At 50.5% G+C, this 229,819-nt stretch overlaps 13 protein-coding genes across 20 annotated transcripts; 6 read left to right on the top strand and 7 right to left on the bottom strand.

Moving 5' to 3' along the window:
- Positions 1-6: 6 nt before the first annotated feature.
- On the top strand, positions 7-4,242 carry MMAB (metabolism of cobalamin associated B; the record flags this gene model as incomplete). The annotated part of the gene is made up of 8 exons (XM_027652322.1): positions 7-103; positions 191-284; positions 402-459; positions 1,213-1,285; positions 2,037-2,134; positions 2,448-2,512; positions 3,413-3,472; positions 3,632-4,242. Coding segments are annotated over 8 exons (633 nt in total), but the record flags the coding sequence as incomplete, so codon positions are not given.
- Positions 4,243-9,306: 5,064 nt separating this feature from the next.
- UBE3B (ubiquitin protein ligase E3B) lies at positions 9,307-32,052 on the bottom strand. Of its 2 annotated transcripts, XM_027652015.1 has the most exons (29): positions 31,974-32,052; positions 31,261-31,363; positions 30,658-30,851; positions 30,114-30,234; positions 28,780-28,839; positions 28,341-28,445; positions 28,151-28,247; positions 27,413-27,498; positions 26,689-26,771; positions 25,636-25,741; positions 24,865-24,985; positions 24,062-24,239; positions 23,505-23,674; positions 22,607-22,774; positions 21,664-21,835; positions 20,952-21,070; positions 20,233-20,347; positions 19,755-19,854; positions 19,279-19,398; positions 18,769-18,945; positions 18,578-18,688; positions 17,856-17,993; positions 17,623-17,688; positions 15,343-15,401; positions 13,597-13,779; positions 13,012-13,123; positions 12,597-12,689; positions 11,743-11,948; positions 9,307-9,784 (listed from the first exon to the last, which is right to left on the bottom strand). In XM_027652015.1, exons 3-28 carry the CDS (start codon positions 30,816-30,818, stop codon positions 11,757-11,759), a joined length of 3,213 nt encoding a protein of 1,070 aa, XP_027507816.1. In that variant the 5' UTR covers positions 30,819-30,851; positions 31,261-31,363; positions 31,974-32,052; the 3' UTR covers positions 9,307-9,784; positions 11,743-11,756. The 2 variants fall into 2 exon arrangements, with proteins under 2 accessions (XP_027507816.1, XP_027507815.1); XM_027652014.1 differs by having other exon boundaries at positions 9,307-11,948.
- A 238-nt stretch (positions 32,053-32,290) lies between these two features.
- Positions 32,291-45,269, top strand: KCTD10 (potassium channel tetramerization domain containing 10). The gene is made up of 7 exons (XM_027652016.1): positions 32,291-32,411; positions 33,913-34,126; positions 39,187-39,356; positions 39,505-39,591; positions 40,210-40,262; positions 41,042-41,237; positions 41,846-45,269. Exons 1-7 carry the CDS (start codon positions 32,409-32,411, stop codon positions 42,062-42,064), a joined length of 942 nt encoding a protein of 313 aa, XP_027507817.1. The 5' UTR covers positions 32,291-32,408; the 3' UTR covers positions 42,065-45,269.
- Positions 45,270-46,015: 746 nt separating this feature from the next.
- On the bottom strand, positions 46,016-63,716 carry MYO1H (myosin IH). Its single transcript, XM_027652170.1, has 31 exons — positions 63,564-63,716; positions 62,768-62,883; positions 62,139-62,337; positions 61,623-61,703; positions 61,023-61,202; positions 60,585-60,683; positions 59,866-59,979; positions 59,466-59,537; positions 58,646-58,765; positions 58,433-58,500; positions 58,011-58,116; positions 57,429-57,509; positions 57,042-57,133; positions 55,602-55,696; positions 55,330-55,376; positions 55,037-55,117; positions 54,361-54,466; positions 53,994-54,111; positions 53,616-53,729; positions 53,190-53,266; positions 52,512-52,580; positions 51,821-51,905; positions 50,913-51,072; positions 50,473-50,556; positions 49,890-49,983; positions 49,300-49,355; positions 48,702-48,837; positions 48,242-48,309; positions 47,773-47,870; positions 46,720-46,819; positions 46,016-46,166 (listed from the first exon to the last, which is right to left on the bottom strand). Exons 1-31 carry the CDS (start codon positions 63,687-63,689, stop codon positions 46,143-46,145), a joined length of 3,066 nt encoding a protein of 1,021 aa, XP_027507971.1. The 5' UTR covers positions 63,690-63,716; the 3' UTR covers positions 46,016-46,142.
- A 20,446-nt stretch (positions 63,717-84,162) lies between these two features.
- LOC113951388 lies at positions 84,163-91,591 on the bottom strand. The gene is made up of 4 exons (XM_027652321.1): positions 91,190-91,591; positions 89,784-89,919; positions 84,530-84,601; positions 84,163-84,445 (listed from the first exon to the last, which is right to left on the bottom strand). The coding sequence occupies exons 1-4, from the start codon at positions 91,589-91,591 to the stop codon at positions 84,426-84,428; spliced, it is 630 nt and encodes a 209-aa protein (XP_027508122.1). The 3' UTR covers positions 84,163-84,425.
- An 8-nt stretch (positions 91,592-91,599) lies between these two features.
- FOXN4 (forkhead box N4) lies at positions 91,600-108,105 on the top strand. Of its 6 annotated transcripts, none has more exons than XM_027652009.1 (10): positions 91,600-91,970; positions 92,852-93,052; positions 102,853-103,016; positions 103,830-103,945; positions 104,042-104,167; positions 104,315-104,442; positions 105,035-105,131; positions 105,210-105,417; positions 106,110-106,493; positions 107,061-108,105. In XM_027652009.1, the coding sequence occupies exons 2-10, from the start codon at positions 92,970-92,972 to the stop codon at positions 107,309-107,311; spliced, it is 1,557 nt and encodes a 518-aa protein (XP_027507810.1). In that variant the 5' UTR covers positions 91,600-91,970; positions 92,852-92,969; the 3' UTR covers positions 107,312-108,105. The 6 variants fall into 6 exon arrangements, with proteins under 6 accessions (XP_027507810.1, XP_027507806.1, XP_027507811.1 ...); XM_027652005.1 differs by having other exon boundaries at positions 104,039-104,167; XM_027652007.1 differs by having other exon boundaries at positions 91,628-91,676; positions 104,039-104,167.
- Positions 108,106-109,185: 1,080 nt separating this feature from the next.
- ACACB (acetyl-CoA carboxylase beta) lies at positions 109,186-134,250 on the bottom strand. The gene is made up of 53 exons (XM_027652004.1): positions 133,872-134,250; positions 132,796-133,208; positions 131,331-131,463; positions 130,760-130,898; positions 130,414-130,523; positions 130,161-130,242; positions 129,588-129,686; positions 129,188-129,297; positions 128,824-128,934; positions 128,449-128,658; positions 127,939-128,109; positions 127,519-127,680; positions 127,160-127,323; positions 126,401-126,551; positions 126,213-126,316; positions 125,437-125,518; positions 124,730-124,875; positions 124,499-124,649; positions 124,214-124,348; positions 123,588-123,734; positions 123,293-123,481; positions 122,847-122,947; positions 122,676-122,764; positions 122,453-122,577; positions 121,864-121,977; positions 121,668-121,781; positions 121,195-121,284; positions 120,975-121,093; positions 120,597-120,734; positions 120,067-120,166; positions 119,869-119,976; positions 119,632-119,688; positions 119,013-119,054; positions 118,706-118,921; positions 118,465-118,620; positions 117,959-118,162; positions 117,312-117,467; positions 116,653-116,775; positions 116,093-116,362; positions 115,690-115,787; positions 115,405-115,525; positions 115,111-115,221; positions 114,456-114,599; positions 114,251-114,371; positions 113,990-114,086; positions 113,718-113,814; positions 113,340-113,475; positions 112,856-113,033; positions 112,264-112,376; positions 111,572-111,726; positions 111,184-111,354; positions 110,635-110,771; positions 109,186-110,505 (listed from the first exon to the last, which is right to left on the bottom strand). Exons 2-53 carry the CDS (start codon positions 133,197-133,199, stop codon positions 110,379-110,381), a joined length of 7,128 nt encoding a protein of 2,375 aa, XP_027507805.1. The 5' UTR covers positions 133,200-133,208; positions 133,872-134,250; the 3' UTR covers positions 109,186-110,378.
- An 83-nt stretch (positions 134,251-134,333) lies between these two features.
- On the bottom strand, positions 134,334-139,050 carry UNG (uracil DNA glycosylase). Its single transcript, XM_027652013.1, has 7 exons — positions 138,869-139,050; positions 138,086-138,286; positions 137,908-138,003; positions 137,370-137,467; positions 136,875-136,963; positions 136,129-136,307; positions 134,334-135,626 (listed from the first exon to the last, which is right to left on the bottom strand). Exons 1-7 carry the CDS (start codon positions 138,956-138,958, stop codon positions 135,486-135,488), a joined length of 894 nt encoding a protein of 297 aa, XP_027507814.1. The 5' UTR covers positions 138,959-139,050; the 3' UTR covers positions 134,334-135,485.
- Positions 139,051-139,138: 88 nt separating this feature from the next.
- On the top strand, positions 139,139-141,193 carry ALKBH2 (alkB homolog 2, alpha-ketoglutarate dependent dioxygenase). Its single transcript, XM_027652169.1, has 3 exons — positions 139,139-139,410; positions 140,079-140,277; positions 140,419-141,193. Exons 1-3 carry the CDS (start codon positions 139,203-139,205, stop codon positions 140,756-140,758), a joined length of 747 nt encoding a protein of 248 aa, XP_027507970.1. The 5' UTR covers positions 139,139-139,202; the 3' UTR covers positions 140,759-141,193.
- A 491-nt stretch (positions 141,194-141,684) lies between these two features.
- Positions 141,685-153,109, bottom strand: USP30 (ubiquitin specific peptidase 30). The gene is made up of 12 exons (XM_027652168.1): positions 152,892-153,109; positions 152,070-152,252; positions 151,375-151,478; positions 150,359-150,457; positions 149,676-149,718; positions 149,320-149,414; positions 148,446-148,505; positions 147,279-147,365; positions 146,691-146,771; positions 145,973-146,174; positions 145,231-145,345; positions 141,685-144,561 (listed from the first exon to the last, which is right to left on the bottom strand). The coding sequence occupies exons 1-12, from the start codon at positions 152,989-152,991 to the stop codon at positions 144,312-144,314; spliced, it is 1,419 nt and encodes a 472-aa protein (XP_027507969.1). The 5' UTR covers positions 152,992-153,109; the 3' UTR covers positions 141,685-144,311.
- A 561-nt stretch (positions 153,110-153,670) lies between these two features.
- On the top strand, positions 153,671-170,787 carry SVOP (SV2 related protein). 2 transcript variants are annotated; one of them, XM_027652166.1, is made up of 16 exons: positions 153,671-155,013; positions 156,503-156,663; positions 157,959-158,044; positions 158,777-158,875; positions 159,538-159,609; positions 159,975-160,099; positions 162,311-162,374; positions 163,278-163,403; positions 164,351-164,479; positions 164,956-165,029; positions 165,360-165,436; positions 166,647-166,754; positions 167,162-167,273; positions 167,935-168,016; positions 168,247-168,336; positions 168,795-170,787. In XM_027652166.1, the coding sequence occupies exons 1-16, from the start codon at positions 154,979-154,981 to the stop codon at positions 168,981-168,983; spliced, it is 1,629 nt and encodes a 542-aa protein (XP_027507967.1). In that variant the 5' UTR covers positions 153,671-154,978; the 3' UTR covers positions 168,984-170,787. The 2 variants fall into 2 exon arrangements, with proteins under 2 accessions (XP_027507967.1, XP_027507968.1); XM_027652167.1 differs by lacking the exons at positions 153,671-155,013; positions 156,503-156,663; positions 157,959-158,044 and adding an exon at positions 158,076-158,403.
- Positions 170,788-173,903: 3,116 nt separating this feature from the next.
- On the bottom strand, positions 173,904-183,205 carry DAO (D-amino acid oxidase). The gene is made up of 11 exons (XM_027652312.1): positions 183,075-183,205; positions 181,558-181,763; positions 181,338-181,452; positions 180,943-181,019; positions 180,454-180,519; positions 180,148-180,202; positions 179,592-179,696; positions 179,021-179,103; positions 176,948-177,065; positions 176,283-176,381; positions 173,904-175,899 (listed from the first exon to the last, which is right to left on the bottom strand). The coding sequence occupies exons 2-11, from the start codon at positions 181,749-181,751 to the stop codon at positions 175,765-175,767; spliced, it is 1,047 nt and encodes a 348-aa protein (XP_027508113.1). The 5' UTR covers positions 181,752-181,763; positions 183,075-183,205; the 3' UTR covers positions 173,904-175,764.
- An 852-nt stretch (positions 183,206-184,057) lies between these two features.
- SSH1 (slingshot protein phosphatase 1) lies at positions 184,058-219,058 on the top strand. The gene is made up of 15 exons (XM_027652241.1): positions 184,058-184,161; positions 189,037-189,077; positions 201,893-201,996; positions 203,430-203,494; positions 204,249-204,370; positions 206,100-206,168; positions 206,581-206,646; positions 207,861-208,055; positions 208,264-208,357; positions 209,639-209,767; positions 210,400-210,446; positions 211,670-211,816; positions 212,431-212,631; positions 213,399-213,993; positions 214,426-219,058. Exons 1-15 carry the CDS (start codon positions 184,096-184,098, stop codon positions 215,683-215,685), a joined length of 3,201 nt encoding a protein of 1,066 aa, XP_027508042.1. The 5' UTR covers positions 184,058-184,095; the 3' UTR covers positions 215,686-219,058.
- The last annotated feature ends 10,761 nt before the right edge of the window (positions 219,059-229,819 follow it).

The raw sequence follows: 229,819 nt of genomic DNA, 5'->3' as shown, positions 1-229,819 counted from the left end.
CCCCCCCCTCACGGTTTGTGCCCCCGCAGCTCCGACCGCGATCCCCCCGGTCGTGACCCCCCCGCCCGGTCCCCGCGGATCTACACCAGGACGGGGGACTCAGGTAGAGCCCGGGGGGCACCGAGGGGGCACCGGGGCAGGGCCACCCCAGACCCCTGAGCCCCCCTATCCCCCCCCGCCTTTCCCAAAGGATTCTCCAGCACCTTCACCGGGGAGCGGCGGCCGAAGGGCGACAGGATCTTCGAGGCCTTGGGAGCCACAGACGAGCTGAGCTCGGCCATCGGGTAACTCCGGCCGGGAGGGGCCGAACTCGGGGGGGGTTTCATGTGGAATATCGTGGTTTTGGTGATTTCTCCATTCCCAGCTGACTCTCTTTTTTTTTTTTTTTTTCTCTAAACAAGGCTGGCTGGTGAGTTTAGCAGTGAAAAGGGCCACACCTTTGTTGGACAGCTTCACAAAGTGAGTATTAATGGTAATCCTCACCCAGTGCAGTCGCTGCATCTGTGCTACTGAAACATAAACTCACAGGAACCCAATGCATTTAGTCTTTAAATAAATAAATACTTAAGACTCCCTAGATTACTATCTTAAGAGGTAATTTATTTAACGAAGAAGGAATGTGGTAGATCAGGTGATCAGTTATGGGCAGCAGACTCATCTCTAGGTTCATTCAGAGTTAAGTCAGATACACATTATGGACACAAGTTTTGTTGTCACAGAGCCTCGGGTTTGAAATGGGGGCACAGTCTCACGTGGGCACAGCAGTGACATAGGTGGCAGCCTGTGAGTTTGGCTAATTAACTTTGCTGAGCACAGGAATGCAGAAGGAGCTAATCAGAGATTTTAGGAAGATTTTCCAGGCTGCCTCTCCCATATCCCAGGTTGTGAAGATGCCCTGTGTGGAGGGGGACATGGCAGTGCTGTCTGCAGCTTGTCTCTGCTTTCCCAGAGGTTTAGTGTCCTGCCAGCCAAGGAGTTCTGTGAGCACTCCCAGTGTCCTGCACTCAGCCAGGCTGGTTTGATGTGCCAGTGAAAACAAGTGCATGTGCTACTCTGGCTTCTCAAGCAGCATTTGGGGAGCACTTCCCTGCTCCCTCTGCAGCAGGCTGGGGATGAGGCACAGCAAGGGTGGGATCTTTGATCTACCTCCCCTGGCATGTCAAAGGTGGGGAGTGACAGCACTTGTGGTTTCTGTCCTGGTGCCACGTGCAGGTCCAGTGCATGCTGCAGGATGTGGGCTCCAACCTCGCCACGCCGCTCTCCTCGGCCAGGGAGGCTCACCGGAGTAAGTCCTGCCTTTTCCTGGGATGGCAAAAGTTGGGCATAGCCTGGAAGGGGTTGTGTGGGTGGTTAGATGCTGTGCAGTGTCAGGGTGTTGGGTGAGGCACGGGAAGGAGCAGCTGAGGGGGCTCGTCCTGGAGAAAAGGAGGCTCAAGGGGGACCTTCTCACTCTTTACAAATCTCTGACAGGAGGGTGGAGCCAGGGCGGGTCAGGCTCTGCTCCCAGGGAACAAGGGACAGGACAAGAGGAAACGGCCTCGAGCTGTGCTAGGGGACATTCAGATTGGACATCAGGAGGAATTTCCTCATGGAAGGGGTGGTCAGGCATTGGAAGGGGCTGGCCAGGGAGGTGGTGGAGTCCCCATCCCTGGAGGTGTCCAAGGAATGACTGGACATGGCACTCAGTGCTCTGGGCTGGGGGACAAGGTGGGGATCGGTCACAGGTTGGACTTGATGATCTTGGAGGGCTTTTCCAACACAAATGATTCTGGGATTCTGTCAATCACACATGTTCCTGAGTGCTGAGCAAATCACACACGGTCCCAGCAGCTGCTGTGCTTGTGGCACTCAAGTGATGTCAGGTGGCCTGAGGCACTGGCCCAGCACCCACCCGGCCCTGCTGAAGCAGGAGGAATTTTTTGGGATGCTTTCTTAGGACTTGCTGATCCAAGGAAAGCAAAAATAGATCTCTGTGTGTCGACTGAATCGTTTCTGAATCACTTTTTTTCAGCTGATTCTCCTTTTCCCCTCTGCAGAACGTACATCTTTCAGCGAGAAGCCGGTGCTGGAGCTGGAGCAGTGGATTGACAGTTACTCGGAGCAGCTCCCTCCCCTCAGAGCCTTCATCCTGCCCGTAGGTACTGCCTGTGCCTCTCACCCGCTGCAGGAGGCTCACTCACTTCCTTAGGGGAGCCCTGCTCCACCACTTACCACAGGAAAACAGGTTGGGAGGCCACTATTTCCACTGACAAATGCCAAATAAAAGCAGAGAGGATTTGGGAGTTAAATTTCCCCATCCTGCTGCACTCAGATGTCCCTCCCCTTGCCTGGCCATGGCACAGGGATCAGTCCCACATGTGTGAGAGGTGCTCAGCTTTTCCAGGGAGCAGTGGGGGGGGCTGTGCTGTTGGTGCAGACACTGAGGGGGTGTTTCCTTGCTGTTCCAGTCCGGAGGCAGGAGCAGTGCTGCTCTCCATTTCTCCCGAGCCGTGTGCCGCCGGGCTGAGAGGTGGTGAGTGCTGTGCTGGGGCAACACTGGGAAAAGGGGATGGGGACACTACAACAGCAGCAAACCAGTGCAGTGGGAGCCATCAGCCAGGGCTGGGCTGCACTCAGGGCTTGAGCCAAGCTTTTGTTTGTTTAATCCAGTTCCAGGGGTGCAGGCGGCACAGAGCTGTGTCTTCCCTCCCCTCAGCTGGGTCATCTGAGCTGAGACAGCACAGACAGGGTTGTGTTGAGCTGCAGTTCCGTGCTCAGCTCCTGTCTGGTCTGATAAATGTGGGAAGGTGGGGCACTGGCAGGTGTTAGATCCAGGGAAGCTCTGAGTGGCTTAAGGTGTCCCTGGAAGTTTTCAAGGCCAGGTTGGGCAGGGCTTGGAACAGCCTGGTCTAGTGGGGGATGTCCTTGCCCATGGCAGGGGGTGGAACTGGATGGGCTTTAAAGTCCCTTCCAACCCAAACCATTCTGGGATTCTCCACCCCCATCCAACCTGGCCTTGGACACTTCCAGGGATGGGGCAGCCACAGGTTCTCTGGGCAACCTGTGCCAGGGCCTCACCCCCCTCACAGGGAAGAATTCCTTCCCAATATCCCATCTAACCCTGCCCTCTGGCAGTGGAAAGCCATTTCCCCTGGTCCTGGCACTGTAGCCCTTGTAAATAGTCTCTCTCTGTCCAGTCATAGCCATGGATGAGTATCCTTGGAGGAGCAGAGCTGGGAGCCTCCGGGACAGTCACAAACATTATTGTCACCATTTATGTCCCCCAGATTCCTCTGGGGAAGCCAACAACCTTCACAGATAGAGTGGGGACCCTGGAGGAGGTTGGGGAGTGAAGGGACTCCAGCAAATTACAGCCCTTTGTGCACTCAGAGCTGGAAAGCTAAACACTAATGTTTTCCTTTGCTTTTTCCAGCGTGGTTCCGTTAGTCCAAGCAGGGGAAGCAGATCCAAATGTGGCCAAATATTTAAACAGGTAAAAAAAAATATAATCCCAAACCCTTATTCTGTCCTACTGAAGCATTCCTGATGATGTTCCCACAGTTTTGGGAAAAAACTGCGGGGTTTTGCCTCCTGAGAAGCTTCTGGTATAAGATCTTTGAAGTGGTTTTCCTGCTTTTCCTTTGGTTTCCAGGCTCAGTGACTATCTCTTTGTCCTGGCACGTTATGCTGCAATGAAGGAAGGGAAGGAAGAGAAAATATATATAAAACCTGAGCCATAGCAGGGAGCTGGAATGTTTATTTCCTTTATCATGGGAAGATGAATCCAGCAGACTGATTTTGCCCATCAAGGATGGGAAAGAGAACAATCCTGGACTGGAAGTGGGATCTGCCAAGAACTTCCAGGTGAAATAACCACGACCTTGTTGATAAATCCTAAGAGGAACAGAATCACAGAATATTCTGAGTTGGAAGGGACCCAAAAACAGCTGTTCTGTTCAGTGGGCCTGGTCCACACATCCCGTGTGGCAATGGCACCAGAGTCACTGCTGCTCCCAGGCTGGAGTTGAAGCAGGAAAATTCCAAGAACACTTTGGAGATGCCTTTGTTTCCCTGGGCAGTGACAGGTGCTGTGGGAAGGCCTAGACAGGACTCTGAGGAGTGAAGAAAACAATCAGGTCCTCTGTGTCAGTCACAGTGCTGGTGTGGAGCAGCAGCTGGAGGGATTTGGGAATTGTGTCCACAGCTTTGAAATAATAAATGTGAACTTCCTTTTACCAAAGGGCCCTAAACTGTCACACTCAACACTGAGCCCTGTGTGCTTTTCTCTTCCACGTCCCTTCAGATCCATCAGCCTCGGCTGGAGCTGAGCTGTGCAGATTTACAGGAATGCACCAGGAATTCCTTGGCTCTGGCTGCCTCTTGTTGTGCATGTGAGGAATGTCTCTTGTGCTGACAATCCAGTGCATCCTCTGCCAGGAATGGGGCTCACAGGATGGAGGGATTAGAAGAGGAAAGGCCAAATCCCAGGGTGTGCTGGGGTTGACTCTGGGTGGAGCTGCCCCTTGGAACAGGGACGGGCTGGGGGAGCAGGGCCCTGGGGTTGGCACCCCCAGGGCACTGAGGTTGCAGGAAAAGGGGTTGGGATGAGGAGCAGGGCCCTGGCAGTGCCTCAGCTGGGGGCTGGGTGAGAGGGGCTGACACCCTGAGGGTTGGTCTCACACCCCGCAGTGTCCACGCCGACTTTAGGAGTGTTTCCCCACAGAGCCCCCAGCAGAACAGGCTGGAGCATGGCCTGGAGAACATTCTAGAGCTTGGAGAACCTGGCTGCAAACACCATGAGAGCAGAACACTGCTCAGCAGAGAAGACATCCTCTGTTCCAGCTTCCCAAGAGACTGAACACTCCTATTCCACGTGTAAACATGCACATTCTAGCAGCACTGTGAGCTCACACCCACCCCTATGTCCTGCACAAAACACATACAATTCCAGCTTTGCAGCCAAGTCCAAACCCCTTCCAGCTTGGAAATATAATTTGGAAGAATCTATGTAGGACCTGGTGGTCTCAGTCTTCCCCCAGGAACGCTGTGGGCTGCAAGGAGGTCATGCCCATCAAGGGCTTGTCCACTAAAGTGGAGGCAGCTTTTAAACCCATCCTGCACCTTCCCCTGTTCAATTATTTGAGCAGAAACAACTTTAAACTTGTTCCCAAAAGAGCCCCCGGCTCTGTGTCCCTTTTTGGCAGCGAGGAACACCCAGCACTAACAGATCCCCTGTCTCATCACTCACCTGGCTTTTAAGCAGATATTTCATGGCTATTGTTAATGCACATTTTTCATGGAGTAATTTTCTGAACCTCAGCCTGGAACACATCCCAGTGACAAATGCTCTAGATTTGGATGGTCCTGTCAGCTTCAGTGTCACCTCAGCCATTCCCCCAGTGCCTGCTCCAGACAGGCCATCCAGGTTTATGGGAGCTCTGGCTCCAGGAGCGTTACTGAACCTCAGGAATCGAGAGGCTTTTCAAGTCTAATTGAATAAAATCCTTTGCAATATAAATTCTTCATGAATGCTCCATAAATCAGCTCTGGGAGGGATTTATAGTAGTTCCTTTTTTTTTTTCCAGCTGGGGGAAGAAATCTCACTACTGGTTTGGGACCAAAGCTGGCATTGTTTGGATTGCAAGGAGAAATAAATTTAGCTACTACGTTTTAATATGATGGAGAGATTAAATTTATTGAGGTGCCCTCAGCAGCCCCCCTCTCCCTCTCTATCCACAGCAGTTGTTTCTGGGGGGGCTGAGGCAGAGGGAGGCTGGTGCAGAGTTTGAATTTAGGAGGGAGCAGAGACAAGGCTGAGCGTGGCCCAGAACTGGGCCAGGAGCAGACTTTCTGTCCTGAGAGTGTCTCTGAGGTCACCAGGGAGCCTCTGGCTGTTACAGTGAGGGGCCTCAGGCTGAGGGAGCTGGGGGGGCTCAGCCTGGAGAAAAGGACGCTCAGGGGGGACCTTTTTGCTCTCTGCAAATCCCTGACAGGAGGGGGGAGCTGGGGGGGGGGGTAGGTTGGGCTCTGCTCCCAGGGAACAAGGGACAGGATGAGAGGAAATGGCCTCAAGCTCCCCTCAAGGGGACATTCAGGTTGGACATCAGGAGGAATTTCCTCATGGAAAAGGTGGTCAGACATTAGAAGGGGCTGCCCAGGCAGGCAGTGGAGTCCCCATCCCTGAAGGTCTCCAAGGAATGACTGGACGTGTTGCTCAGTGCTCTGGGCTGGGGGACAAGGCAGAGATTGGGCACAAATTGGACTTGACGGTCATGGAGAACTTTTCCAGCCTCAATGATTCTGGGATTCTGTGACTGCTCAAACCCTGGTGTACCCTCCTCCCTGTGCTGGGAGCAGAGACCAGTGGTGGGGACACAGGGCTGGAGCAGGGACCTCGTGCACCAAGTCCCAGCGCGGCCAAGCTGCCCCTGCCAACGATCCCACGGCACCGGAGGCCAGTGAGGCAGCAGGAGCAGAGCCACTACAATGAAACACAGGCTCTAAAACAAATAAAGCTCCTCTGCTCTGGGCTGGCATTTGTTTTTCCAAGCTCTTTGTCCCTACCCAGCAAATCCAGCCCTACAACATAGGGATTCTAGTGCCTGCACCTCATTAATATAACGGGGGAGGCAGATGCTTTGTCCATGCAGTGCCCAGCCACATTCCTGCCTCGCAGGGCGCCTGCTCCCGGGCTGTGCCGGAGCTGCCAGCACAGACATATGTTGCTAAGGGTCGTTTATTCTTGTTTGTAAAATGTATGGCTGCTCCCGGCTTCCACACTGTCAAAACTGGAAGAACTGGCCCCAAAATCTCTTGCTGCATGATTGGATCAGACGCCTGTACATCTGTTAACGCTGTAGGAGCTGTAAAACGGAATAAGTTGTGCTATAACTCAAGCCCCTCGATTGCCGCCGCGACGCGGGAGCAGCGGAGCCGCTGCTGCTCCGCCAGCAACGACACAATATTCATTTGGCCAGTCAGATGTAAATTTACACAAGGCAGCGTTTCCTCGGCCAGTGCACAGAAGGGAGGAGGGGGATGTGTGTCCCCACCTCGACAGGATGTGCTGGACCCCTCAGCTCGGTGAGTTTTGGGGTGCACAGCCCCAGAGGTGTGAGCCAGCAGCAGTTCTGTGCTCTTCCTCTCGAGCTGGGGGAGCTGAACAGACCACGGCTCCACCAGGTCAAGTCCTCTGCACTCACGGGCCCCTGAAATCCCCATTTAGCCTGAAAATGGTCCAAGTAAAACCCTCCCCACTCAAACAGGTCGTGCTGCAAATAAGGGAAGCCCTGGTTGGGAAGGGCAGGTGCAGTTATGGCACCCCAGGGTAAGAACCACCATCCCTGCCCTGGACAGGAGCAGGTTTGGCCTGTTTGTGTGCAGGAAGGGGCTGTCTGGGCCCCTCAGCTCCACCTGTGCTGCACCCTGGCCCCAAGTGCCCACCTCAGTGCTCATCCCAGTGCCCCATCCCTGCCTCTGCTGCTCCACAGGGCAGGCATAGAGAGGTAGTGACAGAGGGAGGGCTCAACCCACCCCCAGGGGAACCTGCAGAGGGTCTGTATTGAACAACTCGACCTTAGAAACAGCCACAAAAGCACTTTTGTGAGCACCAGTTCAGTGCCACTTACCCAGGTGTGGCAGTGCCACACGGGTGTGCCCCCTCCACCACCAGGGCACTGACCTGTTGCAGGAACTGCTGCACATCTTGGGAAAGGTGAGCAAACAAAAACAAGCTGCAGGAACATCAGATCTCGTTCTGCTCAGGGATGTGGAGACCAGAACACGGCACACACTCCTCCCTCTCCATCTCAGCCTGTAAACAGCCCTGGAAAAGGGTGCAGGCCAAGAGGTTCTGCAGAACAGGGGTATCAAACATGGAATACCATGTTTGTATGGGGGGTTAGGAGAGTCTGTAGGAGCAGGAGAGGAGCAGCAGAGCAGCTGTGTGCTCTCAGACCCCCTGTGCCCACACAGCAGCTGCCGTGGCTGGGACACCCAGCTCTGCTCTGTGCCAGCACTGCTGAGGGAGTGCCAGCCTCCAATGACCACTCCCAGCTCCACCCCGGGCAGTGCCCAGTGTTTGCACGGTCCTAGTGCCCTGGATGGCCATGGTCCCACCTCACCCTCGGGATGCCCCAATCCAGGCTTGGATGCTCAGCTCCAGGCTGGGATGCCATGAGAGCAGGCGCTGTGCAGGCCTGCCTGGCTGCTGCCAGCTTTCTGCCTTGGCAGCATCTGCTGTGGGGGCTCTTTTTGCTCTTTCTGACAGTGCCAGATGCCTCTGTGTCAAAACAATGGCACTTGCACACTGACTGGAAGCCTCTCTCTCGCTCCATCCCTGCTCCCGCTCCCTGCGGAGCCCCAATGCCCACGGGGCCAGCCCGGGGCACCACGGGCACAGGGAGTGGGGCAGGAGGGCTCCAGAGCAGGGACAGATGGGCAGCAAAGGGCCACAAGGTCACGCATGTCGTGGGGGGAAGCTGGAGCAGCAGCAGGCACAGCTCCTCACTCCTGCCAGAGCCAGGCCAGGGGAGAAATATGGAAAACTGTTATCAACATCAAACCCCACATTGGCTCCAGTGGCTGAACCTCAGGGCTGCTCCCCTCTCCTGTGCTGGGGGATCCTGCCTGGGTTTCCAGCCTGTTTCCTTCTCCACCAGTGGTCCCAGTCACCATTCCCAGACATGCACCAAGCACTGCTCACCCCAGCACTTGCCCTGGGCCGGGCTCTCCTCTGCCTGCATCCAAGAAGCACCAATATCCTCAGGAAGGTACCAAGGACCAAAGTCACAGCACCCTGCAGGACCAGGTAAAGCTTCTCCAAGACACAAGAGCAAATCCTGCTTCAAACAACACTGCCAGGTCTCTTCGGGGTCAGCAGCCCTCGGATCATCCCATCAGCATCATCCCACAGATCCCATCTCTCAGGGGCACCTGAGCACAGGCACCAGGAACCAGCCTGGCAAAAGGGATTCCCAAGGAAGCATCTAGCTCTGTTCTCCGCCTGGAAGAGAATCCCAGAATTCCAGACAGGTTTGGGTTGAAAGAGACCTTAAAGCTCATCCAGTTCCACCCCCTGCCATGGGCAGGGACACCTTCCACTATCCCAGGTTGCTCCAAGCCCCATCCAACCTGGTCTTGGACACTTCCAGGGATGGGGCAGTCACAGCTTCTCTGGGTAACTTGTGCCAGGGCCTCCCCACCTCAGAGTAAAGGCAGATTCCCACTAAAGGCAGGTGCTCAGCACACTCTGCTCTCCCTTCTGCCAGGAGCAGCCCACCCAGGCATTCCCTGCCCTAGGAAAGGACAAGGAGACATCCAACCACCTGAGCTCAAACCACCTTTATTTTCTCTGCAGTTCTGACACACAGGGATGTAACCAAGGTCTCCACGGCAGCAAGGCTTGGATAGAAAAGCTCCTCATTAATCTCCCGTGGCACAACCATCCCTGCCCTGCACAACACCTGCAGGACACACAGAGCAGGCAGGACTGACACACCTTCCACACTTTCTGCTCAGGTAAACATGTGTTCCAGCCTCCCCAGGACACAGAAATCAGCCCCTCCACAGAAATTCTAGTCCACAGCTACCAGGGAGTCACCACACAATCACATTTTATACACCAGCTACAATGGGGAGCAGTGTCTCACAGTGCAACATTTCCAGGTTTGGAGGGACCAAGCTAAGTCTGTAGGAAGATCTTTTCTAGGAATTGTACTCCTGAGGAACAAAGGGAAAAGGGGAGCAAGGATTTTATTTCAGTGTTCAACAACTCATTGTGCTCTAGTTCAACACACTGCGTTTCCTAGAAGAAAAAAAGGAGATTTTGGGTGACATTTAAACTATGAGTGGTCCAGGCCAGTGCCTAGACCTCCCAACTACACAGTCACCAACTGGTTAATGCCAAAATGCTCTATGAAAAAAAAATAATAAATTAAAGAGAGAAATTTCCTATCATCTTTAATTTCTCTAATTTCTGACTCACAGCCCAGTGCCCTGAACCCTGTGGATGCAGGCATTCCTGTCTGCACCAACACTTCCCATCACTCCTGTTTAATATCACGGATTTGACAGAGAAAAAGGATCCTGACATTGCTTTCCAGATGCATTTCCAGGCATCAGTTCTAAAAAAAGGGTTATTTCTCTGAAAAGCATCTGCAGCAGGACAGGAAGATGAGGCAAAGGCCGCCTCTCTGCTCGTGGTTGGTCGGTGCCGAGTGTTTCTGATCCATTTGAAATGTGGAACATTGTGGGAAAGGGGGTCTCTCAGAGCCCAGGAGCCTTCTCCATGCTGAGCACACCTGGGGACAGGAATCCCGTGGGATGGACCAGCAGGGCAGCAGGTGAGGCAGGGTACAGCCAGAGCAGGGTGAGGTTTGCCAGTGCCAGGAGGGGAAAGGAAACCCAGGGCAGACACTATCAACCTGTGCAGGAGCTTGTTTTATTAGTGGGGTGAAGGAGAGGTGACTGTTTTAAATCCTGTCCCAAACAGGGCAATGCCATGGTTTTCCTCTGTGCCAGAATCTCAGCATGGACAGGACAGCCCAAGAACAGCCCAGTCTCTCCTCTCCCTGGCCAGGCTGGGGTAGGACTTGCAACAGCACAAGGGACCAAGGCGGGAAACTGCAGAGACACTGATAAAGTGCCTCTGGACTTCATCAGAAATGGCAGGAAGGGTCCCCACCTTCCCAACACCCCTGTCACACCCTGCAAAGTTGCCTATTACAGGCAAACGTCATAAGGCCAGAAAGAGACAAAACGACCAAAATAAATAGTTTGGCAACAAAGCAAATGTGGCTGTTACACAGAGACCCAGTCCTGGGTGGAAACAGCACATCTCCCCAAGAAAAAGGGCCTGCAAACAAAGTGAAACTTCCATCCAAGAGGAATTTTGCCAGTGGAGGTTTCCAGAGAGGAACCTGTCCCACCTGAGCACTGTGCTGGGGAGCAAGGGCTGCCTGAGCCGTGTCCTCTGGAGCTCCCGCCCTCTGGAAACTACATAAAATTAAACCTTTTCTGCTCCTGAGAAATTGAGACACATTCCCTTCCCATCCAAAGCCCCAGCTCTGGCAAGAACTTGGCAGAGGCACAGCTGGCTCAGCACACTGACCCCAGGCCTGCTGCTCCAGCTCTTAACCTCCAGCACTCCCAGACCTTCCCGAGAGCCACAGGGTCCATCTGCTCGTGTTTAACCTGCTGCTTCCCAGGTCTGGCACGTGGTTACTTCTCTGAGACACACCAAGGGCCTTGGAGGGCACCTGGAACCCCCCTGCAGTACCTGAGTGAGCAGTGCCCATCTGGGGCACATCCAATGCTGCTGCCTCCCACTCGTCTCCCTGTGGGCTCTGTCATCTCTCTGCCTTTCCCACAGACTCACTTCCACCCAGAGCAGCTCCTGGGAAAGGGAAAAGCAGCACTCCCGCAGCAGCAGCTGCCTGGCCTGCCCAGCCTGCTGGGGGTCTCACGGTCACTAATCTGACTGGCACTTGGAATGTTCCTTTTGTGCTCCCCCGGGGTTTTGCTTTGAAAGACGATTTATGTGGGTGTCAAGTGAAGTGTTTTGGGTCAGGCCCATCACCTCCTCCAGTCTGGAGCCATGCCCAAGAAGAGCCAGCCCTGAGCCCAGCAGCTCTTCCCGGGATCCCTGTAAACCTCCACTCCCAGCTGCATGTCTCCAGCCCTCAAGTGAGCCGTGGCTCCCGGGAGCTGATCCAGGCTCCGTGCACGAAGCCTCCCCTCCGGCAGCAGCTCCGAGCCCCATACCGAGTGCAGGCCGCCTAGGACAGCTCAAAGCCAGTGTTCATGCTGATGGCATAGCGCAGCTTCTCCCTCAGGATGCTTTTCTTGCTGTAGTTGGGCAGCTTGAGGAGGTTGAAGCAGGTGGAGGAGGTCGGGAGCCGCCCGCCCGGCTCCTTCTTGCGGATGGTGAAAAAGCCGCGCAAGACGCTGCCCAGAGTGTCCCCCGTGTCCTGCAACAGGCACACAGCTGTCACCTCCCCCTGTGCCACGGGGCCTGCACACGGGCAGGGCTGCCAGTACAAAACCTGCCACTGGCAACAGGGAGAGCCAAACCCCAAGGCTCTGTCTGCCCACAGGGAGTTCTGCTTGTAACTGCAGTGCTGTGACATGGGCAGAGTGCGCAGGGAGACAGGGGAGGGGGGGAACAGGGGAACACAGGGAGATCCTGAGGGGAAAACACAACCCTCGACACAGGCAGAGAGAGCCCAGAGAGGCTGTGTGTGGGGAGAGGCAGGTGCAGCCATGAGCATTCTATTGGGGTGGGGTTGTTTTCACTGTGTCCTATAGAGCACAAATAGAATCATGAAATGTTTTAGGTTGGAAGGACCATAAAGCTCATCCAGTGCCACCCCCTGCCATGGGCAGGGACACCTTGCACTAGACTAGGTTGCTCCAAGCCCTGTCCAACCTGGCCTTGAACACTTATGCAGCTTCTCTGGTTGCCAAATTGTCTGGGCAACCTCAGGGCCTCAGAACCCTCTCAGGGAAGAATTCCTTCCTAATGCTAACATCTAATCTTCCCACTTTGTTTCCTGGTCAGACAGAGCTGGGGAAGCTGGGGAGGGAATGGCTAAGCCAGGAGTAAGCAGGGTGCCCACCTGATCATCAGAGACTTCCACACAGCGGATGGAAAAAGGAGGCTTGAGGTAGGCAAAGCCCAGAAGTGGAGGCCTGGAGCAGCTGGTCACAAACTGAAAAAGGGATGGTGAGTGAAGATGGGAGCAGAGAGGGCAAGAATAGCCACACAGAAATAACACAGCACTGCTGGGACTGGCACTGTGCACCCCAATAGCACGGAGCTCTGGTGCACAGCCCTGCCTGAGGAGTGACAGCTGTGCAGAGCATTCATGATGACACCAGAGCATTTACAGGAACTCTGCCTGCTGGGCATGTTCAGGTGTCCAGGATTCTGATACTCCTTTTATTAGTGGCAGAAAGCACACAGGGAACTGGAGAACAGCACTGGCCCGCCCACCCAAAGCCCAGGCTGGGCTGCCATGATTTCCCACTCACCTTGAGGAACATGGCTCTCTCCTCGGGGCTGAAGTCATTGGCCAGGATGTCCCACAGCCAGATGATGACCCGGTGACTCCCATGGAAGCCCCCGTAGTACACGGTGTGTTTTCTGGGGAGACAAAGGTTTTGCCAGGCCTGTGTCATAGCAGCAGGAGAGGCACAGCTGACAAGTGCTGCAAGGATCAGCCATGTAGGATGGTTTGGGTTGGAAGGGACCTTAAAGCTCATCCTGTTCCAAACCCTCTGCCATGAGTCAGTTCAGTGCTCCAGCTGACACTGACAGCACTGAGTCCCCACCAGCACTTACTGGGCACTTAGTCAGAAGAAAGGGAAGGGCAGGAAGAAATTCTGCTCCCAAGAAACAGTGGAAGAAAGGATCCTTCCCACTTATTAATTATCCAAATTAGCTTTAAGGAACATGTTCCTCAGCTCTGTCTCTGCTTGCTCCTCAAATTCCAATGAGGAGGAGCACAAAGTTGTGGACAAGCCAGTCTCCTCCAGCCTGCCATAAGCTCTGTGATGAAGGGGCTCAGTTTACTGGCTTGCTGAGGGGAGGCCCAGCAGAACGAGTTGCTTACTTACTTCAGGTCCTCGAGGTCAATCTCAGCGTTGTCCCCGGAGATCAGGCGCTGCAGCTCCGGCGCGGAAAACATCCGGATCCACTCGGGCTTGATGATGGACCTGAAGCCGCTGATGAGAGCAGCTGTCTGGTTCTTGATCTGGGTGTGCATCCGAAAGTGAGCCATGAGGTGGATGTAGCTGATCCTGGGGGGGACAGGGCAGGGCAGGTGGCAGGGAGGGACGGAGCAGCCAGGGATACCCCCGTGCCAGTCCTGACCTGTCTCTCCAGCCCCAAAGGGACTGTCACTGCCTGGAAAGGGATTATATTTTCCTATCCTGGGCTCTGAACTTTATTTAAGCACATAAAGATGTTGTTCTGCCCAGACTTTGCTCCCTTCCCCACCCCTGTGATTCTGCTCATTTCTTGGAGCTCCTGCACAACCCAGGGCTAATTGGCTCAATAATCCCTTGATCAGCCTTGGCCAGACACAGCTCACAGAGGGGAGCGCACACCCAACTCCTCTTTAAAGGATCAGATCCTCAGGCAGAAACTCTTCTAGTGCTCCTGCCCCCATGGCTGGAGAATGAGCACACCAAAACCACACAGCACATTCCCATCTCCCTCCAGGAGTGTGGAAGAGGAGCCCTGTTTGTTACAGGGAGGCACTATCAGGCTTTCTCTTCTCATCCACAGGTAAAACACCTGAATTTGCTGATTCTTCTTCCTCAGTTCCCTGGCAGACCCCACCACTATCCCACTGACTGGGTTTTTGGCCAGGTCACCTCACTCCATAATTCCCAGACAGAGCTGTTCCCAGATTGCTTCATCTCCCAACACTTCTGCTCCTTCCCAGCTCCCAGTTTGTGTGCAAAAGCTTCAGAGTTTCCACTGTAAATGATTAGAGCAACATCCAGGACTTTCAACTTCCTCCCTGAGCTGATTTCTGACAAGGCAGAGGAAGATTCTTTCAAATGCAAACTCCCTGGTCAGAGCTGGAGAAGGGAAAAGACTGGGAACATCAGACTGCAGAGCACGACTAGCACAGCCAAATCCTCAGGTAGGACGCAGCTTTCATTTGCCATTAAAGAGAACAACCCCCAGATTACCAGTTCAAACACACATCTGCTTAATAGATATTTCATCCTGCTTTTATGATCACTGAAGGGGATAGGGAAGAGATAAAAAAAAAAATGAAGGGAACAAAAAGGTGGGGTTGGCTTTCAGGCTCCCGAGTTGACATTTGAGATAACTATCTAAAAGCCGGTTATCTGTGAAAATAGCCCCAGGGCTCGGTGTCTCCTCTCATTTCCTGTGTCTAAAGAACGACTGTCGACTGCATTTGAATTCACCACTGTCTGCTCAGACCACGGTGCTTTATACAACTGCCACATGTTATCATTCTGAGGAGATCTGTCTGCTCCAAGGTGTCTTTGAGCATCTGTGCCCTCTGTGTTCACCACCGTGTGCCTGAATTGCTTTGAATCCATCTGTCTGTATCCATCACCATCATTAAATCCTGCAGAATCTCCCTGACTGTGTGCCTTTGACCTCAGAAGTGCTGTTTCAAGAAGTAAATTGTCAATTTTTATTTTGCAAATCAAATTTAATACAATTTCTGCCGATGAACTGTAACCAGCAAATTCCATTAAGATATTTATGTGCTCCTTCTACTCCAATCTATCTCAATTCATTCCAGATGCAAGCCCAAGGAACTAGAATAAAGTATTTTGCAGTAGTGACCTTAAAAATGTAATTGCTGTACTTACTTATTTTCATTGGTAACGGGAATAGTCTTCCCTCCAGGAACAAGTTCATGGCAAACAAGCTGAAGGAAGAAATGATTGGATTGCTAATTACTGCCTGGAACCACAATGGAAGGAAATACCATACCAAGCTGTTACCTCCCCATAAAACATTTATTTTTACAATAAAACAGTAGGATTTAAAATTTAAGTAATAATCCTGCTTCTGCCTTGAACCAGTTTCACTTAACTATTAACAGAGCAATGGAACAGCAGGAACTCCAACTCTCCCACCAGCAGAGCCAGCCCTTCTCCCAGGAAGCCTCCTCTCCAGCCTGATCCATCACTGCTGAACCGCACACAAATCAATTCCACGAGCCCTGGGGGACTGTCACAATCCCAGAATCCAGGGGCTGAACAAGCTCAGAGCCTCAGATAGCTCAGTCTAACAGCACAATCTAAAGCTGGCTGATCCACAAGTCTCGTCCAGGAGCTCCTGTCCCTCCAGCTGGGCACTCCAGGCAGGAAGGGAGAGAGCTGGGAAGGATCTCCCAGCCTGGTGCTCCCCTCCAGCTCAGGGACAGTGCAGGGCCCTCCAGGTGCTGGCTATACATGACTCATCTTTGCACAAACTGAGGCAGAAAGTCTTTATTCACACATCAGATCGGCCTCCGTGCCTCAGCTCCAGGGGAATTCCAAGGTCAGGAGACAGCACAGCTCAAGGAATGAGCTCAGCTCACCTGTGCCCAACACCCCTACCCCAGCAGGGACACAGTTTATCCCACCTGGCTCCTTCAGCATGGCCAAAGCACAGGGAAAACAGGAGAGCCTGGTTTATTTTTAACCTTAGTGTTCCACAGCTTTCCGTATCTCATGGCTGGGCTCTATACCCTGTTTCCAACTTTTATTTTTCAAAAAAGCTCTCAAAGCTGAACCCTCAGCAATCCTGAGGCAGCAGGAAGGTGTCCTGCAGTGGGCACAGCCCCTTGTGGTGCAGAGCAGGGCTGTGTCCACACTCAGCTCTTCCCACTCACTGTGCAGGTGAATTTTCATGGCTAGTGCTGCTCCTGGACAAACTTGCCAGCTGAGGAATAAAAATGTAGCATGCAAAGCTCTCAAGGACAAGCTGCCCCAGACAGACACTCCCTGACTCAGTGGTCTCTGTGCCACTGGATCTATCCTACTCTCAGCACCCAGGATCAGCACAGGCTGGGGACTCCCCATGGAATTTGCAGCCACAACACACTGACAGCAAAGGCATTTTTATCTTATCTCTCCAGATTTTCCAGCTATGCTCACACAACATCACAGAGCCCAGGGCTCAAGTGCAACCAAGTACCTTCAAGCCTTCCTAGGGGACTGACAAACAGCTTTTTCTTCTCTAGGCCAAGAGATCTCCTCACACACTTCACGTCTCTCTGACAGAAATAGCTACGCTGAAAGAAAAGGAATTTCTCCCCACATAGAGATTCTTCTTTAAAAGAAAGGAAAACCAGTTATGCAGGGAAAGCATTAAACACTTTTTCAACTAGAAAGGAAAAAACCCTGGCAGCAGAAAAATTAAGGGTCAGAGGGCAACCTTTTTGTGGAAAAAGCTGTTCTCTGCTCACAGCTAAATATTGAATCTCTGAGCTGAGCTCAGAGAAGCCCTGAAGCTGAGCCAGCCTTGCAGCACAGGCATTTATTTCTTCTGTAAAGAAGAGCAGAGCTCAGCCCTCATCACAATCAAACACAAGTTCATTTCCCAGTCAGTCCCATGGGGATTCCTGCTCAGATGGGCCACACAGAGCATCCACCTGACTACGCTCAGAAACACAGTTCCAGAGTAAAAAGCGCGAGCTGGGACACACTCCTGGCTTTTAGATGCTCAACACCAGCTCTCAGAGAGCTCAGTAGAGAATAGTATTTGTTTTCTGCTGACAAATTTGACTGCAGGTGTATTTCTCTGCTCTAAGGACACCAAATCTGCCACTTCTGGCACCCCAGGCTTTACCACAGCAGTGGGCAACAACCCTCAGGACCCCTCAGTGCTTCAAAGGCTCTTTTGGTAGCACCAGCCAGACAAACGAGGAGACACTCCCACATGGATCAGCTGGGATCTAACCAGGAGGAACAGCCAGGGCTGTGGATTTTATCAGTGCCCAGAATTCTGCTCATCATCATCTATCAGGAGCTGGACCCTGATGATCCTTGTGGGTCCCTTCCAACTGAGGATATTCTATGATTCTACTCCATGACAGCACAAAGAGGGTGTCTGGGACAAAGTAAGGATAAGGTCCAACATCTCACTGAATAAAAACCTACCTGACCCATCACATCTTCGTCATAGGACAGTGTTAAGCCCAGGTCACTGATATCACCATCATAACGCTGCAGAGCAACAGGGAAAGGAAAAGAAGGTCAGTGTTCAGCAGCAGAACCACCAGTTACATCCAGGGTGGTTTTAAAAAAGTTCAGTACCCCAAAGGCACTTGTAATGGACTATTTCTAACAGCAGTGATCAGGGAGGAGAACAACAGGAAAGTTGATGCTCAAACCTTAATTGAAGTGAGATTTTTATAGAACTCAGAGTCCAAGGAGGGAAGTTCATCCACGGAGCTGTAGAAGACACTGTGGTGGTGCCCAAGGAGCTGACTCAAAAAGAAGGAAGCAAATGGTACATCCACAACTATTCCCTGTGGTCAAGAAAAATGCACAGGTAAGGTCTTGCCCCACACATGTTATGTGTGGTAACTTTGGTTACCTGCAAGGCCTGCAGGTAGAGCTTGTGATGTGGAAAAAGTGCAAAGAGCATCTTTGCAAGGCATTGAAACCAGCTACAAAACCCACATCCTCTTAAAATCCATTAATTAGTGCAGCAAGTGCAAAAAGGCAACAGGGAAACTCGATGTTTCCTTTAAAAGAACTTACATGGAGTGGGTCATTCTATCACTCCATCCTCCTTTTTGACACGTCCCTTTAAGGCACCAACAAATGGATCCTTGGAATGTGTAACACCAAAATAACAGACTATTCCAGCTGGTGCCCCCGGCATCATGAGGAATAATCAAAGTGTGTCCCAGGTTTTATGTCCAAGATTACCCTTAACACATGCCTGAAGAAATTCCAGGCTGTTCCACGATGAGTATCTTTGTGCAAGTCCTTTTTCCAAACTCACCTCTTCAGCAGCACCTCCCCAAGCAAAAGAGATGCTCTCAAAGGTACCCCCACAGAACTGTACCAACAGTGACAATATTCTGCTATGGTGCTTCTGGCTCACCTCATATACAGCCTTCCCAAGCATCTTCCCCACAAACTCAAAGAGCTGGAGGTAGTTCTCATGGATGTAGGATGTTGGGGATGGATACAGCCTCTCATCACCACTGGTGGTCTGTGCAGAGAGGTAAGAGCACAGTGAGCCAGGCTGTTCCTGTCTGCAGGGGGTCACCACAGTCAGCACCTGGGTCATACCTTGAACAGGTTGAGTGCAGGGTCAAACACTTTTTTAATTATCTCTTCCAGAAACTCTTTGAAGACCCCATCCTGATCAATACCAGCCTCATCGACTCCCAGATCATTCACAAACTTCACTCTGATCACTCCCTTCATGGCGTTCTGGGAAAGCTGCCGGAGCTGTTCGTATCCATCCTACACAGACCAGGAGATCCAGAGCACAGTCACGGAGGGAGACACGTAAAACACCCACACAGACATGCAGCAGAGAGAGGAGACAGATACACCATAGAAACCTGCATTGCTATTGAACCTTGTGTTCAAAAAGAGCAGCATTTTCTGAGTCAAAACTCCAGGTCTGGAGCAGCTGAACTGAACAAAAGTCCAGCATTTTTCCTGTATCATCAGTTCTGAGATTGATGGGTCCCTCAACACCCACAGAGAAGGTAAAAACACACTCTGGGCCCATGTTTTTGTCAGGCCAAGGTGCTGCCCTGTTGGTTGGCTCCTGCAGGACAGGTGCCTCACCTCCAGCATCCGTGAGCGGCGGATGGTGATGTGTGTGACGTGAGGGGACGCCGAGCTGGTTTCAACCAGCCCCAGCTTCTCCTTCTCCTTTGTGACCATGTTTCGGAAAAGCAGCACCCTCTTCAAAAAGAAAACAAATGTCAGTCTTCATCCACAAGGATCCTTATCCTGCAGTGCAGCAGGGCTTTGGAACACACACCCAGAACTACTCCTGGTTGTCCCGACCCCAGCTGGGCCCAGAAATGCCACTGGCACCACTCACTCCATGCAGCTACCCACACAAATCAGTTCTGTCTCAACAACAGAAATCAAGACAGTTAGAGGAAATATACTGGGGAGAGGTGGGAAGGAAGGAAAAGACTTCTATTCAACTGGCATTTCAATCACAAAATGCTCCAGACACGTGTCCCTTCCACCCCAGCCCACCCAGTTCAGTGCCTTCTCAGCCTCCATTCTCTGCCCCCCGTACCACTCACGTTCTTGTGGGGAATGACGTGTGGGATGTACTGCAGGAGCAGCTGGGCTCGTTTCTTGTCCTTGTCCAGCTCCTGGAAGAGCACACTGGGTTTGAGGTCCCTTTACAAAGAAAGGCAGAGTTTCAGAGATCCCTGAGAAATGCCCAGGTGTGGGGAATAGCTGGGGGTAGGAGACAGGAAACCTGCAATGATTCAAAGATGACTTAAGTGCTCAGGTGCACCCTTGTAAGAAGGTGAGAAGGCTGGAGGCACTCAAGCTCTTGGGTGCTGAGTCAGGTTTCAAAGCACCACCTAAACCTCACACTACAGAAAAGCAGCACAACATGAGGGGTGTCCTTAACTGCAAACACAAGGAGCAGTTCTCACCTCGATTTCACAGGCAGAATTTAAAAAAGGGATCCCAAACCAGGCTACACAGAGGACCTGGGTCACTGGGACAGGTACAGAACTGCACATGACCCCTGCCCTGGACACTCACTTGCGCAGCCAGTGCTCGTCGGGAGCGAAGCGCCGGCGACAGTCCCGCTCGTACAGCACCATGAGCCAGCCGTGCACGGAGTGGAACAGCTCCAGGGTCTCCCCTCGGGCGTTCTCTGCACAGAAGGGACAAAGCAGCCATGTCCAGGCACCCCAGAAAACAGGAGTGGCCAGGAGCAACCCACTGATCACCAGCCACAGTAACAGGACAGGTGTGTTCCTCCTGACCTCCACTGCCCTTGCAGGGATGGATTTTGTGCCTCACAGGAGACACAGTGTCTTCTTTGATCAGAGCTACATCAAAGCCATCTCATTTCACAACAGAACTGGACTATCTCATCTAATTACCAGAGCTGAGCTGTACCCAAATTAACCAGCAGACAGATCAACACCAGATATCTGCAGAGACCTGAGCAGGCCTGGTCCCAGCACTGCATTACTGTCCAACACATGGTCCAGCCACACTAAACTTCATCCCTGCCAAAAACCAACATGCCTATCATGCCTGTTTGTTACACAAATTCTTACTGGAAATAGGAAAGTGCTCAGTATTTGGTGCCAAGCACGACAGTGGCATCTGGACATCAAGAGACTGGGACATATTCCCATATAGTAGTGGGTTCTGTGCCAAGTAATAATTAGCAGAAGCTTCAAATCCCAAAATTAATGCCATTTGTTGTTCTAACAGTAGTATCAACTCAAGCTACTAAAAGCACTTACCTACAATTCCATCCCAGATCATCTTAAACACGAAGGAATTCAGGAAAGAGGAGATGGTAACGAGCTCCTCCAGCTTGAATGAAATCTGCTCTTCATAGACCTCTATGTCATCAAGAATCCTGTCAGAGCAAACAAATGCAAATGCACAAGTGTAAATTTAATTCCCTTTTGAAATTTTCATAAAGGCACATTATCCTTTAGCAGCAGCTCTTATTTCTATGACAACTGACACCCATGAGGATCTAAAGTCATAAACAACTAAACCTTATTTATGGATTTTGATTGATAGCAGATCCTAAGAGAAGATGGTATGAAAGTCTGAGATACAAGCAAAGCCAGAGTTTCAGGCTTAGAAGGACCTGCGCTATCACTCCCAAAAAAACTTTTGCACCATTCAAGCTAAAAGAACTGCCTCCCCTGAACAGCATGGGCAATTTTTCACCCCCTTTCCCATCCTTTGTCCTGTTTCTTTCTCCTCCCAGTTTTATTACCAGTCCAGTCAGCTGGATATTCCTGAAGCAGCACATGGTTGATGGGGAAAGTCCTTTTGAAGCCCTTTATTTCTCAGGATTTCATCCCAAAATCTTGCTGCTTTACCCTGCCCAATTATCTTCATGAAAAGGCATAAAACCTTAACCACTTCTCCTAAAACTTCAGGAACACCACAGCTTCATATTACAAATGCAGGGAACAGCCTCCACGTGCTACCTACGTGATGAGGTGGCGGGAGCAGTCACAGAAGAGCATCAGCATGGCCAGCAGCCTCTTGGATTCCTCTGTGTCATTGTTCAAACACTCCAAGAAGAGTTTTAACCCACCCTGTGGTCCCAGCTCACAGATAAAAGCCCACAATTTGGGCAACAGATCATCCAGGTAGGTGAGACCTATGAAAATATAAAGCACACCCAGTAAAGCTCGTTCTGCTGCCTGTGAAGTCACGAATGTGACTTGGAGCTCAAAGACCCTTTTGCAAAGCAGAAGAGGAACATGAGCATCCCATTTGGCTCCCAAGGCTGTCTGCATTAACAGGACATCTACAATCACCAGGAAAGCAGAAAAAAAAAAAGCTTTTAATGAGGGATTGTTTGCACACCTTAAACCTTTCCCCCCTAATTCTTTTGCAACTTCAGAAAATAATGAATTCCTGTGATCCCATCACCATTCCAGCATCTTGGAGGTGGGAATATAACAAGGCCCTACCCCTGGTCACCACTACAGCCACAAAGCACCCACAACTTTGCACTCTCTCTACCCACCAGACCAAACAAGGGCTGATCTCCTCCGCCATCCGTTTCCAAGACAAGTAATTTGTTTCCAAGATGTATGAAAGCACCCAGTGTTCCCACCACAGAAAGATTAATATTGCCAGCCTTCCCAAAAACACTGACTCAGGCTGAAGTTTGACATGGTGTAAGCAAGGTTTCACTAGAGGAAAACTTGCTTCAATTTGTATTCTGGAGAGTTAATGCTTGATCAAGTAGTGCTGAATGTTATTGACCAGCTGGATGATTCAGGATGGAACAAGCCTTCCACCTCAGCCAGTCAATAAACTCTTGTCAGTAATAAAACTACCAACAAGTCAACTCAATTTAATAAGGGAAATCTCTTTTTCCTGCACATCGGAAGAGATTTGAAGAGCACAGAGGGGCCCTGACCTGTGAGGATCTGCAGGCGGATCTGGGTGAGCGTGGTCAGGGTGGTCTGGTACAGGACACAGATGCTGCAAACCTTCTGCACCTCGGCGGAGTCCACGCGCTTCCCCCCCACCGGCTTGAGGATGTTCCGGACAGAGGCGGATTTCTGGAACGCTCTCCTGAACAGGTCTGGGGACAGAGAAGCACAGAAGTGATGTTCAAAACCATTCCCACTGCCAGAGGGCAGGGTTTGATGGGAGATTGGGAAGGAATTCTTCCCTGTGAGGGTGGTGAGGCCCTGGCACAGGTTGCCCAGAGAAGCTGTGGCTGCCCCATTCCTGGGAGTGTCCAAGGCCAGGTTGGAGCAACCTGGTCTAGTGGAAGGTGTCCCTGCCCATGGCAGGGGAGTGGCCTAAATGATCTTTAAGGTCCCTTTCAACCCAAACAGCTCTGTGATTCCATGATTCCAACTGCAGTAACCACAGGATCTGGTGCTGTGGGCAGCATCTAGAAAATATCTGATTTACAGTTACTGCAAATCCTCTTCTGCAAAACCATCACCTGTCACAGGTGCACGAACCAGCTTCACCTTGCTTGTCACAGAGGAAGCTGCCCCTCACCTTACCTTAGGAAATACTAAGTTATGCAGTAAACACTTCAGAAATGATGAAAAGAAACTGCTAAAATAAGCAAATATTTTCCCAGCACCAAATAAGAGATTTTGCCCCAGGTCACTGAGCCACTCTGAGCAGGAATTACAAATAGGAGAGATCATATCCCCACCTCAGCAGCAGCAGCTGCTGCAAGTAATTACTCAAAGCTTTCAGCATAAGTGGAAAAGCCAAAGCCCAGCGAGTCTGGGAGAGAGACACATGTACAAACACACACAAAACCCCCCCTACAACCCTCCAGAACTGACTTTTCATAGGAAGGCTGTTCTGAGGGGAAACTGGCTGTGCTGGCAGCTGAGCTATTTCCTGATTTTCCAGCAGTTTCTTGCTGAGCACATCACTGAAGAGGATGCGGATCATATGGACTCCCCAGAGGTGCTGCAGTTGCTTTGTCAGCAGAGGCATGGACTCATTCAGTCTGGAAGGAAAGGCAGGGAGGCAGGTTGGAATAGAACACCAGGCAGTGACACTGATACATTTGCTCATAATCCAAATTGGAATATGCTCCCACCCTACAGATGGTCCTCATAGGAAGGGCTGATACACAGGTGCTCTATCAGTGTACCAGTATGGCCACTGGTCACCGGTTTAACTACACACCATGAATTTACTCATGGAATAGTCTGTGTATGAAAGCAACAATTTACATTGTGCAGATAGAACCTGAAATAATCTGAGAAATTATTCTGAACAGGTTCTCACTGTTCATCTCAAGACATAAAACACATTGCAACATATAAAAAAAAGGAAAATAAATAAAAGGAGAAGCTTAATCACCTCTCCCCATAAGGTCCTTCCCACTCACCCATAATCCACAGTCTGTGAAAACCAGCCCAGAACAGGGTGCCAGTGGGTGAGGTTGGATTTCTTCTGTGACACATACTTCTGGCAGTAGGAGAGCATGTGGATGAGCACCCCCACAAAGTGGGCTGTCTCCTCCTCCAGGACCTGGTCATTCAGGGAGCCCAGGAACACCAGGTTACCTGGAGGAATGACCAGAAAAGCATGACTTAACAGGAACAGATGCTGTGGGACAGTGGTTACAGGTAAAACCAATCCTTCCTCGAGCCCAGGAGAGGATTTCTGTCAATAGTGACTCTTAGAGGTCACCCTGCAGCAATCCATTTCCAGTGACATGTCCCTTTGGCCACCTTCTCATCTGAGTGCCACCAACACCTTCTACAAAGGACTACAAGCTACAATCCATGGTTATTCCAGAGCTCTAACTGTTAATCTTGCTACTTTTACCAAAATGTGAATTTAAGTATTTCAGCAGCATTTAGGGAACTGGATCCAAGTCTGCCACATTTCAATACTTTCTCTTTTCTCGGAGTCCAAGTAAAAAGCTGGAAGAGATGATGCTTCCCAGCTCAGCATGATGACATGGAGACAAGAGCAAGTCTGACCCTTCCTCCATCTGCAGAGGTCTTAAACCATGTTTGTAATGTCCCAAAATATGTCTCAGTTATTATTTGGAAAATATAAATAAATCATTATCTAAATAATGATTAAAAAATGATGAGCTGGAGGCAGCTCTGACCCACGGAGAAAGAAGATCTGACTCAAGACACTCTTCCAAACATAGTAAGAAGTGTTGCAGGTGCTTACCCAGCAAACAGAGAGTGTGGCTCCCCTCCAGGCACACACAGACATCTCGGCATTGAGCCTCGCGGCTCAAGAACAGGATGAACTTGCGGAACAGATCGTGAGATTCTATCACTGCCAGACGCTGAAAGACACAATTGACCTGCCTGAGAGGCACCACACAAAGCCCCACACCTGATCTGCCACAGCACCTGGGACTGGCCTTTCTTTCCAAAGAAAGCAGCAAGTTGAGACTGTTGCCCTACAGAGAGTTTGACATGGAGCTGGCCTGGGAAATAAAACCCCTTGCAGGTGAACAGGTCATGTAGTAGTTGTAGACAGAGCTTTGCAGTCATCTGTCTGCAAGGACACAGGATGCCCATTTGGCACAAAACCTGCCTGTCTGCACCAAGCAGATTAAATTGGATTAATGGACAGTCCACTAGTTACCTCCTCAGATCCTCTGCCATGCAATGGAGTGATTTTTGCTCTGGCTCTGTCTATGGTTACAGAAATGGAAGAGTAGGGCCATGAAAAATTCAAACTGTTGGTCATATATGCCTTTATTACTTATCTACTTAATTTAGGGCAGTTCAGCCCATCATCCCACTGGTGTTAATAATGTCTGTATTATAAAGCCAGAGTATTTGTAAGGATCAAGCACTTTCGCAACAGAGTTGAAACTGGCAAAGAGAGAAATGCAAAACCTCTGTTCCAAGAGCTGATAAAATGGAATAACAAGTGGCCTGATGTGATAATCAGCAAATTTTTGGTCCTGTGAGATCACCCACTTACCTCAGGTGTGAGAGTAGCAAGGTGAGTCATTATAGCAGGCACAGACATGATATGGATCAGGAAGGACCTCAACAGATTGTCTGAGAACTGTGCAGCAACCACAGGGCTACAGAGAGAGAGGAACACTTCAGAGTACAATCTGATCCAGAAAAGCAAGACAGCCTTCAACTGAGCTGTTCAGAACTGGTTACTGATTCTTCCCTCAGCAGGAATCAGAAAATCATGGTTTGGGTTGCAAGAGACCTTAAAGACCACTTGGTTCCACCTCCTGCCATGGGCAGGGATACCTTCCACCAGATCAGGGTGTTTCAAGCCCTGCCCAACTTGGCCTTGAAGCATCACAAGAAAAACAATATTCACTTACACCTCTCTTCTCAGAGCAAGTTCACAGAACTGCTCTGGCTCAAAGGAATATAAGACAGCTCAGAGAATAAAGCATTTTTACACAGCACACCCACAACACTCTCAGGGTTAAATGGTTCACCTCCTAATTCCCCTTCTCCCCAGTGCCAGAAAATCAGTAATTAATTGCTTTCCTTAGGAAGAAGTTGGGTGATATGGACACCCACTGCTCCTCTCCTGACCATCACACCCTCACCATCCCAGCAGTGACAGCGCAGAAAGGAAGTGACACCCAATTAACCACGGAGGTTTTAATGCTCATTAGTGGCTGCAGGTTTCCAAAGTGTTGCTTCAGGGACAAACTTGTCCCCTGCAGATGGAGTAACAGGTACACCTGCAGCAGCAGTTCATCGTGGAGAGGCACAACCAGCTCATCTGGAGAGCTCCAACCCTTCTGAGGTTCAACAAACAGACCCTGCAGTCTGAGCTGAGCTGCACCCTCAAGTGAAAGCTCAACACTAATTACTGACTCAAAGGCATTCTGAGCTGAAAAAGGATGACAGCAAAGCAAGCCATTTGCCTAAAGCAGCTTCTTTCATCAGGGTGATGCTCTCAAAGGCATGAAAACACTGGCAGAAGGAGAAGTCTTTAAAAAGCACAGTTAAGACAAGTTTGGCTATAAATCCCCGGGAGCAGCTCCAGCTCCCTTACCGCAGTGCCAGGGAGAAGATGGCAGTTAAAGAGCCCTTGGACAAGGAAGGTCTGGATCTTGCCAAGCCATTAGTTAGCAAAATCTGGAATAAAAACCAAATAAATAAAGTAAAAACCTTGTAGTACTCAGAAAAAAAAAATTATGATTACAACTGAAAGACATCAAGTTTATTTAATGCAGAGAAAAAGGACACCAAAGGAACCAAAAATCCAGTTCCTACAAGTTATTTGGCAGCACAAGAAGGGCTTCAGGTTATTAATGGCAGAACAGAGAAGCTGCACTCAAATCAGACACTCTACAGCACTTATTTCTCAAGGACCTGTACTCACAGGGTGCTCAGGCTTTCCTAATTAACAGGCAATAGTTTGGTAATCTAATTCTCATTTAAAAGATTAGTTACATAAGTTCCAACAGAGCAGTAAACAAACCCAACCCATACAATGTGGCAGCAGCAAATTTCAGGAAAAATATTTAAGATTCCTCCTTGTCCATCTCATCATAAGATGATTAAGAGGATTTTGATTCAGCAGTACAGACAGAAAGGAGAGAGCGGGGAGATTCCGTTTTACTGTTTTGAGAAAAATATGATCACAGACAAATCCCCAGCAGCTTCTTCCTGACACTCCACCACAGATTCAAATAGCTCTCTTAGGAGAAGGAGCACAGGCAGGACTGGGGTTGTCTGGATAAAGAGGAGATAGGAGTGTACCAGCTGAGACTGACCTGCAGCACAGAATAAAACCCCTTCTGGTTCAGGTGTCCCATGATGTTTGCACAGATGTGGTTCATTGCAGGCCTCAGGGTTTCACCTTTGGGTTAAAGCACTGGTGTCACCAAAACAGCATCACAGCCCCACTCTGCATTTCCCCACACACAATACAGCACTTTGGAACTACTCAAGCCCTCCTTGCACAAAGTCCTTGTCCTTATCCACAACCCCATCATTTGGGCAGCATTTCACATGGTCTTGCTTGAGATGGAAGTCTCATTTCCTCACAATATTTGTCTATGTGTATTTCCTAAAAAACCTGAGAGCTAAAAGCATATCCCCTTATCCCCTGAACACTTGGGGCGGGGAATTGGAATATTATAAAAACATTGTAACAACTGTTGGTGTCCTAAGGGAAACATCCTAATCTCAAGGGGAACAGTCTAATCCCAAGGGAATCCTTCTTTTGTGCAAGCACAGGAACAAAATGAAACTTTGTGGTAACCATGGGGAGGGGACAAGGTGCAAAAACACAATCCCAAAATGGTTTGGGACCTTAAAGACCATTCAGTCCCACATCCTGCCACGAGCAGGACAACTTCCACTAGGCCAGGTTGTTCCAAGCCCCATCCAACCTGGCCTTGGACACTTCCAGGGATGGGGCAGCCACAGCTTCTCTGGGCAACCTGTGTCAGGGCCTTCAAGAGGATTTTAACAGCAAGTCCCAAATCTTAAGGAATTAATGCACAAACCTTTTCCCCGGAGGATTTTCCAGGTCGAAGTGTCTGTGAAGGTGACGAGCATTGTGAGGTGCAGATTGACCAGTCTGGAGTCCTGCAGGATGTCAGGCTGTGATAACAAACATGAGGGTTAATAAACCTAATTACCTTTGTGCCAACTGCTAAATGCAGGGAGAGAAAACACAAAGAAAACAGTCCTTACCTTGAGCTGCTTGAGAAATTCACAGCAAAACCACAAAATATCTTTGATCTGCTTTATCCACAGGAGCGTGAGATCCTTGGAGAGAGCCAGGGACACGTACCACACCTGAGGAAGGGGGATACACTCAGTGATCAGTGTTTGTGCTTGGCAGAGCACACTGCCAGAAGTTTTGTAACTCACCCCAGACGTGGGACCAAGATACTTCTCTCCCCAAATTCCCTGGTCAAAGGACACCACCCACCCCAGAATCAACTGCTCTTGAACTCCCATGGCTGTACACAATAAAAATATCAGAGCAAAACTTTCACCATGGAATCTCTACAGAGTTCAGAAGCTTCTGAAAGCTAAAAATTCAAATATCACCCATGTAAATCCCCACACATAGAATTAAAAATAACAAACAACACCCCCCACTCCAAATCAAACCCCTCCTACTGACCTTGGGCTCGTTCTCCACATCCATGCTGTTAAGGATGCAGCGGCACAGCTTTTCAAATCTCTGGGGAAATAATAAGGTGGGATTAGTTCTAACTACAGGAAGGGCTGTTCTGGAAAAGCACAAGGAACAGCTCAGCAGAGGGAGCAAGATCTCCCTGGATCAAACAGCAAATGTTCTACACACACACACTCCAGCCAGTGCAGATGGCTCCTTCCCTGGAAACAAATGCACACTGCTGCTGGGTAGAATTCCCTCCTTGAGCACAGTGCTCATCCACAGGAGGAATTCCTGCAGCCTCCCTGCTAAATTGCCTCCCTCACCAGCACCAGGAAAAGCTGGGGTTCAGCAAGCTTGGTGCCAAGGAGTGCAGCAGTGTCCCAGACTCCTGGACATCCCAGCAGAACTCAGTCATCACATCCACAACACCTGTTGTGGATTTCAGTCCAGTTTTACATGTTCAGGCCATGTATTTCCCACATGTTTGCAAGGTATAAAGCCACTCTGAGCTAAGGAACTGGCTGCTGGGGTTATCCCAGCTGAGAGCAGTATCTGAAAATGGAGTGGGAAGGAGTAGAGTCCACTCCTTGGCTCAGCACAGGATGGACTCGTTGCTGGAAAGGGAGGGAGAAGAGGAACTAGAAGGGATTATTTCACCAATGCACCCAATTGCTGCAGTGCAGAGCTTCAGAGGAATGCCAGGCACTTAAAAATGTGTATGTAACATGCATAGGGCTTTTTCTGATGCTATATCTACAGAAAACTGCATTTGCAGCACAGACTTCAATGGAACAGAGATTGAAAAAAACCACCCACTGCTGCAGTTTAAACACAGCCTTTCGTTTCCCAGTTGTTTCCTTACAATCAGCCCTCAGAGCTTCCTGGAGCAAAATTCATTATCTCAGGGCTTCACTCTGAACCCACAAATTCAGGGCATGGTCAGAAAGACAAGCCAGATATATCAGATATCAACAGACATAGATCAGACACAAAGAGCCAGCATAGCTCATTGGGAGCTGCCACAAGGTCCCTGTCTGGGGAACTGCTGTGCCAAAATCCTCAGCACTGCTCAGTTCCTGCAGCTGGCACAGTCACCAGGAAAAACATCCACCAAACCATGCCCTGAATACAGAACCACTACTGAAAAATTCAAGGCATCTCCTGTTTCATTCCTACAGGTAGATCCCTCCAGGAAGGACCAGGAGACAGAGACCACATTGCTGAGGCCAAAATACATTGCAGGAACCTACAGGATCACTGGAAAATGAATTAAATATATTTAATATGTTAAAACACATCCTCAAAAGAAAAGCAGCAGGTCAGGGCAGTGTCCTCACCTCCTTGTCCTCTTTGGGATTAAACACAAACAGCAGCTTCCTGGCAATTCTGAACACAGACAGAGCACTTCTTTTACTTGAGCCAGATTCATTTGTACCAAAGAAATCGTCCACCTCCTTCCTATCAAAGTGAGAAAAATGAGCTGTTAAAAGCCAAGAAAACCTCTCCAGGTAAGAGCAAAGGTAGAATTCCAGGAGGAAAAGGGGAGGGAAAGGGAAAAGAGAAGGCAAAGGGAAATGGAAAGGGATAGAAAGGAGAGGGACATTTTAGAAGGGCCTGGAGTGACAGGACCTGCCAGAGGGCAAGGTTAGATAGGAGATTGGTAAGGAATGGTTCCCTGTGAGGGTGGTGAGGCCCTGGCACAGGCTGCCCAGAGAAGCTGTGGCTGCCCCATCCCTGGAAGTGTTCCAGGCCAGGTTGGACAGGGCTTGGAGCAACCCGGACGAGTGGAAGGTGTCCCTGCCACAGCAGGGGGTTGTAACGAGATGACCTTTAACTCCCTTCCAACCCAACCCACCCCACAATTCCATGAATCCCACACACCTGATGTCCCTCTGGAGGCGGCAGCGGCACAGGAACCTCCTGACCAGGGCCTGGAGCTGCACAGCCGCTCGCTCCCTCTCCTTCAGCTCCCGCCGCTCCTCCCGCGCCTGCCGCGCCTTGTCCAGGAACTGCGCCCGGGAGCTCTGGCTGGCACTGAACATGGCTGGGGCTCTGCGGAGCAGACACCTGGAAAACTGGGAGCAGAGGGGGGAAAAACACACAGGGTAGAGCAATTCTCTGCCTCTGCACTGACTGCAGCAACGCCCAGGGAGGGGAGAACCCAACAGCAGAGGAATAAATGTGAGCACACACAGGCAGGGCCCTGTCACGGGGCTGCCCCAGGACACACACACTGACACAGGACCTTCCAGCACAGTCCACAGCTGCTGCAGGCAGGGAGATTTTGAGAGGAAAAAAAATAAATAAACTGGTGTTCCGACACTGTTTTCTACTCCTGAACTCCACCTCCTCTTCCAGCCTCTATTATGTTCACAGGTAAAAACAACTCTACAGGCAGGGACAGGGGGCAAAGGGCACAAGGGACACTGATTTATTGCCACTCACCAGACAAAAAACACCCAGAGCCAGTGACAAGGAACTCACCTGAGGGGTCCCTTCTTCAGGAGAAGTGTGCAATGCTCATTTACACACACACATGATCCCACCCAGTGCCTTGGGGCAGCTCCTGCACGGATCAGCACATTCCCTGTGGGTGGTTTGGAGGTTTAGAGCTTCCCTGGGCAGTTATAAGTTCTTTGGCCAGATTTCCCTCTCAGCACACCAGCAAGGGAAGGGTAAGTAGGGAAAGCTCCAGGAGAGGAGAAGCAGTCCCAGGGCTTTGGGCAGTGGCTGCTGGGGAGCAGGGATAACTCCGTGTGGGAAGGACAAGGCGATCCAGGGCCACGGGGACTGGTGGGATCCGAGCAGGTGCCACCCCCGAGCTGTGGCGGCAGGACTGGGAGCCACCACAGCCCCCGAAGGGGGCTCCACACCTCGGGACTGGGCCATGCCGCGAGCAAAGCAGCCAGAGAGCGCCTCCAAACCCCTCTCACAGCCCCCTCAGGGCCCCTCTCATAACCCTCCCGGACTCCTCTTACAGCCTCCCTGGGCCCCTCTCACAGCCTCCTCAGGACCTCCTCGCAGCTCGCCCGAGACCCTCTCGCAGCCCCCCGGCCGCTCTCAGAGTCCCCACAGACCTCCCTCAGCCCCTCCAGTCCCTTCCCAGCCCCCCAACCCCGCTCACAGCCCCCTCACTCCGGGCCCAGGTTCCGTCCTCGCCGCTCGCCCCGCGGACCCCGCAGCCCCCGGGCCCTCACCGTCGCCCCCGGCGGACACCGTGCCGGTCGGGCCGGGCCGAGCGGCCCCGGGACCCTCCGGGACCCCCCGGTCCCCTCGGGCCGCGGCCGGAGCCCCCTCCTCGCACCCCGGGTCCGCTCCCCGGGTCCGGCCGCCAACTCGCTCCACCGCTGCCGTTCCGCCCGTTGCTCACCGGCTCCGCGCAGGGAGAGCAGCCGGCACTGGGCCTCACTGGCACCGAAAAGGTCGGGCTGGGCCGGGACAAACGGGCTCGTGCTGGGCCGGTCCAGTCCAAGCCGGTGAAACGGGAGCGTAGCGCGGCACCGCCCGGAGGGGCCCGGCGGAACATCGGGCGGGTTTGGGGGGCGCACCCGGGCGGGGCCGGAAGGACGCGAGGGGCGGAAGTTCCCCCGCCCGCCTCGCGCTCGTTCGGTCCGAGGGGCTGCGGCCCGTTCATGGTGAGGGGGGACGGGGGCAAGGGGAGCGGTGGGGTGGGAGGGGGCGAGGGGACTGAGGGAGAGATGGGGAGATCTTGGGGGGTAGAACTGAGGCGGTCCAGGGGGGCTGAGGGGCTTCAGCCAGGGCGGGCGTTTGAGGGGGTTCGGGGGCGTCCTGTCCAGGGAGTGTGTGCGGGGGGCGCTGTCCTGTGGAGGATTGGGATGAGGCAGGATTTGGGAGTCCGGCCCTCACGGGGGGTTGTGGGGGGGGGGGGGGTTGTGTGTGTCAGTCCCCACGGGTCGGGGGAGGTTCAATCCCGGGGTTGGAGGGCTCAGAGAGGAGAGCAGGTCCAGGGCCCCCAGGTGGGGTCCGATCCCCGCAGTTGGGGTGCTCGATTTGCACGTGTCCAAACCCCCCGGGCGCCCCTTGACTTAGGGCCGATTGTTTGGGGAGGGCAGGGCAGGGATTTGGGGTGCAGTCCCCCAGCTCTGTGCCGTGGGCCAGCCCTGCCCATCCTGCTCCTCACCCTGGACACACAACATGGACACACAGCTCCAGCTCCATGGAGATTTGCCGCAGGACAGTGTTGTGTTTAGTGGCAGTGCAGCAAAACTCATTGCAGGAAGTGTTATCCAAGTGCTGTAGAAGGGGTGGGAGCTGGGTGTGCAGGGATGGGGGGTGTTAATCATCCCACCCTGTCCCTGTGAGGCAGAAGTCCAAGGAGACTCAGGGTGATTAAGGATTTGTCGTTAGCGGCTCTGGGGCATTTGTGGAGCTGAGCCAACCTGTGCCTGTTCCAGTGTGACCTCCTTAGCTCAGGAACAGGGAATGTGGCTGGGGGCCACTCTGTGTGCAGACTGCAGGCACAGGGAGTGGGGGGTGCTGGATGGTGGGATTTGGTGTGTGGAGAAGTGTGGGAGGGCAGGGAACAGAGTGGGAAGCTCATGTGTGCTCTCCCCAGAGCCACGTGTGCTCCCTGAAGAGCCATTTGTGCTCTAGGGGAAAAAAAGCCTTGAAAATGCATTTTGACACATCTGTTCCAGTTGTGTGTGTTGGGAATTGCCCAATTATGTTCCATATTATTGATGGAGTAAGAGCTTGAGCCGTAGGAGTTGCATAAGAAATGAAAGCAGTTGTTGTGGGAAAGTGTTGGCTTTGCAGTGCAAGACCCAGCTTAGCATTCCCAGGAAAAACCCTGAGAAAAAAATCAGGCCGAGTTGATTTCTGTCCTTCAGTTTCTGGCAGTCAGAAAGAAAACAAAACAAAACCAAAGGTCTAAAACATTTGAGAACTTCACAAAGGGGTCGAGGGGAGCCGGGGTGTGAAACACCCGCTGGAAACACAGGGTTGGGGGTCACACAGTGGGACTGCCAGTGTGGGGGCTCCTTCCTTGTCCCTTTGTGGGGGCTCCTTCCTTGACCTGGGAACTCCTTCCTTGACCTGGGGACTCCTTCCTTGACCTGGGAACTCCTTCCTTGACCTGGGAACTCCTTCCTTGACCTGGGGACTCCTTCCTTGCAGGAAGAGATGTCGGGAGAGAGCGTGGTGAGCTCAGCGGTGCCGGCGGCTGCGACGCGCACGACGTCCTTCAAGGGCACGAGCCCCAGCTCCAAGTACGTGAAGCTGAACGTGGGGGGGGCCCTGTACTACACCACCATGCAGACCCTCACCAAGCAGGACACCATGCTCAAGGCCATGTTCAGCGGCCGCATGGAAGTGCTCACGGACAGTGAAGGTAAGGAACGGGCTGCTCCCACCCCCCCCACCGCATCCTCCTGCTGCAGGCAGAGCCAGAGGGGCTGGAGAAACATCAGAGAACAGAGAGCAATTCCCAGTGGTAGGGCTGGGTGGATGGTCAGAGGGATGGAGCAACTCTCCTATGAAGAAAGGCTGGAGAGTTGGGATTGTGCAGCTTGGAGAGAAGGAGCTCAGGGGTGACCTAATTGTGGCCTTTCAGGACCTGAATGAGCAAAAAGAAACATGGAGAGAGACTGGTTACAAGAGTCTGGAGGGACAGGATAAGGGGAATGGCTTCAAACTGACAGAGGGCTGGGATAGATGGGATATTGGGAAAGAATTCTTCCCTGTGAGGGTGGTGAGGCCCTGGCACAGGGTGCCCAGAGAAGCTGTGGCTGCCCCATCCCTGCAAGTGTTCCAGGCCAGGTTGGACAAGACTTGGAGCAACCTGGGATAGTGGAAGATGTCCCTGCCCATGGCAGGGGAGTGGACTAAATAATCTTTAAGGCCTTTTCCAACCCAAACCATTCTGTGATTCCATGATTATGGAGCTAGGAAAAGATGTGGAACAAAAGACATGGGTGACTTGAGTAGGTGCCTGGACACCAGTAGGACACTAAGAAGGGCCAGTGCTCCTGGCAGGCCCAGGTAGCACCTGGAACATCTTTTCCTTTTGAAATACTGACACTAAAGCTCAGAAACCCGTGGAAAATGGGGGGGACTGTGCTTAGGAATCCAGGAGTCAGGACTTGTGTGTTCACTTTGAAGCCCACGAGGCTGTTCCCTCTTGTCTCCTTAAATATAGAACTTGCTCTGAATGTAGTGGGGGTTTATGAGCTAAAGCCTGATTTTTTTTTAAATGAAATTATTTTCTTGTGAGACTCTTGTTTGTTTTCTTCACTAAAACTGAACCAGTTGCAAAATTTTCTGAGAATTTGTAGTTTTATGTCAGCATTCCCATGTTTGGGGCATGTCACAGAGTTTAAGTGGAAGCTCAGCTTTATTTCTATGCTGATGTTTTGCCCTTAACAATGTTTATGGACTGGGATACCTTTGCATTAACAACAGCTACTGCAAAGCTGAGCCTGGAGGTTCAAAACACCTTTCTTGGGACTAGTTAATTATTATTTGAAAATTTTGTTTGGATTTGCTGAAGGTATAGAAAATTTGGCACATGGTGAGGGGGGTTGGACTGACTTTTAAGTGCTTTGGAACAGTCTGTATTTAGAGGCTTATAGGGCTCTTGTGATAGGAGGAAGTGGATTTGGAGGAGAAAAAATGTAAAAAATACAGTCTAATTAGCTGAATATTCCTGTTTTAGCCAGAAATCTTTGTATTTAAGCTGGGGAAAACAAAGCTGTGTTGTTCCAGGTGTTATCCCAGGATAAAGCAGTAATGTGGGTCCTGTGGTTTGGGGCTCCAGATCAAAGGGGGGTCTCTGGGATACTTCTCATGGATACAGACTATGGAGGTTGCATAAAAACGCCAGTCTGTGGACCAGACTGGGGAAAAAACCTGTTAAAGGGGAATCAGTGCCCTGACTGGGAGCACTGGAGGTGTGGAAGTGTTGTGAGTCCCCTCCCTTCTCTGCTAAACTTCAGGCAACTCCAGCAGGATCCTCCTGTCCCTCCCTAAAGCTGCTCTGTGCATCACTAAGTTTGATAATTCCAGAGTTCCCAAGGTTAGAAATGGATTGGAAATTCCAAATTTTTGGAAGCCCACCCTGGCATGATCCCAGAGCTTCCTCCAGGCATCCTGGGCAGGTACACGAGGGCTGGTACATCCCATTCCCAGGGCTCAGAGGCCCTGGAAGTGCAGGTACTGTTTGCACCCCAAATCTGAGAGTAACTGTAGTTTCTTCTGCTAAAATGTCATGTTTGAGACGTAAAATCCCAAGTTTATTTTGCTGTGACTCCCACAGTGTCTGTGTGGGATTGTTCCATGAAGCCAGTTTGTGTTTTAATAGGAATTTGATACTTCCTGTATGTTGTAACCCCGACACTCCCATGGCAGCAGTTCTTGCTTTATCTCCCCTTGCCTGGAAACTGGGACAATAGCATTGGAGCTGTCAAAGGAAACACTTTTTATCTGGAATTCTTCAAAATCCTGCTAATTGGTCACACCCAAAACCTGGCACCAAGCAAAATGTTTCCTAGGAAAAGAAGCCAGAATGTTTCTTAGGAAGAGAAGCCAGACTTGGGGAGAAACTGGAGGGAGTGGAGTTTAACCAGTCTGGAATGTGGCACATGGGGTCCTGCTCTGTGTCTGGATCCTTGTGACCTCAGACCCAGCTCCCAGCCCCTTCTTCCAGCTGAACAATTCAAACCTGCTACTCCTTAGGCTGTAGGAGAAAAGTCTGGAGTTCTCTGGCTGTGGGTGGCAGATGATTATTTACAGCTTAGAAATTGCTGATGAACTGTAGCAAATCAGCATATTTGGAACATTTTATTTGCATGGTAATGAGCAGAGAGAAGGATTTGAGTTTTCCAGGTGCATCCATCTGTTTTCAATTCTCTTTTACTGCTATGGGATTTTTCCTCTCATTCCCAATGGGATTTTTCCCCTCACTCCCAGTGGGACTTTTCCCTCACTCCCCGCTGCTGTAGCCAGCTGATGGAGATGCTGTTCTTTGTCCAGCTGCTGATAAGAGACTGGAGCATCAGGCAGTGTCCAGTGTCAGGCTCCTGTTTCACCTGTCAGAGCTTGGCTGGAAAATGTCTGGTTTGGCTGGAGTGTTTGGATCCTGTTGTGGACACTTCTTGTAAGACAGAAGGTTAATTCCCTGAAGGTCTGATGCATGCATGTACCAAGGAGTGAGGGGAGGGGGGAATTCTGCCCTTCTGCCCAGGTGAGACCCCCCCCTGCAGTGCTGCTCCAGCTCTGGGGTCCCAGCACAGGAAGGACATGGAGCTGTTGGAGCGAGTCCAGAGGAAGCACCGAGGTGGTCAGGGGGATGGAGCAGCTCTGCTGTGAGGAAAGGCTGAGAGAATTGGGATTGTGCAGCCTGGAGAAGAGAAGCTTTGGGGTGACCTAATTGTGGCTCTTCAGGACCTGAAGGGGGTACAAGAAACATGGAGAGAGACTGGTTACAAGGGTCTGGAGGGACAGGACAAGGGAAATGTCTTCAAACTGACAGAGGGCAGGGTTAGATGGGGTATTGGGAAGAGATTCTTCCCTTGTGGTGGTAAGGCCCTGGCACAGGTTGCCCAGAGAAGCTGTGGCTGCCCCATCCCTGGAAGTATCCAAGGCCAGATTGGAGGGGGCTTGAAGCAACCTGGTCTAGTGGAAGGTGCCCCTGCCCTTGGCAGGGAGGTGAGACTGGATGAGCTTTAAGGTCCCTTCCCACCCAAACCATCCCATGGTCTCTGATACATACAGCCTGTGGATTCTGTATCTCTGCCTAAATGGATACAGGAGGGTTTTGTAACACTGCAACCAAAAACCAGCTCTAACAGACTTCAGCTCAACCCACTTGTTGGCTCTGCTGTGGCTGAGGGGCGCTGGGGTCACCTCCCTGTGAGTCATCTCGTTTGGGCTGTTTGGGTGAAACAGAAGGTTTTTAAAGCTGTTTTAGTGGTCACTCATGTTTTGCAACACTGCTCCAAATGTTTTCTCATTTCCTCTCCCTCCACATGGAAATGAGCAATTCTGCTTTGGTTTCACCATCTGTAAACATGAAGTTGCAGCAGATTTTTCCAGCCTACAGAGGAATCAGAGAGGATAGCAGAAGTTTGGGGATGCTAATTCTGCCCTCAGCTTGCCCTTTACCTCCCTGGGTGTTGGTGTGCTCTGGTGAACTTGGGCAGCATCTGCACTTGTGGAATATGGATGTCCTTGTTCATTGCCATGGCTTGTGCTTCCTCTTTGTCACAGAATCCCACAATAGTTTGAGTGGAAAGGACCTTAAAGATCATCCAGTTCCAGCCCCACTGCCATGGGCAGGGACACCTTCCACCAGATCTCCCACTAAAATGGGATTTCTTGCTTTCCATACTTCTGAATTGCCAAATGGGCTTTTTTCTGCTCCACTTGGATAAGTGTAATGTGTTCATTAGCCTGGATGAGTCCTTTGTTCCGTGATTTCTCTGTCTCTAGTTCTGCCTCCTACTTTCCAGTTTGTTTCTAGTCTGTAAAATCACACTTTGAGCACACACTGTGTGTTCTGCAGACAGCAGGAATGAGGGAGATGGGAAGCCTGGAGTAAAACTGCTGCAGAGTGTCTCAGTTTCCCTCAGAACAGCACGAAAGGGCTGTGTTCCCTTTCCAAACCGAACCAAATGTTCAGACTTCACTCGTAATTCCATTCATGCAGAACACCCAGGGTCTGCCTTAACCTACTTTCCTTATTTGTCCAAAATATGACTCCTTCCCCACAAGCGTTTCCTCGCTGCATTCCTGAGCCTCAGCCTGAGAGTGGCCATCTGTTCAGGCAGGGAGACTCCAGCCTCCACTGCCTTGTGTTCCTCAGGGTCCCGATTCCAGCACCCAGAGGTGACATGTGGATCCTGCAATTGCAGCTCTCCAGGGAGAGCTCTGGTTGTAGCTCTTTTTACGCACCTGGAGAAGAGAAGGCTCTGGGGAGACCTTAGAACCCCTTTGGGTGGGGGTTTCCAGAGCTGGAGAGGGACTTTGGACAAGGGCCTGGAGTGACAGGACAAGGGGGAATGGCTTTAAGCTGAAGGAGGGAAATTTAGATGAGATATTGGGAAGAAACCTTCCCCATGGGAGTGGTAAGGCCTTGGAACAGGTTGCCCAGAGAAGCTGTGGCTGCCCCATCCCTGGAAGTGTCCAAGGCCAGGTTGGATGGGGCTTGGAGCAACCTGGTCTAGTGGAAGGTGTCCCTACCTGTGACAGGGGAGTTGACTAAATAATCTCTAAGGTCTCTTCCCACCCAAACCATTCCATGATTTTCTTCCCCCCAGGGTCTGTACATAGCAGTGCTGTTGAGCTCCAGAGCAGGGACTGTCCCTCTGTCTGTCCGTCAGCACTTTGACACTGTCAGGGCCTTTTGCCACATTTGCCTCTGCTTGTCCTCACTGTGCTCTTCCCTGTCCCCAGGCTGGATCCTGATCGACCGCTGTGGGAAGCATTTTGGGACCATCCTGAACTACCTGCGGGACGGGGCCGTGCCGCTCCCGGAGAGCCGCCGGGAGATCGAGGAGCTGCTGGCTGAGGCCAAGTACTACCTGGTGCAGGGGCTGGTGGACGAGTGCCAGGCAGCTCTGCAGGTGGGGCCCAGGGCTGGGGAGGGGCCGGGGGAGGCTGCTGGGGGTGGGCAGCAAGAATTTCTCTTGGTCTCACTGGCGGATTTGGAGGCTGGGATGAAACTGGAACAGTTCGTGTCACTGAGCTGCTGTGTGGTCCCTGCTCCCACAGAACAAGGACGCGTACGAGCCGTTCTGCAAAGTGCCGGTGATCACCTCCTCCAAGGAGGAGCAGAAACTCATCGCCACCTCCAACAAGGTGAGAGGGGCCGTCTGTGCCCTGGGGAGAGCTGGGGGTGTTTAGGTGAGAAGGCTGTGAGGATACCTTAGAGCCCCTTGCAGTGCCTAAAGGGGCTCCAAGAGAGCTGGAGAGAGGCTTTGGACAAGGGATGGAGGGACAGGACAAGGGGGAATGGCTTCCCACTGCCAGAGGGCAGGATTAGATAGGATATTGGGAAGGAATTGGCTCTGAGGGTGGTGAGGCCCCGGCACAGGTTGCCCAGAGAAGCTGTGGCTGCCCCATCCCTGGAAGTGTCCAAAGCCACGTTGGGGCTTGGAGCAACCTGGGATAGTGGGAGGTGTACCTGGCCATGGCAGGGGGTGGTGATAAGGCACAGGGCAGGTGAGAATAGCTGAGGATCCAAAGGCAGAGGATATATCATCTATAAGAGTAGCTGAGGATCCAGTCCCAGAAGGGGTCAGGAGGGACTGCAGCCCCGCTGCCAACCTGTGCATTACAGGTTTGCAGCAGCAGCAGTAACACCATCACCAAAATCCAACTGGGAATTCTAGAGTGTCTCTGTGGGGCCTGGGCCTGGGCTGAGGTTCCACCTCTCACTGTGCTTCTTGTGACTGATCTGGGCTTTGTTTCTTACAGCCAGCAGTGAAGTTGTTGTACAACAGAAGCAACAATAAATATTCCTACACAAGGTAAGTGACTTCAGTTTGACTTGATGGAAGTTTTTCGTAGACTGAAATCCATGAGAAGCGTTTCCTTTTTCTTCCCCCAGACCCAATAACAGATTGGTGTTGGCATGCACTCCATTTTTTCCCAATTAATTTCAAACTTGAGTCAGAATGGAGTCTGCTGCCATCAGTGGAAGGCTCAGCCTGTGCTATTCCTGTGCCAGAGCAGTTCCTCTTATCCTTAGGTGCAGCTGGCAGAGGCTCCTGGCCAAGTGCTGTCTGCTTTCCCATGGATTGCAGTGTGATAGTTGAGTACAGGAAGCCTTCCATGGTGCAGTGTTCTCAGGGGGTGGTGAAATTGTCATCATTGCCCTTTTAAGTTTCATGGCATAACACTGTGTCCATCCAGCTGGTGGAATGGCTCAGGAATGGCTTTATTCGAGCCATAGGATTTTGCACACAGGTGAAATGGCCTTGGGCAGTTGTTTACGGGGCTGTTGCTGTTGAGTTGCTGCTGCTTCAGCAGCAGGTTTTCCTGCTTGTAGTAGTGAAATAGTAAGAATTAATGTCTTGGGTTTGCCCTATCCGTGGAAGTGTTGGAGGCCAGGTTGGACGGGTCCTAGTGGAAGGTGTCCCCACCCATGGTAAGGGAGTGGAACTGGATCTTTTAAGATCCCTTCCAACTCAGACCATCCTGTGATCCTATGACACTGTAAATGAAAGGAAGCTGGTTGTTTGGGGCTTTAAGTGCCCCCTGCTCTGTTCCACGTGCTCTGTAAATACCTGCTGCCTCCATCCCCCAGCAACTCTGACGACAACATGCTGAAGAACATCGAGCTGTTTGACAAGCTGTCCCTGCGGTTCAACGGGCGGGTGCTGTTCATCAAGGACGTCATCGGGGACGAGATCTGCTGCTGGTCCTTCTACGGGCAGGGCCGCAAGATCGCCGAGGTTTGCTGCACCTCCATCGTCTACGCCACCGAGAAGAAGCAGACCAAGGTACGGGGAAACCTGGGATGTGCCTGCTGTGGGCCCTGCTGCTGCTGCCTGACGGTGGTACCCTGACAGCTGGCACTGTTCAGCTTCTCAGTGGGGCGGCACATGGAGCTCCTCCTGGGGCTCAGAGCAGGGACTGCCTGGCCATGGCACGTAACACTGGGCAGTTGTGATATTCCATAAGGCACCTTCAGTCCAGCTCTTCATCTTTAGGCTAAACCTGTGCATTTAAACAGGTTTGAGGGTTGGAACTAGATGATATTTAGAGTCCCTGCCAGCCCAAATCATTCAGTGGTTCTACATCCCTGTGTAAAGAGGGATCCAGGCAAGCAATGGCACACGTTCCCTGTGCTTCTTACCTTTCCCAGGAAAGACCTGTCTGAGCCTGCCCTGCGTGCAGAGTGATTTTGGGAAAAGCCCAACTGGTTGCAGGGTCTCAAAGGCTGGAAACCAATAATGCAATGGAAAGGGTTGTGCCAGAAATCATTTCTGTGGCTGGAGTGCAGTTAAGAAATTGTAAAAGCAGGTATCAGGAGTTAAGACTGAGGTAATCTGGTGCCTGCAGTGACAGGCAACAGGTAAGAGTGACCTTCTCTTCTCTGGGTGGGCAGGTGGAGTTCCCAGAAGCCCGAATTTATGAGGAGACACTGAACATTCTGCTCTACGAGTCCCAGGACGGGAGGGGACCTGACAATGCACTCCTGGAGGCCACAGGGGGGGCAGCAGGTCGGTCCCACCACCTGGAGGAGGACGAGGAGCGGGAGCGCATCGAGCGCGTGAGGAGGATCCACATCAAGCGCCCCGACGACAGGGCCCACCTGCACCAGTGAGCCAGGTGAGCACCAGGCCCCAGCTCTGGGCAAGCAACAGAGGACCAGGAGGTTCAACTTCTACCCAGCACAGTCTGTAAATTATGTTTTGTAACAAACTCTAGGTTATTTGGGGTATTTAAATGCTGTAGTTGTAGGGCAAGAATAAACGAGGTTACTGGGCGTACGGTGGGTTCTGTAAGGGCCTGTTGAGCAGCTGGAGAAATGCCCTGAATTTTTAGCACTCTTGTTGTTGCTGTTTTGTGATAGAGAGGAGGAGGGCTGGCTGCCTTTGGCTTTGGTAATTATCCTGCACTTTAAACACAAACCAACAAACAAACAAAAGCTCAGCCAGCCCAGCCATCCTCCTTCCCTCCAGGCACTCCCTGACCCACACTCCTGGCACTCAGGAAAGGCTGGGATCTGGACACAGAGCTTCTGCACAGCTCCCTGTCTTCCAGGTCTGCAGGGCTGGGAGCTCGGGAGTGCCTTGGGGTGACTCCCTGAAGGACAAATGGCACTGGCTGGTGATGTTCCTGGAGTGCTGGGGCAGAGGGACCCCTCAGAGCAGGGGGGCTGCTCCCTTGGGCCTGGCTCTGGCTCCCCACAGCTCCCAGGACCTGCTCCTCCAAGGATTCAGTGGAGCTTCTGCAGCACTGAGGGGAGACCCCTCCCTGTTTTATCCCTACGGTTCAAGGTTAAAATTCCTCCAAAAAGAGGAGGATCAGGAGCAAATTGTCTGTGATTGCTTTCCCTTAGGGTGATGTTGGTACTGGTTATTGCTTAGAGCTTCTGCCTGAGCCTGGAGCTGGGGAGTTGGTTTCCAGCAGCTCCCAGGTCAGCAAGGTGTGTTCTGTGCTGTGTAGGAGTCACAGGAATAACTCAGGAGTCACAGCAGGTTCAGTGCCTCCGTGGCAGGGGAGCATTGGTGGGGGGGCAGAAGTTCCCTTCTGGAACTGATCCAGGAGCATTGCCTTGCTCTGAATGAGGGCAGCACCACAGGGAAGAGCAGCAGACAGTGGCCCAGAGGCAGATAATCCTTATTTGACTTTATCCTGAGCGTATTCCAAGTCTTTTTAGCAGAGGCAGCTGTGTGCGGAAGGGCAGAGTGTGGAGAAGGCAGTCTGGTTTTCTGAGAGTGCTTTTCTGTTGTAAATGAATATTTCATCTACCTCCTCAGCTCCCGTTGCCTGTTGTGGAGTCAAGTGACAGTGATGGTGGGAGATGGGGTATCATTCCATAGGGCTGGAAGCAGAGCCACAGCTGTGATAGTTCAGGTAACAAATCCTGGGAGGGAGAGAAACCCGAGGTAGGAAGTGTTAAACTCCCAATTCAGCAGCACTGTGGCCGACACTGGAGCACTCTGGCCTGGGCTAGAGTTTCTTTTGACCCTTTCTCTGGAATATTTAGCACTGCCCTTAACAGCCAGAGTCCTCTGGAACAGCAGCTCTGTGTTCTGCTCCAAGGATCCCTGCTCCTGGCTCAGGGCTGTTGAGGGCATGTGAACAGTTATAAACCAAAGGTGTTGCAGCACCACCAGCCCTATTACCCCAAGGCTTCTGTTCCACAGAGCAGTTACACCCCAGTTATTCAGAGCTTGTCTGGAGGGGCTGAAATTCAGTATGAAGTGTTTGTAGAATTTTACATCATCAAGTAAAGCTAAAAAATTTCAAAGTTAAGCTGAGGACATCTTTCTAGTAACCAAAGACTTCTCTAAGTTATGGGCAGCTGGTGTCTGTGGCAGGTGGGGTTGTTGTACCTTTCTCCTCTTTCTTCTTCAGCTACTGGTTTATAAGAGCTTAACAGTTACCCTGAGGTTCAGCAGCTTCGGTTCTGTCCTGACAGTTCAGGGCTTCTAGTTTGAGTTGTACTTACACCTGTTTGGGTTTGTAGCAGTCCAGAGTGCAGGGGCTGAAGGAACCAGAGCCTCTCCCCTCCTGGCTGAGATAAGCTGGGGAGCAAGGAAGGGAAGTCCTGGGTTGCTGGTTCTCCAGCACTGTGTACTTTGACACTTACTGGTGTGTTACTGGGGTGTTTTAGGTTTCTGAGCTTCTGTAACAGACCTGCTGCCTCTGAGGGGTTGAGACTCTGTCTCAGCAGTGGGTGAACAAGGACCAGCAGCCCAGGACTCCAGAACACCAACAGTCCTGCAGCAATCCCTGCTCCCTTCAGCTGAGCTGGGTCTGACCTACCTGGGAGACCCCAGACAAACTCCAGCCACATCCTGTAGGGCAGAGCAGGTTCAGCTCCAGGAGGTGACACCAGTGCTAAGCACCTGACAGGTCACATCTATGTGATTAACTTCTCTGTAAATAGAGTCTTAACTGGCTTCAGGCTTTTCTCGTTCGGGTTTTGCAAACTAAGTTCTTTAAAAAACAGGGAATGGTTGTTTTTAATCTTTGTACAGCAGTTTGTAGAGCTGTTGGTTTAGTAAAGTCACTCCAGGAGAGTTTAAGTTCCAATTTCAGTTTTGTTCCTGTGTTTCTGGGCAGACTCTGCCTTAACACACTCCTGAGTTTACCCTTTGTGCTGGAGTGGTGCACAAAGCTGTGCTGTGGTGGTGGGGTGTCCTTTACCTCCTGCCCCTGTCCTTGAGTGCACACTCTGGTAATGCCATTGCACAAATGCTCTCAGCTCCTGAGCCTCGTTACTCTAAGTGGTTTTGCCTCAGCTCTCAGGTGCAGGTGGGGCTCAGGGCAGGTGTCCTGGGCACAAGCAGCTCTTCAGATTATCCCAGGGACAGCAGACATGTCTGCTTTCCTTCTCCAGCCACCAGCAGTGACAGCATAGCCCAGGAGAGCTCAGCAAAGTCTTTCCTGGGGAGAGATTTTGTGGACCTGCAGCTCGTATCACAGGTGGGGCTGCAGGAGAGGTGGCAGTGACCACCCCAGGCTGACACCTCCCCACCTGTGTCCGTGTACCTGGAGCACCAAAGCAGCTGCTCCTGCACTCCCAGAAGCAGGTTTGGATCCTCCTGAGCCCCATGACCTCTGGAAGGCTCTGAGCTCTCATCTCACCTTAGAGCAAAGTGTAGGTAGAACCTTTCAGTCTTAATGGAATTGTTTCATGGACAACAGCAGATTCCTGTTCTGTACAATCATTCTCTCCTGTTCAGACTTAGGCACAAAACAAGCTTCCGCTGGATTTCATTGTATGGTTGATGTTTGCAACATGTACTTTTGTTTTTTTAATATAACACAATAAATTAGAAGAAATTTCATATTTACACGTGAGTCACTTTATTACTTGTTGGAAGCACGATGGCCTCGTGGGCCATGGAGGTGGGAGGAGCTTTGGGGGAGAAATACCACCTCCTTGTGGAGTTAATTTGACCCCCTGGCACTGCTCAGGGCAGAGGCCCCAGGGGGTAAAGGCAGCAAGTCAAGGACCTGAGCATGGGGCATTTTAGTTTTAACTGTGGTGAAGGGACAAGGGGTGGATTTGGTGTAAGTTGTCCCTTTTCACTTGGTGTTGTGATGATGCTATTTTGATTGGGGGAGGGGGGAGTTTTTGTTTGGTTGGGTTTTTTTAGATAAGTGAAGGTTGTGTGGTGAACGTGGATTTTTCAGTTTAACTGCAGTTTCAGCTCAACCAAAGCACCAAAACCATCTGCACCAGCCCTGACCCTCCTCTCGTCATTCTGAGCTAAAGGCTTTGCCAGTCTGCCCACAGAAAAGGTGTTTTCAGACCAGAGTTAACATCAGTGATCTGCACTTTTTGCAGTTCTCCTGAGTTGTGACTCAAAGTACAGCTAAAGAAGCCTTTTGGCTTCTGTCTTAATCTTTCCTGACCGTTAGAGCTCTCAGAGACAGACATTTTAGCTGTGGAATGGCAGCTTTTGGTTTAAACACGTCCCTGTGACCGTGTAACGAGCATCTCTGCTCACTGGAATGTTACAGCAACATCGTGGATTTTATTTAGCTATAGTTGAGTAGTTTTAAGCTATAAAAAAAGAGCCTAAAAGATGCAAGCAAACTCTCAAATCACAGCAGCCCTGTGGCATCAGAGATTCCAGGGGAGATGTGAGGGCTGGTCTCATCCTGCAGGCTCCTTTCTGCTCCCAGCCAAGGCAGGGCCCGGGAACAGGAACTGGTTCTCATCAAGACTTTACCTGGGTTGACACCTGGGACAAGAAAAAGGAGTCATTAAATTAGGGACAGCTGACCAGTGCCCTGAGGGTATTACACCTCCATGGAATTCTTCCTTGGAGCTCTCAGCTCCTCACATGACCTGCTTGGGTGACAGGAAGTGCCTCCCCTCCATCCCCCAACCGATTCCAGGCATAACTTGGTTGAGGGAGGCAATAAGAGGTGGAAAATGTCACCTGAGACCTCATTTTGCAGGTGCTCATTGAATTTGGGTTAGGTTAAATTCTCTAACTGACCAAGCCAGGGGTGAGCCTTGCTCCCCCATCCCTGGGCCAGCTCGAGGGCAAGCAGCAGTGGCAATTCCTACACAACTCATGGACCTGCAGCTCCCAGCACAGCCAGAACCAGCTCTTGTGCATCACCTCATGCAGGTAAACACTGGTGAGTAGTGACTCCTGTACTTCTGCTCTGTGAGAGGACTCAATTCCTCCTGAACTCCCACGAAGGGCACTTGGCTGTGCTCTCTGCAGGTGTAGGGTGTCACAGGAGGAAGCACAGGTGTATTCCCGTGCTCAGATGAGGCCTTACCACTGTTAGTTGTCCAGTCTTGTCCTTGAAGATCTGAGACTCCTTCCCCACAGCGAACACCATCGTCCCCTCCTTCCCGGAGCCGATGCGGAACCGGAGGCTGCAAGGACAGAACCCCCAGGAGTGCTCTCCCCACAATAGGCTTTACTCTAAGCCCCCTTTATTTCTGTTCCTTGGCAAATCTCCTTAGATGAGAGATCAGAGCCCCAGCTTAGGTGAATTTCCTAAACAATTGCATTATCCCCCCCAGGCTGATGGGTTTGATGAATGGAATGTCCCTGCCTGGCCCAGGCTTTGAATGTTCCTGGTGCAATTAAGCACTAGAAGTTAAGCAGATCTGACCTGGAGAAAACCACTGAACACACCAAATCTAATTACAGCTGAAAGGCAAAAGCCAGGGAGAAAAGCTGGAGCAGAAGTGCAGGTTTCACCTGCCAGCTCCAATTCACAGGGAGATCAGAGACACAGACCATCCACCTGCCCTCAGCTCGGGGCCGTGGCTGAAGGATCCTCAGCTCTGCAGTCACATTTTGGGCCTCCTCAATCCCTTTGGGAGAGGAGCATTTATCCTCAGGTGACCCCCAGCTTTCCAGCTGGCTTTCCTCAGACCTGGGGCTAATGGGATCCACTGGGAAATCACTAAACTCACAACCTCAAGTGCAGGACACAGCAGCAGGAACCTGAAAAAGGTGGTTTTAAAGTGCAATCACCTATAAGTAAGTTTGGGGTTTAGGTAGCTGGGGCATGGGCAGCTCTCAGAGCAGAGCAGCACACCCAGCAAGGTGCACCCACCATGGAAATAAGCCTCATTAGCCTGGGAAAAAGGTTGGGATGATTTTTAATATATTTTCTCTCAGTGCATCCTATCCTGTCTCTCCTGTGCCTACAGAAGCCATGGAATGCTGCTGCATTAGACCTGACCAGCTTCGGGCACTGTCTGCTGGGTGAGGGCAATAGTCTTGACCTGAGTAGTCCAGACCTAAAAGGTTTTGAAGCAGGCTTTTCCATAGAATACAGCCTGCCCAGTGGTGCCCATCCACCTTCCTTCCTCACCTTCCCTGCACAACCTTAACGAGGCTTTGCTTGTTGGCCAACATGCAGAGCTTCGTCACCGTCTCGAAAACGTGCTCGCACTGCAGGATCACATCGCCCTGGAGAGGAGAAAAGAGGGATAAAGTCACCTGGCACCACCCCAGAATGTGACCACAGAGCAATGGTGCACTCAGGGAGACTCCTTTGGAATGCCAGAGCAGTGACTGCCTGGCAGAAGTGACCAAATTAAACATTCTTTCCAGGGATTATTTAGGATTTAGAGCAACTCTGGCTCTAAAAAAAGGCAAGAGCATGTCCAGATACAGGAACATAGCTGGGGAATGGTCTGGAGCACAAGTCTGATGCAGAGAAATTAATAAGCCTCAGTAATTATGTAATCCCAGTATTTTATAGGATGATATTGGAAGCATCAGCAACAAGACCTTATTTCTAACCACCAGCTCACAGGAGCTACATCACAATTTTCTACCTTCTGTTTGTTGTCCTCTGGAACATGAATGACCACGATCCCATCACTCAGGTTACTGGTGGAGATCCCTTCAGAAGAAATCCAAAATTAGAGGAAAACCCACCAAACCCAGCTCCAGAGGGCAAAGAACTGTGTTCTCTTAGTTACAAAATTCTATCTCAAGGCTTACACCCAAATCCTTTGTCCATCCCCCAGGAAAAGCTGTTCCCAGGTAGATCATTGCTCCAAATATCTTTGTAAGACTAAGTTTCAGAAGTTCATCCTTCTCCCAGGGTCTCTGACAGGACATGAAGCCCCACCATGACTCATGGACTCATCACAGAGTCATGGAATGGTTTGGGTTGGAAGGGACTTTAAAGCCCATCCCATTCCAACCCCTGCCACGGGCAGGGACACCTTCCACTAGCCCAGGGTGCTCCAAGCCCCATCCTGGCCTTGGACAAAGGACTCCCAGAGTTACCTTTCAATGTGGAGTAGTCAATCTTCTGCTTGACCTTGGCCACCTCCACCACGTAGGCCGAGCTCTGGGTCAGCACCAGGAGCCGCTCCCGTGCCTTGAACCCGTTCCTGTCATATTTTATCACGGGGGTCACATACTGAAAACAACGAGTTGGAATCAGCACTTTCACTGCTGCAGGGCCTGGGCCAGGCAGTTGAGTTTTCCTGACTGGAAGCAGCTCAGTGAGGGGCAGCTCTGCCTGTGGAGCTGCAGGCCCAGCTCTCAGCAGCTCCTGCCAAGCTCTGCTCACAGGGATCTGGATTCTTTGTACTGGGAAATCCAGAGAGCAGAACCCTGCTCTGAGCAAGATGGGTCCCCTGTGCCCTCTGTGCCAGAACCATGGGAAGTACATGGACACCCTGGATCTGCTCCTGCCCTGTACAGCCCGAACAGGGCTAGGAATAGAATCTTAAATAACTTATTTAGGTACATTTTGAGGCCTGTCTCCAATTTAAAAGCAAGGAAATAGTGGCTCCACTGCTATTCATCAGGCCCTATGTGACCAACCAGCTCCAGGACTCCAGTGAAGCCTATTCCAAGGGTTCTGTCCTTCCCTTACCTTGATGTTCTCCCCTTGGATGAGCTGCAGCACTTTGGGGTTTATATCATTCACTTCTGAGGAGCAAACCAGAAAGACAAACTGAGTGTAGGTGACAGACCTATAGCCACAGACAGTTACCACTGCCCCAGCCAACACCAGAGAGCTGCACTGTCTTCATCCCAGTTGTCCTCGTCCCTCTGGCACAATCCCTTCCAAACTGAGGGTGGTCACTTCCAGCCACCCCCAAACCCATTTTTGTGACTCTCTTGCCTGACAATTAATTCACACTGGGAGTTCCTGCCCGTTCTTGAGTCTGCTCTTTGTTCAGACCCTGATCCACCCCCACCCACAGGGAATTCTGCTCGGGTTTCTGGCTCTGTGTCCCAAAGGGATCCCAGTACCCCCAGTGTGAGAGCCAGTCTGGCAGATTGATCTCTGAGTAAGTGTCACTAGACATGGCAGAGGAAGGAACTCCAACAGCAGGGTCCAAATGCAGGAGGTGATGCTGCCTCTGTCAGGTGGGAATTTCTCATGAGTCTGTTTGGTCCAACAGACCTTCCCTGAGCAGGAGCCTGTGGCCAAGGCCCTGAGGGTTGCTGTGCACTCACTCAGCCGGGTGTCCAGGAAGGGCTGGTTGATGCTCTGGACATATCCCTCCTTCTTCCCTCGGAAAACATCACTGGTCACCACCTTCTGCTGCAACTGAGGTGGGGAGGAACAGCCTTTATCCTCAGAGATCCTCCATCAGGAACATCAGCAGGTCTGATGTGAACACTGTTACTGCCCAACATCCTTCCGCTCATGCATTGCCCACCTGACTATGGAATCGTGGAATTGTGCTGCATTTCTTCCAACAGCTTTAGGCTATTCCTGTATTATACCAAATAAAGGGGCAGCACGGACATTCCTACAGATTTTTCTGATTTATGGGTCTTTTCTAATTACATGGAGTGCAGCTTTAATGCCATAAGATAAAGCCCCACATGTATGGAGGAGAACTGCTCCATACATTGCAAGAGACACTGGAAGGAATCCCTGACTCCAGGTTGGGGATTGCTCTTATCCCTGAGTGGGTGAGGGCAGCAGCAGCAGGAGGTGCAGCCTGTGTTCCAGATGCTCCTCCACAGGTAACAGAGGTCACTCAGGCACAGCGTGTTTGAACTCACACACTGGCACTCAGGTGTTGGTTACCTGGGCTTTCCTCTCAGCAGTGACCCCCCGGCAGTATTTCCTCACCAGGTTCCTCATGCAGATCTTCTGGAGCAGCTCGGATGTCTACATCAAAAAAAGTTAAAATAAAACAGTAGGGAAGTTGTGCAAACAGGTCTGTCTGTGCCATGAGCCTAAAAGCTCTTGGGATTAATTTTGTCTTCATAGGGCTTTTGAGTTCACTTTTCTGTCTGTGCATTTTTCCTTTCTATTGTTTAAAACAACACAGAGTTCCCTCCTTCCCCTTGGAAACACAAACCTGGGGTCATTCCTCCCACTCTCATCCAGACACAGCAGATCTCAGGCTCTTCCAAAGGGGACAAGCCAGCAGATCCCTGCTCTTCTCCCACACGAGGAATGCACACACATGACCACAGAACAGAAGCACCTTCACCTCTCCCAAAGCCTCCAGCAGCACCCACCTCTTCCAGGATGGAGGGAGGTTGGAGCCAGCTCTTGTCCAAGACATTTTTTGGAAGGTGGTCTCGGAGCTTCACCAGGTATTTGTACTGGGCAAGCCTCACAAACTCCCTGTTCTCTGGGCAAAGGGGCTTCTTCCGATTGATGAAGCCAGTTATGAACCTACAGAAAACACCAAACCAGAAATGACATGTGACCTTGAGAAATCCATGGAGTGAGGTGAGGTACAGGGGACACACAACAGGTTAACAGATCACTGATGTTAACAGAGGTACAGCAGTGGCAATCTTAAGCTTTATAATGTCTTAAATATTAACTTTTTTTTCCCAAGTTCTGTTGGCCAGAACATGGTGCTTTGGAGTCTTAAAGGAAGATCATCTCTACTTTGGGAGCTGGGTTTAAGGGAGTGGAGAGGGAGGACGAAAGGGGATGGAGGGGTGTGCAAAGTATTAGGAAGCAATTGTTCCCTGTGAGGGTGGTGAGGCCCTGGCACAGGTTGCCCAGAGAAGCTGTGGCTGCCCCATCCCTGGGAGTGTCCAAGGCCAGGTTGGACGGGGCTTGGAGCAACCTGGGCTAGTGGAAGGTGTCCCTGCCCATGGCAGGGGTGGGACTGGATGAGCTTTAAGGTCCTTCCAATCCAAACTGTCCTGGGATTCTATGGTTTGGAAATACAAATCAGAGCCACAGAAATTTGTGCCAGTCAGAGAATTCCTGAGGAGGTGCCAGGCATTTCAGACCAACCCCTGGCACTTGTCCTCCTACCTACAACCACAGCTTGCAAATGTCTGGGAAGGAGCTGGTTTTGACTCCCTGCACTGTCAGTACTCTGGGCTTGTTGTCCAGAGACCATCTCCACGCTGGGACCCCCCTCCCATAGCCCTTCCCAGGACCCCCCTACAGTGATAGTTACTTCCTGATTGTCTGAACTGCCCACGTCCTCTTCTTGGCCTCCTTCCGTGCCAGCGCTCCTCGCCAACACGCCTCAAGCTTGATGGCTGCAAGAACAATCAGGTATCAGAGGGCCTGTGCCAAGCTGTCCTTTAATCCACACAGCAGAAGATAGAACTGGTTCTCTTGCAGCTCTAAAGATCAGCTGATGGGAACAGCAAGAAGTTTAGGATGTTTTCTTCTCTATCATAAGTGGTTGATCCAGTTTCAGCTGCACTGGGGAGCTCAACCCCAAGGCAGGGCCAGACCTTGTCACTGCTCAGCCTCCTGTTGTCCCTGCACACAGCTCATCTCAGAAAGCTGCCCTTTGAGCCTGCAGATTTTAGATCAGCAGATCAGATCTAAGACAGAACATTCCCATGTGCGTGGCACAAAGTGCTGCTGCTGCTCAGAGCTGCTCCCACAGCTGGTGCCTGGCTGGGGCCAAGAGCAGTTTGTGGTGTGAGGAGCCAAACTTAGACAACTAAAAGGGTCTCTATAACTGCTCTGTGAATGCTTTTTGTGCAGCTGACACTTGCATCTCACCTGACACCCACAGCCCTGCAGGGAAGCCATGAGTGTTACCCACAGCACCATGGATTTGTGACCTCCCAAAGCTACAGCTCCCATGGAAAGCCCAGCCCTGAGAGAATCCTCCACTCCAGAGCCCATACCTGCTTTCCTCTTCTTCTGGTATGCTCTTTTCCCAAGGAATCCTTTGTATTTGGCCTGTAGTCTTGAAACTGGAAAAAGAGGCAGGGACATCACTTGTACCTCCAGGACCAGAGACTGCGGAGCCAAGATCCCACACTCCACCAGCACAGGAGGGGCTGCACAACCACCAGGGAACAGAGGAGCCACAACAGCAACAGGTCCAGAAGTGGCCTGTGTAGGTACTGTGCCCTTCCTTTATGCTTTTCAGGCAGGTGCAGACAGGTGCCACCAGGTGAGATCCCAATTCCAAGGGAAAAGCACTCAGTACATCTAGGCATGGACTCATAGGACTGAGGAGCTCTGAAGGAGCCACAGATCCAGGACTCAAGCAATAAAGCCAGTGATTTCTCCCCACCCTGGAGAAAGATTACTGAGTTTTCCATGGATTCTGCAGAGCTATGCAGACCAGGGGGCTCAGCTCCCACCACAGTGCACAGAATCCCAGAGTGGTTTGGGTTGGAGGGACCTTAAAGCCCATCTTGTTCCACCCCTGCCATGGGCAGGTACACCTTCCACCAGCCCAAGCTGCTCCAAGCCCAGTCCAACCTGGCATCTCCTACATCACCCTGGAGCCCAAAACGCGGTTCACCAGGCCCTGCTGCTTAGTCTGTGTCAGAGGAAGGGAACTAGAACCTTACTCAGCAGTTGTTTCCTGTACTCAAAGGCATCTTCTGTAGCAAACAGAGTCTTTGGGAAACGAATGAATATTTTGGTTCTGAAAAAGAGACCAGGAACAGGTTATCATTCATGGTGGGCCCTTGTTTCAGCTGCCCCAACCAGGTTCAGGGACCTCCAACCAGCTGTGATGCCACCCAAGCCTAAAGTTGCCCTGGGCTGCCCAAGCAAGCAGGAAATCTGGAGCTGAGGCAAAGCAGCTCATCTGCCCTAACCCAGAGATGGAAGAAACGAGGCTGGATTGAAGCTTCCATGGAAACAGGTAAAAATAAACAAGAAATGTCTGCTCTGGGGGCGTTATCTGTCTCCTTGCTTGTGTCACAGACAGGACAGAAGATCCAACAGCAAACACTGAGAGCAGAGATCACAGCCAGAGTGAGGACATTTACCTTCCTAATTTGTACTCCTCAGGCTTGTAACCTATGTGCTTGATGAGTCTCTCCACACCCTCAGCTGCTGTCCCGTGCCAGTTGGGCCAGGTAGCTGGACAGAGGCATTTATACCTGAAATGTCAGCAAGACATCAACACAAATGGCATGAAATTTGAGAAACCCCTTCCTGAAAACTCTCCCCCTCAAATTCCCACTGCTTTATTAGAGACAGACGATGCCAAAACGTGTCAAAACGGATCCAGACAAGACACGTGCAAAGGTTATTTTTGGTGAAGAGGAGTGTCTGCTGACACCTCCCATCACTGGGACTGGACATTTAACCACAGCTTGCTCAGAAGCCCCTACGGGAGGGCAGGATTCCCTGGGAAAGCTCACCTTTGCAGGAAGTGCTCGTACTTGCGCCGGTATGCAAAGCCAGCTCGTCGCACCCGCAGATGCTCCATCAGGCCCAGGTACTTCACCTGGTGTCGGATCAGGAAATCATCAAACTTCCCTGCAGCAAGGACACACACTCACTGGCAAGTTCTGCCTGTGGAAGCTCCCCCAGTGGTCCATGTGTTGGGAGAAACCAGGGAGGAATCAAATCCCCAACTATCCAAGGTGATGACTTTGCTGCAGCTTAACTAAGCTATTTACATATACATATATATAACCCCCCACACACACACATACACAGGCTGCACCTTGCTACAAACAAGTCTCTCAGTTCATTCCTTGACCTCCTCAGTGTCTCCAGCCTTACCAGGCTCCTTGTTGTCGTTGGGTTTAATGCAGCGGATGTAAGAAGGCTCCTTGGACATCAGGATTTCTATCAGACTCGTCAGGCTGGTTTTGAACTGGGTTGCAACCTAAGATAGCATTGAAAGAACTTTCTTAGCCTTGGAACTCATGACTGCAGGAATTGAAATAACTCACTCCCTGCATCCAGCTTAAAGCTGGAATTGAAAGCTGTCGTGTTTTATAAATATACATACATACATATATATATATATATATATATATATATAAAAACACTGGCGGCTGTCTTAGCAGCATCACTGCTCAGCTGCCAGGAAGTTTGCAGAGGTGGAACAGCAGCAAAAACATCCACCAAGTTCAGGAATCTCAGAATCATTAGGGTTGGAAGGGACCTCTGGAGATCATCCTGTCCTGTCCAGGCAGGGTTACCTGGAGCAGGTGACACAGGAACTTGCCCACGTGGGTTTGGAATGTCTCCAGAGAGGAGATTCCACCACCCTCCCTGGGCAGCTGTTCCAGTGCTCTGCCATCTCTATGGAGAGAAATTTTTCCCTCATGTTGAGGTGGAATTTCTTGTGTTTTAGTTTATGGCCATCAGGACTAAGGGCAGGATCAGTGGTTAAACCAAGGCTTGGGGAGTTGAGTTTACATTCAAAGTTAAGACTAAGGAGAAAACTCACAGTCTCTGGTCTCCTCCTGTTGTCCAGCTCTGACAGGAGGAAACAATCTCTAATGATGGCGTTCTTGGAGTTGCACAGAACCTGAAACAGGAGGAACTAGAAGTTGCCTTATTGAGCAGCACTTCTATTGCTCCTGTGAGCAGCACAGCCCTGAGGACACACACAGGTGCCTAAAGGTCACTGCTAAAGAGAAAAGTACGTTCTTTTTTGCTGCAGGCATTAAATACATCTTCTGCAAAGCGTTTCTGCTCCAAGTAGGTAACGAGAGAATAGCATCCCTTTTTTGTCCTTACCTCCTTCAGGTTTCTGTACAACAGATCATTATTCTTCTCCAGAAATCCTGAAAAAAATATTTTAAAAAAAGTTTAATTCTTTTGGAGGCCACAAACTTCAGCACAAAATCAGGACATTTCCATCCTCTCTGCATTCACTCATTGCATCCTCACTGCAGTCACGTGTGAGACATTCAAGTAACAGTGCCTCCATGGGGAAGGTATTTGGGAATTCCTCTTCCCACATCACCTGAAGAGCTCAGGTAACTCCCAGACTGGGCCTGCTCACTCACCAACAGCACAGTAAGTGACCTCTCCTGCGTAGTGGAGGAGCCGGAAATCCACCCAGTCGATGGATTTCCGCGTTTTCTGGTCGGCGAGTTTGCGACTGCAGGGGAAAAACAGCAAAACACCAAGAGAAAGGGCAACAAACAGCTTTGCTCAGGCTGGAGAGAGTCACAGCTGCAGGACAGCTGGAAATGTAGGGTTTGTGCCTCTTGATGGGGCTCTGACTGTAGAGTTACGGGCCAGAGTCAAACCATCATTTATCTCTGGTGGCAGCAGAGAATGGGAGCAGCTCCCATAAACTCAGAATACCTGTGACCTTCCTATTGCCCTTTGACAAAGACCACCCTTTCCAGAAATATTAAGATTTCTTCCCATAACATTCATTTAAATACATTCTTACTTGCTTAAATGGGGGGAAAAGATTAGCAACTCCCTCAACTTCAAAGCAAACCCGGTGCAAAGGATTGCTCAAGATATTTTGCCCTGGGGCAAGAACCCAAATAGAAAGGAGGAATCCAAATGTTCAAGAATAGCGGGACAATTTTAGAAAGCAAGGATTCCCCGGAGAAAAAAAAATACCAAGAAAAAAAGAGCAACTTCACAGTTGAAGTTTCAGTTTTGTAAGCAGTCAGTAACTGCAGAGCTGGGTGTCACAACAGCACATTAGTCTATCAAAGCTCCTTCCAAGAGCATCGCCAAGTACAGATCCTGTTTAAGTAGCTCCAGCACTGCTATTTAAAGCTTTAATCAGGCAGAACAGCATTAAGGCACATTGTGGTGACAAGGAAGTTGGCTCCAAATTTTCCACTTGGCTGTGGCGAAGTTCAGAGCTGTAGGAACAGTGACAGCTCAGCAGCGGGGCTCGGAATTGATGCCTTGTCAGAGCCTTCAGCAGCTCCTGCTGGGAACCAGCCCAGCGCCAACGCACTCATCTGCCACCAAAATGGGCTCCAAACCCACTGCAAACAGAGTATCAACCAAAATGTCACTCAGCTCAGGGACAGGAGCAGGAGCATTTTCTTTCCTTTTCGTACTCAAATCTCACAAGTGGCAAGATGAATGTCAATATTTATACACCCCTCAGGCATTGGGCTCCTTGTCACAACATCCTCAGCTTTCCCTGGAGTCAGTGGGGCCAAAGCCACCTGTGGCCAGAGTCATCTCACCTTCACGGGCTAAAATCACGGGCTGAACCCATGAGTCCCTAATTTTAGTGTGGAATGAAACCAGTTTACAGATCAGCATCACACCAGCAAAGAGACAGGACCTCCCTCCACCTCCCAGTGCCTCGGGTCAGACTCTGCCAGTGCAGCACATTTCAGTGTCAGACACTGGATGGGCTGCTTGATTTGCTCTGGTACAAAGCAAACGTTGTTCCCTCCCCAACACTGTCACGGATTCGAGATGGGGAGAGGCTGGGATAGGATACAGAGGTAAATGCATACGTCACGAAGTGGGGATGATCTCCTACTTTCTCTTCCAGCTTTTCCAAGAAGCTCAGGTCAGTCGCTTCCCCAGGCCGTAAACATTCCTCATCCTGGAAGAGCAGACACTGGATCAGGGCTGCCCTGAGCACCTGCTCCGTCCTCCACAAAATATAACTGTGTTACACAAAGCCTGAGACTGGTTGGTGGAGAAGCAAAGCACCCACCCCCTTCAACCCCCACAGCTCTCCAGCCCTCAGATCCTCCACCTTCAACTTCTGGGCGTTTGTTTACCAAGGTCAGTGTGTTTACACTCTGGATAATGCAGATCCATCCCATAATCAGAGGGAAAAAAATGTGATTATGGGTCATTAGAGCAGGGCACAGGCCAGCAAACTCTGTTCTTACCAGAATGGAGATTATTCCTTTGTGCTTCTGCTCAACCAAGTCACAGATGATTTTGTTGTTAAAATATGGGATTGGCTCCCACTGGAAGATGAAAACAGGAAGAACAGCTTTAGATGAAGACCTTTTCTTTGCAATTTTAAAGTTCTTTGGAACTTAGATCCCAGTAAAGATCAGTGTGGTGAATTAGGACCAGCTGAAGGGAAAAGGTGACAGCACAGTGATCCATGACCCCACTCCAGAGTTCTCCTGCTTTCAGCAGCCCAGACCAGCTCCTTGTCCTCTACATGAATGTTTTCCACCTTCTCATGTCTTGCACTGCTGGAGTTCCTCATTCTCCAGGGACATTGTCACTGCTTAACATCTGAGTTTTGGGGAAGGTCTTGCTTCTTTGTTAAATGATGTAAATTAAGTCTTGGCTAAATTAAACTAAAGGGGATTCAGAATGAGACCTGTGGCAATCTCACACTTCCCATGGGAACAATAACAAACTGAAAAAAGCAGGATGCCTTTCACATTGCTGATCAAAAGCATTCAGTATAATGGCAGTTCAAAGAGAAAAGGAGGGGAAAATATATAATGTACCTCTATCCCTTCCAGTTCATATTCCTCCTGCTCTGCTTTCAGGGTCATCTCAATCAGCAGCTGCTGGAGCTTCTCATTGCAGTAATTAATGCAGAACTGCTCAAAGCTTCAGGAGGTTTAAATGAGCATCAGGTATTTCATGGGCAGTTCAGCTTCTCCCACCAGCACCTGCTGTTCTCAAGCCAAACCACCCACTTCCACACAGATCAAACCCACACATCCCTCCCACACAGTGGTACCAACAGCCCAAATCCAGGCCTGCAGCCCAAGCTGAAGTTTTCAGTGGGGTTCAGCAAACCCCCTGCACCCAGATTTTACAGTCCCCCATGTCTTGCCTTGCAGGGGGAAGAGCACACTCCAGAAATCAGGCAGGACTTCAGCGCATGCCCCAGGTCACCCCAAGCCTCAGGAACAGCCCTTACCTGTTTGTGTCCAGCACTTCAAAGCCATAGATATCCAGCAGGCCAATAACTGTTTTCTGAGTTGAATCCTGTTAAAGACACCACAGCTCTGCAACTGCTCCTTCCCTGCATGTTCTTTCTTCCACCTGAATTTTAAACTTTCTCTTCGAGACTTTCATGTCACATCCCAATGGAGAAGCCACTTTAAAGCAGGAGCCCAGGCAAGAAACCAACCTTGTTGGCCAGAGAGCTGTTGATTTTGTTGACAAGCCAAGTGAAAGTCCGTCCATAAATCGCCTTGGCTACGGCGTCCCGAGCATAGAATGCCAGATCCACGTTCAGGGGGCTCAGGACCTGGAAATAAAGGTATGCCAGAGCTGCCAAACACCACAGATAATCACAGTAAACTTCTGCCAAGCCAGTTCACACTTGTGGCTTGGTGTGCAGCCCCACTGTTGTGCACCACAGCACAGCTGGGCTGCAGCTGCTCCTGTACATACCCATGGCAGGGGGTGGACTGGATGATCTTTAAGGTCCCTTCCAACCCAAACCATTCTGGGCTTCCATGATTCCACCTACAGCCTTATTTCCCATCAGTGTTCCTTCAACCACTACATGCCAGCAGGGTTAGGACACTACATTTTGAAGAATACTAACTTAGGCAAGTGGGGGAGCTATTCTGACTTCCTCTTACTTTTATTTTATTAAAATAAAGATACAAAATGCTCGAAGAGCACTTTCTACCAGTCTTTTCTTCCAGTTTCCCAGGAAGCACTAAGGACTGGACGAAGGGAAATTGTTTGGCTCTAACACAGGGCTGCCTGCAAGTCCCTGCTCCCAGGTTTTTAACAGTTTCTTGTTCAGCAAGAAACCCTAATATTGGGGATATATTTAATTTAATGTCTCAGCTAGAAGACAGGGATGTGGAGGAGGAGTGGGACAGCCAGAGTGACCTGTTTGTGCTGTAACATGGAGAACAGAGCTCCTTGTCCCCCCTTCCCCCTCAGAGTTGGGGGTCTCCCAATGTCTGGGGTTGCACAGAATCACTCGGTACCTCTTCGGATCTGGCCTCGATCTTGCGGTGGGTGAGAGCTTCCTGCAGGATGGACAGGTGAGCACCCAGGAGCTGCAGGAAAGGGAATATTTGCACTCAGGGCCCAGCCAGCAGGACACTTTAAACAGGCAGCACAGTGTGACCAGTGGGGCACAACCCCAGTGCCTTCCCAGTCACCCTCTTCTTTAAGCAACAGCAATTAAGGAAGTTCCAGGGAGATGAGCTACAGAGGAAATTACAGACAGTTCACAGCAAGAGCTGGGTATTTCTATAGCTAGGTATTTATATAGTTATCCTCCTATTTTGGGGAACAAATGTTTTGTCCTTAAGAAAAAAATCCATCAGGGTTAAGGTCTTCTTTGTAGCACTGGCAATACTGTCACTGTCTCAGCAAAGGTACCTTTGAAATCCACTTGATCTGGGTGCCATCCCGGATGATGGCATGGCCATTGCTGTCCTCTTCAAACTGAATGTTCCCAAGGTGCAGGACACTGGCAACAATTCCAAAGAGGTGCTAAGAACAGGAGGTAAACCATTAGAACACAGGTTTCCACAGCTTGGGAATGATGCAACTCTTTCCTACACCTGCTGGTAACCAGAATATTGCCAGGCTGAGAGAGGTGAGTCAGAGAACCTGCTACAGGGGTGTGATGCCCCCACAGGGTGATGCTCCTCACCTATCCACTCCCTCAATCCCATGGAATCGCAGAAAGGACCTTAAGGACTTTCCAGGCCCACCCCTGTCATAGGCAGGGACACCTTCCACTATCCCAGGTTGCTCCAAGCCCCATCTGACCTGGGCTTGGACACTTCCAGGGATGGGGCAGCCACAGCTTCTCTGGGCAACTTGTGCCAGGGCCTCACCACCCTCACAGGGAAGAATTTCTTCCCAATCTCCCATCCAACCCTGCCCTCTGTTAGTGGGAAGCCATTCCCCCTTGTCCTGTCACCTGTGCTTTTGTAAAAAGTCCCTCTCCATCTTTGTTGTCGGCTCCCTCCAGGTACTAACCACCAAAATAATGCCTTATTCCACCCTTAATACCTCTCCCAAGAAAGGCTGCTTCCATCAGTTCAGGAAAACAGCAGTTTCCTCCTTAAATTCCCTTTTAACACACACACCTCCATATCTTTCTCAGTGAAGTCAATGATAGAAAAGGCTTTGCGGACTATTTTCCAGTCATTCTTGTCATTAATAGAAAACACTTTGGCACATCGACCCTACAGTAAAAGAAAGATGGATTAGCACAATTCATTGGCAAAGCAAATTTGTTAATCAGCAAACAGATACTTCTGGGCAGAGTGCTTTCATTTCCAGTTTCCTCAGCAAGTTATGTCAGTGCTATTAATCCTAAAAGTGGCTCTTTTGATGAGATTTTTCAGTTTATACTGAAAACCTGATACAAAGCACTGAGTGTTACCATAAATTGGTTAAGGCTTGTGCAGAGCCTGAGCTTGCAGCCATTCTCTGTTTTTCAAGGTAAGAATATCTCCTGCCCAAGCTGCCTTTGCAACCCCTGTGATTCCTGGTGTGCCACAGAGGGAGCAGCTCCCACTGACCTGGATGAGATACGTGTACTTCTGGGGGTTGCGCTCCAGCCCGAGCCAGGACAGAAGATCCTTCTCTCCACCCTCCAACAACTGGTAGAAAATATGGAAATTCCTTTCCCCGTGGTTTTGGTGGACAACTCTGGATTTCTCAATTAGGTAGCTGAGGATATGCCCTCCCACTGGCGCTCCCTGGCAGGACAGAGCAGTCAGATCAACACCAAAAATACCAATAACATCCCTATGATGGCTGGTTTTTTACACCCAGGAATGAGGAGCAGGATCAGGAAAAAACCGATTCTGCTGTCACTTATCTGCCACCTTTTATTTGAGAGTGAGTATCCAGCAACATTACAAGGGTTTGCTGTCCTGCTAATTGTGCTTTACAACTCTCTCTCAGCTTTCCAGGGAGCACTGGCTGGATTGCCAGTGATGTAGGAAGCTTTCAGGATGGATAACTTGTGACCTTACCTGCAAAATGCAAGGCCTGTAAAAACAGGATCACAAATGTGCAGTGTAAGGATTAATAAATCCTGGGCTGCCTGGTCAGTGCCCAAGAGGTTCTCTGATCCAGCTTTTTTCCCCACAGTGCTCCACTGGGTTTGTTCTCACCTTAAAATCAAACTGGATGTCCATGTATTTCCCAAACCTACTCGAGTTGTCATTACGCAGGGTTTTTGCATTCCCAAAAGCCTGTGGATACACAGACAGGTAAAGTCACTTCTCACCTCACTGAGAACCTGACACAGGACCAAGTTCCAGTAACAAAACTGAGTCCCACTGAATTCAGCGGGATTAAAGAAATACAAACTCATGTATTTTTGTAGCTTCAAGTGAAATTCCGCTAAACCAGTTATTGCTTTACAGAACCTGTAACTGAAACCCCAAGGAGCTGTTGCACAGTTTCCTTGTACTCCCAAGTTTCATCCAGCCTCCACTAGAAACCCCAAGTTTAAGTTTCCAAACATTAAACTGTATTAAATCCCAAGGATTCTTTCAGAGGTTGTGCCACCAAGAGGCCAGTGTTGGCCATTCCTGGACCCAGGGGTGCAGACTTGGAGGAAGCTTTGAGCAGCGAGGCCACCACCAACAACCTTTGTGCATTTTCCCCCTGATTTAGTTTCTTACCTCAAGAACAGGGTTGGAAAGGAGCAGCCGGTCCCGGACGGTCTGCAGCTGCTCCGTGGTGGGACAAGTCACTGCGTAGTACTGCAGGATCTTCTTGGATGCCTCTGTCTTCCCAGCCCCACTCTCCCCAGAGATGAGGATGAAGTGGTTGTTGTACTCGCTGCACATCACCCGGTAGGCGTTGTCAGCTATGGCATATCTGGACATGGCACAGGAGGCATTTGGAGGGAAACATCCATCAGGAATGGCACAGGAGACAGAATATCAAAGGCTTTCCAGGGTATTCACTCCTGCTCTAACTTTACAAGTGTTGGACAGGATCATAGAATCCCAGGTGGTTTGGGTTGGAAGGGATCTTAGACATCATCCCTTCAGTGAAGAGTTGGACTTAATTATCCTTGTGGGTCATTCCCAACTCAGAATACTCTGTGATTCTGTGATCTCATTCCAACCCCCTGTGGTGGGCAGGGACACCTTCCACTGGAAAAGCTGAGCTCAAAATGAGTCTGACTCAAAGTTTCATAGTAAAAACCAAACCTAGTGCCTGTGGACACACCCCCGTGGTGCCACAGCATTACAGAGAAATCCCAAATCAGTGATCCAAGCTGACATCCCAAGGGATTACTTACAGATGTGGTGGCAGTTCAAAGAAGTTCACCCCTCGGTAGAGCTGCATCTGAGTCACGGTGTAGATGTCCAGCTCCTTGTAAGGGTTCACAGACACGAGGAGGGTACCAATGTATGTCTGCAGGAGAGAGAGCACTCGGGTGGGAAACCTGCTCCAGCATCAGAGTCACGGCTCTCAAAGCAAGAGTCAAGTACTAAAGAAGCAAGAACTAAAGAAGATGGCACAGAGTTTGTTAAGAGAGAACCAAACAAACCAACCAAAAAACCCTTCCACAGCCTTCATTATTACAAAGTCAACACCAAACTTCTTCCAAAATCTCTTGTTATGAGTAGAGCTGAACCATGACAGCAAGCTCAGAGCCTGACATTTTAGATGCAAGGTCCTATAAGCATGGGACCATCCCATAAGCACGGGATCCTTATGGGATCTTTCTCCTACTTATGGGATCCTTCCCCTACTGAAGTTAACATAACATACAACAAAATCCTCATCACTTCCCAGATGAATCAGGTACAATGTTCTGCCTTACCTTCAAGCATTGTGATTCCTTTCCCATTCCATTACTGTTTACTGCACATCCTTTAAAACTTTGCAAGGCAACTCAGAGCAAGCTGTGACTGTAATTTTCATCAGCTAAAGTAGACAAACCACTCCTGGATGATCACCCTGCTGGGTACTACAAATATCCAGCAAGGCTTGTTGCTAGATTCACGGACTGTACACAGCTCTTCCTCCTGGATCTGACCAGCAAGGCCCCTTGGAGACATCTCACACAAATCCACACAACCAGCACTCACATAGATGAGGTTCTCCTGGTAGCGCTTCCGCAGGTTGTTGAGGAAAGCAGCTTCGCTGGTGTGGGAGTCCAGGAGCACAAAGTCCTGCACCCCGACCCTGTCCCGGGCTATCAGAGCCCCCTCCATGTTCTCGTCGGTGTTGTCGTCCACTTCTTCCTTCTGCAACACAAAGGTGGGGGGACACAGGATTAGGAGGGAGCAGAGTTAGGAGAGACCTGAAGGGCCAGGTGAGTCCCTCCCCAGGGCCAAATCATCCTTGCACAGGTAACGCCAAGAGATCCTTATTCCAGCTTGTCCAGAGATGGCAATTCCACACCATGAGAGTTTGCATTTTGACATCTTCGAAGTCAAGACGTCTGAGACTCACTGCTGGGATCAGGGAGGAAGACCAGGGTTTCCAGGCACCCTCGCTGAACACAACAGCAAGGTGAGACAAACCCAGCCCCAGAGATGCAGTTGGGATCTGGACACTGCAATGACTCAGTCTGGACAGAGCCCTTGCAAGCACAAAGCCTGAATAAACAGTGGAAGACACCAGTCAAACCAATAGTTCTACACCATCTGCAACTCCTTTACACAGACAGAAGTGCACAAGTAGAGAAACTCTGGGAAAAGCTTAATGGGACCTAACTTTTAGGGAAAAAAGATACTACTTAGCACAAGACTCCGTTATTCCCAGTGTCTCCAGGTCGAGTTCTGGTGCTGGCAGCAGAGGTCCCCACACGCCAGCGGGAGCCACCGCGCTGATAAAAACAGTCAAACAGCGACTCAGACCCTTTCCAGCGCACCCCTGACCTTCTCAAAAGACTGACAGATGCCAAAAAGGGTGTCACTGATCAAACCTAATTCTTTTGCACCCTCCAGCTCTGATTATTTATCGTGGAAGTTGAGTTCACACTGGAAATTCTCCCTGCTGAGGATCAAGCTCGATTCCCAGGCTGTAAGAATAAACTGTGCTTTTTATTTAATTAAATCAAGCTGCTAATTTCACGCTGGCAAATAGAAAAAAAAGTTTTGGCTACATATTCTCCCTGTATTTGCCTACATTACACATATTCTACAATAATATTGCGCTAAAGTGGTGTTTTCTGGGTTTCTGGTTTTTTTGTATTTTAAAGACACCAGAATTAGACAGTTCAGAGAGAACTAACTAACTAATGCATTAAATGCTTCCCTTAGGACAGAAATGAAATCAAAGAGTTGGAGCAGCTTACCTTGCAGGGTTCCAGGCTTTGGGAATTAGGGGAGAGGATGCAGCCGAGCAGCCGGAGCAGCTCTGGAGGCTCAGGGCTGTGATCACCAGCCCAGCACCTTTGCTGTTCTGCTCCTGCCCTTGGGGACATTGGCTTTGCACATTTTGCTGCTCCACTGCTCCAGGAGATGCTGTGATTGTGTGTGAGGTTTCCAGTGAGAACTAAAAGGGCTGTGATGGCCTGTTTGTGCAGTGCCACCTCATGTTCTCCCTCCCCTTTTTTTGTTCAACTTTTATTTTTCTAAGGCAGAAGCTTTCAATTTGTAAATAGACATAGACTAAAATGTTTCTGCAAAGCTTTGGCAAACTCTGGCTCCAGAAGGAGGCTTTTGGGATGAGCCTGGACTGCACTGGTGGACACTAAGGACACCAAGTTTTATGGGATTTAGGAGCAAGGTTGAATAATTGAAGAGCAAAGGACCCATTCACACAATATTCTTTATAACTCAGGCAAGCTCAGAAGAATCAGTCCTTAAACAGCTATTTTAATGTTATTCTCATTTTACAGCCTGTTCTTTACATTTATCTGTTTATCTCACTGAGAGTGATCTGAGCTTTGAGATGTATATTCAGCAGTAACACTACCACATACTCCAGAGAGAGATCCCCTGAAAGCCTGTTATTTAAACCTTATCACAGTTTAAAAATAAATAAATCAGACCTGCACTAACTTCACACATGAGGAATTACATCTTTGCCTTTCACATCCTCTGCCTCCAGCTGCCTGTCCCCAGCCCCAGGCTGGCAGGACACAGCATTCCTCATTTTCCTGAGCCAGGCCACAATGTGACTGTGATCACTTCTTTCTTCTGCCAGAAAGATACTCCTAGCTTTTCCTTTTAATATTACTATCCCTTTTTTTTCCCTCCTCTGCACAGGACCTGTCTTAACAATTTGTTGAGCTTGTCCTTATCTCAGGCTCCATCAGTTTGGAATTAGAAATAAAGGATGATTTCACTTCTCAAATCAGTACCTGGACAGACCCCACTACCTGTGTACGGAGGGACGTGGAGGGGGGGGGAGGAAAAAGTATAGTAATATTAATAATAACAACAACAACAAAAATAATAGGATGTATCCTTCTTAGAAAGCTCTTGGGACAAGCTACACAGGAGACTTCCATTCTTTCCCAGCTGGGAATTAGGAAAGGATAAGCCTGAAACCACAGTGACCATCTCGCTGCTCAGGTTTCCCTAACCCAGTTCTCTCACGTGTATGTTAATTGGTAAGTGACAATGGTGCCCATCAAAATTCCTGAACTCTTTTCTGGACTTTTTTGTGCTCAGATTTTCTCGGTATTTTGCTGTTGTTGATATTTTTATTATCACAACGCCATTTGCTGCCATTTACACCCATTTCTGGAAGTTTACCACAATTTTCTGCTTGCCTGGTATCACCATGAGTAAGATACCCCAGGACTCAACAGGTCACAGAACCCCAGCAAGACTCTGCTCTCTTTTAAGGATTATTTTCCTTTCCTCATCACTCAGGAGTCAGGAGATTTCTTTCTTGCCTCCTGAGATAGGAGCTCTATCAAAAAAACTCTCCCTTGCTACAATGAAAGGTTTTGCTTTTCCCACAGGGATTTGTCCATCAACACAGAAACTACAGGGAACTACGTCAGATCCCAACACAAATTCTGTGCAGCTCTTGGGAAAGGTCTAAAATGAGGTCAGACAGAACAGGCCAGTTTCTTTGACAAAGTTTGTACCAGTTTGAAGCGAGATCTGGCAAGGAACGGGTAGAAGACAAAAAAAGAACCAGAAAGAAAGAAACTTAGCAAAATTATCACTTATCTTCACCAGAGGATCAAAACTTCATTTTTCAACAGACTCTAAAGGGAATTGTTGATGTTTCTTTGGTTTAATGTCATAGAACAGAAGAGATTAATGTAGAGGGGGAGAGGAGGAGCAGCTATGAGGCCACTGCTATTTTGGAAGCACTAGAAAATCCCAAACCCTGCAGGTACAATGAGGTGAGAGCAGGAACAACCTCACCCCCTGTAGCTTTGGAGCAGCCTCATACCTCCCACCCACCCAGCCAGGCCCCACCTGCACCAAAATGCCATTCAGCAACCCAGACCCAGGTTATTGGGGCCACCCACAAGGCCACCAGTTCCCACCACAACAGCAGAAAATCTTCTCAAGGATCCTCCACACCCCCAACCATCCCAACCTGCCGGAGCTGCTGGATTTCCCCCTTTCCCTGCCACCAGCACACTACAGATGCAGAAGTGGTTTTACTTCACATCTGCCTCCTGCTTTACCTGCACCCTCCTGCCACCTCCTTGTCCAGCCCGGCTCCTTCCACAAAGAGTTAACGGGGCTGGAGTTGAGGCCCGTTGACACCCAGGATCGTGTGTCGTGTTCGCTGCCCCTCCTTGGGCAGGGCTGCACATCCTCCTTCTGTCATGAATTATCCAACGTCCTGTCAGCGCCCGAGCCTAGGGAGTGCCGACAGCAGGCTCGGGGAGATCTTACATCTCATCTGAGGCTGAAGGTGGACCGATGGACTACGACCTTTCTGATGGGCAACTGGAGCAAATCCAGGCGCAAAATACGTCCCACCAACCCGACCAGGCTCCTCAGCCCCTTCCCGCAGCTCCCGCCTTGGTTCCCACTAGAGGTCACTGCAAAACCCGGTTTAATTTGCAGTTTCTGCAGATTATGTTTTGTTTGGTTTTTTTTTCCTTTTCCCCTTATGCAACCCAAAAATAACTTCTCGGGTTGGACCACCACCAACTCCCAGTGATCCTTGAGCAGCCTTAAACACCCTCTCCATTTTATTCACCGCCCTCCAGATGATGCTTCCAGGAATTAAGAGCTCTGTATTTAAGGAGATTCACACCCAGGTCCCATCTCACCGAATGATGAAGGAGATCTCATGAAGGGACTCGTAGCAGGATCAGGGTCTCCAGAGGTGGAAAAACCCACAAGATTATCTTGGTTTTACAGCAACACTTAGGGATTAGAGCTCTCACCTCATGGCTCAGAACCATTGAGGAAAACAAGCACAGAACACAGCCCAGGAGCCGAGAGAGGCAAAGGCATTGCTGCTTTATCCTTAGCTAATAAATACCGATGGTGAACATTCAAAACTTCAAAGAAAACCCCCCTCAATAATGCATATTTCCATAGAGAAGTGGGAAAACCACCTGTTTGACAGTTTGTTTAGACCCACCTCTTTCCCAACAGAATCAATTTCTGGTGTCAGAAATACAATTCTTCCCCCCAAGAGCACATCTGTGTTATGATCTCTGCAAAAAATGTCTCCTTCCCACCCCCTCCAAAACTCCAAGCCTTATCTAAGGTTGGACATGATGACCCTAAAGCCCAGTTCAAACTGTTTGTTCAGCTCTGTCTCCATCTGCCATCATAGAATCATGGAATATCCTGACTGGGAAGGGACCACAAGGACCATTGAGTCCAACCCCTGGCCCTTCCCAGGACACTCCAACAATCCCACCCTGTCCCTGAGAGCATTGTCCAAACACTCCTGGAGCTCTGGCAGCCTTGGGGCCGTGACCATTCCCTGGGGAGCCTGTTCAGTGCCCCACCATCCTCTGGGGGAAGAACCTTTTCCTGAGATCCAACCTAAACCTCCCCTGACACAGCTCCAGCCATTCCCTCAGGTCCAGGAAATTTCTGTGACACCAAACATTTATGACCTTTTTTGTGTGTGTTCTCTGTAGTTACAGCACCGAGAGAAAAGCAAATCAAACTGGTGCCACAGGAATGTGGTACAGTACGAGGACATTTCTGGGGTCATCTTTAAAACAGACATGAGATATAAAACAGACACCAGATTTCAAATGGACAGAGAGCCACAGGTTTGCTCAGGGCAGGTGAGCATGGAGCAGCTCTGCTAACAGAGATTCCCTCAGGAACATCAGAGTTCTGTTTTGGAAATACTCATTTACGTGGGAGTAGCAGCTCCCTGACCCAGCCCTGCTCCCTTCGGGTGCACCAGAAATTCACTCATTAAGAGTCCTGAAGTTGGGCTGCAGGGATCACAACGAGGAAACCCCTGGGCCCTGCCCCACCCTTGGCTCTTAGGAGGAGTTGGCCAAAAGGACAGTGACATGAAAGATGGTAAAGAAAGATGTTCTGGGAGAGGCCTTGGTAGGGTCAGCAGGGGAGAAGGACATGTCCCAGCAGTCCTGGAACTTCCCTTGACTCCAGCAACAACTTCAATGTCAAGGTTTCAGCAGGAAGAGGCTGCAGGCAGCTGCTGGCTCTGTTTCTGCTCCAGGAGGAGCCAGGACGCCATCCTGACATCCCCAAAAGAGAATTCAGACTGTCAGAGCACGGGTAGAACATGTCCCCACCCAGGAATAACAGCCAGCCCAGGGTGACTGAGAAACACATTCCCTGCCCTGTGGAAACCTTGGTGTGGCTCATGAGGACTAATCTGTTGAGGGCAGTTCTCAGATAAACGGGAACCACACATAAAAGAGATTAAACCAGAGCAGATTCCACCAAGGGACCAGGTTACGGTTGTCCCATCACAGCAAAGCCAACAGAGAGACGAGATGATTTTTAGATATTTCACTGAGATTGGCCCAGAGATCTCTGCAAACCTCTTTTGAGATTTATAATGAAACTGGAATGATGTACATTGACTATGCTTGGGAATGCTGCAGCAGCACCGTGGAACAGGGACAGTTTGGGTCTGCAAGGAGGAACTTGGGCCATCTGGAATTACTGTACACACTCCTTGAGGCAAGAGAATTCATAAATACAATTATACTGTGGAAAAATTTACACATTGTAACCTAATTTCTTTTCAAAAGAATACAGAATAAGAGGGTTTTAAGGTTAATCAACAGCCCAGGGAAACGCCAAGAGTTCTTAAGGCCTCTTGTCTGTCTCCAGGGCATAGTCTGCTATAGACTTGTTAAAGGGTGACTGTCTGTCTTTCTCAATAGAGGAGAGGTCGAGGTGAACCACTTCACTTTCATAAATCAAAAGAAAGAAAAAAAGTGAGAAAATCTCCTGAGTTCAAACATTCCTTTAAAACCCAAACTTTAAATACTAAATGGGCTTCATGGCTGCCATTTTGAAAAACATTAGTTTGCCAAAGGACCCTTTTGATTTCTATTTGAAATGCGAGCGCTCACAGATAATCCATTGAGAATCAAACCCCCACAAAAGGCTTCCTGAAACAATCACGGCGCTGGTGAAGGACAACATTTTTGTGCCCAAAATAAAACATTTTAATGCGCTACAATCCATTACACATATATTCCTCCATTTCCTTTCAGTAATTATTCATTAGAAAACATTTAACGTCACTGCAGATTTCACACTGGGCAGTCTGCACACAAAGGAGAAGAGTTGGCCCATTTATAAGGGGCTGAGGCCGCCTTTTCTCATCCGAGGAGCTCCAAGGCGGTGGGGGCTGCCGGACACAACGGGCAGGCGAAATTGTGCGGTTAACGGTCAAAGCCCCCCTGCCTACTTTGACACTCATTTAAAGATGACGGGGAACAATAGAGATTTGTTCTTAGCAACTCTTTCTTGTTGCACGGGGGCTCCGCTGGCCGCGCCGGGCGGATCCAGGCACGGAACCGGTGCCGGGTCCCACCTGCCCCGCTCGCCCCCCCCGTTAACGCCGTGGGGCAGGTAAAGGGCAGCGTTAAAAAGAGCCCCGTTCGGCGCGTCAGCTCTAATAAAACATCCCCCGTCGGGTCCACGTGAGCAGCTCAGTTTTGGGTCAGTGCCAGGAAGCTGCTGGGCCAGGTTGGTCAGACCAGCCCTTCTCACCCTTCAGTTCCCAGTGCTCCCACGTTACAGCGCTGTCAGCAGCTCCAGTGCCCTCAGACACCTGACTTAGAGCATAAACCACTTATTTATAACTTTTTAATTGAGAAAATCACGCCAACTGCTAGGAAAGCCCCTTTTGCTGTATCAGCTTGTTTCACACGCAGCAGAGATACCCAAAATTCCGTGTTCATCCCTGTATCCCAGACACTCCCGTGTGATGAGCAAGGAAAGCAGCAGCAATTGAACCTCCCAGTTTAGGATCAAATAAAATCCAGCTCAAACTCTACCAGGTCAGAACACAGACACTGAACTGCTCTCTCAGTTGTTGGCTTTTGATATAAATGCCAGACTGTTCTTCATGCTTAGATTTATTGCCACTGCTGAACCAGAGGCAACTCCTTAATGAATCCTGGATCTTTATTAATTGCAGAACAGGATGTTTTACTAGAAAGCATCAATTACTGATGAGCTCCATAGCCAACCTCCATATGCTCCATAGCAGTCACTGTTTAACAGAGCACAGGATTTCCAGCTGGAAAGATAACATTCAGAGTTAGCTGGAAATACAGGGCAGATTTATTCAACTACTAGGAAAGAGAAGGACATTCTTTGAGTATCTGACAGCCCAGAAGTTACAGGGAGAATAGCATTAAAACCCAGTAAATTCAGGTATTCAAAAGTGAACACTCCTTCATGGTATTTCAAGACAGTTAGAAGAGAGAACTAGAGGAAAATGGTACCCAAAACCACACTTCTGGACACAGCAAGAAGACCACTGATAAAAGAAGGATTGGGATCACATCTCCCCTAGAAATGTTCCAACAGAAATCCCAAAGGTAAGACCCTTTGGGCACCAGGAAGCAGAGAGGAGCTGCCTGTGTGAGTTCATGTCAGAACTGGGACAACAAATTACTCTCCAAAACAGGATCACAACTCAAATTCCCATTGCAAAACCAATTTTTATCTCTGCACAAGAGGCCCCCCAAAAAAAACCAGGGGCTGCTTTGGTAACAGCTACAAAGCAGTGACTTGCAGAGGCTGCAACACAAGGTCTGATTCACACCAAGGACAGCAAAGGTCACCCAAGTGCTTCCAGTAATTTAGAACAGGCTCTTGCTCCAGGGCTGCTCTGTCAAGGCTGAGGGAACAGCAGGTGCCAGGGTTGCAGTTTTGGAGGCAGTGGGGTGAACTGGGAGGTGCAAGAGGAACAAGCTGCAAGGACTCATTGCCTGGCTGCAGATTCCCTTGCAGGGCAGTATTTCAGCAGGTCCTAGAGAGGTATCCACAATGGGAATAAAGAGCAAAACCTCCTTCCTACTGAGCCAGAAAACATCTTTATCAGCCCTTCCTGGGTTCAGTTTTCCTGGACCTGCTGGCACACAAAGCACTTCACTAACAAGCATTGAAATTCAGAAGTCAAGCACGAAGACATGTTATCAAGAGGCCACATAATTTCTTCATTCTGGGAACTACCATCTGAAGGCACAGGAGAGCCCTTGTACCCCATCACCCACCACCTGAGAGAGGGGGAATGGACCAGACCTGCCTTCCCCCACCTGCAGCATTGACCAGAAAAGAATCTGGTGAGAGTTAACGCAGCAGGAGTGTCTATAAAGGAAATAAATCATCTTCCCTTCAGAAGATATCCCTTTACTGCCCCTCACAGTGCAACAAAACCATTTGGGAGGGTGGGAAGGATCTGGTCATGGTACCTGTGAGGAACGTCCCTCACTTGCTGCAGCCCTGAAAGCAAGTGAGAGGAAAGGGGAGCTCTGTTCTTGGCTTGTTACAGCAACAGGGACAGATAAGAAGGAAAGGAAGCAGAGCAGTGATCCCTCTTAGAGCATCCACATTGCTTTTACTCCATAACAAGTGCAGAAAGGGGGGGGGATCTCCCAAGTGCAGCAGGACCCATCCATGAGGGTCACCAAAGGGCTGTTATTCTGGTTGTGGTTTTAAGTAAGGATCAAAGTTCCTCAGGCAGTCACACACTGGTGTGCCTGCAAATCCCCTTCTCCATTGATCAGAAAAGATTCCCTCTCTTCTCCATGCAAATGAAAGTCAACTCCTTCTCTCCTCCTCTCTCACACCATTCTCCCCAAAACCCCCCAGAACCTGTTCTGCCTCTCTTCCTCTGAGGAGGTAGACAACCAACACTCCCTGCATGATGCCAGGCAGGTCCCAGCTTGCCATGAGCCAGAAATTCCCATTTTAAAGCACACATGAGCATAAAACCTTAGGAAGAACTCTGCACTTACCCCCACTTCTTCCACATTGCTACATAAAGGCAGCCCAAGGCAAGCCAAGCAGGAAAGAGGAAAAAATTAATCCCTCCCACCTTCTGAAACACAAAACTACCCACTCCATGTGGGATCTGTGGCAGGGCAGAGCAGGTGGAGGCACAGGGGACTCAGCTGCTCCATAAAAGGCTGCTGGATGGCTGAGAGAGGGAAAGATAATCCTCTGGAACAGGGAAAACCTGGTAACACAGGTAAAAAAGGTAAGTGAAGAGCCACGTTTTATAGGGGCAACAAAGCAATAATCACTTGTTAGGCTTAACCCTTTACAAAACAACCACTGTGGTGAAACTGCTGTAAAACCTCTTTGGTTTTCCTTTCACAGGAAAGAAAAAAGGGAGTTTGGAGTTATTGTACTATCTGTATTTCAAAATAAAGCATGATTTTTCCATATGAAATTATTTATGCTTAACCAGGATAAAAAGAGGATAGACAGAAATGTGTGTTCTGCTACAAATTTTAGTTCCTAATGCTTGAATTTTTCAAAACTAAACCCTCAAATAGAAACTGCTGTCAAAAGTTAGATGGTAACAGAATTACAGGCTAACAAATGTAACACCAATATATGAGCAGATGCTTTTGTATTTTACTGTGTTATATACCAGGAGGTGATAGGAAATCCTTGGATTTAGGTGCGTGTTTTAATCAAAAGGTGTTACTATTCCTCATCTTGAAACTTAAATCTACCTAAAGTGAACAGGTTTCTTTTAGAGAGTTTTATACAAGGGCATAAGTAACTTTATGAATTATTTATCTTGGTTTTTTATACTTAGAGATAAATGTTATTTGAGGAAATAGAAATAACTGCAGTGATTTAGATGTAAATGCTTTACATATAAAAAATAACCCAGAGGGGGATTGGAGGAAGGGAATGTGTCACCTTTATGAGATTTCCCTGACAGAATTCCTCACCCAGGACTGTTTACAGGGAATGAAAATGATCCTGGCAATCAAACTGAGGATTTCCCTTGTGCTGGGTGAGGAGCAAAGGGAGGATGTGGGGGAAAAGCAGAGGAGGGAGGAGAAGGCAGATCCTGCAGCCCGAGCTCTGTCCCTGTCCTGGCTCAGAGGGAACAATTATCCCAGCAATTATCCCAGTAATGAATGTGCTCATCCCATTTGCTGGAATTCTGCCTCATGTCATCAATCCAGTAAATAACCAGTTAGGGATCCTGTCTGAGGGGGAATAAACTCCCCCAACCCCGAGCAGTGTGTGAGTTGCTGTTTGCTCCTCGACAGCTCACGTTGGGATAACGTTGGCTTTGTTTCGCCTTTCACTGTGTGTCAGATCTCCATTTCCATGGCAGGTGCCACATCCCTCCCATCCCTCCCTCTTCCCAAAGAGCCCGGTGGTGCCAGAGCAATGAGCCCAGCGCTCCCCACGCAGGGAGGGAAGAAAATTCCATTGAATTTTCCTCCAGGCCTTGCAGGGTTGGATGCTCAGCAAACAGGAGGATGTTGTTCCTGTCCCTGGTGGATTTAGACTCTTGGAATGAGGAGCTTGGGATACCTGAGCACTGTCACAATTCGAGGGCTCCAGAGCTGGGGTGAGGATACACAAAGCCTGAGGAATTATGGATCCTATTGGAATCACTGTGCTGATTTTGTGGTGTTTAAAGCTTGAGAAATGCAGGCCCTGGCTGGTTTTTCCTAGGAGGATGAATAAAGAAGGAGCAGGTTTAACATCAGTAGGGCCAAAGAAGCTGCATGAGGTTGTCTGACAAGAGCAAATGAGTTTTACTTTGAGCATTAACTCTAATTTATGTCAAATATTTGTCATGTAGAATAACAGGAAGGGAAGTTTTTACAGCAAAATATCAAAAGCCCCAAGTTACTAGAAGCTGTTAATAAATCTGGATCTGTCACAAAAACATATACTGAAAAGGAAATCTAAGAATTTTTTTAAAACTGAATAAAATAGTTTTCCTGAAGAGGAATAATTTTTGAGCCTTCTTCAACTGTTATTAAAAAGAAATTCCCTCATTCCTGTACCAGTTTAAAGTCTCCATGGCAAGGTCCTTATCACAATGGATGGACTGTTCTCATGCTGAATTTTGGATCATTACGGGGGGGATCTGTTGTCTCTGACTCAGCCAGACCATGCCCAGAGCAGCAACACTGCAGAGTAAAAATCCCTTTGGTGTTGCAATAAGCAGAACTCCAAGGATTTACCAGGATCATTGCCCAGACACCCCCAGCAGCTCCAAGTGCAGCAGTGAGGGCTCCGGCCCCCTCACAGACCCTTCACCCCCCTCTCTGCTGCTGGGACACAGCCAGGCAAACCCACTCCCACCTCCTTTCACTCTGTGTTATCACCAGACAGAAGACGTGGAAGGAATTAATTATGGCTGATTAAAAATTAAATCCTCCCTTGCCTTTGGTCACTGTGTTTCTCTCTTTGCCTCAGTCCCTGTCATCTCTGCCTCTTTCAGTCACGGAATCATTTCCTCGCTTCTCTTTGGCCTCAGCATCAAGCTCTGGCATCTCTCCAGCCTGGCTCCCACCTCTGCTCCCAGCTCCCTACCTTTGCTCCAGCTCCTCTCCAGTGACTCAGTGTCACTCCTTCCTCCCTCCTGCTCCTCTCCAGCCCGATCACTCCAGGGAGCAGCTCTCTGAGAAGCTTTTCCACCACGGCTCCTCCGAGGACACAGCTGACCTTCATGGAGTGAAGGTCAACAACACAGACAACAATTTTGCATGGGAAGAGGAGAACAGGAGGTGCAGAGGGAGCTTTTTGCCTTTGAGCAGGTCTGAACACACCAATGCTCAATAAATAACGGGATTAACCAAGTTATTTTGCAGCAGGTGGAATGTTTGCCGAGTAGAGCATAGGAATTTCACCGTGTCACTCAGTTCCTCCTGAGTCAGCTCTGGACTCAGAAGGTCAAGCTTACCTGGATGTCTGTCCTCCAAAACCCATCAGCAGGTTTTGGGAGGGGATTTGAGGGAGATGGCTGGAGGCAGAGCCCCATGCCAAGACTGTGACTGCTGTCCAGGCAGGGCAGCTCCAGAACCTCTGGAGCATTTAGGAAGACTAAACCAAACTGTTTAAGAAACCAGCCTGTGTTAGTGATGCACTACTTCCATGGAGCTCTTGCAGAGTTTTCCCTGGAAGTTTTCCTGCGGTCTATGGCAGGAGAAAGTCATCAGCAGACATGGAGAAACCTGCACCTTCATTATCATTTGTTATAAACCTTTGAATTTTAGTATCTTGTTGGGAAAAAAAGTAGCTGGTTTGATCCTGGAGTTCCATCTCCTCTCTCAAGGCTCCATTTGCATGCGAGATGTCACCCCAGTCCCACCTTCCAAGAAATTTCTCTGTTGAAGTCCAAAAATGAAATCAGCCAGCAGAGAAGGAAAGGGAACATTAGGAGCACACAGGTATCGAGGAGGAAAGTCACTCTTACCTCTGAAGGCACATTGTCCAAAACAAACTCAACACACAATTCTGCACCATGAAGTTTTGGAATCGAGTCTTGATGTCTGTGCCTGAATTACATCAGTTGTGTGCTTAATAAAAATATTATTTCCAAATCATTATCCCATCATTTAGCCTTGTGGAAATGCACTTAGCCAATATTTACTAACACAGTTAATAGAAATCATAGAATCGTAGGATGTTTTAGGTTGGAAAGGCCCTCAAAGACAATCCAGTTCCAACCCCCTGCTGTGGTCAGGAAATGCCCCAAGGAATAAATCTCGAGCTGTTAATGCATCCACCACTACAGCCACTAGAATTCGAGTTACCTGAGTGTCCATCCTGAGGCCTGTTACCAATTATTCCAGGTAAACCATTCAAAAGGTGCTTTGAACTTGGTTAAGGTCCCTCGTCACACTGTGCACTGGGCAGGAGACGACGTCCTCACCTGAATTGAGCACCCTGAATAATTCACTGGGAGCCAGGCACTTTGTCCTGTGGCACTTGCATACACTTAGGGGCCACTTTTCCAAGATAAGGACTAGAAACTAGATCTTCCTTGAGATTATGTTGCACTGGGATCTTTGCTGAGGCAGTGTAAGTGTTCCATGTTAATTACAAACCACCCAAAGAAGTGAGTGCACCCATGTGCTGCATTAAACCTGCCCTGGAGTGAGCCCAGCCCTGTGTCAGCACAGCCCAGGGCTGGGTGCTCACCTGCTCCTCCACGAGCCAGTGTCAGAGGCTGCAGGAGCCCACTGGAGCTGGGAGCTGGAAGGTTAATAATGTATATTCCCCTGGTTATAGGATCCCCCTTCCCAGGCTGAGGCTAAGCCATGCTTAAAAATTAACGGTGCAGATATCCCACAAAGGAGGAGCAGGTGCTAAGACTACACATGAATCTTTCATGTGATTCCAACTCACACAGGAAATTTTACCAAGTTCCCTGCACTGCTGCAGCCTCACTGGTCTCTCCTCCTCCCTGTCCACTGGGACAGGGCACAGGGTGGGGACAGACTTACCCTAAAGGGATCAGAATAAAACAGTGTTGTGGTGGAGGAGGATTCCACTCTCACATGCACATATTGAATTCTGCCTCTTTCTTCTCCAGGGTCCTGACGTGCTGTAACCAGATCTGGGAGAGTCCATCCTACCTCCTCTGGCATCTGCTCAGCACCAGCCTCACACTCAGTATTAGCTGATGGAAAACTAGACCTCCAGCTTCAGGTGATTTCTGTAGCTGCTTAAACGAAGAGAAAGACAGAGAAAATATTTCTTTTTATTATTATTTCTGTTATTATTGAATTCATTCAGGATTGATCCCATCCATTCCCTGTTACACGTCGTCCCAACCCTTTATTTTGCTGACAGAAAATCCCAAAGTCGCTGTATTTTGGCACAGACAAGCAGTATATTTTCAGCAAGCTGGTCTGGGCTGTTGGATGTACCATGGTGGTGTTACCTTGTCTACTTGGACTGTTGGATGTGCCATGGTAATAAAATAAAATGAAATAAATAAAATAAAATACCGAACAGATCTTTCCATGCTATCAATGGAAATAGGATTCCTCAGGCAATACTGACGAATTGTTTTGCACAGAGTAGGAATCCCAGAATCATTCAGGCTGGAAAAGACCTCCGAGACCATTGAGTCCAACCTGTGACTGATCCCTACCTTGTCACCCAGCCCAGAGCACTGAGTTCCATGTTCAGTCATTCCTGGGACACCTCCAGGGATGGGGACTCCACCACCTCCCTGGCCAGCCCCTTCCAATGCCTGACCACCCTTTCCGTGAAGAAAGCATGGAAAAAACAAGCATGGAATTAAATGAGATAGGGAAACAATGTCCTTTTCTACCAAATGAAACTGGGAATTAATTCTGTGGTTGGACTCTGGGTGCAGGGATGGGGCTGTTCAAACATTCTCTGCAACTCAGGCTTGAGACTTTAACCCCAAATCCTGCTTCACTCCAGCCCCCACATTGGTAACCCCAGAGCTGGGAATGCTGCACTGAGTCCCAGCTGCACAGGGAGCTCCTTTCCACAGGCAGCTCCTGGGGATGTCACAGGAAATTATTTTGTGTGTCCTGTTCTCCCATCCCCAGCACAGCCCCCAGCCTGGCCTGGCTCCAGCAGGGACCTTTCAGCAGCTGGCACAGGATCCATGGCACAGCTCCTTTGTGTAGGGAGATCACCTTTAGCCATTACTGATTTCAGGAGTTCAGATTCCTGCCTTCCTGTGACATGATGAATGACTTTTAAGTAACATAATATCTGGTTTCCTCCTCTGTCACACACCCATTTCGTTGCAGTGACCAGATCTGCAAGGATTGTTTGCAGTCAAAGGGGAAAGAGAAATCCTTTACCTCGTGCCCAGCCCCGCCTTGTTCATATTTAATGGAATTCTTGCTTGTGTTAAAATGGTGATCAATTATTCACCCCTGGACTCAGTAATTCCAAACATCCCAAGTAACAAATAGCACTGCTCTGTGCTGTTAAAAATTCCAAAATACTTTTGTTTTCCTTTTCCAGTTGTTCTCCAGGTAAATGCAAGATGGCCAGTGGATTGTAGGGGCTTTCCTGAAAATATTAATTAAAGAGTAAAGCAGGCCAGATGTGTCAGAAGGTAGCACAGGGCAGACCCATAAGCTCAGGACCCAAGTCTCTCCCATCACGGCTGGGAAGAGCACTGGGAACAAAGTCCTCTCCTTCCAACCCACCAGCTCAGGCTTCTCCTTCAGCCCATTTTAACATTTGAAAAAAGTAATTTTTGTCTGGCTAAACTCAGCTTCAGCTCCACATCTGAACAATGTGACTGACAACCCTTCCTCTCCCTTTTGTGTCTGTGGTGAACATTCCAACATGGATTATTCTGCAGTGCCCAAATGCTAATGGCCAAGAACAGCTAAAAATCCCAAATATAGACACAGAGGGGCATGGAAAAGCTGTAATAAACCCCAAATATAAATATATAAAGTCATGGAAAGCTGCAATGAATCTCTTTCAGTCTCCCTTCTCCCACAGGTCACTAAATCTGTGTCTACAACACAAGGAGGGTGTGGGGAACAGGCCACAAGCTGTACAAAAGCCTTTTCTCTCCAAGTTCAATCAAAAGGACAACAGCAGATGACAGACCCCTTGGATCCTGTGGTATTTTAGGCTGTCACAGCCCTGTCACAGGGACCTCCTGCAGGGCCAGGGACAGAGAGGGCTCTGCCAGCCAAGCTAAAGCCAACAAAAATACCTAATGAGTGAAGAGCTGGGAAGTTGGTTCTGTCTGGAGGAGCATGTGCAGGCTGGTTGTGGGTATGGAAAATTCATTCCAGAAGTGCCACCACATAAAACTTCAGATGATTGGTTGGGCTAAAAAATTTACTATTTAGGTCACTATTTTTACTTCCATTTAAAGTATTTGGAGGAGAAATTATATCATTCCCCCTTATCCTCATTTTCTCCCTGGAACACAGGAAATTCTGCTTTACAGCCCAAACTCTGGCACTGAGCTGTGTCCTGCAAGCTGCTGCTCTGGCTCTTCCCTTCCTGCTTTCTCTCCCTGCTAACTTCCACCTCTCTCACCCATTCCACAGTTTCCCACCTATTTGAGCTGCTCCCTCTCCAGCTTCCCATCACTGAATCCATTTGGTTGCCCTAAAATATAAAGGGCATCCCTGCAAATTAATTAATTGGGGGGGAAAAAAAGGCCAGATGGAATCTATCAGGTGAAAAGGGTGGCCACACCCCACAGGAAGAATGAAGGTAGAACAGACCTTTCATCTGTGATCATGGAATGTCAGGATGGTTTGGGTTGGAGGGGACCATAAAGATCATTTCATTCCACCTCTGCCATGGGCAGGGCCACCTTCCAGTAGAAGGTGATGGTACTTGTGTCCAGAAAAAGCAACGCTGAGAGGAAAACTGGAGTTCCAGCACAGTATAACAGTCAGCTCTTCCAGGTGTTGTTCTCCAGGTGTGATTTGCTTCAGAAGAGCCTTCAGAGGCAGCCTGGAGAACTGAGGAATAACTGACCCTTGCTCTGGGAAGGAGGCCAAGCGGAGCAGCTGGAAAGGTGCAGTGCCTGTACAAACATTGGGTAATCCTTGCTGGTTTTCTCCAGGACAATCACAGCCTCCAGGCTTGATGTCATAGAATTCCCATGATCAAGTACCTGCTAATTAAACACAAAGTATATAATTATTAAAGAAAGCTACCTAAACTCTTCTGAAAGGGAGAGATCCTGCTGTTCCAAACTGAAGGATTCTTGTCTTGGATTCTTAAAGACACATTTGTGAAAAAATGTCCAATCCAATGTGTTAAATCTCATGAGAGAAGTGCTGTAGTTTCTTTATTTGACCTTCAAGCAAAGCTGAAGAGGAAGCTATAGGAAATGCAAATATAATAAAGGAAATGTCCTCTGAAATGTGTGCCTGTAACTTCACCTGTATAAAGGGAAACTTGCAAAGGAAAATTCAATATTTAATAAAAGTCTTCTGTAATTAGACTTGGTTCCACAATCTTTATTCCAAAGAGAAGTATCGTGATGGATTCCAAAGAGAAGTATTGTGATGGATTAACTCTGATAACTCTGGCAAAGTTCAAGATTCAATAAAAATTGACTTGGTCTCATAACCCACAGCTGACTAACTAAATGCTGCGAAGGAAGAGCTCAGGAAATGATTTTACAAACTCCTGTGTGGCTGAAAAATCACCACAGTGAGGATGGTGAGACCTGTCCCTTCATCAACAGGGACTGGGATGTTCCTTCCCAATGAAAATCCAATACAGGATCATTTATAATACTTAGAGCAACAGGATGGTTCAAGTCCTTCTCTATTCATGGGTGTCTTCACAGAAAAGCACCACCCAATAGTGACAAAAATGTTCCTTCATAACAGGAAAAAGCCCAGAAGCTCTGAATAAAGCATTAAAAATACCCTTGTTGAAGTGTAGAGGTGTCTTCATTTTTAATTTTTGAATAAAACTTCCCACAGAGATTTGGGAAAACTTTCAGGAGTTTCTTATATTTGCATGACATCAGTGCAAATCTGTGATGTCCAGGGCATATGAACCTCTCACAGACAGTCTGAGCTTCTTCCAGAGTTGTTCACCACCACCCTGTGCCTGCACAGCACTTTTGGTATAAAAGTGGAGTGAAAGGGTCCTCCAGGTGCACACCCAGGTCAGATCCTAATTAACATCCATGTCCTCACACCAGGCAAGTTGGAAATAACACAGAGCTCAAAGCAGTAACACTCTGCAAAAGCAAAGCCTGGAAACAAACCCTGTTGTTTCATTAAACTTAAAATACAATTTGACTGTGTCATAGTGAGGGAGATGAGCTATCTGCATTAAATTGTGTTTAATTTCACTCTAGAACTATAGGGCCCAATTAAAAATAATGAGGCCTGTCTCCAACTGTCAGGCTCAATTAGAGCTAATGGGAACTGAGAGCTCCTGGAATAGATTCATTTTTGTCTGATGGACGAACTGGGGCAGGGGTCTTGCCAGGGGTCAGTGGAATAGACCCGGCAACAAAACATGGGTCATTCAAGCTTAAGGAGTCTTAAGGAACCTAGTTATTAAATAAGGAAGTAGGAAGGAAATCAAATCCAAAAGCACATGAATAACCCCAACAGATTCTTTTTTTTTTTTTTTCCTGGTACATACCCCTATATTTTAATCCATCCATTAAACTGCCCATTATAAACAAAATATATAATCCATAAAGGTTAAACCTATTTGACAAGGTCACAAGAAAACTAGAAAAAGAAGTGCCCAACTTCATTCCAGTGCCAGTTTTCAGGAGTTTAGCAGGACCAATATTTTCCTTTGGAAATGCTCCAAAAATTGTAGCAAAGAGCCTTAACTTTTATTTTCCATACGAAAAATAAACCCAGGAAAAATAATTTGAATGTAGCAAGAAAACAAGCTGTTATGAGAGACATTATGAATGATAAATTGATCTCTTCCAGTTAAGCCTCAGCAATAAAACCAGGAAAAATTGATCATCTCTTCCTTTCAAAACTGTGATGGGACAGTCAGACAAATTCAGAAATGAAGCCATTTGTCCTTGAGGAAACATGAATGGGCGACAACTTGGAGGCACTAGACAGTAGCTGTCACTTCCCATGAGTAATTAATCCTGAGGAGAGGGAGGTGTGGAGCCTGTTGCCTGTTTACTCTGCTGGAATGACAGCCCGTGTGTGTTCACACACTGGGCCCTGGTGGGATGGGGATGTCTCCCAGGAAAGCCTTTCCCTGAGCAGCTGTTGTCACCAGCAATGACTCTGAGGCTCGTGTTGGGCAATGCTGACACGCCAGGCCCTGGCTGGCCCTTTGTCTCTCTCTGGAGACACCTTTTTAATCTAATGATATCTTTCTCAATGTCTAACGCTGCTCGTGCAACGCGCCGCCCTCAGCTCCTCATCCCCTGCTCCCCTCCCCCCCGGCACATCCCGGCCTGCAAAGCCAGGCTTTGCATTTTAAATCTGTGCTCTGGGACTTCTGAGTGCAGAAAGAGCAGGTCAGCCTCTCCCCAGCAAGTTTTGTTAGGAAATAATGGGTAAATTTATAAACGAGACACGTTATTTTTATTCATCCTTCCCTTCCTGCACACCAAGAACCTCATGAGGGGACTCTGTGGCCACATTAGAACAACAAACAGAATCACAGAACCACAGAATCGTAGAATATTCTCAGCTGGAAGGGACCCATATATATCATGGAGTCCAACTCTTAATGAATGGCCCATAAAACACGTCATTGCTAAAATACAACCTAGGGTTGCTGGCAATACAAAGGATCAATGTTATTCCCTTCCCCCAGTGTCTTCTCATGGTTGAAAGCTCTGAAAGACTCACCTCACCTCAGGTCTGGGTGAAAACCTTCTTGACTTGGCCCAATGGATGTGCTCAGGTGGGAATCACCGTAGGGAGGAAGATCTTTGGGGCCTGAGCCACAACTCTGCATTGGTGTAAAACTCACAACAGGGCACAGATTTCAATTAAAATCCTTAGATACGGTCCAGTTTCAAGAAATTCATATAAAGATGTCTCTATTTCCTCCAATCTGAAGGATATCCAGCTCAGCTCGTGCAGCACTTGGGAAAACAGAAACACTGAGATTTTGGAGAATTCTTTATTTGCAGCAGGTGTTACCTGCACCCAGTACAGAAACTGCTCTTGGGGTGCAGAGCTGAGTGTCCCTGGTGGGAAATCAGGTGTAAAGTACAATGTCCCATTCCTGGAAGTGCCCAAGGCCAAGTTGGACAGGGCTTGGAGCAACCTGGTCTAGTGGAATGTGTCCCTGCCCATGGCAGGGAGCGGACTGGATGAGCTGTAAGATCCCTCCCAACCCAAACCATTCCATGATTCTACAAGTACAAATGTGTTTAAGAAAAGCCTCCTGATTATTTCACATCTTAAAATTTTAAGTTTGGAGCATTACATAGGATCACCTGAGGGGTTTAAACTTCACTAGAGACAGTTACAATTGTGAAGCAACAAACCTGACACTTGTGAAAGTGTTATGGGTGTGACAAAAGCCAGGAAAACCTGATTTAATGTAGAAGCTCCATGTTCATATGACACTGAATTATTCCTGTTTCATCTGAGGGCACAGTGCCATAATCCAGATTTTTCTGATATTTTAAATTAAAGGCTGAGCACACAGAAGGGCATTCAGAGTCAAGCATAGAGAAGTGTTGAGAAAACAACTGGTCACCAGTAAAGATAAGAACAAATACCTCAAAATTTGATCTGCCAGGTTGGCCAGGGAGAACATTCTGATGCTTAATAGAAGAAAATAAAATCACTTCTCCATGCAGCTTGTGAAATGGCAATAAAATCCTGTATTTATAGAGCGCTGAAGGAAAAGCAAAGCCAAGTGCCACCTGCTAGATTTTAATTTCTGTTTATCAGATCCCACATGGAAGATAATGTTATCTGTGGCTAGTTCTGCCTCCCTCATGAAACCAGAGATTTTTTTGGCCCTCAGTGGCCAGTAGGAGATTTCTGGTTTCTTTTAGATGTCACAATAGAATCAGCTCTGTGCAGCTCAACGGTGTCATCTCTCCAGAAGGGCTCAGAATGGGTTTGTTGACTTCCTTCAGCAGGTGCATCCCTGAATCAACTCCTACTGCTCCACAGAATGCCCTTAATTTGGTATAAAGAGCGAGATGTTGCTATCACTTAAATCTGAAGACTGTCAGCACTGCAATAATCAGACGTTTATCTTACGCTGCCGTTTGGAGGGAATTCCAAATACAAAGAAACTCAGCAGGCAGTCCATGGACTCGCCCTGGCCCCTTCCTGAAAAAAAAGAAAGAACCTTATGGGAGGAAGAGAAAGAGACACATAATTCATCTGGGAGATACCAGAGGTTTTTCCTGTTGAGTGGCTCCGGTTTTGCCCGGGAGCAGCTCCGGGGTCCCGTCACCCGTCGGTCACTTTTTACTGTAGAAGGAACCCCCAAACAATCAGTTCCTTCCCTTGTGACAGTAACCCAGGGAACAAATCTATGATGACACTGGTACATGCATTCGTGAACTTCGTGGCCTTGTAGGTCACTGGACAAATCTCTCTAAACTGAACTGTTGACAGTTCTTTGCAGGGTTCCCCACAGGAAACCCAAGGTTAATTGACCATTCTTTCAAACCATGAAATGCTTTTGAAAATGTTAGTTTTAAGTCTCGGAGCCTAAAAGCTGATGAAACAGCGTGTCCGTACTGGGGTGTCTTCTAATTACTGAAATGAAGAGTTATGGGCAGGGGAGGTGCAGAAATGGTTTAATTAGACTTGTGTGTTGTGGAAGCATGAAACAATATTCACCACATTGTGATATTGTTCAGAGCAGAGATGCTGAGGGAGCAGGAACCTGCCAGAGAAGCTGTTCATAAAAGAACTGACGACTTCTTGATTATGTTAATTTGATGATGGCCTTATTAAGAGAAGGATCTTAGAGCCTTAGAAAAATACACACATTCTTCTCTTTGCTCATGTGGTCGGTCCCACTGACTCCAAAGGAATGAGCAGTGCTGGCTCCTGCAGGATCCTTCCACCTGGGAAGTTGTAGTTATGCAAGTCCTTAAAACCAGGAATCACCTAACACGTGAATGACTGGCAGGAAAGTGAATTTGCTTTATGAGGGATGATATATGTGTATAACTAGTTATATATTCAACCAAGATTCACAGAAGCCAGGAAGAAAATGGAAATCAATCCTATTGTCATGGATTCTGAAAGCTCTTTATCACACTGAATTTGGACTTTACACTTTCAAGTATTACCCTGACACCCTATGAGTGTTATTGTTTATTTGAGATAAAATATGTCTGTGTATACACTGAAAAAATGGCAGAAATAGAAGCAAAGAAAAAATTGTGTGGTTTTTTTAAGGCTTTTCTCCAGCAACCTTGAGGAATGTTTTATTTTAGTGTCTCTAGTCCTGGTTAATAAGCCTGATGTGATCAAGGAGATTCAAGTTCTGCAAATAATAATTAGAATACTAAGAATAAGAATTTCCCAAAATACTTCTGTAATTAGTCAACATTCATTGCTTCTGCAACAAAAAGGTTGTATATTCACTGAAAACAATTAGCTCTAAAATCTCCTTTTTTTTTCTTTCCTCACTTTTCATCTGTGAAGAGGAGAATTTTTATGTGAGCACACATGTTGATAAAAGCATTCACTGCCATTATCTGCACTATGCAATCCATGGGAATCTGCTGACAAAATGAGGAATATTAATTGAGGAAAAACTCATTACTATGGTGAAAAAATAGGTGAGACCTACACAGGATTCTCTGTACAGTTCTTCAGCTGTAAATAAACCATGGACTACAAAAGAGCAATAAAGAGACCAAAAGTGACAATTTTCTGTGCTCTGTGGCTCAAGTTGCCTCTTTCAATGACAAGCTAGATTATAAAATATATCCATCAGCCAATAGCATATTGATTTCCCCCCATATTTGAAAAAAAAATTATCATTTTCAAAGAATTTATTTATTTCACCCCCAAAATGCAAAATCAAAGCCTTAATACTGTGTTGACATAGTACAAGGATTTGTTCTCATTTCATTGTCGAAATTTAGGACATTGAATTAATAATGAAATTAATAATTAGACCATTAAAAATTCAGGGGGACAATAAGTTTTTATTACAACCTTTTACCCCTTCCTGTCTTAAGGGAATATTGTCTCCTGCACATGCTGCTCCTAATTGTCACACACAGCACAATATCTACAGACAACAGCATGGTTCAAGGAAGGAATTTTTTCTGACTTCTACAATCTTGTACTAAGCCCTGTATTTCTAAAAGTGACTATTTTGCTGGAGGCTATGTAAAAATACGCTAAAACTACATTTCTCAGAGATCACTTTCTCATTAATGACATTTTGAGGGTTGAAATCTCCTGACAGCCTGTGACAAAAACAATTCTGTTGGACATTTGAAGTGGTGGAAAACACACCAGCCAACCAGAATTCTCCTGTCACAACACTTCCTTCATATTATTGCATATAATAACTGCAGTGCACAATTATATCATCCATAAACTGTGTCTTGCCCCAAAATAGACAAATATCAAGGCAAAATATTCTCGTAGTTCACTCACAAAGATAAAACTGTGCTAAGCTTAGGTTTAAGTGGCTAAATTATAAATATATTGTCAGGTTCTGTAGGTATTGTCAGATTCTGCCTTGGTGGGTTGGTCTGGGGGCTCTGCCAGCTCTTAAAGCACACACAGTTCTGGCTCTGCAAGATTTCTGTTACAGGGGCAATTAGGAGCCACAGGTCAAGTTTCCAGGCATTTGGCAAATCACAGAAGGGTTTGGGTTGGAAGGGACCTAAAGCTCATCCAGTGCCAGCCCCTGCCATGGGCAGGGACACCTTCCACTCTCCCAGGTTGCTCCAAGCCCATTCCAATCTGGCTTTGGACATTCCAGAGACTGGGCACTGTACTCACACACCTGAATTCCCACAAGGAACACGCAGCACGATGGATTTTGTTCCTAAGTGTGAACAATTTCACCTTGAAATCAGTGAGGGGGTCAGATGGCAGTTTTAACTCCAACAACATCATCTTCATGAGGATGAAGATTCATTTCTTCCAGGCCAGACTTTCAGCAGTTCCCAGCAAGCAGGACAACTGTGTCCCCGTGGAATACAGAACAGCAGGCACTGTTTTAGGAACAGGGCAGTGAGGGAAGCTGCCAGACTGCAAAAGGAATCACCATTTGTTGGTGTTTGCTGCCTAAAGAAGCAATAAAACAAAACAACAACAAGAAAAAATAAGAAAAGTCGCAACTGCCTTAGGAAGTAAAAAAGGGATTTTAAAGGGAGTAAAAACAGGTTTCCCCTTTGTTTGTGCCACATTTTCAACAGTTTAAAATGCAGTTTCCCTGCCCAAAGCAGGCACTGGGACCTCCGGTGTGTTTTTCCTCACCTTCTCCATGGGGAAGGGCTTTTTGTCCGTTACATCCATGCATGTAATCAGTGCCTCTGCCTTTTGTCCCTCTCAGAGCCACCATCTGTGTGCTCCCGAGTGGCCAGACAGGGCTGAGCCCCCGGCCCGGTGGGATTAATCTGCAATTTCACACCAAATGATTTTTAAGTATAATTTGTTACGATACAGTATCCTGGAATAAAACAAACGGTCGGGGCTTTTCCAAGGGGATAAAAGGGGGAAGCTTGTAAAGTTTCCTGGGTTTCAAATGGCTTGGCCAGAATCCACTTGCACATTGGTTTCATTCCGATATGAATGCCCTGGGAAAAGAGCCCGTGGGGAACTGAAATAGCTGCTTTTTATTTCTGAGGGAGAGAAAACAACCCCAGATTTGGGCACTGGGAGGGGGGTGAAGTACAACACGATTCCCATCTTCATCAGGGACTGAGAATCTGCGGGATGAAGTTGCAGTTTAAAGTGTAAATAGAATATTTTGTAAGGAGGGGACTGAAGGGCTGAATTGTAAAGGCACTGGGTAAATAAAGGAGGAGCTAAAGAATCCTCTCTTTCACATCAAACAAAGCTGGCTTGAAATGTGCAAGGAAATTCTTCCTTTTTACAGAGCACTAAATGCTTTAAAATCACCACATTTCACCAAACAGGGTGTAGTGATCTGAGTTCACATCATTATTTTCTTCACATATTTTAGGTCCTCAGGCAAAGAAGGATGAAAAGTATAATCAGATAAAAAGCCAAGTGAGGAGCAGGAAGATCGAAGTGAGGACACACCAATGTCCCTTCACAGAAAAAGATGATGAGTAAACATGAAGCTGCTTTTCAGCCATTCTGGGTTCACCACAGACACCAGTCCCAGTCCAAACTGGTCAGAGGTGGGGGAAATATTTTGATTTTTCAGCCTGGCTACATAGAGGTTACCAAAGTCTTCATAGAGTTCTCGTAAATCTCTGCTTTTGAGGGTTCCTCAACTCTCCCTTGCTTGGTTTTTTTTCCACTTGTCTCCTAAAGCAAACTGGAGAGCTTGGAAAATAAACCAAACTTGTTTTATGATGACCTCAGCTGGCAACAAAATGAATTCAATTGCTACAGTTTAAATGAAAATCTATAGAAATTCACAATATTTTTGTAGAAATTCACACACAAGAAAATTATTGTCTTTACAAAGCAAATCCCTATTTTACCTGTGTGGTTTTATTGTGTTATTTATTTGCTACAAAGCAGTTACTCCAAAGAAAGGAAGAAACTAATTGCTGAACATTATGTTATTTTAAAGGCTACATGTGATTTTGCACGTCACCAAATAAATTTGACAGAAATTGGATGAATAGAAGTACCTAAAACACATTTCTCTGCTAATATTCACTGCAAAAATTACTTCAGTTGTGGCAGGTGAACTTGCCCTATTCCTTAGCTTAAATAAGACTATAAATAAAACCAGCAATTGTCCATATCTTGGGTTCCCTCATTTTAAAATTCACATAAAGGAACCCAGTTACTGTATATCAGAAGATAAAACACACTGATATTACTTTCCTGCACAGCATAATGCCTCCAGAGTAACAGTAACTGCTGAGAAAACACCTAAAACAAGGAAAAATCGGCTACAGCCAACCTCTGGAAATCCAGTCATCAGTCTGCAGTTTACTTGAATTCAAACTGAGCTGATGTGACACAGAGCAGTTGGCTCTGAGCACCCTGGGCTGGTGGAAGGTGTCCCTGCCCATGGCAGGTGGGATGAAAGGAGCTTTAAGGTCCTTCCCATCCAAACCATTCTATGAATTTCTCAGAGCAATGTCTTGTCCCGTTCCGTGTGCCTCCAAGGGCAGGGACTCACCACCCCCCTGTGCCCCGTTGCAGCGTTGGACCTCATTGTGAAAATGTTCTTTGTAACAATTTACTGGAATTTTCCTTGTTGCAACTTGCCATGTGCTCTTCCAAGTGTTTGGAGAACTAAGCCCTTAATCCCTCCCCATTCCAGTTTAAGCTCCCTCAGTGAGCAAACGAGGCAGGAGCCACCCTTTCTCCTCACCTGGTCTGATGTGGCCCTTCCAAGCAGGAGGTATGCAAATCACCTGGAGAAATGAATCCTGCATGGAATGTTCTGCTACAGGAAACCAGTCAGGCGAAAAGCTCCACACAATGGCCTGAACAGGCTCCAAGGAAGGCTGAAAGAAATGGTGTGCTTTGTCCTCACCCTTCCTGCAAATATCCAGCTCCAGGAATGCATTTTTTAAAATGGTTTTTAAGATATAAGGTAAGGATATAATGACTGTAAGATGACATTTTAATAACTCTGTAATTAAGGGAACAGTTGCAACTGTGCAAACTCTGTGCCTTAGGCTCTGGCAGTACAGAGACTTTTCCTCTTGTTTTAGTTCTCCAGATGTGCCTGGTATAGGCCTTGATGTATAGAAATATTGATTAATCTGCACTTCTATCAACAGCAATTAACAGAGAGAGGTTTGATGCTCATCAAAGTGAACAGATTCTCATTAAGAGCAGAAGAAGAAAGATCTCTGTCTTCACATTTCCTCCCCTCCATACTCTGTGGTAAACTGTGAAACACAAGGAAATACATTTATCATGAATCTTCTGGGGTTTCATCATCCAAGGATATTGGAAGTATTTCCACATATAAGCTTTGCTATGCAGAGCCCAAATGACCTGGTGTCATCACTGACCTCAAACTGCTTCTACATAAAAGCCATTTTCATAACAGGGGAGGCTGGTCCCTGTTTTGATGCCCAACGACCCTTTCTGTGAAGAAATTCCTCCTAATGTCCAACCCAAACCTCTCCTGGTCAGGGAGTTGCAGAGAGCCAGAAGGTCCCCCCTGAGCCTCCTCTTCTACAGGCTGAGCCCCCCAGCTCCCTCAGCTGCTCCTGGGGCACCAGACCCTTCCCCAGCTCCTTTCCCTTCCCTGGACACTGACAGACATCCCCAATGTCTGTCCTGTCATGAGGGGCCCAGAACTGCCCCCAGGATTTGAGTTGCTTCACCAGTGCTGAATAGAGGGGGACTATTTGTTTATTTTATGTATAAGTGTAGTTAAATAAAGGTGCCCACATTACCAGACCCTCAGTCTCCAACCTGGGTCCCTCCCTCCCACTCGCATCCCCTGGGCTCGCTGGGCTCTGTGGGTGCCTTCCAGGGGCAGGACCGTGTCCCCTCCACCTCTGCCCACCCTTGGTGGGGCAACTGCCCCTCGCCCCATGGCTGCAGGTCCATGGGGAGCCACCTTCATAGAATCATGGAATCACAGAGTGCTTTGTGGTGGAAGGGACTTAAAGTGGAACCTCCAGTTCCACCCCCCTGCCACGGGCAGAGACACCTTCCACTATCCCAGGTTGCTCCAAGCTCCGACCAACCAGCCTTGGACATTTCCAGGGATGGGGCAGCTACAGCTTCTCTGGACAACCTGTGCTGGTGCCTCACCACCCTCCCAGTGTCAGCGCTGCGGCAGCAGAACGGGCGGTGCAGCCTCCCGGGCTGTCCGGGCTCCCTTCCCGCTGCGGCGGCTCCCGGGCTCTTCCCGCGGCCATCCCGGAGCGGGACCGGCGGCGGGAAGGGAGAGGCGCGTCCGGGCGCTGCCTCCGCTCCGCTCCCCGCGGCGCCGAGCGGGGCTGCGGCCACCGGGAAAAGGGCCCAGGGTACCGGGCAGCAGGCTCCAGGCACCGGGCACCGAGCACCGGCCTCCGGGAACCGGACACAGGGTAGCGGGCACTGGGCTCCGCACATCGGGCACAGAGCACCGGGCACCGCGAAACGGGCACCGGGCAACGGCCACCGAGTTCGGCCATCGGGCAGCGCCCACCGCGCACTGGCCCCACCGCGCATCGGCTCCCCCTCCCCTCCCGCCCGGTGCCCGTTTGAGCCGGTGGGTCCCTCCCCCTCGTCCCTCCGCAAAGTTACCCGGAGTTGGGTTAGTTGGGTTTTTCCCGTTTATTTGCCCTGCTCCCCCTCGACACGCCCGCCCACCCCATCCCACCCCATCCCGGCCCCTCCCGGGCGGTGCGGGGGCGGTGCGGGAGCGGCGGGCGCGGGGCCGGCCCTGCCCGCGCTGCCCCGGCGCTGACCCCGGGCCGGGCCGCGCATGCTCGGGCTGGACAGCTCCGGAGAGGGAAATTTAAACCGGGGCCGGAGCGCGGCCCCGCCGGGCCCGAGATCAGACCCCGCCGGGCCCGAGATCAGACCCCGCCGGGCCCCCCGCCCGCAGGTTCGTGCAGCAGCGGCAGCGCCCGGCCCGGGGCGCGGGGGGTCGGCGCGGTGGGGAGGGGGAACCTCGGGCTCTCTCCATCTCCGGGCAGCGGGGCTGGGATCACCCGGGCTCCTTCCATCCCCGGGCAGCGGAATGGGGTTCTCCCGGGATCGCTCTATCCCGCGGGCAACGGGGTTGAAGAGCCCCGGGATCCTCCTCCATCCCTGGGGCAGCGGGGCTGGGATCACCCGGGCTCTTTCCATCCCCCGGCAGTGGGATGGGGTTCTCCGGGATCGCTCCACCCTCGGGTCAGTGAGGCTGGGAAACCCCGGGTTCCCCCTCCATGTCCGGGGCTGGGGTGACGGGGACCCCCGGCTCACTCCATCCCTGGGACAGCGGGGTTGGAGATCCCCTGGGATCCCCCTCCATTCCTGGAGCAGCGGGGCTGGGGTCCCGCTGTTTCCCTCGTTCCTGGGGCAACGGGGCTGAGGTTCACCCGGGCTCCCGCCTCATTCCCGGAGCAGAGGGGTTGGGAAATCCTGGCTCACCCCATCCCTGGGGCAGCGGGACTAGAGAACACCGGACTTTCTCCATCCCCAGGCAGCGGGGCTGGGATTCTCCCGGGATCGCTCCATCGCCCGGGCAGCGGGGCCGGGGTTCCCCGGTTCACCCCATCGCCGGGGCGGGCCGGAACCGCTGCAGCTCCCGCAGCTCGGGCTTCCAAAACGCGGCGGCGGCGGCGGCTGCTGCCTGGGGGATAAGAGCGGTCCCGAGGCGGGAGCGCTCCCTGCTCCCGGTGCTCCCGGGACCCACAGCCCCTGCCCGTGACTGTCCCTCCCTCGGCGGTCCCGCTCTGAGCCGGGATTATCCCCCGTGAGATGTTCTCCTGCCTTTCCCAGTACCACCAGTGCACGTGGCGGTGCCGCTCCCCGGCCGGGCCGTGCCCCGGTGTCTCCCGCCGCTGCTGAAGTGCTGGATAGCTACTGCTGCTGACCCTGCCTGCTGCTGCCCAAGGAGATGATAGAGAGTGATATCCCGGCCATAATGTCAGGAATCATTAGGAACTCAGGGCAAAACCACCACCCTTCCCAGGAGTACAGGTGAGGCACTTCTCTGTTTCCAAAGCGACCCCTGCACTGTCACATCCTGCTAACCCGTGTTGTTTCCTCCTTATTTCCCCCCAAAAATCCCTTTAGCATGTAGAAATCCACTTTTCTTCTTCTTTTAAAAAATTATCTGCATTATTTCTCCACTCAAAATAAGATTTCTAAGCTGATGACTGGTTACAATGCATTCCTTATGTAAAAGCATTCCTGTTTGAAAGATTCACAATGTGGTACAGTGGGCAGGGTGGGATTTGGATGGAGGTTGGACTTGACAATCTTGGAGGTCTTTTCCAACCTTCTGTAATTCTATGATTCTCTGATTTTGATACTAACCTATATTTAATAAACACACCTCCAAAGAGGTGCTGAAGGAGGGCTGCCCTAAAAGGAGGGCTGACCTCCCTTTTAAACTCTTTCTCCTGCACAACCTTTGCCAGAGAAGGATATTCTTGTTAAATAATTATTGAAAAGTTCCCTTTCAGATCACTTTTTGCATTGTTATGGAGCAGCCGTGGACAGCCTCAATAAGTGCAATAGGCACTAGAAGAGATTTTAATTAAAACAAGTACTTGTGTAGCCCTCCAAAGCACTGATATGTCAAAGGTCTTTTAATAGTGGTGGGAACAAACCTGGATTTGCCAAGAGCCTTTCATAATTTAATTTACCTTTGCCACTAGGCTTCCATTTATCATTTAAAAAGTATTGTTAGGAGTCATAGGAGAGTTCTGCATGAGTTACAGAGCCCTGGGTTATGTTAGGTTACATCTTGTCACATGATGCAAAGCTCCAAGAAATACAGAAATACAGGACACGATCCAGGGGGAAAAAAAATAAAAAGAAATTAATTTCTTGCTTTAAAATAAGGAGTGAGAGACTCCCTCCTCCCAGCCTTGGGGCTTTGTACCCATTTCTTGGGTGCAGGTATTTTTCTCTCAGCCCCCCTCCATTCAAAATGCAAACGCTGCAGCGCAGCCTCTTGCAGCTCAACAAGTGATTTGTTCTAGTCCCTGGAGCCTCTGTGGAAAAAGGTTTGTGGAGCTGTTTTGCTGTTTACGGAGGCACTGTTTGCTCTGGGCATTTTTCTTGGCTACGTAAATATTTGTAAAGAAATTATTCAGGATTTAATGAAGGGTGTGGATGAGAGGGGCTGCTGGGGACTTGGATTTAAGTCTGCATCTTCAGTGCCCTGCAGAACTCACCACCTTAACAAAGACCCTTTTTATGGGGAGAACTATTTCAGTCATAGCCACAGAAAAATCTGTCTTTCTGGGGGAGAAAGATAGAATTTTTCTTACTACAGTAAAGGAATTGCAATTTTCGTTTACTCACAAATCAGCTGCTTTTAAAAACTGCTTTGGATTCTCTGTGAAACATTTGGAACTCACAGATCCCAATTGTCTAAAGTTTTTAACCCACTTGTGGTTTTTTTAACACGGCTTTAAAATAAATTATTTGACCTCGTTTAATAGTGGCCAATTCTGATAAAAATGCATAAAATCTGCACTGCACCATAAATGCAGAGCAGTATTTGTCCTACTTCATGAGAAAACACTTTGGATTATGTAAAAGCAAATCTTTTAGACTGAATGATTTTAAGCAAAGAATAGACCTGTCAAATTCTATCAGCTCTGTTTACTCTCCTGCTGTCACCACAGTCCAGGGCTGGAACCCACAGTCCCGAGTTCTCCATGGGGGAGCATCAAGGCTCCACAAAATGGGGACTGGCCTCCAATTAGCGAGTGGGAGGCTGGGGCTGTGCTGAGAATACTCTTCTGTCTCACTTGGAATCTTTCAATGGGACAGTTGGACTCGGGGGAGCCCCGGCTTTTCCTGCGAGTGCCGGAGGAAACGCGGGAGAGGGAGGGAACCAAACCCTAAACACCCCCAGTCTGCAGCAGCTTCTGCTTCCAGTTGGAAACTGTGGGATTTAAATTTTTTTTTTTTTAGGATAAATGAGATTAAAAAGTCTGTGATTATAGCAGATCTTTGGATTCTGTGCATCCAAAGCGTCTGTAGCAAATTTGACGTAGCTCAGAGTAGTGATGAGACTTAAACTGCTTTTGGCTGCTGAGCAGAGTCCTGGGAGTGTTTGCACCACAGTGAAATGATTTTAGGCAAATATCTCCTCTGCTAGTGCAGCTGTGGGATATAAAACAGCACAGGGATGATTTTTCCAGGGTCACTGTATCTTCTCTGCTGCCTGTTTTTATAGCACTGTCACTGCCTGGCTGCCAGTGCAAAGTAATTCCTTATACTAGCAAATGCCTCTCTTACTTTCCTGCAGAAAATACCCCCACGTTTAGTATTTCCATCATCACAGTAGTGACAAATACTTCTAATTATTCCATTTTATTCCCATTCAGGGATTTTTTTAACCCTTAACACTTTATCCTTGTTAATAATAATTAATAATTTAACACATTTTAGTGTCAACATTTCAATTTTAAATCAAAAGTTTTACTCCAAGTTTACTGTGCAGTGGTGGCTCGTGGTTGTTTCTGCACAGAGATGTGTAAATTATAGGAGCCAATTCAAGGCTGTTCCTGGGGTCTTCCATGGGCTGCTCTCTGGGAATCCAGGTTCTCCAGCTCCTGAACACTGCGGTATTTGGGCAATATTTTTAACTGAAATCTGGAATCTATCATTCTGATTTTAAAATGTGATTTAATATAAATGACCAGAATGAGAGAAGTAAAAGATGTGCTGTGGGGGTGCCAGTGCAGAGTGAGGTTTAATATGCAGAGCTCGAGCAACAGAAGCCCCAGGCGGGCCTGGACTAAGACTGAAAAACACTCACAGACCAAAGTTCTCCCCCACAGAAAGGCTCAGTGTCATCCTAAATCAACATTTTCAAATGCAGCAAATATTTCTCTGGGCCCATCCCGTTCCCAGCGACATACAGTTGTGTGTGGTTTATCACATACTATGTAATGAATTCATGACATGAAACCCAGGCCATTAGAAGGGAGACAAGGAGTATTTTGCCTTGGATTATTTGGCATATGTGGAAACCCAAATTTAAGGAATGAAATCATCAATCTATAAAAATGTGGTGTCTATATTTTGAAAGAGATACCCAAAATATTTAATACTATTTGAAGAAATAACATTACTTAGGATGTGAAGCCCTAGACCAACCAGATAAACTAATTTCGTGTTTTGCGGCTCAATATTTTGTGGAAGGACTATGTTTCTATTTTTTATATTATTATATATTTCCAGTTGACAGAAGCCTTATGTAGCATTTTGAAGGCCTTGCAATGCACTTTTTACACATGAAACAGGAATTAAGTTTTAAATAGATATATTTTTGATCAAAAAGTATTAATCAATCATTAATAATATGACATATTAGTAGACTATATTGTCCTTCATTTTATTTGTCTCTTTGGTTCTTAAATAATTGGTCTCTATTCATTAGCTCATTAGACAGTCTGATAAATTTTTGTTGTAATTACTTTATTCTTGCATAGTTTAGTGTAAAATCAGATTAAGAGGCTTAGATGTACGAACACAGGGCCGCTATATTCCAAAAATTCCGGAAGTGCCACATTCCAGTGATGGAAAAGGTGGCAATTTTTATCTTTATGGCACACAGAGCACATTTGAGCTCTGCTAAGGGGTTCTCTCACAGCTGCTTTTGCACTTTGGCTTCTGGGGAGCAAGTTTTACCTTCAGGCTATGGAGGGATGGTGAGAGGGATGTGGATGGATGGATGGATGGATGGATGGATGGATGGATGGATAGGTGGATGGCATCAGGGAGTGTGCACAGAGGACACAGCTGCACACTAAAGGTTACAAATGTATAACTAACCCCTCCATAATTGTTCCTGAAGAAAACATCACTGTCCATTGCTGTGACACCCCGTGTGTCTGGCAGGGAGCGAGATAATGGCTCGATGTGTTGCAGGAATTTCATCCCAGTTGTGGCTTCATTTTTTCAGAAAAATGTGAGAAACCTCCAAGGAATCAGTCCAAGTGGATTGATTTAAGTGGATTAGTGCAAGTTTCCTCTGCAGCTCTGAAATGTGCTAATCTGGAGGAATAAAAATTGGGGCTTTACTTCTCAAACTGTCCCGTGGGGAGGCAGAGGAGGGAAGGGCTGGTGGGACCCAGCACAGCTCGGGTTCCTTTGCCCCCAGTGAGGGCAGAATGGTTTCATCTCATACCTCTGAAATGGAGCTTGTCCTCATGTTCAAAACAGGGGAAGAGAAAGAGAATTTGGACTTTTCCAGCATTTTTGAGGCTCACTGTATGCATTTCAAAATCTCCTATGTGCCTCAGCAGAGCTGCTGCATCACCAGGGCAGTGAGTAATTGAGATGGTTCTTACCACACTGCACAGCAACAGGTAGTGTAGTTTATATTCCCTTTACACTGGAATAAACAACAAGGTTCCAGTGCTAATAGACAGCAAAGTTCAAGGAAAAAGTACCTTCCCAGGAAGACAACCCTCCTGGAATGAATGTAAAACATTCCTGTAATGCCTGGTACTTCAGCACATTTTTGCACCAAAGAGAAGCTTGTTTTGACATTAGTCACAGGTTTGGGTTTTGGTTTGTTTGGTTTGGGTTTTTTTAAACAAACAGATTTCAGAGGCAGATCCTATCTTGGCAAATCCCAACCTGGGGGTGGTTAAAGCACAGCAGGGAGTGAGTAGCTGGGAGTTTAGCAGTGCCATTTCTCCAAACTTCCTCTTGGGCTTAAGGAAATCACAGAGGTCTCTTGTAATTCACTTTCCCTTCATCCCAGAGCAAAGGGTGTAATGAGGGTTGTGAAACACGGAGCTGAGATGCATAAAAGGCTCCAGGGGCACAGCTGTACCTGCTCTGTTGCTGCTCAGTACCTTTGCAGGAGGGTTTTGGAGAATTCTCTTCTGAACCATGGTGCAAGAGAAGAACAGCAACACCTGACAGGTTAATCACATTACTTGCTTTTTCGTCACTAGTTTTGGTTCCGATAATCCGAAGTCTCTTGAGCTGTAGGTGAGGAGGGACTTTCTGGTTGTCTCTGGAAAGCTGTTTAATTTCTGTTTTTACTTCCAGCAAGGCCAGAAATAAGGATCTTGAAGAAGGATGGGCTGGTGGTTTGGGACTGGATGTGTGTTGTGCCTTCAGAGAGGAATGGCAGGCCAAAGGCAGACGTGGGACCTGCTGCTGAAGCAGGAGAGGAGCTGGTGCAGAAACAGGGAGAGGACAGGTGGTTTTGAGGGTGGAAAACAGAAGCTGGGGTGAGGAAATCAGGAGGAAAGTAAAGGAAGGGAGGAAAGTAAATGGAGCAGAGTAGATAGAGTGAGAAGTAAAAGGATATGGCAAAGTTGACTCCTTAAATAAAACAGAGAACATTTCTCACCTGGACACAACTCAAGAGTCAAAACCCAAATATTTTCCTTGTCTTACATATGAGAAATCTCTGTACTTGTTCTGAGGGCCTTGTGTGATCCCAGACAAAGGAAAACAGCTTCTCATCACCACTTTCAGAAGAGGTTTTCTCAGGACTCTTCCTGCTCAATTGTCACTCACTGGATAAACCACAGCAAACAGTAATTAAGAATCTATTGCCCCAGTTGCTCCTGATTGTTGAACTGTTGTATTGCCCAAGCACAGGGAAAGAGCTCAGTGCTGGAAATAGGAATAAAAATTGGCTGTTGAGCGAGAGACAGACAACTTAAAACTGTGGATGAAGTTGAATATGCCAGATGCACCCTCAATATTTTGGGCTGACTTTGTTTAGAATGGAGGTGATGATGAGTTGCCACCACACTCTTGGTTGTTGAGGGGATGGTCCTTTTAGTCTCCAGTGATCAGTCACCCTCCCATGGAATTTGCTATGTGGAAGTAGATAGTTCACCTGACAGGGGTTGATGAACCAACAGTTCATCACATGTGGTGATGAACCAACTCAGATCCAGCTCCCTGGAACAGCTCAGGAAAGGTGGGGAAGTCAGATCCATGAGAACAGACTCACACTCAGCTCTGATGTCGGTTCAGATTCCTGCAAGGTCAGGCCAGGAATTAATTTAATTCCATTTATCCAGCTGTTGTGCCAGCAGGATGCACTTGATGGGGGAGAAAAAAAGGTAAAGATACCTTTAGGTGCCTGTAACTGAGGATTTTGTACTGCTGAAGGCTCTGGGGAACTTTGCCAGGTGTGCAACCAGTGCAGGAGCCCAGTCTCTCTGTGACAGCAGGTAGGAAGGGTCACATCTGGAAAGGGGTTTCATTGCAAAGGATATTGTTCCTCATCCAACATTATCCATAAGAGATAAATATTTTGGGCAGATAAGCCTAGAGCAGACAGCAGAAACTATGACTAGCACAGAGCATTTCTGTATCACATCCACCACTCTCCAGGCCCTTTTCACAGGAATATCCCTGGATCAGCATCCTTGGATTCACAGAGAACTGGGAATTAAATCCTCAGCAGCCTGTGGATTCTTCTCAGTGCAGGTGCCTTTCTAGGACAGAAGCACAGAAGCAGGAGGGGCTTTTCTGCAGGGAGCTGAAATCAGAGGGGGAAAAGTGGAGTTGCAGAATTTCACCACACCCTTAAAAACAACATCGTGTTTGCAACACGTTTGTGGGACTGTAACCTCCCCTCCAGAGGGGTTTGGTAGGTCCGTGGCTGTTCCAGGAGCCCCATTCCCCGGGAATGCACCCGGGGACGGCTCAGAATCGTGAATTAATTACAGCCCATCGCTATTTATCTCATTTACATGCCCTGAAAGGCCGTGGCTGCTTTACCACAGTGCCCCATTGTGCCAGGGGCTCTGAGCACCCGGCCAGAGGCAGGAGCTCCGACTCCTGGAGTTTATTCTCCCGGAGTTTACCCTCCAACCTGAGGTTAAAAGGGTGGTGGAGGCAAACAGAAGCAAAGCACACACGGTGTTCCAGTATGTACCCATGGATCTGTAGGTGTCTTGGCACAGGGAATTTTCGAGGCTGGAAAGATTGAACCCTGCAGTATTCCTGTTGGGTATTCCAGTGCTCTGCTCTCTTTTTTTGCAGTTAATTAGCATTTTTCACCAAAAGCACAACACACATTGAGTCTGTGTCCTGGGAGATAAGCTGGTTTATGCTGCCGAATATCCGGGCTTTTAAAACACCTCATATGGGAATATTTTAGAAGCTTCACCTTCTTTGAGATACATGAAAATTCAATATTGGTGTTCAAGACAGCCTGAAGAATAATCCTTAAATGTGAAATCATAGAATCATCAAATCACAGAACCATCAAATCATGGAATCACAGAGTCACAGAATTATTTGGGTTCAAAGGGACTTTAAAGACCATCCAGTTCCAACTCCCTGCCAGGGGACCCTCCAGGGATGCCATGCAATATTTTATATTCTGATTACATATACTTTTACCCATTATTAATTGAAAGTTATTCTGATAACTAGCAAATCCATTAAAAAAAAAGGTGTAAGTGAACAGCCAGAGGTGGTTTTAAAAAAACCTGTAAACTCAAATACAAACAACTGTGATGTGTTCAGAGGGGAAAGGGAAGGGAAGAGAATGAGAGAAGGAAAAGATCCTTGACTTGGAAAAAGACACACATGTCTAGGTATTATGTATTTCTGCATTTTTGTATCTGCATAAAATAGAACCTAGTGACTGCGATACCAACTTTTATTGATATCCACAAAGATATTGGATCCACAGGGTTTGTGTGAGAGGACAGTGAGGATGCTGGTGCTCACGGGCAGGTGGCACAGTGGTAATTCCAGCTTTCCCGTGACATCCAGCCGATGCAGGGGTATTTCTCTTGCTCGGAAGAGCCCCGCGCTGGTGCATCCAGGGTGAGGGCGAGGAGAGGCCTTTGTTTTCCAGCATCCAGCCGGGGCTGAGCCCCCCGGGACAGGAGGAGTGTGCGGTGGGCGCTGACCCCAGACCTGCTGCGGCTCTGCCGTGCCCGGGAGCCCCGGCAGGGCCCGGGTGCCAGATGGCAGCGGGGGGGAGTTGTGTGTCCGCCGTCGCTCGGGCAGATTAATGGGAAGTTTGGAAAAAGGAGGAGGGGGGAGGTGGGGGGAAACAATTAAGCAGGAATCTCCAAAACAATGGGGGCCACGTGCCGCGGGCAGCGGTCGTTGGGCGCACAATGGGTTATCGGCTCCCCTTGAATGCGCCCAACTGTTGCAAACGACATGAGCCTGCCCAGTTTTCAAATCATTTAATGCTCTTGTTTTCTTCCAATCCAGCCAATCTCCGCCGGCACAGCCGTCACCTGATGGTCTTTTTCTGGATTTAAGTCCCAGGCCTCACAAAATAACTGAACAGGGTAACCATGGCAATGCTAATTATTGCCCGATAACTACAGTAGGAGAAAGAACACGGGGCAGGCTGGCAGAGAGGTTGGAAGATGGGTTTTTTGGCTGGGGTTTGAGGTTTTGGCTCCTGGTCCTGTGTTGATTTTTTTCCCTCTTTTCAAAATCTTTTTACAAACAAATCACATTCTGCTTTTACAAACAAATCACATTCTGCTTTAAAGATCTCCCAAATAACAGTTTAGGGAGCTTTGATAGGTATTTCTGGAATTCCTGACTGGAGGAGCTGAAAGCTCCAGGGCAGGCAGGCACTGGAGTTCTGCCTTGTTCTTTTAAGCTGATTTAGAGTCGTGTAAAACATAAAAGATGCTTCAGCAAGAGACCAGATTTATTTAAGGCTTCTGCAGCATCGTTTGGCAACAAACACAGATCAGCACCACGCAGCTGCTTTAATATGCTCTGAGAGCTCTTTAAAGCCTCGGTTTTGAAAGCAAAATCAACTACAGCCAACTAAATTATGTTATTCTGAGAGATAAAGATGTTTCCCTGAATGTGAATCCCTTTGTATTTACTCTGGGTGTCTAATGACAACTTCCTGACATGTCCTAATTACTGCTTTACTCCTCGAGGTACCAATGACTCCTATAATACTGTTCCACATAAATAAATTAATTTAGTCTTTCACTTGCAATAGTTCTTTTAGTGACTTTATCGGGAGTTTGGACCACACAGGAATTTTTGAGTACTGTAAATATGTTCCAATATACCCCTTTTGTACCATGGGCTCTACCAGAAGCAAAGCAGAATGGGTGAGGTGGAGGGTGCAAAATGTGTCAAAACCAGAGCTTTAAACCAAAAGCAGCCTGTCGTTGCTGTGCCTTGTGTTTGTTGCCAAAGGCATTCTGGCGGTTATGGGGTGTTCAGCCACACCCCCTTCATTCTGGGCCTTTAGGATGTCAAAAACTGCCTCAAAATTTTTTGTTGAGTGTCAATAACTTCATGTATCTGAATGGAAGAGGTCACCGGTTCATTCTGCAAAGTTGTGTAATGCAGCAGCTCTGCTGATCCATCCCTACTGATGGGATGCAGCAGCTGGGTAAATCCCAGGACCTGGGCACAGAAGTCCTTCCAAGGCTGGTTGGCCACTGGATTTCAGGGATAATACAAAATTATCAGGTTAAAATTCCTGACAGATTTCAGCTATGTCAAAGCTAAACAAATGCAAATTTCTGACAAAGGTGACAATAACAAATCAGCTTTAGGCTTGCTTCTAGCCAGTTTCTCTCTGGGTTTCTGGGCCTTCTTCCCCTATAAATACCCCACGGGAAGTTTTCTTCACCAAAATGTTTCCAGCTGTACAAAGGAGCATGGGATCAGGTGACGGGCATCAGTAACCAGCTGGGAAACCAGCCTGATGCATTTTCCCACTGACCCACATGAGCTGTGGCATCTCAGCCATCTCCCCCCTTTCCAGGGGCAGTGCAGCACCATCCCTGCTCCCAATAACCTTCCCTGCTGCTCTGCAGGCTCTTGGCTTCCGACCCATCCCAGCTGAGTGAGGATGAGCTCCCTGGGGACCTGCAGTCCCTGTCCTGGCTGACGTCTGTGGATGTGCCCAGGTTACAGCAGATGGCCAGTGGGAGGATGGATTTCAGCCTCGGGGCCCAGAATGCCATGCTCCAGCAGCCAGGTAGTGTTGGGATTGGGAATAATTGCTCTTTAACACCACAACCTGCCCCTGCCTCTTTCTCAAAGTCTCCTTAACTGATTCCTTTTAAGTGCTTTACATTTTGCTTCCTGCCCAAGAACCTGAAGTCTGTTGGCTTCTCATAAGGACACTGTTGATCCCCTTCCTTCATTCCAAGAGGCAGAGCCCCAGCACTGACAGCAGATCCCTGGATCCCATGGGAATTTCTGCTCAGTGCAGTTGCTGGTGCCTCGTTGGGTGAACTCGAGCCAAGGTATTTCAGACTTGGGGTTTAGAGGTTTTCAACAGCTTTGGAATTAGGTATTTAGTGCTTCTGCTTTGTTTCAACACAGATAAAACCGAGAGCACCTGATTTACATCACCCCTCTTTGCTTCATGCAGATTTACAGCCTGAATTCACTGAACTCCTTTCTTTCCTTTGTGAACATCCTTTAGGTAAACACCCTTGTTCCCTGCAGCATCATCCCACCTGCCTTGGAGCACAAATCCTCCTGGAGTAAAGACAGTGCTGAATATATTGTTTTTCTTTTGTAAGACACAGTGTCTGTAACCTCTCCATGGACTGTTACACAGCTGACACCTTTCACTCCCTGTGTAACGAGTTTTAGAAGCAGCTGATGTGACCTTTGCAAGCTGTTAAATGCTCTGGGTTCTGTGGGGATGGAAAGGCAGAGAGGTGTGATTATCCACCCCAGAGCCTGGCTGTATTTAACTGCATCCATTAAACGTCAGTGTCAGCTCTCCCTCCTGAAGTACTTCCATGTGAACATTCCTGCCTTTGCTCTCTCCACCCAGGTCATGTGACAAACACCCTGCACTCGACAGGAGCTCCTGGAGCAATGATCCATGTCCAGGCCAGCCTTCCCCAGGGAATCCTGGGCCTCAATTCTATTTCAACACATGGACCAAATGTAAGAGCAGGCCTTGATGGCCCATTATTGCCCCACCTCTTAGGAAAAGGTGCTGGGAATCCAGGAGTGCCACGACTGGTGTGTCTCTCTCAGCAGATGAGCCCCTACGCCGTGGGTGGGCAACTGTCTCCTGGTTTACAAACGCAGCAACAACTCTTTCCTCCTCCTCCTCCTCCTCCTCATTCCCAGCAGGTGTTTGCCCTGGCCCAGAACACCCAACAGGTACTGCCATGTATGTCTTGTCTGTCCTGAAGTACCTGCCAAGATCATTTCTAGAACTCCTTAAAAAAAACCCACAGTAAAATATCCCTGAACGTACATACAGTCACTTTGCATCCAGCATTTCCCTTCTTTTCCTCCTGCACACAGTGTAACCCAGCAGGAATCTACAACACATCCTATGGGACACAGCCACACTATTCCCAGCCACGCCTGGCTCCTCACTCTGCCCAGGAACTGCATCCAAAGCATTATCCCAAGCCCATCTACTCATACAGGTGAGTGGAGAGCAGGGATGGCTGTAACACTGCAGGGGTGGTGCCACGGGAGCGTTTGATTCCTTTTGAGGGAACAAAATCCCAACATCCACCCAGGAGTTCTGTGGGAGCTGCCCCTCCAGGAGTGAACAAGCAAACTAGTTCTGGATATCAGCATAAGGGTGGACTAGTAGCAAAAGGAGTAAAATCTGAGGATCACAAGGTGACTTCTGAGCCCTTGAGAACAGAAATCCCAGGATCAGCCAGCTGTTTGTGATTGGAGAGGTGGGCCCAAGGTTGCTAGGCCAGGAGAAAGCCTGGAGTGGCAGGACAAGGGACAATGGCTTTAAACTCAAAGAGAGGAGATTTAGATGAGATGTTAGGAAGAAATTGTTCCCTGTGAGGGTGGTGAGGCCCTGGCACAGGTTGCCCAGAGAAGCTGTGGCTGCCCCATCCCTGGAAATGTCCAGGTTGGAGGGAGCTTGGAGCAACCTGGGATAGTGGAAGGTGTCCCTGCCCATGGCAGGGGAGCGGAATGAGATGAGCTTTAGGGTCCTTTGAACCCAACCCATTCCATGATGGCTCAGTTCTTCCCTGTCTTTCCCTGTCTCAGCTGTTTGATCGCGATGGCTCTGAAGAACAGCAAGACCGGGAGCCTCCCCGTGAGCGAGATCTACAGCTTCATGAAGGAGCACTTCCCCTACTTCAAGGTACCTGTGCAGCCCCAGGGGGGAAGTGCAGCATCCCAAATCCATGGCTGGTTAGTCTAACACGCCCTGCACTTTCAGACAGCCCCGGATGGCTGGAAGAACTCCGTGCGCCACAACCTGTCCCTGAACAAGTGCTTTGAGAAGGTGGAGAACAAGCTGAGCGGCACCTCCCGTAAAGGGTGTCTGTGGGCCCTCAACCCTGCCAAGATCGACAAGATGGAGGAGGAGATGCAGAAGTGGAAGAGGAAGGACTTGGCTGCCATTCACAGGAGCATGGCCAACCCAGGTAGGGCTTTTATCTCCCTGCCCCATCCCAAACATCCATGGCCTTCCCTGAGGGTCCCACTGCCTCCAGTGTTACTGATTATAGAGTCACATTTTCCTGTCTGGTCTTCTGCAAAACCCTCCCTTTATTAAGCCTTTCTCATTCTTATTTATAAAGAAACATGTTTTTTAAGCTTTCAGGAGCTCAGTGTTGACAAAATCAGATGGAGTTTTTTGCTGCAAAATCAGTAACATACAATCAGTGATAAATTAGTTTTATTTGTTTACAAGCTAAAGGGCCACTGAAACTGTCAGGAATCACTTTTATGAGTGTTATTTAAGAGACAATCAGAATTCAGAGTGTCCCTGAGAGCAGGGGACCTACTGAAGGCATCTAGTTCTGCACCTGAGGGTGAGCTGCCATCAGGGGCGGTTTGGTTGCTCTGTGTAAGTCTCGTGATCGTTCCTTTAGCTCAGTCAGGGGTAACCATGGAAGTGAACTTGGATAAGGGCTGAGGGTGAGGAAGTAGATGGCCCTCCTTTGCTCCTTGCACAGTCTCAGCCTGTGCTGTGTCTCATCCGGTGACAGACACTGCCAGGTCAGTTTTATGGCAGAAATGTGTGGAACCTGTGAAACACTTCGGCCCATTCCTGCTTCAACAAATGGATTAAACTGTCTTTTTTCCTCCTTTGGAATGGGCATTGCCTGTGCAGAGGAGCTGGACAAGCTGATCACCGACAGACCCGAGAGCTGCAGGCGGCCCAGCAAGCAGGCAGAGCCCGAGGTGCCCCCCCTGAGCCACATGGCCACAGCCCAGGGCCGGATCCCCGTGTCCCAGCTCCAGCCTCAGCCCATCATGACACTGTCCCTGCAGTCCCTGCCCCTGCACCACCAGCTCCAGACCCAGGCTCGCATCGCCCCAAACTCTCCTGCCCCCGCGCAGACACCTCCCCTGCACACCCTGCCCGACATGAGCCACAGCCCCCTGCCCCACCACCCCCTGGGACGGGCCCCTCTGGAATTCCCCAGCGTGCCGGCGGACATGAGCACGGAGGTGGATGCCCTGGATCCCAGCATCATGGACTTTGCACTGCAAGGTAAGGGACAGGGCTGAGGGGAGGGCAGGGAGGGGGTTCTGTGGTTGAGTAGTCACTGAACATCCAGCCAGGGTCCTCTGGAGTGGAGTGGGACTGAGCTGATAACTGGTGCTGGGTGTTGGTCCCTGCCATGTGACTTCCTTGGCTTTCCAGGATGAATTTTGTCCTGTGCCAGGTAGGACAGCAATCCCCCTTCCTGGCTCCAGAGCAGGCACTGCAGCAGATGTAAGCAGGGATGTGGGACACCACATCTCACTGCCCATGGGAAACCAGGGCTGTGCTTGTGCCTTGGTGTTCCCCTTGTGTGCAAGGAGAACTTCCCTGGCTTATGGCAATGCCTGGTGTGGTCCCTGGGCCTGTGGTTAGCTCAAGTAAATAGGTGCTGCTTGGAAAGGTCTGGAACCAGAGGATTTGTGGGGAACAGACACACTTGCTGCCCTTACCCCATAGTGGTACCACCCTCGAGCAGTGGGTGAAGCCCTTTAGTTACCCTTGAAGAGGGTGACCTACACACAGCTCCCAGGGGTGTGGGATGTGTTGCTGTGATCGGGATTTAATCCTTTCCAGGTAACATCTGGGAGGAGATGAAGGATGAGAGCTTCAGCCTGGACACCCTGGGTGCCTTCAGCACATCCCCTCTGCACCTCTCCGACTGTGACCTGGGCACCCCCGGCCTCACGCCCGTGTCCAGCAGCAGCGACCGCTCCTTCCCAGACCTGCAGGTCACCGGCCTCTACACCACCTACACCACCCTGGACAACGTGGCAGCTGCTCAGTACATGACCCCCCAAGGCAACAAACCCATCCCTCTGCTCTGAGCTTTGGACCCTTCCACAGATCCCAACACCTGGAAGCAATGAGAGCTCCTCCTGCAGACACTTGGGATGTGTCGGCTACTTACAGCGTGAGAGGCCAAAATAAATCAGACTGTGACTGGTAGAACCACTTTCACCTGTGGCAACCCTGAGGAAGGGGTGCAGAGACTTGTGTTGTGGGGCTGGTCAGTTTTCCAGAAGGACCTGGAAGGCATCAGGCAGCAGGAACTTTCACTGGAATGGAACTGAGCTAAAAGTAACCCAGTTAAGAGAAATATTTAATCTCTGCCGTGATCTGGTGGAGCTGGCTGGTCACCACCTTCACAAAAACCAACAGAGTCAACAGGCTGGTCAGCACCGAGTTGGAGCCCAGAATGGTTCATCATGCACCTGGTGAATCATTTTCTCTTAATTTGCCAAATCCCTGTTGCTGTTGAACAAAGACCTCACCCAGTCCCTGGAGACGTTTGCAGCACTAACACTTTTCTGACTTAACTGTTGTTATTTATTGTTCTGAGGTAGGAAAAAAGAAGCAAAAATACTGAAGAGGAAAACTCAACCCCATAGCAAACAACTGCTGTATCAAGATTTAAAAACAAAGTCCTCACCCCTGAGGGAAGTGGTACTACTGAACTATTAAACTGGCTAGAAGATTTTAGGAATTATGCCTATTTTTAGGATTTTTAAAAGAAATAGATTTGTTTATAGTCTTGTGTATTGTGCTTCTGTCTATTCTTGTGCTAGGCAGTATTACTATTTGTAAATTTATTTATATTTATTGTCATGAAGAGAAAAGAAATTATTGAGCACTGTTCAAGTTTTATAATGCTGCAGTACCCTGGTTTATAGCCACTAAATTATTCAGCATCAAAAATACAACCAGCTTATCACAGTCTTTACACTACATTACTTTAATAAGCACTTTTGATACTGTGAAACTCCTTTTTTAAAAAAATTCAGAGACCAAATATTGTCACTGTACCATTCGTAATAGTCTGTCTTTCCTAATTAACAAAGAAAAACTAATTCTAATGTAGCTTTTTTAAAAACTTTCAAACCCTGCTTTGTTCTTGGTAACATATACTGCAAAAATGTGATGAAACATCTGAAAGTAAGTTGGGATTTAGCATTTAGTCCACTTATACCTCTGTGACCACAGTGATATTTATATGTCGGGTTTTGTCTGTTCCTGTGCATTAATAGAATTTTCCAGTGTCGTATCCAGGTGCTCACAGGCTCCTCTCTCCCACTCCCACCCATGGATTAAACCCGGAGGGTGCAGGATGCTGGAGTGACCCAGTGGGCATCTTTTTTCTTGAAAGTCCCTTCTGTGAAGATCAGGGGATAGAAAACAACTGTGCCTGTATCCTCCCCAGCACATCCATCCGTGGAAACCTCTTCCCAAGGGCAGGATGCTCCACGTCATAATTTATTGCTCAAGGACAATGTGATTGATGATCATTTGCTGTGACTGGTGTCATCTATGATGTCTGTTTTTTAAATAAATATTTCTTAGCACTAAGCCTGGGTCACTCTGGATGTGCTGGGTGATAACTGCTCTGGTGGCAGGGAGCCCTTGCCCTGCTGGGCTTTCCCAGGATTCATTCCCTTTACAGACACGGTTCTATAGGTGTATCCTTGGCTCAAATCCTGAAGGAGAGTAGGAGTTTACAGGTATTTGGTGCACCCTGTTCCTCACACCCTCTGTAGCCAAATCCCTGAACAAGCTCTGGTGTGGGGGCAGGGGCTGGCAGGAGGGATGCTCAGAGCTGCTCCACACCCAAACAGGTCCTGTGCCACAGGAAGGGGCCAGAGGCACCAGCCCCTGCTCAGATCCACCATGTTTGTACAAGGACAGAAGACACAGAGGTCAGGAATCCTTCCCTGGAGCTGAGCCCATTTTATTGCCGTTGGTTTGGCTCCTGCACATGAGGATCAGCAGTGACACCTTTCAAACCAGGAAGTGTCTCACAAAGTCCTTCCTACTCCCGCCCCAGGACAGGGAGACCTCTCATAGATCCCGGGGGACCCCCAGCCCAGGCACGACCAGGGAGCTGTCCACCTTCACTCCACAATACCAGCACTGCTCTTAACAATGTGTCCCACCTTCCACCACCATCCTGCTCCTCCTTTGTGAGCCAAAGATAACCCTGTGCTGGTGAAATGACACAGCCAGAGGCACTGGAAAGCACGTGTTCAAATGTCGTCTCCATGACCAAGACAATTAAAGGCCACCTGAGAAGCAAGGTACAGGTCCAGGCAGGTGACAAGTCACCCTGTGAGCTCTTCTACCCTCCTGTGCTTCAGAGGAGGAACCAGGTCATTGGGCCAGGAGCACCTGGAACTGTGTCCTCCCTCTTCTCCATCCTCCACAGGAGCAAGAAAGGACATGAAACGAGTGAGAGGAACAGTTGGGTCAGTCAGTGGTGGATCCTTTCACATTCCCACTGCAACAGCTCCCAGATGAGCTCACTTAGGACTTTTTTGGCCATCAGCTACTCGCAGTCTCATCTACTCTTCGCCCTCCAACAAGGGGAAGGACAAGACAAATTGCTCCTCCCAGTTTCTAAACCATCAGCTGAGGCTGCTGCTCACAGGATGTTCGTTTCCTTGTGTTGGTGCCTGGGCAGCTCCTTTGTCCTGTTCCCTGTGGCCTCTGGGTCAGTAGGTTTGAACCTCCAGCTCTGTCCAGTCTTATACCATGTGTCTGACCTGGTGTTTGTTTTAAAGATTAAGGCCAGGCTTTGCAACTAAAACACAGTAAAAGATTTTAGATTCTTATTAAAACCAACTTCTGCACCAGGTCCAGACTCCAGGCTTGGCTTGGGACAAGTTTATCTTCTGCCAAGCTGCCCCTCTGGTGAACACCCCCGTGCCAGAGGGGCCTCTGCATGGATGGCAAGACCATCTCCATGGCTTAAAATACAAACACTGGCATCCTTTATTTAGGCACGTGAGGAAGAGTCCAAGGCTTCAGTTCCAGGGCAGAGGACCCATGAGGGGAGGTGAGACCACGTCCCAGTGCCCCTCCTGCCCTGTGGGGATTGCCCTGGGCAGCACCAGCCCTGGCTCAGGAGGGGTCATCTGTGTCCACTGTGGACAGGAGATGGGCCACCTGGGCCTTCTGGGCACCGGTGATGTGCTGGGCCATCTGCACCATGCAGTCCATGGTCACCTCGGGGTTGGCCTGGAGCAAGCTGCAAGGCAGATGGGAGAGGGCAGCTGGCTGGGAGGCTGAAGGAAGAACCACCTCCTCTGCACCCCCTGCTGTTCCCACCCCGGGAATCAGCATCAGCCTCCTCATCCCGGCTCCCGTGGCCCCTCACCTGCGGATGTGTTTGAGGATGTAATCCCTCCTCAGGTGCTTGATGTTCTCCCTGATGACTGACTGGGTGCTGTCATCCTCCTGCATGTGCTTCTCCAGCCACTCCACCACCACCTGGTTGTTGTCCCAGAGGTAGCCCTGTGGAGAGCAGCACAGTGGGCAGGGGGTCCTGCTGCCTGCACAGCCTGAGCCCCCCCTTCCTCCTGTGGCCTCAAAACCAGGCAATAGGAATTTCCTTCCCAGTGCTGCACATATGGCGTGGCACAATCCCCCACTCCCATGTTCCAGTCACAGGGTAAAAGGTTCAGTCTGGAAACTGAAATTCATGAAACCTTTGCAAACTGTTTAAAATGAGAAAAGTTAAGGTAAAAGACGTTTCCTTTGCTTGTCATCATTTCCTGACTCAGCAAGAACAGGACTGGCACAGTGACACATGTCTGTTGTTTGAAAGCAGCTCAAATGCAAAGAACCCAAGTATCTCATCTGCCCTGCAAGGTGAGAGCCCTTGGGATGCCCAGGGGGTGTCTCAGGAGTTTGGGGTGGGAGGTACCTTTTCAGCTCCCTCCGTCTCCATGAACCAGCGCCGCAGCATGGACTGGATGTGGATGTGGCTGAGCTCACTGTTGGCCTTCAGCACCTCCGCCTTCACCCCTTGCTCCAGCAGCAGCCGCCGCAGCCGCCAGTAGAGGAAGGAGCGGGCATTCCTCCACTCCAGGATGTCCTGCAGGAACAGGCACAGCCGGGTTTGCCTTTGCAGGAGGAGGAGGAGCCGATGTGCTCGCCCATAGCTCCGGATCGAGGGCAGAGGGCAGTGCAGGGGCAGGAACAGTCTGGGAGCTGCAGGCCCTCGGGAGGGGATTTGCCTCCTGCCTTTGTGCCGCTACCGCAGAAATCCCTGCCCCGAGCCCTTCCTCTGGGCTGGTGCCCTCCCAGCTCACCGTGATGACTCCTTTCTCCTGCATGCGTCCCGGGGTGTCGTGCAGGTCGGCGAAGCGCACGGCCACCTGGTGGTACACGGGCAGGAGCAGCTCCTCCCGCGCCCTCAGCTGCTTCTCCAGCTCCCTGCGCTGCGCCTCCGACAGCTCGGGGTTGCCTGGGGGACACACTGTGCTTAGCAGTCCCAGCGGTGGGATCCACAGGCACCGCGTGATCTGTGGTCCCTCTGTGCTGCCACATCAGCCACTCCCACTGGGAAACGGAGTGCCACGTCCCTTTGCTTTGGCACAGTTACACCAGAGCCCAGCCACAGAGGCTGTGGCCACGAAGGGGTCACACCATGTTTGGTGTCTGCCACAAGAGAAGGGGGGTGGCATTTGCAGGACTCTGTGGGACTGTGTTGTGGCAGGATGGAGGGACATGAGGGCAAGGACCACCCAATGCATTGGGTACAATTCAGCATAGCCATTGCCATTCTTCATCTCAAAGCATGGGAGAGGACCCCAGCCCCAGCTCTAGGAGATACAGGTGTTCTAAAGTACCACCATAGCCTCTTGCCAGGCATGGTATCAGAAAAGCCATGAAGAATTCTCCCAGAGGAACACTAAAGGATTTCCTGGTGGTTGCCATCATAGTGCTTATGCCTCATATTTTAATTTACCACCACCAATGCCCTGAAATCCCCTCCCCTTACCCAGCTGCTCAACAAGCTTGGCATAGACTGGATCAATCCTTCTCATGGTCTTCACCAAATCCTTCTTCCTGAACTTAATCTCCACTGTTCCTCCAGGCTCCAAAATGCCTCCCCTGGAAGGAAAGTTTGGTAAAGCAGGGACTGCTCTTCATGGAGAATAAATCCTGGGAGAAGAGAGGCAGCTCTCTTTTCTGAGGATTAGGGAGAGAAAACCTAAAAGGATTTTGCTTCCAGTGTGGGATTCTTGTCTACCCTGCCACTCACAGCTCACTCCAATGTGCAGGTTAGAGAAAAGGCCTCCTGACTGCAGAACTGTGTTTTAGTCTCCCACAGCCTTTGCTGGAGGCAGGAGGATATTCCAAGGAGACACCTTGGGGATATCCCAAACCTTTCCATTATTCTATGACACCTGCCACGCTGCTCTGCAAGAACCTTGGAACTTGTCACTGATGGCTTTGAAAGGGTTAAAACCAGACACCTCAAGTGGCAGAAGGTCCCTGCCAGGGGACTGTGGCTCTGCAGCCCCCATTCCCCAGCTCTCCCTTCCCCACACAGGGGCTGTGGGGGACACCCACGTGTTTGGGGTGCTGACCTGCTCTCCTTGTCGGCGTAGAGCTCCACGTGCAGGGGGTTGATGGTGGAGTCGATGACCACCCAGGAGCCCCCCCTCAGCTCTGCGTGAGGGGGGATGTAGACCAGCACAGGCTGCCTGAAATCCCGTAGGCTGTCCACGATCAGGGCACCGAACTTCAGCATTTGGTCGTACATGTCTGAGAGCCAAAGGGAGTCAGTGGCTGGGTGACACCACTGCCATGGCCAGGCCACTGCCTCAGCCTCCTCCAGCTGCCCAAAGCCACCTTCTCTATTGAAGATACAAACAAGCTCCCCAAAACCAGCCCAGCAGGCAGCTGCCAACCGCTGGGACTTGGATCCTGCAATGCCCCAGCCCAACCCCATATCCCAGAGTGGTGTAGGCAGAACCCTGGTAGGCTAGGACAGCCCAGGACCCCGTGGGATGGCAGGGGTGCTGGCAGTATGTCACAGCATGGGAATCTGGGCATACCAAGCATGGATACCTTTCATGCCGCTGGAGAAGCCTCTCCAGTTGGCAAAGATCATCAGCGGGAGGTGCTCCCGGTTGAAGTCCCGAATAACCTGGGCTGTTTTAAAGGCAGAGTCTGGGAACCAGACCTGCCCAGCCTGCTGGATTATCTGGAAAAGACAGTGAGCAGCAGCTCTGAGAATGTGCCAGTTCTTCCCAGCACACCACCCTGTAGGTCAGCAGCACATGGTGTGAAATAGCTGAAAGGATACAAACTGACTGAGCACCCTTGATTTCACCAGAATTAAGAAAAATCCAGACATGCCAAAGAATTCCACTAAGCTTTTTCCCTGCTCTCCCCTCCAGCCTCCTCTCAGGTGCTGCTTGGCCTCACTAAGGTCTCCCCACACACCTTTGCCTCCGAGTCCAGGTTGGCGGGGTCCGCAGGGATCGTCACCTCCACAGTGCGGGTCTCAACAGCGATGACACCCACAGGGAGACCCCCCAGCCTGCAGCAAGGCAGGGTGGTCTCAGCAGAGGCCACTTCCCCTCCATGCTGCACCCCAGGCCCACCACAGAGCTGCTCCCCCTCCACCATCCCAAGAGCAGTGCCAGGACTCTAGTGTGCCTGGCTACACGTTCAGGTTCCCTGCCCCAGGCTCCATCCCCTGCTCCCGGCAGTACCTCGCTCTGCCAACCACAACTGTCTGAGCCCACGGCTTCATGATCTCCATGAAACTGCCCTGGTCGAAGAAGCCGCTCTGCCAGATCCCCTTGAGACCTGTGGAGCACAGGAAAACATGGAATGGTGCAAGGGTGAGCACTGAAGGGCTCCCTGTGCACAACCTATGGCAAAGAACACCTTCTGCAGCAGGACAGAGGGGGTGCACCTGCAAGCTATTTTTGGGAGCAGTGCTGCAAAGGTCTTGGGCTGTCCTCACTTACTTGGATGGGGTCTCCCTGCCAGCATCCACCTGGGGTCGTAGGGGACTTTGGAAGGGATAAAATCAATTTCTCTTTCGACAGGGTCACTTATGGCAGTGACGGGCACAGGGCTCTGGTTATCCTGCAAGGGAAACCCCAAAGGGCAGGTCATCAGCTGGGTATGGGGTAACACTCCCCACATCACCACCCTGCAGCACCTTCCTACCTTGGGTATGTACGAGAGCCACTGCAGGATGGTGTAGACCCCCTCAAAGTCATCTGGGACGGTGACATGGGAAACACCGTTGTTGTGCATGATCTGCACTCCTCCCAGCTGGTTATTGGAGGTGTAAACCTCCCGGCCCAACACCTGCACAGAGTTACCAACAGAAACAGATGGGGCTCTGCCACCACAGGAGCTGCTCCCTTGCTCTGTTTGTTAATCCACACCTCTGCACAGACACCTTGCCTCTGGTCTGAGGCTGAATTTCCCCCTCTGTACAGGTTGATGTTAAAGCAAAGGGATCCTGCTTCAGTGCACCGGTTTAGTGCAGCAGGTTTGAAATCAGCTCAAACCAGTGTGATTTTGCCCAGAGATGGGTCCTGCCCCTGGGGCTGGAACCCAACAGTCCCTGAGGCAGCTCATCCATCCCACCCTGCCCCAGGAATGATGCCCTGGCCCCTAAAACAACATTGCAAAGCTGTGGGGTGACATGGTCTCCCTGTTCAGTGAGACCAGCACAGCTGCAGCTCCTCCAGACAAGGTCCCACGAGGTGATGAGCAGGGAGCTGCCACCTTTTCCCATGGGACAGGGAAGGAGCCCGCACAGGGAGCGGTGTGAGGGACAGTGCCATGGAGGACACACAGCTGGACTCAGTACCTTATTGAGAGCCGTGACACCCGTGAGGATGATGTGAGAGTTCTCCACCTGGATGACACGCTGGCCCAGCCTCACCAGGTAGGCGCCGATTCCGATGGCACGACAGGTCACCTGGGCACACACACAAGGACATGTGGGGTCACTGGGGGCAGAGGGTGCAGGACGGATCACAAACACCTGGAGAAGGATGCTCCGAAGGGGTCTGATCCTTGTTGCATCCTGTTATCCCCTCCAGAGGCACCTTGAAAACGAGCAGGAGAGAGGGGAGGAGCAGGGGAGGGGCCCCAGCAGTACCATGCTGATGGTCACTATCTCATCGTAGGCGCGGGAGGACTCCCCAGCAATGGTGCCTGCAGCTCTCAGGTTTTCCACCCCAAATCCATTTTCCTTCCCAATTATGTCCAGGAGGACATACCTGCAGGGAAAGCAGAGCCATGGTGTGGGTGGGAGGAAGGGAAGAACGCAACTGTGTAATGTGTCTGTCAGGATGCTGAGCCAGGAGCTGGGAGATGCATCATGGCAGGATATAGGGCAGGGCTTGGGGTGTCTCTGTGCAACCCAGGGGATACCAGGGCTCACCTGGACTCACCACCTTCCTCCACGTGTTCACAGCGCACCGAGTTCATGGTGCTGATCCTTGTGTAGTCCTGGGGAGTCAGGTACAAATACCTGAACCCCTGAAAATGAAGAGCAGGAGGATGAGTTGCAGAACACCCAATGCACACACTCATGAGGGACATGGCCCCTCTCCAAAACCACCCCGAGCCCCCAGTGAGCACCACCAGTGGCTGAGGGACCAGGGCTGGACAGAGCTTTATCTGGGGAGAGTTGAAGGAACCGTCCCTGTGGTGCTGGGTGCAGGTGTGGGCTCACTCCCCATTCTGATCCCACAGCTTGATGTCCCAATTTAGCCCTGGTCCTTCCTTCCCCAGCTAAGCCCTCCATTGTTTTCTGTGCTGCAGGGGCGGAGGTGCCCACACACCTTGTAGGGCTCGGCAGGGTCCACCCAGGCCACCTGGAACATTTGTTTGATCTCCTCGGCAAAGCCGATGCGGGCACCACTGTTGGCAGCGATGTAGATGCGGGGGATTCCCTCAGCCCGCGCCAGCTCCGAGGCCCTCAGGAACACCAGGTCCTCCTCAGGCCCAAAGGAGCCGATCTTGTGTGTGATGTCGTTGCAGATGAGCACGATGTCCCGGCCTTTGGGATACTCAGGGGTCTTCAGCTTCATTTTGAAAGCAACCATTCCCACCTACCCCGAAACAGCACAAGGTGCAGAATTCTCCAGAGAATCACAGAATCACTGACGTTGGAAAAGACCTCCAAGATCATGGAGTCCAACCTTGGACCAATCACTACCTTGTCAACTAGACCACAGCACTGAGTGCCACGTCCAAGAGACATGGGGCTGAGCTGCAGGTGGCATTAACCAACAGATAAGATGCTTGAGGAGCATCTCTCGAGCTTTAAACACACATGGATTGAGCCACCAGCCATTCCCACCTGCTTCCCCCACCCCATTCCCAAATCATCTCCCACTACCTCATTCCCTCCAGGGACCCTGTTCATCTGCACGAGGTGCCCCTGTGAGTCCAGCACCAGTTCAGTGTAAGTCAGGATGTCCTTGGGGTACCGGTCTGAGGAGCCCCACAATTTGAAGAGAGCCTGCAGAGACACAGTGCTTGGGATGAGCTGGTGCAGGGGCCAGGCAGCTCCTGGGATATTGCCCAGCACAAGCACACTACTGCAGCAGCCTGGAACTGGGGTGTCTGGGCCTGGGAGGAGCAAAACTCTGTGTCAGAGGGGTGATTGGAACCGCGAGGAGCAAAACTCTGTGTCAGAGGCCCCCAGTGCTGCAGCCCTCCTTGCATGGGGCCTCCTGGTTCACATCCTTCATGAGTGCAACCACAGCAAGTTGCAAGAATCATCAAATCCTTGAATTCCTTGGGTTTGGAAGAGACCTTGAAGACCATCTAGTTCCAACCCTTGCCACAGGCAGGGAGAGCCAGGAATTCCAAGAACTTGGAATTGGTTTAGAAATATTTCATATAACCAAAAATGTTGCGGTTTAGGCTCTTTTCCTTTTCTCATTGTCTAGCTCAGGGGAGAGGGGCCTTTTCCCCAGATGGGAATATTTAGGAAGGGTGAGGTTGAAGAACAAATGCAATAATTCAGAGCTCATTCTGCTCAGCCAGACTCACCTGCCTGATCATCTCTGGGAAGTCATACACGTAGGTGGTGCCCAAGGACTGTGCCTGGAACCGCTTGGCCTGGAGCAGGTCCTTGGTGACGTAGGGGGTGTTGATGAGCATTCCATGCTGTGGCCCCTGCTTGTCTCCATATGACTGGAACATGATCTGAGGAGAAGGGCAGAGCGTTGGCTGCCTTCTCCCAGTGTCATGATGAGTCTTCTGCTGGAGCACTCCTGAGCTCTGCCTGGCCAAGGTGCTTGTGCCTGTGTCTCAAGCATGATTTTCCACCCCACTCTTTGCTATTGACGGGTCAGTGTTACATTGCTGCGCTGCAAGTACCAGTGACACCATAACCTTCACCTCCCAGACCCAAAACTGTCTGACCGTGCACCAGCATCACCCCAAGGAGTCCAACTGGATGGAGTTCAGAACATTTTGGAGCAAAATATGACCATGGGGAACTCAAATGGATGCAGACAGACAGGAGTGAAACCAGACCAGCCCTGGGAATGCTGTTGGAAGTCTGGGGGCTCTGGACAGACCAGCACTGCAGATGCACAAGGAGTTTTGCAGAAGCCCCCCCAGAGCTCTGCCACAGCCAGCAGTGCTCAGGCAGTTATGGCTGGGTTCTTGCAGCTGGAGCTGTGGTTACTCACATTGCCAGTGCTGGGATCCCTCACTTCCTTGTAGAGGCTGATGTCCAGGTAGTACCCGGACTCGTTGGTCAGGAAGAGGCGGATGGGGATGGCGGTGGCAGTGGGTGTCAGGCGGATGTTGATCTTCACCTCAGCCTGCAGGACCCGCAGCTTCCAGAGGCGGCTGCCGTAGCGCATCACCATGGAGCGCACCGACTCCTCGATCTGGCCATGGGATGGCACATGGATGGGTTGGTGGCTCCAAGGACAGCACTGCCCGCAAGTGCACAATGCCAGGGCTGGAACAGCCCTACTGCATCTCAACCCCAAAGAGCCATTTTGGATTTGCTTTGGAGAGCCCCTTCTCTCTTCCCCATCCCCATGGCCCTCCATCCACTGGGGGGAGGAAAACAGCTGTGGGTTGGCTGCTCATCCCTGCAGTGGTACTGAGCGCAGGGGGTGACAGAACCTCCATCTGCAGATCAGCAACGCACAAATAGCAGGAAGCAGAATCCTGAGAAACACACCTTGGAGGGATCCATGATGACGTTCGGGACGAAGTTGAGGAAGATGTGGTTGCAGTCGGTGCGGACGATGGTGTTGTTGAAGGCCACCTCCAGCTCATCCATGGCCTCCAGGAGCAGCCGCTCGCCCTCGTTCTGCAGGTACTCGAAGGAGGCCTCCTGTGGTGGCCCAGGCAGCTCAGTGGTGCCCAGACCACCCCTGCACCCGAAACATGCCCACCAGGGACACCCGGCACCGCCTTGCCTTGGTGATGAGGTCGGAGTGGCGCACGATGGCGCGGATGAAGAAGCGGTAGTCGGTGGTCTCGGCGCCCGCCTGCACCTTGGCAGCCCCCAGGTACAGGTGCATCTTGTGGTTGGCACAGGGAATGGCCGTCAGGTCGAAGTTGCGCATGCGGCTCAGCTCCAGCTGGAAGGCGAGCGCCGGCTCCAGGTGCCGGTAGATCCGATCCTCTGCAAACTGCCCCGGCACGGCCGTGAGCCCACGATGAGCCAGCACTGAGCTGGTGCTGAGCCAGCACCACGGGGACTCCACTCCCACCCGCTCCTACCTCGTCCCTGGCTCTGAACGTGAAAAACTTTGGGAATTCTCTCTAGAAAAAAAGGGAGAGAGAGGACAGCGTGAATAGTCCTGGCATGCAGAGGATTGTTCTGATTTTCAGTGGATTCATTCAAAGTCAAAAACCTTGCAGGCTTCACTCCCCAAAGGGAAAAGGGCTAGGAGGAATTAATTGGATTAGACTTTAGAAAGAAATTCTTCCCTGTGAGGGTGGGGAGACCCTGGCACAGGTTGCCCTGACGAGAAGCTCTGGCTGCCCCATCCGTAGACGTGTTCAAGGCCAGGCTGGATGGGGCTTGGAGCAACCTGGGATAGTGGAAGGTATCCCTGCCCATAGCATTGGGGTGGAATGGGGTGTGCATTAAGGTCCTTTCCAACACAAATCGCTCTGACTTTATAATGATTCTATGATGCCTTTTAAAGGCAGCTTAAAGCTATGTAGTGGCCCTGCAGGAACTGGAGATATGAGCTACATAAAGGCTGATACAGGAGATAAATCACCTATTGAATCACTCATTAATTAATTCCCAGCTCCTGATGCACAGTGGGTTCATCCGTCCCGCAGTGCTGTATAAGGTATTTAGAGATGTTGGAGGCTCAGTTGCACTCACCTGCTGGGCAATGAGGAATGTGATTCTCCGGAGACCACAGTCCACGAGGATATTTTTCTACACAGAAACAGAAGATTCCACCAGTCATGGGAGCATAAGCATCTCCAACAAGGGAGCAAACAAAACCCAAGCTATATCATTTTGGTGACCCGCCCCGTGGAGATGAGCTAGTGCCATGGGGTACAGTGCCCCAGCTTGAAGGCTCTGCAGAAAGGGGGTCCAGCTCCAGTGACAAACCTTGGACTGGGCAAAGGCCCTGAAGATGGGCACCAGCTTCTCATCTTCCACATGGTCAGCTGAGCAAAGTGCGATGTTGAGGATGTGGATCGGCTCCTCTCGGATGTTCTGGCAACAAAACCCACCAGTCAACCCCAACCAGCAGCACCACTGCCAGACCAGCCCCACCTGGGGGGTCAGCAGCAGCACTGTGCCTACCTTGGCATCCTCCTCTTCATAGGTGGTGGCTTGTGCCTCGCTGATAATCCCGCTCTCCGACGGAGAGTTGGCAAAGCAGGAGATCACTTCATCGAAGTTCCTGCCCAAACAGCAGGGATGGGGTGACCACACAGCACATTGTGCACCCCTGCCTGAGAGGACAGCACCAGGTGCCCACTGTGGCAGGGACACAGGTACCAGCACGACAGCCCAGGGTGTGTGCCAGCTCTGCCAGCCCATGGCAAACCCACAGCTCATGAAACACAGCTCTGAGTGCTGCTGTGTAACGAGCAGAGATGTTTAACCTGGGCCATGTAAGCTTTATCCAGGTCCCACATGTCCCCAAAAGCCACATCATGTCCCCACCAGGTAACTGTCCTACTGAGAAGACCCAGCCTCCAGCTGTGATGGGAACTGGAGCTGCCTCAGGCACCGCCCAGCTGCAGCTCTTCCACCCTGTTTTGCTCTCTAACAACAACAGTGGCACCCAAAATGCACGAAACCAGCCAAGCATGTCCCTGCACCCCCACCTTGTGAAGTCCTCAAATCTGCTGAAGGCCACCATGACTCCCATCCGCTGGCTTGGGGGGGAAAAGCCGCTGTCCATGAAGAGCTCAGTGCTGTGCCGGGCCAGGTCAGGGTTGGAGATGCTGATGGGGACAGCCATCCTGCCAGGGGAGCAAGGCAGCCATCAGCCATGGGGAGAGGCACCTCTCCAGGGTCCAACCAGGACCATGGAGGTCCCACATGGGACCCTGGCCTGGAGAGAGCTCATTCTGCTCCACCAGTAGTGGAACAGCACAGTGAGCAACTCCTGCTGAAGGTCCCTGTGCTTCACATGGAGGGAATGGTACAAACCCGACAGCTTTGCAAAAAGAACCATGCCCAGGGGAGCGGGCCCCCTGTACCTGTTGGGGTGGGAGGAGGGCAGCATGAACTGGAACTCCACCAGGCAGGTGCCATCCGAGAGCTGCCGGTGCTGGAGGCTGTTCAGCTCATAGGCGATGTAGCCCCGCCGCACATACACCTGAGGGGGATGCAGGAGGTACCACCATGCCCTTGCTCCCCCCACACCCCCCTGTGCCATCCCCAGGTCCCCCGTGCCCCCTGCAGCCCCTCAGCCCTCACCTCCAGTGCTGCCATGCGCACCACCCTGTTGGTGTGGTAGAAGAAGACGGGAAGCACATCAAAGATGGAGGTTTCTGACAGGATCAGTTTCTGGGGGAAGAAAGCAGAATTTAGGGCAAGGATGAAGTGGGACCACCTTGCTCCATCACAGGATGGGGGAGGCACGTTCCAGATGGGTCCCTCAATGAGGGGTGAGCAGGACTGGCCACTGGGGTGCCCTGGGACAGCCAACCCACCATGGGGTCACAGACAGAGCCAGACATAGATCCACATGTCAGTTCCCTGCCAAACGCAGTGCAGAACAGGGGATGGAGACTGGCAGCACTGGAGTGCACCCTCTCCTCTGCTATACACAGCCACTGCAGCAAGGCTCTCAGTGCTTTTTTGGCTGTTTTTAAGATTAAACCACTTGCAGCCAGACCCCCTCCCCGAAGCCACCTGAATTCCCTCTGGAAAAACACACAATTCCCAACCTTGAGGTTCTCAGGGCAGTACTCGTGTCCATACATGTCGATGGCAGAGATGAAGATGGACTCCACCTGGTTGTGCCGCAGCTCATACGAGGGCATGTGAGAGGCAATGAGCACCTGTGAGGGGAGAGGTGGAGCTGGAGTGTGGGGCACAGGGCTGGGGACAGGGTTGGGATGGCACCACGTGGTGCTCACTGACCTGCCGGGCCCTCAGTGCCACTTTGGAGTGCTCAGTCTTGCTGAGCTGTGTCAGCTCGTGCAGGATGGCCGTCAGCTCGTCTGTCAGCGTGGGGTCACGGCCACACAGCTGGTCCTGCAAGGCCACACCAGCACAGCTTGGCTCAGGTATCTGGGATGGATTCATCCCAAACCCCAGCATCACATGGGATGGCTTTATCCTGCACCCCACACTCTCATGCGATGCCTTCATCCTGCACGGGATGGCTTCATCCCAAAACCCAACCCCACACAGGCAATGGGGATAAAACCCAAGGCACTAAAATGGTGCAAGATGCTCTTTGACCCAAGTGACCCACACAACAGAGGGGAGATAATTAAAATAAAGGGACAAAATAAAGGGATAATGAGGTAGGAATGGACACTTGAATGCAAACCCCAAACCTTGGGATGCATTAAACATAGGAGCAGAAAAGCTGTTTCCCATGTGTCTGTATTTCAAGGAGAAAGCACAGGGCTGTGACAACTGCGGCCATCCTGCAGCGATATAGAGCTGCCTTGGCACACAGGCTCTTCCCTGCCACCAGCCTTTGCTCCTGGACTGTACTCACAATTAACATGATCACCAGCAGGTTCTTCTTGGCCACCTGGGCGTGGGAGAAGATGCTCTCCAGCACAGGGTTCATGTCGGGTTTACACTTCTCCCGCAGGCTGATGACACACTTGTCATAGTGAGCTGTGGGGCAGGGCATGGTGAGCCCTGCAGCCCCCCAGAGAGCCCTGCACCCCCCCAGAGCCCCATAGGCCTTAACCCAGAGAGCCCTGAGCCCTCACCATGCTGGAACTGTGTCTCTACTTGCAGGTAACGCCTGAGCAGGTCCAGCACCACTGTCTTCATGTAGCCCCGGATGCCACTGCGGTACCTGAGGACCAAAAACCCCACTGTGCTACAAGGAAGTGGCCATGGTGGAGGGACCAGGGGGTCACAGACAGCACAGGGCTCACCTCTGCACCAGCTGCACCAAGCTCTGTGTGTTCATGAAGAAGACCTCCCGCTCAGCCTTCCTCTGCAGCGTGGCTGCGTGGGTGTCCAGCACATTGGCGATCTGTGGGGAGAGGGGACAGGCTCTGGGAGGGCTCAGGGGCACAAGGCCACCAGCTCACCCCTTCCCTGGGGATGGGGCTGCTGCACCTGGAGCCTTTCCCTTGGTCTTTTTCTCCCAAAGTGAAAAATGCTAAGTGGCAAATAAATACAAAACAAACACACAGATAGAAACAAATACACAGATAAAAACAAATACACAGATAGAAACAAATATACAGATAGAAACAAATACACATAGAAACACACATATTTCCCTCACCCCTAAGATCTTGGTAGCACAAATTCAGGCAGAAGCTCCAGTTAAAAGGAGTGGGGCAGAGCTGGGTGCAGCCTCTGTGGCACTCACCTGCTGGCTGGGGAAGCGGCAGAGCACCGAGGTGATATTGCTGGCATACTGTGCCATCACCTTCCGGATGGACTTCTCCACAGACAGTGGGATTCTTCCCGAAATGCTCGTCATGATCTCCTGCAGCTCCAGGAGGGGCAGGGCGGGGTCCCGCAGGGTGGTCATCAGCTGTGCCACCCATTCCTTCACCTGTGGGAGCAGAAGCTGGTGCTGCCCGCTCCCACCGGCACTGCTGGGCTCGCCGTCGTGGCAAACACGTGGCAGCAGGGCAGGACACCGGGCACATGGCACCCACCTTGGCCTTGAAGTAGGGCTCGGGCAGGCAGTACCCGTTCATGACGTTGGTGAGGTTGTCCAGCACATTGCGGAGAACTTGGTGCTGCTTCTCGCCGGTGATGGGGAGGGTCTGCTGGGCTGGGAGCCCCCCTGTGAACGGCTGTGCCTGGAGAGGGCACAGGGAGGTGGCCTGACCTGTCCTTGCTGACCTGGGACAGACCCTCCCCAAGAGCTGCAGCTGCCCCAGAGGAAGCAGCACGACCCCTCCAGTCTGCTTTGTGTTAGATTCAGAGGAAGCACTTGACATTCAGGTTCATGGCTGTGCCAGTGCCTCATCAATCTAAAAGTGCAGAAAACCTGGAGATTTTAGTGCTTTAGATGCACATTTTTAGTGCGTGTGAGCCTCTGCACACCCAGTAAGCACGTGTGGGACACTGAAACAGAGCAATCCACATGCAACAGTGCTTAAGCCCCAGCACAACTGGCTAAGGGACACGGCATGACCCCCCGAGGCACGGGGACACGTCCCTGTGCCACCCCAGTCAGGGCATCTCCTCCACTTTGTCCCGCAGGGAGCATTCCCAGGATGCCAGCTGGGAGCAGGCAGGAGGGGACAGCAGTGTGGCAGGGCCCCCGCAGACTCACGGGCTTCACTTTGGTGGGATCATCGAGCTGGAGGCGAGCGATGACACAGCCGGCCTCCAGCAGCGCCCCCGGCCGCTTGATGTAGTGCACTCGCCCGGCCTCCTCCACCGTCAGCGTCATGATGATCTTCATCACCTGGGCGGGGAGGGGTGAGACCGTCAGCGTGACAGCAGCACCCTTGGGCTGCAGATCCCACGAGCATCGCGGCAGCGCGGGTGGGTTCCACCTTTGCCATCCCCCAGCGCTGCAGGAATGCTGCTCCTCCAGCTTTTCTGCAAAACTCACCTCAATTTCTGCAAAAACCTTCCCCTTGTCCACGTGGCCACCGTCTTCCACCATGTACTGCAGCAGCTTCCCCGCGGACGGCGAGCGCAGCACCGTCGGGTCCTTCTCCTTCTCGAAGGTGCATGTTTTGTTGCCGATGGTGATCCGGTACCTTAAGGAGAGGGAAAGGTGTCACCAGCCAGCTGTGGGTCAGCGGGGATGGTTGATGGGGCCCTGTGAGGAGGGAGGTACCTGTCGATCTCCTCCTTCATGTAGGTGGTGTAGCTGCAGCCGTCGTAGGACAGCAGGAGCCCGCCGTCGTTGAGCCGGTGCACGTCTATCTCGATGTGTGTGTGGTTCATGATGACCACGTACGTCGTCAGCGACTGGCGGGCGACCTGCGGGCAGGGAGACCCCTCAGTGCAACCTCAAAACACCACAAGGGTCAGGCTGGGGGTTGCTGGGGGTGGCAGAGAGTGAGGAGCATCTCTCTGCACTCCGTGCAAGGGCCAGTGCCACGGGATGGGGCTGTGCCAGGAGGGAAGGAGGCAGCAACCTCCTCAGGCTGCACCAAGGAGCTGGTTTAACTCACAGCCCAGAGCTGGGTTAACTCACAGCCCAGAGCTGGTACAATTCACAGCCTGGAATTAGTCTAGCTCACAGCCCAGAGCTGGTGTAACTCATGGCTCACCTGCTGCTTTCATTGTGAGTAGGGAGTTTTGCATGAAGTTCAACTAATTGGGTTTAAAAGCAAGAAAAGGAAGTCTTTTAATAAACTTAGGGCAACAGGGTGTATGAAACTGTCTAGTTAAAATGAGGTTATTAAGGTTATGAGGTTATTAACTTCAGTTTTTACGCTGCACTGTTTTAAAGGACCTTTGTCCCTGAGGCCAGAAACAGGTCCCTGTCCCTGTGCAAATGCTGTGGCCGGTTCAGGGGGAGCACAGCCCTGCCCTCACCTGCAGGATGTACTTCACACCCTCGTAGATGAGCTCCACATCGACGATGTTCAGCAGGGAGGCTGCTGGCAGCACCTGCCCCCTGGAACACAGCAGAGGGGTCAGGCACCATGGCATTCCTTGCCTCTCCAAGCATTGGGATGCAGTGGTGCTGTTGGGGCATGTAAGCTCCCAGTTGGCTGTGGGAGGGAACAACAGTGACTGGAGGGGACAAGTGTCAGCTTTAAATGACCCACATGAGCACTATGTACAAACGGATCTGGAGGGAGGCCAAGCACTAGGAAAACACTCGGATAAGGTGTGTGGGAGAGCCCTGGGCACCCTCCAAGGCCAGAGGAATAACCTTGGTATTCAAAAACAAAAGCAAGCTGCATCAGCCAAGCCAGTTTGCCTTGAAAGCTGTTTTCCCAGCCTTGGGAAATCTTTTCCACTCTCCAAACAGAGTGATAGCGAAGGAGCCAGAGCTGTGAGTCACAGCAGATCCCTGTCCCCGGCTCTCACAGGGCCACTGCCACTAGATGTGCAAAGCTTCTGCAGCAAAAATGGAAGGAAGACGGTCCAGGAGAGCAACACTCAGGTCTCCACTGTGGCTGCCCCATCCCTGGAAGTGTTCCAGAGCAGGTTGGGCAGGGCTTGGAGCAGCCTGGTCTAGTGGAAGGTGTCCCTGCCCATGGCAGGGAGATGGGAACTAGATAGTCTTTAAGGTCACTTCCAACCCAGACCATTCCATGCCATTCACTCCCTGTGCCCCCCTCCGGGCAGTCCCCACCCCACACCTCTCCAGCGTGTGCAGGAAGTCGGTCATGCACGTCCTGAAGGCAGCATCCGCCACGTTCAGGGCACCACAGACAAGCCCCAGCATCGTGTCCGGCTTCTCTGCCTGGGGGGGGGGGGCAAAAATAACAGGGTTTGGGTCCTAGACCAGGAGGGGAGTGGTGACCCCAGAGACCCTGATGTGCCCCACCTGCACTTTCTCGGCTATCAGATGGTCCAGCCAGCCTGTGTGTATCTTGTTGTTCTGGAAGCTCTCTGTCTCCAGCAGCTTAATCAGATATTCCACTGTGGTCCGGAAATCCCCACGGATAGACAGCTCCTTCAGGGCAACCACCATGTTCCTTTGGGGAGCAAAACCCTCCATTAATGACCAAGAATACAGTGCTTGGCTTTCAGCAGAGGAAACAGGGGAGCCACAGGGACTGGGACGATGAGCTCCTGAGGTGATGAGCTCCGAGCCCTGGGCACCTTCACAGAATAGAATCACAGGATGGTTTGAGTTGGAAGGAACCTTAAAGATCATCCCATTCCACCCCCCACCATGGGCAGGGACATCTTCCACTAGACCAGTTTGCTCAATGCCCTGTCCAACCTGGTCATGAAACAGTCCTGGATGAAACAGGTCCACAGTCAGAATTCTCTTAATAAAACACTTAAACACCCAAGACAGCCTCACTACATGTTGTTCAATTCCTGAATGGACACTGCCATTCCCAGGCACTCGGCAATGCTCAGGACATCACTACCATGTGTCCTTGAGGATCAGGTTGATAAACTGGGGCCATAGCACCACCACAGTCCTAAAAACTCTGGCTTTGGCCGGACAGCCCTGGCAGCACAGTGGCACTGTTCTGGGTTTCTTGGATAAAAGCCACTTTTTCCAGCTCATGCACTGATTGTGACTCTTCCTGAGGACACCACCCCCTCCAACCCATCCTGCCACACTCACGAGATGGCCTCCTCCCGGTTCTCTCCCCAGGAGAAGCAGTGCCCGAACTGGGAATCAGCAAACTCGTGCAGCCCCCCAGCCGCTGCCACGCTGAAGTACCCCCAGACGTTCTTGCTGCTGCGGAAGTTCAGCTCCTGCACCGTCCCCGAGCTGGGCTTGAAACCCTGAGCCAAGACAGAGCAGGGATGGAGGAACCAGGACTGAGACTCATGCAGTGAGACAGGGAAGGGGAACCCACATGGATCTCACATGAATATTGTCTGGCTGGAGAGGACCATGCCCAGATCAACCCCACAAATGGCAGGGTCCCCTTGTCCCCACGTGTGGGGCTGGTGCACGAGGCCCCGATCCCAGCTCACCTCCTCGGGGTTCTCGCTGGTGATCCGGGCAGCAATGACGTGGCCTCTGGGCACGGGGGGGTTGGTGGGGCTGTGGAAGCTGATGGGGGTGTCCCCCCAGGGGCTCTCCCCGTACAGCACCCGGATGTCTTTTATCCTGTGCAAGGGAACGCCCATTGCGATCTGTGTGAGAAACAAGGGCTTGAGCTGCCAGAGCAAGACTTCAGCATCAAAATTAACACTGGGAGACATCAATAGATGATTTGAATGCAAAGCTCCCAGAGAATGCCAAAGGAGAAAGAGGGATGCTACATCACTTCCACTTGTGCCTTCCACCCTGATATATGGGACAGGCTCCCTGTGCCAGGCTCCAGCCCAGCACTGCTCTCTAAATCACTAAATCCTCTAACACCCCTTGGAGTCTCCCGTGTGTGCAGATACCTGCAGCTGAGCCGCTGGGAGGTTCACATCCGCCACCATCTCCGTGCACGGGTGCTCCACCTGCAGGCGCGGGTTCAGCTCCAGGAAGTGGAAGCTCCCGTCCTCGCTGTACAGGTACTCCACGGTGCCCGCGCTCACGTACCCCACCATCTGGGCCAGGCGGACGGCACACTGCGGGACAGGGAGACCCCGTAGGGATCAGGAAATCAGGGGAGGCACTGGCTTGGAAGGGACCCACAGGGATCATTGACCCAACAACTGGTCATGCACAGGACACCCCAAAAATCCAACTCTGTGCTTGAGAGTCCAAATGCTCCCTGAACTATGTCAGGCTTAGGGCTGTGACTATTGCCCTGGGAAGCCTGTTACAGTGCCTGACCACCCTGGACAGGGAGTCCCTGCTGGGCTCGGGAGTCCTTCCCTTTCTTAAAACCCCAATAAACCCAGCAAGAACCAGACCACTCAGTTTCCCACTAAAACCTCGTGCTGCCCCAAGACCAGGCCGCCCACCTTCTCCATGACCTCAGTGACAGCGGGGGCCGCGATGGTGGCCGGCGCCTCCTCGATGATCTTCTGGTGCCGGCGCTGGATGGAGCAGTCGCGGCCAAAGAGGGAGATGGCATTGCCGTACTCGTCAGCCAACACCTGCACCTCCAGGTGCCGTGCATGCTGTGCCAGCTGCATCAGGAAAATGGGCGAGCCAGGCGCCTCTGCCTGCACCTGCAGCGGGGAGAGGGTTGTGCTCTGCCATCACCTCCCAAAATTCACCCCAGGAGGGAGGCAGAGTTCAGGTAGAAAGTGGGAGATGCCCAGGGTGGGAGCAGGACCTGCTGTGTGCCCCAGGGTGGGATGGGGACAGGGATGAGGGTTCTGGGCACCTGTTACCTGACGGAAACAGGCACCAAATTCCTCTGCTGCCTCCACTTTTCGGATGCCTTTGCCCCCACCGCCTTCTGCTGCCTTGATCATCAGTGGGTAGCCAATCCTCATGGCCATCTGAGGAGGGACAAGGGCTGGAGTGATCACAGTGCTTTGGACCCCAAACCACCACCCCAACAGCCCACACAGCTCCATACATCCCTGAGCAGGACTGCACCAAGCCACTGCCATGCAGAGTGACAAACTGCTGCTGCCACAGCCTTGTGTCACTGTCACATGTGCTGGAGGCCACAAGGGCCAGGGCAGTCAGGCTCTGAGGAGAAATCATGATGGGCAAGAGACAACCAGCTGCCTATGGGCTCAGTGTTACCTCCAGGCCTTCCTCCAGGTCCTTCACGCAGCCCTGTGCGTACGTCTCCAGGGGGATGCTGATCATCTGCTGATGCTTCTCATCCTCCTCAGACCACTGGGCCATCAGACCTGTAGGCATGACCAGAGCTATGGTCACCCCCAGGGTGGCACAGCTGGTGGGGCATCCTGGCTGTGCCCAGAATGCTGGGGATTCTGCATTGGCACACACCATTTCCCATTTCCGTGCATCCCATCTCCAGAAACCCCTCTGCCCAAACCAACAGCTGCAGTGGGGTCCCAAATACCTGCAGCCAGCCAGGCCAGGGACCCCAACCCTGGTGTTTGTTCGGGGTGCAAAGAAAGGCAGGGAGAGGGAGTGGGGGAGCAGGGCAGATGTGAGGGATGTGAGGGGCTCTTACCACTCCCACTCCATGGCAGTGTGGGGATCTCCAGCGTCTGAGCCACGATGGTGGAGGCGACTTTATCCCCCAGTGCCCACATGGCATCACTGGGGGGACCTTCAGAGAGGAGGGAAGGGGTGAGGCGGTCAGCCCAACCCTATAGGCCCATTCCCATCATATGGAGGCTGCAGGGAGCTGCTTCCCACTGAGTCAGCACCACCAGCCCTCCTGCAAGGAGTGGAGGCATGGGAAACACCCCCAAACCCACTGCCCAGTTCAGAATGGAGCTCAACCCTTCTCCAGGGGGAGCCCAGGCTGACCCTGGCTGGGAATCCCGTGAGGTTTACTCCCATCTAACATTCCTCCATGAACACTGCATCAGCTCGAGAATTACAGGGAAAACTCAGAAAACAGTGGGATTCCTGGGAACGTTGCAGGAAACCAGCCTGGGGTCTGCCACTCTGCAGGGTGGGCATGCCAGAGGCACCAGAGGGGCATTCCCAGTGCAGTGTCCCTGGGAGCGAGAATGTGTGCACACACCAACCCAACACCTGCTGCTCCCTCCAGGACAGGGAAGCAGTGAGACCTTACCTAGGAAAGCTATCCCATTTTTCTGCAGGAGTTCTGGCAGCTTGTGGTTTTCCGAGGCATGTCCCCAGCCAGCCCACACCGCCTGGCACACGGAGAAGGAGCATTGGGAATGTTACCCCTGTGCTGGATCTCCCATTGGCCACACGCTGTGCCCAGCTCCTCAGCACACAGGGACATCACCCATTTTGGGGTGTCCCCTGTGCCCAGCAGCTTCCCTTTGCAAAGAAGTGGGCGACACATGAGTGGCCACTACCTGGACTGGGATCCGCTTGGAAATGTCCACAATCAGCTCCACGTTGGCGTAGTTGTTGTTGTTGGTCCCACCAGGGACGGGCACATAGTGATCTGCCATCTTGATGTACTCTGCAAGACAGCACATGGGGGTGCTGGGAGCCAGTCCCATGAGCTGCACCTTCCCCTCAAATCCTCCACCCCGGCGAGGCTGGAGGAGAGGAAAATTACTTCCTCCCAAATTTGATGGCATAGGAGGAATGTCTGTGACCCTGGGCTATGCAGATCCCTCACATTCCAGGCAGGAGAGCTGCCCCCACTCAGCCCCAGGCAGGGAACTTCCCTCCTGGGATGCTTCCAGCAATTACCTGCGTTAGCCTTGAGGTCCTCAGGGGTGACCATGACCACGAAGCGGATGGTGCGCTCATTCCGGAACATCTCGTATGCCCAGCGGCGGATGGAGCGCATGCACTTCACGGCAGCGATGCCGTTGTTGGCAATGAGGACCTGGGGATGGGACAGGGGGTGGCAGGGTGGACCTTCTCCTTGCTGCTGGGGTGCAGGACTGGGAGTATGGCCCCCAGGGATGGCAGCAAGGGGACAAGCGACGGGTGTGGAGCAAAGTAGGGTGGATGTGTTAACTGGGCACTTCCTGACAGTACATCCTGGCAGAGCAGGAGGCTCCTCAGCAGCATCTCTATGTCTGGGGGGTAACCAAGGATGGGACTTCAGCCATTGTTTGTGCCCACCAGCCAAATCCTCTGTGTGGTGTTCCCTCTCCCAGCCCATGAGAAGCTGGGCAATGAACAGCTTTGGGCTGCTCTGGGCTGCCATCAGTCCGAGCCCAATGGACATGGGACACTTGGGCAGTGCTCAAGGGTGTCCCTGTGAAAAGCAGTGACCCCCCCCAGTTCCAGGCAGGGGCGTGTGGGGACAGACCTTCTCGATGACGCGGTTGCCCCCAAAGCGGGTGACGAACTCTGCTGGGGAGGCGACAGAGAAGTCTCGCTGCAGATCCATCTTCCTGTGCTCATGGCCCGGCTTTGGCAGGTGTGTCCCAGACATGCTGGGCCTGCGGTGGGATGTGATAGCTGTTACTGACCCCATACCCACCCCCGTGTGCCCACAGCCACTCTAATGAGCCCACAGCTACGCCTCTAGGCTGAAGAGGGCATGTTCCAAACCCCGTGGCACAAGCACCCAGCCTCTGAGAGGTGCAGCCAGGCTTGGGCCTTCCCATGGCTCTGCCCAGAGTTTTAAGCAACTTCTAATTCTAAAGCAGGTTCACATCCACCCTCATAGCTCAGCCAGATATTTCGCTGTTATTCCATAAGTGAGATATAAATAAACAAAGGAGGGAGGACCACCCCGGAACCCCCTCAGACAAGCAGATTTTGTACAAGTAGCACTTGGCACATTTATTTTAAGAGGATACATGCAAACCCCTCTGGGATGTTGGCAAATGTCCCAGTCTCTGCCTGCACTCAGGGTATTTTCTGAGTAGCTGGAGCACCCCATCCGACAGTGCCAGGTTTATCTGCCCTCCCTCAACCCCAAACCCACCACAAAGCCCATCCCCTCCTGAAAAACACAACAACCCTGTCTATAACATGACTCAGGCAGGACATAAGGACATTCCTTGTGTGTGGAAGCACAGAGAAGCAGCAGGGATAGCACTGGCAGCTCTGTGAGCCCACCCCAAACCCAGCACAGCAAGAGTCACTGCCAGGGTGTTGAGTGTCATAACACGTCCCCACAGCCAAAGTGATGTTATTTTTAACCCAAGCAGAGCAGCCAGAGGAGCTGGGCAGCAGAACTTGGTTTCCAGTTGTTCCTGCTGGCCCTCAGCTGCGCTCCCATGGGAGCTGACTGGTGCAGACCAGCAGAGAGCTGCCCCACAGCCCTGACAGTACTGGGAAAAGTCACTGTGAATTTGCCCAAAGCTCATCGAGTTCTCATTAATTCATCACAAAACACCAAAGAGCTACTTTCATAGACTTGCAGGAACAGCACAGGAGCATCCCACATACTCCAGTCCTGCAGGGATGTGTTTCCCCACATACAATACCAAGAGTGTCTTAGAATCGCCCCATAGCAGAAGCAAAGTGACCTTGGCAGCAGGACTGGGGCCCTTCCATCCTGTTTGACATCCCAACCAGTGATTTTGGGGAAGCACCTCCTGCCCTGGTCGTTGCAATGCTCATGCACATGGTGCTGCTGTCACACAGCACTTGGGGACGCCAGCTTTCCCTGGGGTTCTGCCCCAAAGGGAGTTGGAGGGGGACATCGACTTGGGGGACTCAAGAAGCATGTGCACCCCAATTTTAGTACCAGGTTCCCTGAGAAATGCATCCACCATCTCCAGCCTGGCCATCCCACCGCATTCCCAGCCCCAGCACTGTACCTGATGCCCCTGGGAGGCTCCAGCGAGGTGTTCACAGCGGGGGACTCGGGGATGGTGGCCCCCACCCCAGCCAGGCTGCTGCGCCGCCGGCCCACCCTGAAGGCCGTGGTCATCACCTCATCATCGGAGTTGTCATCAAAGGAGCCCAGCACAAACTTGGCAAGGGATGGGCGGCGCAGGGCAGCAGGGTTGTACACAGCCAGCTGCTCCTGCTCCCCGGCCACGGCTTTGGTGGCCCTTGGTGGCGGGTGAGGGTCCGGGGGGCTCACTTGGGATGGAGGCTTAGCTGCGGAAGACTGCTCTGGGGTCTGCTCCAGTTTCTCCTCCACCTTGCCCGGAAGGTTGGACATTTTGGCCCAAATGAGCAGCACCAACAGCAGCAGGAGAAGGGCAACCAGTAGCATTCACCAGCCCTGGGAGAGGGGGAGAACCTCAGTCATGGAGAACCCAAGCCCCTCATCAGCTGGAGTCATGGCAGTAACCTCCCAGACACAACGGCCCCTTCCCCATTCCTCCCCACCCCACAGCCCCCGCAGTGCCAAGCCAGGCATTACCAGGGTGACCACAGGCTCAGCCAGAGCTGTTTTTCCTGCTCAGAGCAGGGGAAGCTGTGAGGGGGCAATGGGGGCGCAGGAGCAGCTCTGTGAGGGGATGATGAGGGCACCAGAGCAGTAGAAGCTGTAAGGGGATAATGAGGGCACAGAAGCAGGAGCTGTGAGGGGTGACGGGGGCACCAGAGCAGGGGGAACTGTGAGGGGACTACAGGGGCACAGAGGCAGGGGGAGCTGTGAGGGATAAAGGGGGCACCCACTGGAGCAGGAGGAGCTGTGAGGGGGCAATGGGGGCACAGCCTCACTCTGAGGGGCTGACATGGCCTCCCACCCCCCAGCCACTGGCAGCACCCTCAGGAGGGCAGCAAGGCCACCCCACCACCCCCAGCCTGGCCCCTCAGAGATGGGGGGGCCTTAACGGAACCCACAAATCTGTACAAGTGGGGTCGATCATCACCATCAAACTGCGGATGGCAGGGAGTGAAAACCACCACGGCCCCCTCAGCCCTGAGAAAGGTCACTCACCATCGGTGCTGACCCGCGTGTCCCCTCACACCAACACGGACAATTCCAGCTGCTCTCCCGGTCACGCTGCTCTCAGTGATCACTCCCTGTGTCCATCTGTCCCGCCCAGGCCGAATCCCACCCGCTGCCAGGGCCACTCCGCGGGGGAAGCACGGCCCAGGCCCCCCCCCGGGGTGTTCCAGTGGCGTCTCACACGTGACAGTCACGTCAAGCACAAATATTTCCCCGCTAACGTGTCTGGAAAACTTCTGCTGGAGATGAGGGTGGAAAGAGGGAGGGAGGGCCCAGGACACCCGATCCTTGGGGGACAAAGGTGCCCTGGCCCTGTGCCTGGTCATGGGGACAGGGAAAAGGACAAGCTCCTGTGTTTATCTCCCTGAGAGAAGCAGGGACTCCCACCCACTGAAGAACCAGAGCCTCCCTCCCTCCCTGTGTTGTTGTTCCTACCAATCTAACACCACATAAACAATGTCATTTTTATTTAAAAAAAACAAACAAACTGGGGGAAAAAAACAAGCAAACAAAATATACAGCAAGGCCATAGACAGTGTAAACTTCACTGTTGATAGTGTTACCTCAGAGCAAATACCAAAGGAAGGTTTACAGGGATACTCTATAAAAACTGATGTAATTTCCAAACAAAAAGGGCACTTCACTTCCTTTAAAAGGAACTACAAAGTCAAAGATGAGCTGGAAACCCAGGACTGTGAAGTCCATCACTTCATCCTGGAAGTCCCAATAGTTATTGCTAACAGTAGCTTGAAACTTTAATTTGCTTCTAAGGTGGCAAAACACAAAGTTCCCTCTAAGACTTTAAAATATCTGAAATAATTTGAAACTATCAGCCCATCAATTGGGAGATGCTGATGAACAAATCTTTGCTGCTGCCATCAGCAGGTACCCCCAGGTTCATGGTCAGCACAGCTCACCATCATCCAGGTGATCTACACACCAAGGAAGAACCTAAAAACTGATTTTCCTCTCTAAATGCCAAAAAAAACCTCAAGACCATGACCAGAGCCTTGGTCACAGCCTTCCCTTGGCTGCTGGGAGGATTTATCCCAAAATCTTTAGAGTATGGATACACCAAGTAACACTCCTGACAGTGTATTGTCTTTACAGCCCCAAGAGGCCATTTTTGTAACAAATCTGTAGAAAAAAGCCAAAAACCAAAAGCATCTTTCTTTTCCTCACAGGGAGTCAGCTCCAAACCCCCAAAGAGGAAACCTGGATCTGCCTGGGAGGCAAAGAGGCAGGAGGCAGCAGGGCATGTACAAAAGTTGAGCAGCTTCACCCGTAAGAAGTGACATCCCTTCACCAGAGCCTGAAAAAATATTCCCATTACAACAACCACAAAGTGATACAGAACTCTGGTGTTTGGGCATTTTTTTGCTCCAAATGAAGCTGAGACCTGCTCCAAGAGCAGACTTGCCTATCAAGGACTCCAACGTGCTCTTGAAAAATAAACATTTTAGAATATACATAAAATGAAAGTTTAGGCATTTGTTCATTGATCAACATCCAAAGAACAATTCTCAGGTCAGCAGAAGTTTTTGAGAAATGAGCCAACCCCTGACACAGGGGCTGCTCCCAATCCTGACACCCGGGAGGTGCTCAGAGTGCTTTCCAGTCGATGGGCTTCTTCCCATATTTCTTGAGGAATTCATTTGTCTTGGAGAAGTGTTGGCAGCCAAAAAACCCTCTGTTGACCGAGAGGGGCGAGGGATGAACCGTCTGCAGGACGTGGTGGCGCTTCTGCGAACGTTGGAGGAAACCGCCCGTTAGATTTGCATGTTTTTGGCTGCTCCTGCCCTGGGCAGATGTGATTTCCTGCCCCAGGCAGATGTGATTTCCCCTCCACTCCTCCTCCTGCACCACCCAAATGTGACTTCCCCTCTACACCTCCTCCAATACCAGCCTGACACCAAAGAACCAGCCATGAAGGCTGAGACTTCTGTCCCACTGAGCAGAGATGGACTGTGTAAAGCAGCAATGCCCCAGTCGTTTCCCAATAGCAAATTTCACACTGATTCATGAGCCTTTTCCTAGGAAAAACAGCTCTATCCCCAGTGGGACAGTTTGCTGACAACAGGAGGTTACACTTGCTCCAGTTTGCTTGCTCAATTCTGGAAAAGGCTAAGCTGGAGCAGAAGGGTCACTTAATTCACAGAATTCAGGCAGGCAAAATTCCCAGTCCTGTAAGGAAAGTGCCCTCTAGTGTCCACCAAACTGAGGGAAAATCAGGGAAAGGCTGTACCCTGTCGATGGAGCTGCCTTTCCTCTGGGCATAGGCTCCCCACAGCATGAACACGAGCCCGTTCAGGTTCTTGTTGAGCCAGGACACCACGACATCCGTGAACTGCTCCCAGCCCCGCTCCCTGTGGGATGTGGCCTGGTGAGCCCTCACAGTGAGCACAGAGTTGAGCAGCAGCACTCCTGGGAAATACACCACATGGACGGGGGGGAAACAAGAAATCAAGTGTTAATCCAGCCCTGGAATTGTCCAAGGCCAGGCTGGATGGAGGGCACCCTCAGCAAGGTGCTGATGACACTGAGCTGTGTTGTGGGGTCACATCCTGCAGGGAAGGGATGGATCCATAGGGACCTGGAAGACTGGAGAGGTGAGAAGATGGGGCTGGCACAGGGTTCCCAGAGAAGCTGTGACTGCCCCACCCATGGAAGTGTCCAAGGTCAGGCTGGACGGGGCTTGGAGCAACCTGGGATAGTGGAAGGTGTCCCTGCCCATGGCAGGGGTTGGGACGGGATGAGCTTTAAGGTCCCTCCAACCCAAACCATTCCAGGATTTTATAATTCTAACTGCTTTTTCCAGTTTCCCTTCAGAAACAAATTCAATTTTCATTCTAAGGGACCTGTCAAACAACAGTTACTCAGAACTGATTTTCTGTCCTACAAATGAATCATTTCCAGCCACAGGTCTGTTTTCTAGACTGGCTTTTTTTCCTGCTCCACAGTGACCAGATCATTGAGTGTCTCTGAGCTCACCTTGCTTGGCCCAGCCTGTCAGATCCCCATGGCCAGGATGAGTGAAGCCCTCGATGTCTGTAGAGAGCTCCCTGTAAATATTTTCTAAACTGCAAACAAAAAACACCATGATTTTTTTTTTACATTCACATTTAAAGACAAGACCAAGCAGCATCACTTATTGCTCTTACACCAGGCAAGAAGGTATTGATTTTAGTCTTATTATTTAAGATAATAAAGCAATTTGTAGAAGCAGGGCACTGAGGACTCCCTTTGTGTGTCTGGCTGGAATCTTAATGAGGTCTCAGCACAACTGGAAATGCAAACTTACATCCAGAATATCACCAAATTATACAGAATTACCCATATTTTGCAGTGATGTTTTTTTCCAGTCAATGCACAATTCAAATTTAAGTAATTGCACAACTCTTCACATCAATTTTCTGGCTCCCAGCTCTGAGCAACACAGAACTGCAAATAATTTGTGACCAAAAGGGATTTTGCTAATTGTCCTACCTGGGGGGAGGTGGAACAGGCTTCTGGACACTGAAGCAGAGCCCATGAGCTTGGTTAGGGCCATGGTATGGATCTTGTCCCAAAATTACAACCTTCACCTGAAAACAGACCTTGGTTAGCACTGAATTGAAATCAGCTTTATTCCCAAAAGAGTAGGAAAAAAAAGGTGTCTTTATGGTGTCTTCTTTTAATTATAGTTCACTACAGATCAATTAAAAGAACACAGGATGTACGAGATCCAAAAACTATGAAGTAGATAAAGCTGGAAAGACTAGAAAAAGATCAAAAGTGCAGTTATGTGTTCAAAGGAAATTCTGTGGCCTGTGTGGGTAATAAAACAATAAAACCCTGTTATGGTATCAGAGATGAAAGGGAAGGCAGAATTTACGAGTTAGGTGAGACAAACAACAACATCCACATCCCGTGGGACTGAAGTTTAAGGGATAAAACACTAAACTAATGTGCTTGGGCACCCAACCTGCATTTTCATGGTGAGAGACCCCGAATCCCCCTCCCCAGCCCCTGCAGCTCCACTCACATCCCAGATGTCGCACATCTGCGTCCAGGTGAAGACCTGCTCGGGGGGCGGATAGACCGTGTAGCGCTTCCTCTCCTCGGCCACGAACGCCATGAGCTGGGGGGGCAAAGGACGGCTCAGCGGGGGCCGAGGGGGCGCAGCGCCCGCTCGGGGAGGGGCACGGGGGCCGCTCACTCACCTCCACGAAGTATGGCTTGGAGAACTCCCCGGCCAGCTGCCGCCGCCAGCTGTCCGCGAAGCCCGGCGGCACGTTCCGCTGCGCCAGCAGCTGCCGCGCCGCCTCCTTGTTCCTGCGGATGCGCTCCCGCTGCTCCTCGCTCAGCGACGGCGCCGCGCCCGCCTCGTCTCCCGACGCCTTCGCCTTCTTGGCGGCGCTCACCTGGAAGCAGCGGGCAGGGAGGAGGGGGAAGATGCGGGAGAGCAGCGGGCGCGGCCGGAGCCGCGGAACCAGCACGGCCATGGCTGGGCAAGCCCCGCCCCGGGGCGGCCCCTCCGCACGCGGCGCGCTCGCGGCAAAACACCGAGCGCGCCCCCATTGGCCGCCGAGCCGCGCGCGCCCCGCCCACAGGCGCGAGACAAAAACTCCCACTCGCTATTGGCCAGCGGAAAAGCGCCCTCTCCTTTCTATTGGCTCGCCTCGGCGGGCAGAGAGGTTTTCTACCCAGCAATCGTGACGACAGCGCGCCTCTCACCGCCCATTGGGCGGCGGCGGAGCGTGGCCGCTTGACTGGCAGCTCAGTCGCGCGTGCAGCCGCGCGGGAATTTGGAAGTGCTGTTTACTCCCCACATCCCTCCTCACATTCTCCCGCCAGAACCCCCCCAGATATAAACACGCGCGCGCACACACACACACACACACACACACATATATACTGCCAGACACGCATACGCCGCTGCCAGACCCCTATCCCTTCTCCCCCCTCTCCAGACCCCCCGGTTCCCTCAGCCCCCCGTTCGCTACCTCAGCATCTCCTCCCGGCTCCGGGGAGCGGCCGCGTTTCTTGGGCGGCGCGGGGCTGAAGAAGCAGTGCAGCGTCCTCTGGCCGATCATGGCAGCGGCGGAGCGAGACAGGGAGGGAGGCAGCGAATGAATGACTGAGTGAGGGGCGGCAGCGGCGGCTCCAGCGGGGGGGGGCGGGACGGCGGTTTGGCGCCAAAACAGCGCGCGTGCGCTGGGGGGCGGGGCCGGCCGGGGCAGGGGGCGGGGCCGGCCGGGGCAGGGGGCGGGGCCATTCGCGGCCCGCGGGTCCTGTTTCCCCCATCCCTCCCTCGGGACGTCGTTCCCGGTTCCGCCCATGGATGGGTTCGTGGTTAAGGTGCCCCGCGGGCAGGCGGGGGGCGGTGGCGGGCAGGGGCGGCGGCCCGAGGAGGCCAGGCCGGGCCGGCCCCCCCCGCGGCAGATCCGCGCCGAGGGGCTGCGCTGTGACTATCGCATCCTCTTCCCCAAGGCCGAGGCCGACGAGATCTTCCAGCAGCTGGAGGAGGAGGTGCAGTATTTCGAAGGTAACCTCCGGAGGCTCCGTCCCTGGGAATGTTCGCAGTGAGCCTGGACAGTGTTCTGGGAGACCTGAGGGTGGCCTGAATGAGCTCCAGTGCTCCTTTCCAACCTGAGTCCTTCTGTGTCCCCCCACACGTCCCCCCACCCTGCCCAGGGAAGCATTTCCTGGCCCAGCCCAGCCAAGGTGAGTCCCAGAGCGATCCCAGGGCCTGGGCACAGCTGGGGAGGGTTCTGCAGGCACCTGGTGTTGGCACAATCTGGCCCTGAGAAGCCGAGAATGCAGGTGTGACCCTGCAGGGTTGGATTTGCTCCTCTGGAACTGTTTGTCAAGTGGTTTCAGTGATGTTTTAAGAGAACAGGGATAAGCCTGCTGTAGTGGCTGGAGTTTGTTGGAAGAGGCAATTTATGAAATATGTCCTGTTACATTAATTCAATGGCAGAATGTGATGGGGATGTTGGTTCTGTTTATCCCATTTAAGGGGGATAAAAAGGCAGTGTCCACCTTTGTCGGGACAGAAACACAGGGAACAGGGATGACACCTTGTGGGTTATCATAAACATCCTCATTGTCTGGAGATTCCCAGAAGCTGCAGATCCAGGAGAATGTAGGACTGTGCAGAGGTAACGCAGACTTGGGTTTGGTTTTGATCCTCCTCGTTTCTTGTTTGAACAGATGACCTGACAAAATTGCACATATTTGGCACGTGGCACAACATCCCAAGGAAGTTGGTGACATACGGAGACCCTGAGTTGTCCTACACTTACTCAGGTGTGACCTTCCATCCCAAGCCATGGATCCCAGTCCTGAACCGCATCCGGGAGCGAATCACTCTGGTCACAGGACACACCTTTAACTTTGTCCTCATCAACAGGTACAGCTGGTTCCCACTTGCATCAAGCAGCTTGTGGTTCAAATGAAATGAAAAAAGCTTGTGCAGCACCTGGCAGACGGCTGAGGGGTTGACATTCACTTAACTGGGTTGGTGGAACTAATGAATGTGCTCTGTGCACAGGTACAAAGACGGCCTGGACCACATCGGGGAGCACCGAGACGATGAGAGCGAGCTGGTTCCCCGCAGTCCCATTGCATCCGTGTCCTTTGGAGCGTGCAGGGATTTCATCTTCCGGCACAGGGATTGCAGGAGGAAGGGGGTGAAACGGGGCCTGGAGCGGATCAAGCTGGAGCTGGCCCACGGCAGCCTCCTCATGATGAACCACCCCACCAACGTGTACTGGTACCACAGCCTGCCCCCCAGGAGGAGGGTCATCACCCCCAGGGTCAACCTCACCTTCAGGAAAGTCATGGTTGGGGACAGAAAGAGAAATCTCCACCCATCAGGGACTTCTGACTGAAAACAGAAGCTTTAGTTCCTGATGGACCTGTTGGTTCCTCGTTCAAACACTGGCTGTTGTGATCCAAGGGACTGGATGAGCAAACTGAACTGAGAGAGACAGTGGCCTTGGTAATTGCTAATAAAGCCTGTGACCACTGATCTCGATGCCAAGATAGCTTTCCCTCTGTGAAATGCTGCTGATAAATATTTTTGGTAAATAATACCTTTGTTTTGCTCAGGAAGATGTTTTTTCTCAGCTGATCTTAATCTAATTAGCGCTCCTAAAAAATCAAAATACTCCATAGCCTCGAGTTACAGTTTACAAACACTATAAAGCACAAGCTGTAATCATTTAAAGCTGATACTCTTTAGCGGGTGACACTCTCCTGTATTCTCTCTCAATGAGCTTTAGATTGTTTGGTTTTTTATTTAAATAAAGTACAAATAAGACTGACATGGAGGAGTGCTGAGGTGTGAGCACAGTGAGTGCAGTGTGGCTGGCTGAGTGTTTCAGTCACTGTGACTCTTGTCTGCTTGAATTCCTCTGCTGCTGGAGGGTCTTCCTTGTGCTCAGGGAAGCACAAGGGTCTCCTTCCTCAGGTCCTTTGTACCAAAACCAGGCAGCAAAAAATGACCTTTTGGGGAAGAACTGGGCTGGACCATTTCCATGGATCTAAATAATTATTTCCTAGGGAGCCCATCCTGACTCCCTGAAAACCATCCCTTCCATGCTCATAGGGAAGCTGCTGGAATGAGGGAAGTCTGTCCAGGCAGCAACAGGTCTTGAGGAATCGAGTAATGGTAAGTTCTGAGTGAGAATGGAAACCAAACCCTGTGTTAACTCTGGAATTAGGGGTGGGCTCTGGCCTTCAGTGGTGGCTCCATTATGTTTCAAGACATTCCCACACATAATTTTTATTTCAATTCCCACACAGGTGATTTTTTTAATAAGTTTGGTTTTTTATTGCTACTGTACAGTTACAAAAATACCCTGAAGTGAAAACGCAACTTCAAACAGCAGTGCAGTGGTTTGACCAGAATATACATTTTTAAATAACACACAAAATGAGACAAGGATAACCCAAACACATAGATGGCATCTTGGAGGTCTTAATTTTTTTTTACATTTTATTAACAACAACTCCACCATGGCAGCTTGTGACAAGTAACAGCATTTGAGCCTCGTGCCTCCACAGAGCCCTGTGACCTCAAAGGGAAGGGTTGGCTCACAAACACCTTCACAGAGTCCTGTGAGCTCCAAATGTGAGGGCTGGCTGGAAAACACAGATCCCAGTGCCCTCCAAGGGGAGGGTTGGCTCACAAACCCCTGCCCAGGTCTGATGCTCACAGTGGGCTGTGGGAGGATCTTGCACAGCTCAGGACTAGGACTGAGGTGCTGATATTTGCTCCATCCCCTCCTTCCTAACAGAGAAAGCTGGATCAAATGCTGACTACTCATCCCTCCCCTTGATAGCCCTTGAGGGAGCTTCCAGAGTCAACTCACAGCCAAGGCAAATGCAGCTCTTTGCAAGAGAAAATACATGGGACTGTGCAGTAAGAAGTGACTTTATGTCCTTGTCCTGACAAATTCAAGACACGGCCCACACTGTGCGTATCCTCTGCCCCACCTCCAGCTTGACTGTGTTCTAAACCAAATGTCTGCTCAGCTGGACTCCAAAATGCAGATAAAACCTCTAAACAGAGTGTTGAGAATGGATATTGCAGGGTACACGCTGCTGGCACTGGAAATGGTTGGAGTTCTGAGGTACAATGGTTGATCTGCTGGAGGGACAGGTTTTGTGTGATGGTTTTAGGTGATCCCCTGCACTGCTTCACAGAGCTCCTGCTGCACCCCAGTGCTTCCAGTATGGAGGGCTGGCTCCTTCTCCAGCTCTCTCAGCTCTCACTTCAGTGGCCAGGGCATTTTTTTGGCATTTTGCATCCTTCAAGATTATTTTTGTTTGCTTTCTTGTTGTTTTTCTATAACTTAAAACAGGTTAAAACCAAGCTACTCTAGCCTAGCACAGCCAGGGAGACGTCCCAGGAACTAGTACAGCAGTGGATTTATCACTATTTATGTACTATGAGCATTACCTGGAACAGGAATTGTGCTCCATACTCTGGAATGATGAGTTGTGTAAATAGTTTTGCATATCCATCCATTACCACTCCTGCTTTGGCTGGTTTGGAGCCTCCTATGAGGAACTCCAAACACCTCCGAGCTTTGGGCAGCAATATGAACACATGAGGTACAAAGTTGCCCTAAAAAGCTATTAAGACAGTTGTTATTTGAAAACTTAAGCTGCTGTTTCACACTGAAAAAGCTTTGATGAGTGGTTTTCTCCTCCAAGCTTACAAGGATAGAAAAGAGTTAAAAATAACCTACATACTTTATTCCTGGTGATTGACAAGCAGGAGAATTTTAAAGGAGAATTTTTGCTGCTTCTCCTTCCTTGCTTTGTTTGGGATTTTATTTTTTTTGCACATCAGTCTAGAGCAGCAGAATTCACCTTACTTCTATTTACAGGCCAGCCTGGAGCTGGTGCAGTGACACCAGTGTTCCCAGACTGGCTTCACAAGATCAGTAAGTGCCTACCAGTGCTGATCCTATTGTTGATATTCCACTTAACAAAGACAAGGGCTCAGCTCAGCTCCCACTCCCAGCCAGTCCAAGCCCAGTCCAGTGGTGGGAAATGGCAGTTTCCAGCACTAAAATGGGAAGGGCAAGTCTAGAACACTTCCAGCAGCTTGGAAATCACAGCATTAAAATTGTAGTCGATGCTACAAGCAATGGTATTCAACAGTGCTGAAGGAAATGACAATACTGATCACTAGCAACCACATCTGTGTGCTGATTCCAGCTATATTCCAAAGGGAGGGAGCAATAAATTAAGTTTTCAGCTCTTAATAGAGAAAAAAAATTACCTCCTGGGAAAAGGAAACTGCCCTTTGAATCAGCAGATTCTATGATGTATAAATAACTAAAGCAGTGAGGAAAATTATGTGAATGGGGAAAATTTTGGATTGTGGCTGTTTGTGGAGATGCCTGACTTGATAGATTGATTAGCTGGGATATCAAGGGAAATCTGATTCCACTAGTTCATCCCATGGTGGTGGGGCATTCCTGGGACACACTGGACATGCAGTGGGCTCAGACAGTGGCAATGCAGCTGTTCAAGGAAGCTCAAGGCACTTGGTTTCTTAGATCATTGCCTTTGCCAACAGCAGCTTCCCACCAACCCCTCCCAGGGCTCCCCCTTCCGGAACACCTGCAGTGAAATGTGGAGGACTGAGCATCTCCCTTGGAAAACTGCCATGTCAGGACATGGGACACAGCCTTGGGAAGCCTGAGATGACAAGAATCACCGACACAACAAACGCTTCTCTAACACACACACACACTTCGGGGCCGCACGGCTTCGGGCGGCGACTTTTGGTACAAAATACAACTCCCGGGGAAGGGGAACCTCGGATGGGGGGGGGGGGGGGGGTTTGCAGAGCAGGTGCCACGTGGAGCTGGGAGGAGTTTGAGCGAGTTGCAGTCCCGCCTTTGGGCAGCCGCTGTCCCGCGGTCACTCCTCGGGGCCGCGCTGCGGGGCACGGCCGTGGACGCGCTCGTAGAACAGCAGGTACGCGCTGGCCGCCAGCACCTCCTGCAGGCTGGCCCGGCGCACGGAGTCATCCGACACCCAGAGCCACTGCCCGGGCACCGCCAGGGCCCCCCGCGGGCTCGGCGAGCGCCGGTAGGTCACGAAGTGCCCCGAGTGCATGTCCCCGTGGTGCACCACCACCGCCATCAGCCGGTACAGGTACAGCGGGGCGCTGCGGGAAAACAGCGTCAGCACGGGGAAAACACACACCGCGGCACCCCCTAACTGCTTCTGGAACAGAGATGTGGCTCCCCGGGTGGACTTCCAGCACAAGTTGTGGCTGCCCCACCCGTGGAAATGTTCAAGGACAGGGCTTGGAGAAACCTGGGCTAGTGGGAGGTGTCCCTGTGCAAGGCAAGGGGTGGGACTAAATGAGCTTTAAGGTCCCTTCCCACCCAAACGATTCTGGGATTCTGTAAAAAAGGATTATCAGGAGGAGCCTCAAGGGTGATTTACCAAGCAGACCCATGGCAGGTGCAGCTGAAATCAAGCTCGTTAAATACAGTGCTTGAAAGAAATGTATGAGAGATCCCAAGCTTGTTAAATGTTTGAAGGAAATCTATAAGGGATCTCAAGCTTGTTAATGTTTGAAGGAAATCTATAAGGGATCCCAAGCTTGTTGAATGTTTGAAAGAAATCTAGAAAAGATCTCCAGCTTGTTAAATGTTTGAAAGAAATCTCTAAGAGATCTATAGGAGAGAAAAGAACTACTACAATCAGCCAAGAGACAAGGGCAGGAGCTGGGACTGATGTTAAATTCTGTGCCTGTGCAGCCTCATGACAAAGACAGACTAAAGGAAGGCAATTTGAAGGACAGACAGGGTACAAATCTCTAACTTACCTGCACTCAGGGAATGCAGCAAGTGGAAAAGTTCCTGGGGACATTAAAAACGAGGAGGAGGAGGAGGAGGCACCATTCATGAAGAGTGGTTTGGTACCAGGGGTTTGTTCTGCTTCTGCCAGAGGAAGAAGAAAGTCAGTGATTTAACTTAAATGCTACTGTTATATTGCTAATAACAGCACTTACATTACTGTATTTTACTTATTTTAATTCTTCACACATCACACTCCTTTCCAGATCCAGAGGACTGCAATATCCAAGCACAGCAGTGATTGTTTTTACATGACAAATATAAAAATTACCACATTTAAAAAATCCCAACTGAATGGATTACTGAGCTGCCTAAAGGACAGCCCTACTACAGCTGGATTTTACAACTGTTTTTCCAGAATTCACCATTCCCAGCATTCCTTCTCTGCTTGTCCTGGGGCCTTAGAACAGACCACTAACAAGAAAAATCCAGGCACATTCCAAATTCGACATTCCTTCATCCTCTGAACATAAAACATGTGAGTTCTCTGCTATCTTTTATAATGTTTTCTGATTTTTTTAATATTTAGTAGGATAAAATTTAATTATCAAAACTGAACTGTAGATTTGGAACAGTGGGTGGGAAAGGGATTTCTCCTTGCCCTCTTTGCACACATCCAGGATAAGATGCTGCTCTTGTGTTCATTCTGCACATCAGAATGTTTTCTCAGTGAAATGCAGAAATACTTGATATATTTTACTGGCAGAGTACCTGGAGATTTCACTGCTGTCCCATCCTTTGTTCCAGGGGTCTCCTCTGGGTTTTTGTGGCTGGATTTTTGCACAGGAACTCGGTATTTGTAGATGTCCATGACCAGGAACTCATTGAACTGGACGTGTTCGTGTCGCTTCAGGGGAGTGCCTTGGTTTGACCAGCTCAGCCTTTGCAGGTGGATACACAAACACTGGGGCAGCTTCAGGAACATCCCACAGGAAAGGATGATCAGAACACATTTTAAATGCAAACAAACAGGTGGGAAGTCCCGGGGACAAGGAAATGCATCCCTGAGCTGTTCCCTTGTCTCTGTGTGGGCTCAGTGGCAACAGCGTCCCCAAGACATGGCAATAGTTCAGACCCTTGAGAGATTCCTGGGATGGGGTAATCCTCAATAACTAATGGATTGCACAGGGGAAAAAGGTCAAGTAGTTATGAATAGATGAAATCAAGAATTAACGCAAGCCATGACCCAGCCAAACTCACATTTAAGTGTTTTGCTGAATAACAGTAGAATATTCACATTCTTTAGAGTTTGATGTTTGGCTGAACTGATGCCTCAATGCCCACAAATATCTGCCAAATGAGTTTACTTTTAAAAGTAAAACATTACAATGGTCTAATAGCAAGAAATGGACATGAAGCAACACATGAAAGAAAGAAGTTACTGTATAACAGGATTTAGAAGGAGGTTTGGAGGGTTAGTTTGCCTTACCTTTCCTAACTTTAATTGCTTTACAAATGTTGTTCTCTGGTTTTCTATGCTCTGTCCATTTAGAATTCCTTCTGCCTGGATCTGAAATCAGAAGGGAAATAAAATAAGGCCATTTGGTTACTGCTGTGTCCAATTCTACATCATAGTGCAGGTCTGCAAATTGTCTGTCTAGAACTGGGCTCAGGGCATTAACTACACCTAGGAATTTCTTCAGAATTCCTGGCCTATCCCTAAAGGATCAGAATTCCAAACCAAAATCAAGTAGAAACATTTCCAGAACAAACCCCACCTCCAGCTGATGTTTCTGTTTGTGTTCAAACAATACCAGAACAAATAAATATCCCAAATACTATCTAAATAATACCTGGCAACTACAGAATAAAATATTTTTAAGTTTTGTAATAGTAGTAATAAATAAAGCCTCAAAATATTCCCTGAGATAAGAACTCCATGTTAACTATTTGAAATCCCAGGCAGGTCAGAGTCTTTCCTTGAGTCATGAAGGAAAAGGAGTGGAAAACTGAAGGCAGAATTGTGTCAGCAGGGTTAAAACTGAGTTCAAAGGTTGTAGAAATTCCAACGACCTACTTTAGTGCAGTTGTCACACACAACATCCTTCACAGACTCGGAGGAGATGAAGTGATGGAGGCAGTGATCCAGTGTCATGGGACGGCCCTGAGTGCCAAGAAAACCCAAAGTTACTTGCAGGAATTTCAGGCACTGAATTTTGGGAAAGGATTTTCAATAATTTTTACCAGAGAAACTACAGAATTGCACAGTTATTTCTTGAAAAAAATGCCTAAATGGCTCTGAATGTAGCAGATGGATAATGTAATTGTGGGGATCCTTCCTCAGCCTGGATTAAACATGGAAAACATGGAAGCCTGTTTTCCTGGCTTCCATGGAAGCCTGTAAGAACAGCTGTGACTCCTTGTGTGACTCCTTCACTGGGGTTTTAAATCACAGATTCCTCTCCTATTTTTCTCTAGTTCCAGCATTTCAGGGGTCACTTTGTGCTCTCTGAGCCTCTACACAGGAGAAATACAGCTTTTAATTGCATTTAGGCTTCCTTCCTGTCCCACCCCACTGCCAGGGGTGAAGGGCATCATCTTCAATGATGGTATAAACCAAAATCCAAATAGCACAACATGTGTCCAAATCCCAATCCTGGCTGTCCAGGAGTGCACTCTGCAGGCAGGAATCAGAACTTCCACGACTGCAAGTAGTTGCTCCCTGTCTGGGAAGACAAACCACTACCAGAAATGAAATAACAAAGTGTTAAAATCCAAAAATATCCTGCACGTTTTGCCCCCCCAAAATCTGCAGTGTTTTGGCACTCGAAGTTTATCAGAGCCAAAAAGAAATGGAAACAATTCCCAGTTGAAATCACTGGATGGAAAAGCCCGTGTGGGGTAAGGTGTGAACTGGGAGAGCAGCTGCAGGGCACCTTCCCACAGTGGGGAGCAGCCCTTGGGATGTGATCAAATCCAAGGAAGGACAAATCCTTCACCAGGAGAAACAGAAAACCCTCCTGGTGTCCCTGTGTTTGTTGTTGTACTCATTGATGATTTGCACCAACACATCAGTGAGAAGGTCCTGCAGTAGCACCACAGGATTATAAAAGGGCAGGAAAAGAAACTCCTGAAAGTAGCTCTAAATTTACTCTGAGGCTGCAGCACCTGAGAAAGGCACTAGAGAACAGAAAGCCACAATTCCAAGGGGACAGGCTGGATCCTGGAGCAGGGGGATACGTACCCACACAGCTGCTGGAATGCTCAGGGACAGGCTGTCGAAGGTGTCGAACCTCACAGGGCTCTGCAAGAGAACATTCCACATATCCAGGGAGCCAGAACTCAGGTCAGGCCAGAAAAAAACCCCAACCAATCTCTCAAAGGATGAACATCTGCCCTGTGCTGTTCACAATTCCCTGGTGGAATGGGATCCAAACCCCCCATTTCCCAAGCACAGCACCAGGAACACCAGGCCTAAGGCACTACTGGGCCTCTTCCCGCTCCTTTAAATTTTTTGCAAGGTTTAGAGAAGGAAAAGGACAAATGAACTCCTACAGTTTGAACTATAAATGAGATTTGTTTTCTGTATTTCTTTTCTTTATCCAGGTTATCTCCATCTCCTCATTCCAGATAACTGGACTGAAAATTAATTCCCCTTTGCAATCTTAATAGTTGTTGAATGAACAGTGAGTCCTAAACCACTACCAATGGGAGTGGATTGTCAGGTAATATTATTAATTATGAATTATTAATTAAATTATATAAGATAACAGCTATTATTCTGTTTGATGAGATAGTTTTTATCCCCACAAAATGGATCACACTTCATTTCCTTCAGTATATTTAGTGACAAATAGTGATAAATTCTCATTCCTCACCAACAACACAATAAACAGCTGAAAACTTAAGTCCCTTTTCATACATATATAAAAATATATATTATAAAAACATATATATAAAATATTAGATATTTTCACACGCACACATTTTATACATGTGCATGTATATATATATATATATTTATATATATTTATTCCTTCAATTATTTTAGACAGATAGATAGAAACTGAATGAATAAATAAATAAATATATATATATCAAACCAGCTGGTTTTGTACCTGGTGCTCACAGTGTTTGCAAACCATGTTGCTGGTCAGCCTCCCATGGAAAGGATGCTGAGATTTCCAGTGGTTTGACACAGGGGGAAGAGATCCTGCAACACAAAGTTGCAATTACCCTTTTATTTTCCATACATCCGTGTTCATCAGTCTAATTCCACATTTTTGCCCCACAGTAACAAAATTAACTGCTCCAAAGCATGTTCTGGCCTGCTGCTAATAATTAATGGGGGTTTATTTATATTTCTGAGGTGTATTTCAGCCCCATACAGACAAAGAACAATTAATATTATTCCCTTAATAAACTCAGCAACTCCCCTATGAATATTCATATTCCAGAATAGATAAAATCCTACCTCTTGTTCTGCAGCTTATTTGCTTTGGGGTTGTTTCTGATTGCTACAGAGGAAGATAAAAAGATTTCATTAACCTTAGAAACAATTAAATGTGTTTCTATTTCATCCCTAATTGGCTTTTCTGGCATTAGAACAACTGTGGGAGTTTTAGTGGCTCTTTTTATTTGAAGAACAAAAAAACCTGGCACAAAACAAGTTTATAATTTACACTGTTAATAAAATGAATAATTAATCTACAGAATTCTATGCCTCAGAGCACTAAAATATGAGATTTTATATATCTTTGTATATATTTTAGGCAAAAAGAGATAGAAACTTTCCATCAAGTTTATCACTGAACTGGAGGATAAATTTTACCTCCATAAATGTCCATTTTGCAGTTTTCAAGCCTTTTTCATTATAAGAGTAACTGCTGAGACGGACTCCTGCTCTGTGCTGGTATTTAAATCCCTACATTTAGTGGATTTAGGGATGCAAAACCCTCAGGAAAGTGGGATCAGTGTAAATTCAAAGACATTTTCTTTAAATTCTTTAAATTGCCTGACATACGCATTAATTTCTATCAAAGAGCAGCTTTGTGAACATAATAAAAATATCCTGAGCTTCTGAACAGACACTTGGCACAGTTGGGAATCCAGGTAGATTCCAGGAACTGCTCCTGCTGATGGAATGAAAGGAGTCACCTCCAGGGCCTGCACATCAAACAGGTGGGTCACCCGGGGCTGCCGGTCCCGTTCATCCTCCAGGGAAGAGGTCAGGACATGGAACAGCTCATGGGCATCCTGGGAATACAGTGAGAACCAAAACACTTCAGAACACACCCCAGGAGGGCTGAAATACCCTGAGAAATCAGGGAGAAATCACAGCTCAGAGCCCACCTTATGTATTTATTAATGTAATATAAATATATAAATATATAATAAATATTGTTAAATAATGTTGTATAATATAAATATATATAATACCATTTAATAATAGTATATAAACAAATAATAATAGTATATAAATAAATAATAATAGTATATAAATAAATATATAAATATATAAAATATATTAATTACACCCATTGTGCACCTGTTGTGCCAAAAATCTCTGTAACAGCACAGAGTATTAAAGATATTCTGGGCCATATAAACTCACAAGAAACTAAAACACTTGGAGGAAAAGTAAAAAATAATTTAAGCTCAAATTCTTGTTTTCCTTGAATTCAATAAAAGCTTAATTGGAATCTATCCTTGGAAATACAGAATGTATTTTATGAGTGAGATATTGATGGAGTTCATTGACCAACTGTACCCAGGGCTGGAAACGCTGACAAAGAATAGAAATCCTGGAAAGGTTAGAAATCTTGGATGGTACAAATAAGAAAATTGGAAAATGTGAGTGGAGTCCATCCCTGGAAGCAAAGCACAGATCCATCAGCCATAGGGAAGGTAGGGCTGGATCTCTGCTGGTTTAATCTGGTTTAATATTCCTGTCTCTGCTGTTCCAAGTCTGAAGGTAATCCTGAGGTCTGGAAGCAGGCAGGCTTTCCATGAGGAATATCCCAGCAAACTGAAAATGCCATCCCTCAATCCTGTGGTTGTTTCCCATCCCTTTTTAAAGCAGGACTCAGCTCTGACACCGAGGGCAGCTGGTCCCAGAGCTCCAGGTCCATTATCCCTGGTCAGGGGTAAGACCAGGAATGTTCCTGACTCACCTGCTCTTCAAAGGAGGAGATCTGCCACCTGTTCATCCTGAGCACTTCCAGCAGGCAGCTGGCATCCAGGACATCATCCTCTGTCACCTCCTGGCAGGACAGAGCTGGGGACAGGGCATGGAGAGATGTCAGGGGAGCCAGAAACGGGGGGAAATCGCTATTTCACAGCTCACAAACCCCAAGTTAAAGCTCCCTCATCCCCACAGCAGCTCAATGCACATCTTAACTGGCACCATTTTAGTAGGAACATCTCAAGACAGAACTTCCAAGGGATTTCCTTTAAACCAAACCCCTGTGAGAGAAGCCAGGGAGAGCCAATGGGTCATTTTGAAGATGTGTCTGAGATGAATTTAGCACAGGGACAAGTCTGAAATGAGTCACCCAGAGCTCAGAGGCTTTAATATTCTTATCCAAAATCATCCAAAGTATCTCATTTAATAGTCCAGATTTTTTGGAAAATTTAAATCTTGGGAAAAAATGCTTAAATTCTTTGCTAAGGATTTCTTTTTTTATAGAATTCTGCCCCTCCGTGAAAGGTGGTTGAGCTTGGCCAAGGGGTTCAAAATTACAGAGGGAAATTAAACAGGGAATAAAACCACAAGAACTTCTTTCTTTGGGAAAAAAGGCTAAAAATTATAATGTTTATGGTAAATATTTTATTCTTAGTTTACCACAAGAAGAAAACATTCCAGTACCTCTGAGGAGCTGCAGTAAAGTGACTGAAAGGTGTTGGTGCTCCTGAGACTTGCTCTGCTCTGTCCTATACTGGGCTGTGAACTCCTCCAGCCACCTGATGAAGGAGGGGCAGGAGGACAAGCCCTGGAGCAGGGAGTTCATGAAACACGTGTTTCCCAGGTTCAGGAGGCCTGGGACAAGCCCTGCAAAGAGAAGTGTGAGCGGTTACACCATAAAGTCTGGGAAAAACATACCATCTGTCAGTAGGAATGTTGTGTTAGGTGCTATAATTGTGTGAAAATTAAATTATTTCAGTCTTATTTGTTATCTCATAGAATCCCAGACTGGTTTGGGTTGGAAGGGACTTAAAGATAATCCTGTCCCACCCCCTGCCACAGGCAGGGACACCTTCCATGAGACTAGGTTGCTCCAGCCTGGCCTTGGACACTTCCAGGGATGGGGCAGCCACAGCTTCTCTGGACAACCTGTGCCAGGGCCCCACCACCCTCACAGGGAAGGATGTCTTCCCAATATCCCATCTGGAGATTTTTAAAAAGAGACTGGATGTGGCACTTAGTGCCATGGTCTAGTAAACCGCAGTGGTAGTGGATCAAGGGTTGAACTCGATGATCTCGAAGGTCCCTTCCAACCCAGCTGATTCTATGATTCTATAACCCTGCCCTCTGGCAGTGGAAAATAGAAACAGGTGCCGTGCCGAGGTGTAGAAGACAGAAGCACACGGGTTGAGCGACTCAGCAGCCCCATTCCCAGTCCCCCCATTCCCAGTGCCGCCCCCTCCCCCCCTGCCCCATTCCCTGTCCCCCCATTCCCATTCCCGGTACCTCTCCGGCGCCGTCTCCTGCCGCCCATGGGCCCCCACAGCACGTACAGCCCCGCCGCCAGCGCCGCCGCCGCGCCCCCCACGACACCCCAGTGCCGCATCACCCTGTGCCTGGAAACGGGAACGCGGACATGGGAACGGGCACGGCCACGGGCCGGCCGGGGAGGGGAACAGGGGAAGGGCAGAGGGAGAAAGCGACAAGGGAGAAAAGGGAAGGGGGAAAGGGAGAAGAGAAGAAGGTAAGGGGAAAGGAAAGGGGAGAAAGGGAAGCTGGGGAAAGGAAGGAGAGAAAGGGAAGGGAGAAAGGGAAGGGGGAGAAGGAAAGGGGAGAGGAAGGGCAGAAGGGAAGGGGAGAAGGGAATAGGGGAAATGGAAGAGAAAAGGGAAAGGGAGAAGCGAAGGGAAAAAGGGAACGGCTCGGCCGAGAGCTCGCCCCGACCACCCCAACCCCCCCCGGCCCCCTCCTCGGTGTCTCGACCCCCTCCTGTCACCCCTGGCCCCCTCCCCCGTCCCTCCTGTCCCCTCCCCTCACACCTGGCCCCCTCCCCCGCCCGCAGCAGCCGCCGCACCGGCCCGTCCGCGCCGAGCCCCAGCATGGCCGCGCCGGAACGCAGACGCGCGGGCGGGCGGACCGGGGGGGACCGGCGGGCGGGGCGGACCGGGCGAGTGGCGACGGCGCCGGAAGCGGCGCGGGGGGGAGCGGTTATTGCGGGGGACCGGGCATGGGGGCGGGAGGGTCGCGGGCGGCATCGGGGGGATCCCGGGACGGGGTTGGGGGACAGCGGGCAGAGGGGCCCGGACCGGGGCCGACGGGCCGGTACCAGGCGTGACGGGCCCACACAGGGCCTGGCGGGCCCGTACCGGGGATGACGGGCCGGTACCGGCAGTGACAGGCCCGTACCGGTGTCCCGGGTCTGTATTGGTGCGACAGCCCCGTATCAATGTAACGGCTCCGTTCCGGTGTCCCGGGCCGGTACCGATGTCCCGGGCCACGGCCCCGCCCCGCCGGGCCCCGCAGCCCCCGAGCAGGGGGCTCAGAGTCCCGGGGCAGCGGCGGGACCGCCCTGTGCCAAAGCTCCGGTGGCGCCGGGGGAGGTTCAGTTGGATATCGGGAAAAACCTCCTGGAAAGGGCCGTCCGGGGACACCCCAGCCCGGGGGGTGTGACAGCCCCGGAGGTGGCACCTGGGGACAGGGGCGCGGGGGCCCTGGGCCGGGCTGGGGGAGAGGGGTTGGACCCCACGGGGGTTTCGACCCGAGGGGGTTCCATGGCCCGAGCCAGCATCCCAAACACCCCCAGTCCTGCGGGACCCTGAGACCACCTTTAAATGGAGCCTTTGGGGCTGTTCAGGGACACGGAACCGCGGCTGGGCCGGGCCCAGCTGAGCTGAGACCAGCTGAGCCAAACCGAGTCGGGCCGTGCTAAGCTCAGCCCAGCCCAGCTCAGCCATGGTAAATCCAGGTCAGCCCAGCCCAGCCGAGCCAAACTGATCCCAGCTGAGCCCAACCGAGCCAAGCTGAGGCCAGCCCAGCCCAGCCGAGCCATGCTCACCTGAGCCCAGTACAGTCCAGCCCAGCTGAGCCAAACCAAGCTGAGCTGAGCTGAGCCATCCAAACGGAGCAGAGCCATGCTGAGCTCAGCCAAGCCGAACCTGCCCGAGCCAAACCATGCCGAGCTGAGCTTAGCCGTGCCACACCGAGCCCGGGCCATGCTGAGCCGAGCCGAGCCAAGCCCTGCCCACCTAAACCGAGCCGAGCCGTGCTGTGCCGAGCTGAGCCCAACGCAGGCGAGCCAAGCCGAGCCCAGCTGTGCCTGGCTGAGCCGAGCCTAACCGAAATGAGCCCAGCCGAGTCCGGCTGAGCCGAGCCGAGCCAAACTGAGCCCAGCTGTGCTCGGCTGAGCCGAGTCCAGCGAGCGATCGAGCGGCTGCGCGGCCCGGCCGTTCCCGCCGGAGCTGTCCAGCCCCATCCCGCCTCTCCCGGCGCTCCTGCCGTTCCCGCATCCCGCTCCCGCTGCTCATCCCGATCCCGCTCATCCCGATCCCGACCCCGCCATGCGGGAGCGATGAGCGCAGCCGCCCCGCCCGGCCATGGAGGAGGATTTGTTCCAGCTCCGGCAGCTCCCGTGAGTAGCCGGGGGGGTCCTGCCCCTCCGCCCGCGGGGACAGCGGGAATCCCGCCGGGTTTACGGGAATTCTGCCGGGAAGGGGCTTAGGCCGCGGGAAACAGGCCATTTTCCCGCTATGCTGCCCGGGCTCAGCATCCCCAGGGATGCAGGAACCGTTCATTACATAAATTCCCTCGATTTGGGGGGGTTTCTCCTTTGCATGGGGGTAAAAATCAGGAGAGGTGGGATAAAACCGTGCGAGTGCCAAGGGCTTTTGGGAGAGGGAAGGTAGGAATCGCCTTTGCAGGGGGTTTATCTGTAAATAACGCTGTGGAGGCTCTTCCTCCCCATCCTCCTCCTCCTGCCGGGAGCGACTGCGGAGCAGAACCTGCCCTGCAAAGGGGCTTTTTGGGGAGGACCAGCGACATTCCCAGGGGTTCTGGAGAGGCAAACGCTGCTGCACAAGGAAAAGGCTGATATTTGCCAGGAACTCTTTGCCTTTGGGATGTGGTCGCTGGATCTGGGCACAAAAAAAAAAAAAAGTAATGAAACCGTTGTGCCTTTAACCCCGGGGTTTCCTTCCCTTTCACTCAATGCCAAGTGTTTCCTTTAAAACCAACCCCATTTCTCCCAGTGCTCCGTTCTCAGGTGCTTTTGCAACATATTCCTATTTATAAACCCTTGGCTCTGCAAGGCAGGGAATGAATGTTTAAAGTTTGTGTTAAATATTCATGAGCTCGTGTCAATGACAGAGCAAACTGTCCCATAACACTCCTGATAAGTTGGGAGATGGCCACTAACTCCAGTTATTTCCAGATCCTTAGTTAGGATGCCTTGAGCTTGTCAGGAAAAGGAATCAGACATTATTTTATTGGACTGGTTTTCCCATTTTTTAAAATAGAACCCAGGAATATGCTCCAAAGTGCCTCCCAGTGCAGGTGTAATCAGGTGTTTTGTGCTGGGAGATCTTGCCAATAAATGCAGCAGCTCCCTGAGATGTCCCAGCAGTGGAGGATTTTGCAAGTCTGGAACAGAAAATATCCCTGGGGTTTTTTTTCCTTCATCTGTGTCCATTTGTTTCATATATTCCTGAGTGATAAATGTATATTTTGATTTGCTGCACTGAGGAATGGGGCAGGTTGTTTTCTGCTCAGATTTGTGATTCTCAGAGCAGTCTCTGCCTTTGTGGGGATCCATCACCTCCAAAATTACAGTTGGGAGGATGCAGAAACTCCAGCTGGATCAGGGACACCCTCAGCAAGGTGACACTGAGCTCTGTGATGGGGTCACATCCTGGAGGGAAGGGACGGATACAGAGGGACCTACTCAGGCTGTGGCTGCTCCATCCCTGGAATGTTTGAGGCCAGGCTGGATGGAGCTCTGGTCTAGTGGAAGGTGTCCCTGCCCATGGCAGAGGGATGACCAGATGATCTTTAGGGCCCCAGACTAACCAAGCCCAGCTCCTGGAACAGCCCATGGAAGTGTTAATCCTTGTTCCTGGTTTCAGGGTGGTGAAGTTTCGCCGCACCGGGGAGAGCTCCAGGTCAGATGAGGATGGAATTTCAGGAGAGCACGAGGTGCAGATTGAGGGGGTCAGGACAGAGTTAGAACCTGTGGAGCTGGAGGATGGAGCTGCAGTGCCAAAGGAATTTGCCAACCCCACGGATGGTGAGTAGGTCCCTGGTTTTCCTGCCAGGGGAAAGGTGTGGCCTCTTTACCTAACCGAGGTGGATACACTGGGTTTGGAGAAGTGAAAGACCCCCAGAGAAAAGCAGGAAATAATGATATAGGCAAAAAATGTTACACCTGGAAATCTTGGTTTAATCACCCCATTCTCTGTGAATGCTCCATGTGCTTGGCTTTGTATCCCCAGTACCAGACCCTTTTAGGAGTTGTAGATCCGGTCACCACTATTTCTTAATTGCCTTAGAACTGATCCTGCTCCCAAAACATTGCCAGGTTTGCTGGAGCAGGTACACCTGGCTCTCCTTCAAGGCTGAGATGAATCTGCAGTGTTTCCATCTTCTCCTTTCCTAGAGGACAAGAGGGACAGGAGGAATGGGCATCCCAGCCTCTGTTCCCTGCCTGGAGGCAGCACTGGTTTGGGAGAGATGAGAAATATTGGCTTTGTCTTACACAAGGCAGGTGACAATTTGGTAGGATGTTATTAATCTTATTTATGAACATCTCTGCTCTGTTTTATCCACTGGATTTTGTTTGATTTCCTCTTGGTTTGTGGGTTTGGGCTCTGCTGAGTGAGGATGGGCAGCTCTGAGCCAGACAAAGCTTTTCTGCGGGGAATATCCTTTTTAAACTGCTGGAAGTGTTACAACTGTGAGACTTGAACAGCTCAAATATCAAAATGTGCTTTTCTTGTTCAGTTCATTTTTTTGCACTTGAGCAAAGGAATTTGAGATATCTCAGCATCTTCAGCTGAAACAAAGTAATGAGGCCATGGCACTGTGTGGGAAACAACCCTCAGCATTCTGAATAGAAATAGGCTTTAAGATATGTGTGTCTTGGACAAATTCTTGATTTAAATAATTCCAGGTTGACCTTCCCTGCAATAAAACATTCCCTGCAGCTCCCAGCATTGCTGGGGGCTGTTGCACAGCTCTTATTTCTCCCCAGAAGAAGCTGCAGTTCAGTGGCTGGAGCAGTCACTCCCAGGAGTGAGAGGCTGAACATGTGCTGGATTTGCTGGTGCCGCATTGATTTACCTCTATGGGATTGAAATATTCTAGGAATAATTCGAATTATTTTGATTTTAGCACCATTCCTGAAGAACACAGGGATTTTCCTGAGTAGGAACTGTATTAAAACTAAGCAGCTGAGTTATGTATTTGAGATCTCAACAGGTTACCCGGTTAATTAGGAGTTGTACTCACAGCAAAGGCTCTCCCAAAGGATGGCTCTGACTAGGGGAGGAATCCACTCCTGCACTGGAATTGTTTTCTTTCCAGATACTTTCATGGTGGAAGATGCGGTGGAAGCCATTGGATTTGGGAAGTTCCAGTGGAAGCTCTCTGTCATCACCGGATTAGCCTGGGCAAGTACTTGGGATCAGCACCAATTGCACGGTCACCAGAGAACCTCAGGGATTTCAAATCATGGAGACAGAGAGTTTCCAAACAGATAAATGTACAGCAAAGAAGGAATTTTACTTGAAATTCTAAAATAAGGAATTCTAAGGAGTCAAACTTGTTATTTGGGGGTAATGAACAACCAATGGATTTCTTTGTCTCTGAAATTCTTGTAGATCACGGTTTGAAAAATCAGTTTGATTCTCCATTTCAAATGCTGTTTCAGATCCATGTAAAAGGTTGGAATGTGCCACGGTTTAGATCCTAAATCAGCTGTGGAATTTGGCCTACAGATGATCTACCAACATATTTGATACAAATCCAGGTATAAGGGAGAGAGGGAATAAGTTATAAGGTAATAAACAGTTCTGACTGAATCCGTGTGTGAAGGAGCTGAGAGCTCGTCCCTGGAATCTGCACTGTGGAAGTGACTGAGCCTGGGTGACTCCTTGGAATCACCCCCAATAACTTTGGATTTGGCTCTTTGAATCCCCTGTGCCAGAGTTACTGATCACAACAATCAGAAATTAGCTACTCAACACAACAACCAGGAATGAGTTTAAAAGGGAACCTGTTGCTGTGTTTGCTCCACCACAGAGTGGGAATGGCACAGAAATTCCAACAAGGTGTATTTATTGACTCCTATGTCCTTCTAACTGTCAGGCAATTGTTTATTTTGCTCTCTTTTCCCCCTGCAGATGGCAGATGCCATGGAAATGATGATTTTAAGCATCCTGGCTCCCCAGCTCCACTGTGAGTGGCGATTGCCCAGCTGGCAGGTGGCTCTGCTCACCTCGGTAGGAAAACAACTCACAGCTCCTGTGTTCCCTGAGGCTTTTCCTCTCAGTGTTATCCTGACATTATGCTTTGTATCCCCAAGTTAAATCCCAGCATGGCCTTTGCAGATTGCCTTTGGCTTGGAAGATGAGAGAGGTTTTTTTAAAACCGATAAAACTCAGTGAGAACCGAGGAAGTTTCAGGCTCAAAGTTTCATGTAATTTCCAGGAAAATATATGAGTTGACTCAGGCTCATCCTAAAATTCAAACTGTTAGATTAATTGAAAATAAAGATTGGTAACTTTTGATTGTCTTGCTTGAAAATCTTTCTCTCTCCTCACATTTAAGCTCCCTTGGACACAGACGCAGTGGGAGCCATGAGAGAGCAAACAGGTGTACCAGAGTGCCCAGTCCAGTGCCAGACTGGTTTGTCACTGGATGGAATTTTAATGGCAGAGCTGACTGGAGAGGTGCCTTGTTGCTTCCTCTCTCCAAGCCAGAGAGAACTGGATGATCTCTAAGGTCCCTTTCAACTCAAACCATTCCATGACCCCCTGGACTTGTCACTCTGTTGTTAGTGCTGAAATTTTCTGGTTTCCCTGGAAGTTTTGTTCTCTTTGCTGTCACACAAGACACACTTGTCTTGTGTTTAAGGGGAAAATTTTTTCTTGGTGTTTCACAGGTGGTGTTTGTGGGAATGATGTCCAGCTCCACCCTCTGGGGAAACATTTCAGACCAGTATGGGAGAAAAACAGTAAGTCTGCAGCTCCTACTGGAATTTATCCCAGTATTTCTGCAGTGGGGATGTTTCAGTGCATGATGGCCCTGGCACAGGGCCAGAGAAGCTGTGGCTGCCCCATCCCTGCAAGCGTCCAAGGCCAGGTTGGACAGGGCTTGGAGCAACCTGGGCTAGTGGGAGGTGACCCTGCCCATGGTCCTTTCCAACCCAACCCATTCTGGGATTCCATGGTCACAAATATCAGAGTCCACGGGCACAAAGCAGAACTAAGCACATCCAGAACTGACCTCCCATGAAATAAAGGGAATTTTTAGCTCTGTTTTGTACTTAGTTAATTTGTGTTACAGCAGAAACTCTTTTTTAACTCCTGTTCAATGCAGGGCCTGAAGATCAGCGTGTTGTGGACACTCTACTACGGGATCCTCAGTGGGTTTGCTCCCGTGTACAGCTGGATCCTGGTGCTGAGGGGCCTGGTGGGATTTGGGATTGGAGGAGTGCCTCAGTCGTAAGTAAATATTCACAAGTCCAAATTCCTTTTTTCTATTCATTTTTTATAAAATGTTTATGTCCAATTGAAGTGTTGTTTCTGTTCAGCTGACCCCAGCCTTGGTCTTGTTGCAAGACGGGTCATGACCTAAACACCAGCATTCAGCCAAACCCACTCAGCCCCAACCTGGAGCACTGAAGGTGCTGTGATGGCTCAGAGGAAAAAGGCAGCACCAGGATATTTCTCTATTGCTGTGTCGTTCCACTCACGGAAGAGAGGGATCCATAAATCTCCCACCTGGAACAACTAACTCTGCTCTAGGCTTTTAATTATGAATGTAAAGAGAAGAGTTCAGCCATTCTCTCTCTGCCTTTTGTCCTTATCAATAATTGATATTTTGCCTTGTGGAGGTGCTATTTGGGAGTAGTCAGAATCTATCTTTGATTGATGGCTCATTGACTTCTTCACAAAGTAGGAAGAGTAGCTCCTTTCTAATATCCTTAAGCAGGCTGTGTAACTCCACAGGTGAGTGGCTGAATGGAATATCTTTGTAATTGCGTATTCTCTAATGGCTACGAGAGAGAGATTGTTCTGAAAGGTGCCTTTAAAACAAAAACCTCCAGCACTAATCCATTAACTGACTGTGGCACATATCCCTCTGTCCACGTGTAGACACAGAGCTGCACCTGAAGCTCTGGCCTCCTCTGGGAATTGTCTGTGAGATGCTGTCTAATGCTGAATATGAAAGTTCATTCACAGAGCCGACATCCAGAGCTGCAAGGGTGTGGAGTGTTCAGGGATGTGGAGTATTCTCTTAGGAAAACAGTTCTGTACAGCATTATGGAATAGGAGGGTTTGGGTTGGAAGGGATCTTAAAGCTTATCCAGTCCCACTCCCCTGCCATGGGCAGGGACACCTTCCACTAGCCCAGGTTGCTCAAAGCCCTGTCCAACCTGGCCTTGGACACTTGCAGGGATGGGGCAGCCACAGTTTCTCTGGGCAGCCTGTGCCAGGGCCTCACCACCCTCACAGGGAGGAATTTCTTCCCTATATCTCACCTAAAAAGTCTGAACCCATTCCCCCTTGTCCTGTCACTGCAGTTCCTGATGAACAGTCCCTCTACAGCTCTCGTGGAGCCCCTTCAGACACTGGAAGGTGCTCTGAGGTCTCCACACAACCCTCTCTTCTCCAGGTTGAACAGCCCCAGCTCTCCCAGCCTGTCTCCATAGGAAAGGTGCTCCAGTCCTCTTATCAGCCTCGTGGCCCCCCCTGGACTTGCTCCAACAATTCCATGTCCTTACGTTGGGGTCACTTACCAGCTCCTACATTTCAAGATGTGATTTTCCTTCTCCTCTAAATCCCTCCTTTGATATAATGTTGTGTAACTTTGTACTTCAATGACTTCGTACTTTGCTTCCCGGGCAGCTCCTCATAAATCAATCCACTGTTCCTTAAGTTAGTAGGAATTTTGACACAAACCTCAAAGGAAGCCTGAAGAGTTTAGAGGCAGAAACAGGCTGAGTCAATGGAATGCAAACAGAGCGGGAGCAAAGCAGCAAAGACAAGCCTGAGCAGACAGTTTGAAGAAGATGAGGGAGCCTTGACTGGCTGCTGGCCCTGCCTTCATCCCCAGGAAACACTCCCAGAGAAGCTGTGCCATCTCCCTTTGGCACAGTCATGGAACAAAGCCTCTGCAGAGCTCAGTGATTTCTTTTGGAATCCCACAATAAAAGAATGCAAATTATTTTATACCAGTAACATGATCAGACCTTGAAAGTCTTCCCCTCTTGTAGAATTGAACCCTGGCAGAGGAGACTGATGTGAAATTCTCTGAGCCAGTTGTAAAGCTCTGAAGAAAAACTTTCCCCAGCAAGAGTTTGTGTTGGATTCTGATGGACCACACTGGAAATAACAGATACAGGGCCTGGCCCAGAGCAGGGCTGTGAAAACATCATTTAGACAACAACTATGGGGTCACAAAATCACATGAGAAGAGCAAATTGTGTCCTCTGTTGCAATGGTGAAGGGTTGGTTTTGTTGTAGAAAGGGGAGTCTGCCCCAGTGTCAGCCTGACTGGCTCTGGGGGACAGGAAGGGGTTTGAGTTACTCCTCTGGGTTTGGCAGTTTAATTAAAAGCCAAAGGGAATGTTTGAACTTCTGTCTTTGTGCTGATGTGGCATTTTTCTCACTGTGCTAACATGACATTTTCTCTCTGTTCTCTCTTTGCAGGGTAACTTTATATGCTGAGTTCCTTCCAATGAAAGCCAGAGCAAAGTGCATTTTATTAATAGAGGTGAGCAGTGTGTGCTGATCCTTGGAGGGACAAATCCTACTGTTTTTTACATCCCTTCCAACCTCTTGCCTGGAAATCCCCCCCAGAGCTGCAGTCAGACCTTGCCTGTCCACGTCAGTGTGGAGCTGAGTTATCCAGTACCAGCTCATATCCAAAAGACAGAAAGTTTCCACATCACACTCCACTCTTTGTGTTGAATTTGCCTTTTTGCAAATTAACTTCCATCCAGGGATGCAGACTGACTGCTCTGAGCACAGAGGGGGACACTGGGTGTCTGTAATTCCATGGTGAAATTCATCTACAGCTCAGTAATGGATTTGGAGGAGTGACTGGTCCATAAATCCAGGGCTAAATTCAGCTCCACGTCTTCATCCAAATGTGTCAAAGTCACAGCAGAATTTCACCCTATGAATATTTTAAGGCAAAATTCACAGCCCTTTGATGGATGGTTGGAAGGTCAGGGCCAGAACTGTTACTTGGCTGCATCGCTTCTTCCAGGAATGGGCCAGCCACAGCTTCTCTGGGCAACCTGTGCCAGGGCCTCACCACTCTCACAGGGAGGAATTTCTTCCCAATATCCCATCTAAATCTCCCTTCCTTCAGCCTAAAGTCATCCCCTTTGTCCTCTCATTCCAGGCCCTTGTGAAAAGTCCATACCCTGCCTTCCTGTAAGCCCCCTCTAGGCACTGGAAGGCTGGGAAATGAACATTTTTACCCCTATAACCTTTAAACAAATCTCCCTAAAGTGTCTGGGCTCTATTCCCACACAGGTACAGACCTGAAATGTCTCTGGTGTTTCTCCCTCCAGCCATCCCTGGAGAGCACATCCTGGAATGCTGCAAAGAAGGAGACCTTAGGAACACTCATATCCTCACCTATGACTGTTTCTTTTCCCTTCCCCAGGTTTTCTGGGCCCTTGGGACTGTGTTTGAGGTGCTCCTGGCAGTGCTGGTGATGCCCACACTGGGCTGGCGCTGGCTCCTCATCCTCTCTGCCCTCCCACTCCTGCTCTTCGCTGGCCTGTGCTTTGTAGGTATTTCCTCCAAGGATTAATATGTGTTCCCTCCATTCCCACTTCTCCTCCCCATTCTGTGACCCAGCTGAAGGAAATCACAGCAGCTTTGAGCTCTCTGTTGGTGTCTTCTGTGAAATATCTGCAGTAATGCAAAAATGCTGTTTCCACAGGGTGCTACTAAAACCATTCCAGGGAAAGCTGTGTTTGTGTGTCTCTAATTGCTGGAGGACAATGGTGGGCTGGAATTTTGGGAAATCAGGCCTGGAACCCTCTCCAATTTAATGACTTTCTTTCAACCCAGCTCAGGGGAATCAACATTTTATCAAAAGTGGTTGATACTTCCCAGATGCTCTTTAGATTTTAGAATCACTTTCCACTTAAAAATTCACCCAAATCAGGGGTAAACTCTGCAGAGTCCAGATCAGATTCCAAAATAAGATGTATATGATTTAACCCTGAGCTTCAGTGATATATTTTATTATTTATTAGGTGATATATTTGCCAATCACTCAATCTCCTTATAGATAAATGTGCTTGTCAGGTGGTTTAGCAGCTTTTATTATTCCTTAGTTTTTCAGGAATCCCTCCAGTTATACAGGTGTTCCCAACCTTGTTTGAAATTAAAAGGAGCTTAAAAATATGAATTTTGGAATGTTTTTTGCTCTGGATGCTTTGCCATACCTACAGGGAAGGGGTAATGGAAAGAACTGGCACAAATGTCCAACATTTCTCAAGGATAAACACAAGGGAACTGAAGGGAAAGATTTCTGGAGTTCTGAGTTTATGGGGAAAATGGGGGGTTGTCATTTTTAAATGATGAGATGATTCTCTGAATTCTTAAAGATTAGTTCTGTAATCCTTCCTTGTGCTGGAGTCACTGGGATTTCCCCCAAGGAAAATCCCAGCATGTTTCTTGCTGTTTGTGACATCCCTGTGGGTGTGACCTGCTTTGCTCCCTCAGTGGCTGCCAGAGAGTGCCAGGTATGATGTGTTGTCTGGGAACCAGGAGAAAGCACTTGCCACTTTGAAGAGGATAGCAACAGAAAATGGAGCTCCAATGCCTCTGGGAAAACTGGTCATTTCCAGACAGGTAAGTCCAGGCACCTCAAAAATGTGGGATACAGTGGAACTGTGCCAAGGTGATGTGTGGTTTATTAGCAAATAATCAATGTTCTGTTTGATTTTAATGCCTCAACTAGTAATAAAAAATACAGGATGATCATATGCTTCCTCTTTCACAGTGAGGAAGAGTTAATTTCTCAGTTTGAAAGTGAAAAGCACCTTTAAAGTGGGCATTAGTGTTATTTAACCTCACTCCAAGGCCTTGTTATTAAAGAAAATCGAGCCCTCAGGCTGAAGAGTTCAGATGGGAATTCCCAGATCTGAATTCATGAGACAAGATGGACTTTGACACTTCAACTGTCTTTGGCAGGGGTGGGACTGGGTGATCTTCAAGGTCCCTTCCAACCCAACCCATTCTGGGAGTTTGGGATTCTTGCCACTCTGCATCCTCCAGCCCAGGACCCCTGAGTTCCCTGATCATCTGATTTCTGCTGTTTTCAACAGGAAGACCGAGGAAAAATGAAGGACCTCTTCACCCCCCATTTCAGATGGACCACGTTGTTGCTCTGGTTTATATGGTAAGAGGGAACACAAAGCTTCAGTGCCAGCACAACTCTAAGTGCTTTTTATTGAAGGTATTTTACAGTGTTACTCAAATACAGCAACTTCCTCCTCAAAAAAACCCCAACAAACCCCAAAACCCCAACATGTATTGATTTGTAATTCATTAAACCACCCAATCACCCTCATTCCCAATTAAATTGCTCTTTAATTGCTAAATGCTGGTAGGAAATAGCTTTGAGGTAGCACTTAGTGCATCTCCTCCCACAGTGGGTTCAGTTTTGATTCATGTTGTTTAATCTCAGTTTGACTAGTTGAGAATTCCTCTCTCATTTGCTTCCTTGCAGGTTTTCCAATGCCTTTTCATATTATGGGTTAGTTTTATTAACTACGGAGTTCTTCCAAGCAGGAGATGTTTGCAGCAGTGAGTACTAATCCATATTTTCTTCTTAAATATACCCTGTTAAAATTGGTGGAATATCTTTTATTAGATCACCTTCTGCTGTTGGTTTGGGAAGGAATGTGGCTGAGTTTTAAGTTTATTTTAAACATTTTTATAGACTGTTCCTCGTCTCCTGCACAGGGTAGAGAGATCCTGCAGTGGTTTTGAATCCAAAGTGTAAAACAGCAAGACAACCTTCAAGGGAGACCTGTTATCTGTTCTTCTTGAGGAAAAAAAGTGGTTGAATAAATATAAGTTTGCAGATCTGACAGAGCTAATTAGTTCTGAGAGAGAGAAACTGCTGCTCTGGAGCTCCTGGGTTCTCCAGATGGGAAAACCTGCTGAGAAAAAAAGATAATGGGAGGAAATCATCGTCCTTTTTGTGGCAGATTTTTGGAGGGAGGAAAAAAAAGGTGCTTTGACAGCGTTAAGAAGAGGTTTGAAAAGTCTGACTCCCCAGGGGAGGGATGATTGTGTTCAGAACACTTGTGATTAGGGAAAACTGCCTGGAAGTTGGAAAATCACAGAAAGAGGAGGGGGAGTGTTGGGAGCAGACCCAGATCCCAGAGTTGCACAGCAGTGATCAGGGATTTGAGGGGTCTAAATCTGGTTTCCTCCCCAGAGGAGGATGCAGCCCTTGGAAACACTGGGCTTTACAAGGACATGAGATTATTCAGTGTTCTCAGAGCATAGGAAGTGTTGGTATCCCAGTTTATGTGGGAAGAAACTGAATTTCTGAGGTTAATTCTGTCCTGAGCCCTGGAGTGAAAAATAACTAAGGCTGTGCAGGTGATAAGGAGGTGGAAGTTTTCATTGTGAGAGTGGTGTGAAACCTGCCACAGAAAACATTATAAACTGCTCAGTGTCAGCTCTGCCTTCCAGGTAAAATCACCTGGAATTGCTCTGGAATGGCCCCTCTGACTGTGGATTCCATCCAAGCAACACATTAGGCATTCAGAGGAGGAAAAACAATTAAATCCAAGAGGCAGAGTCACTTTCATTTCTATCCATAGATGAATTTCCAGAAGTATTTTTAAAGGGTGGTGGGTACAGTGAATCAATGCCAGTCCTTTCAGTGCAGGCCTTCCTAAACTTCAGCAGTCAGAATGATAAACACACACCAGGAGTGTAAACAGAGACTACTTATAATACATGAAATATTTGACTTTTTTTTCCCTTTTTCCTCCCCCAGTATCCAGCAGAAGGCAGGAAGTTAAAGCAAAATGCAGCCTGACCTGTGAGTATCTGACAGAGGAGGATTACACAGACCTGCTCTGGACAACCCTGTCAGAATTCCCTGGTAAGTGGCAATAGGAAGCACCAGTTCTTCCCTGCTCAGGGTGATGGGAGGGGGCTTTGGGACCAGAAATGGAACTGGTCTGACTGTCCTAATGCCATCTAAATAACAGAATGGAAAGAAAATACCAACTTCTGAAGAGCCCTTAGGTGCAGCAATGGGAAGATGAGCAGGGAATAATGGTCAGAAGTTACTCCAGTGAGCCATAGTCAGGCATTTCTGGCTTTCACCTGAGGAACCACTGGATTAATCAGTGGTTAAGGGATGGCAGAGTGGATTGTTCACTCCTACAGCAGCAAAGTATTTGAAAGAGAGGCCAAAATCTCAAATCTGAACAACCCTGACTGTTAAAAACTGTTCCATCCTCCCCCTTTGCTCAGTTCCCAACACTGCCCTGGTCTCTTCCACAGGGGTGTTGGTGACACTCTGGATCATCGACCGGATTGGCCGCAAGAAAACCATGGCCCTGTCCTTCCTTGTGTTCTCATTTTGCAGCCTCCTGCTGTTCCTCTGTGTTGGAAGGTGGGTACAACACAGGGAACAACTGGAATATCAATTTGATCCATGTTCTCTCTTGATTGAGGCAGGAGAACTGAAAGTGGTGGTTTGAAAAGCCATGGGATGGTCGTGCTCAGCTGGAGAGAGGATTAAGGCTGGGTTTGGGTTTTCTCACCAGAGTTTGTAAGGAAAGTAGAAGAAGCAGGAGAGAAGAAATCCTTTACTATAATCTTGTGGACAGAGCAATCCAAAGGGAAAAATAAGAGGTTAAGTCTGGGTAGGATGTAACCATTGGGCACTTTTAAATTTAAACCCTTCCAGGCACTTTCCAAAATCTCACAGAAACCTTGTAATAAGAAGCCTTATAAAATTGCACACATCCAGGTGGTAATTTGGTTCATGTCTTTTAAACAGGAAAGGTGGACTCTCATTTCCTTCTCATGGGCGTCATTTTTATTTCAGTAGGCCCCAGCTCTCAGTTAGAAATTTAGAAAATTCATGGGATTGTGGGAATGCAGATTCTTTGCCATCATTGTTGTATTAAAAGGTCCAGAAAAAATGCAAAGGGTTCATAAAAAAAGCCAAAAGAAATGGTTCTAATAAATTTAGCATCTTTATTGCACTTGTCTGCAAGTGAACTCCCAGCAGATTTTACCAAACTCTGCTCTCCTCTTTCTTCTCCCAGGAATGTTCTGACTGTGCTGCTCTTCATTGCAAGAGCCTTTATTTCAGGAGGATTTCAGGCTGCTTATGTTTACACTCCTGAGGTAAGGGGGTTGTTTTTGTGATGAGAATATTTAAGAGGAGTGAGAACATAGGGGGGAAAGTAATTTTGATGACCTGTTCACAATGGACTCCAGCCAAGATTTGAGTTGTAGATCTCATTGTCATTGTCTAGCAGAACCTGCTGTGGCAGCACTTATTCATTTCCATTGATTTAGGAGTGAAAGGAAGAGAACTTCCTACTGGCGTTAATGGGCTGATGTTTTCTCCCCAGGTTTATCCCACAGCCACACGTGCTTTGGGCCTGGGAACATGCAGTGGAATGGCAAGAGTGGGAGCCCTCATAACCCCCTTCATTGCACAGGTAAAATCCCTTTTACTCTGAGGCTGGAGGAAGGTTGGACTCAATGATCTGGGAAGTCTCTTCCAACTTTAACAATTCCGTAATTCTGTGAAGGTCACAGAGAACCTGCTTTTTTTCCCACCAGACCAGATTTTCTTGCCACCAGACCTGCTTTTCTTTCCACCAACCTGGCCTTGAACACTTCCAGGGATGGGGCAGCCACAGCTGCTCTGGGCAACCTGTGCCAGGGCCTCACTACCCTCACAGGGAAGAATTTCTTCCCAATATCCCATCTCACCCCGCCCTCTGAGAGTTTAAATCATTATCCCTTGTCCTACTGCTATCTGCCCCCCTCCTTCCTTTTTATTGGCTGTTAATCTTTTTTCCAATGTTGTAATTAAAATTTCTACTACTACATCGGTATCCATATTTCTTTCCCTGCTGAGGTCCTGTGTTCCTCTCCTGCCTGTTTCCTGCAGGTGATGTTGGAATCCTCAGTGTACCTGACCCTGGTGGTTTACAGCGGCTGCTGCCTCCTGGCCGCCCTGGCCTCCTGCTTCCTGCCCATCGAGACGAAGGGCCGTGGCCTCCAGGAGTCCAGCCACAAGGAATGGGGCCAGGAGATGGTGGGGAGAGGATCTCACTCCCCAGGGGAATCACAGGAGTGATGGCACATGGAAAGAATGAATGACTGGAGCAAGATTTCTCACAAAACCTCCGAGCCTGAAGCATCGAAAGCTGAGCCTCGTCACTGCCAACGTCACGTGTCAAACTGCAGGAATCTGGGGGTGAACCTCAGCAAATTGTGTCTCTGCTGCTCTTTGCTCACACTCATAGAAACTTTCCATCTGTATGGAGAGGGATTTAATCCAGACATCCTCTGGAGTTTAGCAGGAAGGGTGTTTCTCTGTTGTGCTTGCATGGTCAGCTCTTCAGCTTCAAACGTCCCGTGCTGAGCAAATCACCAAGTGACTGCAGCCCAGCATCAGCTGTAACTAAATACTGAACTCTTGAGCCTAAAAACAAGAGGTTGATATTTATTGTGTCCCTGGCCCTGCACAGGGTGGGTTCCACACACTACACTAGGAATTACATGCCTGCCTTGCACTTTTAGCCATCAAAAACACAAAATGTGGTTCTGGCAAACCAACCTTTGCAGTTCCCCTGGTTGTGGGTTCTGTTCCTGGAGATTTAACTGGGAAGGATTGCATGGAAATGAATTCCTGAATGTTTCTCCCATCCCAGCAGGTAATTGGAGCCCTGAGGGTGGTATTTGCTGCAGAGCTGAAACCTTATATCACAAATATAAATCATAGAATCATTAAGGTTGGAAAAGACCTCCAAGATCATCAAGTCCAGCTTTTAAATCCTCATGGTTTGTAGGAGAATTTGAGTTCTCTGACATTGCTAGAAACCTTGAACTCTCTGTCTTGCTTGGTGTGGGGAGGTGCTCACTGCTGCGGTTCTGTCCATGGATCCAGGTGTGTCCCTGCTCCATTTACCTGAGCACCTTCCCACAGTGTAGCCAGTATCTGAGTTGGAAGAGCTGCTGTTGGGATGGAGCTGCTTCCAAGTGTCTCCCAAAAAATGCTGGCCTCCTTACAGCTGGGCAGGACTTCTCCAGAGCTGCTGATTGTACATTGACTGGTGACAAAGGAATGTAGCTGGAATTGTGACATAAAAGGAGCAAAAGTCACAGGAAGAGCCAAACTGCAATGACCCCTGGATGAGGAACATCCCTCCCTCAGGTGTGGCTCCTCGAGGTGATGGTGCTGCTCTTGTCAGGGAATGTCATGGAGTTCAGGTGAAGACAAGCTCAGAAATCTGTCACTGGGCAGGAAATCCCATTGCAGAGCCTATGGGAATGTGTGAGGATCTGAGATGTGCCTCCTCCATTTCCCAGTGTATTTTCAGGATTCCAAATTATGGAACACAACCAAATGTGAGGGACATGGAGTCTGTGCTCATCCTGGGATGTGTTTTCATAGTCTGTCTGATCAGGTGTCTCACATAAACACAGGTAAGTGTGCAGCACATTTTTGCACAGTTGAATATTTTAGGTGTCCTGGGAAGCAGGTCCTGTTCCTGGGGGCAGGAATAGGTCACTGAGCCCCTGTTTGGGGGCAGTACAAGTGAACCCTGTTGGGCTCAGCTGTCACTGGGGGTCTCCCAGCACTGTGTGATGCTCCACCACACATCAGGCTCATTGTTCAGAGACTGGAGGGAAAACAGAAGTGGATAATTCCTTAAAAAAACTGAGGAAACTCAGGCTAAGGAAGAAGGCCAAAGAGGTTGTTGGTGTTGTGTGTGTGGGGGTGTTCTCTGGGAACAGGCACAGTTTGCCAAGGCACCAGAGTGTCCATCCAGTCCCCACTGATGGCTCAGTGGAAGATTCCAGGAGTGGTTGGTGTAAACAGGCAAAGTTGGCTTTTCCCAGCTACACAGAAATGAATTCATCTCCCAGGGGATCCCTGGGATCCCTGGATCAGGTGTGGGTGATGGCATAGATCCTGCTGTCTGTTCCAACGGGGTTGGTTCTCTCTGTCCCCACTATCCCTGTGTCCTGTGAGCTCAGGCTCCAGTTGATCCCAGTAAACAGAAGGGGTCTCATGGCACTGGCAACACCCACAACTCCTTTGTGTTCACCCCCTTCTGCCAGGCTGGGGTTGGGTCACTCTCCCAGGTGCTCCTGTGCCCCTCTCCTTGTGGGATTGCCCTGAGCTATTCCCAGTGGGTGTGAACCCCAGAAAGGGGGGGCCTCTGGAGCTGAGCCTGGTTAGAGGTGACAGAATCCAAGTCCAGGACAGCCCTGGCTGCAGGAACCCACCTTCCAGCCCAGGAGTTATTAATTACCTTTAGTTAAAATGCTGCTTTTCCATGTTGATGGTCACGTTTCACTTCAGTTCTTAGGCCACTATTCAACAGTTTTGAAGAATTGCAATGGCCTTCAGAGAGTTTTAGGGAAAATGTATCTGTTCATGCACACCTGGATCCTACAGATAAACTATTTATCATTAAAGATTTATAGGGAATGCAAACTTTTGATGCTGTTGAATAGGTCACTTTTAGCCTATGACATTTACAGTGTGAAAAAACAACAGTTAAAGGCATTTTTGCTTTTCACCTTTTACGAATTCTGCACTAAAAATGTGTTTAATGATATAAATACCACGGTTGGTCCTCCTGGGTCTTTGATTTAAGTGATGCCTAAAGCTTGATCCGAAGCTCACTGAAGTCTGGGAGAACTCCTGTGCATATCTGTGGCCTCTGGATGAGCTGAGTAGAAGGAAACAGGAGCCCACTACAGCTGATCCTCTGAATTCCACCAGAGAAACAGAGCTGAAATTCAGGATTTGCAGGTATTTGCATATAATTAAGAACAGAAGGACATTTGAGCTTGTCCACTGTAAAACTGAGACCATTTGGGTGGACACACAACACCTCTAAATAACCACAAATCAATTTTGTCAATAAGGCAGCACCATTTATGTAAAAAATCAGCTTCCAAAGATTGTTTTCCACACTGAGTATTTTTCACTGATGAAGGAATTCCTGTAACTGCTTCATTTCAAACTGTTCAGTGAGATCACTTGGAATTCAGACAGAATTTTGGGATTCAGATTTGCCAACTGTCCAAGTCATGAACGTGCCAAGCTGGCGTGGGAAAAGAATTCTCCAAGTGAGCTTTGATGGAATGATTTGTTATTCCAAACTTCTTGCCGAAAGAGCATTGAATGTTTCCTGTGTCTGAATGTACAGTTTCTAAGCTGGATTTACGTTTTAATGTTGAAAAACTTGGTGTATATCAAGCTTGTTGTAAAATACTTCTTTGGTTCCTGGTCCTGGATGGTTGAAGTCCACATTAGATATTTTATGTTAAACAAATAAATAGTTTTTTCAGTAAAGAAGTTTTGGCTGTTCTGGGGGATGTTTAGGAGGGGTCATAACTTTCCCTTGTGTTTTTGTTTTGGTGTTCAGAGGTTTGAGACACAGCGTGGGCTCAGCACTTTGCAGATCTGACTTGTTTTCTGTGTGTCTTTTTGTATTTGGTTATAATGAAAAGTCCAGGATTCCTGTTCTCATTGTAAGTAACCTCACCACAGCTAAATATTGTGGATATTCCATCCCTGGAAGTGTCCAAGGCCTGGTTGGATGGGGTTTGAAGCAAACTGGTGTCCCTGCCCATGGCAGGGGGTTGGAACTGGATGATCTTCAAGGCCCTTTCCAACCCAAACCATTCCAAGATTCTATGACTTTTTAGATTATCTTAAATCTTTAGTTGATTTTCATATTTTAATTCAGTTTGGACGCTAAACCCCAGCAGTTTGGCCTCTTGCCTGGGTGTGCTGGGAGCAGGTAGCTCCACATATATCTGGGCTTCAGGGCAGGCAGATTTTCTTCTATTTACTTTTTAATAGAAACCTTTCATTTAGCTCTGGTTTTTCTAAAACCTAATGAAGTGCCCAGCCCTGACTATTCCTCTGTAACTGATACTCTTATTTTGATGTCTAAGAATTTTACAAACATGAGGTTGTTCAAGTGTGAGTCAAAATGACTAATGAGCTGCAAATCCTTCATGTGCTAATCAGGGTGTTCTCATCCCAGATGCATCAATCTTCCCTCTCCCAGCTTGTGCAGCCACTGGGATGGGCAGTCTTATTTCCAGGAATGGAAATAGTTGGGAGCTATGGAATGGTTGGTGTGCCTGAAGCAATGCTCTTCTGTGGCTACTTTTTGGCATCCTGAGGCATTTCTAAAGTTCATTCTCAGAATCACAGAACATTCTGAGTTCAGAAGGACCCACGAGGATCATCCAGTCCAACCCCTGGCCCTGCACAGGACACTCCAAGGATCCCACCATGTCCCTGAGAGTGTTGCCCCAGAGCTCTGGCAGGAGTTATCCCAAATGCCAGAGCTGCTGTTGCCTCACAGAGGGAAACTTTCATGATACTTGATGTGTTTCCAGCTTTGTTCTGGGTCACAGGAGATCCTTGTGGAGAACTGGGAGTTCCTGAAATGTTCTGATGCCAGAGACGGGATGTTGTTTGGTGGTTTTGTGTGTGTCAGGAAAGGACATGCAGGAATTCTCCAGGCATCATTCCCTGACTCCCTCACCTCCCCTGACCTCAAGAGTGAACTTCAATCACATGTTGGTGAGGCCCTGGCACAGGTTGCCCAGAGAAGCTGTGGCTGCCCCATCCCTGGAAGTGTCCAAGACCAGGCTGGACGGGGCTTGGAGCAACCTGGGACAGTGGAAGGTGTCCCTGCCCATAGCAGGGGTGGCACTGGGTGATCTTCAAGGTCTCTTCCAATCCAAACCATTCCATGATTTCAGTGAGTTCTTGATGCCCTGAGGACTGACAGCCACCACAGACCTTCCCACAGTGATGTTTCAGGTTCACTGTCTGCTCGGAATGTGGAATAATGACTCTTCCTCCCGCAACATGAAATGTTCAGGAAAAATGTGTGTCAAGATGTGGAGTGATGATCTATTGGGATGTTTCTGTGGAGTTAGCATTGAAGGCCCTGCCTGTGCCATCATTAGGAAGAAAAAGCATCACGTGCGAGATGTTTGAATATATCCTTTATTGTTCACAAATATGAAATTGTGCCTTTAGAGAGCAAACAAAATTAGCCTGTAAATAAAATTACAGATCAAATCATTCCTGTTTCCTGAGAGGCCATGTGAGATCACAGGACACTGGCTCCTGTAAGCTCTGAGACCAGAAGGATCAGCTGCTCATTGAAGGTATACAGTGATTTCCTGCTCCCCTGCTCTTCCAGTGTAGCTTTTCTGAGATCACACAGTTTGGATTTACAGCAGATGAGAATGTGGTCCTGACTGTCTCATATTTGGAATAAGTGAAATCAAAGGGATTCAGTTCCTCTGAGTGGCTTCTCCTGAGGTGGGATCACAGGCCACTGGGTTCAGCATTACTTGGTGGTGAATTTTCTCCAGTTCTGGTTTTCATTTTCCTGCCCTACTCCCGATTTTACCCTGAGGCTGCAGCATCTCAGGTGAGCTGCCAGAGGGTGGACAGACTGCCACTGACAGTGGCTCCCAATTTCTGGACCCTTCCCTTCTCTGGACACTGTCTCACCTCCCTTACAGCTGTCAGCACAGCCAAAGGGATGATGTCCTGCAGCCAGGAAGCCCAAACCCCGGATACCATTGCAAGTTTTATATTTCTCAGGGATGTGAGGAGCACCAGCACTGGGCCAAAATCACAGCCAGAGGAACTTCAATTCTGCTCTCACTGTGCCTTCAACAGTGAGTCTTTTCCTTGGGCTGGAGTTCCACAGGCATGAGAATTCCCTTGTAATGCTGCTGATTTGCAGCATCTCCCGTTCCCAAGGTGCAGCACAGCCCAGGCTGAGGAGCTATTCCTGGCACATGGAGTCATAGGGAGAGAGGAGCTGCATCACGGTTGAGTAAGGAACAGTTGGCTTATCCGTGGAGGAGAGTGAGTCAGGCACTGTGCTGGGCTCAGGACAGCCTTCGGATTTGAGGGTAATGCTTCCTGACCAGCCAGTGCCCTGCCTGGGATGGCTTGCAGAGCAGGAAAGACACATGGCACTGAAAAATCAGCCAGGCTGTACCTTCAGAACAGTGTGTTGGATCCCCAGGAGCATCCCTGACCACCCCAAACAATCCTGCCCTCCTGGGAGCTGCCCCAACTCCTCTGGGAAGCACAACCTGCCCCGAGCCAGCCCTGTTCTCCGAGCTGTGTCCCAGCCACGTCCCACAGCTGGGAGAAATGGGAAACTGAGGGGCCCATGGGAGTTTTAGGGACAAGAAGAGCTATTTTGCTCTCTGCTATATATAGAACCTGGCAAGTCCAGGGCTGGAACAAGTTGCTTTTGTTGCTAAAACATCCTTTGGAAGGCCCATTTTAGGCAAGTGCTGCTGTCTGTTCCCAGCTACACTAACCAGGTGCTGCAGCCCTGGGCTTTGTCCTGGCAGGAATGGGAGGAAAGCTGGTGGAACCCAGGCACGTGCTCCCAGAGCTGTTGTTACTTCCCTGGGAGCCTCAGAGCTTCTTCCTACTAAGGAGCTTTTGCCTCCTGGGGGGAGCCTGGAAATCTAATTACACGCTGGGTGTTGGAGCACCAGGGGAGACCTCAGGTGGCACCGGCTTGGTTTCAGATCCTGTCCCATGTGCAGATGAACTGCAGGGCTGTCAGGGTTTCAGCTGAACCCTGCCTGCCCTTTGCAGGCTGATCCCAGACAGGACTGCGCTTTGCCATGGGTAATTAGTCCAGATTTTAAAGCCCTTCCTTGGGCAGGTTGTGCAGGGAGCTGAGCTGTCTGGATAAGGGCAGTGAGGCACTGTGGCCCAGAGCTGGAGCTGTGGAGGGTCAAGCACCCACATGTATCCCTGTGCTATTCCCATCGTTCTGTGTGATTTCTAAGCTACTGCTGTTGGGATGATCCAGGTGAGCAGGCACTCACAAGCGGGGCTGTGGTGAACTGGCCACCTTCCTCCTCTCCTGAAGGATGCTCCCAAAGAGCCGGGCTGCTGCCATGGCACAGCCCCAGTGGATGGTGATCCCAAACCCGCTGTGGCCGTAGTTGTGGATCACCTGAGGGAGAATCACAGTCATGGAATGGTTTGGGTTGGAAGGGACCTTAAAGCCCAGCCAGTTCCAACCCTTGCCATGGGCAGGGACACCTTCCACTAGCCCAGGTTGCTCCAAGCCCTGTCCAACCTGGCCCTGAACACTTCCATGGGCGGGGCAGCCACATCAGTATCGTGTTTCTGTGTCTCTGACATTTCTCTCTGACACTGGGCTGGAATGGAATCAAAGATTCCCTGGCTGTTGGTGGGGCCACAGCAAAGGCCAAGGACGGCAGGGCAGGCTGGGGGCACAGCAGGGGGTTGGTGTTTCATTGTCAAGGTCATGGGGACTGGAGCACAATTAACACAGTCACTAATTGCACTCAGCCCCCGGGGCTGTGCACGTACCTCTCCCTGGACATTCCCGTGCCGGATGCTCTCCCGCTCCAGGCGAACCTGGGGCCGTGACGGTCTCAGGCCACTCCACTCACTGATGATCTTTGCTTTCTGGAAGCAAAAGTACATCAGCATTTGCACAGCATTCCTTGGAATTACAGCACCCCTGGAATTACAGCAGCCAAACCCCACGGCTTCAGGTGATCTGTGGGAAGAGCAGGGACAGGTGGTCCCCAGTCCTGCAGCAGCTCCTGGGGTGCTGCAAGGGGTGACCAGGCAGAACAATTTGGGATTACAGCTGCTCAGCAGCAGCCTGTGTGGAGCAGGTGAGGCAAACCCCTGTGCTGCCTTTCCTGCTGATCCAGGGCACAACAGCAGCACTGGGGGTGGACACACACCAGCCTCACCCCACACCAGCCCTGCTCTAAAGCTGTGGAGACACTACAACCTGGGACCTCCCAGAGCTTTAGTTCTACTTTTTTACCAGTTCTAGGAAGAATTATTTTTCCTACAAACCTTGTCCCTGCCTGTCCACCAGCCGGGTGGAAGAGCCCTGGGTATCACAGACTCATGGAAACACCGAGGTTCTGTGGTTTGTTCCAGTGCCTATTCCCACATCCCTGAGCTCCCCAGCTCCCTGTGCCCCATCCCAGTGGGTGTTGGGTCAGGTCACCCACCTGGAGAGCTGGGAGCAGGCGGCAGCAGCTCTCCCAGATGGTTTTATGGTCCTGGGCACTGTTCTCCTCACTCCAGTTTCCATGCTGGTAAATCCCTCCCAGGACCGTGAACTCGCTCCTGCACCCAAAGGACACACAGGGTGAGTGTCTCCAGCTGTCCCTTGTGGGGTCACCTCATGGAGGGACTCTGTGTGTGTGTGGTGTTGGATCCTGATACATTCTGAGCCTGCAACATGTTCCTGCTGGAGAAACTCCCACATGGAGCAGGTGGAGAGCAGTGCCTGCTCAGCTCAGGAGCAAGTCACTCATTAAATCCTATCAGCACCCAAAAGGCCCTTCCTTGTCTGGGCAAACCAGACAGATAATTCCATCCTTATCAAACAGGTCTGCTCCTGCCTGCCTGGGGAAGAGCTGGAAAGAATGGGATGCCTCTGGAGGGAAGCACAGAGAAGCAGACTGGTGCTGCTGCTGCCAAAAACTCCCCTGGATTAGCAGAGGAAAAGAGGCAGATTAAGGCTAGGGGAGGTGGGGTGTTCTATGATGGCTGGACCCTTCCAAAACCTTGTATGATCCCTGGGAAACACAAAAAAAAAAGGGCTGGGGCACGTGGAAGGAATCCTCTCATGGCCAAGCTCTCCAGCAGGGAAGAGGATCTGTCTTCTTTAGGGATCAGCCTGGTGCTGCTCTGAGAGCTTGAGCTAAAACAAACACAGGGAGAGGAATCTGTCTGGGACTGTAATCAGAAATCACTCAGAATACGATGCTTGGGGGCTGTGAGCAAGCAAAGCTCCATTTACAACCTGGCTTATTGCCTAATCCTGGAATACTGGGACAATAGGAAGTGCCAGAGATGCAGCATTGGAGTTCCAGCTTAAAAAACCCTTCTCCATTGCCAGAGTGGGGTCTTTGCCTGCCCTCAGGAGGAAGCAAAGCTGGGATGAACAGCAGATGTGTTTATTTATCCTGCAGTGCAGCTCCCTGGGCACAGCAAATGCTGCTGCCTCAAATAGATCCCAACTTCCCTGAGCAGGCTGCTGGTGGGAAGCAGGTGGGAAGTGCAGGAAAAGTGCTGGAAGCTGGGCTCTGCCTGGCCACAGCCACTCTCTGAGCTCTGGACATGGTGCTTTTGGGGCCAGGATCTCATTTCAGCCCTAGGGGGACACGGACATAAGATTTTCCCCTGCAATTCCTCCACAGTCTGGCAGGGAGGTGGCAGGGAGCCCTGGAGACTAAGGGGAGATTTATCCCAATCCATAACTCCCCCAAGAGGGGCAGCTCCAATCTCTGCTCTCTGTGACCAGTGACAGGACCAGAGGGAAGGGCTGGAGCTGTGTCAGGGGAGGTTTAGGTTGGATCTCAGGAAAAGGTTCTTCCCCCAGAGGGTGGTTGGGCACCGAACAGGCTCCCCAGGGCAGTGGTCAGGGCCCCAAGGCTGCCAGAGCTCAAGGAGCATTTGGACAATGCTCTCAGGGACAGGGTGGGATTGTTGGGGTGTCCTGGGCAGGGCCAGGAATTGGACTGGATGATCCTTGTGGTCCCTTCCCACTCAGGACATTCCATGATCCAGCGGGATGCCCCCAGGCTCACCAAGAGCTCAGGCACAGCTCAGAGGCCAGTGAGGGGAAGGCTGAGATTTCCAGGGGAGGTTTTATTAAAGTAGAAGGATTCCTACCCTGGTTTTATGGAAGCAGGGATCAGCAGTGCCTTCCAACATCATTGATAAAACAGGTGGGTACAAATGCAAAAACAAAAGGCCTCCCCCAAAATATCCACTACACTACGAGTGTCTGGCCCTATTGAGGACCTGGCCAGGACTGACTTTTTGCTTTGGTGGGATTTGCTCCTTGGAAAAGGATGGGACATTGAAGTCCTGAGGCTCTGGGAGCTCCCTCACTTTGCTGCCCACATCCTTCTGCTCCTCTCCCACTCAGCCAGGAAAAGCACCAGCAGGCAGGGGTGACCCCAGGCCCTGGCAGGTGCCAGCAGGAGCCGCGTCCGAGCCAGGACTCTGGGGACACTGACAGTGGAATGTCACCAGCACCAGCCAGGCCCTCCTGGGCTGCTGTCACCTACCCTGGGATGACGTAGGGAGACTTGTAGATCCCAGACTTCATGTCGTGAGTGATGATGAAATGCTTCACCCAGGGGGCCAGGACCTGGCAGACCAGGGGAGAAGGTCAGGGGGAGATGGAGAGTGGGGTGCCAGGCTCGGGGGGCAGTGGGAGGGACACCAGGGGCCAGATGTGGGACCCTCTGCTCAAGCTCTATGTTCCCTGAGAAGACAGGTGGATGGGAATGCAGGCAGGGAAGAGGAGGAGCTTCCTACTGGCATGAGCCTGTTTGCCCAAATAATCATCCTCTACTCCCAAGGATTTTATGTTGTTTTATTATTAATAGCCCTATGCTTTTGACCTCCCCCCACGCTCACCCAACAGAGAAACAGGCTGGAGATTGAGGGCTTTCCCACAACTGAACCAGGAATGGGATCCAGGTGGGTTTCACATGACCAGTGTTTGCTGGAAATCAGGACCTGATCCCAGTGCAGATCCAGCCCACAAGCCCGTGGTTTGCCCCAGAGGACACAGGTTTTCCTCACGGTAAGAAGTGGGATTTTGGGAAGCCCCAAGCCCTACACCCACCTCACCTTTATGATCTGACCCCGGCCAGGCTGGAGCTCCGGGTCCCGCTGCAGCTCCCCCGAGCGCATCCCAGTGCAGTTTATCACCACATCCACACCCTGGGAGAACAGCTGGGGAGAGATGGACACGGGTGGGGAGCAGCACATGGACACAGCTGGGAGCAGCACACAGGGTGCTGCCCTCAGGGCACAACATTCCTTCTCCAAAAGGAGCTGAGTGCTCAGTCCAGCATCTGGTAATGGATAAACCATAAGGGCTGGATCCAGGGCACAGCTTCCCCACCATGGCTCCTGCTGAGACCCCATGTGTGCTGGGAAGCCATTCCAGGGAAGGCTGCCAATCCATGCTGGACTAATGCTTTACCCATACCCTCTCTGCCACCTCTTGATGCCCAAGCCCCTTTATCCTTCCTGGTAGAAAGTCTTGGCACAGCCTTGCCCCTGTCCCCTGGCCCATCACTGATGCCAAGGACATACCAGAGCAGGACATGCCTGCTGGATGATGCTTCTCCACACCGAGACAGGGCTGTGCCCCCTGCCCTGCCTCCACATCCCCACCCACCTCCTGGAAAGACTCAACCTTCTTATGGAAAAACTTCACTCCTCTCTGTGTCAGCCTGGGAAGAACAAATTCATTTGTTACTGGCAAATTAAAAGCAAATGTATCATTCAGTGCCAGGGCACCCACTCAGTGTTAGAATTACAGGAATGAAATCAAGCCCAAATATTCCCATAGCCAAAAGCTCTTGGATGCAGCTCCAAGTGTCACATTACTTTCATTTTTCTCATGCAAAAATACACCCCTGGGCTCATTATTAAAGTGAGGAAGGTGTTACCCCACTGGGGCAACAAGCAGGAATGCACTCACCTGTTGGTGAGCCAGGGCAGGTAACTCCTGCCCTCCAGCATCAGTGCCGTGTTGAACCAGCCGTAGCTGAAACCAGAAGACAGGAGGTGTGAGGACCTGCAGCACCTTCACAGGAGCCTCCTGCCCCGGTGCTCCCAACAGCCACTTGGATCTGGGGCCCCAATTCCCCCTGACACCCCAATTTCCCCTTGCACAACAAGTGCATGAATTTCCCCCACTCCTCCCCCCCGTTTACAGCATAAAACACCTTATACTGATTTTTATTTTGACACTATCTGATGAGGTAAGAAAGCAGCTGGTATGGTTTCCATGCTGGGCTGCTGCTTTTTTGGCCATTTGAGGTGTTTCCTATTTATTTGAAGGGAAGCAGCTGTAGGAAAGCGAGGACACTTCTGCACTGGCAGTTTCTTGTCCCCACTGCCCCATGCCAGGGAGCTGTCCAGCCACACCTGCCCTGCCTGAGTCTGCAGAGAACAGACTGAAAAATACCTGTAACCAGGGAAGAGTTCGAGTTCTTTTGGTGTCAAGTTCCTGAATCCCAGGACAATGTTCTTCCAAGATGGGTCCTACAGTAGGGAAAAGCTCTGACATCATTAGTGAACCTGGATCACCATGTCAGCATGGGACAGAAGGGGGGAAAAGGGACACAACCTATCCCAGAGGGACAAAGATGGGGAGGCAGCTGCCAACCAGGGCTGGAGAGGCTCTGCTGCTCCCTCGGCCCTTCCTCACACCGGGATGGCACAGAAAACATCGTGTCCCAGGCACTGGCACAAAGCAAACTTGGAAGGATTCGGGAGCATTGGCTGGGAAGAGGCACAGCCCTGCCCGCCCTCCGGGAGGAGCTGGAGCCTTTCCCAGCCCTGTTGGAACTTGCTCCTTACCGGCACCGGCTCAGTGAACAGGTTGTAGCCAGAAAGCAGGAAAAGTCCCATTTCCTGGGCTGCTGGGGAGTGCAGGTGCCCGAGGAGGTAATCGAACGTCTCTTTATTCCAGAGCCTGCGATGAGAACAGGGGAGTGATGGCTCTGCCAGCCCCACGGAGCTGTGCCCGGGCACACCTGGGAGGACACAACTCCAGCCTCCTCCTCCTCCTGTCCCTCACGTCTCCTGCAGGTTGCCGAGGTCGCTCAGGTAGGGCTGCCAGAGCCCGGCCGCGCCGTCGCTGGTGGTGTGGGGGGTGAAGCAGTCGGCGTAGAGCTCCAGCTCCAGGGAGGGCACCAGCCCGTGGAACTGCTCGTGGATGCACAGGGCGCTGGAGAGCCCGATGACCCCGGCCCCGATGACAACCACACGCATGGCTCTGGCTCCCTGCGGGGACAGAGGCTGCTGGACCACCTGGGGCTGCCCAGGAGGGAGAGAAGCAGCTCCCCAGGACCCCACCCGGCCTCGGCTCCACCGCCTGAGCAGCAGGGAAGGGCTGAGGTCACAGACTCACAGACTCACAGAATGTGCTGAGCTGGAAGGGACCCACAAGAATCAACCAGTCCAACCCTTAGCCCTGCACAGGACCATCCTCAAGAGTCACACCATGGTCCTCATGGTGCATCTCTGTGCGTTCCTTGTAAAGGTTCCCAGTTCCTCCTCCACCCCTGCCTGTGCTGACCAGGCACAGGAATCAATCATGGATGAGGGGGTGTAGTTCCCCATGGGGACTGGGGAACCCTCTCTCCACCCCTGGCTCTACCAGTGGCTCAGCTGCCCACGGCCACATTCCTCACCTGGGAGAAAGAGCTCCAGGTGCTTCCTGCCCTGTGGCACCTCGGGACAGAGCAGCACAGCCCTCAGCATCCTCCTCTTTCTCCCACCAGCCAGGGAGAGGTGGGAGCACTCACACTGTCTGCCATGGGATGGTGTGAGCCCTCCATTCCCATCGACCCAGTCCTACTCTGGGCAGCTCCCAATCCTTCCCAGCCCTGAGCACAGGCTAGAGGCAAGAGGTGGGCATGGATAAAAGACATAGGGAGCACTGGATGTTTTCCAGGGAGTAATGCCAGGTGTAATAAGTTCAAGGTTGGATCCTCACACCGCTGTCACCCCTGGGGCTGCACGAGGGTGGCTGTGCCACCACCCCAAACCCTTCCTGGCATGGCTGAAAATGCTGTCGGGAAATTGCAGCTGCAAAGAGGGTCTGCAGCCTCCTCAGTCCCCTGATTCCCTCTCAGCAGAGCTTTTCCGCCTTGGAAAATCCCTGTGGTCACTCCCTGGGCAGGGAGTGGACAGGGACCAATTTGGGGAAGGGCTGGGTCAGATCCCATGGCATGGGCAGGGGAGGATGTGCCGGCTGCACCCCAGGCCTGGTTCTGGGAGCAGGAATAAACTCCAGCCCACAGTTTTATTTGGACAAGGTGAAGCGCAGCATCTCTGCTGGAAAGGCTGCCCACAGCGGGACTGACATTTGCTGGGATGGAGGGATGAGTCACCGGAACGGCGGCACCGCGGGAGCTGCTTCCCATCTGCCGTGGTGTTACAACCCCCAGGAACCAAAACCCACAGAACCGGGGTCACCTCCCCCACCTGCAGCCATGGGGACTCTCCCCCACTGCCCCCACAGCTCCAGCCGAGGAGGATCCACCTCACTGGCCAAAAAACAACAGGAATACAGGTTTTGCACCAGTTTACCTGTGGAGTGGGGAGTCGTCAGAGGAGTCACTGCAAGTGTCAGAGGCTTCCACAGGGTTCAGAGTGGCTCGTTTACAGTCCAGCAAGGCAAAGTCTAAGTGCCCAGGGCAGCAGGGCCAAAGTCTGCTCCAGCCTGGGGGAGGTGGACTTCCCACGTGCTGCTGGCAGCCGGCCCCAGAGCAATGGGGAACGGGGTCACCACCACGGGTGGCAGAACAACATCCCTGACACTGGTCACCATGGTGACTGCTGGATCGGGATACCGGCATTGCCTTAGTGGGCATGATCCTGGAGGTCTTTTCCAACCACAGTGATTCAATGACTTCCCAGCCTCTGCATTCGCAGAATCACAGAATCACTGAGGCTGGGAAAGACCTCTGAGATTGTCGAGTCGAACCTTTGACTGATCACCATGTTGTCAGTCAAAGTGCTAAGTCCAGTTGTTCCTTGAACACAAGATTCCTGCAGGATCTGGGAAAATTGGGTGCTTCAGGCTCAATTTTTGGGTAGACAGAGGGAATTGAGATTATTCAGCCTGGAGAAGAGAAGGCGCTGGGGTGACCTAGTTGCAGCTTTTCAGTACGTGATGGGGGTCAAAAAGAAATGTGGAGAGAGACTATTTACAAGGGCCTGGAGTACCAGGACAAGGGGGAATGCCTTCCTACTGCCAGATGGCAGGGTTAGGTGGGATATGGGGAATAAATTCTCCACTGTGAGGGTGGTGAGGCCCTGGCACAGGTTGCCCAGAGAAGCTGTGGCTGCCCCATCCCTGCAAGTGTCCAAGGCCAGGTTGGACGGGGCTTGGAGCAAGCTGGGCTAGTGGAAGGTGTCCCTGCCCGTGGCAGGGGGTGGAACGGGACGGTGGGGTGGGATGGGGCGGGATTTGGGGTGGGATGGGGCAGGATCGAGCCCCGCCCACTCGGGAGGCCCCTCCCCCCGCATCAAGCCCCGCCCCTTGGCCCCGCCCCTTCCCGCGCGAGGGGAGGCTCAGCCGAGCCGGGCCGGGGCCGGTGCCGCAGCCATGGCGCTGGTCACCCTGCAGCGCTCGCCGACCCCCAGCGCTGCCTCCTCCGCCAGCACCAGCGAGGTGAGCTGCGAGGGGACGGGACGGGGCGGGCAGGGAAGGGGACAGTGGGCCCTGCCGGCGGCGGCGGGGGATGGGGAGCGGGGAGGGGCGGGGTGAGGCCCCGCGCAGGGACAGGCCCCTCACTCACGGCTCCCCCCGGCACCTCATGGCCCGAAGCTCCTGGTTCCGTCCCCTCGCAGACCCGGGTCCCTCATGGCCTCCCCCAGGCCCTGGCTTCGGCCCCCTCGCAGACTCAGGTCCCTCCTGGTCCCGGCCTCGCGGCTCTGGCCCTTCACAGCTCCTGGTTCCGTCCCCCTCACAGGCTCAGGCCCCTTAGAGCCACCCTATGTTCCCCAGGCCCTGGCTCCATCCTCAGAGGCCCAGTTCCCATGTCCCTCATGGCCCAGCCCCACCACCCTGGCCCCTCACACCTCTCCAGTCCCTGGTTTCATCCCCCCTGGCCCCCATAGCCACTCACCCCCTGCCTTCATCCCCTCGCAGTCCCCATAGTCCCCTGGCCCCTGCTTTCCCTCCACAGTCCCCCCAACCCTCCCATATCCCCCATTCCCTTCACAGGGAGGCCCTGGTCCATCATTGCCCCCAGCCCTGCAGCCTCCTGGCCCTTCATGGCCACTTGCCCCGTCTTCACCCCTTGCAGTCCCCATGGCCTGACTTCCCAGAGCCCCCTGGCCCCAGCTCAGCCCTCACAGCCCTCCCCAGTCCCTCACTCCGTCCCCCTCATGGCTTCCAGCCCTATGGCCCCCTGGCCCCCCATAACCACTTACCCCTTGTCTTCATCCCCTCCCAGCCCTGACCTTGCAGCCTTCTGAACCCCTACAGCTCCCTCACCCTCCTGGCCCCAGCTCAGCCCCTCACAGCCCCCCAGCCATCCCAGCCCCTTCCCCTCACAGCCCCCAGTGCTGCCCAGCCCCAGCCCTGTGATGCTGCCAGGCTGAGCCAGGCCTGGGTCTGTCCCACGGTTCCCCTCACTGCACACAGCCCCTGGTCCCTGTGTCTCCCACTCCAGCCCTCACCCAGCATTTGCTTCTGCTCCCTAACCCCTTGGGCAGCCTGTTTGACCCTTCTCTTGCCAGGTAAATCCCTGGGTAGTGTGCTGGGCCTGTCTCCATGGAGCATCTGTGCTTGCTGACCCCAGACCTTCTCCCTCCTTGACATCCCAGAGCTGCCACCAACTCCTACCCACGCGTGCTCTGCTTTCCCCCTCTGTCCCTGTGCTGCCATGGCACTGCCTTTCCCCCTTCCTGCTGCAGTTCCTGCTCCCCAGAGAGCTTAGCCCTTCCCTGAGGTGGCTGTGATCTGTTCCCTGGGAGCAGCTTCCATCCTGCTCCACCCTGGGAGTAGCTCCTGTCGTGCTGCACCCCATACCTGTGTGACATCCCTGATTGCTGCCACTCCTCACTCTGGCATGGCCTGCACTGTGTTGCTGCCCTGTTCTTGCCCCAGCTCTGCTGCTCCAGAGCCTGTACCTGACACTTACCCTGGTGTCCCATGGTGCATCCCTGTCCTGCCTGCCTGGCACCCTTCATGTCCCACCTCTGCTTCACACCCCCTCCACTCCTGTATCCCAGAAATGCCCTCTCCTGCCTCTGCCTGGCCTTGGGCTTCTGCTTCCCTCCCTGCAGCTCCCACATGCCATCCAAACACAACTGCCCCTCCAGTTTATCTTTCTTTCTTGCATTTTTTCCTCCTAATCCATCTCTTTTGTGACCCTCGAAGATAGGCCTGGTGTTTGTCTGCACATCCTTCCCGTCCATCCCTCTCCCCCACACCTCTTTCCTTTGGTGCTCGCTGCCCTTGGCTCTGCTCTGTCCCCACTCCTGCCAGGTAAACAATCCTATTTGTCACCTGTCAGGTCCCTGTGACTCCCCCGATTAGCTGGTCCGAGGGGGGAGCAGGAGGGGGGCAGTGCCACAAGGTTCCCAGGTTCTCCCTCATGCCGGAGGCTCTGGGGGTTCCCTGGCTGCAGGAACCCGGTTTGTGCCACACTGTGTTCATTGAGAAACTTGGAGACAGGACATGTGCTTTCCCAAGGAGTTCTCAGAAGGAATTTTGTTGGGTTCTGGTTTAGACAGAGCCTTAAACAAGGCCTACTGACCACCCAATCTATGGAGAGGAAAATGAGCCATAACCCTGTTGCAGGCAGTGGAATGTCTGGATTTAACTGGAGCAGGTGGGAGAGGAGTCGAAGTAGACCTTGCCATGTACATCTGTGTTGGGCATTGCTTGGTGGGGGAGCTGCTGGTGGTGATTCTTTTTTCCATACAATTCTTCCTTTTCCTCCCAAAAATGCTGCCCCAAACTTGCCTTCATGGCAGGGCTCTTCTGCCCACAGCACCCACAGCTCAGGTGTGCTGTGATGGCTCCCAGAGGAAGACATCCACTCCTGTTGGAATGGCTCCTTCTGGCTTGAAATACCATAAAACCAGAAATGAGCTTTTTCCAGATTCAGCATGTTGTTTTTACAAAGTTAATTTCAAAGAAAAATCCCATCCAAAAGTGCCAGCGTGCTCCCTGATCTTTTAGGATCTTTCTTGCATGGGAAACCAGGTCTCCTTGGGACTTTTAGCCTACTCAATAATTACTAGAAGGTATTTTTAATGGAAAATGATGACCATACATCTTTGCTAATTGTGGCTGTGCTGCTGGGCCTCTTCTAACTCATGAGCCCCAAGGAATTTATAAAATGGATGCTGCTGCCTGCACAAGGTTTGCTGCTGTGTTAACGTAGTGAGCCGTAAATTCTTAGGAGAGGGGGGTTCATACACACTTGGGAACTTGCACGTGCTGGTGCATCTCCCCTCCACACATTCCCTGCCACGTCCTTCAGCCTGGCCCAGTCCCCAGGGAGGATGTGGATGTGTCTGGTGGGGGTCTGCTCCTGCTGTCTGTGCCATGGTGGGATCAGCTGTGAGTCCACAGCATCACCGTGGTAGGTGGTGCACCTGCCTGCTCAGAGGGATGCTCTGAGCAGGATAAGGCAGGAGGGCTTGGCGTGGCAGCCTTGCTGCTGCTTTGGTTTGGTTTTACTGCAGCTTTTTAATAGAAGATAACAGGGAAATTTGACTTTGAGAGCAGCTCAGCTCCTGCAGGAGAGGAGCCCACAGCAGCTCCAGGCCCAGCCCTGCTGCCGAGCCCCAGCTGACAACATCCAAGAGTTCAATCACGTTTGTTTAAAAAGGGAATAAGAGTTTTTCTCCCCCTTGTTGCTACGTGACAGACCCAAACAAACAGGAGGGTGGCCCTGCAAAGGCCACAAACCTGCCAGACCTTCCCAGGGCTGGGGGATCTGCCGGTGGGAGCACTGGGACTCAGGGTTCTCTGGGGTTCTGCCTTCAGAGCCCGGCTCTGTGCTGCCGCTGCTCACTGTAAACAGACTAAAAATAACCCTGGTATGCTCCTCACCCTCTGCTGGGTCAGTTGGGATGGGCCTTGTGCATCTCCCTTCCTCCAAATGGCCATATTTCCAATATCCGGCCTCTGCTGTTGCATTTGGAGGGTTTTTTTCCTCTGGCTTTACTTGGTTCTCACAGATTCTCAGCAGAGCAGCTCCTGTGCACTCCAGCCTCCCCAGTGCTAACTTGAGGAGTGGGGAGCAATCCAGGTCCTCCACACACACGAAAACCCAAGCCTGAACATTTTAAATGGAACTGTTTGCTTATTTTTAACTTGTACAAAAGCACCTGGAAACAAATAACCCTTATGGTGACCCTTATTTGATGTGGGTTCTGAGCAATGTTTTAGTAAATACCAGGATGTTCCCTGAGTGTCAGCACTGATTCCTTCAGTGTCCTTCCAGCTTTGTCAGGGTCTGGTGTGTTGTGAGTGTGAAGGTTTTCCTGTTGCAGGACCATCTGTAAAATCCCTGCTTTGCTTTTTGGGCCCAAACCACGTCCCCAGCATAGCCCTGCCCTCCAAGGGATTGCCCCTGGCCTTTTCTCCTCTGTCTACTCACACAGGACCAAAAGAGGAGAATTATCTTTGAGCCTATTTTGATGTTTTGGTGGGTTTTTTTGGTCAGCTCTGGATGCAATTAGTCCCAATTCTGTTTTCCTTTAATAAGGAATTTTGTCCAGAAGTTGCAGGGGTGGCTGGAAAGCAGGGCTGTGTGAAAATGCTTGTTTCTGGAAGCAGGCTGGAGCCACACTTCTGCTTTGGGGAGAGTAAATAAAGTGTGAGGGCCACTAATGTCACCAGAGCAGCCAGATTTGCCTCCAGGGGGACTTCCCACCAGTGCCTGGTGAAAAAAGCGCCTGTTTTAATCCGTGCCTGCCACCAGAGCAGTGTGTCCCTCAGGAAGGCAGCCTCAGGAAGGCATCAGACTTGCCGATGCCTGGGCAACAAGGTGGGCATCGTCCTGGCCAGTGTCCAGGTGGAGGTGGCCTTGTTGTGCTGCCGGTGTGAGCAGCGGTTGGGCTTGTTGGTGCCAGGTTGGGGTTCGGGTGCTGGAGCTGGGACAGCCCCAGCGGGACACTTTGGGCTGTGTCCTTGTGCTGTCCCCCCACCCCCCGAACCCCGGCGCTCCCCGTGCCCAGCCCGCGGTGCCCAGCGCTGCCCTCACGTGTGTGCGCGGTGGCCGCGATGTGTGTGCGCTCCGTGACCATCGTCAAACCGATCTGTGCTCCGGGCCCAGCTTGCAGGATTAGGACCTAATAGCTTTAAAATCCCCGTGAGCCCCTTTGTCACCCGGCGCCGGTGCTGATGGCATGACTAGGGAGTGTCATTTATCCCTAGCACCGGGAAGAAAAACCCCCCCAGCCACCCGCACCCTGTTGTTGCAGGGATGGGTTTAAAAAGTGTGGGGGGTTTATTTGTGTAGTTGTAATGTGGAAACAAGCAACGAGTAACTTTCTCTGTGTCCTTCTTTTCTTCCCTCAGCTGGAGGTTGGCAGCGATGAAGAGCGTAAATTAAATGTGAGGTAAGCTGAGCTTTTGGGCTCTAAACATTGTTTCCAGTGCTGTTAATTGTCTGCCATGTATCCAAGTCCTGATCCCGCAGAGATCCCCGACCTCGAGCCTGTACCTTGCCTGCAGGGAATGGTATGGTCTGCAGAGAGCAGAGCAGCGGGCACACTCTCTCCCTTATCAGCTTTGAGATGAGCATTTAACAAGCTAAAAGCATAAAAGAGGGTTTGTGATCCTTTTTTCCTGGTGGGAGGACACTGGAAAATTGCTCGTCAGCTCTGGCCACAGCACTTAACTGTTATCGCAGCATCTCTGGCTCCGCTGCTGCTCCCTGAGGCTCCGGGCTGGGGAGGGGAAAACTCTGCTTATTCCTGGGCATTAACCATTGGGAATTGGACTCCTTGTGTAGAGCCACTTTCTTCATGTGTGGGGAGAAAAGGGCTGAGAGATCCTGCAGGAGAAGAGAAAGGTTCCTCACCGACATTGTGCAGATCTGAAGTGGTGACACAAAGGTCTTGTGGAGGAGCCCTGGCTAATGGGGCTCTGAGTAATTCTGTGGGGCTTCCACTCTAAGCCCAGCTCTTGCAGGCAGCTCTTACCCTCTAACCTGTAAACCACAACCTGGGAGAGAAGTGTAAAGATAGGCAGCAGTTCAGTTCTCTCCTCCTTGCCACTCCTTCCTGCTTTAGTTATCCTGGTTTCAGATAAAAGCAAAGCCACTCGTGCTGCTGCTTAGACTGTCTTTGCCCTGCAATTGAAGTCAGAGGGCAGAAAAGCAGAGTTGCTCCCTGACAGAGCAGGAAAGTCAGACTTCTTTGCTTCTGCGTTCCGGGGTGGTTTCTCATGGCTGCAGCCCACCTGGGAAACCTGGAATTCCATGGCTGTCCTGTCAGCACACACAGGGACTGCAGGCAGAAGTGCTGTGTGTCTGGCTCTGTGTGCTCTCCTGTGCATTCCAGGTATTTCATGGCTGGCTGTAATGCCATTTGAGAGCTGATTTTGCGGGGAATGGATTTTTGTATCAGTTAAAGCAAAATTCAGGATTCCTGGTTTTTCTCCTTGCGCAATGCAGGGCTCCAGCAGGAATCTGCTGAAGGCACAAACAGCCATACAGCTGTAATTCTTTTAATTCTTTTGCTTTTTCCCGTGTTGCATTAAACAGTAACATGTAACCAAGCAGGATGACAGCCTCTTTTTTGGAATATCCAGTTCTGGGCTGAAAGAGGAAATGCAGCTTCATCCTCTTCATTACAAATGTTTTCAATGTCCAGATAAATCCTTGGATTTGTGGCCACCTTTGGCCTGTCTGGCTTCTTTGCAAGTCAAGTACATGTACCCACCACCAACCAGAGTCATGGGGAGTGTAGATGTACTTAGACCAGGCTTAAAGGCTGATGGTTTTCTACTGGCTGCTGCTAAGTGCTGCAGCACTGACGTTGGACACCGAGCTTCCTCTGTCCTTCAGTCTCCTGGGGCTGCTCTTCCGTATACAATTGTCAGGATAAGAATCTGGTAATTAAATAGCCAGACAGACCTCGGGAATCACATGGCCCTGGTGCAGAGCCTTTGCTGTCCTCAGAGGGAAACACTGCCAGGGGCTGCAGAAAATGTATGGACACACTGTAGATGATAAATTAAGCTCCTCTCATAGTTTGGTGGGTTGATCCTGTCCCCTTCCCACCGGCAGCTGCTCCGGATCAATCTGCAGAGACTCTGCCCGTGCCCATGGGGTGGCAGAATTGTTCAACTTCATTGTGCTGCTGCTCTGAAAAAAAAACAACCCTGCAGGAACAGGCTGTGATGGTGCTTGTGAATCTAAATCCTGCTCTAGCCTTGGTGCAGACAGAGGTGACAGCTGGGCTTTGTCACACGTGCTCTGAGCACAGGGGTTGGCAGCTCCTGGCTCTGCAGACCTCGGAGATCCTTAGGGTTAGGAAAAGGAAGGATTGTTGGAAACATGTCCCCATCATGCTGCCGGCTCAAGCTGAGTTTCACCGGTGCAGGGTGGCAGTGCTGTTACACAGTTATGACATAATTTGCTCATCTGCCTGTTGAACAAGGTTATTTTCATGCATTCCAAAAAATTCCAGGATTTTTATTCAAGGTTGCATGGTTGGATCTGGTTCCACGAGCAAGCTGATTGTTCTCTTGGTGGAACAGGGCTGTATCATGGGTTTGTACCCAGCCACCTCTTGCTGCTCTGTGGCCATCCTTCCTTATTGTTTCTGTCATTCCAAAATGCTTTTCTTCCTGTTTTCTCCCTGGAACAGCTTCCACCCTAACACAGGCCGAGGGGACACATTCCAGGTTCAGCTTTGCTTTCAAACATATTGTTGCTGTCTGCGTTTTCTTAGAATTAAGTTACTTTTAAGTCTTCTTTTTCTTCCTTTCCAAAAATTTTTATGGAAGCACCTACCAGGTACCACCCACACTATTCTCAGCAGACAGCCAGGAGTCTGTGTTGCTCCCCACAGGTAAAGATTCACAGCAGAAGAAAACGTAAGAGCCCCGAGTGAGATCTAAAAGCCCCATCGGGCTCGGTGCAGATCTGTGTCTGCTCAAACCTCCCTTCCGGGATGCCCATCAGTGGGATCCCTTTTTTCCCCTAAAGATGCAGTGCACCCACAGCTCACCTGGATCATAATACAACTGCAGGCAGGGTTAGGCCAAGCCCATGGGAGGATATGTTAACCTAGAGTTAAGCCTAACCTCACGTTCTCCAAGATGAGTGTCGGCCGAGCTCCACATGAGCCGCGTGCGTGCGGTGCCTGCGGCCTTATGGCAGCACCACGTCCTGCTCCTCTGGCTCTGAGCAACCCCAGAGGATGGTGTGGAGCACAGGGGAGGCAGAGCAGAGCTGAGCTGAGCTCTTCACTGGCAGGGGGGGATGTGCAGTTTTTCCTACACTGCTTTTTGGTGCAGCCCAGCGGATTCTCACCCTTGGGCAGGGGTTGGCTCTGTCACACCAGCTCAAAGGAGACATTGCACAAACCCAGTCAGTTGTGAGTGTTGGCTGGTTCTCAGATGTGGTTGGCAAACACAGCAAGATAATCACTGGTTTTAATTACAAACATAAATAAGTTTGTTTAGCCAGTCGTTCTGTAATCTTTGCCATTGTTGGCTTTACAATCACAGCCTGAATGTGGGGCCTGGTGAGTGTTTTCAGGCACCTTCCACAGGGAGATAGAGGTTGAACTGCTGCAGAAGGGCCTGGAAGTTGGTTATCTCCAGCCTCTGATCAAGCCTGAAGATGGTTATGGAAAGAACTGCTCTTGTTTGGCACCACCAAACCAAATTTTAGGAGTTGGCAAGAGCAGCTGTGGGAGGTAGAGGTTTTCAGGGTTGGGCTCATGTACATTTGCAGATCGGTGATTAGCAGGAGGAGTCGTTGCTGCAGACAAAGTCTTTGCAGAGCATCATCAAGTTTAGATTGGATATTAGGGAAAACTCCTTCATGGAAAGGGTTGTCCAGCCTTGGCACAGGCTGCTCTGGGCAGTGGTGGAGTCACCACCCCTGCAGGGATTTAAAAATTGCATGAATATGGCACTTGGGGACATGGGTTGGTGGTAGCCTTGGTAGTGCTGGGGAAAGAGTAGGACTCGATCTTAGAGGTCTTTTCCAACCTAAATGATTCCATGATCATTCCTCTGGCACACACCAGAGGATGCCATTATATAATAGTGTATATCATATGTGTATATTATATATATATGTTTAGTTCTATTTTACATACATGATATTTTAATGCACAAAAAATTATTTATTAACACCTTGATCCTTAACCTTTTTATGGATTTAGGAGCACGTTTTGCTGGAGGCAGCACTGAGGGAAGGGCTTGTCCCCACAGCGTGGGGTGGCCGTGGCCATGTGCCGGGCAGGCGCTCAGGGGTGGGGGAGCACTGGGACAGCTGTGTGAGGGTTTATTTGTGGGGACAGGGGCTCGTGACACCCTTGACAAGTCCTGTCACAGACTGGTTGTGTCCCAGTGAGCTGGTGGAGATCTCGGGGCAGAAGTTGCTGACTTCATGAACTCTTCAAAACAGGACGCTGAATCACATCCTGGCCCGGCGGCCGCATCCTGCCTTAGCGTGCTCCCTACAATGGGAGCAAATCCACAGGCTCCCGACCCTCGGGAGCTCTCTGGCCCGGGGGTGTGGCCTGGGAGGCAACTGAGGTGTAATTAGGCCTTGCCATTTTGTGTTGGAGGGTGTGGGGAGGGTCAAACACCGTGGAGCTGAGGAAACTGCGCTTACTTGGCGCTTAGTTAAGATCAGGCCTTTCCAGGAAACTGTTGCTGACTTGCAGTTGAGCAACACAAGGAGTTTACTTGGATGTAGGTAGAGGAACAGCAGGAGAGCTGCCAGTTTGAAGATGTGATGATCAGACCCTTTTGGAATTGTATCTACGTCTTTTTTTTTTTTTTCCTTTTTTTTATTCCGTGAAACCTCAGCAGTTTGGCAGAACCCAAACCAACTGGCCCTGTTATCAGAGGTGCTGGCTGTGCACTGAACATTTGTTTCTGTAAAAGGCCAGTGTGGTCACTGTTTATTTAGGTGTTAGAGCTGGGTCAGAACAATATTTTGGTTCCAAATGCCTCTTGATTTTAAATATCTTAATCTTTGATAATCGTCTGCCAAGATCTGTGAGTCAGGGATTTCTCATACAAATCAGAGCTGTGGTCTGCCTGGCAAGTGGTGCTAAGATGTTTTTGGACAATGTGCAATGGATAGAACACCTTCCTAGGCCTGGCTCTACTTCTAATGAAAAGTGTTGAGTTTATTTCCCAAGAGTGATGAGTTTATTTCCCAAACATTTACACATCCCTTTGCAGCATTTAAATCCCTGATGCAGAATTGCTTTGCCACTGCACAAATCAAGAAGCAAAATAAGCCAAAAATAAGCCCAGATTCAAATGGATTAGGGTGCACACTGCATCCATTAGTTGTTCAGGTTTATTTGGGATCAGGACTCTCCTCTGCAGAACTTCCCTCTTTGAAAATTTTAGCTTCCTGAAGGAATCCTGCTGCAAGAACCACTGGTGAAGGCAGCTGGGCAGGAAACCTCTGGGGCTTCACGTCACAGACCAAGTCAGCCAGAAATGCAGGGAACGGGACAAAATGTGCCTTTCAGATTTCCCAGGAAGCTGCCAGGTTCCTTGTTTGCCCTGACTGCCATCCAAATGGTCACATCCAACACTCGTATCCCAGCGGAGAGCACTGCCCATGACTGGGCATCTCCCTCCCAACCCTGCAAAACCGTTTGGATTCCAGCTGTCTGCTTCCCTCTGCATTCTCCTTGTAAAAGATGGGTTTGGAGTGGATGGAAGAGTGATCCTGAGGTCTTCACCAACACATTTTTCCCAGGAGTTTTGCCCCTGCCTGGCAGTCTCCTGATTTTTGAGGTGCTGGCTGCGTTCCCCCAGGCTGTGGTCTAGTTAAACCCTCGGGGAGGTGTCAGGGTTGAGTCAGAACTTTTCTCGCTCTGCTTTTACCCCGTGTGATCCCTCTGGATTTAGTTTATTTTATTTTTCCATGTTACCAGTGTGTCAAGTACTCCCTGCTCTGGGCTGCCTTTTTTGGAGTCCTCCTGAAGCCCGGCAGCTGAGCTGTTTTTTGGGTTGCTGTGCCACCAGGGCTCTCAGCCGTGCTTCCGATGCCATTGTCTGTGTCCTGGCTGCCCTTCGCTCACACCGCCTGGAAGCTGCTTTCTTAATCCTTCAAACTGTTATTCACCTTCCTTTTCTTTCCCAGTGGCAGCACTGGAGAGTTTCCACTTGTTTCCCTGTGTTGTCTCTGAGAGACACTGTTGAGTGGGTGCAGTGGGGTGACTTAAGGAAATAGCTGGAAGGATTAAAACAATGAGCTGACAGGAGGAATGCAGGAGGATGGGGGGTGTGCCAATGGCTCCTGGGGAGGAGGGTGGGGGCAGGATTGGCTCCTGCCTGAGAGCTCTGTCTCTCTATGGGGCATCATCCCACCTCTCCTCCAGCTTGGACACGGCTCTGGGACAACTCCAGGGCTTGTGGGCTCTCTCTATCTGTGGTCATGGAACAGCTATGGCATTGACTTGGCAGCAACATCCAAAAAAGTGACCTGTAGGAAAACACAAGGTGTCCTTTGATGTGAGGGCAGAAGGGAGCCAATGTTTTGGGAATAGCTGGCTTCCCTCAGACCACCAGGATGCTGCACAGCTGAGGGTGCATGGGGAAATCCATGTTGTTGCCAATGCTGGAATGTCTGTATGTGCCTCTTGCTCTTTCCCTGTGCCAGCTGCCACCTTCCATAGCCTTATCCTATGAATCCACATGTCCAGGCAAGTGGGAGCTGTTCCATGGAGCTGTGTGGAGCAGCACTGCTCAGCCCCCACTGTGGGGTAGGTGGCCCTGGGCTGGCACAGCGGGATGGGGACAGTCCTGGGTGAACTCCAGGCACAGAGGGGCTGGGCAGCTCCATAGGGTTAATATTCCTAAAGAAGGAGAGGAGGGTTTCTTCCCAACAGCTCATGCAGGGAAAGGATCTGGCCCAGCCAGTGGCTGTCACAAAACTGCCATCGTGTTTCAGTGGGAATGTCAGAAATGCTCCTCGGAGTTCCAAGCCCATCATGTCACTGAGTTGATGCTGGGATCAGCCTCGTGCCTTTTTGAACCCTGCAATTAATGGGATGAGCAGAAAGGATTTCTTTTTCCTTGTGAAACAATCTCTTATTTTATTTGGCATTTCCCCATACAAGTACTAGGGATTCCTAGAATTTTCTCATTCCTGGCCGTTTGGGAGCAGTTCTGATAACTTACTCTGCACAAGTCTGCTGGAATGGGGGATGATCCTGCTGATTTGTTTGCTTCCCTCTTCCTGCCCTGTCTCTTGGAGGTTTATCCCAGCTGTTGCAGCGTTGTCTGCAGGCCCAGCCTGGGTCGTGGGGTACCCTCAGCGTGGGGCACACAAGGCTGAGCCCGTTTGGCTCCGTACGGAGCCGTGCCAGTGACTGCTCCATCCTGATGCATCCCAGGAGCGGCTGGAGGCACATCAGCAGCAGTCTGTTTGTGTTGGGAAATTGGCTTCTGTGGGCTTCATGATTGATTTCATTTTTCCCTTTCTCCCCTTTGTGCCAGAGGAGTGTTTGTGTGTGAATGGCCTGCAGTGTCTCCAGCCCCTCTCGCATTCCTGTGCTGGGATGTGGCCCATGCCTCTGAGCCAACAATGTGTGCTCAGACCCCCCTTTGGTCACTGCACTGCTGAGAGCAGCAAAACCTGATGGGTTTTCCTGCCTGCCCAACCATCTCCTTCCTTGAAAATCAATGGAAAGATGTTTGTCCCTTTAGGGAGCTGTTACAAACCCCCCCTCAGCTGGGGCTGCTGCCTGACCCCCTCGCAGGCAACTCATTGCCCTGGCACGATGCCCAAGGAAGGGGAGATGTTCTTGTGAACATCAGGCCTGCAGCTCACATTTTGGGTTTCTGGAGATGACTTGTCTTCAGCTCAGGAAAACTGGGAATGATGACTTTGGGGATGAAAGGAGCTTTCAGAAGACAAACATTTCCTAAAGCTGCATCTCAATCCAAGTGATGATGCAGAGATTTCAGCAGAGGTAAAGCACCTCAATCCAAGTGATCCCAGCAGCTCTCAGCAACCTTCCAAGGTATGTTGGGCACCCACAGTCCTGATCCTAGGTGAGTTTGTCAGCACATCACAAATTCTACACTTGTGCAATAAGACTGTTATAGAACATCATTGCACGTGTTGGAACTGAGCTTTCCAGGTGCTGCTCATCCCTGCTGGCAGCCAGCTCCGTGTCAGGTTGAGCAGGGATGGTTATAGAGATACTCCAGCTGTGTTTGTCAAGGTGATTCCTCTGTGTGTCATTTAACCTTTCTGTGGCTCTGGGCTCTGTATGTCTGGTGTGACAGGGAGCAAAGGCCACTGGGACACACAAAGTCCTTCATTAACAGCCGGAGAAGGGACTCGCTGGTGCTGCCGTAGCCCCCAGGGCTGTTCTGGGGTGTGCAGGACTGAGTAGCTTTGAAGTGCCTTTTCCCTGGCGCTGTTTGTGTTGCTCAGGCCCCTTCCAAAGGCCCCTCTCCTGGTCAGGAAGTGTTATCTGATGTGCCTCTCTCCAGCCAAAGGCAGCAGCCTGGCTGCTTCCACCGTGGGCTTGCCTTGGGAAGAGGGAGCTGTGCAGCTGCTCGCAACTCTTCCTGCTATTCCTCTCCCTATATCTTCCTTTCTGTTTGATGTGCTTCCAGCTTGGTTTGTGTGACTTTCGGTGTGGCTGTGGGATGATCCCAGTTCCCTCTGCTCCCCGCAGCAGTGCCCTGCCTAAAATCCACCTCTGGAACACTGAGAGGTCTGGCCAGGTTGGGAGCATCCAAGGGGGCTCTCCCTGGCCCCTCACCAGGGCTGTGTTTTGTGTCCTTGCTTGGTTTCCTTGAGGTGGCCAGGCTTGTTCCAGACTGAGCAGCAAATGGGAGAAGAAAAGGGGAAAAAAATCAGTTATTTTCCTCTTTATCAACAGGGCTGTGGAAAAGGGAAGTGTGTTTCATTCTGTGGTGCTCAGGAGGCCTGTTTTTCCCTCACCTTATCAGTTTGGAAGTGTTTTGAGTAGAAGATGCCATAAAACCCAAGAAACCAGGTGGCATTACTGTGTTTGCCTTTGTAAAATCTGACAAATTCTGGGAGAAGTGAACATTCCTTTTTTTGCTGGGGTTTGGGTTTTTTTTTTCCTTAAACATAGACCTGGTTGCAGAAAGGCAGCAGGAGGCTGCTGACTCACCTCAGGCTTGGCTGGGGCTTCCCAGGAAAAGTGGTTCTCTCTCTCTCCTGACTTCCGAGTGTGGATATTTATTTTGAGATGTTCTGTAGCAATAAAGGTGTTTTCTTCTGTCCTGATCATCATGGCTTATGTGAGATTCCCCATTAAAACATGGAACTCCAACAGCTGAGGCATGCCAGGATTCTTCCTAGGACATGCTGGAGCCACGAGAGCAAAGCAAGCTGTCCTTTCCCAAAATCATCCAGTATTTTTAACAGATTTCTTACTCCTGAAGCCGGGGGGTGGTTTGTACCGCCGAGAAGGCGCTGCCTATTGTGTTCTTCAGCAACTCGAGATGTGATTGATGTGTGTTGCAGCCACACTCCTCTGGAGCTTTCCCAAAGGGAAAGAAATATTTCCTTTTCAAGTTGAGCAGCACGGAGCCGCCGGATGGAGCAAGAGCCGCTGGAGCCGGCTCTCCATGGAGCTGTGGCCATGAGCACCCTCTCCTTGCCAGTGCCTGGGTGCAGAAGGGACTGTAGCTGTCTGTACCCTCCTCCTAGCATTTCCCAGCTGCTGAATGTGTAGGGTTTTACCTCCCTTGGGGAAATAATTCCATGTGTTCGGTGAGCGGAGCTTAGGGAGTAGAAGGAGGACTGATCTGCAGCTGTACAGGAGCTCCAAGGTCCCAGGGGTGCACAAAACTTGTGGGATCTGCATTTATTTGACAGCCTGAAGTGACTCCTTGTAGAGTAGCTGTGCTGGTCAGGATTCCTGGAAGGGCATCCAGGGAATGGTTGGTTTCTGTGGTGTGTGCCAGTCAAACTGGGTGAGAACTGGGTGAAAACTGAACAGAGAGCTGGTTCTCCCCCTGGTCAGGCTGGCGGGACCAGCGTGGCATTCCGGTTTGTGCCTGGAGAATTAGGGTCTGTAAGGAAAAATCTTCAGGGAATTCGGTGCCAACCAGCCCCCAACACACAAACACCAGGCACCTGAGAGAATTCCTTGTTCAGCAGGAGCTCAGGAACTCGGGAGTCACTCTGAAAGTCCAACGTGGGAGCTGTACAGTGAGGAAAGGACCATTTTAATTTGCTGTATTTGTATTACAGCAGTGACTTGCAGTGCTTTAATCATAAAGGAATGAACAGGCACCAGTTGATACGAGGCTTTTCCTCCAGTCCTGTCCCAGGGAATATGGACTTCCCACAGCAAGGGGCTGTGTGGGTGCTGGAAGGAGCCGAGTTGCCTCCGGAGCACGAGGGGGGAAGCAAACAAACAAACAAGTCTGGAGGAGGGAAATGATTAGACGAGCCTCAGCTGGCTGTTTCCCCTCTTGAATGGCCCTCTTTCATCAGGATGTGTTGGGACAAGTGCTTTTTCAAGGCAGGATATCAGTGGAAGACACAGTGTTCTCTAAAAGCCATCCAGTTCCCGGGGAGCATCACCAGCCGCGATCTCTCTGCTCCACGCACAATATACGGTCGACCTTTTCTTTGCCTTCTTTTCTTTTATGGGTTTAGAAGCAGAAGGATGTGAGTTTTACTGCTAGTTATGAATCTTTTCGAGTTTCCTGGCTTCTGCCTGACTCTGGGGCCAGCACGATGCTGCTGCTGTGCAAAGAAAACCAGCCCAAATTTGTATGTATGAGCCACTGGTTTGTGCTGCTTTGGGGCATCTGGCACCGCTGCCGAGGGGCAGAGCTGGGGCTGTTCTTCAATGGCAGGATTTGGCTGTTCTCTAGGAGGTTTTTTTTTTACAAAAGGCCAGAGTTTTAGTTGTTTACTGGATCTGCAGGATTTAAAAGGGGGTTGGAATATTGTGCCTTGCCTTTCTCACTGGGCTGTGTTTGGAGCAGTTGTGCGAAGGGACTGAGAGCAGAGAGTGTTCCCAGCGTGGAGATAAGGGTCGTGTGGGTAATGTTGTTGTTACAATGTGGTGCAAACTATGAGTTTGTGCTCAGAGGTGTTTGGGTGTGTCCTGTGTCCCGCAGTGTGGAAACGGGAGCTTGTGTGGAGACTGGGAATGCTGGGGCTAGGGGAGGTCTGGGTGGGGAACAAGGATTCAAACTGAAAGAGAAATCCTGTTCTCAGCAGGCTCTGGGCTTTGCTTCCCAGATCACTTCCAGGCAGAGGAATCCACAGGGAGAAAACCTTTAAACCTTTGCAATTTGGGTTGTCCTTTTCCTGCAACCACTTTCTGCTCCAGTAGCACAGCTTTCCCTTTTCCTGCTATTGGGAATACTCTGCTTTATTGTAACAGATTTCCTAATGCAGGAGAGGAGAATGTCAGGTGAGATGAACCATCAGAGCAGGAGTTCCTGAGATCTTTGGGAAGGAGCTCTGCCTTTTCCAAGGTTTTTCCTGCTGGAAAAATCCTAGGCACTTTATTAAGGATAAAAAAATATCCTTTTTCATTTTCCCAAATTGTCATGATGGGAATGCTGTGAATTACCTCCTTGTGCATTATCTCACCATTCCTTTCCTCTTGCTGGACTGTGTGTGAAGCTGAATATTCCATACATTGTGTTGGGGTCGCTGCTTTTGTGTCACTTCTGGCCTTTTTTAACGCTTTCCTGTGAGCTCTGGGGTGCGAAGGAAACAAGGCTCTTCCTGGCTGGCTCCTGGAATGAGCCACATTCCTGCTGGGAGCAGGAGCCAGGCTGAGCAGAGCAGCAAACCCCAAGGGCTCCTGTCCAGACACAGCTGGGGAAGTCAGGGGTGAGTGCTGGGATGCTGCAGGAATGGGAACGGAGAAAAGCCTGTTGGAATTACAGTGCGGTTCTCCTGCTGCATTTTACTGATCTTGTGGTGCCTGGAATTTAGGTGGAAATTTTAATTCACTTTTTCAAAGTTCAAATTTAAACACTATCCAGATTTTCTCCAGGGATTGTGCACCTTGAAATTCAGTTGGAAAAGGAGAAAGCCTGGGAACCTTGGCTGTGTGTTCCTAGGGGTGGGGAAATCTGAAAAGACATGAAATTTGTGTCTGTCCTCTCAGAAACACTGAGGGAGAACGGAGCATTGGAAGCACCAGGGCTCACTCCTGCCCAAGGCAAAGACCTTGGATAAAATATGGAATAGATGAGTACTGGGAGTAGTAACTCCAGCAGAAGTAACTCCTGTGCAGCACAACCTCATAATGGAGCATTTCTGTTTAGTAGCTGCAGTAATTAATGACGAGCTGTGGTTGGGAGCGTGGGGTGGCAGAAAATGGGGCTTTGTAAGAAGAAATGGCTCTTGTGCTGTTTGGGAGCAGAGGAAACGCAGTGTAAGCAGTTCCCGTAGCAGCTCAAAGGTTCCTCAGGAGATGGGATTTTCAACCATGTGGGAATTGCAGCTTCCCTGCTCATGGCCAGATCTGTTTCTGAACCGTTCCCCAAGTGCTCGTGTGGGTCAGGGTGCTGTGGAATTGGGCTGTGCTGGTGCCTGCTCTCCCCACCGGTGCTGTTCCACCTTCTCCTCCGGCGTGTTCCAGGCCCTGTGTGTTGTTTGCCTCTGGGAATGCCGTGGTGTTTGCCCAGCCCGTGTCCTGCCTCCTCCCTGGACACTCCAGGGAAAGCAAAACTTCTGCAGTTGTGCTGATTGTTTTCCCCAGAGGGTTCAGAGCCCTTTCCTTTCCCTTGTGATGTGCAGGTTCCATCTGCCCTCCCTCTTTACATACTTTTGCATTCTTGTTTTTGCATTCTGAAGAAATCCCAAGAACTGAAATGAGCAGGAACTGGTGGACTCCGAATCCACTCTTCAGTCCTGTTGCAGGTCTGAGCCTGTACCAAGTCCTACCCTCTGCTGCTTTTAAGTTGCAGAATTCAATAGTCGAGTGATAAAGTCATTTCCAACCCATGACAGCTCAGGGAAAGGATCTCTGGCAGTGGCCAAGTAATAACACGGTGGTGGAAAATGACACATGAATAATCCATGAATAATCCTGGAGCCATGCAGTGCAAGTGGCAGGATCAACCTCTGGGAACAGCTTCTCATGGCAAAATCCTACAATACTGTAGTGGGGGAAGCCCTTCCTTCCCCAGCTGTGCACATTCTGCTGCTGTTTCCTTTCAGTTCACTCCTGTGTCATTTGTTTTCCAGCCTCAGCGAGAGCTTTTTCATGGTGAAAGGAGCAGCCCTTTTCCTACAGCAAGGAAACAGCTCCCAGGGCCAGCGAAGCCTCCAGCACCCTCACAAGCATGCAGGTAGTGGATTAAATCTCCTCTGGAGTGTCTTTTTCCATCCCATCCCCATGGATGGGCTGCTGACACACGTGGGTGGGTGGGTGACTCCCCAGATTGTCCTGCTGGGCTTTGTACAACCTGCTGAGCAAACCCAGGGTTTCAAGTGGGAACGTGGGATTATTGAGTCTTGGTTTAAACTTTTATCGTTGTATTGGAACTGTGACTGAAGTAGAAAGTTATTCTCCGTGGAAATCATGGCATTTTGCATGGCTCCCTTTGGGCAGGGAAGGGCTGTGTGGAATATCTATCCTCGTTTTCCCCAGCCACAGATAAAGAAATGTTGCTGGTGCTTCAGTGATTTGATCTTTGCTTTCCCCATGGCCTGGGGGGAGGAAAAGTGGATGTGCTGAGCCACAGGGCTCAGCACCTCTGGGTGCTAATGGATATCCTGGTTCAGCACAGCAGGGACATTTCTCCAAGTGCTGTTCCAGCCTCCAGTAGTCCGAAGGTTGGGACTTTCTTTTGAAACTGCCTGTTACTGGTTTTGTTTGATGTTGCTGGTCAGGGTAAGGGATGTTTCAGCAGGATTTGGGCATCTGGATAGCTGCTCATATCCCCTTTCCTGGTTTCAGGAAAACCCCCTTTCCTGTTAAACCCTCACAGGCCAGACTGTGGGGAGTTATCATGGTTTGAGAACAGGCTGTCCTTCCTCCAGTCCCCTCCAGTGTGCCAAGCTGGTGGGAAGAAATGGTAGGGAAGGTGAGTGTATACCAGGATTGATAAGCAGATAAGGGGGTTCAGAGAAGTGGATTCTGCTTCTCCAGTGATTTTATACCTTCTGTCTTTGGCAGTTTTGGAATAGGTGGTCGCTGGGCAAGAAGAAATAGGATCTTGGGGGCACTTGGAGAGCAGGAGCATGTGGGAAAGGCACAGTGTGGTACTGTGTGACTGCTGCTTAGTAAACACTCCAAGCACAAAGGGGGTGTTTGAATGCCAAGCTTGGCTTTGGGTTTCTTTAATTGTCAGCAATTCCATATGCCCAGCAAACATCCTACGGAAGGAATTTTATCTCTCATGGAAAGTTATGAGTGCATGACTGAGTTATTAGATGGGAACTTGGTTTGTTTTCCTGTAGATTCCTTCTTCCTTTGGTTTGCTTTCCCCAGTCAAATGTACCCAGCACTCTAGAGCTGAAGGGACTTGTTGCATGAGCAGAACTTTGAGAAGAAAGAGCTCCATCACCCAACCCAGGCCACTGGTTGGGTTCTCACACAGAGAACACTCCTTCAGGAATCTCCCTGCTGTTGGTGTTCTCTGGGACAGCAAAGTTAATTGCCATCCCTTAATTGGTATTTTTTGATTGAGAAACATCCAATTTCTTTGAAGGTCAAGACTCTGCTGATTCTTAGTGCAGCAAGAGCCCCTTTCTCATGATTTCTCTCCTTTCTCCTCAGGTGACTTGCCCCAGCACCTCCAGGTGATGATCAACCTCCTTCGCTGTGAGGACAGGATCAAACTGGTAAGGACAGGTGCATTTTCCTGCTTCTGTTCGAAAAAGTGTTGGAAGTGTTTGAAACACACCTGTAGAGGACCAACAAAAGCATTGGCAAATCCTAGATTTCAGAGTTGCCTTAACTTTGTGCTGTTTCCCAGCCCTACCATGTTCTCCTGTCCACTCCTTTTGCCCTGGTCTTTACATCCAGGTAATGAGTTGGGTCAGGGAACTGCTCTGTCTGAAATACGTTGTTCTGTTAGATTTAATTTTCAAAACATGAATACAGGAGGAGAGACAGGAGCTTGCTAATGCTTATGGACACTTTTGAGTCAGCCTTGAAGTTGCATCACATGGGGCTGGGCTTTCTTTTAAAGAAATCTACAGATAAAAATCTGCTGGAAAAGTCACTGCAGAGAAGTTGATGTCTGTTCTCCCTCCCGCACGGGCATATTTCAGTGAAGGCTTGTGAGTGGGACAACCCTCTGATCCTGCATGTTCTCAGTTCAGTGCATGACCAGTGTTTTTATACTTCCTGGTTGAAACTCTTTGGAACAAACCTTTGGGTTACATTTTGTAGCATTCCCCCAAGCTGAAGCAGGTGGTCTCAGCTGATCTTTTTCCCCTTCGATGCCAAGTCAAACTGGCAGCAAACCTTGCTGTGTGTCATACTGCAGCTAGATAAAGCTTTGGGGCACAATCATACCTTAAAAACCATGAGGCAGCAATGGGATATTAATTAGCCAGAAGGTAATTAGCAGGCCTGGTTCCCTGTTTGCAGGCTGTACGTCTGGAGAGCGTGTGGACGGACCGGGTGCGGTACATGGTGGTCGTGTACAGCAGCGGGCGCCAGGACACTGAGGAGAACATCCTGCTGGGGGTGGATTTCTCCAGCAAGGAGAGGTATGGCAGCCTTGGGAGTCAGGCAGCCTGGGCTCTCTGGAGAGCCTGTCCACGCCAACCTGCCCCTGAACAGTTGGTTTGTGTGTATCTGCAAATCCGAGCAAGAGGAAGGACACGCGTTGAGTTTCCTGACATTTTTATTCCAGAAAGCTTACAGTCCCCTTGGAATCAAAGCACGCATGTAGAATCCAGCTGTAGGGATGTGACATCCACCTCATCCCTGCAAATGCTCTTGCAGACACATTTGCAAAGCTGGAACTTGCTCTCTCCACCAGACTCAAGTCTGTTGATGGGATGATGCAATGGAGCCAGTTTGGGGGAGCTTAGTTGCCAAATATTGTCAAAAAACAATACTGCAGAAGTAGCTCCAAAACCAACAAACGACTGTGTCAGTAACGAGCTGTTCCTTTTGTCTGACTGATAAGAGCACACAGAATTTGGCAAAGCAAGGGAATATTTTGTTATCACAGCCCCTCTCAGATTATCCCAGTCCTGGGTGAGTAAACCAAGGCAGAAAAGCTCTTGGCTGGGGGAGATGGGGCTGGTTTCTGGAGTCAGAAGTCAGAGCTGCCAGGCTGTTGTGTCTGTTCTCCCATGATTTAACAGGCTGCCCTGTCGTGCTGGTGCAACCAGTGTGAGTTTTGTTTAATTTTGGAAAACCTTACTGGTGGTTTCCAGTGGAAAGGAGAAGCTTTGCACAGCAGAGAGATCTGTGGGGAAGCTCCTGGCCATGCCTTCCTCATAAGTTTATTGTCATTGCTTTGATGCTGCCTCCTGTTCTGCTCTGAAATTCCTGTTGTTAGTGTTATGGAGGAAATTCCCATGTGGCATTCCCTTGGTGTGCCACAGCAGTGCAGGTTTGCATTGTCACCTCCAACCTGAAACAACCTTGCAGTAATTTGCTCCTGGTGATTATTGATGTGAGACAAGAAGATAGATGGAAAAGTTGTGACAAATTCATCCCAACTGTAGGGACAGCTGCCATTTCAGTGAGTGGCTCCCCAACACCCGGAGTTTTTGTTGATTAAGGGAAGTTCCGTGCATAAAGAGGTCATTTGGCAGTAGTGACTTCATTGAGTGACTCCATGGCTCTGTGTTGGGGCTGAGATGTCACTGCTGAGCTGTAAATGTTCTCCCTGCTGAGAACTTCACTAGTCAGGTGCTTTTGTGGGGTTTATTCCTTTTACACATGTTTAGTAAAATCCTTTTTAACTTGCAAAGCTCTAAAGTGCACATTGCCCACATATGTGCTTAGACTGGCCTGTCAAATCCATTGTAGAAAGTGGCTGAAGGCTTAAAAAAGAAAGGGAAAGAGCAAACCAACCCTGAGTTCTGTTGTGTGCATCCAAATTTCCTTTAAAACCTGAATATCTCAGTAGCTTAATTATTTCCTAGTTGGAAATTGCTGGCCCCCATTATAGTAGGGCTTTGTTGCCAGATTTCATCTTTGAACTGAAGGTGTCCTTTTGGGTCAGATAAACCCCTAAAGTCCCTTTTTGTCTGTTGTATCAGCCAGAGGGAGGGAGCACAACTGCAACTTGACAGGCCCCTGGGGTGCCCTTTGCAGAGGGTGGGCAGCTGCCTCTTTTGATAGCCTAAAATATTACTAGGCATTCCATAGAACAAGGCTTGAGGATTTTAAAAATTAAAGAGTATTAATAATTTAGGCTATTGGTGTGACCACATCATGGCCTATATCTAACATCCTGTGTAACCACCTCTCTTCCAGTAAAAGCTGCACTATAGGAATGGTTCTTCGCCTGTGGAGTGACACCAAAATCCATCTTGATGGGGATGGGTAAGAAACCACATTAACAGGATAAATGTGAATGTCCTTCCCTACTTGGGGGCTGCTCTGGGAGAGATTCCCTATCACATTGCACAGAAATTTCCCATTTTGGATTCGTGGCTGCAGTCCATTATTCACACAGTGAGTTTGGTCTTGCTGCCCTCACACTGCTCAGTGGGACCTGTGGTACCCCGGGAATGCTCTGAAATCCCCCTCCAGGGGTGCAGCTCCCATTCCTGGCAGCCTACGCTGGGAGGGGTGTCTTCTTGCCATTCTTATTTAGGAGGGTGTTGGAAAATCAGAGATAGAAATTCTCCTCCCTGATTCTTTTGGACTGTGAGTGTCCCAGTAGCTGCTTGGCAGTAGCAGTTTGTGATGCAGAGAGGAGCAGTTTGTGACCTGTTTTCCCCTCTCTCTGCAGTGGCTTCAGTGTGAGCACAGCAGGGAGGATGCACATCTTCAAGCCCGTGTCAGTGCAGGCCATGTGGTAAGTGTGCTGAGGGGCTGGGGGCACAGAGACTGTCCTCTGTCAGTCAATTAAAGGCAAACAACCAACTGCATGTTAGAACTCTCCATAAACTGGTATTTAGTGAGTACAGCAGAGATCTGCTTCCCTGTGTCATCAGGGCTATTAAGGGACTGTGGGAATCCTGATCCAAAACCAGGATCTGCTGCTTCAGTTCAGAGCAGTTCTGTGCCCTTCAGTGAGAGGGAAGTGGCACCAGGGAGATGAATAAATAGGAGAGATTAACTTGAATTCACTGAACTGCAAACCCAGAATTTCCTCCCTCTGCATTTTTCTCTCCCAGGCTGACGGAGGAGGCTCAGGACCCACTGCCAAACTGTGGCATTCCCTGTGTCCTGCCTCATTCCTGGGGTTCCTGTCTCCCCAGGGGCCTGTTCACCTTTCAGCTCCTGTCACCCCTCCCCTGTGCAAGGATTCCAAACCCCTGAGGCAGAGGTGGCTGAGTCAGCAGTGGTTGTGCCAGCAGATTCCTCCCTGGAGAGGCTGCTGCCCAACCCTGCATGGAACTGCATCTCCCTGGGACTGGGCAGTGTGCTGGCTCCCCTTGGAACCTGGAGAGATCCCTGTCTCAGCAACATTTGACAGGGAAAAGATGTGCAGAAGGATGTTGTGCTGGGGATGATTTGGGACAGAAACAAATGAAACTTCTGTTGTCATTTTTTTGCGCTTGGCAGCCTTGGAGGTGGTTGATATGTTCAGTACAACAAGTTTGGAGCCTTAAGGAAAGAAAAAATTGAGGGAAGGAAGGAAAAAGTAATGCTAGAATTTGCAAAAACAAATGACCCAATCTGGGCCTGGTCCCTGGAGCCTGTCAGGGGCCAGGAATGCTGGTAAATATGCATCAGGCTCCTTGCTGAAGGTGGTTTGAAAATTGTCCCTGTTCTTTATTTTCCTTTGCCTGTACAAGTTGGATGATGATTGGACCCCAGAGGGACTTGTGCCTCCTGATTCCCTATTAATCAGGAGAAGATTTCAGCCTCTGCCTTGGCCCTGCTGTGAGGAGCCTCCAAGGTGCAGTTTATGCCCTCTTTGAGCTCCATAAATCCACTACTCTCAAAGAGCAAACTACAGCAAATAATGCTAAAAATCGGGTTTTGTCTGTGAAAATCTCTCAGGTCCTGCTCTGTCTGTTCCTGCTGCTCACAGCTGCACAAATCTCTTCTCCCAACCTGCAGGTCTGCTTTACAGATCCTCCACAAAGCCTGTGAGGTTGCCAGGAGGTACAACTACTTCCCAGGAGGGGTGGCCTTGGTCTGGGCCACCTACTACGAGAGCTGCATCAGCTCTGACCAGAGCTGCATCAACGAGTGGAACGCCATGCAGGACCTGGAGTCCACCCGCCCCGACTCTCCCGCCCTCTTTGTTGACAAGTCAGTGCTGTATTGGATTAGGAAAAGTCTTGGTTCACACAAAACCCCTTCTCCCTCTTCTTCCTCACTGTTTCCTTTTCATAAAAGGCTTCAAATGGTTTTTTTTCCATTATTCTCCCCAAAATTGTCATGACCACAAGCCTTTCCACCCCCTCTGTGTGTTTGCTGCCAGCCTGGAGCTTCCTCTCATGTTCCTGTTCCCTTCCAGGCCCACGGAAAGGGAACGGACAGAACGGCTCATTAAAGCCAAGCTCCGGAGCATCATGACAAGCAAAGACCTGGAAAATGTGACTTCTAAGGAGGTAAATAGAAAAATGTTTGCTCTTATTCTTCCTGCCAGACTCCCTTTGAAGAGAGTGCTGAGGAGGCACTGTATCCCTGGGTGTCATTGGCTTTGGAATGTGCATTCCAACTGTTCCGTAAAGGCTCTGCTCTGGCTTTGCTTCACCTCTCTCCTAAAAAATCAGGATAATATCAGCATCAGAACATGTTTTTCAGGACTTTAGTAACAAATATGTGACTTTCAAGTCAAGTTTTAAGGTTTTATTTTGGTTTTTTTTCCTGTCAGAGGACCTTGCAGACAGCATTTTGCTGGTGAGTTTATAGATTGGAAAATCACAAGTCAAAGCTAAAGTTAGTTTGGATCCATCCCCCAGGCTGGTGAAATACATCCACCCGCAGTGCAGACATTCAGAGTGGAAATAGATCTCTTTGGGTTGAGTTTTTGTTTTTTAAGGGAGTTTATTAACATGCAAGTGGTAGGAGGAAGCTGAGAACTCGTCTGTCTGTGCACATGTTCCTCGCTCCTGGTGCACACAAGATACTTTGGTTCTGCTGCAACCATTTTCCACAGTGGGTTAAAATAAAGTTGTGGGGGTTTGCATTGCCCCAGCCAGAACCTGAGGGCAGGGAGAGGATATTATGTCCCATTTTAAAATGGGAGAGTACTGGAAATCTCTCTCTGCTGCCATTTGCACTCCTTGCTTCTAATGGGTCTCACTTTTTTTGTTCACTGCTCTCCAAGCTCTTGTTTTTCTTCTCTCAGTTTATTATTTTTAAGAATCAGGTACCGCAAAGTAAATTTTTTTTTTGGTTTGCTGATATTATCTGAAACTTTATTTTACAACTCTCCAGTTTGGGGGCTTAGAATGTCAGGGTGCCAGGACAAGGGGCAGTGGTTTTAAACTGCCAGAGGGCAGGGTTGAATGGGATATTGGGAAGAAATTCTTCCCTGTGAGGGTGGTGAGGCCCTGGCACAGGTTGCCCAGAGAAGCCGTGGCTGCCCCATCCCTGCAAGTGTCCAAGGCCAGGTTGGATGGGGCTTGGAGCAACCTGGGATAGTGGAAGGTGTCCCTGCCCATGGCAGGGGGTGGGAATGAAGATGATCTTTAAGGTCCCTTCCAACCCAAATCTTTCTGGGATCCTTGGAGAGATGCCACATAGGGAGATCCCTTGTCTCCAAAGGGTCGAATCCCTGTTGCTGTTTTTATTGAAGGACAGAAAAATGTTTTGCAGGGAAGTGCCAACAATGTTTCTGTTGAACACCACGGTCCCAGTGCCATCCTTTGTTTTGTACTCTGCAGATCCGAAACGAGCTGGAGAAACACATGAACTGCAACTTGAAGGAATTCAAGGAATTTATAGACAATGAAATGCTGCTAATCCTGGGTCAGATGGACAAACCATCTTTGATTTTTGATCATTTATACCTGGTAAGTGTTGAGTTCCAGCAGAGCTGGGCTGTGCTGCATCCAATCCTTTGCCACTAGATGGTACTCCAGGCAAAACCAGGCACTGCCTCTGGAACAAAGGCTTCCTGGACATGAACTCAGTTATGCCCACTGGGTCTTTTTGTTGTTGTTCTGGAGAGAATCAGAGGAAGTGCCCATGTTTGAGGGCAAAACCTGCTTTTTAAGCAGTTTTAAGCTTTCTGTTGTGAAGGTTTGGGGGCAATCCAAGGAGTAACCACCCCCAGAGCTTTCGGGATTTGCCTCACTTCTCGTGTGTGGCATGACGGGGATCACAGGTATAACCACTTTCGTTCCCTGCACTGTTTATCCATGTGTTTAAAAATCCAGAGTGGCCAGAGACAGTGATTTGGGATGAGCTCAGTCACACACTAGCCTAGAACTAACTCTATTAGTGAATTGTCTCCTTGTCCCCTCCTCCAGCAGGTCCCTGCCCAGAACAGGACATCTGCTGATGCCACATTCCTGTCTCAGAGGCCTTTTCCAACATTTCAGTTGGCAGTTCAGGAGGATGGCTGGGGCTGGGGGATTGCAGAAGCTGAGGGAAGAGGGCTGCTTTGGGGCTCCTTGGAAATGTGTGTTTGTGGCTGTTGCAGGGCTCCGAGTGGAACGCCTCCAACCTCGAGGAGCTGCAGGGCTCAGGGTGAGTAGAGCTCCTCCCAGGCACCAGCCCTTAAACCCTCCAGCTGTTTGTCTATAACTCCCACCCAGCACTCTGGAGAGGATGTTTGTAGCTTTAGGGGTGATTTGGGCCCATTCTCAGCCATGTGGTAACTTAGTGCCAACACCTTGGTCGAGAAATCTCTCCAACCTCACTTAACACACAGAGTGAAAATTATAAAACTTGTCCTTTGTGAGGTCCATCAGGATCTCCATCCCCCCAGTGTGTGCCATCCCTAGTGTTGTGCCAGGTGGGAATTCCTGCAGCCTGGAAAGGAGCAAAGATTACAGCACTGAGGAATAAACTCCATGTAAAGGAACAGAGCTGCCTGTGGATGAGCCAATTCCTCCTCTCCTGCCCAGACAGGCAGCTCAGGGTGTCTCACAACACTCATCACCACGGGGCTGCTTCACCCCATTTACTGCAACACTTTTTGGACAAAGGAGAGTTTTGCATATAAATATTTGCAGCTCACCCAAGGCCTGCACCAACCTTGTGTGAGGAGCTGAAAACTATTTGGAGTCCTTGGGAACAGATGTCTGGACATCTCGGGACAAGTAAATCAAGCAGGGCGTTAATAATTTTGTTCTGCATGGGGACATGCAGTGTCTGAAGTCAAACCTGGGCAAATTCTGAGACAAATATCCTGTGTCCTTGCTTTGTCTGAGTGATAGGAGCTGATAAATTAATGTGCACGTTGGCTCTCCTCAGGTACATTGTCAACCCTTCTGTGATATTGGGCAGGAATCAAGAGATAACATGTGACTCTCATGATTTTGGTCAGGAAGAAGAGAAAGGGGTGGGTTTGCAGCTAAAACCTGTAGTTGGAAGTGGTGATTCCTGGGTTCTATTCCCAGATGATTCACTTGCAGCTGATGCCCTTCTCTTCCTTCAGGATCCCCAAAGCTGTGTGGCACAGCCAGGACTTTCTGTTTGGGTTACACAGACTCAGATAAAATAAGTGGGAAAAAAATAAGCTTCTCCCTCCTGTGCCTGGGGTGTTTGGGTGCTTTGTGTGGTGCTGGTGGTGAGAAGTGGGTGAATGGCCGCCTGTGTCACACCGGGTGTCCCAGGGGTTTGGGATTAGGGCTGTAGATAAAACCTTATGGTGCATGTTGGGTCAGCTTCCCTGCATTCACAATGTCCCTCGGTTGCTCTTCGTGGCCATGGCAGTTGATCCTGTGTCTCCTGTTTCCCCCCCCCAGCATTGACTACATCCTGAACGTCACACGCGAGATCGACAACTTCTTCCCCGGGTTGTTCGCGTACCACAACATCCGCGTGTACGACGAGGAGACCACGGACCTGCTGGCCCACTGGAACGAGGCCTATCACTTCATCAACAAGGCCAAGTGAGTGCCTGGGACCCCTGGCTTTGTGTGGGGACATATCTGAGCCACCCTCTGTGTCTCATCCCATGTGGAGCTGAGCCCTCCCAAAGCCACACGTCAGGGCCTTGGCATTGCCGCTTCATGCCAGGAGTTCCGTGTTCCTGGAACTCCCCTGTGCCTTGTCTCTTCCTGTGCTGGCATTAACCTGTTCCTTGCCTGTCATTTTTATTACTACTTCATTTTACTTCCAAAAGGAAATGAGGACGTTTCCTCTTCTGGAGAAGTTCTGGAGCTGCTCCAGCATGTCTCTGTGTGTGACCTGCCCCAGCTGTCCCTGCAGACAGATGGTGACAGAGCCCATCAAACACTGCTGGGCCATTACACTCCACCTTTTCTCGCTGATCCCTGTATCCAAAGACTTGGGTGAGCAGGAGGCTTCCTGGTGGTCTCTGAAATGAATGAGACTGCCCTCCTCTACCTTCCAGCTTTTCCAGAGAGGGACTCTTCTCATGGCCCATGTAATCCAGCACGTTGGGGTGGGCAGGAGCAGAAAGTGCTGTCCCTCCTCCGTGTGAAGTGGTAACAGACCCATAACCAGGGATATGGGATTGATTCTCCTGTCTGTCCTTGTGCAGGAAGAACCACTCCAAGTGCCTGGTGCACTGCAAGATGGGGGTGAGCCGCTCGGCATCCACGGTCATTGCCTACGCCATGAAGGAGTTCGGCTGGTCCCTGGAGAAGGCCTACAACTACGTGAAGCAGAAGCGCAGCATCGCCCGGCCCAACGCCGGCTTCATGCGGCAGCTGCTGGAGTATGAGGGAATTCTGGATGCCAGGTAAGGCTGGGGATGGGTGGGAAGGCAGCTTGTGGAAAGTAAAGGAGCTAATTGTGGGTAACACCACAAAGTACTGATCAATCTCCCTGCGGTTCTGTCAGTGTCATGCCCACAGACATGGGCAGAGCGTGCAGGGGCTGCAGCCTGAAGGGTCCCTTTGGAAGGGCAGAGGCAGAATCCTGGGATAATCATGCTATTCCTAAACCTTTCCTGTGCCAGGCTCCCTAGATGGAAATTAACTGGGAGAGCTGCTCTGGTGTAATTCAGGGAGGGTTTCTCTGCACTCGAGAAGCTCGTTTGGATTTCTCAGCAGCCAGTTCTGCTCAGCACATTGTTCCTGCTTTATGAGGCAGAACTGAGCTCAGCCGTGTCAGAGGTTCTGTGCCAATCCCAGGGCTCTGTCGTTGAAGGGCTGTAGTATTTATTTAATAAGGGAAGAGGAGGGATATCTGTCCCTCTGGATCGACAGAAGCTATGCCATGGCACGTGCAGAGGGGTCAGCTTGGGGTGTTTTGCCCTAGTGGGGGTTCTGTGCCCTGAGGGGTCTCCCAAGGGCTGATCCCATCAGAGCTGCAGATGGGGCACTGCTCTGAGCCTGCTGTGGAGTGGGCAGCTGGGGGGACAGATTCTGATGCTGAAGGTTGTTTTTCCAAATGGGACCTTAGGTCTGGACCCAGCCCTTTGGTTCTGGGCTGTGGAGAGGGAGGGGAGCTCCTGGCACTTCTGCAGTTCCAGGACGGTCACTCGTGTCCTTGTCCTCTCCCCAGCAAGCAGCGCCACAACAAGCTGTGGAAGCAGCAGGCAGAGAGCAACCTGCCCCAGCACACTGACGGCACCACGGGCTCGGGAGACTTCCTGCTGGACATCGACCTGGAAAACCGGCTGGCTGACCTGGACATGCCTTCCCAGTCGGGATACCTGGACAACCGTGCCAGCAGCGAGGGGCCCGGGAGCTTTGACTACTGCTTCCGGCGCCTCTCGGACACGCTGCTGGAGAACAAGGTTCCTGGGGACAGGGAGGGCTTTTTCCACGTGGAGCAGCTGGAGCGGGATGCGTTGGTGGAACAGCCCCCATCCGCACTGCCACAGGGGAGGCTGCTGGAGATGGGAAAGGCCCCGGAGAGAGCGGAGCTGCCGGCAGAGCTGGGCAGCTGCTTCGAGAGGGAGGCGAAGAGAAAAATGGACTTCAGCCCCAGGAAGGGAAGGATGGGCCTCGGGGAGCCAGGGGAGGATGGTGTCAGGGAGGAGAATCCCATGGAGAAGTGGAAGCGGCGTTTGTCCATGCACAAGGAGGAGAGCAGGCTCAATAGGGAGAACTTGAATAACAACAACAGCAAAAGGAGTTGCCCAGAGGATTTTGAGGTGCGTATGGAGGTGAGATGGAGGTGATTGGCATGGCTGACTCCGCTGCAAGTGAAACTGCTCTTCTCATCCTCATAGCCCAGTTTCATTTGACTTGGATAAAGCCTTTCATTCCATGATGAGCTTCTTCCCTTTCGAAGTGCTTCTGACCAGGGCTTTGCTTGCCCGAGCTGTGGATTTAGATGCCAGGAGTGCACACGTGAGTGCCCTGTAAAGTGCTTTGGGCAGCTCGCTTGCATGACCCTCGCTTGGCACGGTAGGTATTCCTTGGAGACACTGTCTGCTGGGAAAGCACGTGGCTTTAGCTCCTGCTGCAGGGCCTGAAGTGGAAATGTTTGTTGTTTCAGAGCTGCTTGGCTGTAAATACACCCTGTGCTGGTTGCTGGTGTGTGTTCTGTGCCCACTGATCTGCCCCTGTTTTCTCTCCTGCAGCGCGACGCCGTGTTTGGGATCCTCAGCAAGGTGAAGCCTCCCTACCAGTCCTGCACTGACTGCATGTACTCTTCAGCTGGGCTGTCCTCCGACCCCTTCGGGGAACAGTGTGAGAAGCTGAACCCTGCACAGCGCAGCACCACCATCTGCACACAGCCAGCCCTCCTGTCCCACCTCCACTCCAACCTGCTGGACCACCTGCCCAACAGGGCACATTCAGAGGAGGCAATCAGAACTAAACATAACGAGGCTCCGCTTCCTATGGTGCCAGGAGTTGGGACTTTAGAGGTTGGCACGTGCAGGTCACTGGATCAGCACCGCAGCATTCTGGAGAGAGGAAAAGATGCGCCAAAAACCTCGGAAAAAACTCTGCTGACCAGGAGAAACTCCCACTGTGACAGGAGCCTCCTTCATGCAGAGGTGGTGAGAGAGGAGTCTCTGGCCAGGAAGGACACCAGACCTACCAAGGACCTGAAGTACCTGTTGTTCAGCAAAGACTTGGAAAAGCCAAGCGCCAACAGCTACTTGATGCAGCACCAGGAGTCGCTGATCCAGCTGCAGAAGGCAGGGTTGGTCAGGAAGCACACCAAGGAGCTGGAGCGGCTCAAGACCCTGCCCTCGGACGCCTCAGCGCTGCTCCGGGACAGGGTGGACTCCAGCATCATGGAGGAAAGCGAGGACATGATGTCCCACCCCGGCCCCGTGCCTCTCCTGACACCGGCCCCGATGGTCCTCGGAGACGCAGAGAACAACATGGAGAGGATGGAGGTGAAACGCGTCCTGGAGGGAGTCTCCCAGAAAACCTCCACGCCGACCGTGTGCCGCCTGGAGCACACGAGCAGCTTCACCAAGGACTTCCTGAAGACCATCTGCTACACCCCGTCCTCGTCCCGCAGCTCCAACCTGACGCGCAGCTCCAGCAGCGACAGCATCCACAGCGTGCGGGGCAAGCCCGGGCTGGTGAAGCAGCGCACGCAGGAGATCGAGACGCGGCTGCGCCTGGCCGGCCTCACCGTGTCCTCGCCCCTCAAAAGGTCCAACTCCCTCGCCAAACTGGGCTGTCTTAACCTGTCCTCCGAGGACTTGTCGAGTGACGTGGACGTGTCCACTGTAACAGACTCCAAAGAGGCCGTTTCCAGCGACTGCTCCATGTTCTGTGAGCCACAACCCTCCCTGAGGAGCGCGGATGGCTCCTCCAAACCGGGGGCGAAGGCGGCGGGAGGGAACTTGAAGAACGTGCTTTGGATAGGCAAAAGTTGATGCTTTCTGTGGAGAGGAGGAGGGGGCTGGATTTTGGGGGGGTTACAGCATTTATTCATTGCACCGGTGCAGTTTTATCATCTGACTTGCAGCAGTTCATCCAATGCCACCTCTTCGTCCCCTCCCTGTGCTCTGAGAGGGGGCAAAAGAACCACGATGGGTCACATGAAGGGCACAAGGGAAATCAAATGTGTTGCATGGCTTAGAGGAGGCCTTGGTGTGTGACTTGCCTGTTGTCCTGCAGGATGCTCTTCCTAGTACTGTTTGCCAAGTGTAATAACGTGGATTTGTGTGTGGTTATGGTTAGGTATTTGTATCTCTATCTAAAATGCTGAAATGTTCTGTTTCAAAGACTCAAAAAAATTATTCATGACTTTTTTTTTTTACAGAGCAAACACAAGGCTCTGAACAGGGCACTTGTGGGAAATCCTTAAGATGGTGACACGCACACTACCTCTGTTCCCGCTGGCTTTTTGTCCTGCTTTGTTGGTTGAGTTTTTTATCCAAAAGGCTTTTCCCAGAGTTCTTGCTGTTGTTTGAAGGAATTCCCTTGGTGTTGGCTGTAAAGGCCTTGGAGGAGTGTGGACATGGAGGCTCCCCTGGGGCTGTGGCTGGGAGATGAAGGAGCTGTGTCCGTGAGGACAGTGGAACTGATGTGACCGATGTGACCCCAGCTGTGTGGCCATCCCAGGTGTTGTGGTTTTGGGGTGTTTTTGCTGTCCTTGTGGTCTGTGATGTCCCAGTGCTGACAGAGCCCGTGAGTGCCCGTGGACCCCGTGATGTGATGCTGTGTTGGTGTTGTGGATCCTGTGTTGGGACCCTCTGTTGGCTGTGGGTGACACGAGGTGACTAAGGAGGGTCAGCTCTGCTGAAATCCCAGGAGGTGACCGTGTCTTTTCTGGTTGTTACTGTTGCTTTGGTAGAACAGTCCCTGTATCCTGGGTTTCCCAGCAGCCTGGGGAGCTGCTGGTGGAGTCCAGGGTGTTATTTATGCCGTGTGTCAGGAGCCTGGGTGGCCCCAAAGTGGGAAGCTGGGTGGCCCTGGAGTGAGGAGCCCAGCTGGACATGTCCCAACTCTCCCAGGGCTGTGAAAGCCCCATAAATCCTGCTCGGGGAGCAGTCAGACAGAAATATGTGTGTGCTCCAAGGAGAGGGATGTTGGAGATGAGGGTGAGATCTCCCCCTGGAGGAAAGGGGACAGCTGGGGGCTGCCTGTGCCCCCCCTGGGTCTGGCGTTACCATGTGCTCCCCCTTGTGCCAGGGCTGGTGCTTGGATTGCAACAGTGCCCCCATTCCATATGGAATGCACGTTTTCTTGGAATATTTTGGACAGCCAGCCTGGTCTAGAGCTGCTCTGTGCAAGCCCTGGCCGAATGTGTGGGGAAGAGCTTGGGAGGTGTGCAGGGAACACTCCCCAAGTCTCAGTGCTCCCTGAATCCCATCTGAAGCCACATTGGCTGCTCGTGCCTTCAGGTGATATTTTGAAGCAGATTTGGGGGTCAGAACAGATCTGGGAGCTCAGTGGTGGATTTGCTCTACCAGGCTGTGAGTGTGAGCGCTCCCACGTTTTAAAATCCCCATGGAAAGGCTTTTTTAAAACTCCCCTCTGAGCTGGGGCAGAACAGGGCTGCAGCAGCCAGTCTGAACTAATTAATCCAAAATCCAGTGTCTCGAGGAAGGGAGCTGTGGGTTCGCCTGTCCCGAATGCCCAGAGTTCCCTTTTGTCCCTTAAGCGTAAGATCCCGTTTCTATTGTGTGAGGACTTGTAGGGACGGGCAATCAGTAAATAAACGTCCCCGCTGAGGGAGCCTGAATTTGATTTGCACTTGTTTCACCCCGGAGAGCTGGTGAGGAGCACGAGCTGCTCCAGGAGGGAAGTTGTGTAGGAGCCTCTGGTCGGGCTGAGGAGCCGCCAGGTCGAGTTCAGGGCAGGATGAAAGCCCGTCAGTGAGCCGGGAATGCGGCACAGCCGGGTCACTGCAAACCATCTCCTAGGCTTGTGTCATCTTCATCCTGCTTTACACCCAGACTGGGATTTGGGAAGGGCAGATGAGAGGTCCCGGAGCTGTTGGGTGCCATGGGGCTCAGAGTGGCATCTGGGGGAGCCTCAGGGGCTCCTGCCCAGTGAACCCCTGGGTGTGACCACAGCAGGGTCACCTTTCTCTGTGCTGCCAACCCTTCCCATCCCTGCCCGGCTGAGGGAGAAGGTGCAGGGTTGGATTTGAATAATTTCGGAAGGTTCCATGAACTGCTGCAGGTGAACATGTGATTTCCTTCCTGTTTCTCGAGTGCCTGCTGAGTTCTGCCACATCCAACCCACCGTGTCCGACCCAACCCCCTCATTGCAGGGCACAGCTCGGCTCCCTCCACCTTCCCCTGCTGCTGCTCCCACTCAGCTCTTGCTGGATCAACTCCACGCTTCCCTCGTTGGACCCTGGGCTCCCTCGCTGTGTCATGGGATAGAGGCAGGATTCAGTGGGAGCTGGCCTGGAAGCAGCTGTGCCATTCCCAGGGGTTTGTAGCCAAACCTGCACCATGTGTGGTCCCACTGGGTTTGTTGCATGAGAAGGTCGATGTGCTCGTCCTCCCCACGTGTCCTTACAACAGAGTGCCTTACTCATAGTTTACAAACACTGTGTATCTGCTGAGCTGTTCAACTCTGCTGTTTGCTGTTCTTTGGGGAGTTTTTGGTGCTTTTGGTGTTTCTGGTGGCAGTGAGACCATTCCCCCCCCCGCATCCCACCCTCCCATCCTTGCTGAGCTCAGCACTGCTCACCTGCTACCGCTTCCCTCTGGGTATGGCAGAACCAAAGGACAGCTGGGGGCTGCTCCCTGTGTCCCTGTTTATCCCCATTTATCCTGTTTATCCCGTTTATCTATGCATTGCTGCCGAAACAGGAGTGGGGTGTGCGGGGACACTTCCCGTCACCGGCTGTGCTTTGCTCGGCAGATCCAAACCCAATCCTGTCCTGCCAGGAATCCTGAAATGCACAAACTGGCACCTTATTCCCAGTCCAGGTGCTGTTGGTCCGTGTGGTGGCAGTGCCCGACCTCCTGGGGGTCCTTCCCGTGCAGGTGGGGTTTGGCTCGGCCGTGTCCCAGCAGGACCCGTCCTAGTCAGCCTGTGAGGAGGGGGGTGAGTAACGTGTAGCTGTTCCTGTGCATTGCTGTCCTCCATGATAACAAGGTTCCTTTAATTCCATGGTATTTCGAATCCCGGTTTTGTATTGGAATCGGCGGGATTTTTGTACTGTACGTCCGCGGGAGGGAATGATGCATCATGCACTTTTTTTTTTACTTTTGTTTGTAAGAATGTCCTGAATATTTTATGTGCTTCTTGTGAGGAATAAAATAAAGGTTTTTTGTTTCCTTATGCAATGAGTTTTGCAGCTTTTTTTGGAGGTGGGCACTTCCCGATGCCAATTTTCCAACTCCTCCCGTGCCTGGAGCTCAGGACATGGAGTCATGGGATGAGTTCAGTGACTGAGGTAACACAGCCTTGGGCTCCCTGGGGTGGACTTGAGAGGGTTTGGGTCTCCTCCACCTGAGGGTGTCCCTGGTGGAGAGGTGGATCTCAGGTGTGGGAGCAGCTCTGCCATGGTGAGGGGAAGCACCAGGGAACTGGCTCTGTCCTGCCCTGGTGGAGGACAGGGACCCTGGCATGGAGCACTTGGCTGGGGATCAAGGCCTTCCCAGATTTGCCCAGACATGCTGACATGATGGCAGGGGAAGGAAAACAGCGGGACCGTGTGCCTGTGTGTGTGTGTGCAGCTCGTACACCCCGGGGTTAACTCTCTCCAGTGCTGAGCCACAGCAATGCTGGGAAGCTCATGCTGAGCTGGGAGCCCTGGAGCTCTGGATGGGGAGACAACAGCTTCCCACTGGTGTGTCTGAGGTCCTGGGGCAGAGCCTGTCCCTCACCAATGCCATTTTGGGGTCAGTTTGCTGTTGGCCCATTTAACTTACATATCCCTTGGCTGGGTCACAAGACATCCCTCCCTGCTCAGCTTGGTTTCCCGAAGGCAGAGCCTCCCCACAGAGCTGTTCCCAGCTCCCAAGGTGGGTGTGGGAGGTCGTGTGAGGGACACCACAGGCCAGGAGCACGGGATGACTGGAGGGTGCCTGGGCTGCCGGTGACTGGGACTTTTCTTAGTCTTGTTTTGATTGAAAGTTGGTTCTTTTCGAAGCAGTTTGTTCCATCCTGTTGTGATGTTGCTATGGCAAAACCAGGCAACATCTGGAGCAACACAACTTCTCTCCGGCGACTGTGGAGGGTTTATTTATAGCCCGCTGGCGAGAGGAGATGCTGAGTGTGGAGCTGCCCTGGGCAGCCCATGGCAGAGGGGCAGCCTGGCACTGGGTGCCCTCCTGGTTGGGAACTGGGGTGGTGGGAAGGTGCGAGTTCCTCCTGCCTGAAGGAGCTGCAGGTGGTACTGAGTGCTATCGGAAAGGAGCTGAGTGGTCTCTCCTCAAGGACCCTCTGATGGGAAGAAGTTGGTTTGCTGGCAGTGTTTTCCAGCTCCATGTAGGGTTTGGTGGTGAGCAGATACTTTAATGATGTTTTTGGGCAAAAAGATGATGTTTGGCCGGTGAGCGGCGCAGGTTGTAGCACACACAGAAGGCACAGGAAGGACTCCCAGGGTTGCTGCTGCACATCCCCAGCAGCAGTGACTGCAGCAGAGAAGCTCCTGCAGCAGAGGTTCTCCTGCAGCCCCAGGGCACTGCCTCCATGTCCCTTCCCTCTGGGCTGTGGCGGAACAGCCGCACTGGCCTCTGGAGAGGTGGAAATGTAAATATTTTCCTCAGCAGAAGCTGCAGGTTGGTGCTGCCGAGGCCAGAGGAGCCGGTTCCTGCAGCGGGCACGGCCCAGGCTGTGCTGCTGGCCGGGTTTGCTCCAGCCTTGTTGCACATTCCCTAAAAGTCTCTTCCTCTCTCAGTTTGAAGGATGGGGCAGTGGCGACGTTGCAGCAGCTGCCATTGCCTTTTATGCAGAGGGTTCAGGAGCAGAACCATCAGAGCCGTGTCATAGCTCCGGGAGTTCACTGGAACACCCAGGGCACACCCAAGGACCTGGACGTGCCTGTTCCACACCAACCCTGGGCTCTGTGACCTCCACACAGGACAAGCCAAACCCACCAAGATACCCTCAAATCACGAGGGGTTGTGAGAAGCCCGGAATGAATTTGGCTTTGCCATGGGGAACCGAGGGCTCAAGGGGAAACACCTGAATTATTGATCAGGTCGTGGTGCCAACACTGAGTTCATCTCACTCAGGTGACAGATTGGCTCTGAAATTCCTCACTCACACACCTGTCAGCACATCTTGCTCAGCATTCCTCTACCTGCCAGAACTGGTGCTGCCAGGTCCCTCTCATGCCAGAGCATCGGGAGCTCAGCTGCTGGTCCCAATCCTGCTGGGAATCAGTTGTGTTTGCTCTTGGCAGCCTAGGCAGGGATCTGAGACTTCCAGTGGTAACAAATGGGGTTTTGTCTCGCTGCAGAGCAGCTCTGCAACGTGCATTGATAAAGAACTGTCCCCATGAGGGGCCTGTCTGGCTCCAGGCCGATAAGGGCTGGGATAACTGTCATCCCTCACTCCTTCCCCTCAGCAGCAGCCAGGACTGGCTCCTGAAATGGATCATGGGACAGGGACAAGGTGGTGGCATCGTGACCGTGGGCCCACGTGTCACTCACACAGCCTGTGGGAGTGCTCAGAGGGCTGCCAGGGTCCCTGGGGGTCTGGATGGAGCTGCTGGTAGGATTTTCCAGCCCCATGGAATATCAGGGGATGCCTTTGGCCTGGGGCCAGTGGGTAGGTCCTGGGGACTGTTTGCCAACTCTTGGGGTGGCACTGGGGTAACTCAGCCCTGGCACTATAGAGGTGCCTCTGCAGGAGCCTCTTTGGGACCATCAGGTGTTTTCCTGCATCCTGCCTCGGGATGCTTCCCAGCTCGAGGAACCATAAAAGGCAAAGCTCTGGGGCAGTGGCTGAGCTGGGAGCTGGGCTGGGAGCCGGGCCGGGAGCCGCGGCTCGTTGCAATGCCAGGCATCCCGGCTGTGTACAAACGGATTAGAGCCCTCCAGCTCCCCGGCTCCAGCGCCTTCCGGAGCGTTATCCAAAGGGAGGAACGTTCTGCTCGGAGGGTTACTTAGACAAATGCCCAGGCGTTAATAGGGATTTTTGATAAGTTGTGTTTGGGAGTCTCTGCAGGGAAAGTTGTATCTGGGGCTGCTGTCGGGCTCCTGTTTATCTCAGGCAGCCTTTTTCTGTCACAGCAATTCCCTTCGCAGTAACGTATTCCCAGGATCATTCCAGCCGACCCGTCACTGCCCCGCGTGCTCTGTGCAGGCGGCATCTCTCCCCCAGGCACTGGGACGCAGCCCAAGGCAGCGCCGCTTCCAAGGAAGGAGCGCTGGGGGAGCCTCTCCACGTCCCCGGGCGCAGGGCAGGGAGGCAGGGAGGAGAGCCAGGGGCACGGATGCGGCTTTCCATGCTCTCCGTGAGACCCACAGGGAAGCTTCCGGAGGGGATCCTGGCCAGACGAGCCGCAGCAGACAACCTGGCTGTAAATCCCTATGGAAGCAGCAGGATCGGAGGGAAGCCAGGATTGCTGCACGGGACTGTGGGGGGCTGTCGCTTCAGCAGGTTGGGGAAAGAGGAGAATCCCTGGAGAAGGATGCAGATGGGAGGCAAGTCCTGGCTGTGAAGTGCCATGGACCAATAAATTAGCAGCTGGGGGGTGCTTTTCCAGTTATCCAGGTGGGATATATGTGGGTAGGGACCAAGGTAGAATCAGTTGTGCTGGGCGCTGTCGCGCTCCATCGTGCCAGCGGGATGTTCCTCTCCTGGCCATGAGGCCAAGGAACGCCGGTTCACATGACCCAGGCTCCGATGCTTCCAACTGCCCCCGTCTCTCTCCCTTAGCGGAGCAAGGAGAAGGCGGTGCTGACAGCCTGCCCAGACCCAAGGTGGGGAGAAATCTTGGCTGGCCACTCTCAAAGCATTTGGAACCAGGAATTACAGTGACGAAGCTGCCGGCCATGGAAGCCTCCACCTGGCAGTACTGTGGATATTTACGGGATGACACAAGTAAGAAGAGGGGGAGAGACTGCGCTGCTTCCCAGGGAGACTCCGCGGGAACACGTGAGGACTGTACACGGCAGCAGCTCGGCCAGGAGGGCCTGGGGAACAGGCTGGAGAGGGGGGACCTCCCCCACCTCGGGAGTGACACCAGGGCCCCTGCCAGGAGGTCGGAGATGAGCAGCAACGGGCAGAGAGGGCAGCGGGGGTTGGCAGGGGACCTGTGCCTGGAAGAGCATCCCATGTCCAAAGGGTGCAGGAGAGGGGAGGACGGAGAAGCCCCTCCAAAGGTGTACGAGATGGAGGTGGGGCCCAGGCGCACGGGCAGGACGGTGAGGCCGGTGGTTTACAGGCTGGAGGAGAGCGAGTACCGGCGCCTCATCCAGGAGGCAGAAGAAGAACCCGAGGAGGAATGGGAAGAGACAGAGGACACGGTGCTTGAGATTCAGGAGGACTATGCAGGGGACGGGAAGGTGGCAAGTCCAAGCCTGAACAGGCTCAACTCTTTCCCAGGGGTCCTGAGGAGGCAGATGAGCTGTTCGGACTCGGAGAGCAGCGTGGAGAGCAGGCAGGTGAACAAACTGAGCCTGAACTGCCCCTCGGAGAGGAACAAGCCCACGGTCCCTGTCAGGTCCGACAGCATTGAGCTCATGGATTACATCCTGCAAAGCAAACATGAAGCAGCAACATCTCTCTCCTACATCCCCAGGGACAGCAAGGCAGCCGAGAGCTTCAGGCCGGCACAGAGCTTCTCCCCCCAGCCTGAGGGAATGCCAGACCTGTGCCAGAATGGCCAGGCCGGCGAGGAGGATCCAGCCAGGAAGAATGAGCCAGACAAGCAGGTAGCAAAGAGCCGGGAGAGAATGGTCTCTGCGGTCACAAATTATCCCTCAGTGGCCAGGGACACTGGGAGGCTTTCGAGACAGAGCAGCAGCCAGCTCCTGGAGAGCTGGGAGCAGCTTGGAGGGGAAGCTGACACAGGGATGCTCGATTCCTACATCCAGAAAAGAACCCCCCCGGCCCCTCCGGTCAGGACCCACAGCAAGGAGAGCCTGGCTCTGAGTATGAGCAAGGCTGTGGCACTGACAGAGGCGCTGCTGGAGCCCTGCGGAGATGAGGCCAAGCCTGGCAAGGAGCAGCGGGCAGCAGGCACAGAGCAGCTCCCTGGGGGCAGGACTGTGGGAGGAGGGGGCTCGGAGGAGCCGGAGCGGAAGGGGAGGAAGAGTCAGGAGGATGAGAACGTGCTGACAGTCGCCGACGCCAAGAAAACCTTCGAAAAGCCCAAGGCGTCAGAGGGGGCAGTGGCACCACCAGCACCCAAGAAAGGTGAGGAGTGAGGGCTCCTGGCTCTGCCCTGGGGGTCCTGGAGGGCACTGCACCGGGGATGGAGGGGAGGGGAGGTGGGAGCATGGAGGTGGTTGGAAAATACCTGCCTGGAATGGCCCAGTGACAGATGGGATGTGCTCAGGGCACATGGAATCTTGTAACGAGACAGGATGGAATTCAGGTGTTGGTTCAAAGCACTTTGTGCAGTGAAATTGTTTTGGAGAAAGATTTGCTTTGTCAGACTCTCCTGTATAGGAATAAATACAATACACTGCTTTTTCAACAACCACAGTGCAGCAGTGCCCATAGGATGCTCCCTCCCACTGCCATGTGGGATTATGTGCCTCTGTCTCTCCAGGCACTGGGTGAGCCAGTATAATTTTATTTTAACTGTGGCATTAAAAAGAAGCATTATTTTCCTTAAGTTCTTTTTCTCCTGCACTGTGACTTCACTGAATAAGCCTTTCAGGAGAATGACATCAACTTGGAAAGCCTTTCACTGAAAAAATACAGATAAGTGAACTTTGTTGAAATTTTCCTGGTAAAACAGCAGTTCTGCAGAAATAGAGAAGGACAGAAATGAGTGTTTGTGTGAGAGAGTGGATCCTGCAAGGAGCCACCCGACCCACGCTGCTTAACTCACATCTTCTGTTCAGTGACAATCTGCAATTGTGCATTTCCTTATAAGGGAAAATAAGTGTTTTAAGGCACAGGAAATCTATGGTGGCTTTGAACTGAGTCGTGTGTTTGCTTAAAAAAATAGGTGTGATTATCCCACAGCACCAGGCACGTTTTGCTGTTGGTTGCTGTCGCGACACTGAGGCGGAGCAGGGACGTGCCACAGTTTGTGTGTCAGGGATAACAGAATCCCTGCAGGGATGACAAACAGGTCCTGTCCCCTCAGGAGGCAGCTGAGGACACGTTATCATTCTCCCAATGTAAAGAAATAGGGTTGAGAGCTGTTTGTCACTACAAACTGGCTGTGCCAGGCTCTGAGAACGGAGCAGGGACAGGGTTGGTGTTATCCCAGTGTCTGGATCTCTGCTGCTCCTGGGTGGGAATTGTCTGATATCAGTGGCACAACTGATCTGGAGTGTTCTCATCAGCCACACAGGGATGTTTGATCAGCCTGTCCTTCCCAGGAATGGAAGGAGCAGGTGGATGCAATGGATGCAATGGGTGGTTTGGCAGAAGAAAGGGGTGAGAAGGGATGTAAGGAATCAGCTCCATCCCTAGGGCAATACTGGCTGCAGTAAATCCCTCCTGGCACCTCCTTGTTCTCCAGAAGAAATAAGGATGGAGGGCTGAGACAATATTTCAGTGCTAAACTGTGAAAATATTGCAATAAAAAAATCATAGAATCACAGAATATTTCAGGTTGGGAGGGACCTAAAGGCTCATCTTGTTCCACCCCCTGACATGGGCAGGGACACCTTCCACTGGAGCAGGAAGAAGAGCAGGAATGGCTTCTCATTTTGCTCTGTCCATGACAGCCTGCTGGGGTTTTGAAAAGCTGTTTAAAACATTTGTCTTCCCAAATCTCAAACACAAACACCTCGCCTGTATTTACCCTTACATGATTCCTTTCTTATATCTCTGATTTTTCCAGCACCTTTGGTCCAACTTGATCCTAGACAGCAGGGAGAGAAACAGAAGGAGATGGCAAAAGGATTCCAAAGTGGTTAAATAATGAGGTCTGTGCTCAGTGCCCAGGAAAACCAGCACCCAGCCCCGGCTCCTTCCCTACCTGCCTGATTTTTTGCTGCTATTCAGGATTTCAGGATGCTAGGAAGTGTCAATCCCAGGATTTTCATGTTGTAAATAAAATACAGTTTGCTTTTTTTTTCCTTTCTCTTTTTTTTTTTTTTTTGCACTTTTTGTGTTCTGCTTTCTTGTCTCTCTCCTCCTCGTTAATCATCCAGAGACAGCAACAAAGGAAATCCCATCTGTTGCAAGTAATTGCTTTGGTTTTATTTGGTGGCCCAACATTTTAATTAGGTATTGGGACTTACCTCCCCTTCACTGCAAAAATAGGAAAGAAATGAAAATATATTTTACAATCCTGTCTAATGGTGGAGAAAAATACATGAGGAAATAGAAACTGAAATTAGAGGTTTCTTTCTGCTGTAAAAGCACTCTTTTGGGTGCCTTTCCTACAGCTGAGTTGGGAGGGATGTGTTTGACATCGATATTACTGCACAAAATGTGTGAGAGTGGATAGATGCAGTAATAGATGTGCTTGATGAAATCTATTGTAAATCATTAATAACAATGGTATAAATTATTAATGCCCATCCTGGCCTAATGTTCACTCATTCCTTATCCATCTCCAGCATCTCCCAGCCATTCCAAGCAGCACAGACATGATGTCAGCACAGGCCCTCACTCACCACAGCAGATTTTATCACCCTTTGGGGAGGGGATTTGGGATTTGACCCCAACTTTGGGATGTGGAAGTAGCTCAGTGGTGGTTCCATGTCACACAGAGCTGGGAATAAAGCTCGGGGTGCTGGCTCCTGACCCTCTTCTTTAATCCAGGTTTTCCTCTCTCCTTGCCCACGAGCTCAGATTCACTCTCCTTCACTTCTCCCTCCCTGCCTGTTGTTTTAAAATATCTGCTGGAACATTTTGTTCTCCTTATCTTCATTCCCTAATTCTACAGCTCCCCTTTCTGGCCAAGGACTGAATAAGGCCAATCCAAAGGGATTTTGCTCTCTCTCTCTCTCTCTCTCTCTCTCTCTCTCTCCAGACAAACATTTTGCAGGAGCTGGGAGGCACTTCCCTGGGCAGATCCCGTTGTCGAGACGGAATCGATTTGCCATTATCAGGAGCTGTTCTGTGGTGGCTCTTAGGACAAATTCATCTTGGCAGCCGCTCAACAGTTGATGATCTTTGAAATGTCTTTTAAAAACCAGGATTGGGACTGGTTTCATAAAGCTGCCCCTGGAACTCCCTCTGTGCCCATGGACACTGAGGAAAAGAGGCAGAAAAAGCAAAGTAATGCTAAAAGTAAATCTAATTCCACACAGGGAGAATGGCTTGGGGTGGGTTTGTCGTTGCAATCAGTTCAGACTTCACAGAATCCCAGAATGGGTTGGGTTGGAAGGGACCTTAAAGATCATCTCATTCCAACCCCCTGCCATGGGTAGGGAACATTTCCCTGCATTAAAAAGCACTAAATTCCAGTAATATTAAATGAAAGTTAAGATCACGTTACTGATTTCAGTGGGAGCAGCTCTTCCTAATGCTACTGAGTCTGGCCTTGAGTATCTATTGATGGGATGAGATCCCTAAATGATAGGAGATGTGAAAGAGAAATATAAAAGAAATATTCAAATTTCAGGTGGGAGAACCTACTGCTTCCTGTTAAACAAATATTACAATGAAGTAAATATAATAACAAATTCAAAAGTCTTCAGGAAATAGATAAATAGGGACATAAAACTCCTTGAAAAGCTGTATAAATTGGAAACCAGGTCCAAACTGTCCTGTCTGGCATATTTTGCGTGACTTACAAGTTAAGCTGCAAAATAACAGGACTTTAAAGTGCTGATCTCCCTAAACCCTCCCTAAGCCATTTCCCTCCATTCAGAATATATTTAGCGATGAGGATTTCGGCAAACTGAGACATGCAGGATAAATTCATCCCTCAAATGACTTTACTGCTTCCACTGATGGGGTTTGACGCCCATCTGGGGTTGCTCAGAGATTCCAAATTGCAGGGTATCAGCTGAAGGCATAAAAATTTCTCCTAAGAAGAGATGCTTCAGGTGTTTCTTTACCTCTTCTGACTCCAAACAGCACCCTGGCAAGGGGGGCTGTGGGACACACGAAATGTGGTACTTATAAAACACATCAGGAGCAAACCAGGGTGATTTCTTGCAGAGATGGAATTGATGCATATTTGCAGGAAGCTAAATTTAGCCGCTGACATAAGTTTCAGAGGTGGAGTCTGTAGCCACGGTGCTGTTTCCGTATAAAGGCTGTGAGATACTTTGCAGCAATCCTGCAGTGCTGGAGCTGAGGGGAAAATATGTGGTATGGCTAAAACTGGGGAAATGGAGTCTTTAAAACATAATAACCAGGCGTGTTGGTACAGATAAAATGGGATAAACCTTGCTGTGTGGTTCCTTGGAGCTGCAAAATTTGGTAATAGGGTATTTTCCTTCAGAAAAATTAGGATTTGTGGCATATTTTGACAAGTTGTTGGGCTTGCAGCACTCTAGACATCATTTAAACTGTTTGTTAGGATGGTTTTATTCAGCTGAAATGAAGAAGATTAGTGGTTACAGTGGAATCAAAGAGTTTGTGTAAAACCTGAGCTGTTGCTTCTGTTTGTTGGAGACTTCAGCTCAAAATTCATGTACCTGGTACAGTTGTGATCTAAATAGCTCATTAATCCAGGCGAGGATCTGGGTGATCTTTGCAGCATTTCCATCCAGGTGTTTTAGGAAGCTGTAGCAAAAGTTCCACAGGGGTCATTTCCACCTGAGTCCGTCCTTAGTGACTCTTCCAGCACCGTGTCGAGCAAGGATTGTCCATCCCTGCAGGATCCACCATGCCGGTGGCAGTTGTTGAGAGGATTAGGCTTCAATCAGATTTCTCAGAGTAAATTTCACTTTGTGCCACTTTCTTTTTAGCTGGAGGCCAAAAGTCTTCCTTCAGTTCCTCTTTTGAGCTGCTGGGTGGTGCTGAGTGCTGCTGCCCTGGCTCTTGTTTTCCAGTCCAGGGTAAAGCATTGCCTGGTACGTGATTAAAATATAACTTTTAAAAAATTTCAAGCCACACACACAGGTTTGAGGCTCTTAATAAATGAGGGATGGGCAGCCAGGGCTCTCAGCTCAATCACTGACTCAGCGCGTCACGTACTTACGTGGAAAATGTGAATCACACCCCAAACCCACTGACTCGGGGTTACCTGCAGCTCTGCTCCCAGGCTGCCAAACTGCTTTTGTTTTCTTCTTTTTTAGCTTGAACACGATTGTTTGAGGAAGGAGGGTGGTGTCAGTGTGCTGGGCTGGCGTTCAGAAGGAAGCTATTAATTAATTTTACAGTGCCGTGGGCAGGGATGCAGCGTTGCCACTCTAATCTCTGGGTGTATCATTCTATTATCAAGGTATTGCTCAGTAGGTAAGAGAGGCTTTCCTGCTTATTGAATCAGTGGTTTAACTAGTGTCAAAGTTTAACATATGTTGGATAACATTTGTTTAATCTGTAGCTACTGATGTTTCCATCAGCTGTGACAGTCACCAGCAAGACCGCAACAAATGTATCTCCCTGAGGGTTTTGAAGTGTTTTAACACCCAGATTTTACTGGAGGTAGTTCATGGTCCTGGCACAGCTTCATGGGGGAAGAGGAGGGTTCTCAGCTCATCTCATCTCCTCATGACATCTATTCCTCCAAATTCTGAAGAATTAGAAGGGGAATTAGCGGGGTGTCACTGCCCTGAACCATCAACCCCCCCCTTAAGTACCAAACCGCATGCAAATGAATGCGCAAACATTGGCCAAAACGTATGAGGAAGCTCAAGGAGTTTTGGTTTTGGCCATGTATGGTAACACTGAGGGATATGGGCTCTGCTCTTGGTTGTTCATTCGCTCTTCAGGCTCCCTGAGGCACTGAATGATTCCCAGTGTGGTGTTACCTGTGAGCATCCAGGTGTGTGCTGAAAAGTGTTCACCCTGCTGTGACCTGTCAGAACAGCCGAGGTACAAACCTTAAACCAC

This window comes from Corapipo altera, unplaced genomic scaffold (assembly GCF_003945725.1).
Source record: "Corapipo altera isolate COAL_440 unplaced genomic scaffold, ASM394572v1 67, whole genome shotgun sequence".
NCBI classification, from domain to species: Eukaryota; Metazoa; Chordata; class Aves; order Passeriformes; family Pipridae; genus Corapipo; species Corapipo altera.
Note: the sequence above shows the minus strand (reverse complement) of the source record. Positions and strands in the feature narration are given on the sequence as shown.

Bases quoted from the DNA above. Each gene is read 5' to 3' on its own strand.
- UBE3B (XM_027652014.1), bottom strand. From the start codon at position 30,818: ATGTTCAGTGCCAGCCAGAGCTCCCGGGCGCAGTTCCTGGACAAGGCG. The intron at 27,499-28,150 runs GTTTGTGCATTA...TTTAACCCAAAG, and splicing joins GAAAATCCTCCGGGGAAAAG to GTGAAACCCTGAGGCCTGCA. The intron at 20,348-20,951 runs GTAAGTGCTTTT...CCTTCTGTGCAG, and splicing joins GATCTGGGATGGAATTGTAG to AGAACGCCCGAGGGGAGACC.
- KCTD10 (XM_027652016.1), top strand. The intron at 34,127-39,186 runs GTAAGGAACGGG...CCCTGTCCCCAG, and splicing joins AGTGCTCACGGACAGTGAAG to GCTGGATCCTGATCGACCGC. The intron at 40,263-41,041 runs GTAAGTGACTTC...TCCATCCCCCAG, and splicing joins AATAAATATTCCTACACAAG to CAACTCTGACGACAACATGC.
- MYO1H (XM_027652170.1), bottom strand. From the start codon at position 63,689: ATGGAGGGGGCTCTGATAGCCCGGGACAGGGTCGGGGTGCAGGACTTT. The intron at 55,697-57,041 runs GTATGCATTTAC...TTTCCCCTGCAG, and splicing joins GATCATCCCCACTTCGTGAC to TCGCAAACTCGCCGACCAGA. The intron at 50,557-50,912 runs GTGGGTGCTGCT...TTTTTGATGTAG, and splicing joins CTCCCTCCATCCTGGAAGAG to ACATCCGAGCTGCTCCAGAA.
- LOC113951388 (XM_027652321.1), bottom strand. From the start codon at position 91,591: ATGCGCGGTGGGGCCAGTGCGCGGTGGGCGCTGCCCGATGGCCGAACT. The intron at 84,602-89,783 runs GTGAGGAGAAAG...CTTTTTTTTCAG, and splicing joins GAAGGGCCACATCAGACCAG to GAAGGGGCCAGGGCGAGTCC. The intron at 84,446-84,529 runs GTAAGATAAACG...TACCAAATTAAG, and splicing joins AATTCCCTCCAAACGGCAGC to GGCATTCTGTGGAGCAGTAG.
- FOXN4 (XM_027652005.1), top strand. From the start codon at position 92,970: ATGATAGAGAGTGATATCCCGGCCATAATGTCAGGAATCATTAGGAAC. The intron at 93,053-102,852 runs GTGAGGCACTTC...GCTGCTCTGCAG, and splicing joins CACCCTTCCCAGGAGTACAG to GCTCTTGGCTTCCGACCCAT. The intron at 105,132-105,209 runs GTACCTGTGCAG...CTGCACTTTCAG, and splicing joins AGCACTTCCCCTACTTCAAG to ACAGCCCCGGATGGCTGGAA.
- ACACB (XM_027652004.1), bottom strand. From the start codon at position 133,199: ATGCTACTGGTTGCCCTTCTCCTGCTGCTGTTGGTGCTGCTCATTTGG. The intron at 115,526-115,689 runs GTGAGCCCTGGT...CTTTCCCTGCAG, and splicing joins GAGGAAGGTGGTGAGTCCAG to GTATGTCCTCCTGGACATAA. The intron at 113,815-113,989 runs GTACTGCCGGGA...GCCTTGCTGCAG, and splicing joins GTTGTGGTTGGCAGAGCGAG to GCTGGGGGGTCTCCCTGTGG.
- UNG (XM_027652013.1), bottom strand. From the start codon at position 138,958: ATGATCGGCCAGAGGACGCTGCACTGCTTCTTCAGCCCCGCGCCGCCC. The intron at 136,964-137,369 runs GTAGGACAATTA...TTTTGTTTGCAG, and splicing joins CCTGTTCCACCTCCCCCCAG to TTTAGAAAATATTTACAGGG. The intron at 135,627-136,128 runs GTACAGCCTTTC...CAACGTTCGCAG, and splicing joins AAGGCAGCTCCATCGACAGG to AAGCGCCACCACGTCCTGCA.
- ALKBH2 (XM_027652169.1), top strand. From the start codon at position 139,203: ATGGATGGGTTCGTGGTTAAGGTGCCCCGCGGGCAGGCGGGGGGCGGT. The intron at 139,411-140,078 runs GTAACCTCCGGA...TTGTTTGAACAG, and splicing joins GGAGGTGCAGTATTTCGAAG to ATGACCTGACAAAATTGCAC. The intron at 140,278-140,418 runs GTACAGCTGGTT...CTCTGTGCACAG, and splicing joins AACTTTGTCCTCATCAACAG to GTACAAAGACGGCCTGGACC.
- USP30 (XM_027652168.1), bottom strand. From the start codon at position 152,991: ATGCGGCACTGGGGTGTCGTGGGGGGCGCGGCGGCGGCGCTGGCGGCG. The intron at 152,253-152,891 runs GTACCGGGAATG...TTCTCTTTGCAG, and splicing joins CAGGAGACGGCGCCGGAGAG to GGCTTGTCCCAGGCCTCCTG. The intron at 150,458-151,374 runs GTGAGTCAGGAA...CTGTATTCCCAG, and splicing joins TCTCCTCCTTTGAAGAGCAG to GATGCCCATGAGCTGTTCCA.
- SVOP (XM_027652166.1), top strand. From the start codon at position 154,979: ATGGAGGAGGATTTGTTCCAGCTCCGGCAGCTCCC. The intron at 156,664-157,958 runs GTGAGTAGGTCC...TTTTCTTTCCAG, and splicing joins ATTTGCCAACCCCACGGATG to ATACTTTCATGGTGGAAGAT. The intron at 160,100-162,310 runs GTAAGTAAATAT...CTCTCTTTGCAG, and splicing joins ATTGGAGGAGTGCCTCAGTC to GGTAACTTTATATGCTGAGT.
- DAO (XM_027652312.1), bottom strand. From the start codon at position 181,751: ATGCGTGTGGTTGTCATCGGGGCCGGGGTCATCGGGCTCTCCAGCGCC. The intron at 180,203-180,453 runs GTGAGTGCATTC...TGTTCTTCCCAG, and splicing joins CTGCCCTGGCTCACCAACAG to GCTGACACAGAGAGGAGTGA. The intron at 177,066-179,020 runs GTAGGTGACAGC...CTTTGGGTGCAG, and splicing joins TCTCCCTACGTCATCCCAGG to GAGCGAGTTCACGGTCCTGG.
- SSH1 (XM_027652241.1), top strand. From the start codon at position 184,096: ATGGCGCTGGTCACCCTGCAGCGCTCGCCGACCCCCAGCGCTGCCTCC. The intron at 204,371-206,099 runs GTATGGCAGCCT...CCTCTCTTCCAG, and splicing joins GATTTCTCCAGCAAGGAGAG to TAAAAGCTGCACTATAGGAA. The intron at 210,447-211,669 runs GTGAGTAGAGCT...TCCCCCCCCCAG, and splicing joins GAGGAGCTGCAGGGCTCAGG to CATTGACTACATCCTGAACG.